General features: G+C 39.9%; 1 protein-coding gene across 6 annotated transcripts; it reads left to right on the plus strand.

Annotated features, from left to right (window-relative positions):
• Positions 1 to 35,780: 35,780 nt before the first annotated feature.
• On the plus strand, positions 35,781 to 231,100 carry BTRC (beta-transducin repeat containing E3 ubiquitin protein ligase). Of its 6 annotated transcripts, none has more exons than XM_049856131.1 (15): positions 35,781 to 35,928; positions 101,524 to 101,631; positions 143,154 to 143,231; positions 156,853 to 156,942; positions 196,315 to 196,546; positions 200,198 to 200,384; positions 205,509 to 205,605; positions 206,303 to 206,440; positions 206,913 to 207,031; positions 208,470 to 208,719; positions 209,217 to 209,335; positions 210,685 to 210,795; positions 212,196 to 212,274; positions 223,445 to 223,637; positions 225,900 to 231,098. In XM_049856131.1, the coding sequence occupies exons 1-14, from the start codon at positions 35,881 to 35,883 to the stop codon at positions 223,604 to 223,606; spliced, it is 1,818 nt and encodes a 605-aa protein (XP_049712088.1). In that variant the 5' UTR covers positions 35,781 to 35,880; the 3' UTR covers positions 223,607 to 223,637; positions 225,900 to 231,098. The 6 variants fall into 6 exon arrangements, with proteins under 6 accessions (XP_049712088.1, XP_049712089.1, XP_049712090.1 ...); XM_049856136.1 differs by lacking the exons at positions 35,781 to 35,928; positions 101,524 to 101,631 and adding exons at positions 128,003 to 135,230; positions 138,549 to 138,608 and having other exon boundaries at positions 225,900 to 231,100; XM_049856132.1 differs by lacking the exon at positions 143,154 to 143,231 and having other exon boundaries at positions 225,900 to 231,100.
• The last annotated feature ends 20,085 nt before the right edge of the window (positions 231,101 to 251,185 follow it).

Consider the following 251,185-nt stretch of genomic DNA (forward strand, 5'->3'; position numbering starts at 1 on the left):
GCAGTAACTTCATGGCAGCTCCAGAGTCTCTGCCAGGGAGATTCATGAGGATCCACCAGTCCCTACCCAGTTTCTCCTTTGCCTTGGGGGCAATGGGGAATGCGCCCAAAGAGACATGGTCCTTCTCACCCTTTTCTGGGGAATAAAAGTGAGTGGCCACAACCTCTGTCTAGTGGCTAGGTCTCCCAAGACTAATACCTGATCAGAAAGGGTGGTCGTTTTTCAACTCAACCACCTTGCCCCTCCCCACATGCACATTTTTTTTCATGACCTTGTGACTCCTCTATTAGGTCTCCTTTCTTCTTGCTTCAAGAAAAAGCCAGCCGGGGAGGGCTGGGGACGGGGTGGGGGGGGGGAGGGGGAGGCGAGGTGGGCAGACCGGCTGAGCCAATTGCGGAGTCTGCAAGGTGCAAAGCAATCAGCGGAGCCGCTGGTGAGCGGGGTCACTCAGTAGTGTGCACATCAGGGTGAAATCCTTTCAGCTCTTCGCCAAACCCCTAGTGAAAGACAATCAGGCTCGCTGTCACCGAGCTAATTCTGTCTATATAAAAGCAGTAATGAAATTCACGGCAGGATTACCCTCTCTATCCAATAGGCCAGCGTTGTGGTGACATATCTCTCTTATTGCCCGAATGTAACACACCATCTAATTTACGTCGTGTAGCGAGCAGGAATGAAATGTTCATAAAGAATTGCTGCATCTCGTCACCTTAACTGCGGCCCGGGGCTCTGAGGCATCTGTCAGGGAGAAGAACAGGAGGAGGGAGGGCAGGCGGGGCTCAGGGAGCAGCAGCCGGGGGCAGGGGTTTCTGTGGGGTTGTTGTTTCTTAATAGGGTGAAGTGGAGGCAGAGGGAGGTAGGGGCTGGGGTGAGGGGTGGAGTCGAGGAGAAGAATGGGAAAGGGAGGGGCACAGAGGGCTTTGGGGAGGCAAGGGTAAGTAAGAGCAGGATGAGTGGTCTGTAGGGAAGTCTGTGTAAGTCTGGTGGGCCAGAGTCTGAGCCTATGTGTGTTTGGCTTTGGGTGAGTTTTGGAGGATAAAAGGGAATGCCTAAGTGGCAAACAGCTTGGTTGGAAAAATTAGGTCCCTCAGAACCACTGCAGGGTCCCTTGTAGTCTCTCAAATTCTCCAGAAGTGAAAATCATTCTACCTCTGAAGGATATTGGAATCAAACTCTCCATGGAACAGCAAAGAAGACTGTCTATAGAAGTGAACAGGGAGAAGACAGATGCTAGGAGCAAGTTTCACAAGCCTAGGAGTTATCCATGACTCCTCCCTCTTTCTCATCTGGTGGCAACAGGCCTTTAGGCTCTGCTCTAAAACATCTTCCACCTTCACCCTCTTCTCTCTCTCCCTATCAGCAACCCCTCTCCAGTCCTAAGTCACTACTATCTCTGCCTGGATAATTCAGCACCCTCCTAACTGATCTCCCCACATGCCTTCTTGCCCCTTCAACTCAGCCAGGTAGTGATTGTGTCATCCCTCAAACCAAAACCCTGTAGTGGTGTCCCCTTGCTCTTTGAATAAAGTCCTGAACCCACGTCTCCAAGATCTTTGCCCCACACTCCCAGTTGCACACCAGGCTCCAGTCATATTGGCCTTTTTTCTGTTGTCTGAATGTGCACTGGGGCTGTGCACATGCTGGTCCCTCTCCCAGGAAGTCTCCTCTCAGCAGAAGCACCACCACCCTGGTATGCTCTTAACTCCACTCCCACTTCAGATGGCAGATGAAATGGCATGTCCTGGGGGAAGACTTCTGTGACTACTCAGACTTGGTTAGCTCTCTCTTTTATACACTTTCTTAGCATCATTTACTTACCTTTTACAACACACACCACCCCTCGTAGGGATACATTTCCTTTTGTGACAATTTAATTACAGCCTGCAGTCTCCACTGGGCTCTAAGCTCCATGAGAGCAGAGACCATGTCTGTTTTCTCACCGTTATCTCCCCAGCACCCAGCATAGTGCCCGGAACATTGTAGGCACTCGATAAATATTTGTTGAATGAAGGAATGACAGGCCTATATAATTCCCACAGGGCTAAAAACCCTGTTCCTTCCTTTCTTCGTTCGTTCAGCAGGCATTTCCTGAATGCTCCTTGTGTGCCAAGAACTATCAGAGGCACTGTGGCCACAAAGCTAAACAAGTCACAGCCCTTATCCTGAGGAGCTCACAGACTGGGAAGGGAGACAGACAAGTAAAGGTGACAACCTTGGTGTTCAGCCTGTTCTGCGCTACTGTACTGCATAGAAGTGTCACACCCTGGGTCCACATGTAACATGCCACTTAATTTGTATCATGTAGCAAGCAAGAATGAAATGTTCATAAAGAATTGATGCATCTTGTCACCTTAAATGTGGTTTGGGGCTCTGAGGCATCTGGGGCCATTCAAAATTCTCAAAATTTCCCCAAGCACAGCTCAGCCATTTTGGGGAGAAAATGGCAAATGAAAGAGGCTTTATTAAAAAATCATCGTTGGAATAATTTTACTAGTCATAATAGCAGTAACAACCATTTATTGAAGACCTAAGGAGCCCTGGTGGCACAGTGGTTAAAGTGATCAACTGTTAACCAGAAAGTCGGTGGTTCAAAACCACCAGCAGCTCCATGGGAGAAAGACGTGGCAGTCTGCTTCAGTAGAGATTTACAGCCTTGTACACTCTATGGGTTTTTAGGAGTTGGAATAGACTTGGTGGCAGTGGATGGAATTGAGGATCTACAATATGCCCATCACCTTATCTCATAAATCCTCATAGCAATTATGACAGCTAGGTACTGTTATCAGTGGCTAGCAGATATTATCTGCATTTATATATGACAAAAACTTAAGCTGAGGTTAAATAGCTTGCCCCCAAAAGTTTACACACCTGATACACAATGGATGCTTAATATTTATCAAATGAATAAATGAAAAGCTAATAAATACAAAGGACAGGATTCAAACCCAGGTTTTCTGGCTCCAAACCTCTTGGTCTTTCTACTATTTATTTCAAGTGATTATTTTTGGACTTTCAAGGTCAGGTTGGTACTGGAGAAATAACCTGAGGTTGGACTCTGGATCCAGGCTTCACCCTGACCCTGACCCTAGTCTGTCCTTCCCACAGACACACATGATACCTCCCTACAGGTGTACAGATACCAGGCCTGGCCAGGCCAGGAAGATTTAAGTCTAGAGAAGAAACCTCAAAACCCATGGCCATTAAGCTCCTTTTGGCTCATAGCAACCATATAGGACAGAGTAGAACTGCCCTATAGGGTTTCCAAGGGTTGGCTGGTGGATTTGAACTGCCAACCTTTTGGTTAGCAGCTGAGGTCTTAACCACTGTACCACCAGGGCTCCAGAGAAGACCAGATGTTAATTCCTCTGGGAAGATGGCCATCTTGTCCTCTCTTCTTGAGGCCATCTTCCTCCAATACCCCAGGCTTGGTTTAGTTTATCACAAGGTCTTGGAAGAGGTCTTTGTGGGAGGTCGAACATCCATTGCTGTATACGCAGAATCAACCATATCTTATAATATGTCCCATAGACCTAAGCTATGTGTTCCTTTCTCATGAATCCAGAGATGTTTACCTACTAGATGATATATATATATATATATGTGCATGTTGTATGCAGACAAGTGTGTGTTCATGTTTTGTACACAGTGACCTAATGGAAACCCTATGGGGCTGTTCTACTCTGTCACATGGTATTGCTATGAGTTGGAATCAACGCAATGGCAATGGATGGGAATCTTTACAGAAGCAGATCACCAGGCCTTTCTCCTGTGGAGCTGCTGGGTGGAATCAAACTGCCAGCCTTTGGGTTAGCAGCTGAGCTTTCATTAGCTACCTTAAACTCCGGTGGTATCTACTCTTCATGTGTGTAGACACCTGAGCCTGTACCCTGAAATCACTCTCCACGGACATCTATGGATAAGCATACATGTCCCTATTGTGCTTTTTCCACTTGTTTCTATCCTCCACCCCCAGAAAGTGTATCTGCCTTTCTAGCTAAAGATCCCAGGCCACAGAGAGGGATCATGTACTACATGCTTCCTCTGCCTTGACCTCTTATTTTGAGGAAAGTTCTACCCCCTGTCAGTGGGTAACTTTTTCTTTATCAAAGAACTGAAGCATAGATGTATCATCAAAGAGATAATATATGCCTGGCACACAGTAAACTCTCAATTCGTGTTAGCTATTAACATTATTATAGCTCATGTGTCCTCCCTGACCAGAGTGCGTTCCTCCTTCTACCCACAGCCCTCCTCGGCCTAGAAGGACAAGTGCCCTTCTCATTCCTGCCAGGGAGATGTGTGAAGCTTGGTGCACTTATAAGGATCTCTTGGGGTTGGAGGGCTACAGGCCATTGTAATCCATATCTCTCAGTAGGACAAAAACCTCACGTATCCCTGGCAGGCAGGACTCACTCATATTTTTTGTAAGTCTCCATTAAATGAGTCTTATGAGTATCTTTAGAAACAGATCCAAAACCTTCAACTTATAAGACACAAAGTGTTTCCTTAACCCATCCTTCTGCAGCTAACATCTTTTCTCCTAAGCCAGACCTGAGCAAAGGCGGACACTGGCCAGTGCCCCCTAGAGAGTGTAGTTTTCAGCCTCAACACCTGATAATGCTAACTCCTTTAAAAAAAAAAATTTTTTTTTTTCCTTCAGCCCAGGTGGCCTACCCTCCCAGCTAGCAATTGGCTCTGTGACTCTGGCAGAAGCTGATATTCTAAACCAGACCCGCTTCTTGAGGTGAAGAAAGATATCATCTAAGCTGCATGGATACAGAGCATTCAGTAAGCAGGGGCAAGGGATGGGAAATGAAAAAGAGATCACAAATAACCATCACAAGGAATCTGGATTTTCCAGGCAGTATCTGTCCTTAAACGGGCATAAGGCCTTTTTGCAGGGTCTGTGTAAACCCAGGGGTCTGTACCTAGTGGTGTACAAAGTTTTGTTTGATTGCCTTTGGACAGGCAGGAACAGGAAGGAAAGATTCTATGGAACAAATAAACTGGAAGGGGTTGGTGATGGATTACAAATTGGAATCCAAGCCTGTCAATGTGTTTGATTTCCACATTTTCCTACTCCTTTATTTCCACTCCCTTTACCCCCACCCCCAGACTGACTTAAATGATACCCTGATGGCTATTTCAGCGGCAACCCTATATATCCAGGGAAGCCTGAGCTCCCCAGCTGCTGGCCAACACCAATCCCTTAATCCCAAAGAGACCAGCTGGTCACAGTTCTCAGGGATGCCAGACCTCAAGTGCAAATTTAGTTTCTGCTACCAACAGACTCTGATCATGTTCATATCACTTAATGTCTCTCTGTATTGGCCTTAATATTAGCTTCCTACCCTCCCCCACCTCTACACATACCACCCCAGATGATGGCAAGAAGCATCCTGAAAGTTTTGAAAAAACATTCTAGAACTTCACCTTTTCATTTCCCATTAAAATTACCAGTTCAGAATATAGTTCTCTAGGGGATTAGCTTGATCTTGGATGGGCCAGTCAGCTTCACTGCTGGCCTGGACAGCTGTTTTGTCATCCGTCACCAAGAGAGAATGAGAATGACTTAGCGCAGCTCAGCCCTGCTGCTGAGTGCATGGCCATTATGAAAACAGCAAAGGTAATTGTCCAGCCTCCTACCTCATCTAGGGCTTTGTGTGAATGCACAATCACACGGACTGAAACTGCATCAGCGGAAGGCCAACAACCAGCATCCAACCTGCTTGGAATTCCGTATTCTGGCATGAGTAGATATCTAACTTATAGATAAAACTGAGCCAAACCAACCCATTGCTGTCAAGTCGATTCTGACTTATAGCCATCCTGTAGGACAGAGTAGAACTGCCCCATAGGGTTTCCTAAGCTGTAAATCTTTACAGAGGCAGACTGCCACATCTCTCTCCCACAGAGTGGCTGGTAGGTTCAAACCAACAACCTTTAGGTTAGCAGCTGAGAGCTTAACCGCTATGCCACCAGAGCTCCCTGATAAAACTGAGAGATCCCTCAAAATGGAGACCAATTGATGATTTCAAGGAATAGGCATCAATTCCTGCTAAGAACAGGTCAACTCCCTTACTCTCCAGGCCCTCCCAAAGCCAGAAACTCAGTTTGGTGGTCATTACCTACTCAGTGTCATTAAATTCTCTGGTAATCTGCAGGGATAAGTAATTACGCTGTAGTTAGTGATTGTTCACTAAGTAAATCCTTGGTGTAGCTAACATGTAAGTCAACAGTATTTACAGGATATTTTTTCTGCCTGTAACTCAAAGCCTTACCGAAACAAATTGGAATTGCCTTCTGGAGGCCGTTGTTATAAATTACAGACCCAACATCTGTCCACATCTGCAATGTCTAGACAGCCCGTCTCAGCTACAAGAGAGAAGAGAGAAAAACAGGGAAAGGCGAGGGAGACGTGAGGAGTGGCAGAGGGAAATCTCAGATTCAAACGATTTTTCTCTTCAGAGATTTACCCAAATGAGTCCTGTGCTGACTTTCAAAATGGACCTGAATCTTCAACAGCCCAATGCCAAGCTCTGGAGAGTCTGGGGCCTGGCCATTACCTCTGGGTGTGTGGGCAATGCAGTCAATTCCAGCCACTTCTCTTGGGCAGCTTCTCTGCCCTGACAGGCTCTCAGAGGTCACAGTGGGGCCTGGAAGAGGGAGTTACAAACACTGAGCCTGGCTATCTACGGTCTGATCAGGAGAGTTAGCTGCTTCTCCAAATTCCCTCCATCCCCTCTCCTGCTCCCTGACTCTCACCCCCACCTGGCTCAGCTTTTCTGGGCTAGCCTGGCCAGGCATTCATTTGCCTACCTTTCCTGTGGTCCCTCTCCCGCACCCCGGATAAGGAGCCTACCCGTCAGCTGAGTGATTGTATTTTTTTACAGTTCCTAGCACAAACCTTCTCATTTATATGTAAAGCAGCCATTAGTCATAGCTCCGTTCCCACACACTGCCTGATGTACAATCACATTTTGCAGCGGATGAATCTTTCCACACAGCTGCTCTGCTATGAATAATCCGTCTCCAGACCCATAAATCAGAAAAAAATCATGCACCTCGTTCGCCTGATCCTTACACAAAGTCATATATTTTACATGAGGACGAGCTAAATATTCATGAGTCTTAAAGGCTTTTTTCATAGGCACTTGTTGGGGTTGTTTTCTACTATTGGGGGATACCAAGGTTGTATTTAGGAGAACCAAGGGTTTCAGAAAGGAGACATGAAGAGGAGGAGGGAGAGAGAATCAATGTACGTGTGTGTGTGTGTGTGGAGGGGGGAAGAGAGAGACTGAGATTCAAGCTTACCTCTTAGACGGTCTAGGAGTTATTGGGACAAAGGATGCTCATGTGAGGTCTTAAAAACATGATAAATACTCGTGTACCTGAGCTTTGATCCTGCTCAGAGCCATGGATATTGCCTCCCTGACCTGCAAGGTCATTTTATGAACCTTTGCCCTCTAACCTCTGGAGCAATGACGTTGGCCGTTCTCTGTGTAGGGGGGTACTGGAAGCCCCACCAGGATTTGGTCAAAGCAGGATTTGGGATAAGGGAGGAGAGGTAGGGAAGCCAGCAAATGTAAAGGAAGCCACTCTGATGCTAACAAAACCTCCTCCATACTTAAAGTCTCCAACAGCTTCCTGGTGTTTTATTTATACCCTATTCTTGTTCCAGAGAGCATTTAAGATGGCTTTCCTCACTCTGTCTCAGACATCTGATATCCCTCCCTTGCTCTACCTCCTTCCACTTAGCCCCCCAGGCCCTGATCATCACCCTCTCCTTTGTTTAACGCTTCTTCTCAGACTGCTATGCAAGAAATCCGCTCCCTGCACAGCTCAGCAAACTCTCTCCTTCTCTCTAAATGCAAAATCTGACCCTCCCAGGAAGCCTTCTTCCACTAAGCAGAGGCAAGGGAGCTACTTGCCTTGCTGTGCAAGCCCCCACTCCCACCTTCCTTAGCTAACCCACTCATCATATCAACCCCTCTGCTGGCAGGTGCTTTTTCATTTTCTTCTGGCATTCACTCAGCATTTGTCTGTGTGTTCAGTGGCACTGTCTGTCTGACTCATTAATGCCATGGTCTGCAGTGGTGATGATGATATGTTCTCACTTCCTTCAGATGAGTAGAAAAATTCCTCCTCCTGGATTTCACTGACAAGAGGAAGAACATAACCCTAGGTAGAGATTTCTTGGATTTAGCTCTAGATCTGGAAACACAAATAAACCCTCAGACCCTTCTGCCTGAAATGGATAATGATAATGCCTTGAGTTGGAGTACGTATCCTCAGATGAAGAACTGTATCAAAACTGTAGTGGCCCCTTGGTGGGGAAAATCATTTCCCTATTTAACAGATGGGCAAACAGAGGCATAACCTTGACAAATGACTTTCTCCAAGTCAAATCACGAGGAGGTAACAGGAAACTGCAATTGTATCTGTGCTAACTTTTGCTAGCATTAAGGTCTTTCCACCAGCCTCCAGGGCCAAAGGCCAGGAATCAAAGTCTTTCCCTATTTCTCCAAGTCCCATGGGTTTACATACTCTGCTGCCCCTTGCTCTTCCTGCTCTGGACCCACTTTTGCTAACATTCAGGAAGAATTAAGTCAAAGAACTGCCAGAGAGGGAGGAAAAAGTCCAAACAATCACAGATGGCAGACTCACGAATTTAATTTAAAATCATTCTTTATTATCCAAAATATTAAAATTAAAGCTATAATGCCCAAAGGAAAACACAGATTACAACCCCCAATGTTTCAGAGCCTCTTCCTCAGGGGGTCCCAAAAACATGGGGTGAATGCTTTGAAAAGAAAGCAGGAGTGCAGGAGAGAAGAGCCAGCTGTAGATCGTTGAGCCAAACATTTGGTGACTGACCCAATCAGCTTCCCTGAAAGCCAAACACCAACTGTTTCATATGCAATTAATGATTGCCCTGGCAAATTAAAGTACATCAAGTCATCACAGGCATCGCTGAATGAGAAGACACACAGCAGTTACAGGTATCTCGTCCCTGGCATCTACATAATGATATTACCAGGCTAATCTAGGCTCTGATATTTAATTCTTCAAAACACCATGCACTAAATATTTATATTCATTAAAGGGCTGAGGAAAAAAATGCCCATGCACTGCCTCTAGGCTCCCCATTTATCTAGGATAAGCCGGGTCATTTGTTGGGATCTCTGGTGGGGGTAAAGGCCATCAGTCAAGTAGCAGTAGAATCCCAGTGTCCTAGCCCTCAACTTTGCCCTTTGAAGGGGCTCATTACTGGCTTGGGTCTTTAAGGGATAAAGCCTCTCTGGAGATTCCAAAACAGAAAAGGAGGTCCCTTCAAGCCCAAGAAAGGCGCAGTAGAATGGATGAGAACTTCTATTCCCCATTCTTTAGTGCAGAAAATTAAAGTCAAGAGAGGGACAAGAAACTGTTATAGCTACCTTTCACAAAATACAAATTCTCAATCACAGATATAATTCCAATTCTTGATGCTACCAAGCCTGAACCGAAAAACTGAAGAGTAGAGTCTCTCTGAATAATTATAAATAACCAATGTTGATGGAAAGAAAATCCGTTTTCTTTGGCCTGTTGGATTTGTCTCTGTCTCCCCTCCTGAAGCCTAATTCAGAGCATATGACACTTACTCAAATGTTCTCACTTCAACACACTGCTTGGCCTGAGCATCTCTAGCATACAAGGCACAGGACCTAACCCCATTTGGCCTAGTCCCTGTCCTCAAGGGGTTGCCAGAGCCATTTCTGTGTTCTTCCTGGATAGTGTTCTCCTCTCCCCACTGGCATCTCAATCCCAATTCTTTCCATCCAGGCCCCTCTCCCAGGCAGAAAATGCAGATGATGGAGCTTATCTGTTCCCTGTGAACACCATGACTTAGAGCCTCCAGCAACTTTAACAGGGCTTTGCATATTACAATCAAGATGGGATCAGCTAATAAAAATTACATTGGTTACAACCCAAAAAGATTAACTAGCCTTAAGGGTTTCATGGCTATGCTTTACACTTTTCAATTTTCCTACAATTAAGCTAACAACAAATAATATTGACAAATAAACTGCCAGCCAGATCTGCTAGCTAAAGCCCTGCTGTGGGAAGGGTGGGTTGTTCAGCAAGTCTGGCCACTGCCTGCTCATAAGGTCCAGTCTGTGAGTTCTAGCACACTGGGGCATTGGTGCACAAGCTGCAAGGGTGGTAGGGCAATGAAGAACGGCTGCTGGCCTCACTCCTAAGAAAAAAAAAAAAGTTCTGACTCCTGTCCTTCTGCCACCTCTGAGGAACTTTTCTAGTTTCCACTAATCCCTCAATCTCTTGCCAGAAAAAAAAAAATCCATGGTAAGGAGACGTATATTCTCACAAAGCATAACTTTATCAACTCATTAACTCAGTTGGAATTACAAATCTATGGCCTCAAATAAATTAGCCCTAACACTAATGGATTGACACAGTAGCTACAACAATGAGCTCCAACGAAGCCACGATTGTGAGGGTGGTGCAGGACCAGGCAGTGTTTCATTTCATTGTACATAAGGTCTCTATGAGTCAGAACCAACTCGACAACACCTAACAACAGTAACAAAATCTGGGGGCGGGTAAGACCAGGAATGTCAATGGAACCCTCTCCTCTACAGATGCTACAAGGGGTCTATGGGAAGCAAGACTTCTTCCTGCCTGGCTGCCCTGGTGTTGGGGAGGGCACGAAGGGCTGGAGGAAGGAATATTTTGTAAGAGAAAAGGGTATCTGGAGGCTGCAAGGTGTTTTGGATCCTGTCTGAAAAGTTAAGGCCCAATTTACTTGTCCAGTTATTTCTATTACTCAGTGTTGAGGAAGAAGACACCAGGAGGAAGGGGCAGGAGAGGAAGACTACAAAGGGAATAATGATCACTGCTACCGTTTAATTAGAGTTTACCACATGCCATACACAGTGGTAAGTGCCTTCACTTATTAATTTCTTAGATCCTCATAATAGTCCTATGAGGTAGATCTATTATCTATCCCCATTTTACAGATGAAGAAATGGAGGCTTAAGGAAGTCAAGTAACTGTCCCAGGAATTGAACCCAGATTTTGACTCCAGAGCCAGTGCTCTTAACCACAAACCCACGAAAAACTGCCAAAGAGTTGTAAGCATAAAATGTGCCTTTTTATAAATTAAAACCAGTTGCCCTCAAGTCAATTCCAACACATGAAGATCCCATGTGTTTCAAAGTAGAACTGCTCTCCATAGGTTTTACATGGCTGTGACCTTTTTGAACTGCCAGATCTTTCTTCCGAGGTACCTCTGGCTGGTTTTGAACAACCAATTTTTCAGTTAATAGCCCAGTGCTTAACCACTTGCACCATCTAGGGACTCCATGTGTCTTTTTCTATAGTAGGATCTAAGTTCTGACCTGGGCTAAAATCAGGACTTCTAGCATCAAGGTTATGCTCACTTTGATAATCCCTTTGATCTTCATTAAAATCAACAAATATCTGACAAGAACCCAAGATCCCAGCCCCCATGGGGGAGTGGGACACAGCTATGTGTTTCTCAAATCATGATTAGAGGACAATCTTCAACCAAATCATCTGGGAAGCTTCTTAAAACGCAGAGTCATGGGCCCCACCCAGCCTCCTTGGCCATACTCTCTGAGTGTGGGGCTCGTGTGTCTGCAGTGTAACAAGCTCTTCATGTGATTCTTATGCAACCAAATGGAAAAACCACAGAATATAAACTGTGAACACTACCCTCAAAAGCAGGACTTTGAGCCGGTTTGGTCCGGTTGGAACCCCTGCTGGAAATTTGCATTTCTAACAAGTTCCCAGGCACGTTAATGCTACTGGTTAGGGACCAGTTCTGAGAATCACTAGTACTGCGGTGGTTCTCCAAATTTATCATTAAAGAATCGTCTCAAGATCTTGTTAAAATGTAGATTTGGATTCAGTATATCTTCGGTGAAAAAGGCAAATTCTCATCAGGGGTTGGAACTGGAATGAGCCTGTTCACAGCCCTGCTCAAAAGTTTCTAACCAAGCCCAAACTCCTCATCTCAGCATCCTCACTAATCTGACCTGGCTCCCTCACCTTCACTTTCTCTGACCTCTTCCCTCTTTCATACATGCCAACCATGTTCCTTCCTCTTTTCTTTATTCCTAATTCATCTGTCCCCACCCTGACCAATGCTTTCCCCTCCCCTCCTCACCCCCTGAATGTATGTTTTACACATCTGTGCCTGTTTGTTCCTTCATCAAGTCCCACTCTGGCACGGTTTCTCTCTTTGTCTCTCTCTCTCTTTCTTAATGTAATTTTTTTTAAGTATAATAATATACATACAGAAAACTGCACAGAACAATACGATTACAGCTCAATGAACTTTTTCAAAATGCATATACCCATGTAGCCAACATGGAGTCATCTTTAAAACAAAACAAAAGAAACACACAAATTTGACTCTAAATAGCACTGAAGAGCAAGTCTTTGGCTTCTTAAAGGGGCAGCAAAAATAGTAACTTCCCCCATACACCACTCTCTAAAGATCTGAACTTATAGAAGCCTCTCCCCACCACAGTTTCTCTCCTTCTTCCCTTCTTTTCTTTCCTTTGACAAATATTTATGGAGCACCTACCATACTCAGGTGCTGGGGCGATAATGAGGAACAAGATAAACCTGGTTCCTGCTTTCATGGCACTTTCAGTCTCATGGAGGAGACAAATGAAACACAGTAAGTAAGCAAATAATCAAATAAGTAAGCAAACAATAATTACAAATTGTGATGAATGCGCTGAAGGGACTCACCAGGTGTGCTCTGATGCCCGAAGGGTGAAAAGGAGCCAGCCATGGGAGAGGAGAAAAGAGCAGTTTAGGTAGGAGGAACAGCCTGGGCAAAGGCCCTAAGGTGGGACAGAGCTTGGCACCTCTGATTTTGATGGCTTTTCTGCCAGGGAGGCCTGGTGGCTCAGTGGTTAAATGCTTGGCTGCTAACCAAAAGGTTGGTGGTTTGAACCCAGCCATTTGCTTTGTGGGAGAAAGTCCTGGGTTTCCAAAACCGTAATCTTTATGGGAGCAGATTGCCAGGTCTTTTCTGCCTGGGAGCCACTGGGTGGGTTCAAGTTGCCGACCTTTCAGTTAGCTGCCAAGCACTTAACCATTGTGCCATCAGGGCTCCTTCCTGTAAAGATTACAGCCTAGAAAACCCTATGTGACAGTTGTACTCTGTCACATGGGGTTGCTATGAGTCAGAATAGACTCAATGGCACTTAACAACAACTGCAGACCCCTCTTTCCACCTTCAGAATCTCTTCTTTTCTACCTGCAGCTTTCAGCTCTGTCTGCCTCTCTTTACACAGAAAAATCTACCATCTTTCTCTTTCAAAGTAATAAAGGTTCATCAACACAAACCTGGGATTCCTTAGTGGGTGGAGAAGGGGCAAAGAATGTGAACTTGCACTTTGACTTTTTTTTTGGTCCCAGAAATGAGTAGAGTTGATCCTACCCACTCTTTGGAATCAATTCTCAGTCAATCCTCAATAGATTTGTCCTTATATTAAGTCCACAGAAAACCTCTGAGCTACCTTCTTTGTCTGGTTCTCACAGTTACCACTGGGAATACATAAAAGAGCTCTGCTCAGGACCTGAGAGGTGTAGAATCAAGAAGTCTCATCAAAGGCCTTAGAAGCTGGACGCTGCTTTGTTTTCTGGCACTGGTACATCTAGCATTAAATGAGGTGGGGGCAGCACAGTTCATACCCCTAAAGGGCTTGGCTGTGAGCTGGTCAAGCTCTCACAGAGTAGTGATGAGTTGAGTAAAAATGTTTTACCTACTACCACCACAAAGAGGCCTGCAGATTCAAGAGTGGCTCCTAGGCTCTGTCCTCTAGCTTTCTCCTCTTGCCCATGTCACAGTGTTGGGCCTTATGTCCTCTGACAATACAGGGAGACAGAACATCCATTTCCCTCTGCCTCTTCTCTCTCTTTCCTACCTCCACCCCAACCCATCTTCAGATTCCATTTCAGTCCTGTCTTCCAAGGTCTGGTCCTTTCTTCGAAGGTTTCCCTCAGTCAGATTCCCTGACAGGCGACTGAAGTGGAGAGAATGTGGGAAGGTGAGCCCCCACAATAAGATAATTATATCTCTCAAAAGCCCAGCTTTACAATCCTTTGCACATCCTCTGGTATTATGTGATTCTTACTAAATACTCATAAATATTGTGAATTCCTGTTAAATTCCTCATGTCCAGAGTTGAAGGCAAATTAATGACCAAAACAAAACAAAACTACTCTGCCAAAATTAGATTCAAGTTTAGGCCTTGTTATGGATTGAATTGTGTCTTCTGTTTGTTTTTTTAATACCTGTGGAAAGCAGCCCTGGTGGCACGATGGTTAATCATTTGGCTGTTAGCTGAAAGGTTGGTGATTTGAGCCCATTAGCTGCTCCAAAAGAGAAAGATGTGGCAGTGTGCTCCCTTAAAGACTGCAGTCTTGGAAACCCTATGGGGCAATTCTACTCTGTCCTGTAGGGTCATTATGAATCAGAATCCACGGACAGCAAAAGGATACCTGTGGGTGTAATCCCACTTGGGAACAAGGTTTTTTTTTGTTATGTTAATGAGGTCATATCAGTGGAGGGTATGTTTTAAATTTAATCACTTTTGAGATGTAAAAAGAGCAGATTAGGCAGAGACTAGCTGGCACAAATGGAGGAAGATAGATGTCACTTGGAGATCCTGGAGAGCTGAGGAACACTGAGGCTAGAGCAGCTGAGACAAGAATTTTCCCCCAGAACTAAGAGAGAGCCTTCCTCTAGAGCCGGTGCCCTGAATTTGAATTTCTAGCTTCCTCAACTGCGAGAAAATGAATTTCTGTTCTTTAAAGCCACCCACTTGTGCTATTTGTACAGCAGCACTAAGAAACTAAGACAGGCCTCAAACCCAGATCCTGGCAAATAAGCCTGTTATGTCTCCTGTGGGCCTGAATCCAGGATTCTCTGCCAGGACCTTGTCATCATCATCATCATCACTATCCAACATTACTGAGTCCTTAACATGATCTGGGTCCCAAGTAAAGTATTTTACATGGATCGACTGTTCCTGGTCCTGCTAACTCTGAACCAGGACAGTGGTTCACATTGTCAATCTTCAGGGCTCTGCTGCTAAGGAAGCAGCCCCTCAGTCAGCACTGGAACCAGCAGGGAGAGCCCAGAGGCTGCCTATAAAGTTTAAATAGGTTGTTCTCTGACAGTCGGGACATGTTTGGGATGGTTCTCTGACAGTTTGGGACGAGAGAGTAGCATTCAGTCGTGCATCCATTTAATAACTATCTGGAGGGGTGCTAGCTTAGAATAGGAAACCCTGGTGGCGTAGTGGTTAAGTGCTATGGCTGCTAACCAAAGGGTCGGCAGTTCAAATCCACCAAGTGCTCCTTGGAAACTCTATGGGACAGTTCTACTCTGTCCTATAGGGTTGCTATGAGTCAGAATTGACTCAATGGCACTGGGTTTAGCTTAGGATAAGAAAATTCTGTGCTCAGGGAAGCTTTGAGATCAGAAATTAGTACAGAGCTTTAGGACCTTACATACTCTAACCTACCAAAATATTTATAGATGAAATAAAATGATATCTTAATTAGCTTCAATTTAATCCAGAGGAGAGGGGAAGAAGTGGGTGGGGGTACACATAAAGCAAAAGTGTCCACAACTCATTGTATTTGAAGCTGGGTAATGAGTAAAAGGAGATTTACTATATTATTGTCTTTACTGTTCTATATGCTTGAAATCTTACATAACTGAAAGTTAAATACACACATACATTCTATGTCTTCTTTCCCCTGTGTGTGTTTCTTTTAGGTGTTTTCCTTTTTCTTGGTTGTTTTGATATTGTTTCTGAACTAAAATGCTTTTTTTGAAAATGCCAGCCTATTTTAGCTGTGGTAATGACAAATAAGTCAAATGGGATTCACTGGCATTTGGCTAAGTGAGAAAAGGACAGTCATGGATTCCTAGGATCCAGATACAGTGGTGGTAGTAGGACAATCATGGGATAATCCCAAGAAGACAAATATTCTGGGGCAGGAAATTGAGGCCTCTTTGTATAGCTGTCCCAGCTGCCTCCGCTACACTGCTGTTCCTTCTCAGCGTTGTTCCTCTCCAAAAATGTCTCTTGATACACAGAGAGTATTGCGTTTAGTATAAGGGGTAAATTTCTGACATTAAAGTTCTACCTTTCCTCCACCTCCTGCCCCATCTGCTCCCAGACCTCCTTGAAGCTAACAGTCTTGCCATCTGGATTTCTCTGCCTGTTGTGGAAGCTCTTTCTAGCTGAAAGTCCCAGTGAATTTTTTCCTGGTACTTGCTTCTGGGGTCTCCGTGAATGACCTGCCCTGCCCTGTGGGTCTATCCAACTTCAAATCTCCACTCCTAAGGTGGTCCAGAGCTGGAATCTTCCATCGGTCCTTTCATAGACTTACTTCATCCTTTTCCACCCTGCTCTGGGCCCTCGGGGATAAACTTCTATGGACTGCATCAAAGGCTCTCTTGCACTTGGGCTTCTGTTTGTGTTTAGCCGACAAGATATATAAAAGGATTAAAGAGCTGGAGGAGAGTAATGCTGAGGTATGAATTCTTCCAGATCTCTCCCTGTTGGGTTGCTGTGGAAGGGTTGCAACCCCTTTTGAAGGCCACAGCTCTTGTCAAGTGGCCTCTCCCCATAGCTACCCTCTCAGGGTCTTGGAAGCCCTCCCTTTGACTCTTCAGACCTAGAAGCGATATGGCATTCTGGTGTTGCTGAACCAGTTGCCCTCAAGTTAACTCCAACTTATGGCATCCCCATGTGTATTTGAATAGAACTGTGCTCCACAGGGTTTTCAATGACTGATGTTTTGGAAGTAGATCACCAGGTTTTTCTTCTGAAGTTAGTGGACTTAACCACCAACCTTACAGTTAGCAGTTTCATGTTAACTATTTGTACCCCCAGGGACTCCTTGCTATTACTAGTCCACGTGTATGCACTATCCCTTGTTGGTTTCCCTAAATCCTGCCCACATCTTTAAAGCAGGCCCTTAATTAAACACCCTTCAAATAATCAATTTACCTATGCTGGGACTCTGACTGAAACAGGCCTACAGTGTTGCCAAGAGAGTCCTGGTTAGTAGGCATTCTTCTGTTTTGTTTCTCCTATAAAATGGAAGGGAGCTCTTGTGGTACAGTGATTAAGAATTTGGCTGCTAAAAATCAAATACCTATGCCCATTCAAAGACTTCACCAAAAGAGTAAAAAGACTACCTACAGACTGGGAAAAAGTTTTTAGCTATGACATTTCCACAGCATCTGATCTCTAAAATCTACATGATACTGCAAAAACTCAACTACAAAAAGACAAATAACCCTATTTAAAAATGGGCAAAAGATATGAATAGACACTTCACTAAAGAAGACATTCAGGTAGCTAACAGATACATGAGGAAATGTTCATGGTCATTAGCCATTAGAGAAATGCAGATCAAAACTACAATGAGATTTCATCTCACTCCAACAAGGCCGGCATTAATCCAAAAAACACAAAATAATAAATGCTGGAGAGGCTGTGGAGAGATTGGAACACTTATACACCGCTGGTAGGAATGGCAAATGGTACAACCACTTTGGAAATCGATTTGGCACTTCCTTAAAAAGCTAGAAATAGAACTACCATATGACCCAGCAATCCCACTCCTTGGAATAGATCCTAGAGAAATAAGAGCCTTTACACAAACAGATATATGCACACCCATGTTTATTGCAGCACTGTTTACAATAGCAAAAATATGGAAGCAACCAAGGTGCCCATCAATGGATGAATGGATAAATAAATTATGGTATATTCAGACAATGCAATACTATGCATTGATAAAGAACAGTGAGGAATCTGCGAAACATTTCATAACATGGAGGAATCTGGAAGGCATTACGCTGAGTGAAATTAGTTGCAAAAGGACCAATATTGTATAAGACCACTATTATAAGATCTTGAGAAATAGTTTAAACTGAGAAGAAAACATTCTTTTGCGGTTATGAGAGGAGGGAGGGTGGGAGAGAGGTATTCACTAATTAGTTGGTAGATAAGAACTACTTTAGGTGACAGGAAAGACAACACGCAATACAGGGGAGGTCAGCACAACTGGACTAAACCAAAAGCAAAGAAGTTTCCTGAATAAACTGAAGGCTTCGAAGGCCAGTGTAGCTGGGGCAGGGGTTTGGGGACCATGATTTCAGGGGACATCTAAGTCAGTTGGCGTAATAAAGTCTATTAAACATTCTGTATCCCACTTTGAAGAGTGGCGTCTGGGGTCTTAAACGCTAGCAAGCAGCCATCTAAGATGCATCAATTGGTCTCAACCCACCTGGATCAAAGGAGAATGAAGAACACCAAGGACACAAGGTAATTACGAGCTCAAGAGACAGAAAGGGCCACATGAACCAGAGACGACATCATCCTGAGACCAGAAGAACTAGATGGTGCCCGGCTACAACTGATGACTGCCCTGACAGGGAACACAACAGAGAACCCCTGAGGGAGCAGGAGAGTAGTGGGATGCAGACCCCAAATTGTCATAAAAAGACCAGACTTAATGGTCTGACTGAGACTGGAAGGACCCCAGTGGTCATGTCCCCCAGACCTTCTGTTGGCCCAGGACAGGAACCATTCCCGAAGCCAACTCTTCAGACAGGGATTGGACTGGACAGTGGGTTGGAGAGGGATGCTGGTGAGGAGTGAGCTTCTTGGATTAGGTGGACGCTTGAGACTATGTTGGCATCTCCTGCCTGGAGGTGAGATGAGAGGGTAGAGGGGGTTAGAAGCTGGCGAAATCAACACGAAAACAGAGAGTGGAGGGAGGCAGCGGGCTGTCTCATTAGGGGGAGAGTAATTGGGAGTATGTAGCAAGGTGTATATAAGTTTTTGTATGAGAGACTGACTTGATTTGTAAACTTTCACTTAAAGCATAATAAAAATTATAAAAAAAAAAAAAAAAACCAGAATTTGGCTGCTAACAGAGAGGTTGGCAGTTCAAGCCCACAGGCTGCTATGCAGGAGAAAGATGTGGCAGTCTGTTTTCATAAAGATTTACAGCCTTGGAAACTCTATGAGGCAGTTCTACTTTATTTTATAGGGGTTGTTATGAGTTGGAATCAACTCCATGGCAACAGTTTTTTTTTGTTTTTAAATAAAATCGAAAGCTTCCTGAAAGCAGGGTCTCTCTGCAGAGTGATAGGCATATAAACCAAAAAACCAAACCCGTTGCCGTCGAGTCATTGATAGAATATGCACTGATAGAACTAATCCTGGCCCTGATCACCTCTTCCTTAGATGGTTTTTTAGAAAGGGAGGGGGATAAAATGAAAAACAGCTCCAGGTGATGTAAATATCTGGGAAATGATGGCAGCTAGATAAAGGGAACCATCAATTAGACTGGTAGTGGTAGGGTCAGGAGACAGGCTAATTAAAGGGAAAACCAGTACTAAAGTCTGCAAAATGAAGTATGGTGAATACTATTGGTCAAACAGTGTCTAACAAATTTAAGCACAGAAATCTTGGGAAAAATAGCTTTGTAGCTTTGTCAGCACAAATGGCTGAAACCTGATTATTCTCCCAAACTGCGAAAAACAGTACAACAAATGTATAAAGTATATTTTTATAATCAGACTGAATACTCCTTTTGTTTGCTTAGACAAAGGTTTCTGCTTTGAATGTTACTTTTAATAAATAAGAGATATCATCACTGCATTTAGGCTCTGGGCTTAGATGACCTGGAAGAGAATCCTGGGCCTGGGACACTCATGCTCCAGTCCTTATCTCCATAGCCCCAGTTACCGTTTTTGTGCCACCAGTTCCTCATGCACTGCTTTCACTCTCAACAGCCAGCACCCGTAGTCTCTTTGTCTGAGGGTCACCCTCAGTTGCTGGAGCCCACTTTGCCTGCCTGCCTGGAAAGGTGGACACACCTGGCAATTTACATCCACTCTCCAGTTAGCCCGTAACCAATGACTGATATGTGTGGGAGGTATAAATACTCAAGCTAGCCTTGCCTGATAGGGACAGCTCTGAGATGTGACTATACTGTCTCCAGAGTATCCCTGTGGGATCCAGCCAAGATGTGGTCTGAGGGACTTTGCTTGACATTTTATTCTTGGTTGGTCTCCTTCCCTATCCTGCCCCACTCCCCCATTCTCCTTCAGGTTTTACTTGGAAATGCTTGAAAAACCACTTTCACAGAAATCCTTATCTTAGTGTCTGCTTCTGGGGAACCCAACATATGACAACCACTTGGCCCATTCAAGGTATGGTCCAAGAGGCTAAAGATTACTACTAGAACTCCAGCCATCAAGTCTGTGCTCCATCAGTAGGAGGATACTGTGGAAGACAAAAGGATACTCCCTCCTTTTTAAGGATATACTTTAGAAGCCCAATAAAGAGTTATGTCATATCTCATTGGTAGCTGGGTGACCTTGGACAAGTTACTTAACCTCTCTCTGTCTTATTTCCACATTAGTAAAATGGGGCCATAATAGTGCCTATCTCATTGGGCTGCTCTGAAAATTCATATAAAACCCTTAGAACAGTACCTGGCACATATGTTAGCGATTAATAGCTCTAAATTTCACATAATTTGCATATGCAGTCAAGATGAGTTCAGTTGTACCTTCCCCATCCTGAACTATTTAGTCTTAAAACCATTATGTAGGGTAGAGTAAGGTTGATGTGCATGTTAAGAAGTGGTCTGGCATGGGGTGTTGGAGCCCAAGTGGTATGGTGAGGTCATCTATGTGGAGGAGGGAGCGAGCAGCAGTGATCAGAGACTGGTGACTTACATGTCCTGTTGCTGTCGAATGAATTCCAACATAAGGCAACCCCATGTGTTACAGAATAGGATTGCTCCATAGGGTTTTCTTGGTAGTAGTAATCTTTACAGAAACAGATTGCCAGGCCGTTCTTCCACAGTGCTGCTGAGTAGATCTGAACCACCAATGTTTAGGTTACATACGTATATTGCCTAACTGCCCACTGAGAGGATCTTGGAGCAACAATACTCAATAACGATGAGCACACTTAGTGCCCACTTCTTAGTTTCTAAATACCATTCTCCACTAAAAGGAATCAGTGTTCCTCAGAGAAATGTCTGATTCCAGGACTGGGACAGGGAAAGTACAAGATTAGCCTAGAAAATTTTGTGCCATCTTGTACTTCCCTTGTTCAAGTCCTGGAATTTTTATGCAGCAATAGGTAATTAATATCAAGGCATAACCTGGGGAGTTTGAACTAAACCCAATTTGATTTTATCTGTGTTCTGGAACATTCTATTTTAAGTTTTTTGTGTACATGGAAACAGTTTATTGATGAAAATATACATATAGAAAAGCATAGAAAGCGTAAGTGTATAGCACAACAAATTTTCTATCCATTGAACACTCCGGTGTAACCATCACCTAGATCAAGAAACACCACAACTCTTAATTCTTTCAATCCCACACCCTCTGCACCTCCTCTCCTCTTGGAAAGGAAGGGCAAATGATGGAGTCTGTCTGGCCTCCAGGTACCCCATGGCTTTCTCACATACCTGAATTTCTTAATACAGGTTCCCATGCTAAAAAACAAAACAGAAAAATGTACTCACCTATGAAGACAAAGTGTTAACAATGAAACAGTAAACAAAGTATAAAATAATTATTCTTTATCCTTTCTGGTTTAGCCAAAATATTATTGCTTTATAAGCCTTTCCCTATTCCCCAAGTAGAGCTAGTTAATATCCTATTTGATGCCACTATTGCATTTTCTACATACCTTACTTAATAGCACTTATCACAATGTAGTTTTTTCCCCCTCAGTCGTCTCCGTAGACAATGAAGAAGGAAATGTCTCTTCTTTTTCTGTGTACCCTTTGTAGCTGAAATTCAATAATAATAATAACGATTAACACTTATTGAGTTCCTACTATGTACCAGTGCTATAAATACTTTATATATATTAATCAATTTAAATTTTAGAGCAATCCCATGGAGAAGTTACATTATAATCCTTATTTTACAAAAAGGGAAATGAATGCCCAATAGTAGAGACTAGATTTGAACTCAGGTAGTGCTCTGCAGCCCAATGCTCTTAACAATTATGGCATCCTGTACAGCACAAGTTTATAATGAATCCATAGATAAATGAATTAATAACGAGTTATATTTACTGAACTTGTTCCTTGAAGTCATTTGTGGGGCATGAACAGGATTTGGGCTTAAATATAATATGACAATCATTTGCAAAGTCTTGGTCTAGAAAAGGGTTTCTCAACCTCAGCACCACTAACATTTTGAGCCAGATAGTTCTGTGTTGTGGGGGGCTGTCCTGTGAATCACAGGATGTCTAGCAGCATCCTTGGCCTTACCCACTAGGCGCTGGTAGCCACACACACCCCGACCCTGTGGTGACAACCAAAAACGTCTCTAGACATTGCCAAATGTCCCTTGGGGAACAAAATTGTCCCTGGTTGAGAGCCACTGGCCTAGGACAACACTAATCTAGCAAAAGCTAATTTTTGCTAATGAAGGAAAGTAAGTAAACATAATACAGGAGAATAGAAAGTACAAAACCCTCTAATTTCCACATTCATTAGAAGGCGACTTCCTCAACCTCTCTTCTCCAACCCTATACAGGACCTGCATTTGCACCCATGCTCTTCTCCTTCTTTTTTGTCACAGGAGGCTAATCCCTCCATGGGTACCTGGATCCCATTATCAATTGTTAACATTTTACCCTATTATGCTTATTTGCTTTAGTTCTTTCACTCTCCACACACACACACACACACACACACACACACACACAGACGCATACATTTTTTTTTCTAAACCATTTGAGAGTTAGTTGCAGGTGTCATAACATTTTACCGTAAATACTTCAGCATGTATCTCCTAAGAACAAGGATATTCTCTCACTCTCACAATAAAATTATTACACTCAGGAAATTTAAGATTGTTATAATACTAATGTAATATACAGTCCATATTCAGTTCTTCCCCAAGTATCCCGATAATGTCTTTTACAGCTGTCTTTAGGAGTCCTGGTGGCATAAATGGTTAAGTGCTTGAATGCTAACTGAAAGGTTGGTGGTTCAAACCCAACCAGTGGCTCCATGGGAGAAAGACCTGATGATGTACTTCCCAAAGATTACAGCCAAGAGAATCCTATGGGGTTTTCTACTCTGTCACATGGGGTTGCTGTGAGTCAAAGTTGATTGAATGGCACCTAACAGAGCTGTCTTCTTTTGTATATTGTGTATGTATGTATGTGTGTGCGTATTGTTCCAGGGTCCAATTAGGGATCATGCGTTGCTCTTAGTTGTCAAGTTTCTTCAGTTTCCTGAAGAACTAGAGCTTCCCTTCTTTCAAACAAAGCAAAGCACAATTTTCCTGGACCTCTAACTTCCACTTTTAACCACTGTGTATCACTCTCCTCTCCTTGACAGCCATATGTTTTTTAAGAAGAGACTCAATAGTGTTCATTTCCTTGCCTTCCACTCCCTCTTTAACTCACTGCAATCTGGCCTGTCTCCCACTCTCATCCACACTCACTGATTTTCCTTCTGCTTCTTTGGACACTTCTTCTTGGCCTCCATTGCAGGCTCTTCTTCCTCTGCTTGTTCTGCAAATCTTGTTCTTCAGGACTCTGCCATAGGTCTGTTGTTCTTCCCACTACATGCACTTTCCCTGGGTGGTTCTATCCTTTCTATCCTCTTCCGTAGCTTCAGTGACCACCTACTTCCCTATCGGTAGCCCAAGCCTCTCTATTCAGCTTTGGTTCCAAATATCCAACTGCCTTCTCAATGTCTGAATCCATGTGGAACTCTCACAGATACTTCAAAAGCAATTATGTCCAAAAAAAAAAAACTGATTATCTTCCCATCGCCTGCTCCTTCTACCATGTTCCTTGTCTCAAAAAATGACACTCCTCATTCATCCTGTTTGCTGAGTTAGATACCTAGAAGTCATCTTTGACACATCCCTTTGACACCATCCATGACATTTCTAATCAATCACCAAGTCCTACTGATTCTATCTCAGTATCTCTGAAATCCATCTACTTTTTCTGTTCTCATCATCACCTTTACTCAGGCCACCATCATCTCTCCCAGGAAGATTACAACAACCTCATAATCTTTTTCTCAGCCTCTAGTTGAGCTCCATTCTAAGCTATCCTCCACCCTGGACACTGAGCAATTTTCTAAAAATGCAGATCTGACCATGCGACAGACCTGCTTAAGGCCTTTCAGTTGTTTCCCACAGCCTTCAGGATAAAGTCCAAACTCTTAACTTAGAATATAAGCCAGGGTAAAAGTCAAGATATTGTATAACCGGTAAGGCACAGGCACTGGCCATAGTTAGAAAGAATGTCACCTGGTTCAGAGCCCCACGCTACTGTCCTCTGTAGTCTCACCTAAGGCTGTTGTGTTGTTGTGTGCTGTTGGTGGATTCCAACTCATAGTTGAAATTGCTATGGAACTCATAACAACCCCATGTGACAGAGTAGAACTGCCCCATAGGGTTTCCTTGGCTGTAATCTTTACAGAAGTAGATTGCCAGGTCTTTCTCCCACAGAACAACTGGGTGGGTTTGAACTGCCAAACTTCCAAACGCTTAACCATTGTGTCACCAGAGGTCTTCACTTAGGGCTACTCCTCCTCTAAAGTCACATTGATCTTGTTTTAATTCCCACGATACACCATCAAAAATGTGGCTATCTTTGCCTGGAACACTTTCTTGTGGCCCCACCATCACCCAACCCCATTCCTACTCCACAGAGCTGCCCATCCTCCCCAGGGGAGACTGATCTATCCAAATAAAGATGGTGTTGGCCAAGGCAGTGGGAGTATTTGCTGAAGGAGACTAATCTGGATCACCAAAAAAAAAAAAAAGAAAAAGAAAACAAACCCTCTGCTGTCTGGTCGATTCCGACTTATAAGCGCCTCTATAGGACAGAGTAGAACTGCCCCATAGGGTTTCCAAGGAGAGCCTGGAGGGTTCCAACAGCTGACCTTTTAGTTGGCAGCAGTAGCACTTAACCACTACATCACAAGGGTTTCCAGTCTGGATGGCAGTTCACCATTAATGATTCCTTTCCCTTAGGCACAAGAAGGAGTGGTTAAGAGCTCAGGATGGTAACCAAAAGGTCAGCAGTTCGAATCTACTAGCCACTCCTTGGAAACCCTTTGGGCCAGTTCTACTCTGTCCTATAGAGAGAGACCTTATGAGTCGGAATCGACTGGATGGCAAAGGGTTTTTTAGGCTCAAGAACACAGAGCCCCAAGGGGGTCAGTAAATTTTTGGAAGTAGAGAACTCACTGGACCTTTTACAGGGACAGGGAAATGAGAAGGAGGAAAAAATTTTCTTTAGCCCCCAGCTAGAGTGACTCGAGGGCACTGGGTTGGTTAGAGCAGTACCTTTCTTGCCAATTGAAATGCAAATAGCCTTTCCCACCTTCTCAGATGTTTGAATAGTTCAAATTCAAATAGTTGACAGTTTTTTTTTTTTTTTAATTAGCAACCTTGAGCTGTGATTAGCTGTCCTGGGAAAATAGAAGTTTTTTTTTTGAGGGAAAAGGGGTAATTTATGACTTTGGAAGGCAAATTAGGCTTAGAAGGAGACTCTGGATAGTCAGAGATCAGCTAGAAGGGCAGCTAAATTCCAAGGCGGTGGTCTAAAACCTAGCTGCAGATTAGAACTACCTGGGGACCTTTTTTTTTTTTTTTCCCCTCTTTTTCTTTCCTTATTTTCTTTATTGAATTTTAGATGAAGATTTACAGATTTTCTCAAGATTTTCTCATCAAACAGTACACACACTGTTTTATAAAACTGGTTAACAACCCCACGACTTGTCGACACTCTCCCTTCTCAACCCTGGGTTCCCTATTACCAGCTGTCCTGTTCCCTCCTACCTTCCAGTCCCTGCCCCAGGGCTGGTGTGCCCTTTTAGTCTTTTTTGTTCCACGGGACTGTTCGATCTTTGGCTGAAGGGTGAACCTCAGGAGTGGCCTCATTACTGAGCTGAAAGGGTGTCCGGGGGCCATACTCTCAGGGTTTCTCCAGTCTCTGTCAGGCCAGCAAGTCTGGTCTTTCTTTTTGAGTTAGAATTTTGTTCTACATTTTTCTCCGGGACCCTCTATTGTGATCCCTGTCAGAGCAGTCAGTGATGGTAGCCGGGCACCATCTAGTTGTACTGGACTCAGTCTGGTGGAGGCCGTGGCTGATGTGGTCCATTAGTCCTTTGGACTAATCTTTTCCTAATGTCTTTAGTTTTCTTCATTCTTCCTTTCTCCTGAAGGGGTGAGACCAGTGGAATATCCTAGATGGCCGCTCCCAGGCTTTTAAGACCGCAGACGCTACTCACCAAAGTAGAATGTAGAATATATTCTTTATAAACTCTGTTATGCCAGTTGAGCTAGATATTTCCTGAGACCATGGTCCCCACAGTCCTCACCCCAGCATCGGTCCTTCAGGGAGTTCGGATATGTCTATGGAGCTACCATGGCCTTGCCTTGTACAGGTCGTGCTGGCTTCCTACCTGGGGACCTTTTAAAACGCCCATTGCACAGTCCCTACCACAAATCTATTAAATCAGAATACCTGGGGGGTAGAGCTTGGCCATCAATTTTTTTTTTTTTTTTTTAATAAAACTCCTCTAGGGTTTTAGTGATTCTAATGTGCTATCAGGGTTGAAAATCCAACTGGGTATAGGAGAGAGGATGCTATGGGATGAGAAAAAAGTGTAGGCATGTGTGGAATATTTCTGGCTCTAATCTGCTAAGTGTTAAACACCAAGCACGCACTGCAGGGGTGGAAGTTAGAAGCGCAGAATGAAGCTTAAAGAAGGTCATGATCATTGTGGGTTGGGGTTGCCCAGAGAACACAAAATTTGCAGACTGACAAAAAAAAAAGTGGAAACCTAATAACATCAAGTGTGGTGGAATACTGAAATTCTTATGCATTGTTGTACAAGTGTAGACTGCTGTGGTCTTTCTGTACTGCATTTAGCATTACATAATCAAATTAAGTGTCCTTAATAGTCCTTAATAACCTGTTGCCTTCCAGTTGATTCTGAGTCATAGCGACCCTATAGGACAGAGTAGAACTGCCCCCATAGGGTTTCCAAGGCTGTAAATGTTTTATGGAAGCAAACTGCCATATCTTTCTCCCACGGAGCAGCTGAGGGGTTTGAACCAACAACTTTTGGTTAGCTGCTGAGCACTTAACTGCTGCGCTCGACTACTAACCAAAAGGTTGGCAATTTGAACCCACTCGGAGGTGCCTCTGAAGAAAGGCCTGGCAATCTGCTTCTATTTTTGTGTGCCATTGAGTGGATTCTGACTCATATCGGCCCAAATGACAGAGCAGAACTGCCCCCATAGGGTTTCCTAGGCTATAATCTTCACAGTAGCAGATGGGAGGGTTTGAAATGCTGTGTCCTTTCCATTGCAGCTGAAAACTTAACCATTATGCCACCAGGGCTCCTTAAAACCATAGGTATTGGGTAGTGGAAAAGGTTAAGTGCTCGAGTACTAACCAAAAGGTTGGCAATTTGAACCCATCCAGAGGGGCCTCCAAAGAAAGGTTTGGCAATCTGCTTCTGAAAAGTCACAGTCTTGAAAACCTACAAAGTGCAGTTCTACTCTGCAATGTATGGGGTTGCCATGAATTGGAATCAACTTAATGCGACTGGTTTGGTTTTTTGGTAATAGCTATGAACCAGCGATATGATCATAGATACATATTCCCAAAGATATTCTCAATCAGGGCACAGGCAGGAGGTTGATGACTGTAGCACTATTTGGGGAATTAGGAACTGGAGGCTTTGCTGGGAGAGTGAATAGGCGTACATCCCATCAGACTACTCTGCAGCAGTTAAAAGCAACAGGTTAGAGGTATGCAAGGTAACAGGAATGGATCTTGAAACCATGAGTGCTATTGTTGTTGTGTGTCACCAAGTCTATTCCAACTCATATCGACCCTATATGACAGAGCAGAACTACCCCATAGGGTTTCCTAGGCTGTAATCTATCTTTATGGGAGTAGATTGTCAGGTCTTTTCTCCCTTGGAGCTGCTGGTGGGTTTGAACAAATGACCTTTCTGTTACAACAGAGAACTTAACCATTATGCCACCAAGGCTCCTTAAAACCATAGGTACTGTGTTCAAAAAATATGAAACATAATGAGATATATAAAACAATATTACATTTGTGAATTAAAAATACAGCACACAGAACAATATCTTACTTTGCAAGAAGCATGCAAACAAAAAGATAAACATTGCCTGTGACAGGAGGGAAAAAGAAGAGGACTATGGTGATAAAAGGGAATAAATAAATATTTTTTAAAAGTAAGATTTTTTCCCCCTGATTTTATTTATTTATTTTATTGTACCTTAGGTGGAAGTTTACAGCTCAAGTTAATTTCTCATATAAAAGTTTATACACATATTGTTTTGTGACATTAATTGCAATTCCCACAATGTGATGCATACTCACACTTTCCACTCTGGGTTCCCGTGTCATTCAACCAGTTCCTGTCTCTCCCTGCCTTCTCATCCTGCTTTAGGACAGGAGGTGCCCATTTGGTCTCATATATCTGACTGAACTAAGAAGCACATTCCTCATGTGTATTATTTCTTGTTTTATAGTCTTGTCCAATTTTTGTCTGAAGAGTGGGCTTCAGGAATGGTTTCAGTTCTCGGTTAACAGTGCATCTGGGGGCCATAGTTTCAAAGGTTCCTCCAGTCTCTGTCATGCCATTAAATCTGGTCTGTTTATATGAATTTGAGTTCTGTTCTACATTTTTCCCCTCTGCTCTGTCCAGGACTCTTTGCTGTGTTCCCTGTCAGGGTGGTTATTGGTGGTAGCCGGGCACCATCTAGTTCTTCTGGTCTCAGGCTGATGGAGTCTCTGGTTGATGTGGTACTTTAGTCCTTTGGGCTAATATTTTCCTTATGTCATTGGTTTTCTTTATTCTTCTTTGCTCCAAGTGGGGTAGGACCAACTGATGCATCTTAGGTGGCTGCTAGAAAGCTTTTAAGACCCCAGATGCCCCTCACCAAAGTGTGATGTAGAACATTTTCTTAATAAACTTTGTTATGCCAATTGACCTGGATGTCTCCTGAAACTATGGTTTCCAGGCCCTAGCCCCAGCTACCTCAAAGTTGTCTGGATGTGTCCAGGAAACTTCTTAACTTTTGTTTTGATCCAGTTGTATTGGCTTCCCATGTAATGTTTGTTGTCCTACCCTTCATCAAAGTTGATCCTTGTCTACTATCTAGTTTGTGATTTTCCCTCTCCCTTCCTCCCCACCCTCGTAATCATCAAAGAATGCTTTTTTTCTGTGTTTAAACCTTTTCCCCAGTTCTTGTAACAGTGGTCTCATACAATATTTGTCCTTTTGTGACTGACTTATCTCACTCAACATAATGCCCTCTAGATTCATCCATGTTTTGAGATGTTTTGTGGATTCATTATTGTTCTTTATTGTTGGATAGTATTCCACTGTGTTGATATACCCTAATTTGTTTATCCATTAGTCTGTTGATGGGCATTTAGTTTGTGTCCATCTTTTTGCTATTGTGAATAGTGCTCCAATGAACATGGGTGTGCATATGTCTATTAGTGTGATGGCTCTTTTTTCTCTCTAGTATATTCCTAGGAGTGGGATTGCTTGATCGTGTGGTATTTCTATTTCTAGCTTTTTAAGGAAGCATAAAATTGTTTTCCAAAGTGGTTGTACCATTTCGCATTCCCACCAGCAGTGCATAAGGGTTCCAATCTCTCCACAACCTCTCCAACATTTGTTATTTTGCATTTTTTGGGTTAGTGCCAGCCTTGTTGAGGTGAGATAGCATCTCATTGTAGTTTTGATTTGCGTTTCTCTAATGGCTAATGATCATGAACATTTCTTCATGTGTCTGTTAGCCACCTGATTGCCTTCTTTGGTGAAGTGTCTATTCGTATCCTTTGCCCATTTTTTAATTGGATTATTTGTCTTTTTGTTGTTGAGGTATTGCAGTATCTTCTATGTTTTAGAGATTAGACCCTCTTTGAATACGTAGTAGCCAATTTTTTTTTCTCGGTCTGTAGGTCATCTTTTTACCCTTTTGGTGAAGTCTTTTGATGAGAATTAAGTGTTTGATTTTTAGGAGCTTCCAGTATCTAGTTTCTCTTCTGGTGTTTGTGCATTGTTAGTTATGGTTTGTGTACTATCTATGCCATGTATTAGGGCCCCTAGTGTAAAAGTAAGATCTAAATTGAACCTTAAGAGATGTGTAAGACTAACCTAAGCTAAGCCTAGGAAACAGGAGTGTGCCGAGCAGATAGATGTGGGTGTGGGTGGGGCATATTAAAGCAAAATGGAATATAAGGCTGGATCCAAAGGATGGAACACAATTAGGAAGTTCTCAAAAGTAAACAAAGGAATTTAAACAATGCTAAAGGAGATAAACCCGTTGCCTTCAAGTGGTACTCTATAGGATGGAGTAGAACTGCCCTGTAGGGTGTCCAAGAAGTGGCTGGTAGATTGGAACTGCCAACCTTTTGGTTAGCAGCCTGAGCTCTTAACCACTGGAGGACAATGGATTTGTTTGTTTGTTTGTTTTTAAAGGAGATAAGAGAGCCAAAAAGGGATTGAGCAGGAAAGGAATGTGATAAAAGTGAGTTTAAAAGAGACTATCAGATGAGATGGAAGGGAAAGCCTGGAAGTCAGAGAACTGGATTGGAGTTCAATATGGCGAACCAAGCAAAAAAGATGATGATAGTCTGGAACAGGCTAGCACTGAGGGTGGGATGGGAGCTGCAAGAGGTATTTGATGGATTCCTGGCTGAATACAGACTCTAATAGACAAGGACGAGTCAAAGAGTACTCTAAGGTCTTAAACCAGGATAGAGGAAAAAAAAAAAAAAGAAAGAAATCCAGTAGTAGCTGTGGTTTCTCATGCTGACTGTCCAGTTTTCCAATAAAATGGAGGTTTAAGAGTTCTAATGATTCGGTATTCTCCTCAAGCAACTGCACTATAAGTGGACTCATAAGTGCATATAGTTTAGAGTTGGCAGAGATCTTGTTTTCCAGATGAGGAGAGGGCCAGAGAGGATGGTTAATTGCTCAAAGTCAACCAATTAACTGGGGAAAGTGTGGGCTAGGATCAGACTTGTTAACTCACCAGTCTGATCATCTTTCCTAAACCATGTTGGACAGGAGGGGTTTGAAAATCAAGGCAATTCAGATTTGCATTTCGTAGGCTTGCCTCATCATGACTGGTCAATTTTAAGGAAAGAGGATTTATCCTTTCCATAGTCAACTCCTGCCAGGTCAGTTTCAATCTACATGCATAACAGCCCTCTAGCTCGTTGTGCTTCCAAACAAAAATTCCTTATATTCGTTTTACTAATTCTCATCTTCAAATGACTAAACAAAGTGAGGACTGTCACTGACTGGCAGCCTCATCAGGCAATATTTTCATACTCCTCTATGAATAACAAAGTAAAATCAGTGACTTATCAACAGTATAGAATTTAAAAGGTCTTAACCTCCCACCCAAACTGAAACTCCCTAGACTATTTCTGAAAGATGGTCATCCTGCCTTTAAGTGTTTTCAGGAATGGGGCAGTCCATTCCTTTGTCATGACAGCTCTAATTACTCGAAAAAATTATTACTGTAAATTAGGGATAACAACAGCTATTTTCAGAGTTACTATGACTATTTAAAAACAAAACAAAACAAAACAAACCCATTGCTGTCACGTTGATTCTGACTCATAGCAACCCTATAAAAACCCTATAGGACAGAGTAAAACTGCCCCATAAGGTTTCCAAGGAGCGCCTGGTAGATTTGAACTGCTGAACTTTTAGGTTAGCAGCCGAACTCTTAACCACTACGCCACCAGGGTTTCCACTATGTATATTAAAAAAAAAAAAATATTAGGGATTATAAATGTAAAATACCCAGTATAGTGCCTGGCACAAAGAGCTAATAAAACGATAGCTGTTGTTGTTATTATTATCTCACCCACTGATTCTAGTTTGCTCTGTGAAGCTACATACATATACTTTCAAATAGCCTTTCAAATACTTGAAGTTAATTGTCATGTTATTCCTATGTGTTCTTTTTTCAGAATAAGCATCTATCAGTATTTTCTCTCTTGGATATCCTGCTTTTGGCTATGCTCCTGCATGGGATCTTTGTAGAATGGGGTGCCCATAATTGAACAAGGTACTGTAAATGTAATCTGGGTGCTTCAAAATAAAGTAAGACCATAAGCCTCTTTGGCCCAGATCCTACTTCTGCTCAAGCTGCCTAGGGTTCCTTTAGCTTTTGTGGCAATCACGTCACATTACTGCCTTTGGCCTAGGAAAACTCCCAAGTCTTTTTTCACATGAGTTTTAAGTCTCCCTCATTTTACACTTGTGTAGAACTTTTTTTCAAACACGAGCGCAAAACTTTATATTAGTGGAAAGCCTGTTACGTATCAGATAAGTTCTGTGGAAATAGGGATGCCTACGACAAATCATTAACACGTTAGAAATGTAAGCTCCACAAGGGCAAGGACTGAGTCTGTTGTGTTCACTACTGAATCTCCACTTTTTGTCATGATGTCGGCACACAGTTATATGCTTAATGTTTGTTGAATAAATTACTGAATAAAATATTTACAATGGAGATTTTTTCTTATAAGTTAAAAGGTATTTCTCTGATTCACTTATTTTTTTTTTTTTTTTTATAATAACTTTTATTAAGCTTCAAGTGAACGTTTACAAATCCAATCAGTCTGTCACATATAAGTTTACATACATCTCACTCCCTACTCCCACTTACTCTCCCCGTCTTGAGTCAGCCCTTTCAGTCTCTCCTTTCTTGACAATTTTGCCGGCTTCCCCTCTCTCTATCCTCCCATCCCCCCTCCAGACAAGAGTTGCCAACACAATCTCAAGTGTACACCTGATATAATTAGCTCACTCTTCATCAGCGTCTCTCTCCCACCCGCTGACCAGTCCCTTTCATGTCTGATGAGTTGTCTTCAGGGATGGTTCCTGTCCTGTGTCAACAGAAGGTCTGGAGAGCATGACCGCCGGGATTCCTCCAGTCTCAGTCAGACCATTAAGTTTGGTCTTCTTATGAGAATTTGGGGTCTGCATCCCACTGCTCTCCTGCTCCCTCAGGGGTCCTCTGCTGAGCTCCCTGTCAGGGCAGTCATCGATTGTGGCCGGGCACCAACTAGTTCTTCTGGTCTCAGGATGATGTAGGTCTCTGGTTCATGTGGCCCTTTCTGTCTCTTGGGCTCTTAGTTGTCATGTGGGCTTGGTGTTCTTCATTTTCCTTTGCTCCAGGTGGGTTGAGACCAATTGCTGCATCTTAGATGGCTGCTTGTTAGCATTTAAGACCCCAGACGCCACATTTCAAAGTGGGATGCAGAATGATTTCATAATAGAATTATTTTGCCAATTGACTTAGAAGTCCCCGCAAACCATGTTCCCCAGACCCCCGCGCTTGCTCCGCTGAGCTTTGAAGCATTCATTTTATCCCGGAAACTTCTTTGCTTTTGGTCCAGTCCAATTGAGCTGACCTTCCATGTATTGAGTGTTGTCTTTCCCTTCACCTAAAGCAGTTCTTATCTACTGATTAATCAATAAAAAAACCCTCTCCCACCCCCCCTCCCTCCCCCCCTCGTAACCACAAAAGTATGTGTTCTTCTCAGGTTTACTATTTCTCAAGATCTTATAATAGTGGTCTTATACAATATTTGTCCTTTTGCCTCTGACTCATTTCGCTCAGCATAATGCCTTCCAGGTTCCTCCATGTTATGAAATGTTTCAGAGATTCGTCACTGTTCTTTATCGATGCGTAGTATTCCATTGTGTGAATATACCACAATTTATTTACCCATTCATCCGTTGATGGACACCTTGGTTGCTTCCAACTTTTTGCTATTGTAAACAGAGCTGCAATAAACATGGGTGTGCATATATCTGTTTGTATGAAGGCTCTTGTATCTCTAGGGTATATTCCGAGGAGTGGGATTTCTGGGTTGTATGGTAGTTCTATTTCTAACTGTTTAAGATAACGCCAGATAGATTTCCAAAGTGGTTGTACCATTTTACATTCCCACCAGCAGTGTTGATTCACTTATTTTTATAAATTCAGATCATTTACAAGTCTAACATAATCTCAGTTTTAGCTTAAACCTAGAGTTTTCTCCTCCTAGGGTAATCCAATTTCCAAAATAAACACTAATTATTCCTTTCAAGGTCAAAGAAAATACTCACATGCTTTAGCTGCTGGGTGGCCATTATATTCCACCACTGAAGGCCTTTTGTAAACAAGTACCCCCTTTGACCCTTAATGCACTGTTTACATCCCAGGGTTAACACTAGCAAACCATGCCTTCTGAGTGTTAAATACCTGAAAATTTCCTGAGCTGACATCTATCTGGCCCTGTTTTTCTGCAGGGGGGGAGAATAGGTCTTTTGGAAGAAATATGGGGAGCTAGCTTTGGAGGACCTTGAAATTCTTCATTGGTCTGTGACCTGCTGCCAGGTACCCACAGGCCCAGTGCCTCTGGGTCACAAACCCTTCCGCAGAAGCTAGATATATGGAATTTGGGGTTGACTAGTTCCCTAAATTCAGTATAGATTAAACATCAGCATAAAGAAAACTAAAATCCTAACAACTGGACCAAAAAGCAACAGCATGATAAATGGTGAAAATATTGAAGTTGTCGGGAGTTTCATTTTACTTGGATCCACAATCAACATCCGTGGAAGCAGCAGTCAAGAAATCAAATGACACATTGCATTGGGTAAATCTGCAGCAAAAGCCCTCAAAAATGTTAAAAATCAAAGATGTCATATTGAGGACTAAGATGGACCTGACCCAAGCCATGATCTTTTCAATCACCTCATATGCATGCGAAAGCTAGACAATGAATAAGGAAGACGGAAGAATGATGCCTTGCAATTATGGTGTTGGCAAAGAATATTGAGTACGCCATGGACTGCCAGAAGAACGAACAAGTCTCTTGGAAGAAGTACAGCCAGAATGATCCTCAGAAGCAAAGATGGATGATGACAAGATTTCGTCTAAGGTACTTTGGACATGTTATCAGGCGGGATCAATCCCTGGAGAAGGACATCATGCTTGGTAAGTCATAGGGTCAGCGAAAAAGAGGAAGAACCTCAACGACGAGATTAATTGACACGGTGGCTGCAACAATGGGCTCAAGTCAACAACTGCGAGGATGGCACAGGACCGGCGGTATTTCGTTCTGTCGTACGCAGTGTCCCTGTGAGTCGGAACCGACTCCACGACACCTAACAATAAGAAGTTCCCTAAAACCACAGTTAGGGAGGTCCCAGGACCTCTGAGTCCTCTCATAGTTTTTTCCAGTATTTGGGGTACAGGTGAGGTATACCGGTCGCCATCTTGATATCAAATGTCAGGCAAGCTGCCATTGGCGTCTCACGGTAACCACGGAGACACCCGTGCCCCTCCCATTCCTAGAGGCCATAAACTACAATTCCCATCAGCAGACTTTCCCTTGTTGACCGACAGTTGTCTAGGCTTGACTCGTCTGCAACGGCGACCCTGCCGCAGTGAACCGCGGGAGTCGCAGTTCGTGGTGTGGTCTCACTTTTTGCTGCGGGAGGCACCAGAACTACAAATCCCGTGAGCCAGCGGGCTCGCGCATGCGCATGGAACAGCCGATCCTTGCTGGCTCCCTCGCCAGCGCCTAGAGTTAAGAAAGGGCGGGGTGAAGGAAGAGGAGGCGGGATCCGGGCGCTGCGTTGGCTGCGGCCTGGCACCCAGGGGGCGGCCCCGGCAGAGAGCGAACCCAGCGGCCCGGGTCGATTATGGACCCTGCCGAGGCGGTGCTGCAGGAGAAAGCGCTCAAGTTTATGGTGAGGAGAAGGTGCAGACCAGGGAGCGGTGGAGGCGGTGGCGTTGGCGGCGTCGCTGAGTCTCGAGTCTGGGCCTCCTGTCCGCTGGGGGAGGGGGCAGTGGGACCCCGGGCCGAGGCCGGCGACGGCGAAGGCTGAGGGGACAGGACCGGAGCTCCGGGGAGGCGGGAGGGAGTTGCGGAGGAACCCGGGAGTGGGGGCAGCAGCTCCGCCATCTTGTGGATGAGAGGCCAAGTGACAGCGGGGGTTTAATCCGGGAGGGGTCTCCGGGCAGCGCGCGGGGCCGTGGAGAGAAAGGGGCGTGGGGACAGTTACTGAAGAGCGGAGGAAGCCGGGAGGATAGACGCCCAAAGGCCGCTGGCAGGGCCTTCCTGGTGTCAGGGTTACGGGTAAGGCCCGGAGAGGAGGTGCGTTCAGGAGTGGGGAAGGGGAGCGCGGGATAGTGGGAGGACGTATATTGGAATTAGGAGGGAATCGGGCAGGGCTGGATGCAGATGGATCTAAGAGTGGACGAGGGAAAGCCAAGGCTGATGGGAGACTTGTAGTTTTGTAGAATGAAGAGGGAGATAGCCTTTGCCTTGAGGGTGGAATCCCAGCTTAGCCAAACTAATGTTGACAAACTCTGAGAAGGAGGAGGCCTTACTTAGGAAGATAAGGACTCGGAATGGGGACCTAGGGCCATGGTAACAGTCTCTGGGAAAGAACGGCGAGGTTGACTTGTGAGCCAGATTACAAACGTCAGGAAAAGGGATATATGCTCTACTTTGAAAGAAGAAGCTAAATATTGTTGTAAGGACGAGGCGATGAAAAGCAGGAGCCTAATTGGTCAGGGAAACTCGGGTATAGGAGTTTGAGGGCAAATTAATATCTAATAAAATACAAATTAGAGCTAACTTGTGGAGGTAGTGAAGTGTAGGGACCAGGTGCTGTATCACTTCCTGGGAAAGAAAGGGCCAAGGAGATTAGAATTGCAATGACCTATGTGATGAAATCAGAGGAGAAATTCAGGAGATAAAAGGGGGAATGTGGGTAGTCGGTATTGAGAGGAAAGTCAGAATTGGTGGTTCCCATCAGTTTTAGGTGTGAGCATGGGTTGGGCTTTGTGTGTGTGTTTAAACTCCTTGGAGCTTGTTTAACTTTGTATCATGCTTTTCTTGTGCTATACTTACATTTGGCACACGTGTGTAGTCTGATATCTCATGCTTTTAATCTGATGCTTCTTGTATATCCTAGGTGTAAAGCCAGACTTTGTGGTTACAAGTACAGAATGATGGGATGCATAGACTTCTAGCTTAACAGGGGGCTTTAGAGATATTGGTATTATTTGCAGTCAAGTCTTGCTTGCTTTTTCAAAAGTAATTTTAACCTGTCACTCCAAACCTTATTCCTTTGCTAGATAGTTATTACATTGTGTCTTTGTCTGAAATACTGTAACAATTTCCGAATCAATAAACATGGGTATTAATTGAATTAACGCTTTAAACTGCCCCACTTACAAGAATACTTCCCAAGAGACTGGTCAAATTTACTTAAACACCTAAATAAAGTTTGACTGTATCGAAAACAAAATCCCATTAAACTTGAAGAAAGTTCTTGAATGTCTGCCTAATTTTGAAATCTTAAAATATTTAAGAAGAGACTTTGAATTTTTTTTTGATTTTAGAAATTAGAGGAAATTGTTTTATGTCTATAGCTAGCTTCTAAATTTAGTTTAAGTCAGAAAAGTGGCAGCTGCTTATTTTTATTTTCCTATTTAGAGGGTTGACTCTTAATCCTAGTCCTGACACTTGTGTCAGATTTATGGAATAGTGTTATTTACAGATCGTAAAGAGGCATTATGAGATCATCTTCTTTACTCCCCATTAGACCTCAGCCTATGAACATTCTCAACTATTTGCTCTCTGCTTTGTACCAGTAAGTTATGTTTCCGTAATAGCCTTCTGCTTGAGTTAATTTGGACCTGAAGATGGCCAGTGTAGAAGTTTCCAGCTTTTTTGGGGCACACATTATTAAATGTTGAGTCAGTCTCCATAGGGAGAAGCCAATTTTTTCTTTAAGTTACTTTCATTTTTGACCTTGCCTGCTACTGTGGTTGCTGTTTGAGAAAAGGCCAACTGGAAGAGGGTCACCAAGAATGACACCTTAATAACTGATGCAGAGAACAGAGAGCCAGAGACTTGGTATTCTCCTTCAACTCAGTAACAGTCTTATTATGAATCTGAGTAAGTCACAGCTTCCCTTTGGTCCCAATTACCCCACCATAACCTGTGTGTTTATTCAGGGTGAACTTTGAGTTATGAAGATATTTTATTTGCTCTTGAACCAACTAATTAGTTTACAGTACACATGGAAGGGCTATCCTTTAATCAAATTGAAATTTTTATAGTGTTTGCTTTATTTCTTGCCTGACTCCTCTCAGTTGTGAATTACTAATTGTAACTTTTGTATAGATGCCTTGATTTCCATAGTTTAAAAAAAAATGTATAGTTTGTTTAAAACCCCAACATGAAATGAATACCGTCTTTACCAGTTTTACTCATTACCACATTGATGCAGTGTTGCGATTAGGAATTTTATACTAAAATCTTATTAATGAGACTGCTAATTCAGTTGACCGTAATTCACACATGGTCTGTACTCTTACCCTTAGTTACTTGTGAAAAAGAGTTTAAGCAGAACATTTTATTTCTAAAAACAAGTGATATTAAAGAAGTGGTTTACAGTAAATAACTTGTATGCTAATGTTTCTCCCTCAGCTTTAGCAGGCCATTAGGACCTTTACTGATATTTACTTGGTCAACAAAAATCTAATACCTTAAAAAAAAGATAAATGGGAACTGTAAGAAGACCTGAGAAGAGAAACTAAAAGGACTGAGGGGATGTTAGCATTATTTTAATTATATTTATAAGGAGGCCTGGTGGTATGATGGTTAAGAGCTCAGCTGCTAATTGAAAGGTCAGTGGTTCGAACCCACCAGCAGCCCCGCTGAAGGAGAGACCTGACTGTCTGCTCCCCTAAAGATTATAGTCTAGAAAACCCTATAGGACAGTTCTAACCTGTTATGAGTTGGAATCAACTTGACAGCATACAACAACAGCAACAGGCATTATTTTATAAGGATATATGTATATATTTAATAGAATGACAAGCTGAGGGATGAATTCATTTGAAGTTTATTTTAAAAAAATGGACAGGATAAATATATTCTTGTCCAGCCAGTCCCAGAATCTTAGAATGGGGAAACATTTGAAACTTGGATGAAATAATTTTAAGACACAAAATAAAATAGTTTGTAGAGTTGATAATAACTGATAGTAAAAACCACCAACAGTGTAACAGCTAATTATTGCTGCATAATAAACCACCCCAAACTCAGTATCTTCAAAAAAAAAAAAAAAAAACCAATTCATTATTTCTGTCAATTCTTTGGTTAATTGCTGGTTTTTCTACTTTATTTCATGTTGGCTGGAGTGCTGATATGGCTGGAATAGTTAAAATGGCCACACTCATGGCTGACCACTGGCCGAGAGTTCATTTGGGGCTAATGGTGTCAGTTCTACTCTGTGTGACCTCTCTCCATGTGGCTGCTTAGATTTCTTAAAAGCATTGCAGCTGGGTTCTAAAAAAGGAGCATTTCAGGAGAAAGGAAGTAGAAGCTGCCAGCTCTCTCTAAGTCCTGGGTTTGGAAGTCCCAGGGTATCACTATTGATCAAATCCAGTCAAGGCCAACCCAAAGTTAGAGGGAGGGGAAATAATCTCTACCTGTTAATGTGAAGAGTGACATGCACAAACAGAGGGGGAGGAATTGCTAGAGGCCATCTTTTGAGACCAGCTAGCATAGATATTAGGAGCAGATATGTGGTGCAGTAGTTAAGTGCTCGGCTGCTAACCAAAAGGTCGGCAGTTCAAATCCACCAGTGGCTCCACTGGAAAAAGATGAGGCAGTGGGCTTCTGTAAAGATTACCACCTTGGAAACCCTGTGGGGCAGTTCTGCTCTGTCCTGTAGGGTCTCTGTGAGTCAGAATCGACTCCACAGCAATGAGTTTGGTTTTGGACCATAGATACTAGTCTAGTTGGAGGCTCAGGCTAAAAATACAAATGGGATTAGCCAAATTTGTGGCAATAACACTAGGAATGCTTGGAGGCATCTCTTTTTTGAGGTTAACTTCTCAAAGAGTTAACATGATCTGTGTGGTTTGCCTTAATGATGTCATGATAGTTATAATACTGGGGTGAATTAATATGATTCAGTGACTTATTTGTTTGAGAAGCATGTGTAATTAAAAACAGTAAATTGCATTTTAAAATAATTATTCAAATTTTTTACCGTAATGGATTTTTCTTTAAATCAGTGAGATTGATTATCAGCTCATCAGATGGTCATTTGAAACTGGTTCTTAGTTTAAGCTGTCAGAGTTCCCATGTATCTCGTAGTTTTTTCCCAATTTAAATTAGCCTTCAAACTATTTCTTTTCTGGTTACTGTTATATAGGTGTTGAGGTATGAAATGACAAATTAGTAACAATACTTTGTGCTAATTTGATTTGTGTTTGTCATAGAAGCATATAATAAGTTATTAGAAGTGAATTATTGCATGGAGTAAAAATTCTTCTACTTTGAATAGTTGTGAGAAATTTTTCTATTGCTAAATTAGAAAATGAACTTTTGAAAGAGACCACTTGTTGTTCTGTATTATTTGTGTATTTAAATCCTAAAGAAAGAAGCAGGTAAGATTTTTTTTCCTTGCTGTGTAATGTCCTGTCTCCTTGCTAAAGGGAGACAGGATATTATGTAAGATCTTGATTATACATAGATAAATTATTTTATGGTAAACAGTACTACAAGAAAAATAAAAAAGAATCTTTGTTGTATTAAAGTATTTTCAAATTCCATCTACTTTATAGCAGTGTTTAAATACAGCACATTTTAAAAATGCATGTAATGAGGATCCATTAAGACTGAAACAAATTATTTTAACAACTTGGCCATTATAAAGAAAACTGCCTCTTTCCTTAATAAATCAATCCCAGCATCCCAAAATTGGCAGTGGAGAGGAAAAAAAAAATCTCCGTACAGGAAGGGTCACTTGGATCTTACGGCGTCAGCTAGTATTCTGCATTAAGCATTTTGTACGTGGGGAATCTCTGGATAATCATAGCCAGACCGAAGTACTGTTTCTTTTAGTCTTCCAAAGCCTGGTTAAGACCACTAGAACATTTTACAGAAGATCAGAGATAACAGAAGTGGAATAGATCCTGAGGGTAATGTTGACCTAAGAATATGGTTGGTTCTTTGGGGTACTACCATGCTAGCTCCTGGATTGCCTTCATATGTGGTTAGAGTCGGAGATGGAAGCAAGAAACCAAAGCTGCAGAGCTAGGAGAGAACTCCTGCTTGCCAAGGATGAACTTTTTAGATTTGGTTTTCCTTATGTTCCCTTATAAATGTAGTGTTCTAAGTTCTTTATATGTATTATTTTATTTAATCCTCCCAATAACACCGTGAGATAGATTACTATTACTACCCCATTTTTCAGATGAGGAAACTGATTTCAGAGAGATTAAGTAATTTTCACAGAGTCACTCGGTAAACAAGGAGCCTCAGGCCTAGGCAGTCTGACTCTAAGGTTTCAGTTACACTGTATTTCATCCTTGAAGAATATAACATATCCAAAAAAAAAAAAAAAATTTTTTTTTTTTTCCATTGTTAGTCAGGTGGTGTCCAGGGTGGAGGAATTACTGTCCAGACTTAAATATAGATTTCCTGATCTTGAATTACTGAGAAAATATAGTAAAACTTTACAGTTGTCACAGTATCATTGGATCAGTTAGCTATTGTTGTGTAATAAAGAACCATAAAATATCAGTGGCATACAATGATAGATATTTACTCTCATGAATTTGTGGGTTTGCTGGGCATCAGCTGATCTAGACCGGGCTTAGTTGGGTGACTTTGGACTTGGTTGCTCACTCAGGACTGTTGTTCCACATACCTTTATTCTGGATATTCATATCTTCAGACTGAAGAGGCAGTGACTTCCCAGGCAGAGCTCTTATGGCCATGGCAAAGGCACTAAAGAGCAAGCCCAAATGTTCAAGTACCTTTCAGTCATTGGTTGTATCACATCTGTAGATATTCCATTGGCCAAAGCAAGTCACATGGCCAAGCCCAAAGTCAAGAGACAGGGAAGTATACTCTGCCCGTAGAGGGAACAAGAGAGGAGATAAATATTTCTGAACAATAATTACTAGTTGACTTATAGAAGAATGGTAAATGCTTACACTGACAACTGTTGTGCTTTCTATCTGCCCTCCATTGCTGGCACTGTCTTGATGAGCACTGTCTCATATTGGTTACTGAATAACACGTGTTGGTTGGATACTCCCAGAATCTCAATTTAATATGGCATATGTAATCTTTGCATCATGTTATGTAGAAAAAAAATAATAAAGGACTAATTAGAATATTCCACAGTGATGCGCGAAAAGGTTCATCATTATTACATTGCTATTCCTTTATCACTTCAATGGTATTTGCAACAGAATTTGAGCCATATGTGGTCGAGGTCATAGATAATGTCCTGACAACTCTCTTGGTAGCAGTCTTAGAGCTTTTCAATCCCTTCTTTGCACCTAAGCTTAAGCTTGCTAAGATCTGGTGCTGATATTTTTAGATGTCTGGGAAACTTTCAGGATCTCACTGTTAACATTACCCCAAAAGTCATGGAAGAAGAAATAGATGGTGCCTGGCCACCACCACCAACTGCTCTGACAGGAATCACAATAGAGGGTCCCGGACAGAGTGGGAGAAAATAGTAGAACAGAATTCAAATTCACAAAAAATTGGAGGAACCCCGGGGACTATGGCCCTCGGACACCCTGCTAACTCAGAACTAAAGCCATTCCCGAAGTCCACCTTTCAGCCAAAGATGAGATGGGCCAAGAAAACAAACAGGAACACATGTGAGGAATGTGCTGCTTAGTTCAGTCGAGTATACCAGACCAAATGGGTAACAGTTGCCCAAATGCAAAGACGAGAAGGCAGGAAGGGACAGGAAAACTGGAAGAATGGACGCAGGGAGCCTGAAGTGGAAAGGGAAAGGGGGAGAGTGCTGACACATTGCAGGGATTGCAACCAATGTCCCAAAACAATTTGTGTATAAATTTTTGAATGAGGAACTAATTTGTGCTTTCAGCTAAAGCATAATAAAATTAAAATAAACAAATGAAACTTAAAAAAAAAGTCATGGAGACAGATGTCCCGGAATTGTAGCAAGTGGATAAATATTTTTGCAGTACGGATACAAAATACTGTATACTTAGGAAGTACAAGTAGTCCCTGATTTACGATGTATTCGAGTTACGATAAACCACATCTACAACTTTTTTTTTGTACATTTTGTTAGTAAGATCAAAGATCAGATTTATAAAGATACTGGTAATAAAAGACAATAATAAAAACTAAACAAAAAAAGATGTTCGATTTAGGATGGAATTGACGCTGTAAGTTGAGGACTACCTGTATTGGCATTCTGAAGATGTGCTATTGTTGTTGGGTGCTGTTGAGTTGATTTTTAACCCATAGTGACCCGGTGTGACAGAGTAGAACTGCTGATAGGGTTTTCTAGGCTGTAATCTTTAAAATAGCAGATTGTCAGGAGATCTTTCTCCCGAAGAGCCACTGAGTGGGTTCGAACCACCAACCTTTTGGTTCGCAGCTGAGTGCTTAACTGTTGTGCCACTGGGGCTCCTGAAGATGTGCTAGTAAACACACAAGAAAGCATTACTTAGGTGATTTTTACTTTTCTTTATATTCTTTAGTGTTTTCTAGATTTTAAGCTGTGAATATGTGTTATTTTTAATCAGAAGAATTAAAATTTAGTATATTGAGTGTGTATTTATAAAGCAGTTGCCCAAGAAGAAGACCCGCACTGGATCATGGACTACAGTGTAACAAGCGCATTGGCTGGTGGACTGACAGTGGCTTCTTTAACAGACACCTCACCTTGAGCTTCAGTTTTCTTAACTGTAAAATGGGCTGTTGTTAGTCTTACCTACTTAAGTGAGTCTCTTGCCTTTCTTTCAGTTTTTTGCAAATTGTAAATTGCCGTATGTAAATATGGTATTATTTGCTAATTTATACCATAAAACACCTTTATGTATCCAAGGTTTTTGTAGGAAATTTAGGACTATATTCCTAAATTGGAGCACCCCATTTTTCAGTTAAAAATGTGCTTGACATTGAAATGTAGGAAAAAACAGTGGGCTGACGGACTGGAAGTGGTGCCATGATAGTTGGCATGCAACTTGATTTGGTAAAAAAATTTTGAGCAGAACCTGAGTGCAAAGCATTGTGCTACATGTGGTAGGGGGCTTAGAGGAAGGATGTAGTGAAGGTACAGAATTGAGTAAAAATTTTCCGTCTTCTAGAACTTCATAACTTAATGAGGAGATAGGCATTTATAAATATCTCTTAAGGCACACTTTAATAAGTGCTAAAATAGAGGCGCAAAGTGCTACAGAAGTTACAGGAGGGAAAATTAGCTCTCCTTGGAGATCAGGAGATCGTCAGGTGTAGGGCGAGTTAGGAATGAGTAGATAGATATGACTTGAACATAAGATCCATATCAAACAAGAAGGCAAAGGAAGGTAAAGTTTGGGGAGTCTGGGCTGAACTCAGTTTGCTTAGATATGTTTTTAGGAAGAATATTCTAGTGTATTTTGTGTGTGTGTATGTAAGCTTTTAATTGAAATAAAGTGTATGTATAGAAAAGTATGTAAATCATAAGTATACAGCTCAGTGAATTTTACTCAGATCAAGAAGTTCCCCCTTGTACCCCCTTTCCAGTCACTCACCCCCTGCTCCCAAGGGAAACCACCATCTTGACTTCTAATGCCTACAGATGAGTTTTACCTTTATTGGTATTGAACCTCATAGAAATGGATCCATTCCAGTACGTATTCTTTAGTGTCTGGGATCTTTTGTCCTACATTGTTTGCGAGATTCATCCAGTTTGTTGTGTGAGGTATGGTATGTTCATTCTCATTGTTGTATAGTATTTCATTGTGTGAATATGCTTCAAATTATTTTGCTGTGGTATTGTTGATAGGTATTTGGATTATTTCCAGTTTTTTGCTGTTACGAATAGTGTATAAATAATCTGGTACATGTCTTTTCCTGAACATACGCATTTCTGTTGGGTTTATACCTAGGAGAGGAATTGCTGGGTCATAGAGAATGAAAATGTTTGGCTTAATAAATACTATGAAACGTTGCCAGTTTGTACTTTTCGTCAGCAGTGTGGGAGTTCCAGTTGCTATGGGTCTTTGCAGCAGTCAGTTCAGTGTTTTTTTCGTTTTAGCCATTCTAGTTTTTTTTTAGTGGGTGAATGGTACTATCTCACTGTTTTAATTTGCATTTCCTTAATGACTGCTGTAACTGATTATTTTTTGTTTATTAACTATTTGGGTATCCTCTTTTGTGAAGTGTCTGTTCAAGTCTGGGCAATTTTTTTTATTAGATTGCCTTTTTCTTATTGCTTTGTTCCTTATATGTTTTGAAAATATGAATCCTTTGTCAGATAGATGTTCTCTTTGTTTTTTTTTTAATTGTGCTTTAAGTGAAAGTTTACAAGTCAGTCTCTCATAACAAAAATTTATATACCCCTTGCTATATACTCCTAGTTGCTCTTCCCCAAATGAGACAGCACACTCCTTCTCTCCACCGTGTATTTCCGTGTCCATTCAGCCAGCTTCTGTCCCTCTGCCTTCTCATCTCCCCTCCAGACAGGAGCTGCACACATAGTCTCATGTGTCTACTTGATCCGAGAAGCTCACTCGTCACTAGTATCATTTTCTCTCTTATAGTCCAGTCCGGTCCCTGTCTCAAGAGTTGTCTTTGGGAATGGTTCCTGTCTTGGGCTAACAGGAGATCTGGAGACCATGACCTCCAGGGTCCTTCTAGTCTCAGTCAGGCCATTAAGTCTGGTCTTTTTATGAGGATTTGAGGTCTGGTCTTTTTACGAGAATTTGAGGTCTGCATCCCACTGTTCTCCTGCCCCTTCAGGGATTCTCTGTTGTGCTCCCCGTCAGGGTGGTCGTCGGTTGTAGCCGGGCACCATCTAGTTCTTCTGGACTCAGGCTGGTGTGGTCTCTGATTTATGTGGCCCTTTCTGTCTCTTGGGTTCATAATTACCTTGTGTCCTTGGTGTTCTTCATTCTCCTTTGATCCAGGTGGGTTGAGACTAATTGATGCATCTTAGATGGCCCCTTGCTAGCGTTTAAGACCGCAGACTCCACTCTCCCAAGTGGGATGCAGAATGTTTTCTTAATAGATTTTATTATGCCAGTAGACCTAGATGTTCCCTGAAACCATGGTCCTCAAACCCCCGTCCCTGCTATGCTGGCCTTCAGAGCGTTTGGTTTATTCAGAGGATTTCTTTGCTGTTGGTTTAGTCCAGTTGTGCTGACTTCTCCTGTCTTGTGTGTTGTCTTTCCCTTCACCTAAAATAGTTCTTGTCTACTATCTAATTAGTGAATACCCCCTCCCTTCCCTCCCTCCCCCCTCGTTAGATGTTGTCTTTGTATGATAGAACTTTTTTTTAAATTGTGCTTTAGGTGAAAGTTTACAGCTCAAATTGACTTCTCATTCAAAAATTTGTACACATATTGTTTTGTGACATTGGTTGCAATCTACGCAATGTGACACCATGCTCCCCCTTTCCACCCCAGGTTCCCTGTGTCTGTTCGACCAGTTCCTGTTCCCTCCTGCCTTTTCGTCCTGCTTTTGGACAGGAGCTGCCCATTTGGTCTCATGTATTTGATTGAACTTAGAAGCAGATTCCTCACATGTATTATTTTTTGTTTTATAGACCTGCCTAATCTTTGTCTGAAAAGTGATCTTTGGAAATGGTTTCAGTTCTGGGTTAGTAGAGTGCCCAGGGGCCATAGTTTCAGGGGTTTTGCCAGTCCTCTATCAGACCATTGAGTCTGGTCTTCTACGATAGAATTTTTTGTTTATTTTCAAACTTTTTCATTTCAGGGATTAGTAAAACATTTCAGAAGATTTTGTGTTATCTACACGGGGTTCATAGAGTTAGCAAGCCTCTGCAACCTCCCCCTCCACCAAACTAATGTTTAAAAGAGAGTCTCCACTTAGTACCATCATTTTATAAAAGAAAGAGCATTTTAATGCCCCCAAAGTAGAAGGGCTATAACCCCAAAATAAGGGAAACTCTTCAAGTCCTTGGGGTAGGCAGAATAATGCTTCTCAAAGATATCCCTGTCCTAATCCCGGGGAACTGTGAACGTGTTAAATTACATGGCAGAGGGGAATTAAGGTAACAGATGAATTAATGTTGCTAAATCAGCTGACAGAAACACTGGTGGTGTTGTGATTAAGAGCTACGGCTACTAAAGAAAAGGTCAGCAGTTCGAATCCACCAGGCGCTCCATGGAAACCCTGTGGGGCAGTTCTCTGTCCTCTAGGGTTGCTATGAGTTGGAATCAACTTGATGGCCGCGGGTTAATCAGCTGACTTTAAGATAGAGTATCCTGGATTATCTGGATTGGATGAGATGTAATCACAAGGGTCTTTAAATGTGTTAGAGGGAAACTGAAGAGGAGGTCGGTGATTCCATGTGAGAACCAGACCCACTGTTGCTGGCTTTGAAGATGAAGATGGCCATGAGAATGAATGTGAGCAACCTCTAGAAACTGGAAGGGGCAAACTAGAATCTCAAGAACAGAACGCAGCCCTACCAGTGCCTTAATTTTAGCTCGGTGAGACCCATTTCAGACTTTCGCACTACAGAAGTATAAAACAATAAATTGCGTTGTTTTAAGCCCTGCCAGAGGCACCTCGGAAGAAAGGCCTAGCGATCTGCTTCCAAAAGGCCACACCCCCATGAAAACACTATGGAACACAGTTCTACTCTGCAACTCATGAGGTCACCATGGGTTGGAATCGATTCAACAGCAGCTGGTTTGGTTTTTGGTTTTGGGCTTATGAATTCCTATTTTATTTGATAGGTTGTAATTCAGTATTTTGATGCCTAAAATTCCCCTATTTGGCCAGTGGGAGCTCTTTTAAGCTGCTTCCTATGTCTTTTTTTTTTTTTTTTTTAATAATTTTTATTGAGCTTTAAGTGAATGTTTACAAATCAAGTCAGTCTGTCACATACAAGCTTATATACACCTTATTTCATACTCCCACTTATTCTCCCCCTAATGAGCCAGCCCTTCCGGTCTCTCCTTTCGTGACAATTTTGCCAGTTTCTAACCCTCTCTACCCTCCTGTCTCCCCTCCAGACAGGAGATGCCAACACAGTCTCAAATGTCCACCTGATACAAGTAGCTCACTCTTCATCACCATGTCTCTCCAACCCATTGTCCAGTCCCTTGCATGTCTGATGAGTTGTCTTTGGGAATGGTTCCTTTCCTGGGCCAACAGAAGGTTTGGGGACCATGACCGCTGGGATTCCTCTAGTCTCAGTCAGACCATTAAGTCTGGTCTTTTTATGAGAATTTGGGGTCTGCATCCCACTTCTCTCCTGCTCCCTCAGGGGTTCTCTGTTTTGCTCCCTGTCAGGGCAGTCATCGGTTGTGGCCGGGCACCATCTAGTTCTTCTGGTCTCAGGATGATGTAAGTCTCTGGTTCATGTGGCCCTTTCTGTCTCTTGGGCTCATAGTTGTCGTGTGACCTTGGTGTTCTTCATTCTCCTTTGATCCAGGTGGGTTGAGACCCATTGATGCATCTTAGATGGCCGCTTGTTAGCATTTAAGACCCCAGACGTCACATTTCAAAGTGGGATGCAGAATGTTTTTATAATAGAATTATTTTGCCAATTGACTTAGAAGTCCCCTTAAGCCATAGTCCCCAAACCCCCGCCCTTGCTCCGCTGATCTTTGAAGCATTCAGTTTATCCCAGAAACTTCTTTGCTTTTGGTCCAGTCCAGTTGAGCTGACCTTCCGTGTATTGAGTATTGTCCTTCCCTTCACCTAAAGTAGTTCTTATCTACTAACTAATCAGTAAATAACCCTCTCCCACCCTCCCTCCCTCCCCCCGTCGTAACCACAAAAGTATGTGTTCTTCTCAGTTTATACTATTTCTCAAGATCTTATAATAGTGGTCTTATACAATATTTGTCCTTTTGCCTCTGACTAATTTCACTCAGCATAATGCCCTCCAGGTTCCTCCATGTCATGAAATGTTTCACAGATTTGTCACTGTCCTTTATCGATGCGTAGTATTGCATTGTGTGAATATACCATGATGTATTTAACCATTCATCCGTTGATGGACACCTTGGTTGCATCCAGCTTTTTGCTATTGTAAACAGAGCTGCAATAAACATGGGTGTGCATATATCTGTTCGTGTGAAGGCTCTTATTTCTCTAGGGTGTATTCCGAGGGGTGGGATTTCTGGGTTGTATGGTAGTTCTATTTCTAACTTTTTAAGAAAACGCCAGATGGATTTCCAAAATGGTTGTACCATTTTACATTCCCATCAGCAGTGTATAAGAGTTCCAATCTCTCCGCAGCCTCTCCAACATTTATTATTTTGTGTTTTTTGGATTAATGCCAGCCTTGTTGGAGTGAGATGGAATCTCGTCGTAGTTTTAATTTGCATTTCTCTAATGGCTAATGATCGAGAGCATTTTCTCATGTATCTGTTAGCTGCCTGAATATCTTCTTTAGTGAAGTGTGTGTTCATATCCTTTGCCCACTTCTTGATTGGGTTGTTTGTCTTTTTGTGGTTGAGTTTTAACGGAATCATATAGATTTTAGAGATCAGGCAGTGGTCGGAGATGTCATAGCTGAAAATTCTTTTCCAGTCTGTAGGTGGTCTTTTTACTCTTTTGGTGAAGTCTTTAGATGAGCATAGGTGTTTGATTTTTAGGAGCTCCCAGTTATCTGGTTTCTCTTCGTCATTTTTGGTAATGTTTTGTATTCTGTTTATGCCTTGTATTAGGGCTGCTAAGTTTGTCCCTATTTTTTCTTCCATGATCTTTATCGTTTTAGTCTTTATGTTTGGGTCTTTGATCCACTTGGAGTTAGTTTTTGTGCATGGTGTGAGGTATGGGTCCTGTTTCATTTTTTTGCAAATGGATATCCAGTTATGCCAGCACCATTTGTTAAAAAGACTATCTTTTCCCCAATTAACTGACACTGGGCCTTTGTCAAATATCAGCTGCTCATATGTGGATGGATTTATGTCTGGGTTCTCAATTCTGTTCCATTGGTCTATGTGCCTGTTGTTGTACTAGTACCAGGCTGTTTTGACTACTGTGGCTGTATATTAGGTTCTAAAATCAGGTAGAGTGAGGCCTCCCACTTTCTTCTTCTTTTTCAGTAATGCTTTGCTTATCCGAGGCTTCTTTCCCTTCCATATGAAGTTGGTGATTTGTTTCTCCATCACATTAAAAAATGTCATTAGAATTTGGATCGGAAGTGCATTGTATGTATAGATGCCTTTTGGTAGAATAGACATTTTTACTGTGTTAAGTCTTCCTATGCATGAGCAAGTTATGTTTTTCCACTTAAGTAGGTCCTTTTTAGTTTCTTGTAGTAGTACTTTGTAGTTTTCTTTGTATAGGTCTTTTACATCTTTGGTAATATTTATTCCTAAGTATTTTATCTTTTGGGGGGCTACTGTGAATGGTATTGATTTGGTGATTTCCTCTTCGATGTTCTTTTTGTTGATGTAGAGGAATCCAAGTGATTTTTGTATGTTTATCGTATAACCTGAGACTCTGCCAAACTCTTCTATTAGTTTCGGTAGTTTTCTGGAGGATTCCTTAGGGTTTTCTGTGTATAAGATCATGTCATCTGCAAATAGAGATAATTTTACTTCCTCCTTGCCAATCCGGATGCCCTTTATTTCTTTATCTAGCCTAATTGCTCTGGCTAGGACCTCCAGCACAATGTTGAATAAGAGCGGTGATAAAGGGCATCCTTGTCTGGTTCCCGTTTTCAAGGGAAATGCTTTCAGGCTCTCTCCATTTAGAGTGTTGTTGGCTGTTGGCTTTGTATAGATGCCCTTTATTATGTTGAGGAATTTTCCTTCAATTCCTATTTTGCTGAGAGTTTTTATCATGAATGGGTGTTGGACTTTGTCAAATGCCTTTTCTGCATGGATTGATAAGATCATGTGGTTTTTGTCTTTTGTTTTATTTATATGGTGGATTACATTAATGGTTTTTCTAATATTAAACCAACCTTGCATACCTGGTATAAATCCCACTTGGTCATGGTGGGTGATTTTTTTGATATGTTGTTGAATTCTGTTGGCTAGAATTTTGTTGAGGATTTTTGCATCTATGTTCATGAGGGATATAGGTCTGTAATTTTCTTTTTTTGTGATGTCTTTACCTGGTTTTGGTATCAGGGATATGGTGGCTTCATAGAATGAGTTAGGTAGTATTCCGTCATTTTCTATGCTTTGAAATACCTTTAGTAGTAGTGGTGTTAACTCTTCTCTTAAAGTTTGGTAGAACTCTGCAGTAAAGCCGTCCGGGCCAGGGCTTTTTTTTGTAGGGAGTTTTTTGATTACTGTTTCAATCTCTTTTTTTGTTATGGGTCTATTTAGTTGTTCTACTTCTGATTGTGTTAGTTTAGGTAGGTAGTGTTTTTCTAGGAATTCATCCATTTCTTCAAGGTTTGCAAATTTGTTAGAGTACAATTTTTCGTAATAATCTGATATGATTCTTTTAATTTCAGTTGGGTCTGTTGTGATGTGGCCCATCTCGTTTCTTATCCGGGTTATTTGTTTCCTTTCCTTTATTTCTTTAGTCAGTCTGGCCAATGGTTTATCAATTTTGTTAATTTTTCCAGAGAACCAGCTTTTGGCTTTGTTAATTCTTTCAATTGTTTTTCTGTTCTCTAATTCATTTAGTTCAGCTCTAATTTTTATTATTTGTTTTCTTCTGGTGCCTGATGGATTCTTTTGTTGCTCACTTTCTATTTGTTCAAGTTGTAGGGACAGTTCTCTGATTTTGGCTCTTTCTTCTTTTTGTATGTGTGCATTTATTGATATAAATTGACCTCTGAGCACTGCTTTTGCTGTGTCCCAGAGGTTTTGATAGGAAATATTTTTATTCTCGTTGCATTCTATGAATTTCTTTATTCCCTCCTTAATGTCTTCTATAACCCAGTCTTTTTTCAGCAGGGTACTGTTCAGTTTCCAGGTATTTGATTTCTTTTCCCTAGTTTTTCTGTTATTGATTTCTACTTTTATGGCCTTATGGTCTGAGAAGATGCTTTGTAATATTTCGATGTTTTGGATTCTGCAAAGGTTTGTTTTATGGCCTAATATGTGGTCTATTCTGGAGAATGTTCCATGTGCGTTAGAAAAAAAAGTATACTTTGCAACAGTTGGGTGGAGAGTTCTGTATAAGTCAATGAGGTCAAGTTGGTTGATTGTAGCAATTAGGTCTTCTGTGTCTCTATTGAGGTCCTTACTGGATGTCCTGTCCTTCTCCAAAAGTGGTGTGTTGAAGTCTCCTACTATAATTGTGGAGGTGTCTATCTCAATTTTCAGTTCTGCTAAAGTTTGTTTTATGTATCTTGCAGCCCTGTCATTGGGTGCATAAATATTTAATATGGTTATATCTTCCTGGTCAATTGTCCCTTTAATCATTATGTAGTGTCCTTCTTTATCCTCTGTGGTGGATTTAACTTTAAAGTCTATTTTGTCAGAAATTAATATTGCTACTCCTGCTCTTTTTTGCTTATTGTTTGCTTGATATATTTTTTTCCATCCTTTGATTTTTAGTTTGTTTGTGTCTCTAAGTCTAAGGTGTGTCTCTTGTAGGCAGCATATAGACGGATCGTGTTTCTTTATCCAGTCTGGAACTGTCTCTTTATTGGTGTGTTTAGTCCATTTACATTCAGCGTAATTATAGATAAGTATGTGTTTAGTGCTGTCATTTTGATGCCTTTTTATGTGTGTTGTTGACATTCATTTTTCCACTTACTTTTTTGTGCTGAGATGTTTTTCTTTGTAAATTGTGTGTTCCTCGTTTTCATAGTATTTGACTTTATGTTTGCTGAGTCATTATGTTTTTCTTGGTTTTTATTTTGAGTTATGGAGTTGCTATACCTCTTTGTGGTTACCTTAATATTTACCCCTATATTTCTAAGTAAAAACCTAACTTGTATTGTCCTTCCTATGTCTTTTTGATGTGTCTCCATTACCCTTTGAACATTTACTGATTTTGTGGGACAGAGCGTTTCCCAGTTTCACCTTGTACTTGTTTTGACCCAGCCCTGGGATCAGCGATTTCTTTCAGGAGCTGTGGTTCCTTTTAGTGGAGAATGGTATTTAGAAGCCAAGATCTGGATGTTTGGTGTGCTAATTTCTTTTGGCATGTCTCTGTTGCCAGGCACACTCGCTGGACAGAAAATAGGGCATACATATTTACATACACACATTTACATCTCTATTTGAAATTTACCTACATATTTATTAAAAACCACAAATTCACACTGTTATCTCCAATTGCAATTCCACACCACAGAGTTGATTCAGTATTTTTCTTTCCATATTTGTGACTTCCTTTTCTGATAGTATGAAACCTGATTGTTGTTATCCTCATGTTTTCTTAATCAATCCCCCTGTATGTGATCAGTTTCTTCTGTTGCCTCTGTTCCCCATACCCACCATGTGGATACCTTCTTCACCATACTTAGGTTCCAAAATCCCATATCAGTCTGCTGCCTTTACCCCCCTGCATGAACACTTTCCTCACTTCCTCAGGCTCTGACACCCTGCACTAGGTTGCCCTCCCATGTAGATGCCCTCCTGAATCCACTTGGACTCCAGCACCCTGTGCTGGGCTGCCATAGCTGCCATATTTCTGTGTGGAGAACCTCTTTATCCTGCTAGGGCTGTGATATCCTGCACTAGGCCACTGCTGATCCCACTGTTTCATCTTGTGCAGACACCTGTTTTGCTTGGCTCTGACTAATCTGAACACGAGTTCTTAGTTAAAATGTAGTATGATGTTTCAATTTTTTCTTTATGATTGGTTGGCACTTTTTTCTGTTTAGGAAATCTTTGCTTATACCAAGATCATGAAGATATTTAATATGTAAAAGCTTTATTGTTTTATCGTTCACATTTAGATCTATAATCCGCCTGGAATTTTTAAAAAATTGTATTTTAGATGAAGGTTTACAGAACAAACTAGCTTCTCATTAAACAGTTAGTACACATATTGTTTTATGCCATTGGTTAACATCCCCATGACATGTCAACACTCTCCCTTCTCTACCTTGGGCTCCTTATTACCAGCTTTCCTGTCCCCCACTACATTCCAGTCCTTGTCTCTGGGCTGGTATGCCCCTTTAGTCACCTTTGTTTTACGGGCCTGCTAATCTTTGGATAAAGGTTGAACCTCAGGAGTGACTTCATTACTGAGCTAAAAGGATGTCCGGAGGCCATGCTCTCAGGGTTTCTCCACTCACTATCAGGCCAGCAAGTCTGGTCTTTTTTTGTGAGTTAGAATTTTGTTCTACCTTTTTCCCCAGCTCTGTTCGGGACCGTCTATTGTGATCCCTGTCAGAGCAGTCAGTGGTGGTAGCTGGTCACCTGTAGTTGTACTGGACTTGGTCTGGTGGAGGCTGTGGTAGTTGTGGTCCATTAGTCTTTTGGACTAATCTTTCCCTTGTATCTTTAAGTTTTCTTCATTCTTCCTTGCTTATGAAGGGGTGAGACCAGTGGAATATGTTAGATGGAATTAATTTTTTTCAATAATTTGTTTTAATTTTGTAGTTGTTGAGAATATACACAGCAGAACATAAACCAATTCAGTAATTTCTACACATAAAGTTCAGTGACATTGATTACATTCTTAAAGTTTTGCAACCATTCTCACCTTCCTTTTCCCCCTCATTAACATAAAGTCATTGTCCTCTAAGTTTCATATCTAATCTTTTGAGTTGCTATTGACAGTTTGATCCCGTGTAGTTAGATCTTAAAAGAGCACAGTGCTCGAGGCAGATATTCTTTACTAGTTTGGTTTTTGGCTAAACTATTGTTTGGTTTTAAGAAGGCTTCAGGGGGTGTTTTTGATTTAAGGTTTAAAGATTATCTCAGGGCAGTAGTTCAGAGGTTCATCCAGCTTCCATGGCTCCAGAAAGTCTGGATTCCATGATAATGTGAACTTCCATTCTGCATTTTCCCCATTTTGATCATGATTCTTCTATAGAATCTTTGATCAAAATGTTCAGTAATGATAGCCAGGCACTATCCAGTTCTTTTGGTCTCATGGCAAAGGGGGCAGTTGTTCATGGAAGCAATTAGCCACACATTCCATTTCCTCCTCCTACTCCTAACTCTCCTTCCTCTGTTGATCTTGCCAAACAGAGACCAATTGTTGTACCTTAGATGGCCACTTGAAAACTTTTAAGATCCTAGGCACTGCACAACAGACTAGGAGATAGAACAGAAGCACTAAACATGATATTGGCCAGTTAACTGGGATGTCCCATGAAATCATGACCCTAAACCTCCAAACCAAAGAACCAAATCCTGTAAGTTATTTGGGTGCACATAAGCAACCTCAGCAGCTACTTGTGTATAGGTTTTGCGTGAACATAAATTTTCATTTCTCTAGGGCAAATAAGGAGCCCTGGTAGTGCAGTGGTTAAGCACTCGGCTGCTAAGAGGTCAGTGGTTCAAACCCTCCAGCCGCTCTTCAGGAGAAAGATGTGACAGCCTGCTTCTGTAAAGATTTACAGTCTTGGAAACCCTATAGGGCGGTTCTACTCTGGCCTATAGGGTCGCTGTGAGTCAACTCAATGGCAGTGGTGGGAGTGGGTGAGCTAGGGTAAATACCAAGGAGGGGTATTTTTGGGTCACATGGTAAGCATATGTTTAACTTTTTAAGAAATTGCCAAACTGCTTATCAGAATGGTTGTACCATTTTGCATTTTCACCAGGAATGTTTGAGAGTTCCAGTTGCTCCACAGCCTCAGTAGTACTTGGAATTGTCAGTATTTTTTAATTTTAGCCACTTAGGTGTATAGTGGTATCTTATTGTGATTTTGATTTGCATTTTCCTAATGCATGCCTCATTTCTTGATGCCTTTATCCTTTGGGGGTCAGACACAAGATAAGACATGGTTATTAGAAGAATGTATTTTATATGTCTGTAGAATTTCAAGTAAGCACTATGACAGTGAGGATGAGTGTGTGAGTTTTTTTTCCTGGTAGCCTTTGGCTTGTGACTTTTCATAAACCAAGGAAATACGCAAATGAAAAAGAAAAATACCTGATTGTCCCATAATTTTTTAAAATAAAGCAAAATAAGTGAGAAGCACCATCATGATCCGTGATCATAATCATCATCAATGAACACTTACTGATCTCTTATTTTTGGTAGCACAGATCAGTGGTATGATTTTAATGACTTGTTTATTCAGAGAAATAATTTATATAGAGGAAAGGAAGGCCTTCCCTTGAGTAATGTATTTGTTTGGCCCCTTCTGCCTCGTCTCCCTTCTTAAGTCATCCCAAGAATTAGTCTGTATTACAAGAAGCAAACCAAATGATTGTTCACTAAGTGTGTATTGGTTCTTTTAGTTCATTAGTAGCTTGAGGTCAAATTTGTTTAATGAATGAATATGAAAGAATTATGTTTTTACATTTTGAATGCATTATTTGTTGATCATTGGTATATAAGTCCCATTTTATGAGGCTGGGACACAATTTCCTTACTTTTAATGTCTGTAGAGGTTTGTAGTTATTGAATCTCTGTTTTCGTATGTTAGTCTTACCGATACTTTCTTTGGTACTAAGTTCTCAGTTAGGAAATAGCCTCCCAGTTATAACTTGTTTCCGTGGGAAAGCACAGTCCACTTTGGAACAGTTTCCAGTGATGCATTGCTGCAGAAGTAGGGACTGTCAAGTAAAGACTATGGTTTAGTGCTAAGTTTAATTTAGAAAAGGTGGCATAAGTAGAAGAACATTGATGTATCTGTTTTTCAAATTGCGGTTAACTGTAACGACAGGTTTATAAAATCTATTTCGTTCTCTCTTGGAATCTTGCCTAACTTTACATGATTTAATAATTTAAAAGTTAGTCATATGAATTAATCAAAACCATCATATCCTGCCTCTGAAGGTTTTTTATACCCTCCAACCATACCCAGATATGGCATTTTGAAAATCAAAATGGGTTCAACTTTTATCAGAGAGTTTCAGAATAGAAATTCTTTTTATTTTTTAAGTAATATTTTATTGTGTTTTAGGTGAAAGTTTACAAGCAAATTAGGTTCCCCTTTAACAATTTTTATACAAATTGTTCCATACCATTTGTTACAATTTTTACAATGTGTCAGCATTCTCATTATTTCCACTCTGTTCTGTTTCTATTGATCTAGCTTCCCTTCCCCTCCTTGCCTTCTCACCTTTGCTTTTGGGTAAATGTTGGCTGACTGGCCTCATAGTTGATTATTTAAGGGAACACATTACTCATGAGTGATATCTGTTTATTTTATAAGCCAATCTTTTATTTGGTTGAAAGGTGACCTATAGAAATAGCTTTAAATCCGAGTTCAAAGGTTATCTTAGGACGATAGTCATGGGGGTTCGGAATGTGCCACTTTTCATTATATGGTAGTCTTCTGAATGTCCCCTTTACCCGACATGTACCACATCAACAAACTAAATAATCCTTGTTATGTTCATATGTGGCCATGTAAGAAAGTATTTTTAAAGTATTCTTAATGTCTGTGAAAAAATATTCATAATCTTTAAAAAGTATTCATGTTAAAAAAGTATTGGAAATGATGTTTATTATGTCATTTGGACCCGTTTTCTTTCAGTGTATCTTTAAAACGTAGGTACGGTATGTAAGAATTCACACTATAGGATCAACTGAGACTTTGATTTAAATATAAATTATACTATGAAAGCCTGCATAAGATACTACATATTTTTTTTTTCCAAAGAAGCTTCTTGAAATGGTTCTGTTAAGTGTAGGAGTGTTCTGATGATTATCTTTTTAATTAAAATGAGAAATCTTTGTTTAAAGTGGCATTCGTTTTTTACGGCCTGTTACAGTCTCTGTAACAATCATTTCTTAAGTCTGAACGTTTTATTTCCAGGAATCCATTTATATAAAACTATGTTTAGACTTAATTAAGGAACGATTCTTACAAAGCTTGTAAATAGCCAGGAAAAAAGGGACCGAAAATAAAACTGACATTTACATTTAACAAAATGATTGTTACAAGGTATGTAATAAGCTATAAAAATACAATAAAGCCCTTTTTTATAAGAGTTCATATTTTTTGATCCTTGTTTTCAAAGGTATTTAAGAAAAATATCAAAGCTTTGCATAGTGACATCTGTTTTCCTCAATAGACTAGTGAGAACTTCTTTTGTTTATAACTGACAATACAGGAGTTCTACCTGTCTTTTTAGTATGTTTTCCGTGAAATACCTTGCAGTTAGTTTAGATTGGGATGTAAATTTTACATTGTGCTATGGAAACCTTGGTGGCAAAGTGGTTAAGTGCTACAGCTACTAACCGAAAGGTCAGCAGCTTGAATCCATCAGGCGCTCCTTGGAAACTCTATGGAGCAGTTCTCCTCTGCCCTATAGGGTTGCTATGAGTTGGAATCGACTCGATGGCAGCGGATTTTTTTTTTTTTAGTAGTGAAAACAAGACCTGGTTCTCCTCCTAGTTAACACTATTTTTTACAAGTTGTAAGACCTTGGGCAACTTGCTTACCTTCTGAGTCTCGTTTTCCTCATCTGGAAAGCAGTAATAATAACTACTCTTCCTACTTCAAAGAGCTGTTGTGAGGACTAAGTGAAATTATAAGTAATGAAAATACTTTGGAAATTATAAAGAACTATAAGCTTCCAAGTTATTTTTCTCTTAAAAATGAACTAGGTATAATTAACTCTTAATTAGCACATTTCCTTCTCCCTTGGATACTTTCTCATGTACATCCTTTTTCCAGTGATGTTTGTTACTATTGCTTTTCCATTTCCTTGTATAACTAAAAGTGATGGAAGCAGCTTGCCATAGTGAAAATCACACAGGATTTGGAACCAGAAGACCTGGTTTCAAATCCTTTCTTACTTAACTATTTACTAATCTCTCTGACTTTGGGCGATGATAGTAGTAACGACAATAACAACAATAATAACTTAAAGTGCGGTATATACCATGCTGGATTCTAGGCACTCTACATCTGTAACTCATTTGATCCTCTCACCTTCTGAGGTATGTATTATTATCCCCAATTTACAAATGAGTAAACTGAGGTACAGAGAAGTTACTTTCCCAAGATCATACAATTTGTAAATGGCAGAGTTAGAATTCCAGTTTAAACAGCCTAGCTCCATAATGAGTGCTCTTAACCTCACCTAACCACCTTGTTCCTGTTTCTTCCTCTCTAATCGAAGATGGGAACCCTGGTGGCGTAGTGTTAAGAGTTCAGCTGCTAACCAAAAGGTGGGCTGTTTGAATCCACCAGGTGCTCCTTGGAAACCCTATGGGGTAGTTCTGCTGGGTCCAACAGGGTTGGTAGGAGTCGGAATTGACTCGGCGGCAATTGTTTTTTTTTTTTTAACCTGAAGATAACAGTAACTGTTCTATCTACATCTGGATTGTTTTGAGGATCAATTAAAAGCACTTTAATATCAGAATGCACCATAAATACAAATTATTACATGCCAACTTTAGAATTAATATACACCTTAGAGTAGCTATCTTGTAGGCTTTTCTGTGATTTATATGAACTAACATCTTCTGACTTATTTTGGAGAGGTACATTTTTGGAGAGATGTGTAGACAGTATGGGGCCACGGTGACACAGTGCTTAAGAGCTCGGCTGCTAACCAAACAGTTGGCAGTTCAAATCCACCAGCCTCTCCTTGGAAACCCTATGGGACAGTTCTACTCTGTCTTATGAGGTCAGCTAAGAGTCGGAATCGACTCAATGGCAATGGGTTTGTAGTAGTAAAAAGTGCATCACGGTTACCTGAAGGGCCTGTGAAAACACAGATTGCTGGGCTTCCTTCCCAAAGTTTCTGATTAAGTAGGCCTGGAGGGGGCCTGAGAATTTGCGTTTTTAGCTAGTCTCCAGGTGATGCTGCTGGTTCTGGGACTACACTTTGGAGACCATACTCTGAGAACCATTGTAACTTCTCTAGGCCTTTCAAGCTGATATTTTGCTCATGACTATTTCGGCCATTTTTATACTTATTTTATCCTTGTTTCTCTGGCAGATATGAGAATAGTGTAGTAGAATAAGTTGAAGTTCATGTTAGTGGATTTTAATAAATTTGGGAAAATTGTGGCAATTGGCTAAAGTACTAAATAGGATCTCATTAACCTGGTTGATCCAAAGTTCACTGTGTTGTAATGAAAATGGTTATAGGCTGTTTGAGGACTTATTGTAACGTCTGTATTTGTTGAATTTTCTTTACTTTGTTCAATGGAACATTGATCCCTTAGTTTTGATTGAATTAGGTGTCTATAGTGTCCGATTTGGACTTAAAGTATTTAAGTGATCTCTACAAACATTTCAGCAACTTGGCTCCCTTAAGCCTGTGCAATTAGTAAAGCAAATGGCAAATTGGTTATGTCATAGAGATGTTTTCACTTCTGCAGAATTTGGCTACTCTGCCCTCCTCCCTTGCTTCCCCCATTAGAAATACTGTAAACATCAGAGTGAATAGGATGACCTTAATATTTGTTTCCCAGACTAAATCACAGCCTCAAAGCAGTTATTTCCTGCTGCATAAAAAGTTTAATTTCACGCCCTGATTAGTGCTAGTACGTGCAGGTGGGTATTTATTTCATGCAGCTAAACTGATCTGCCTTTGCAAATTACTTGCCAGTCAGCAAAGCTATAATTTCTTATGAGTAGTTGGTGGTAAATTATAGTTCTCATTAATAAGTTTGTGTGTGTGTTTAAGTGCATATATTTATGAGGTGGGGGTGGGAATTAGTGATCAAATTTTGGCCAGACTAGGTTTGACCTAACAGCTTTTTTGAAAGATTCAGGAACTGGATGAGTTTGGACTGATAGCCCAAACCAATGAATTACATAAAACAGTAGGAAAGAGTGAATTGACTTGAAAATGTAGTCAGAGCCTACAGAGTGGTGCCTAGTAAAAAAGACCTAAGAGGAGATTTCTCTTTCTTATTGAGAAATAGAATGTATTGAATTTAAAATTGGAGTGTTTAGAGAAGCTGAAAAAGTAGGCAGATAAACTGAGGGCAAGACACAGATTTTGAAATTTTGTGTATCAAGGCATCTTTGATCTGAGTTTTTAATTGCATAATTGAAGTTGTAAAGTTTAGAATTTTTTATTTTATTTTTAAGTGACACTAAGTTATTGGACTCGAATTAAGAGTAAATGTGATGAGTCAGAAGGGAACAAAATCCTACTTAATAAGTGGGTCAGTTATTTACCTTCTTAACTAATATGTCACCATATTTGCATGGGGAGATAGGTTTTAACAGTTCGGAAAAACCCAAAACCAAACCCATTGCCGTTGAGTCAGTTTCAACTCATAGCGACCCTATGTAATTCAAGCCTTCTTAAGCTTGTTTTGGTTGTGGATCCCACTGAAAATCTGTTCTATACCACAGGATCTTTTCCCCAGATATGCACACACACACACAAACATATACATTTAGTTCACAATTTTGGGAGGTTCAGAGATCCCCGAATTCTATCTGTGGACCCTAGGTTGACACCACTGATCTAGCTTCATTTTTTTTTGCTGTTATGTAGTTCAATTAAAAAGCCTTTGTTGCTGATAATTATCATTTCAACATAACGGGTTGCGACTGTTCTAATAAGACTATAAGGCCTGAGCTTCATCATAAAATATCGTTTTGAGAGGCTACGGAAATGGTGAGTATATTGTTTGATTTTAAAAAAAGGAAAAAACAAAAACCAAACCCATTGCCACCAAGTTGATTCTGACTCATATGGGCTGTAGAGGTAGGATAGGCTAGAACTGCCCCATAGGGTTTCCAAGGAGCGCCTGGTGGATTTGAACTGTTGACCTTTTGGTTAAAAGCTGAACTCTTTTTTTTTTTTTTAAATAATTTTTATTGTGCTTTAAGTGAAAGTTTACAAATCAAGTCAGTCTCTCACACAAAAACCCATATACACCTTGCTCTTCCCCTAATGAGACAGCCTGCTCTCTCTTTTCGTGTCCTTTTCACCAGCTTCTAACCCCCTCCACCCTCTCATCTCCCCTCCAGGCAGGAGATGCCAACATAGTCTTAAGTGTCCACCTGATCCAAGAAGCTCACTCCTCACCAGCATCCCTCTCCAACCCACTGTCCAGTCCAATCCCTGTCTGAAGAGTTGGCTTCGGGAATGGTTCCTGTCCTGGGCCAACAGAAGGTCTAGGGGCTGTGACCAGCGGGGTCCTTCAAGTCTCAGTCAGACCATTAAGTCTGGTCTTATGAGAATTTGGGGTCTGCATGCCACTGCCACTGCTCCCCTGCTCCCTCAGGGGTTCTCTGTTGTGTTCCCTGTCAGGGCAGTCATTGGTTGTAGCCAGGCACCATCTAGTTCTTCTGGTCTCAGGATGATGTAGTCGCTGGTTCATGTGGTACTTTCTGTCTCTTGGAAAAGCCGAACTCTTAACCACTGCACTACAAGAGCTCCTAGTTGTTTGATAGTCAGGAAGAAATGGTACAGAAATGATGTGACTGGTGATTATAAAAAAATCCCACTAGAACATCCTGTTCTTAATTTTCTCATTCTACTCAGCAAGCAGCCACTATTACATGTCAGGCATATATAGATAAAAAAAAATACACTTAAATACTTTGATTGCTATCCTACTGATAATTTCCAGGATCTTTGTACTTTTATCAGTTTTATTAAAGAAATCGTATGACCAAGCAAATGCCCAGTAAAGTCAGCTTACCCAATGAGTACATTGTACATGTAGGAGCATTTAGAATAAACTCTTTTCTATCAAGGTCAACCTTAAACACTGTCAGCATGTTCAGTTATTTATACTCTGCAGTTCTGGGAGATTGGGAAACATTTATCTTCTCTTTTTCTTCATCCTTTTAAGATGTCAGCACTGGGAATGCTATCCATCTAGTTAGCTCATTCAAGAAACAGTGGTCTTTGATCATTTTGGTTCAGCAGTACACTTTGGGCAAAAGACTTGGTTTGGATTTTCCATAACCCACATGCCAGAGTTTTCATGAGATACCAGTAAAAGTATCATAGACTATAACTCCTTCCTTTTAAAAATGAACAGACTGAGATCAAAGGAGGTTATGTGACTTGTCCAAGGTCACAGTTGATGACAGCCTGGATTAGAATTTACACATTTCCCAAGTCTAAGCCTAGTTGGTGCCCTTTCCATTCTTCTTTGTTTTGTTTTGTTTATGGTTGAGCTTGTGTTCTGCTGGATGTAATTGATGGGTGAGTTGGGTGTGTGGGTGCATGTGTGTTAGCGCTTTCTGTAACTTGTTTAAGAAAGCCTATTCTACGGTTATGAAAATTGTATCTTAAAATCCCTACTAAAAGCTTTATAATTTTGCCTCTTATATTAAGAACTTTATCTAGAATTGATTTTGTATTTGGTGTAAGGAAGGGATCCCATTTTATTTTTTTCCATATGGATTTCCAATGGTCCTAGCATCATTTATTGGAAGAATATACATTTTCCATTAATCTTCACTGTTGCCTTCATCATTAACCATGTCTTTACGTGCATTGGCCTGTTTCTAGATTTTCTATTCTGTTGTTTTGTTATGTTTATCTATTCCTATATCATTACCAAAACCTTGGTGGTATAGTAGTTAAGAGCTACGGCTGCTAACCAAAAGCTCGGCAGTTTGAATCCACCAGGCGCTCCCTGGAAACTCTGTGGGGCAGTTCTTCTCTGTTCTGTAGGGTTGCTATGAGTTGGAATTGACTCGATGGCAGTGGGTTTGGGTTTTTTTGTTTTTATACTGGTACCATGCTGTCTTATCATGGTATTTAAGTTCTCTTACCTTGTTGTTTTTCTTCAAGTGTGTCTTGGTTACTGATGGCATTTTATACATTCATAGATATTTTACAGATAGATTGTCAAGTTAAAAAACCAATAACTTAAAGGCAAACAAAATATAAACCTGTTGGTATTCGAGTTAGTTATTGACAGAAATAAAAATATGGAGTTAATTAAAAAATATTTATTTTTGAATGTGTAAAACAAGCAACACAGTACAAAATTCAAAAGATACAAAGGGAAAAATCTCTCTTACCTGTATTTTAATGTTCAGTTTTGCTTGCCAGAGGCCACCACTTCTTGTTTCTTGATTTATCCTTAAGTTAGCTTCTATAACGAATTTTTCCAGGACCCACATGGAAGATACCTATCATGGATTAAATAATAAACTTTGACAGCCTTTGACTAGGAAGGTGGTTTTTTTTTTTTTTAAGTTAAGAGGCAGTGGTTATAACAGGAGCTCTGGTGATGCAGTGGGTAAGAGTTCAGCAGCTAACCAAAAGGTCAGCAGTCTGAATCCACCTGCTGCTCTTTGGAAACCCTATAGGGCATTCTGTTCTGTTCTATAGGGTTGCTATGAGTGAATCGACTTGACTGCAACGGGTTTGGTTTTGGTTTTTTGGGGGCTTATAATGAAAGAACACTATTGAGTTAGGTCACTTAATAAGCATTTGACTCTTAGACAAATCTGTATATTGGAGTTTCTTAGCCCTTAATCCTGGTCTGCCTTTTGTTTTCTGCCTTCACTTTGCTCCTAGGTGATTTCATTTATTCCCTTGGCTTTGAAATACCATCAGTGTGCTGATGACTCGTAGTGTACCCTTGATCTTCAGCCAATACTTTGACTTTTAGATTTATGTATTCAACTGACTGTCCACTTGAATGTTGCATAGTGATTTCAAACTTAATACATCCAAAATAGAGATGTTGATTTAAAAAAAGCTAGATTTTTTTCTATTAAGAAAACATTTTGCATCCCGGTTAGAAGAGTGGCATCTGGGGCCTTAAATGCTAGCAAGCGGCCATCTAAGATGCATCAGTGAGTCTCAACCCACCTGGATCAAAGGAGAATGAAGAACATAGGATAATAACGAACCCAAGAGACAGAAAGGGCTACATGAACCAGAGAATACATCATCCTGAGACCAGAAGAACTAGATGGTGTCTGGCCACAACCGATGACTGCCCTGATAGGGAACACAACAGAGAACCCCTGAGGGAGCAGGAGAACAGTGGGATGCAGACTCCAAATTCCCATAAAAAGACCAGACTTAATGGTCTGTCTGAGACTGGAAGGACGCTGGTGATCATGGCCCGCAGACCTGTTGGCCCACTACAGGAACCATCCCTGAAGCCAGCTCGTCAGACATGGATTGGACTGGACGATGGGCTGGAGAGGGATGCTGGTGAAGCGTGAGCTACTTGGTTCGGGTGGACACTTGAGACAATGTTGGCATCTCCTGCCTGGAGGGGAGATGCGAGGGTAGAGGGGCTTAGAAGCTGGCAAAATGGTTATGAAAAGAGGGAGTGGAAGGAGGGAGCAGGCTGTCTCATGGGGGGAAGTTAATTGGGAGTATGTAGCAAGTTGTGTATGGGTTCTTGTGTGAGAGACTGACTTGATTTGTAAACTTTAACTTAAAGCACAATAAAAATTGTTAAAAAAAAAAAAAAAACCTAGATTTTTTTTTTCCTGGTCTTCCCATCCCAATAAATGGCAGCACCATTTACCTAGTTACCAAAGTTCCAAACCTGGAATCCTCCTGGATTCTACTTTTCCTTACCCCTATATTCAGTCCATCATCAGATCCTATCTGTTCTACCTCTAAACTACATCCAAATTCATCTGCTTTTTTCTGCCTCCACTGACATCAACTTAGTATTGGTAATTAAAATTTCTTGTATGAACAAATAACAGTAGTTTTCTAACTGTTCTCCCCATTAAATCCAGTCTCCGTAAAGCAGCCAGAGTGGTCTTTCAAAAATGTAAGTTTAGAACTTTCCGTTATCTTCCCTTTGCATTTAGGGCCTTGCATGGTAAGACTTTGACTTTTGTTCTGCCAGGCAGATCTGGTCCTTTTCCTGCCTACCTCTTTGACTTTATATCTTGCCAATACTCCCACTCTCCAAAATCTAGTCTTGTTACGCTGGCATTTTGCCAGACTCTTGCCTACTTTAGGGCCTTTTCATTGGTTATTCTCTCTGATTCTGCCTTTTTGCTAGGCTACTTCTAATATCCTTTGTATCTCATTTCAAATGTCACCTCCCTAGAGAGGCTTTCCCTGAGAACCCTATCTCAATAAATATTCTTTCCTCTTATAGCCTATTCTTCCTACTAGAAATGAACTCCGTGAGGGGAAAGTTTTGTTTATTTTGCCCTCTAGTGTATCCCAGTGCATGGTGCATATGGGCAACAAATAAATGTTTGTGAACTCATTTCTCATCTTGTAAAAAGTGTCTATTGATAAACTGCCCATCTTGCCACTTGGAGTCATTGTTGGGAGCAAACAAAACAATACTATTTGAGTTCTAATGTTCCACGTGATAATTGATGAAGGAGCTTTAGTTTTTTTTTTTTATGTTAGCAAATTTGAGAAAGTTTAAAAAAAAAAAAATCCTGCCAGCCTACGCAACCACTTTTGGTTTATTTTGTTAAAAAAAAAAAATTAAGGATTAATATACTGCCTAACATCCTCTTCTTTCTAATTTTTCTGTCCCAAGCAACTTTCTAATACTTTTTAAGTGGTAACATCAGTTAGGAAAGATGAATTTTATACTTTTGAAGTTTTGTGGTCAGTTCAAATGTGTATTTTAATGCTTGTGTGAGAAGAAGTAAAATGGATCTCCATCATATTTAGAAATTTTACTCTTGGTTATTACAATTTTTAAAAGAACTTTGCCTGAAGAACTTTTCCTGAAGTCAGTCTGTATATAATCAGAATTTCTTGATATGTCATACAAATTGATTTGTCTTTTAAAACAACTTGTAAAGAGGTTACTATTTATCCTCTACAGTAACTACAGCTCCTGCTGTGATTCGAATATTGCAGTCCTTGAAGAGTTATATTGGGTTTGGAAAATAATGTAATTTGAAGCCTTTGGAATGTATTTTTGGATTAGAAAAGTGATTCTCAAAAGAAATACATTTAAGTGGGAGAACTAACTACTTTTTTGAAATTTATTACTTTGGATCGTATAAAATTTGGTCATATTTGGAACTACAGACCTAATTTACTAGCAAATGGAATTTATAACACTAAAACATAGTACTATCTGCATGTAAAATTTGTTGAATTTTCTTTCTTAGGTTAATCAGTTGTCCCTGAGTCAGTCGTTAAGATAAATACTAAATGGAAATTTGCCTTTGTTTCTTTACTTTTTAAAAATTAAAAAAAAAATTGTGCTTTAGGGTGAAGGTTTACAGAGCAAATTAGTTTCTCATTAGACAATTAAAACATGTATTGATTTGTGACCTTGGAGCCAACCCTGCAACGTATCAATACTCGCACCTTCTTGGCCTTGGGTTCCCCATTTCCATTTGTCCAGCTTTCCTGTCCCTTACTGCCTTCTCGTCCTTGCCCCTGGGTTGGTGTGCCCATTTAGTCTTGTATACATGGTTGAGGTATGTGTATAATTGTTTGTCTTTTGGGCCTGTCTAATCTTTGGCTGAAGGGTGAACCTCAGGAGTAATTTCGGTACTGAATTAAAAGGGTGCCTGGGGGCCATACTCTTGGGGTTTCTCCAGCCTCTGTCAGACCAGTAAGTCTAGTCTTTTTTTTTTTGAGTTTGAATTTTGTTCTACGTTTTTCTCCAGCTCTGTCTAGGACCCTCTATTGTACCTTTGTTTCTTGGCATGGTTACAGCTTTCTTTGTTCAGGCTTCACAAAGTAGTCTTTCTCATTCATCATGTATAAATTGGAGCTGATTCAGAGACTCTTGACAAAAATTGCAATGTTGGTATGTTCCTTAATTTGCTAAATTTCTTTTTAACATAAACCCAAGTAACTTGCTATCTCGAATAATGGCATCCAACCTCCATGAAGTACCTCATCAGAAAAAATAAATGAATACCCTTCCTAAGTGTTTTTATTTGTTAATTTACAAATTGTATGCATGCACTATTATCACTGATAATATTTCAAGGCATAGTATACATTTGGGACAACATTTGTGTGTGTGTATACACACGTAACATGCATATATGTATATAAATGTATATATATAATATAAAAAGAAAATATAGTGTATGTAAATTCATATTTCAAATAGTCTTGATATTTTTTCATATATGATTATAGTTCAATATTGTTTTTACTTTATATGACTAATGAAGGGCTTGTGCAAGGAATTAGAAAAAGGTCAATTTTGGGAGGAGTTGCCCACTTTTATTTGTATTATTAGTATTGTCTTTAATCTGCAGTTTCTTTGAAGGAACCTTTTTAGGCCACTTAAACATTTTACGATGGTTAGTTTCTTTAAACTAGGCAATATTCTTAAATCCACCTAACTGGGCATACTGCAATAGTTTGCAGTATGCCGAAAGAGAACACATGAGGGACAACACCTCTTCCAGCCCCTATCATGGCAGTCCCAGTCTTCATTGGAACACATATGACCATCTAATGTGAGATCAAATGAGGGAGCCAGTATCAGTCTGTATCTTAAAGATTAGAAAAGGTTGATTTCTTTTTTTAACTAAAAAATTAATTTTATTAAAGGTTTTAGTACTTTTTTTTCCTGCATTCCAAAGGGTTATCTTGCCTATCTCCTGACGTGTGCACACCCACTTTGGAAATTAACTGGTGTAGCACATAGGATGAAATGCATCGTGGCAGAATTGAGTTGTTTACTTTTTCTCAGATCCTCTTTAAATTTTCCTGTGTCGTTGAACAAGCATAGCGAGAGTAATGCAGACTTTCTGTATCATGCACCTCTAAAGCTAAGCGAATGCTCAGGAGCCCTTACCTAAGACTTCTGTCATTCCAAGGCCTTAAAATTATATTTAGATATTATAACTTTATAATATATTAAATATTATATTTAAATTAAAGACTTTATAGAGTGTGGACATTATTAGTTGGAAAAAAGATTTCTATCTCAGTATTATTTGGGAGACCTTATTTTTGTAGGGCTAGAGAAGGTGATCTAAAGGTATATGACTTTTTGATTAAAGAAGAAGACTTTGGTAAATTAATATTTTATGATAATGTACTTTTCAACAGGAAAAATTATTCAGAATGATTCAAGTAACAGTGCAATTATTTTCAAATATAAATTTTTTTCTTTTTAATTTTTATTGTGATTTAAGTGAAAGTTTACAAATCAAGTCAGACTCTCATACAAAAAATTTATAAACATCTTGCTGTATACTCCTGGCTGCTCTCCCCCTAATGAGACAGCAGATTCCTTCCCTGTACTCTCTCTTTTCGTGTCCGTTTGGCCAGCTTTCTGACCCCCTCTACCCTCTCATCTCCCCTTCAGACAGGAAATGCCAACGTAGTCTCATGTGTCCACTTGATCCAAAAAGCTCATTCATCCCCAGTGTCATGGTCTGTCCCATAGTCCAGTCCAATCCCTGTCTGAAGAGTTGGCTTTGGGAATGGTTCCTGTCTTGGGCTAACAGAAGGTCTGGGGACCATGACCTTGGGGTCCTTCTAGTCTCAGTCAGACTGTTAAGTCTGGCCTTTTTACGAAAATTTGAGGTCTGCATCCCACCGCTCTCCTGGTCCCTCACAAGTTCTCTGTTGTGTTCCCTGTCAGGACAGTCATCTAGTTCTTCTGGTCTCAGGCTAACGTAGTCTCTGCTTTATGTGGCTCTTTCTGCCTCTTGGGCTCATAATTACCTTGTGTCTTTGGTGTTACTCATTCTCCTTTGCTCCAGGTGGATTGAGACCAATTGATGCATCTTGGATGGCCGCTTGCTAGTGTTTAAGACCCCAGACGCTACTCTCCAAAGTGGGATGCAGAATGTTTTCTTAATAGATTTTATTATGCCACTTGACTTAGATGTCCCCTGAAACCATGGTCCACAAACCCCGCCCCTGCTATGCTGGCCTTTGAAGCGTTCAGTTTATTCAGGAAACTTCTTTGCTTTTGGTTCAGTCCAGTTGTGCTGACCTCTCCTGTATTGTGTGTTGTCTTTCCCTTCACCTAAAATAGTTCCTGTCTAGTATATAATTAGTGAAAGCCCCTCTTCCTCCCTCCCTCCCTCCCTTCCCCTCTCGTAACCATCAAAGAATATTCTCTTCTCTGTTTAAACTGTTTCTCCAGTTCTTATAATAGTGGTCTTATACAATATTTGTCCTTTTGCAGCTCACTAATTTCACTCAGCATAATGCCTTCCAGATTCCTCCATGTTATGAAATGTTTCACGGATTCATCATTGTTCTTTATCGATGTGTAATATTCCATTGTGTGAATATACCATAGTTTATTTATCCATTCATCTGTTGATGGGCACCTTGGTTGCTTCCATCTTTTTGCTGTTGTAAGCACTGCTGCAGTGAACATGGGTGTGCGTATATCTGTTCGTGTAAAGGCACTTATTTCTCTAGGATATATTCCAAGGAGTGGGATTGCAGGATCGTAGGGTAGCTCTATTTCTAGTTTTAAGGAAGCGCCAAATTAATTTCTGAAGTGGCTGTACCATTTTACATTCCCACCAGCAGTGTATAAGTGTTCCAGTCTCCCCAAAACCTCTCCAGCATTTCTTATTTTGTGTTTTTGGGATTAATGCCAGCCTTGTTGGAGTGAGATGGAATCTCATTGTAGTTTTCATTTGCATTTCTCTAATGGCTAATGATCATGAACATTTCCACGTGTATCTGTTAGCTACTTGAATGTCGTCTTTAGTGAAGTCTCTGTTCATATCCTTTGTCAATCTTTTAATTGGGTTATTTGTATTTTTGTAGTTGAGTTTTTGCAGTATCATGTAGATTTTAGAGATCAGAAGCTGATCGGAAATGTCATAGCTAAAAACTTTCTCCCAGTCTGTAGGTAATCTTTATACTCTTTTGGTGCAGTCTTTGGATGAGCACTGGTGTTTGGTTTTTAGGAGCTCCCAGTTATCTAGTTTTTCTTCTGCATTGTTAGTAATGTTTTGTATACTGTTTATGCCATGTATTAGGACTCCTAGCGTTGTCCCTATTTTTTCTTCCATGATCTTTATCGTTTTAGATTTTATATTTAGGTCTTTGATCCATTTCGAGTTAAGTTTTTGAGCATGGAGTGAGGTATGGGTTTTGTTTCATTTTTTTGCAGATGGGTATCCAGTTATGCCAGTACCATTTGTTAAAAAAGACTGTCTTTTTCCCACTTAACTGACTTTGGGTCTTTGTCAAGTATCAGCTCCTCATATTTGTATGGATTTATGTCTGGATTCTCAGTTCTGTTCCGTTGGTCTATGCATCTGTTGTTGGACCAGTACCAGGCTGTTTTGACTACTGTGGTGGTATAATAGGTTCTAAAATCAGGTCATGTGAGGCCTCCCACTTCGTTCTTCTTTTTCAGTAATGCTTTACTTATCGGGGGCCTCTTTTCTCTTCCATACGAAGTTGGTGATTTGTTTCTCCATCTCATTAAAAAATGTCATTGAAATTTGGACTGGAATCGCATTGTATCTATAGATTGCTTTTGGTAGAATAGACATTTTTACAATGTTAAGTCTTCCTATCCATGAGCAAGGTATGTTTTTCCATCAAATATAAATTTTGAAAATTGGACATTTTCAGATCCAGTTGCCAGTGGTCAATATAATGAAACTTTATAAATCACTGTATGTGGCTGGCCTGGCTTGTGGATTTCACTTTGCTTCTGTTAGGGACACTAGTTTATTCCTTAGGTAAAGGTTTTGGTAAAGACTAAATTATCTAATATCAAAGGTAAAATTCTTTGCAGGTTCTTCCCTCCCTCCTCACCCCACCCCAAGTACACAGAGTTCACACACTTGCTAGTTATGAATAAAACAAAAAGCAAACTACCTCTAAGCTTAGGAACAGAATGAAGTAGGAAGACCTAGCCCAGAGAGTAAGGGATAAAATTCTTACTACTCTGGACAGAGCATAACACACTCTTGAGGAGAGTGGTAGGGGCTTGTCCCAGTAGCCTGTCAGTCCCTATGGGGCACATGCCTAGCCATGTCAGATAAGGGCAGGAACAACAGTTCCATCAGTGAGTTCCAGCAAGTGTAATGGCAGTAGCCCAGGTCCAAGTTCATGTCCACTTACAGCAGGCTGCCCTGGAAAGGAGGCCAGGGGCTCTTTTCTAAGGGGTTTTCTGGGTGAATCATAGCGGTTCCAAGAATACTAGGCCACACATGCAGTAATAATTTACCAATCCTGCTAAAGGGCATCACAAAAAAAGCCTTGAGATTTCAACAGCAATAGCACCTAAATTCACATTATAGCACTCTTATAAAATTGGATCAGGTTGCGTACAGCCTAGGACCTACTGGCTTCAGTTAATTTTGAAGCCATTATGGTAGCTAAAGGAAAAAAAGGCTTTTTGCAAGGTGGCATTTGCTTGGGGGAGTTTAGGTCTCACAAAGGAGAATTTTCCAAGGGATCCCTACCAGTATGACTAGCCAAGGAAAGAAGAAAGCAGGGGCTGGTGAGAGATGGCCTTTTGTGTACAATTTTAGCCCAGTTTGTTGGTTTAATGTTCATATGAGACAGACAGGCTAACCAGGTTGCCTAGGATTGGAATCTATTTCTTCAAGTTTCTCCCTTTTTCTTTCAACACCCTCTGTGGAATTGTTAATTTTTCTAAGTGTGGAAAGGATTCTAAAGAAAAGACCTTGACTTGGTAATTATTCTTGCTTTTAACATTTGCAGACCCTCTTCTCTACAGTCCTTAAAAAAAATGGTTAAAATACAAATTATTAAATTTATTTTTCAGAATTTGGAAGAGTAGTGGATTTTTCTTTCTTAAAAAAATGAATTAAAAAAAAATGGTCATGCTACAAAAGACCTTAAGCTTTCTTTTGATCCTCAAATTTGGTTAAATTAATCATACTTTTCAGTTCATTGCATATTACAAAATTTACTAAGTTATTGCAGCTGTGATTAAAATTAACGTGTGTCTTGTTACATTAATATGTGAAAATTAGTTCTGTCCTATAAGAAAACTGCAACATTATAAATAATCTTTTATGTCCCTGTAGGGAACTAACGGGAAATTTAGTAACATTTGCATATTTTCCTCAAATAATAGTAATATTCCCGTGGTTTTTTATAAGCAATAAATATGTATACATAATATATTCATGGGTATTATACTTGGGGAGAAGTTTTTAGTGTATCTTTGTCAACTGATGAAAAAGGTCTAAAGAATGTGAACTTAGTGATTTAAGCTATTAAGTAAAGATAACCTTTTGCATATACAGATAAAGTCGAGTTATAGCAAAAAAATGGTGTACCAAAGGGTTATAACAATTGAACGTTCTTTGATAAACATACTTTCTAGGCTCACATGCCCCAACTTGATGATCCTAGTAATGGACATGGTGACCTAGCAGCCAAAATACTTTCATAATTTTATACTGCTTTTTTAGAACAACAAATGCTTTGTTCCTTTCCAAATTTAACAATTTGTATTTTGGCCACTTTTTAAAGGACTGTACAGGAGAGGGCTCTGCATATGGTAAGAGCAAAAATAATTGCTGGATCATTTTTCATGAACATGAGTTTTTATAAATACTCAATTTATCATAAAAGTATTTGAATTTTATGGATTTCTGTAGACCTCTACTACCATAGAAAAAGTTGAGTGTAAGGTAGATTTTAAAATGGAATTTAGCCAATATAAAGCCCACTACTCTGAGATGTGGTGGTCCTAACAAATGATGTTGGATTACCACGGCAAAGTGTGTGGTATAGACTCTTAATTCTTGTTCTATTGGGACAGGTGTTAATGGACACTTTGCCACAGCTCATAATCATTATGATATAGGTACCTTTTGCTTGGGGAAGTCTGTACTAAATCCAGTCACTGCTAATGGTAGACGGTCTTCATATTTCAGGAGATAATAACCAGTTTGTTTGTTTTTTGGTATTGTAAAAGTCTCTATCGAAGTAACTCTTCCACCAAAAAGATTTTAAAATTGGGTATTACGTCATTACTTAAATATGAATTCTATTTTTTGCTTTCTTCATGGGGAAATCCACTGTTCTTAAGAATACAATCCTAAAATAGTTACATATTGGAGAAAGGCAGAATGGTTGTGTTGTTATGGCAACTCAAACGGGGAAAATGAAAACGGCACAGATAAGCTGCATCCTGTTGTCATAGCAACTATAGTTGTGAAAATGATTAAAGCTGGTCTAGAAAGGGCGAATTGCAGCTTTAGTCCACGGAAAGTAAATAGTGTAAGAGAAGACAAGGAGGATTGGTTTTAGACAGAAGTTAAATCCCCCTGGTGCCACACAATTTGCTAGTACCACTGTGTATAGACAGATCTCTAATTATATTTCTAATTATATTTCAGCTCAATTTTATTGTCTCAGATCATAATGATGGTATGAAGGAAAGATAAATGCAATAACTATATGAAAGCTTGTGAATAAAGATTTTTTTTGGTAGCAAATTTACAAAGAAATTGAATTAAAAAATTTTGTTACTGAAAATGGTTTTTTAAAAATTGTAGTTATTTTTCTTTCCTCCTCTTTCTTTTCCTTTCCTCTTTTCCTGTTCCTTACCTAGTGCTTAATTTTCATCCTTTCCCAAATCTTCTTTCTGTACCAGTTCAGTGTTAAGTGTTGAACTGCAACGTAAAAATCTAACGTCATGGCAATTTATAAGCATCAAGTGCAGCGTTATGATTGCATGTGAACAGATGGATCTGATGATAAATGATATCAGCGTCCTGTAGGTGTAAGAAATTTATTTTGGCTATGTCTTTCAAACTTTCTCTGCAATCAAAGCTTCTTAATTGTTTAAATTATTTAAACAATTGTTTAAAAAATGCCATTTTTTCCCCCTAACTTCTACTTGCCAATCAGAGCAAAATATTTCATCCCAGTGGAATAGAGACATGTTAGGAATAAACCTGATGAAAACTGTGCTGTTTGTTCAGCATCTGGCTGCTTGCACAGGTTTTTGTGGTAATGGAATCGGCATCTTTGTATTAGAGTATTGATCTGCTCTGTGGTAGGTGCTGTGTAAAAGAAGTATCCCGGTAACAGTGTATTAAAGTGCTTTAAAGGTAGTTTATGTTACAGATGAGGTAGAGGGAGATGGAGTTCTGCAAGACTGGACACATGCTATAAATATCCATAAAGCTGAGGATTTTACCTAAAAACTGTGGTATTGAAATTCACATATTTTCATCCTCATTTAATTGCAAATAGTTGCACACTACCTGAGCATGAGTTGCCTAGACTAATGGCATAACCTTTTTCCCTTTAATTGAGGTTTTTATATTTAATATGCTTATGGTTTAGTTGAAAGCTGTGTGTGAGTTGTGATATTGACTAATACGAACAGTGCTTTAAAGTAATCCACTGAAGAATATTTTCAGTCAGAATCCAAATATTAATACTGATTTGCTTAACCATGAGTTGATTTTCATAAATAACCTCTTCATTTTAAATGTTCAGTTTTGCCTAAGCTATCCAAATTCTGTCCTTTCATGTAGGAATAGGAAAGAAACCTTTGTTTAAAAAGCAGGAAAAGATAGGAGGGAAAGAAGAAAGAGTAGAGTTTTTTTTTTTTTTAAGGATTTATAAAAAACTTACCCCTCTGTACTGTTTATTTAATGCTAGTAGGATGTATAAGACTCATGTGACTTAAGTCAGACAAGTTAAGCTATTAAAATGGTTCAGATACCTAGCAAACAGTTCAAAGATTCCATTAACAAGTTACTTAACGTTTTGTAAAGGAGTTTGAAAAATAAAGCTGACTGTAAGTGCCTGTATCCCATTGTGCCTAGATACTATAGCACCATTGGAATGTGACAGTGCATGGATTTGAACGCACCTTTCTCCTAATTTTGGCATAGTGGTTAAGAGCTACGGCTGCTAATCAAAAGGTTGGCAGTTCGAATCCACCAGGTGCTTCTTGGAAACTCTATGGGGCTCTCTGTCCTTTAGGGTCGCTATGAGTTGGAATTGATTTGATGGCAATGGGTTTGGTTTTGGTTTTCTCCTAATTTATCTTGGATTAGAAGTTTTAAAGCCAGTTTGCAAATCTGTAAAAAGATTTTACATTAAAATCTGATACACCGAGTTTTAGATTGGTGTCTAAAAGTAGGCAGCATCATCAAGTTGTGCATTTGAGATTTAGTAGTTTGCATCTTGGCTTGTGATAAATTGGATTGGAAGATCAGGCATTTTATTTTCCTGGAAGAAAAAAATTATTGGTATACTCATCACTCCCTATTTCACAATTTCTTGTCACATTTCACTCACTTCAGAGACATTCATTTTGGATCCTTCCTGTGAGTAAAAAAACCCAATGCCGTCGAGTCGATTCCGACTCACAGCGACCCCATAGGATCCTGTGAATATATAACTCTTAATACTGATGTCCTGAGAGGAAGGAGAATTTCTTATCTCTCCTAAATAATAACCACACCATCACAGAAAATGTCTTCACAACATATCAAGTAATGACATAGCCAACAAACCTATTCTCCTGCTAAATTTCATAAACTAGAGGAGGAGAGTGATAATGTTCATATTTGTTACTTATCAGTGAACATGACACTTGGTCTTTTAAAATAGTTATGTATTTCATATATCATAGCTGCCATTCAGTCAGTGATTTCAAATAGTGAAATAAACACACAGCTGAAAACAGTTTCTTCCCTCAGTTGGTCTTGGTGCCCAGGAAGTCAAATGTAATATGGTTCCATTTCTTTATGTAGGCATTTATTCTCTTTCTAATGAACAAGTAATTTTCTTTTCTCCTACACAAAAGTTAAATTAAGAAGTACGCAAGACGGCTGAGATTCTTGGTTTGCAGTCACCGAAATACTGTTTGATATCAGGGGATCCTTTCATGATCGGAATTTCCCTCGGAGGAAAGCTCTAGATAGCTCCTGTCTGAACTCATTGTTAGAGCAGACAATTCTGTAGAGTGGAGGATGATCCAGAAATCTAGTGTGAGGGTTTGTTCCTCCTCCCCCTGCCATGTCCCTCAAGGATTTTACTCTGTGGCTTATTTTGTTCTTTCTGCCTGGGAAGAGAGGGACAAGAACTCTGATCTCTCATATGGCAGCCAGCCTGGCCTTAGCATGTGGATTATTAATGTGACACCAGCCTCTGTTGAGTCATAGCAGCTGCTGTGAATGAACGTGTAAATCTTTCCGGGGGAAAAAGAGTGTTGCAAATGCCTTTCATCAAAATGGAAGACTGCTTCAACTTCTTTTTACTCCTCTAGTTACAACCAAGCTTTTTTCCTTTAATTTTTTTCTTTTTTAAATTTCCTTCTATTCTCCCTTCCCTTCTCTTTTCCTCCTATTCTCCCCTTCTCTCTACGGTTTCTGCTTCCCTCCCTTACCTCTCTCCTTCCTCCCCTCCTCTTTTCTCAGAAATACTTAAAGCATATTCCTCCCAATGAGCACTATGATCATTTGAAATTTGTGTGTAAGCCAGTCCTACATCATCGAAAATTGTATTGTAACCCAGTGATTCTCAGGTCTCAGCTGGTGGCCTAGTTATTCCAAATATTTAATGTAATAAATTCCAAGGCAATAAAAGTATTTGGACAATTCCTTGGAGCTCATTGCAGTGGGATTCAACTTGAATTTAATACAGTGAAATTCCAGTATAACCAAATAATTTTTTGTGTGTGTGACATGATTTAAAAAGTCTTTGAGTATAGGTATAGGAGATTGAGTTTGTAAAACCTAATGTGAGGTAATTAGTGTTTTACTCTTTCCAAGTAAATAAGCCCTTCAAAAATATAGGAATAGTCTTTTTACTTAGCATATGGTGATTTAAAATAATGTGGCAAAGAAAAATGTAAGTGAATATCTTTTGTGTTCTGGTATGGGAGAATATAGATACCATCTGACTGTATGGGTGAATGTTTACTAAGTTGGTTTCCTGTAGATGGATATTAAAAATGATTTTTTTGTACAGAAAACATGTGGCATCTAGGCATTATTATGATGCCCTGTTGCCTGCTAATGTTGAATATTTTATGTGAATAAAAAAAAAGAAAATTGCTATCCTTATTTTACTCTTTCAAATTCAGCAGTCTTACAGTAAAATCAGCCATAGATGAAATATATCTATAACTTTTTGTGTTGCTACAAATGAAAGAAAAATGGAACACAAGTATTTGGTAATTAAGAGAAACCAGACTGTTGATGTTAGAAAAATTTGGTTGTTGTCTTGTACTCTGGAGTTCTTATCTGAAGCCAGTGACTGAAGATCTTTTGTTTTCTGTACTGAAGCAGAATAGTGAAAATGTTTTTATAGAAAGTTATGAAAAAAACTCTATGTATTAATTTGCTTTGGGTCATTCTAGTCTCTCTGGTAACTTTCATAATTAGAAAGGCCTTTTTAAGACTGTGTTGTAGTCTCACAGGTACACAGCTACTCCAAATCTGGTAAATCTGAATTCATATGTGAGGAGGTTATGTTTTTTTAAAGCAAATTATTTACACAATTCACTGGAATGGCTTCTTTGGAAGTTGGGTGGCTCTCTTATGTAATTACATACTTGGTAACACTACTCCACACAGCAGTAAAAATTCAAGTTAGAATAATTTACTGCTTATGCGTAGTTATTAGAATTTTAAAGAGTTCAAAATTCTGGTTTATGAGAGTGTTATATTTGACTAATGGCATACCTAATAAATAATAATGAATGAAATATATTTTAGAAGGCAGCAAAGTTTGAATTTTAACAATTCTAAATAAGCACCAAGAGCTGTTTTTTCCCCTTGTTTGAAGGAATTTCTGCCCCTTTAGTCCAAGTTTTATAGTGAAACTAATAATTCCTATAGAAAAATCTACTTTAAAAGTATTATAGATGGACTTAAATCACAGAATTGTGGAATTTCGTTGCTGCAAAGTACTGTTAGAAATATTTTAATATACTCCATTTTACTGATGAAGAAGTTGAGGCTCTAGATATTAAGTGAGACTGATCAAAGTCATACAGTTGTTTTGAGGTATTTATGTCCACTCATTATGAACCTTGCTTTAAAAAAACAAATTTTCATCATTCTAGTTTTAGTGTACTCTATTACAGTATCTGGAAACCCTGGTGGCATAGTGGTTAAGAGCTATGGCTGCTAACCAAAAGGTCAGTAGTTCAAATCTACCAGGCGCTCCTTGGAAACCCTATGGGGCAATTCTGCTCTGTCCTCTAGGGTTGCTATTAGTTGGAATCGACTCGACGGCAACGGGTTTTTATATTTCCCTCTGAGCATTGGCATAGCTGCGTTTCATAATTTTTCATTTGTTGATTTTATTATCATTCAGTTAAAACATTTTCTGATTTCTGTCGTGATTTTCTCTTTGACCCAAGGATTATTTGCAAGTGTGCACTTAATTTTAAAACATTTAGGGATTTTTCTAGTTATTGTGTTTTTTTTTTGTTTTAATCAACTTAATTGCAGTATAATTAAATTTTATTTTTAAAATTAATATACAGTAAAATTGACTTTTTTAGTGTGTACCGTACCAGACCAAACCCAGTGCCATCGAGTCGATTCTAACTCATAGCGACCCTATAGGACAGAGTAGAACTGCCCCATAGAGTTTCCAAGGAGTGCCTGGTGGACTGCCGACCCTTTGGTTAGGAGGCGTAGCACTTAACCACTACACCACCAGGGTTTCCTTTGTGTGTACCGTTCCACGAATTTTCTTTCTATTTTAATTTTATTGTACTTTAGGTAAAAGTTTACAGAACAAATTAGTTTCTCATTTAAAAATTTACACACAAATTGTTTTGTGACTGATTACAATCCTTGCACAGTATTCTTCCCCTTTCTGCCCCTGGCTTCCCCAGTCCATTCATCCAGTTTTCCTGTCCCTTCCTGTTTTCTCATCTTTGCTTTTGGGCACATGTTGCCCATTTGGTCTTATATACTTGATTGATCTAAGAAGCATGTTCCTCACATGTGTTATTGTTTGTTTATACGGTAATGCTGTCATTTGCCAATTATGCGTAAACCGACACAATGTATATAACCCATATGAATATGCAGTATTATTAAAAGTTCAACAAAACTAAATCAGAACCACTTATATTGAGGTAGGCCAAGAGGATCAAGTGGCATGAATTGATCTCATGTTTGTTTATAGGCTTGTCTAAATCTTTGGCTAAAAGGTGGACTTCAGGAGTGGCTTCAGTTCTGAGTCAGAAGGGTGTCTGGGGGCCATAACCCCGGGGGGTCCTCCAGTCTCTGTCAGACCTGTAAGTCTGGTCTTTGTTGTGAATTTGAATTTTGTCCTACATTCCCCCTGCCTCCCCCCTACCCCACTTTGTCGGAACCCTCTATTGTGATCCCTATTAGCATTTGTTTGTGGTAGTTGGGTACCACCTAGTTCTTCTGGCCTCAGGATAGTGGCTACTGTGGTTCATTATTCCTTTGGACTAATATTTTCCTTGTATCTTTGGTTTTCTTCATTCTCCTTTGCACCGGACGGGATAGGACCAATAACTGTATCTTAAATGGCCATTCTTAAACTTTTAAGACCCCAACTTCCATGAATTTTAACATGTAATCACCACCACAAGCAGGATACAGAGCAGTTCAGTCACCACCCCCCCCCAAAAAAAAAAACCTTGGTGCTGTAGTCATACCCTTCATAATCATACCTTTCCCTTATATCTCTGTCGTGGATTAAATCATGTCCCCCCAAAATATGTGTCAACTTGGTTAGGCCGTGATTCCCAGTATTGTGTGTTTGTCCTCCAATTTATGATTTTATGTTGAAGAGGATTAGAGTGGGATTGTCACACCCTTACTAAGGTCATATCCCTGATCCAGTGTAAAGGGAATTTCCCTGGGGTATGGCCTGCACTGTTTTATCTTGCAAGAGATAAAAGGAAAGGGAAGGGCGCAGAAGGGGAGGGACCTCGTATCACTTAGAAGGTAGTGCCGGGAGCAGAGCACCTCCTTTGGACCCAGGGTCCCTGCTTGGAGAAGCTCCCAGTCTGGGGGAAGATTGATGAGAAGGCCGACAGAGAGGGAAAGCCTTCCCTTGGACCTGATGCCCTGAATTTGGACTTTTAGCCTACTTTACTGTGAATAAATAAATTTCTCTTTGTTAAAGCCATCCACTTATGGTATACCTGTTTTATAGCAGCACTAGATAACTAAGACAGACTCCTTGGCAAAACCACTGATCTGTTTTTTGTCACTTTAAGTTTTGATTTTTCCACAATGTCGTATAAATAGAGTTTAAATAGTATGTAACATTTTGAGACTGGCTTCTTTCATTCAGTATAATGTCTTTGAAATTCACATAAGCTGTTACATGTAGCAGTCATTCCCTACTTTTTATTGCTAAGTAGTATTCCATTGTATGGATGTACTGGTTAATCCACTCACCCATTAAAGAATATTTAGGTTGTTTACAATTTCTAGTGATTATAAATAGAGCTGCTATAAACACTTATGTATACATTTTTGAGTGAACATAAGCTTACATTTCTCTAGAGTAAATACCGAGGAGTGGGATTAAGTCATATGGTAAATAAGTATTTACACTTATAAGAAACTGCCAGACTTTTCTACAGTGGCTGTACCATTGTCCACCAGCAGTGTGTCAGAGTTTCAGTGGTTCCACATTCTCATCAGTACTTGGTATTGTCAGTATTTTTTATTTTAGCTATTCTAATAATTGTGTAGTAATACCATTTTTCTTATTGTGGTATGTATATATATTACAGAACATTGGCCATGCCAACAATATTACATGTACTTTTCTAAAAGTTTAATTTCAATTTCAGTCCAGTGACAGTAATTATGCTCATCGCGTTGTGCAGCTAGCAGCACCATCCATTTCCAAAGTTTTCCATCACCTTTCAATAGAAGCTCAGTGCCCCCCTAAGCATTGACTCCCTCTTTCCCCCTCCCTCCCACCCCTTGAAAACATTATGAGTGAAATGTCAGTCACAAAAGTTTAATTTAAATTTAAAAAAATATCCTGTAGTTCTCTCCCCTCGTAACCACTAATAAACTTTGGTATTTATACAGTTGCCTATTTTAGATATTTCATATAAGTGGGATCACACAATATGTCCTTTTGTGACTGACATTTCACTCATAATGTTTTCAAGGTTCATGCATGTTGGAGCATGTATCAGGACTTCATTTCTCTTTATGGCTGAGCAGTATTTCATTATATGTATGTACTGTGTTTTATCTGTTTATCTGTTGATGGACACTTGGATTGTTTCCACTTTTGGGCTATTCTGAATAATGCTACTATGAACATTTATGCACATATTTTTATGTGGACATATGTTTTCATTTCTCTTGGGTGTCTACTTAGATGTGTAATTTTTGGATCATATATTAGCCCTATGTTTAACCTTTTCAGGAACTGTCAAAGTGTTTTCCAAAGTGGCTGCACTGTTTTATATACCTCTCCACTCACTCCCTGCAGTGATTAAGAATTCTGATTTCTCCACATCCTCTCCAACATTTGTTATTATCTGACTTGTAGATTCTAGCAGTCCTCTTGGGTGTGAAGTGGTGTCTCATTGTGCTTCGGTTTCCATTTCCAGTTACAGCACACCTCAATTTGAACTAGCCACCATTCAAGTGTTCAATAGCCACACGTGACTATTAGTTACCATATTATACAGAATAGGTTTACACCATTTACATTTAGTGTAATTATTGGTATGGTTAAGTTTAAATCTACCATTTTGTTATTCGTTCTATCTGTTCTTTTTTTCTGCCTTATTTTGGAATAATTACATATTAATATATCATTTTATCTCCTCTTGGCTCATTGAGTACCTTTGTTTTGTTTTAGCGATTACTCTATAGATTACAGTATGCATGTTTAACTTATTACAGTCTTCCTTAAAATATTCCACTTTGCGCACAATGTATTTCCACTTCTTCCTTCTGTCCTTTGTGTTATTGTTGTCTTTTAAAAGAAAATTAAAAATTAGAAAATCCTTTTATATTTACCCATGTTTTTACATTTCTGGCACTTTTCATATTTTGTATACATTGAAGATTCCATCTGTAATCATTTTCAGAATATATTTGTAAATATATATTTTTGTTCACCTGCCCCCCCCCCCGTCTTCTTTCCTGGGAGACTCCAATTATGTGTATGTTAGAGACAACTTGATAATATCCCACAGGTTACTGAGGCTCTGTTCAAATTTCTTTCCAGTATTTTTCTTGTTAGTGCTTCATTTTTGGTATTGCTGTTTCTTCAAGTTCATTGATTGTAATGTCTAATCTGCTGTTAATTCCATCTAATTAAATTACCATTTTAGACATATTTTTCTTTTCTAGAAGTTTAATTTAAATTAAAAAAAATATCCTGTAGTTCTCTCTTCATCATGTTATAATAGCTATTTTAATGTTTTTGTCAATTCCAAATCCATGTTATTTCTGGGTCTACTTCTGTTGACGGATACTCATCATGATTGTGGGTCACATTTTACTGCTTTTTTAGTAATTTCAGACTGGATGCTGGACACTGTGAATGCTACATTGTTGAATATCTGTATTTTTGTTGTCTTTCAAAAGAATCTTTATTTTGTCTGACAGTTGTTTTCTTGGTGCTTTTGTGACTTGATTTTAAGCTTTATAGGACAGGTTTAGTGTAGCCTTTTTTCTACTGTAGTTCATTCTTACAACTAAGGTGTGAGATTTCTTGGGCTTCTGCTGAATGTTCCCAGTGTTCAATTAGGTCTTTGTACCCTGATTGATCAGAACAGTCTTCCAGCAATGTATGGGTTCTGGGAGTTGTTGAGATTATAGCTCCCTAGTAGTTCTTTGCCTGACCTTGTAGAGTTTCACCCTGTGCAGACATCTGGAGCCTTCTTCTATATAACTCAGTCTTCCAGCAATGTATGGGTTCTGGGAGTTGTTGAGATTATAGCTCCCTAGTAGTTCTTTGCCTGACCTTGTAGAGTTTCACCCTGTGCAGACATCTGGAGCCTTCTTCTATATAACTCTGTCTCTGATATTCTGCTTCATCAGTTCTACTTTTCAGCCTTCCGAAATTCTCTTGTTTCCTTAACTCTGTGATCCTATTGTGCTCTGTGTGGGTTACCCTTTCTTGTACTGCAGACTGGAAAGTGCCTCCAGGTAGAAAACTCAGACAACTTTAAGGGTTACCTCATTTGTTTCATGTCTCTCAGGGATTACAGTCAGGCAGTGCCTGTTGTCCAGTGTTTTAAAGTGTACATTTCACATATTTTGTGGGAGGGCAAGTTTGATACTAGTTACTCCCTTATGATACCAAAAACCAAACCCACTGCTGTGGAGTTGATTCCGACTCAGCGACCCTATAGGACACAGTAGAATGGCACCATAGAGTTTCCAAGGAACACCTGGTGGATTCGAACTGCCGACCTCTTGGTTAGCAGCCTGTGGCACTTAACTGCTACACCACAAGGGTTTCCTTATGATAGAAGTAGAATTTTAATGTTTGTTTTTTAACTGAAATTTCTATTTTATTGTGCTGGAAGTTCTCAGTTTGCCTAGTTCTGATACACACAAATTTTAATTACCAGTGTTTAGTTAGAATTTTTTTTCATCTATTTCTTTTTTTTATTCTTTACTGCGTTATTTAGGATTAGTCATCTATTTTCCTATCATTTCATTTTCTCTTCTGTTAGGGTGTTATTTATACATTAATTCTTTTTTCCTTTTAATGATTACCATGCATTTTTTACTTACTAAACTGTACTTTAAATTAGCACTCTTGTTTTTGTTTTTAAGTTTTTATTGTGCTTTAAATGAAAGTTTACAAATCAAGTCAGTCTTTCACACAAAAACTTATATACACCTTGCTACATACTCCAATTGCTCTCCCCCTAATGAGACAGCCCGCTCTCTCCCTCTACACTCTCTTTTCGTGTCCATTTCGCCAGCTCCTAACCCCCTCTACCCTCTCATCTGCCCTCCAGGGAGGAGATGCCAACACAGTCTCAAGTGTCCACCTGATCCAAGAAGCTCACTCCTCACCAGCATCCCTCTCCAACCCATTGTCCAAGTCCAATCCCTGTCTGAAGAGTTGGCTTTGGGAATGGTTCCTGTCCTAGGCCAACAGAAGGTCTGGGAGCCATGACCACTGGGGTCCTTCTAGTCTCAGTCGACCATTAAGTCTGGTCTTATATGAGAATTTGGGGTCTGCATCCCACTGCTCTCCTGCTCCCTCAGAGGTTCTCTGTTGTGTTCCCTGTCAGGGCAGTCATCGGTTGTAGCTGGGTACCATCTAGTTCTTCTCATCTCAGGGTGATGTAGTCACTGGTTTATGTGGCCCTTTCTGTCTCTTGGGCTCCTAATTATCTTGTGTCCTTGGTGTTCTTCATTCTCCTTTGATCCAGGTGGGTTGAGACCAATTGATGCGTCTTAGATGGCTGCTTGCTACTGTTCAAGACCCCAGATGGAGCTCTCCAAAGTGGGATGCAGAATGTTTTCTTAATAGATTTTATTATGCCAATTGACTTAGATGTCCCCTGAAACCATGATCCCCAAACCCTGACCCCTGCTACGCTGGCCTTCTGTTTTTTTTTTTTAAGTGACTTAATTTTTTAGAGCAGTTCAGGTTTATACAAAAATTGAGCAGAATATACAGAGAGTTCCCATATATTCCCCCATCACTGTTTCCCGTTACTTACATTTTACATTGATATGGTACATTTGTTACAACTGATCAACTGTTGTTGTTATATTATTATTAACTAAAGTTTATAGTTTAGATTAGGTTTCACTCTTTGCGTTGTATGGTTCTATTGGTTTTGACAATTGCATAATGTCAGGTATCCACCATTATTGTCAAGTATCCACCATTATAGTTTCACTGTCCTAAAAACCCCTTGTGTTCTTCTTCTTCATCCCTCCTCTTCCTGATCTCCTGGCAACCACTGATCTTTTTACCGTCTCTGTAGTTTTGCCTTTTCCGTAATGTCATGTAGTTGGAATCACACAGCATTCAGACAAAATTTTTTCCCCTCATCTTACTTGGGCTACAACACTTGATGTCAGGCCCTTCTCCCCTCAGGGACACCCTTCTCAACTCACTCAGCCTCCAAAAGCCACTCAACCTGATGTGTACTTTTTCAGTCCAACCTAATGGCTGTTATACTGAATTGTTTAGGTAGGGAAGGGGGAGAACAAAAGGAATAAATTAAATTTTAATTAAGAAAAAAAAAACACACCTCACTGGTATTTTTGTAGCAAATCCTTTTAACCTAGTGCATCACAGGCTATACAGAAGCCAATGACTCCCAATAACTCTGTGTAAAAATCATTCATTACAGGTTTATACCCAAGCTTTCATGCCATAATTTTACTGACATACTGGAGGTTTATTATCATATCAAATTTATTATTCCTGAACCTATCTTCCTCCTCTCTTTCGAACTGATTTTCAGTTTACCTGAATCTATCAATATCATTCTATATTGGAGTTTTTTCTGACTTAACGTTTTTCTTCTTATAACGAGTCATTAAGTGCTGTTGATTCTTCTTTTTTTTTTTTTTTTTTTCTTTTTTTTCTAAACCCTCTCCCACCCTCCCTCCCTCCCCCCCTCGTAACCACAAAAGTATGTGTTCTTCTCAGGTTTACTATTTCTCAAGATCTTATAATAGTGGTCTTATACAGTATTTGTCCTTTTGCCTCTGACTCATTTTGCTCAGCATAATGCCTTCCAGGTTTCTCCATGTTATGAAATGTTTCAGAGATTCGTCACTGTTCTTTATCGATGCGTAGTATTCCATTGTGTGAATATACCACAATTTATTTACCCATTCATCCGTTGATGGACACCTTGGTTGCTTCCAACTTTTTGCTATTGTAAACAGAGCTGCAATAAACATGGGTGTGCATATATCTGTTTGTATGAAGGCTCTTGTATCTCTAGGGTATATTCCGAGGAGTGGGATTTCTGGGTTGTATGGTAGTTCTATTTCTAACTGTTTAAGATAACGCCAGATAGATTTCCAAAGTGGTTGTACCATTTTACATTCCCACCAGCAGTGTATGAGAGTTCCAATCTCTCCGCAGCCTCTCCAACATTTATTATTTTGTGTTTTTTGGATTAATGCCAGCCTCGCTGGTGTGAGATGGAATCTCATCGTAGTTTTAATTTGCATTTCTCTAATGGCTAATGATCGAGAGCATTTTCTCATGTATCTGTTGGCTGCCTGAATATCTTCTTTAGAGAAATGTGTGTTCATATCCTTTGCCCACTTCTTGATTGGGTTGTTTGTCTTTTTGTGGTTGAGTTTTGACAGAATCATGTAGATTTTAGAGATCAGGCGCTGGTCGGAGATGTCATAGCTGAAAATTCTTTCCCAATCTGTAGGTGGTCTTTTTACTCTTTTGGTGAAGTCTTTAGATGAGCATAGGTGTTTGATTTTTAGGAGCTCCCAGTTATCGGGTTTCTCTTCATCATTTTTGGTAATGTTTTGTATTCTGTTTATACCTTGTATTAGGGCTCCTAGGGTTGTCCCAATTTTTACTTCCATGATCTTTATCGTTTTAGTCTTTATGTTTAGGTCTTTGATCCACTTGGAGTTAGTTTTTGTGCATGGTGTGAGGTATGGGTCCTGTTTCATTTTTTTGCAAATGGATATCCAGTTATGCCAGCACCATTTGTTAAAAAGGCTGTCTTTTCCCCAGTTAATTGACACTGGTCCTTTGTCAAATATCAGCTGCTCATACGTGGATGGATCTATGTCTGGGTTCTCAATTCTGTTCCATTGGTCTATGTGTCTGTTGTTGTACCAATACCAGGCTGTTTTGACTACTGTGGCTGTATAATAGGTTCTGAAGTCAGGTAAGGTGAGGCCTCCCACTTTCTTCTTCTTTTTCAGTAGTGCTTTGCTTATCCGGGGCTTCTTTCCCTTCCATATGAAATTGGTGATTTGTTTCTCTATCCCCTTAAAATATGACATTGGAATTTGGATCGGAAGTGCGTTAAATGTATAGATGGCTTTTGGTAGAATAGACATTTTTACTATGTTAAGTCTTCCTATCCATGAGCAAGGTATGTTTTTCCACTTAAGTATGTCCTTTTGAATTTCTTGTAGTAGAGCTTTGTAGTTTTCTTTGTATAGGTCTTTTACATCCTTGGTAAGATTTATTCCTAAGTATCTTATCTTCTTGGGGGCTACCGTGAATGGTATTGATTTGGTTATTTCCTCTTCGGTGTTCTTTTTGTTGATGTAGAGGAATCCAAGTGATTTTTGTATGTTTATTTTATAACCTGAGACTCTGCCAAACTCTTCTATTAGTTTCAGTAGTTTTCTGGAGGATTCCTTAGGGTTTTCTGTGTATATAATCATGTCATCTGCAAATAGTGATAACTTTACTTCTTCCTTGCCAATCCGGATACCTTTTATTTCTTTGTCTAGCCTGATTGCCCTGGCTAAGGCTTCCAACACGATGTTGAATAAGAGCGGTGATAAAGGGCATCCTTGTCTGGTTCCCGTTCTCAAGGGAAATGCTTTCAGGTTCTCTCCATTTAGAGTGATATTGGCTGTTGGCTTTGCATAGATGCCCTTTATTATGTTGAGGAATTTTCCTTCAATTCCTATTTTGGTAAGAGTTTTTATCATAAATGGGTGTTGGACTTTGTCAAATGCCTTTTCTGCATCAATTGATAAGATCATGTGGTTTTTGTCTTTTGTTTTATTTATGTGATGGATTACATTAATGGTTTTTCTGATATTAAACCAGCCTTGCATACCTGGTATAAATCCCACTTGATCAGGGTGAATTATTTTTTTGATGTGTTGTTGGATTCTATTGGCTAGAATTTTGTTGAGGATTTTTGCATCAATGTTCATGAGGGATATAGGTCTATAATTTTCTTTTTTTGTAATGTCTTTACCTGGTTTTGGTATCAGGGAGATGGTGGCTTCATAGAATGAGTTGGGTAGTATTCCGTCATTTTCTATGCTTTGGAATACCTTTAGTAGTAGTGGTGTTAACTCTTCTCTGAAAATTTGGTAGAACTCTGCAGTGAAGCCGTCCGGGCCAGGACTTTTTTTTGTTGGGAGTTTTTTGATTACCGTTTCAATCTCTTTTTTTGTTATGGGTCTATTTAGTTGTTCTGCTTCTGAATGTGTTAGTTTAGGTAGGTAGTGTTTTTCAAGGAATTCATCCATTTCTTCTAGGTTTTCAAATTTGTTAGAGTACAATTTTTCATAATAATCTGAAATGATTCTTTTAATTTCATTTGGTTCTGTTGTGATGTGGTCCTTCTCATTTCTTATTCGGGTTATTTGTTTCCTTTCCTGTATTTCTTTAGTCAGTCTAGCCAATGGTTTATCAATTTTGTTAATTTTTTCAAAGAACCAGCTTTTGGCTTTGTTAATTCTTTCAATTGTTTTTCTGTTCTCTAATTCATTTAGTTCAGCTCTAATTTTTATTATTTGTTTTCTTCTGGTGCCTGATGGATTCTTTTGTTGCTCACTTTCTATTTGTTCAAGTTGTAGGGACAGTTCTCTGATTTTGGCTCTTTCTTCTTTTTGTATGTGTGCATTTATTGATATAAATTGGCCTCTGAGCACTGCTTTTGCTGTGTCCCAGAGGTTTTGATAGGAAGTATTTTCATTCTCGTTGCTTTCTATGAATTTCCTTATTCCCTCCTTGATGTCTTCTATAACCCAGTCTTTTTTCAGGAGGGTATTGTTCATTTTCCAAGTATTTGATTTCTTTTCCCTCGTTCTTCTGTTATTGATCTCTAGTTTTATTGCCTTGTGGTCTGAGAAGATGCTTTGTAATATTTCGATGTTTTGGACTCTGCAAAGGTTTGTTTTATGACCTAATATGTGGTCTATTCTAGAGAATGTTCCATGTGCGCTAGAAAAAAAAGTATATTTTGCAGCAGTTGGGTGGAGAGTTCTGTATAAGTCAATGAGGTCAAGTTGGTTGATTGTTGTAATTAGATCTTCCGTGTCTCTGTTGAGCTTCTTACTGGATGTCCTGTCCTTCTCCGAAAGGGGTGTGTTGAAGTCTCCTACTATAATTGTGGAGGTATCTATCTCGCTTTTCAGTTCTGTTAAAATTTGATTTATATATCTTGCAGCCCTGTCATTGGGTGCGTAAATATTTAATATGGTTATGTCTTCCTGATCAATTGTCCCTTTTATCATTATATAGTGTCCTTCTTTATCCTTTGTGGTGGATTTAAGTCTAAAGTCTATTTTGTCAGAAATTAATATTGCTACTCCTCTTCTTTTTTGCTTATTGTTTGCTTGATATACTTTTTTCCATCCTTTGAGTTTTAGTTTGTTTGTGTCTCTAAGTCTAAGGTGTGTCTCTTGTAGGCAGCATATAGATGGATCGTGTTTCTTTATCCAGTCTGTGACTCTCTGTCTCTTTATTGGTGCATTTAGTCCATTTACATTCAGGGTAATTATAGATAAATAAGTTTTTAGTGCTGTCATTTTGATGCCTTTTTATGTGTGTTGTTGACAATTTCATTTTTCCACATACTTTTTTGTGCTGAGGCGTTTTTCTTAGTAAATTGTGAGATCCTCACTTTCATAGTGTTTGACTTTATGTTAGTTGAGTCGTTACGTTTTTCTTGGTTTTTGTCTTGAGTTATAGAGTTGTTATACCTTTTTGTGGTTACCTCATTATATACCCCTATTTTTCTAAGTAAAAACCTAACTTGTATTGTTCTATATCGCCTTGTATCACTCTCCATATGGCAGTTCAATGCCTCCTGTATTTAGTCCCTCTTTTTGATTATTGTGATCTTTTACCTATTGACTTCCATGATTCCCTGTTATGTGTATTTTTTTTTTAATTAATCTTAATTTGTTTGTTTTTGTGATTTCCCTATTTGAGTTGATATCAGGACGTTCTGTTTTGTGACCTTGTGTTGTGCTGATATCTGATATTATTGGTTCTCTGACCAAACAATATCCTTTAGTATTTCTTGTAGCTTTGGTTTGGTTTTTGCAAATTCTCTAAACTTGTGTTTGTCTGTAAATATCTTAATTTCGCCTTCATATTTCAGAGAGAGTTTTGCTGGATATATGATCCTTGGTTGGCAGTTCTTCTCCTTCAGTGTTCTGTATATGTCGTCCCATTCCCTTCTTGCCTGCATGGTTTCTGCTGAGTAGTCAGAACATATTCTTATTGATTCTCCCTTGAAGGAAACCTTTCTTTTCTCCCTGGCTGCTTTTAAAATTTTCTGTTTATCTTTGGTTTTGGTGAGTTTGATGATAATATGTCTTGGTGTTTTTCTTTTTGGATCAATCTTAAATGGGGTTCGATGAGCATCTTGGATAGATATCCTTTCGTCTTTCATGATGTCAGGGAAGTTTTCTGTCAGAAGTTCTTCAACTATTTTCTCTGTGTTTTCTGTCCCCCCTCCCTGTTCTGGGACTCCAATCACCCGCAGGTTATCCTTCTTGATAGAGTCCCACATAATTCTTAGGGTTTCTTCATTTTTTTTAATTCTTTTATCTGATTTTTTTTCAGCTATGTTGGTGTTGATTCCCTGGTCCTCCAGATGTCCCAGTCTGCATTCTAATTGCTCGAGTCTGCTCCTCTGACTTCCTAGTGTGTTGTCTAATTCTGTTATTTTATTGTTAATCTTTTGGATTTCTACATGTTGTCTCTCTATGGATTCTTGCAACTTATTAATTTTTCCAGTATGTTCTTGAATAATCTTTTTGAGTTCTTCAACAGTTTTATCAGTGTGTTCCTTGGCTTTTTCTGCAGATATCCTAATTTCATTTGTGATATCATTAAGCATTCTGTAAATTAGTTTTTTATATTCTGTATCTGATAATTCCAAAATTGTATCTTCATTTGGGAAAGATTTTGATTCTTTTGTTTGGGGAGTTGGAGAAGCTGTCACGGTCTGCTTCTTTAAGTGGTTTGATATGGATTGTTGTCTCCGAGCCATCACTGGGAAACTAGTTTTTCCAGAAAATCCGCTAAAAAAAAACTGCAGTCAGATCCCTATCAGAGTTCTCCCTCTGGCTCAGGCTATTCAGATGTTAATGAAGCCGCCTGGGGAGGGTGGGGGAGGGAACAGAGAGATAGGAGAGTAGCACCTCAGAATATAGCCAGAGTTGCTTGTCTTGCTTGGAATGACTCTTATATCTGAGATTCCCGCGGGCGCGTCGCCTATGTGTGCTGTCTGTGTGGAGATTGCCCCCGGGGGGTCTGGCCCGCTGGAGTCACGGTCAGATCCTCCGCTTCCAGCCCCACGCCCAGCGTCAAGGCTCCCCTACTGGGACGGTGCACTCTCGACTCCAAAATCAGTCGCTGCCTCCCGGGGACTTCTCGTCCCTCCAGCCGCGTGGCCGTGCCGCCCCCGTGAACCAGGTGGGCCCCCTCCCGGGGTTAGTTCAGATGGGTGGAGTAGCTCCCCGTGCTTGTGCCGCGACCGAGTGTCCCGGCTGGAACGCTGTTCTCCCCGCTCCAATACCAGTCGCTGCCTCCCGGGGACTTCTCCTACCGGCTGCGTCCCACGCCGCCCGCGCGACCCGGATGGTCACCTTCCCGGGGTTAGTTCAGGGGGTGGAGCAACTCTCCGTGTTTATGGCGTACCTGCGTGCAGTCCAAATCCCTGTGGGACGGTTCCCCGGCTCGGATGCTACTCTTTCTGCTCCAAGATCAGTCACTGCCTCCCGGGGACTTCTCCTAACGGCTGCGTCCCACGCCGCCCGTGGAACCGGCTAGTCCCCCTCCCGGGGTTAGTTCAGGGGGGTGGAGCAGGTCTCTGTGCTTGTGCCGTACCTGACTGGTATGCTGGCTCCAGGCTCTGGAAACAATCGCTGCTTCCCCGTATTAGTTCGTTCTCCGTCTCTAAATCTGTGTTTGTTGTTCAGGGTTCGTAGATTGTTATGTATGTGATCGATTCACTTGTTTTTCCGTGTCTTTGTTGTAAGAGGGATCCGAGGTAGCGGCTGCCTAGTCCGCCATCTTGGCTCCGCCCTCCAAAACCTGATTCTTCTTTTGACGTACGTTTGTCTTCTTAACAGCCATTACCTCGATGATTACAATAGCCTCTTGAACTGGCTTCCTTTTCTATAGTTAATCCAGTGGGCCCCCCCACCTCCTCCCCATACCTTTGCTTTGGCTCCTCCTTTCTTTGTTTTTTAATATATAATTTATTTTTTGTTGTTGTTGAGAATATACACAGCAGAACATGCACCAATTCAACAGTTTCTGCATGTACAATTCAGTGACACCGATTACATTCTTCAAGTTGTGTACTCATTCTCACACTTTGCTTTCCATTTCTTAATAATGGAGTTAACTTCATGTCAGATTTTTTAAGGGCCATTTTTTATGTGGGACTGTCCTGGGTAGTCAGAATACCTGGTTTTGAATCTCATCTTTGCCACTTAGAAGGTAGCCATCCCACCACTTATCTTTCAGTGTGTCATACTGAGGTGGCTTGCATGTTGCTATGATGGTGGAAGTTATGCCACCAGTATTTCAAATACCAGCAGGGTCATCCATGGTGGACAGGTTTCCGCAGAGCTTCCAGACTAGGAAGAAGGACCTGGCGGTCTACTTCTGAAAAAATTCGCCAGTGAAAATCTTATGAATAGCAGCAGAACATTGTCTGATACAGTGCTGGGAGATGAGCCCCTCAGGTTGGAAGGCACTCCAAATATGACTGAGGAAGAGCTGCCTCCTCAAAGTGGAGTCTACCTTAATGATGTGGATGGGGTAAAGCTTTTGGAACCTTCATTTGCTAATATGGCATGACTCAAAATGAGAAGAAGCAGCTGCAAACATCCATTAATAATCAGTACATGGAATGTATGAAGCATGAATCCAGGAAAATTGGAAGTCATCAAAAATGAAATGGAGCACATAAAGATTGATATCCTAGGCATTAATGAGCTGAAATGGACTGGTATTGGCCATTTTGAATCAGACAACCACATGGTCTACTATGCTGGGAATGACATATTGAAGACAAATGGCATCATGTTCATCATCAAAAAGAACATTTCAAGATTTATCCTGAAGTACAACACTGTCATTGATAGGATAATATTCATCCACTTACAAGGAAGACTAATTAATACAACTATTATTCACATTTACACACCAACCGCTAAGACCAAAGATGAAGAAATTGAAGATTTTTAGCAACTTCTGCTGTCTGAAATTGATCAAACATGTAATCACTGGTAATTGGAATGCGAAAGTAGGAAACAGAAATTTGGCTTGGGTGATAGAAACAATGCCAGAGATCACATGGTAGAATTTTGCAAGATCAGTGACTTCTTCATTGCAAATGCCTTTTTCAACAACATAATTGGCAGCTCTACATATGGACCTCAACAGATGGAATACACAGGAATCAAGTCTACTACATCTGTGGAAAGAGACAGTGGAGAAGTTCAATATCATTAGTCAAAACAAGGCTAGGGGCTGACAGCAGGACAGACCATCAATTGCTCATAGGTAAGTTTAGGCCGAAGCTGAAGAAAATTAGAGTAGGTCCCTGAAACCCAAAGTACGACCTCAAGTATATCCCACCTGAATTTAGAGACCATCTCAAGAATAGCCTTGATGCACTGAACACTAATGACGAAAGACCAGACGAGTTGTGGGATGACATCAAGGATATCATACATGAGAAAGCAAAAAGGTTATTATAGAGACAGGAAAGAAAGAAAAGACCAATAGACATCATAAGAGACTGAAAATTGCTCTTGAATGTAGAATAGCTAAAGGGAAAGGAAGAAATGAAGGCGTAAAAGAGCTGAACAGCAGATTTCAAAGGCAGCTGAAGAAGACAAAGTAAAGTATTATAATGAAATGTGCAAAGCCTTGGAGTTAGAAAACCAAAAAGGAAAAACATGTTTGTCATTTCTCAAGCTGAAAGAACTGAAGAAAAAATTCAAGCCTCGAGTTGCAGTATTGAAGGATTCTGTGGGCAAAATACTGAACAGTGCAGGAAGCATCAAAAGAAGAAGGAAGGAATACACAGAGTCACTGTACCAAAAAGAATTGGTCGATGTTCAACCGTTTCAGGAGGTAGCATATGATCAAGAACTGATGGTATTGAAGGAAGAAGTCCAAGCTGCACTGAAAACACTGGTGAAAAGCAACGCTGCAGGAACTGATGGAATACCAGTTGAGATGTTTCAGCAAACGGATGCAGTGCTGGAGGTGCTTACTCATCTCATTTATGCCGAGAAGTTTGGAAGACAGCAACCTGTGCTCAAGGATAGCAATGATTGTGAGGATGGCATTGGACTGGCCAGTGTTCATTCCGTTCTGTTTTACCTAGGGCTACTATGAGTCAGAGCTGACTTGACAGCACCTAACAACAGGTGTCCATCAGGAGTCCCTTGGTGGTGTAAATGATGAAACAGGCTTATGGCCAACCAAAAGATTGGAGTTCAAGTCTACCCATGTGTGCCTTGGAAGAAAGGCCTGGCATCTGCTTTGAAAAAGCAGCTATTGTAAACCCTATGCAGCACAGCTCTACTCTCGTAACACCATGGGGTTGCTGTGAGTTGGAATCAGCTTTGATGGCAACTGGTTTTTATTTTTAGGTACCCTTTAACTTTTGGGGTTATTTGCCTTACTAGTTTATTATACATGTAAAGAAGATAATGAATTGTGAAAGAGCTTTTAGAAGCTGTTAATACCTTATACCACTTATAGTTATATGTCTTGTTTTGTTTGTGCTATCCAACATGTACCTTCCAGTCAGATCTGTGTCAGTAAAGTAACCAGTGAGTATTATTTTGTCGTTATTCTCACTATTCCGTAGGCATATTGCTTACTTTGCTTTGCTTTGATATATAGATTTTATTGTTCTCTTGCCATTAAGCACATATTTATCAAGCATCTATTATGATGCATTTATTATGCATCCACTAAGCATAATATATGATATTATGATTTATTATGGAGTTAAAAAAGGATTAAGACATAGAGTGTATCTCTAAGGAATGTAGCCTGGTAGAAGAGACAAATGTGTAAGTAGTTGACAAGTAACAAGTGCTACAATAAAATTAAAGCCTGTATCTGAACTTTTTTAAAAATGAGGAATTTTAACTAAGCTTATATAGCAGCTATGCTGTCGGAATCGACTCGATGGCACTGGGTGTTGTATAGCAGCTATAGTGTAAATAACATAATTAAGCACATTATTATGTTTTTTCTTGTAGTTACTAGTATTTCTGTTAATTTATCTCCCTAAATAGAGTGTAAATTAGTTGAGAGCAGATCTCTGTATTGGTGAGTCTGTTGATTTTGGAGTCAAGTACATCGGGGTCCCATTTCTGGCATTGGCACTTAGTCATTGTAGCATCCCTGAACTTGAGTTTACTCTCCTGTTAAAGTGAGAATATGAATAACTCTTTGGCAGGGTTGTAATGATTAAGTGGAATAATGTATTCAATGGATTTAGCACAGTGTCTGGCAAATGATTTATGCCTAATAAATTTTAGTTCTCTTTTCCTTGTACTCTCCCTGTGTCCACTCTGGTAATGAACAATGAATATTTGATTGATGGATAAATTTATTGATTCCATGGTCTACAGTTTATAATGGCTTTCCAGAACATTTTAAAATGCAAGTAGCATTCATGGAAACCTGTTCTTGGTAATGATGTCACTTTACTTTCCCGCTGCCTCTTCCTCCACCCATCCCCCCACCCCCCTACTGCTATCCCTCCACTTTGCAATTTTTGGAACCCTTATTTTAGTTTTACCATAACCTTGTTCAGTAAGGCTAGGCAAATATAATTATTCAGTGTGGTAGGAGTTTCATTTTTGGAGTTAACTCTGGGGATTCTTAAGAGGCAATCACTGAATTTGTATAGATGGAGTCAATGTATTACATGGCCTGTGGAATACTCTAGTTCTCTTGGCCTGAATTTTACAGTTGATATAGTAGCGAAAAGGGAATTCTTCTATTCCATGGCTTAAGGATACATAAACTCTCTATGCAGCAATCTTTTTATTGTTGATTATTATAGCTTCTATTACTCCTAGAAGTTGACCAACAGGGACCTGAGTTTAGGAGATTTTTGTCATTCAGCTTTTATATAGTAAATGCTGAGGCCAGCCCTTTGCCTGCAGGGCCCTTTCTCTGAGTGAAGAGGATCTGTGACACTACACCAGGCAGCCAGGTGGGGAAGAGCTGAGGTTTACAGTGTTCTCTGTGTAAATGAATTTGTGCTGTTGAACCTGATGGGCATTAGGTACTGTATACTTGATGCGTCGTCGGAGGCCCTGAGGCCCTTTGTTGCAACATTTCAGTCTTTTTTTTTTGATTCCTTCAAGTAGTAGAGAACATGTTCAGGCTTTTTTTTTTTTAATGTGTATGCTTTTTAAAAGCTGGTGAACTCTTTCAATTGCAGAACTTCAGTTGTTGTACATTATTATAGTCTTAGACTATTTTTTTTAAAGGAGAGTCAGCTGGGGTAAGATTAGTGGCAAAACATCAAGTCTTTGTGGGATGGGAAATGATCTGAAGAAACATATGTACCATGCAGGGCAGGATTTGTGTAGGATGGATACACATCTATTAACTAGACTTTGTTACAGCTTTTGATATCGCATGTAAGAAGCACCCAAGGAATAGGCCATTCACAAGTTCTTTAACAGTTAATAGAAGTTAAATATTTAAATGCAAGAATGTATTTGCTGAGTTGCAGCTGAGTTTAGAACCTCCTTTTTTTTAATGAAAATATTAGGAATTTAAATATAATTTGCAAGGAGAAATAACAAGGGCAGCCCAAACTTTAAGTAGAAAACTGTGTGTTCTTCTGATATTTTAAAGATAAAATTTCAAGGGCATTATTTATCAAATGTTGAAGGTCAGAAAAAACTCTTACAGCTCTGTCAGAAACTGACCAATCAGGATGGTCCTGAAATATATAAAATGCATACAAATAGTAATCAGGTTTGCATTCCAGTTCTTTCTGTTACTTACTGCCCAAATTTCCTTTGATTTTCCCCTTCGCTTAGAAAATGTTCCTAAACGTGAAGATAGAAGGAAAGAGGTAGGATAAAAGTTATTCCATTTATTTTTTATTAGATTTTTTTCTCAATGTTTAAGTGGCATTTACCAGTATAAGTAAGAGTAATTGTTACAATACAAACCAATTTGAAAATTAGTTTTTAAATTGAGCTATAATATATAAAATCTTATGGTAATGTGCAGATCTGACTATATCCAATCGCAATTTTCATACCCACACCAATTGTCTTGTAATAATCGGGAATGCATCCTCTGTGTGGTGTTTGCAATTTAAAGCTATTTGGAAATCACACTGGTATATCTAGTTGCTTTCTTGGGTGTATGCAGCTCATTATTGATTATAATTTTATTTTGGAATTTTAGTTTAAGGGGATGGGATAAGCCCTTTCAAATACTTAGTTGTTAGGAATCTTTATAGAAGATGGGGTGAATGAATGAGGAGGAGCATTAGAACATTAGAATGAGTAACAATAAGGAAAGTTGTAATAATTCATCAAGTAATACACAGGTAATTATATACAATGGAGGAGACAAAACATTCAGAAGAGGGATACCTTAAAAGACCTACCAAAGAACATATTCACAAATGCAAATAAATACACAGATTTTGCACTTTATGGAAGACCCACTTGTGCCATACAACATATGGGTGGCTTCAGTGTGACTAGAAGCATATGAGCCACCTCTTTTGAAGGGAAGGGGGAGAAGTGACAACCTGTCTTCCAGTATCTTTTCCATTGTCCTCCATTCTTTTCCGTGTTCTCATGCTCCCTTATTATTTACTCTCAACTCTTTTATCTCTTCCCCATTTTCCTCAAATTCAGTCCCTCCTTCAGAGTGACTGTATGAGACTTTCTTCTTTGACTGCTGTGTCTGTCATTAAGTAGAGAAACTCACAAGTTTGTTTTAGGTTAAGGGTTTTTAATATAGAAGAATTAAAAGTTAAGAGAATGTCACTCTTAGAATGTAAGTTCCATGAAGACAGGGATTATTGTCTCTTTTGTTCATTTTTCTGTCCCTAGTGTCTAGAACAGTGCCTATACAAGGAAGGTGCTCCATAAATACTTGTTGAATGATGACTAAGACATAAGACTTAAAATTTTTTAATATCATTCACTTACAAAAATTATTTTAACAAAACATTCTTGATGCTTCCCGTGTACAGCAGTAATTTGAGTAAAATGGTGGCTCTGAAGGGGAAAGAAGCTTTTTTTTTTTATCCTGTCCTCTCCATTGCCCATTCCTTACAGTATTAGAATCTCTGCCACTGAGAACTACCGAAAGAGACTAAAATGAAATTAGTATAAATAATTCTAAGGAACAAAAAAAATTTTTTTTTTTATAGAGGTAGAGGAGTCCTGGTGGCACAGTGGTTGATAGCCACGGCAGTTAACCAAAATGTCAGTGGTTTGAATCTACCAGCTGCTCCTTGGAAACCCTATGGGGTTGTTCTACCCTGTCGTATAGGGTCACTATAAGTTGGAATTGACTGAGCAGCAGCGGGTTTTGGGCTAGAGGTAACAGGTAGATGTGGATTGGCAGGGGGAGAGGGTGAAGGGAATTATAAGTTCAAAGGCATAGCAGTAAGACTGGTATTTGAACAAAATATCAGGTAGTGCGGCGGTTAAGAGCTCAGCTGCTAACCAAAAGATTGGCAGTTTGAATCCACCAGCCACTCCTTGGGACCCTGTGGGGCAATTCTGCTGTGTCCTGTAGGGTCGCTATGATTCAGAATCAACTGGATGACGACGACGGCAACAGGTTTGATTTGGCTTATCAAGCTAGTTAATTAGCCAGAGTGCCAGGGCCAGTTGGAAGGATAGTGAATGTGGTGCGTTGATGTAGGCAGCGAGGAAGGGTCACACTGATTGCTTGGATTTCATGCAGTAGACCTAGGGACCATTATGAATTACTGACTAGAACATGACCGGATAATAGAAAGTGAAGACAGTTATTTATTCTGTTTAACTGCTGTTTGTAAAATGAATTGTAGCTTGAGAAGAAACACTGGGAACAGTGAACAAAATTAGGAGATTACTATATTAGTTGAGAGAAGTTTAGCTGTTTTGTGTGACATGTTATCCAGTGGTGCCTGCAGCAGGTACCCTTCTTTGAAGTCTGATTTCTCCGCTTTATGATCTAGGGATGCACGGACAGGGGGTAGGATTCTGCACTAGGAAACAATAGGCCATGGGTCTACTCCCCACTTAATTTGTCCTGAGCACCATTTGCATCAATTGTAAAATGAAGATAATGATCTTGACAGCAGAGGTCTGGATCAGATCATCTTTTGAAGTCCTTTGCAACACACTATCTGTATATCAATTATAGATAGTGTGAACAATGAATACCATGTTTTACTTCATAATACTGATTCCTGTAACTAGAGTGTTTTAAGAAGACAAAAAGCCCATGTTGATATTAAATACTTCAAAACATAATTTAAAGTTTAGTATTATGTGTACTTACTGTTATATCTTGAAATATATTTGCTTGTTTTTATATGTGCAGTGATTTAGGTTTTTAGCTCTTATTGGACGGTGATAGCACTCAGGTTGATGGACAGAAGTTCAGCCTGGGATACTTTTATAAAAACATGAAAAAATGTAAAAGCTGTTCTAAAAGACATAGTCTTTTATAAAGCAATAGGAGCAATAACCTTGGTATTGTTTAGTCTTACTAGAATTCATAATTTCTACCTTTTTTTGGTTACTGAATACACTATGTGTGTATTTACACTCGTACATGCTTTTATTTGGTTAAGAGGCTTTCTGGGTTTCTTGCTCTCTCTCTCTCTCTTTGTGGTGGTAGTGGTGGTGTTCCCTTCTGTTTGGGCACTTTCTGGCCTTCCCCATTCCTTTAATCCATCTGGAAAGATGAAGAGGCAGCTGCTATGGTAACTTGATTTTGGTTAATGAATAGCAGTCCAACAAGATAATAAAACATAGGCAAACTGTGCAGAGTTGGTTGCTGTCAAAGTCTTGGGGGTACAGTACTTTCTTTTCCTTCTCCCCACCTTCTAATAAAACCTATTTTTCCTGTGGTATTTTGTTTTCTAAATTATGATTTGCAATGTTAAAATACTACCATGAGTGATTTCCCTTTCTACTTAGTGTACATATTTCATTCTGTGGTAAATGTACGGGAGATGAGTTGAGGTGTATAGAGGAAAATAATTAATTGGATTAAGGAGTAAATTTCCTTTAAACTCATACACAGAAGAACAGGGACAAAGATTTTTTTATTAAGTATGCGGCTTTTTGGCTTGTTACCTTTTTTCTTTTCTTACTTTTTGGCCACTAGTGCCCCCTTTGAGTTTCTGTGGGGTTAGAACCAGTAAGTAGTAGGTTTCTTCAAGATGTTTCTATCATAAAGGCCAGCTGCAACTGGGCTAACGTGTTTCAGCTAAGCCTTGATAGTTCCTGTAATCTGTGCCATCCTGTCTCATACTGTCCCATCTCATAGTTGTCCTCTCTCTGCAGTGCTCTATGCCCAGGTCTCTGTGGCTGGGCTGCTCCAGCCTGGCGGACAGCATGCCTTCGCTGCGATGCCTGTATAACCCAGGGACTGGCGCACTCACAGCTTTCCAGGTACTTTCTCTGTCTCTGTGGGTTATTTGCGGGCATTAGTGTGTGTCTAATTCATAAGTGTGTTCCTCTCCTTTCTCATGCTTTACTTATGTTCATCTTTTCTTCTTTATAATTGCCTATATTTCACATGATCCAGTACTCTTTTAATGATTAATTTTCAATGTAGATCCAGACTGGTCCACTCTTAAGACAGTTTTGTTATAATTGGTTTCCTAAAATTGACATAGCACAACTTGACCATTGGCTTTCAGATCTAGCAAAAGTATAATAATGAATTTTAAAGCATTCTCAATAAACAGCATTCAGTATCTAATGTTTGCTCTGGAGCTACATAAAGCCATTTAATGTAATTCATTAATTACAATTAGTTGCTTGAACATCTTATATTTTCTTATGATTATTAAAAATATAAAGTGCTCTTTTCAGAATGTCTTTTGGTTACCGTATCTTATTTTATAACTATATTTTTATTTATACCTTGGTTAATGTGTCTAGTTTCAAGGTGGAAAGGCCTGTAAGACCTTTGGGTGCAGTATCAGCTTGAGACCAGCTTGAGCTGGTTTTGCATGGACCAACAGATTCTGACTTCCTTCAGCCTTTCTTAGAAGCCATTAGATCAGTGCCTGGACAAGGAATGGAAAATTTGTAGAGGAAATTACAAGAAAATGATGCCCATTGCTTATGAATTAGGGGTAACATATATGGTGGTATTCTTGGCAAAAGTATTTTCTATCCACCTCAGGTATTTGAGATTTATGGTTAGCATTTGATTGTAATACACAATAAATTACCTTTTTTTTTTTAAAACATACGTAGTTCATCTAGTTGGAAGAGTTTCAAAGGCAAGCTGTAAGCAAGCGTCAGAATGCTTATGATTAAGTCTTAGTTAAACAAGGGGAACTTAAGTATTCCATGGAGTCCCTGGGTGGTGCAAATAGTTAATGCTCTCAGATGCCAACTGAAAAGTTGGAGGCTTATGTCCACCAAGAGGTGCCTCAGAAGAAAGCCCTGGCAATCTACTTCCCAAAAAATCAGCCACAGAAAACCCTATGGAGCACATTTCTACTCTGATACACATGTGGTTGAGAGTCAGAACAACTTGACAGCAACTGGTTTTTTTAAAGTATTCTGTACTCCTGCAATGTGCTAACAATTGCTAGACTTCAGTGATACCATTTTAGTGATAATAATACTGGAGATTTCCATTTGTCCTTTGCAAAATTTAGTATTAAACTTCCTTTGCTTATACTATGAGAGACAATGTAGTAAAGCATGTCGGCTTTGGAATCAGTTAAGTCCAGGGCTGCATACTTGCTCTGCCACTAGCGGTGTGATGTCGAGCAAGGCATTTCACCTCCCTGAGCCTCATCTGCCTTATCTGTAACTGAAGACTATAGTAACAGCATGCAGTAAATTGCTGCTGCTTTTATCATCATCATTAGCATTATTACAGTTATTGTTAAAGAATGTTGATACCTAGAGGGTATCAATTTTTTTCAAAAAATGAAATACCTTATATTTTTTAATATGTAATACTGATATAAGGTTTCTGCTCTAAAGACAGACAAACAACAACAACAAAAAGCAAGTTGCCATTGAGTCGACTCTGACTCATGGCGACCCCATGTGTCTCAGAGTAGAACTGGGCTCCGTAGGGTTTTCATGGCTTTGACCTCTCAGAAGCAGATCGCCAGGCCTTTCTTCTGAGGTGCTTTGGAGCGGTCTAAACTGCCATCCTTTCAGTTTGTAGCCCAATGCTTGATCATTTGCACCACCCAGGGACTCCAAGGGCTTTTTTTTTTTTTTTTTTAACCATTCTAGCCTAATGGTTTTCTTTAACTTTTGGGGGGTCATTGACTCCTTTGAGGATATGATGAGAACTATTAATCTTAGAAAAATGCATATACAAATATATAAGCAGAATTTTATCTAATAGTTAACATGTATGATTATTATATTTATACTCTACTGTGAAATGAGAGAGAAATATTAAATCACATAATCCTAGAAATATAATCTCCGGAAGTGCTAAGTGCTATGAAGGAAATGGGCCCTGAAGGTAGGGGGGGCTTGGAGCATTTGAAACCTGATTTCTATAACTAGATTACATAGAATGAGGAGAAAGGGGAGACCTGAGTGAGAGAAAACTGGGGAGGATTGATCACTCAGGACTTGTGGACCATCGAAAGTTTAGTCTTTATCTTAAGAAGAGGGGCAAGCCATTGAAAGGATTGTGGTGCAGTGGTTAAAGCACCCAGCTGCTAACCGAATGATGGCTGAAACCCACCAGCCACTCTGCAGAAGAAAGATGTGGCAGTCTGCTTCCATAAAGATTTACAGCATTGGAAACACTATGAGGCAGTTCTGCTCTGTCCTGTAGGGTTGGTATGAGTTGGAATCAACTTGACAGCAATGGATTTGGTTTGGTTTGGGTGACCTGATCAGATTTGCATTTAGATGTATTACTCTGGCTATAAAAAGCGTAATTTCAGTAACTGAACAGAGAGATGATGGCAGTCTTGAATAGTGATTCTTAAACTTTTTGACTTTACACTCTTAAAATTTATTGAGGAACTCAAATGTGAGTTATATTTATTGATATGTACTGTACTTAAAACAGAAAAAATTGAAATCTTAACTTATTAATTTATTTTAAAATAACTTCAATACTCATTAATACAAATAACATTTTTCATGAAAATGAAAAAAAAAAACTATTCTGAAATGAAAAAATTTAAAGAAGACTGGCATGTAATATTTTTGGAAATCTTTTAAATTTCCAGATTAATAAAAGGCAGCCAGACACTCATATCTGCTTCTGCATTCAGTCTGTTCTGATGTGTTGTTCTGGTTGAAATGAAGAAAATCTGGCCTTTCACAGATGCAAAGGGAGGGACATTTTAATAGTCTTTTCAGGTGATTATAATTTTTTGAAGGTTAGTTGTAGTGTATAATCTGAAATTGTATCAACGAACTTTTTGTACTTTGTTATATTAAAATCCGTTGATTTCAATCTTTTTAACAAATAGTGCTGGAACAACTGGACATCCATATGCAAAAAAATGAACCTCAGCCTTTACATCACACCATATACAAAAATTAACTCAAAATGGATCATAGACCTAAATGTAAGAATTAAAATCATAAAACTAATAGAAGAACACGTGGGAGAAAAAAACTCTTTGTGGCTTTGGGTTAGGCAAAGACTTCTTAGACAAGAAGATAATTCAGAAACAGTTGCAGCAGTACATCAACTGGCAAACTGGGAACTGCCAGAAATTCAAGCCAGATTCAAAAGAGGATTAGGAATGAGGAATATCATTGCTGATGTCGGATGAATCTTGGCTGAAAGCAGAGAATACCAGAAAGATGTTTACCTGTGGGTTTTTTTGTGTGTGTGTGGGGGGGGGGGGGGGTTAGTATTTTTCTCTCTCTTTTTTTTTTTTTTTTTTGTGCTTTAAGTGAAAGTTTACAATTCAAGTCAGCTTCTCATACAAAAACTTACACACACATTATTCTGTGACCCTAGTTGCTCTCCCTGTAATGTGACAGCACAGTCTTCCTGTCCACCCTGTATTTCCCATGTCTGTTCAATCATCTCTTGTTTCTGCCTTCTCATCTTGCCTCCAGATAGAAGCTGCCCATTTCGTCTCATGTATCTATTTGACCTAAGAAGCACACTCTTCACTAGTATCAGCTTATGTCTTATAGTCCAGTCTAATCTTTGTTTGAACAGTTGGCTTTGGGAATGGCTTTAGTTTTGGGCGAAGAGAGTTCAGGGCCATGTCGTCTGGAGTACATGTGTTTTATTGACTGTGCAGAGGCACTCAACTGTTTGGATCATAACAAGTTATGGATAACTTGCAAAGAATGGGAATTCCAGAACTTAATTATGCTCATGCAGAACCTGTACAGAGACCAAGAGGCAGTAGTTGAACAGAACAAGGGAATACTGTGTGGTTTAAAATCAGGAAAGGTGTATTTCAGGGTTGTATCCTTTCACCATACTTACTCAGTCTGTATGCTGAGCAAATAATCCGAGAAGCTTTGTCTCATGTACTTTGGACCAGGAAGGACCAGTCCCTGGGGAAGGACACCATGCTTGGTAAAGTAGAGGGTGGGCGAAAAAGAGGAAGACCCTGAATGAGATGGATTGACACAGTGGCTGCAGTAATGGGCTCAAACAGAGCAACAACTGTGAGGATGGCACAGGACAGGGCAGTGTTTTGTACATAGGGTCACTATGAGTCAGAACCGGCTCAAAGGCAGCTAACAACGGCAACAACAACCTAATAAAATAATGGGCAAAACATTTCAATAGTTACATCATCAAAGAAGATCTATAAATGCAAATAAGCACATGAATAGATGCTCAATATCTTTAGCCATCAGGGCAATGCAGATTAAAACCATTGTGAACTACTACTACATTGCCACCCACATGCTTCTTCCCACCCTGAGATGTGGGGGTGAGTATTCAGTAGACCCCAGGTAGTTTACATGTCCTAGCTGAGCCTGAAAAATACTGTACTTTTTAGTAGTTGGCACTCAATAAATACTGGTAGTTTGAACTATATTAGGTAAGTAGTGAAGAGAATCATACTCTCTTAAAAATTGTACAAGTTAAAATCTTACTTGGACACCAAGATACTAATAACAATTTAAATTTCATTTGGCCTAAAGTAATCTTGAATCTAAAGTTAGTAGGAAGGAACTCTGAACAAATTCACCGTTACTGTCAGGATCTTTATTTAGTCTTAGGACAGAAAAAGTATAAAAAAATTTTTTATTGAATCCCTTTCATATGGTTAAGAGCTCAGCTGTTCACCAAAAGGTCAGCAGTTTGAATCCACCAGCCATTCCTTGGAAACCCTATGGGACAGTTCTACTCTGTCCTATAGGGTCTCTGTGAATTGTAATTGACTCGCCGGCAACAGTTTTTTTAAAAGCATATTTGGAGAAAGGCTGATTTAGAGATTTTTCTGGAAAATTCAGAAATAATTGGGTGTATGGCTCTTGAATTATATGTAGGAGTGAAATTGTGTGACATAGGCAGAAAGGAGAAGTGCAGAGGTCAGTATATATTGTAGTGGTTAAGAACATTGGCCTTGGTCAAATTGGGTTGGATTTGAATCTGTAATACTAAATGACAGCTCTGTCATTTTCTGGGTGTGGCCTTGGGCAAGCTATTTAACCTTTTTATACCTCAGTTGTTTTTTTTTTTTTATTGTGCTTTAAGTGAAAGTTTACAAACCAAGTCAGTCTCTCATACAAAAATTTATATACTCCCAGTTGCTCCCCCTCTAATGAGACAGCACACTCCTTCTATTTTCGTGTCCATTTGGCCAGCTTCTGCCCCCCTCTGCCCTCTCGCCTCTTCTCCAGACAGGAGCTGCCCACAGTCTCACATGTCTACGTGATCCAAGGAGCTTACTCTTCACCAGTATCATTTTCTATCCCATAGTCCAGTCCAATACCTGTCTGAAGAGTTGGCTTTGGGAATGGTTCCTGTCTTGGACTAACAGAAGGTCTGGGGACCCAGACCTCTGGGGTCCTTCTAGTCTCAGTGGGACCACTAAGTCTGGTGTATACCACAATTTTTTAATTAGTAAATTGGGGATGATAAAAGTATCTCATAGAGTTGTGAGGATCAAATGTGTTAATTTACATAAAATCTTTATAGTATCTGGCAGATTAAAAAACCAAACCTGTTGCTGTTGAGTTGATTCTGACTCAGTGACCCTACAGGACAGAGTAGAACTGCTCCATAGGGTTTCCAAGGAGCAGCTGGTGGATTTGAATTGCTGACCTTTTAGTTAGCAGCTGTAGCTCTTAACCATGGCACAACCAGGGCTCTGTCTGACAGATTAGTGAGTTTTATATTATTAGAAAAATGTATGATGGGCTAGATTTAGAGGCTTTCAGCAAATGTTAAAAAAATTTTTTTTTTCATTTGTGCAGCTCGAGTCTGTAAAAATTGTAGGGAAGCCCACTTTTAGTTTAGGTATTTATGAGAAAATTTTACTTTCTCAACATTACTCTAAGTGTGAATATCTAGTTTTCTTTGTTAATCTTAGAGAGGTCATTATTATGTCTTATGTAGCAAAATGGAAGAAATAGGCTTTTATGCTGTTTTTACCCTATTAATGCCGTAGTTTGTTCTGTGTCAGGATCAGCACACACAGGTGCTTCCTCAATATTGCTGGTTGACTAATTGGCAGTTAGAGAGCTTGCATCTAGTCCTCCCTATTCCACTATTGGAATAATATCAATCTTAGTACATTTGTATCTTTCTGGTTTGGGTTTTATCTTATTTATTTGGATTTTAGTTTATGTAAAATTTACATATAGTGGAATGCACTGATTTTAAGTGTACTATTATTTTTTTTTTATTATTAGATGAGTGTTGACAAACGTATACTTTCATATAACCAGTACCACACTCTTAAGATATAGAACAAGATATAGTAAGGGTACTTTTAACTTTAAAAGAAATAATTAAGTAATTGTTCAAAGGGGTTTTCCCAGTAAGAATACTCACTTTTACAAACATTGCCAAATGTTTAAGGCACGTGAGTGTTTTAGGAATAATTCCATGGCTTTTTTTTTTTTTTCTGGAAGTCATTACCTTCTTTTAGTTAAGTTTGAAGTATCTTAAGTCAAAATTTTTAGGACAATAGAGAAGAGCCATGGAGTTCTCGCTGTATTTATCAGATTATCCTCAGTAACTCAGATTGAAAAGACAACGCTGGGATGATTTGATTATTGACATTTCAAACTAGTGACAGAAAAGATCTTGAAAAAATAAATTATTTAAATAGATTCTATCAGCATGTGTTTAGTTTAAATAGATTCTATCAGCATGTGTTTAGTTTGAGCACATTTTCATCATTCCATCGGTTGTCCTGGAAAATGTATGGATGATGAAGAGGGTTTCTGTTGTTTAATTAAGGATGTATTTTGTGGAATCATTTGCTCATCCCCAGCAAATGATGATGATATTAAATGGGAATGAGCAGTAGAGAGAAAGTGCTTAAAAGTAGACGAGTAATTAAGATCTTTTGTTTTCTTTAGACATTGAAAGAGAATATAAACGAAATTCCAACAATAAGAATATAAATAGATTTATATGACTTTAGAATATTTTAAGTGTCAAGAATAGGGAAATCTTGAGCTAAGTGAACTGTATAATACTTTTAAATTAGCTAGAGTCCCTTGGCAACGGTTGAAATTGCTGGGGGTTGAGTTCAGGAAAAATAATATATTATTTAAGAATGCTCAAAAGTCTACTAAATCTTATGACATACTAAGTGAAATGCTAAAATGGAACCATAGTAGAAAAACTAAGCATTATTCAGGAAATTTGAAGACAAAGAAAAATATATATATATATACATACACACCTATATATACATATATATGTATATGAATGGTGGCTTCATTTGACATTTGAGGTTTTAGGGGAATGTGGATTATCACATTGAATGTAGATTAAGATTCAAACCCTATTACAAAATTCTATTATCTCATGACAAAAAAAGCTTATGAAGTGGATGGCCCCACTATTTTATGTGAGTAATTTTAGTTCAGCACAGTTTCTATATAATAAATAATTCAGTTCTTTTATGTGCATGTGTTGAGATTTGAACTGTGTTTATCCCAACTAAAACCCTTCCATTAGGGGTTCATAGGTAGTAACATATCAAAAATGTTTTTGTTTTGTGGAAAAAAAAAATTTTTTTTCCCCTGCTTATAAAACTAATATTTTTTGGAGAATATGTAAAATATTTGGTAAATATATAAGCAAAGCATCACTCATGTTGTTGTTAGGCGCCATAGAGTCAGTTCTGACTTATGGCAACACTACATACAACAGAATGGAATACTGCCTGGTCCTGTGCCATCCTTACAATTGTTGTTATACTTGCGCCTGTTGTTGCAGTCACTGTGTCAGTCCATCTTGTTGACAGTCTTCCTCTTATTTGCTTACCCTCTACTTTACCATCATGTCCTTCTCCAGGGATTTGTCCTGCCTGATAACATGTCCAAAGTATGTGAGGTGAAGGCTCGCTGTCCTCACTTCGAAGCAGCATTCTGGCTGTACTTCCAAGACAGATTTGTTCCTTCTTCTGGCAATCCATGGTATATTTAATATTCTTTGCCAGCACCACAATTCAAAGGTGTCAGTTCTTCTTTGGTCTTCCTTATTCATTGTCCAGCTTTCACATGCATATGATACGATTGAAAATACCATGGCTTGGGTCAGACACCTCTTAGTCTTTAAGATGACCTCTTTGCTTTTCAACACTTTAAAGAGGTTTTTTGCAGCAGATTTTGCAATGTGTTTGATTTCTTGACTGCTGCTTCCATGGGCATTGATTTTGGATCCAAGTAAAATGAAATTCTTGACAACTTCAGTGTTTTCTCTGCTTATCATGATGTTGCTTATTGGTCCAGTTGTGAGGATTTTGGTTTTCTTTATACTGAGGTATAATCCATAATGAAGGCTGTGGTCTTTGATCTTCATCAGTAAGTGCTTCAAGGTCTCTTTGCTTTCAGCAAGCAAGATTGTGTCATCTGCATATCACAGGTTGTTAATGAGCCTTCCTTCAATTCTGATGCCCTGTTTTCCTTCATATAGTCCAGCTTCTTGGATTATTTCCTCAGCATACAGATTGAGTAAGTATGGTGAAAGGATACAACCTTGACCCACACGTTTCCTGATTTTAAACCATGCAGTATCCCCTTGTTCTGTTTGAACGACTGCCTCTTGGTTTAAGTACAGGTCCCTCATGAGCCCAATGTAGTGTTCTGGAATTCCCATTCTTCGCAATGCCATCCATGATTCGTTATGATCCACACAGTCAAATGCCTTTGCATAGTCAATAAAGCACTGGTAAACATCTTTCTGGTATTCTCTGCTTTCAGCCATGATCCATCTGACATCAGCAATGCTATCCCTGGTTCACGTTCTCTTCGGAATCTGGCTTGAATTTCTGTCAGTTCCCTGTCAATGTACTGCAGAAACTACTTTTGAATGATCTTCAGCAAAATCTTCCTTGTGTGTGTTGTTAATGATATTGTTCGATAATTTCCGTATTCTGTTAGATCATATTTCTTTGGAACAGATACAAATATGGATCTCGTTTAGTCGATAGGCCAGGTAGCTGTCTTCCAAATTTCTTGGCATAGACAGGTGAACACTTCTAGCGCTGCATCCATTTGTCGAAACATCTTGATTGGTATTCTGTCAATTCCTGGACCCTTGTTTTTTGCCAGTGCCTTTAGTGCAACTTAGGCTTCTTCTTTCAGTACCGTCAGTTCTTGATCATATAAAAAAAAAACAAACCAAACCCAGTGCCGTCGAGTCAATCCCAACTCATATCAACCCTATAGGACAGGGTAGAACTGCCCCACAGAGTTTCCAAGGAGCGCCTGGCGGATTCGAACTGCCAACCTTTGGTTAGCAGCCATAGCACTTAACCACTACGCCACCAGGGTTTCCCTTGATCATATACTACCTCCTAAAATGGTTGAATGTTGACCAGTTTTTTTAGGGATAGTGACTTTGTGTATTCCTTCTATCTTATTTTGATGCTTCCTGCTTAATTTAATATTTTCACTGTAGAATCCATCGGTATTGCAACTCAAGGCTTGAATTTTTTCTTCAGTTCTTTTAGCTTGAGAAATGCTGAATGTGTTCTTCTCTTTTGGTTTTCTAGCTCTAGGTCTTTGCACATATCACTATAATACTTTGTCTTCTCGAGCCACCCTTTGAAATCTTCATTCAGCTCTTTTACTTCATCATTTCTTCCTTTTGCTTTAGCTCCACATTGAGATGATCACCACTAATGTGTTACTTTCCTTGGATCTGGAATGATGTACCCATGCATGCATGTACATACACACACACAGACATACTTGAACAAATATAGTTTTGTTTCTCAATATTATTATTAATACTATTTTTATTATAGAATTATAAGATGTAAAATAAAAAGTTAATACTAATTGTAGAAAATACAGAGAAGTAGAAAGGAAAAAAGAAATATTTTAAATATTTGTCCTGTGTCAGATATTACCATTTTGCTGCTCTTAGTACTTTCTGAATTTCGACTATATGGTATTCTTGCCCAAATTCTACATTGGTCAACTGGTAACATTGATTTTGGTCACTCTCTGTCTCATGGCTAGTTGCTCACATGGTAAACTGAACAAAATTTTAACTTGACTTATATCCCACCACTGCTTCCCTCTTGTAATTCTTAGCCATTTCAAATTTTGCTTTCCCCAAAGGTGCGTCTCTGCCTTTGCATATACTGTTTTCATTACCTGGCGATCCAAACCCAAAAACCACCACTCCCCCAGTCTTCTGCCTTGATTCTACCTAATCTTTCTACAAGATTCAGCTCAAGTTTCCTCTACCTCTAGGAAAAAAGCCGTCCATGAAAAGCCTCTCTCTCACACCGTCAGAGCACCTGTACACAGAGCATCCAGTGGGTACCTCTGTCATAGCACTTATATGCTCTTGTCATTGTTTGTGTATTTGTCTCTCTCCCTCACTAGACTGTGAGCTACATGAGGGCAGAATTATGTCTTGTTAATTTTATAGTCCCAGTGTCATATACAGTGCTTGATAGAGAGTAGGCGATCTATAAACTTTTGCTAAATAGGATGAATGAATAGATTTAGATAATTTGAAGAAAGCTATTGAAAAGCATTGCTTAATAGTGAAGAGGACTTGAAGCACTTACTGATGAAGATCGAACTCTACAGCCTTCAGTATGTATTACACCTCAACACAAAGAAAATCAAAATCCTTACAACTGGACCAATAAGCAGCATCATGATAAACGGAGAAAATATTGAAGTTGTCAAGGATTTCATTTTACTTGAATCTACAATCAATGCCCATGGAAGCAGCACTCAAGAAATCAAAAGACGTGTTGCATTGGGCAAATCTGAGGCAAAAAAGACCTCTTTGGAGTGTTAAAAACCAAAGATATCACTTAAGGACTAAGGTGTGCCTGACCCAAGCCACGATGTTTTCAGTTGCCTCAATATGTGTGGGAAAGCTGGGCAGTGAATAAGGAAGAATTAATGCCTTTGAATTATGGTGCTGGTGAAGAATATTGAATATACCATGGACTGCCAGAAGAAGGAACAAATCTGTCGTGGAAGAAGTACAGTCAGAATGCTTCTTAGAAGCGAGGATGGTGCAACTTCATCTCACGTACTTTGGGCATGTTATCAGGGGGGATCAGTCCCTGGAGAAGGACATGTTGCTTGACAAAATAGAAGGTCAGTGAAAAAGATGAAGACCCTAAATGTGGATTGACACAGTGGCTGCAGCAGTGGGCTGAAATATAACAACAATCGTGAACATGGCGCAGGACCGGGCAGTGTTTTGTTCTGTTGTACATAGGGTTGCTGAGTTGGAACCGACTTGACAGCACCTAACAACAACAACAACAATTGAAAAGCATATATAGGATGAGAAAAGAAAATATGTTGAATTGCTGGTGTAGTACCTTGATATACATACACATAAGTGTCCTGTATTTGGAAAGAAGTCATAATAATTAAGCAGTCATTCCAACGACTACAAATTTACATGGACTAAAAGAAAAACATACTGATTCTGATTTACAAGCAGTCTCAAATTTTATACATTTGGCTTTCATACGACTCACGTTATAATGATCCCCTCTGAATTTGACTTTGCGCACTGAATTTGGACTCTTGTTGATGAACAAATGCACGTTTTAAGCTATTAAATAGTGGCACTCCCAGCCACCTGACAGTTTAGTTTCAATGGTGTCAACATCTTTATCTTCATAGCAGTGTCTATGTAGTTATTTGACTATTTTATTGCATTTTACCTTTATCCTGTAAAAGAGTAGAAACTAGTAAAAATTAAAATGCCATTAGTAGTCATAAGTAATAATCTGGAGACAAAGATGGGATTCATTAAGAGCACTGAAAGTGACCCCCGTAGTTTTGATTGAGCACAGAATTAAAATACATGTGCAAAATGCTGGACATATATTAATGAAGATTATGTACTAAAAGAAAAGTGTAATTATGGATTTTTAAATATATTTATCAAACATTGAAATCTATTGTTCAGTATCTACCCTTTCAACTTTTATGTATCTTTCCTATAAGAAAAGTAGAGACATCCTGTATTAATTGCATTTTACCTTATTCTGGAAATGGTCTGCCATGGAGAAACGACATCATTTGGGCTGCTTTGTCTTTTCAGATGCCTGCTTGGTTACTTAAATACTCCAACTATTTCAAGTTTTGTAATAATAGATTCTTCCTCTGCTGAGTATTTTGATATGTCTATGACACAGCTAATGTTTATTTACAAGCAAATGTGCTTTACAGGCTAGTGTGCATTTTCTAATGTTTAGAATAAACCTAGTCATCCTATTGTGATATGATTAGATTTCCTTTTTTTTTTTTCATTTTTAATTGTGGTAAATATATGTGTAAGAGAACATTTGACATTTCAGCAGTCCTAACGTGCAGTTCATTGACATTAACTGTGTTCATCAGGTTGATCAACCATCATCCTTCTCTGTTCGCAAATTATACCATCGCCCTTAACAGAAGCTCAGTGTCCCCTAAGCACTGAGCCCTCCTTCCTCTCTTCCCTCCATCTGCTCTGGTAATTACTAAAAATCTTTAGCCTCTACACATTTGCCTATTCTGGATATTTCATGTAAGTGGTATTTTAGTCATCTAGTGCTGCTGTAACAAATACCACAAGTGGGTGGCTTCAACAAACAGAAGTTTATTCTTTCACAGTCTAGTAGTCCAGAAGTCCAAATTCAGGGCATCAGCTGCAGGGGAAGGCCTTCTCTCTCTTTCGGCTCTGGAGGAAGGTCTCCATCGTCAATATTCCCCTGGTCTAGGAGCTTCTCCGTGCAGGAACCCCAGGTCCAAAGGACACGCTCTGCTCCCCGCGCTGCTTTCTTGGTGGTTTGAGGTTCCCAACTCTCTGCTTGCTTCCCTTTCCTTTTATCTCTTGTAATATAAAAGGTGATGCAGGCCACACCCCAGAGTGTTACTTCCCACCCTAATCCTCTTTAACATAATCTAATCTTGTCTCATTAACCCCAGGCAGAGATTATGATTTATAACACATCGGAAAATTATATCAATCAGAAAACAGGGGAAAACCACACAATACTGGGGATCATGGCTTAACCAAGTTGACATATATTTTTGCGGGACAAAATTCAATCCCTAACAAGTGGGATCATACAATATTTGTCCTTTTGTTACTTACTTATTTCAGTCAGCATGTTTTCAGGGTTCATCCATGTTGCAGCATGTATCAGGACTTCATTTCTCTTTGTGGCTGAGTAATATTCCATTGTATATATGCATCACATTTTGTTTATTCATCTGTTGATGGACACTTAGCCGGTTTCCACTTTTTGGCTATTGTGGATAGCGCTGCAGTGAACATTGGTGTACAGGTATCTGTTTATGTTCCTGCTTTCAGTTCTTTTGGTTATGTACCTAGGAGTGGAATTGCTTGACCATATGCTATAAGTCAGAATTGATTCGACGGTACTGGATGGGTATGGTAATTCTATGTTTCGTTTTTTGAGGAACTGGCAAACTCTTTTCCGCAGTGGTGGTACCATTGTATAATCCCACCAGCAATGGATGAAGGTTCCAATTTCTGCACATCCTCGCCACCACCTGTTGTTTTCTGTTTTTTTTTTAATGATAGCCATCCTATTGAGTATGAAGTGGTATCTCATTGTGGTTTTGATTTGCATTTCCCTGATGACTAATGATGTTGAGCATCTTTTTGTGTGCTTGTTGGCCATTTGTATATCATCTTTGGTAAAATGCCTATTTAAGTCCTTTGCCTGCCCATTAATCTTTTGTTTTTCTTGATTGATCTGAGAATTAAAATCTTCGCAATGAGGGTTTCTTGTTTACTTTATGTTGAACAGTGTTGGATTTTCTCTAATTGCCTTAATTTCAACAGTACCCATAATGGCAGAGGGGAGAGTACAGATACCCCAGGAGTTCTGGAGTTGCCCCAGTGTGAGAAGCACAGACGAGAAGAATGGAATTAATGAAAACTTTAAAAGGGTGATGGAAGCTTCTAGGTATGCACTGTCCTTACAAGTTCTTGCTGTGGGCGGTTAAGACTCACCTGTATCCTCTGAAGAGGTATATATTACTTTCTTTATATTCCAAGATTACCTTCTTGAATTGCCGTCTTTATTTGTGCTGAATAGAGGCCATAGTACCACAGGAGTTCTTTCTGTGCTATTCAGGAGTCATTGTTGGTTGTTTTGTGACAGCCACAGCTATTTGTACCTTCTTTCATCATTGTTCTGCTTTATGTGGTAGTGTTTTATTGTTTTGCTGTCCTTCCTTGTGTTAGTTTTTAGACTTTGCATTTTATGTGGACTGTCTAGATGCAGAATCTTGGTAGAAAGGCAGCATTTAGGAAACTCTTTCCTTTGTCAGTTTTCATGAAGAGAGAAACCCAGGTTATTTTCAGTGACCTTATTGAAAAAAAAAAATGACTATTATCCCATGACCTGCTTAGCTGCATAGGCCTCTAAGAGTTGTAACATCTTTTGAGAGGTGATACACATGAATTTTGTTTTTTCCTGAGAGTGATATTGAGTAGCTTTGATCTTTTCTATATTCTCTTGCCTAGTCCTCTGGAGACCAAGTCTGTTATAATTGGAAATAGGTATTTGGGCCTGTGATGTAGCATATTATCATGAAATGGGATTTCGCAGTGTACCTTCGCCTTCTGGGTTATCTGTCATCTATCTTTTAAAGTTCTCAGGTATACCATTCACATCCTTGAGACCTTTGTTGCTAACCTAGTATCTGTGACTTAGTATGAATTAAATTGGAATTCTGAGCCCTGTAAAATTGACATGAAAAAAGAGTATCTGTTTTCATACATGGTCCTTTAGCAAAAAGTTCAAGTCTGAGTCTGATTGGGTCTTTTATTTTTAAGTGTTAGATTGCCCATTGCCATCGAGTCGATTCTGACTTGTAGCAACTCTGTAGGACAGAGTAGAACTGCCCCATAGGGTTTTCAAGGAGTGGCTGGTGGATTCGAGCTGCCAGCCTTTTGGTTAGCAGCCAAACGCTTAACCACTGTGCCACCAGGGCTCCAAGTTTAGAATAGAGGATCTTAAAAAGAATGGGAAGAGTAGAGGGATAAGTACTCTGGTTTTATGCTTTCTTGTGTCTCACACACACACTTACACACACACACAATACCACACTATTTCAAAAATACAAAGCTTTTTATATGTGAACATGAGTAATTTTATATTTGAAAGAAAATACATGATTAGTTTTACTAAAATATAGTTGCTGTTTCTGTACTTTATATGATCCATGGTACCTCTTTCTTTACTGGTAATAAAACTTAAATTTCTAGTGCATAAGTGTATTTTCCTTAGATTTTTTTAATTGACAGGTCATTTATTTAAATTTTTTAAGCGTTTCAATTGCAGCATAGTGCAGTCCTTTGGGGGGAATTGGTAAAATGAGGATAAAATGGGTACAGGATTCCAACAGCTTGAAAATAACACAGAATTTGACCAAAGTCTCTTTTGTATTCCCTACACTGGTTCTATTCCAGTAGTCCTGGAAATGTGCCTATAGACTATTTACAGTGAGATTATAAAACTGAATCATGATTTTGGTGAATAGAAGCCAGAGCATGTGGCTCCAGCACCCCAGCTGGCAGTAAGCTCTCCCTAGGTTTATGAATGTAGTTAGATGGCCCCCAACTGTTTACAAGACAGCAGAGGTGAGATCTTTGATTGACAAGTCAGAAATGCATTAGATCATTCTCTCTGCCAGTCTCTGGTTCATGCTGTTAAAAATGTCAGCCTCCAAGTTTGAATGGCAGCCTGAGGGCCTTTGAAGCTTTTTGTTTTCTGAGATGGAAACACAAATTGGATGTGTGCCTGAGCGCTTCATCCTGGGCTGTAATTTCATCTTTTAGCTAAGAACCACAAGGTACATGAGCAAAGCACCCTGTAAACAATAATACTGTGGAAAAAAAATAAACAAGGTCGTGTTTCTGGTACGTTGATCCAATGGTGTCCTGACCTCTATCACGTTGAACATCTCCACTCTGATTGCTGTTCCCTTTGGCATTACAATGAGAGAAGGAGAGACTGACATAGGAGGAAAAGATTTAAAGTTGCAGTGTCGTTGCACATTCCTTGTATTGGCTATGAAATATTGAACTGTCAGAATGTGACACTTGGTTTTTTAAGCAACCTTTCTTGTTTGAGGTGTTTGCAGTTCATTCCTTTCTCCCCCATTTGTCCACTTTCACTGATAGGCTTGGAAGTAGTTGCCTTAAATGTATGAAAAGGGACAATGTTAAAGAGAAGTGGCGCTGATGGAGTCCAATAAACTTAACACAGGAACGTAAATGCAGTTTGTGAGAGGTGGGCAAAAAGCAACTAAAGTTGGGTTGGTACATTAACATTGGGGGTTTTTGGAATACCCTGTTGTAAGGAAGAGTCAGCTTAGGTCCTGGTTCTATTTTTGTGGAGGGAGGAAGTTGGGAAGGCAGTGGGTGAAGATAAGAGATGTTAAATGTGTACATTGTTAAATGTGTAAGCTACTATGTGTTGTCAGTTAAATAAAAATGAATCAAGCTATTTTATTTATTTCTCTAATTTTAAAAATTTGGCAAGAAAATAGGTTTTTTTTTTTAATGTGCAAAATGTGTATTTATAGTAAGGTGGTGACTAGGTAATATGAAAGAACCATTATTGTTACATTGATCCAACTTAATGGCACATGAATAGAAATCTTGTTGGAAAAGCCAAGCCATGTATTTCTTGGAAGATATTTTCTAGTAATAGAATTAACTTTCTATTACTGTATTTTTAAGTTGCAATACATCTTCAAATAACAAATACTTTGTATTTTTTTTTTTTGTCTCTAAGAAAACAGCACTAAGTGTGCATGTTTATCGTAATTCATTGTTTAGCATAGACCTCACAAGTAAAAGTTTTAACTGAGAATGACCTTTTGAAATTCTTCTGGAGTGTGGAGAAGTAGGAGTTTGTGTTGAAAGCACTTGAATTAATTCTGCTGGTTTTAAAGGACAACTATTAAACTTAGTCCCTCTCCTCTGCAAATGTGAATGGCAAGAGCTGTTTTCTGTCATGAATACATAGTGAAATGCACTGAAAAAATGGTGGTAATCATTCCTGATACTTCTGAATTCCCTGCTTTGAGGGCATGCTGGAAGGAGAGGAAATGGTATATGCAAAATTATGACCTGCTCTCTTGTACCCAGAATTATGACCTCCATGACAAATTCTGCTCAAAAAGTAAGAGCAAAGAGAAGGATGTTGAGGACTAGTTACCAATGTTTTTGTTAAGTATTGCTCTGCATTTTTAAAGCATAAATATTGATGTAGATTTGCATTTAGGTTATGAGAACCCACTGTCTTGACTCAGTAGGGAAGTTTTCAAAAACCATTCTTCCAGAAATTGATTTCTCATTGGCTGGTTTTCAGAGGATGAGTGAAAACCATTCTTTTCAATCTTGGAAGAATAAGAAGAATGCAAATGCTTGCCTAAGAAATAAAAAGACTAGAAATATGTGTATTTGAGGAATTTTCTAAATCAAACACCAGATGTACAGAATTTCTCCTTCCCTTGGTGTATCATTAATGAATCGATTACTGTGAAAATGTCTCAGAGCCCATGGGCATTTACACAGCTACACCTTCATATTAATGATTAGCTTAAACCCCAAGCTTGCCTCATGAGCAAAAATCAGTGTGTTTATAGCACTTTAGAATTTCAGCATTGAAAGGGACATCCGAAAGCAATCTGGTTACGTACCTGTCACTATACAGGAATCCCCTATGAAGAGTCTTTGGCAGAGGGTCAGCTAATCTGCTTGATCACTGCCGTTATTGGCGAGTTTACAAGCTTACTTCTTGAGACTTCTTCATTGTTAGTTCTATTAGAAAGTTTCTGTTCAGAAGGTGCCAAACTTTTTGTCCATCCGCTGATTCTAATTCTGCCTTTTGTAGCAATATGAAGTCATTGATCTTTTTCATGTATTTACATGTTTGAGGATAACTATCATGTTGCTTATATTTTCTGTTCCCTAGGTTGAATGTTTCTCGTTTTGTTAGTGTGTCTGTTAAAGTCAATAATCATTCTTGCTATTTTCATAACCCCCTATTTGGTGGTGGGTGTTATCATTCTGGTTGCCCTTTCCTGTGAGTGCATTCCACCTTGACAGTGTCCTCATTACAGTATGGCGTGCATAACTAGAGGCAGTGCTGCAGAAGTGTGTAATTGTGTAGAATATGGTGATACATCTTGCCTTGAACAGAATTTGAATAATATAATTTAATTACTGCAGCCTAAAATTACATATTACTTCTTTGGTGTAGGTGATGGAAAAATCTCTAGGAAGTTCACCTGGGTTTGTTTCCTCACCCTTCCTTTGAAGCCAGGAAAGCATATGTAAGCACTTTGACAAATGACATAATGTAGTCGCATATCTGAGTGGTGCAGGTATTTTAAAACTAGCTCTAGTTCTTGAAGATGGTGAACATCTGCTTAGAGGTATTGCAGAGCTCCACAATGCACTAATTGAATTACTCTTTTCTAGAGTTGCTGACTGCACTAATTGAATTAGAATCTGTGTGTGTGTGTGTGTGTAACTGAGATAATTCCAACCTTAAAGGGAAGAGATTGTGGGATACATGACTGATGGTGTGTACTGTGCTGCTATCTAATGGCAGCCTATGGAACTACCACATAGTCTCGAGGGAAGAGAGAATGTAGTCATCTGATCTAGTGTGACCTCAGTCTAACCCCATCCAGTTTAGTTCAAAAGGTCCCAGGATGTATTTTTGTAATTCTAAATATAAAGAAAGAATGTGATTAATTTCTCCATTAAAAATTACGGTATGTTTTATTAGGTGTAAAGGTTTTTTGTTTTTTTATGAAGTGCTAAGGTACAAATATTCAACTAAATTAAAAACTTCTAACCTCTAATTTAATTGGTGAAAAAAGCAAAATGTACCGAGTCAGTGGATCACATTCTTTCTCATTTTTCCTTTTAGACAACATAAGTATAAAAGATAATTACTTTTTTGAAATGCCTTCGACGGCACTGGGTTGAGTTAGCATCACTTAAAGGATGAATTACAGGGTTAAGATACTTAAATAAAATTTCTTTCTGGTTTTCAGAAATTTTGAGGTCAGTCAATTTAAGGGTATTACCAGTTTTTGCTATACATGATTATGCTTACACAAAGTAAAAATCATACAAAATATCTTAATTATAACTGTATCAGGACAAGTTCTGTGCATCTCTATTGTTCTAGTTAATAGTTTAAAATTTAACTTTACCACAAATTTGGGCATGTTTGAAACCCTTCAAAGTGAAGTAGGTAATTTTTTTTTGAGAATCTGTTGATCACAATTTAATGATTTTGTAAAACACATAGCGAAAATATAGTTCTATATAACTTTAAAAGCAAACACACTGAAGACAACTCAGCAAGAAATATCTTTTGATTCAGTTTAACTCCAGGCATTCTAATTTGTAAAATAACCCTTACAGAAAAATACATATGTACAATCACATATGTGCGTGCACATAGATAATACCACTTCAGTCATAGAAAAGTACTGTTTATTACCTTACCAAGTATTTAAAATCTCTTTTTCAGTTTTATTGTATGAAACAAGTATAAAGCATAAAAAAGTTTTAATCTCTTCTATGTACTCCTATTATAATAAAATGTATTTTTGAATACGCCAGTATTTTGTAGACTAGTTTTTTATTGTAAGACTGAGCTACTTGGATTTCTTATTCAAATAGTTTTCATTAAAATAATTAAAATATGTGTACTGTTTATACAGTATACGTTTGAAGGGCATTTGCTGATTTAGAAAATGCATTTGGCATCATGTAGATCTACAACTTTACAAAATACCATTGCCATCCATCACTAGCTATAACTATATTCAGTTCATATATAGAGTATTTTCTGTGTGCCAGATACTATATACAGAGTATTGGATATAAATTAAGATTCAGACCCTGTCCACAAGAAGCTTATAGTTATTTATATGACATTTATTGCAAACCTGTGTACCAGGAACTATGCATATAATTTGGGGGGACTATCAGGGTCACTGTGAGTTGGAATCGACTCCATGGCGATGGGCTTGGTTTTTTGGTTTTATTGCTGGTAATGACCGTTAATTTCACATGTCTTTTTCTCATTCGGTGACCTAGAGGTCTGGCTTAATAACGGTCACAGGGAGGCAGTATACTTACGTTCAAATCAGCTATAGCTCATCTCAGCAAAAGGAAAATCGGATGCATGTTTCAGGCTAGTCTGTCTTTAAAATGTTTTTCCTTTCTGCCTTTACACATCTTATGATGGAGCAGTGATGTTTTTGATAACTCTACATGTAGTTTAAGAAGAGATGAGTAACATTTGTTATAGTGCCTTCTGCTGGTATATCATAGATTTTCAATCTTTATTGTCCCCAGAATTGGCAGTGTCCACTTGTGGTTTAGAAGTTAGTTCAGGGCTTCTTCTGAGGCTTTAAATGGAAAAGAGCCCATTGAATACAAAGTATAAAGTGCTTCTTTAAACAGTCTATTTCTAAACCCTAAATTGTCCTGGGACTAGCTCTTGATATAAAAAATCATTGAAACCTGTTTTTCACAAAGTGTGGTAACTCCTTGCCATAGTGCTGTAGTGTTAAAATTCACATTGGCCAGGTTGTTCTGTAAATTAAACACTGACAGCTACCCTCAGGGGAACAGCCAATGTATTTATGATGATGTGCTGATTACACAAAATACACTGCAAGCAGAAAACAGCTGCAGAGAACAAACCTCTTAAAAAGAATACAATTACAAATAGCACCCTCAGTATTTCTAGTGGTGAGTGTAGAATACAGCATGCTAATGCAGGTTTCTTATTTAATCTGCCTGAAAACAAAAAATCTGAAGGAGATAAGTTAAATTATGGTTGAATGCACATGGTGCCAACATAGCAATGAACAATTTTCATTTCCGAAGAACATGACTGTGAGTGCACAGATTACAGGTGTGAAGTAGTCTTATCCTCCCTTTTTTGTCATTAGTAGGTTTAATTAGTGATTTTCTTATATATAGTAGGGCATGGCCTTGAGGTGATATGGGTTCTGGACATTCGAAGGATATTACGCCATGAATTGGGCAGGGCAGTATCTAAGTTATGTTTAAAAAATTCCATTAGAAACTCAGTGTTAAGGTTTTGATAGCAACATTTCATTTGAAGATAACAGCCCTATATTTTCAGTTTTATTAATGGCTTTGAAGATGTTTGCACTTGGAATTAAAAGGAGTCATGACTCTGTATCTGTGGTAAGGTCTTTTCAATTTCATAGATTCTCTTTTTTAGGAATATGGTTTTTAGGACACTGAATAGCTGGGTGATTATATATTTTTAAATGAATTAGTTCTCAAGTATGTCCCTTTCTATCCCTGTTACTGGTCATATGCAAACAAGTGAGAAGGTTAGGAAAAGAAAATTTGTTTTCCCTATTTGACAGTCTCCCTGTTAGAGTTTGGTGTCAGTATCTATAAAATATATTTCAACTGCTGAGCATGCTAGCTTCTGTTTAAATCAGTAGAAAATATGTTGATCTTCCAAGACATAAATTTACTCAAGCCAACTGTAAGGTATAGCAGGGGGACATAGTGATTGGAAACAGTTCACTTCACCCGCCTGAAACTAAGAATCAACTCTTCACTATATGGATCACTGGTATGTAATAATCGACTATTATTGGTCTGTCTGTTGGTCTCTCTTTAAATCAGTTTGGAACCTCCTGGAGTTATTTTCTTGCTCTGCTGACATCAATCCCATGTGGCAAAGGAGTTGTATTTAATCGCTTTGCTTTAATCAATAGAGTAATTGATAAACCAGATAAGATTTAAACTGATTATGGCCCCAACAGAATTCCCCAGAGGCCTTGGACTCTCTTAATTTTGACATGTGTGTTGTATACCCTGAGGATGAAGTGCAGTTTGAATTATCTGTTTTTATTTGCTTAATGATGGGGAGGGTGTTAAAGTCAAATGTTTAATTAACCCAGCAATGGGCTGCGTTGTCACTTACACACAGCTGATTGAGATATCTCACGGAGAATACTGAATAGGAATGATAATGTGGCATTGGGACGGAAGATTGCTTTTTCAATCCATTTCCTGGGTCACTGCTTTGAATGTCTTATTGGATGAAAGGCATTCAGCCTGGAGAAAAAATTCAGCATTTAAGTACATTTTGTTCCTCTTCTCCCACCTCAAACTCCCTCCCTGCCCAGAAGTTAACTAAAACAGATATGTTCCAGGTTTAATAAGCCATTCATGTACTAGTAAGAGATCAGGGTAGCCGGTAGCCTCAAGCTACATAATTTCCTCTGGAAACGGAAAAATCCTACTAGCCTCCTAGGTATTCTAAATGTGAGCTCTTTTGTCCCTCATATTATCCCTTGTCCCTTGCCATTATCCTGGAGTTGTCTTTGGTTACTTGTCTCCTGCTGCTTTTTGTAGTGTTTTCTAGATGTGCAGCTACTTCTAGGGCCACAGGCAGCCCTTTTTCTCTTAAAGAAGCAAATTCTACAGCACGTTTTGCCATTTCATGTAGCTGGCTTCTATTTTGTTGTATTTCTGATCAAGTTTTGTAGTGAGATTGTTGAACTATTTAGAGAAGTTAAAATTTGAGACCTATAGATTCTTGCTCTTTTGCGACTGCTATTACATAAACAATTGGTTCCATGTGTATTTTATTTTCTTGAGAGTCTATTTACCTTCTGTATGGACTTAAAAACTAGGCCAGGAAGGATTTAGTAGCCCACACCATCAAAAATGCAGTTCAGGCTGTCGGAGTTTTAATGACTTCCTGCCCACAAAAAAAAAACCTTAACCAGCTTTATAATCAAATATAAAATTCTTTGGAGGCATATTAAGCAAAACGTAAAAAAAAAAAAAAATTTATCATGACTTTCTTTCTTTGTAGTTCCTTTATTTCTTTCTTCTGTCCCCCAAAGATCTAAACCAGGAATTTACTAATTTTTTTCTTTGCTTTAGTCATTTGTATTCCAGAGAGCACAATAGGGAGAAGGATACAAGATTGATTTTTTATGTGTGTCCTCTTGAAAGCTTAGTCTGGGGCATGACTACTGGGGGGGGGGGGGGGGGACGGGCGCTGTTGGATTTACAAAGCAATAGAAGCATGCAGCTAGTTTTCAGGCGCAGGTTGGACTTTTGCGGGTCATGGAAGACCAGATGAGTAGCTTATCTTGAGGGATGCAAGTAATAGACCAAATATAGAGCAGCTATTTCAGGAATCATGTAGGTCATTTAATTATCCATTATGATTGAGTGGCTAATGCTCTTTTGGCAATTACATGACCTCTGTTATTCTTGAAACCTTTCCAGGCCCTCATGGGTCGAATGACCCACCAGTCAGTGCTCGCAGACTTCATTCCACTCAGAAGGAAAGATGTTGGGAACCACTGGCATTTAGAAATGGCTATGCTTTCTCTACCAGCCACTACCCAGAATGTCCTTTGTACAGCAGTCAATGATAGGCACCTGGTTTTGAAGTCCACTGCTTCTTCCTTGTCTGAAGGATGAAAAGGGGTATGTTGGTTTCGACAAGAAGAATTGTGGCAAAACAAACTTCAATACCAAAGGTGGCTATTATGGTATTCACAGGTTTAGGAGCATATATATGGTATTAAAATTAATGTTTGATAACTGTCAAATCAATCATCTGTTACTAAACTCTGAAGTTAGTGAGGTGACTTTTTCATTTTATAACAACAATAATTCTATTGATAAGGGCTAATATATTTTAGAAGATCATTGATTAAAATTAACCCAATTTAAATTTCACCACTAAAGTGATTAATTAAAATTGAAGGCCACTTTAAAATTGAGATGCTGATCAAATATAGAATAATTCTGAAACATTTGGATTAATATTTCTAATTTTTTTTTAATCTACAAAGGATGATTAATATTTCCAAAGAAAACTCTCTGCTCCTGCTAAATGATAGCAAACACTTGATTTTTATAATTGTGGTAATTTATGGGGTAATTTTGACAAAAGAAAATAACGTAGGTTTCTTGTGACTCTTCAAATTTGAGGACATTCATGGTGTGGAAAGTCATGCCAACATAATCAAATTAGTTTTAGGATTTGTCAGACGTGTACAAACAAAATCCTGTGTGGTTAGCAAAATGGCAGAGTGGAGGTATACAGCCATTCTTTAGCATTCCAATAATTAAAGACTAGGCTTAAGAGGAATAATTTTGTTAGAATAACACAACAACACACATACAGGCATTTACACACATTGTTTAAGCAGAAACCACTTGCATTGGCATAGAAAGAAGCAATTCCTTCTATTGGAAGAAAAGTCTTTTTAAATCTGTTACTTACACAACAGAAGGCATTATTGGGGGAGGAGGAGGAGGAAACAGCCTACAATGTTGTTTTTCCCTCGGGCAGTGAAATTAGTCGTCTTCCCAGATAAATTTATTAAGATATTCCTGGTAGAACTCCCAGGTTAATCCGTTTGGGTTTTTATTTTGTTGCTTGGTAATATTAATAAATGAAAAATTGAACACCTGAATTGGTGTTTATAACCTTTGACCTTTCAGAAATAGGCTTCTCACTTAAATTTTAAATCCTTTAGACAGAGACTACCTTGGTGTCTGGCTACTTAGGGACCTATGAGAATGCAGTCAATTTAAGTTATATTAGCTATTTTCTATTTAAAAACATATTTTCCCTCATTTTAATTTTCTGATCTCTAGTTGTAATGGAGGAACAGAAAATGAGAACACATTTATAGTAAAAGCAAAAGTTACAGATTAAACCTCAAGGATCCTGAATAAGGAATAAGTTAGTATACTTGGCATTTTAAGAGGAACAGCAAGGGATAAACCAAAATGTGATGTGATTTCTTATGGACATACTGGTGTTCTCTAAGACATCCCCTCCAAGACCTATGTTGGGCCATGTTTTTCAGCCTTGGAAACCATAAATCTATAGAAATCAGTGAGAGGGGATGGTATTTGTAATTTTTAAAGACCTGAAAAGTCATTAAGATTGTATAATTAGTGAGAAAGTCCTCAGAATAATAAGAAAGCAAAAGAGAGTGATTACGTTAGGGCTAGTTCATAATAGAAATATAGACCCAAACATAAATCTTAACCAAGCCCAATCTGGTTTCAGAAATTTACTTACTTAGTTGGGGTGATTTTACTTTCATTGCAAAATGAGTATATATTACGGTGTATCAACTTTAAAGGAATCTTAAGTTTCTTTCAAGGTATTGGTCAATTAAGTGGGAACTCCAAATCAGGGAAGATACCTAAGGTGATGAAAGTCATTTAGCAGAAAAAAATCAGAAACAAGGATGCCAGAAGTAACAATTCTGCAGAGAGGAAAAGGATTTTGGCTTATGCCCTAGGAGTTCTATGTAGTTCTCAACCCTATTTTGAGAAATCAGAAAGATCTACATAATGCAGATGTCTTTGAAACAAAAATAACCAGATGTCCTTATTAGTAGAAGCAAATGTTTGCCTCTTAATTCATACAAAACGATATGCAGTGGATCTTGGATGAAATATTGTGTAAATATGGCAGCAGAGAAAATTGTGGCATGAAAAGAATAAATGATGGGGTAAAATCTTGGAGAGTAAAATAAAAATTCTTTATTATTCATGTGGATTTAAAAGTAAGAGAGGTAATTAAGCTAAGTATATTTTTGTTCACATGATAGGTGAGCTTGGCTCTTTATTATGTATGTCCTTCTATCCCAAATCCCCCTAGTGAATTTTTACTCATTTTACCATGTTTATTTAGCTACTTTATGCATTGTCATTGTATTTTAAGTAGTGTAACATATTATGAAACTCACTTTTTTTTTTTTTCTGGCCTAATGGTAGTCTTAGTTTTGTGAAGAAAAACAAACAACCTGCGGTAGTATATAAAAGCCCCTTTTGTAAGCCTATAGGATCACTATGAGTTGGGATCAACTCAACAGCAATGGGTTTTTTTTGGTTTGCAACCCTGTTGGGAGTTTTAAAATATTAAGCCACATTGTTATAAATAGGTATGCGGTTTGGTGACTGCATTGGGATTGTAAGCAGAATAAAATGTAAAAGATCTACTTGAAAGGGTAAGATATAAAGTTTTTTTTTTTTTTTAATCAAGCTTTTTAGAGCCAAAAAACCTTTAGAGTGTAAATGGACTGTTACTTCTGATGTGGAGCATATTAACATAATTACAAACTGTTTTATATACTCATAGTCATTGCTAAGTTGATGTTCAAACCTTTGATTAAGAAGTCACAAAGCTGAATGTGTTCAGACAGCTGTGTAATAATATCTTTGCTATTCACAAAACAGAGATAACTGTTTTAACTTTCTTCTGTCCCCGTATTTATTGCTATAGATTTGTCCTTCTCCTATAGCTATACTTTTAATGGTGAAATATTAAAATGCAGTATTGTGTTATATTCTATAACTTGAAAGTTAACAAAAGCAAGGCTGCTCATTTATGCTGTTGCCTTGTCGCTCCCTGGTACAGCTCCTCTTATCGGAATATCTCAGAGCTTAGTTGAGCTTGTTTATCTTAAAAGAGCAGGAGGCAGGCTTTTAGGGAGTAAGCTACATGTTCCAGCATAACAGGCACCAATGCTGTTTGACTGGAAAAACATTTGATCTCTTACATTAACAGCCCATGTCACTGTAATAGGGACTACAGCTGGGCTGTTGTTCAGTTTTCTATTATTTTAGCTTTGAAATAGCTGTTAGTGCTGCTCCAAAATCTCCGTGTGTAAAATTGTATATTGGCTGTCCCCCCAGGACTCGTAAGTAAACAAGGTGATATGTGTGACCAGAGGGAGCATATTTTGTTAGCTTTGTTTTTAAATAAGAACCTTCCCTATCTAAAAATGCTTTTTGTCTAATCCCTAATACTGTGCTGCATGTCTTTGCTTGTATAAAATTGCAGACCTAGCAATATCTTAAAGCATATTTTTGTTTGTTATTAATGTGTGCTCAGTAACTATTCATTATGAACTTTTATATTTTTTCTCTAATAATGAAACATTTGATTTTTTCATGAAGCTTAACTTCAAAGATCCTGCACAGTTCCCCTAAGTGTAGCAGTTTGTACGACATGAAAATGGGCAAGCAAGGATTTAAGGGGTATGTTTGTTAGACTTAAATATTATATAGCTTTATTTAAAAATATTCATTCTTTGGCAATTTCTGTACCAGAAGTAGTTTGACAGTTGGAGTCAGCAGTATTTAAAGAACAGGAAATTTTATAAAATCAGGTTGATGTTTTCTCCTACTTTCAAAGTACCTTTTATAATAGTGGTAGAATGACAGTTTGTTTTAGCAGTGGTGAATGATTTTAATCCTTCCTTTCTTTTTTCTTCCATTTATTTTCAAAACCTAGTGTATGTTCCCATTTTATCTCTTTTCTGATATGATACAACACTACCAGGTCACCTGGCACTTGCTTTGAATTTAACCTGAAATATAAACATTATATACAGCAGCCAGCACAAGCATAATTGGTTGAAAGGCAGCCATCTATCTAGGGAGTTCTTCTAAATACTGAATGTGTCTTGTGCTTTGACATGACATGTCCGTAATATCTCTAATACAGAAAGCACTTTCTGCGTTAGCTGTAGGTGTTAAAGCAGTAGTGTGTTTTAAGAATGTGTGCTGTGCAAATTCTGGCTTGTGAGGTAATGACAAGTGTTTGCCTGCATAGACAATATATTTTTCCCCCTGAGGTCCCCACACACCTAGTTTCCCTCAAGCTCATCATCTCTGTCAGGTTAATCAATAGGCACCGTATGGCAGAGGGTCAGTAATCAGTGTCATCGTGCCTTTAAATCGTGTTGAAAATTTGCTTAAAGCCTGGGCCAATTAACATCGAGATGATGAATGGATGGGAAGATGGGAAGAGCCTGACGCTCAGGGGCTTTGTGAGGAGGAGATGCTCAGCTGTTGAGCAGCAGACACCAGCGAATAAAATCAGCCATTCATGTGAGCTCAGTCCACCCACTCTTAATGATAATGTCAATCTAGCAAAATATATACACATTGGAGTTGTCATGAGTTCATAAATCAAAGGAGTTTGTCAAAGGCATTCAGATTAACGAGGCAGCAGCAATAACAAGTCAAATTTGCATAGAGAATTGCTCGAATCTCAGTAAATTATGATCCTGTTTTTCATTTGATTATTTGCTAATGTCTCAAGAGGGAGAATGATTATATTAGCATGCAAAATCTACTCCAGAAGTAGAAATCTGAGGTATAGAAGACCAGCATACTATGACAATTAATCAGTTTCTGCATACTAGCATAAATGCACAAGGCCCAGAAATGAACTTTTTTTATTATTATTTCTCCTCGCTACTGATCCAAATGGTTCAGCTTGACAGAGACTTTATATTGCTTTAACAGTGTTCTGAATTGTGCCTGCAGGCAAGACATAGTCATGCAGCTATAACCAACCTATCCATCTGCCAACCAGATTGGAATTCTTCTATCCAAGGCTTCCATTAACCCCCACTGACAGCTCCAAACAGGATTAAGAATTTGGAAGCATAAAAAATAGTTGTCCTTTGCAAATATACACAATCCCTATGCATTTTGAGAAATGCTGCATCTGTATGTAGGGTTTTGTAGTTAGTGTTGGACAGTGTAGCAAGGGGAAAAACCTACTTAGCAGTTTTTTTGATTTCCACCACAGGGAGTAAGGCAGTGCTAAGAGAAGTCCTGTCTGTTTGGCTGTCCCTGAGAATGCTTTCCATTATTATATCTGGTTCCTAGCACTGTGCATAGATTGGGTGTGTAACTAGAAAATATCACTTCTTGAAAGCTTTAACTGGATCTTGTTGAAGTTTAGCAGTATAGGGAGGCTTTGATGTAGTTGTGGTTTAATAGAGTATGTCAAATGATAAACATGCTGGAGAAGCACTGTGCATGAAAACATGCCAGAGAATATTACCTTATGAGGACACTTCAGCTCGTCCCTAAAACTGGTCCTCAAATAGGATTCTTAGGTCAGCTTCAGACCTTTGAGTGTCCTAAGTTATCCTCATTGCACCCTAGAAAGATTAATTGAAAACTATTTAAATACACAGTGTTTTATTTATGTCACCTTTCATTGAAGAATTTGAATGATTTCCTGCATATAGTTAAATTACCTTTTTACCTTGTAAGAGAATAATTGTTTTTATTTTTGTAAATTGCAAATCACATATATTTGGGGGCTACAGTTTGCTCTGAGTCACGTAATAAGTTAATGAAAAGAAATTATTACTCCAATCACTAACTTTTTTTTTTTCAGTTATTTCTTTTTTTTCCTTTTTTAAATTGTTAGGTGAAAGTTTACAGAGCACATTAGGTTCCCTGTTTCTTTAGTCTTGATTTTCTGTCCCTTCCTGCTTTCTCATCTTTGCTTTTAAGCAGATATTGTCCTTTTGATCTCCTGTAATTAATTGTTTTTAAGGAGTACATTCCTCTTGGACGTTACTGTTTGTCTTAGGGGCTTGTCTGTTTTTTAGCTGGATGGTGGTCTAGAGGAATGGCTTCAGTTTTAGATCAGAAGGGTGTCTTAGGGCCATAGTCTGGAGGTTCCTCCAGTCTCTGTCAAATCAGTAAATCTGGTCTTTTTTATGAATTTGATTTTTTGTTCTACAATTTTTCTCCCACTCTGTTTGGGACCCTCTGTTGTAATCCCAGTCTGAGCAGTCAGTAATGGTAGCCAGGCACCATCTAGTTCTTTTCTCTCATGGTTTTGTATGCTGTGGTTCATGTGATCCATTAGTCCTTCAGACTGATTGTTCCCTTGGGTCTTGGGTTTTCTTGATTCTCTTTTGCTCTGGGTGGTAAAAGACCAATAGTTGTATCTTAGATGGCTGCTCAAAAGCTTTTAATACCCCAGAAGCTACTCACCAAAGTAGGATGCAGAACATTGTCTTTATGAACTATGCTGTGCCAATTGATGTAGATGTCCCCTGAGTCAATGGTCCTTTGTTTTCTGCCCTAGGAACTTCATCCCATGAGGTATTTGATTATGTTTCGGAGATTTCCCTGATTGTACCCCTTGAGTGCTCTATATGTGCCACACTTACAGTCATGTATGTAGAAATACCTACCACCAAACCCGTATCTGCCAGTGGGTGTAAGGAAATACCACAGCTCTTGGTGTATCTACCTGTTTTATCCATATGTAAATTATTAGTTGTTAATACTCGTTGCGGGATTGACTAAGCTATAGTAGTCCTGTAGTTGCCCTTTGTTCTTGTATTGCTTTCAGTGTCCTTCTTGCCTTGGCCATGTTGTGCTGACTTCACTCATATTACATATTCCAGTTACTAACTTAGCAGTCAAGCCCACTATGTGATGTTTGCAACTACAGGCAGTCCCAATTACGAATGAGATCCGTTCCTAACTGTGTCTTTAAGTCAGATTTGTGGGTAAGTCGGAACAGGTGCATACGGTTCTTATTTAGCCTTTAGTGCAAGAAGAGGCTCAGAGCCTTTTCAGTGATTTAAAAGCTGCACGTGCAGCAAGTGAAAGTGATTGTAATGAAGAATTGTTGCAAGTAGGGGTTGGATCAGTCCTTTCAAAGTGAGGGCAAATTTACATAACATTAAAGGGCAAGTACGAGTTGTCCATAAGTTGGACGTTCATAACCTAGGGAGTGCCTGCAGTTACTAGAAACCAGTCTCAAGAGTTTCCCAAGTGGGTTGTCAATTCTACATGATGATGAGCAAATGGTTCCTTTTTAGAAAGGTGTTCAAAATTAGGGTTATAATTCACCACAATGTACATGATTTGCTAAAATGATAAAATTTTCCTGGTTACAAAGTCCTTTGAACTCTCCAAAAGAAGAATGTGGCATAGGTGGAAAATGTTGTTTTTAGCTTTGGACCTGGGTTTTGTTTTTTTTTTTAAATGACAGATATCTATTCAAACAGGCTGAGGCTCTGTTATACTATCCAACCTTGAGCAAGATGGTTACTCAAACATCATTATGTCATTATGAGTGACTTGACTTTTCATCAGTGTGTAAATTAGTTTAGTTTTTCATTTGATAACATAATCAACTCTTAATTATCCACGTCATTAGGAGTTGTGTTTGAATAGACAACTGGAAACAGTAAATAAGCCACTTACTAGGTTTTCGAGAATATTACCCGAGCCATGAACCTGCTGTGTGCTATCATCAAAACCTTCTCTACTTCTTCTGTTGGACACCAGAAAACTCTGTAAAGTTAGGAGTTCTGTGGTTACACATGATAGAGCTTTTCCCTCTTAATCAACGGTTGGCAAACTTTACCTCTAAAGATAGTAAAGATTTTAGATCTTATGGGACCATATGATCGATGTCATGACTACCCAACTCTGCCATTTTAGTACGAAAGTACCCATAGATAAAAGGCAAATGAGTGAGTGTGACTATTTTCTAATAAAACTTTATATACAAAAACATGCAGTGAGCCAGAGTCTGCCAACTCCTGCTCTGAATGGTTATACCAGCATTATAAGTAGTGGGATAATAGGACTGTAGTTGGGCTAACGCTGTGAAGTTTCTCTATGAAAACCATGTTTAAGCTACCTGGACAGTATGGGTGTAGAGTTTCAACTATTTATCGAGCATCTATTATCTGTATGTTATATAATGGTGGGTATTTTTAGAGGGTAGAGGGAGCTACAAAGACTTTACCCAATAATCTTCCAATCTTACAAGGTAGTTAAGAGTAACAATGCAAAAAAGTATCTAATTAAGTACCAGATTGTGTGGCTCAAGATAAAAATGTTGAAGGAATTTCCAGTAGACTAAGATGGAGTAGTTATAATCTTCTTGGATTTATAATTGTGAACTAGATTAGCATTAAGGATCCCTCCAGTCCGAAAATTTCAGGATCATATCTCATGTTTGTGAGACTGTGAAGAGATGTCCTTAATTAGGTAGGAAGCGTATGTTGAGGGAAATAACTTGATGTAAAGTGGCAGAAAATTCTGAAAGACCCTGAAAACCAGGCCTAGAACCTCATATTTGATTTTTTAGAAACAAAAGCCACAAAAATTTTTTTGAGCAAAAGACCAGTAGTGATGTTTAAGAAAGAGTAATCTGGCCTGTGTATTTGCACCAAAAATAAAAATTGAAGAAGGAAAAAAAAAAAAAAAAAGCCCATCAACAGATGAATGGGTAAATAAGCTATGGTACATATACACAATGGAATTCTGTGCAACGATAAAGAACAATGATGAATCTGCGAAACATCTCACAGCATGGATGAATCTGGAGGGCGTTATACTGAGTGAAATAAGTCAACCACGAAAGGACAAATACTGTATGAAACCCCTATTATAAAAACTCATAAAAAGGTTTATACACAGAAAGAAAGAATCTTTGGTAGGGAGGAAAAAACACTAACTAGAGAATGGATAAATGGTAACTTTGGTGAAGGGTAAGATAGTATACAATACTGGGAAAGTCAGCACAACTTGACCAAGGTAGAGTCATAGAAGCTTTGTAGACACACACAGACTCCCTGAGGGACCAAGTTATTGGGCTGAGGTCTAGGGGCCATGGTCTCAGGGAATATCTAGCTCAACTGACATAACATAGTTTATAAACAAAATGTTCTACATCCTATTTTGGTGACTAGTATCTGGCATCTTAAAAGCCTGTGAGTGGCTGTTTAAGATACGTCTACTGGTCCTTCCCTGTCTGAAGCATGGGAAAATGAAGAAAATCAAAGCTGCAACGGTAAGATTAGTCTAAAGGACTAATGGACCATATGAACCACAACCTTCACCAGACTTAGTCCAGCACAACTAGATGGTGCCTGGCTACCACCAGTGTCTGCTGTGACAGGGATCACAATAGAGGGTCCTGAACAGAGCTGGAGAAAAAAGTAGAACAAAATTCAAACTCACCAAAAAAAAAAAGACAAGACTTACTGGTCTGACAGACTGAGAGTATGGCCCCATTTTAACTCAGTACTGAAGTCACCCCTGAGGTTCACTCTTCAGCCAAAGATTAGACACATTAACAGACATAGTTCAGCTGTGTGTATGAGACTATAATGGCACATCAGCCCAGGGGCAAGGACGAGAAGACAGAAGGGGACAGGAAAGCTGGACAAATGGAAATGGGAAACCCAAAATGAAGAAGGGGAGAGTGTTGACATGTCATGGGGCTGGCAACCAGTGTCACAAAACAATGTGTATTAATTGTTTAATGAGAAACTAATTTTGCTCTGTAAACTTTCACCTAAAGCACAATAATAAAAAAATAAAATAAGGGAAATTAAAAAAAAGATTAATCTGGCAATAGTATTTAACCCAACAAATATTTTTTAAAAATTTGTGTCCTCTGCAAGCAGCCATCTAAGATGCAACAGTTGGTCTCAACCCACATGGAGCAAAGGAGAATGAAGAATGCCAAAGACACAAGGTAAGTATGTTATGTGGCCCAAGAGTTAGAATGGGCCACATAAATCAGAGACTATATCAGCCTGAGACCAGAAGAACTAGTTGGTGCCTGGCTACAACCGATGACTGCCATCACAGGGAACACAACAGAGAATCCTTGAAGGAGCAGAACAGTGGGATGCAGACCCCAAATTCTTGTAAAAAGATCAGACTTAATGGTCTGACTGAGACTAGAGGGACCCCGGAGGTCACAGTCCCCAGACCTTCTGTTAGCCCAAGACAGGGACCGTTCTTGAAGCCAACTCTTCAGACAGGGACTGGACTGGATTATAAGACAGAAAATGTTACTGGTGAGGAGTAGGCTTTTTGGATCAAGCAGACACATGAAACTATGTGTGCAGCTCTGTCTGGAGGGGAGATGTGAAGGCTGAGGGGGACAGAAGCTGGCTAAATGGACACGGAAACAGGATGGAGAGAAGCAGTGTTCTGTCTCATTAGGAGAAGAGCAACTAGGAGTCTATAGCAAGGTGTATATAAGGTTTTGTATGAGAGACTGACTTGCTTTGTAAACTTTCACTTAAGGTACAATAAAAATATAAAAAGAAAAAAAAATTTGTGTCCTCAAACTTTGTTTTGAGCTACTGAAATATGAAAAAGAAACTGGCCCTCCCCTGAAGGAACTTGCAGTTTAGGGTTGGGGGTAGAAGGCATGTTCATAAATATATATATAATATAAAGAATAAGTGCCAATTGTTTACAATAGCAAAAAAGATGGAAGCAACCAAGGTGCCCATCAACAGATGAATGGATAAATAAATTATGATATATTCACATGATAGAATACTATGCATCAATAAAAAACAATGATGAATCCGTGAAACATTTCATAACATAGAGGAATCTGGAAGGCATTACGCTGAGTGAAATCAGTCAGTTGCAAAGGGACCAATATTGTATGAGACCACTATTATAAGAACTCAAGAAATAGTTTAAACACAGAAAAAAATATTCTTCGATGGTTACAAGGGTAAGGAGGGAGGGAGGGAGAAGGGTATTCACTAATTAGATAGTAGACAAGAACTATTTTAGGTGAAGGGAAAGACAACACACAATACAGGAGAAGTCAGCACAACTGGACTAAACCAAAAGCAAAGAAGTTTCCTGAATAAACTGAATGCTTCAAAGGCCAGGGTAGGAGGGACAAGGGTCTGGGGACCATGGTTTCAGGGGACATCTAGGTCAATTGGCATAATAAAATCTGTTAAGAAAACATTCTGCATCCCACTTTGGTGAGTGGTGTCTGGGGTCTTAAACTCTAGCAAGCGGCCATCTAAGATGCATCAATTGGTCTCAGCCCACCTGCAGCAAAGGAGAATGAAGAACACCAAAGACACAAGGTAAGTATGAGCCCAAGAGACAGAAAGGGCCACATAAATCAGAGACTACATCAGCCTGAGACCAGAACAAGATGGTGCCCAGCTACAATTGATGACTGTCTTGACAGGGAACACAACAGAGAACCCATGAAGGAGCAGGAGAGCAGTGGGATGCAGACCTCAAATACTCATAAAAAGACCAGACTTAGTGGTCTGACTGAGACTAGAAGGACTCTGGAGGTCATGGTCTCCAGACCTTCTGTTAGCTCAAGACAGGAACCATTCCCAAAGCCAACTCTTCAGACAGGGATTGGACTGGACTGTAAGATAGAAAATGATACTGGTGAGGAGTGAGCTTCTTGGCTCAAGTAGCCACATGAGAGTATGTGTGCAGCTCCTGTCTGGAGGAGAGATGAGAAGGCAGAGGGGGACAGGAGCTGGCTGAATGGACATGGGGAATACAGGGTGAAGAGAAGTCATGTGCTGTCTCATTAGGGGGAGAGCAACTAGAAGCACACAGCCAGGTGTATATAAATTTTTGTATGAGAGACTGACTTGATTTGTAAACTTTCACTTAAATCACACACACACAAAAAGCCAAATTGGAAATAGAAATAAAGTGCTTAATTTAAGAATAATTAATTCCAACTGGTGCTTAGTGGGATGGCAAATAAGCACAGGCTTCTCAAAGAAGGTTATCAGTCTATTTGCCTCTTGGATCAGGATTTTAATAAATGAAGAGTTCGGTAAGGAAGGCCATATGACATTGAGGGAATAGAATTAGCAAAAGCACAGGGATGAGAGGGTGCCTTATTTTTGGGAATGATAAATAATATCATGTAAATGATACACAGACTTTGATAGAAAGGTAAAGATGGCCAGATTGTGGATGCTATACTAAGAAGTTTGGACTTACTATTATTTTTAAAGCATTTCATTGTATTTTTAATGAAAGTGTACACAACAGGTTCCCATTCAACAGTTTCAGCACATATTGCTGACCATTTGGTCTCATGTAGATGATTTTTTAAAAGAGTACACTACTCAAGGGTAAAATTCATTACTTTATGAACTAACCTGTTATTTAGTGAAAAGGTGAATTGAGGGGATAGTTTCAGTTCAAGGTTTAAAAGTATCTCTTGGGGATTCCTCCAGTCTCAATGGGTCCAATAAGTCTGGATTTTTTGAGAATTTGGGTTCTGTTCTACATTTTTCTCCCTTTCTATCAGGATTCATCTATTGTGGCCTTGATCAGAACGTTGATAGTGGTAGTTGAACACCATCTAGTTCTTCTGGTCTCAGGGTAGAGTAGGCTGTGGTTCATGTAGGCAGTTAGCCCTGTACACTGGTTCTTTCTTTGAATCTTGGGTTTCCTTCTTTCTCTTTTGCTTCAAACAAATGGAGACCAATAGTTTGGATTTTTTCTCTAGGCATCAGAGTGCTGTAAAAGGTTTTTGAGCAGAAGTGGCAGAAAGCTATAAAAGGCTTTTTGAGCAGGGGAGTAATATAATGAATCTTTTTTAGAAAGATGATTCTGACAGTAGTGTATGGAACAGATACAGATTTAGGGAAGGGTGTCGGAAGGCTCTCAGAGTAGCAGCAGCACTGGTAAGAGGTATTGGGAGTCCGGAGTAGAGAGGCAGTGGAAATGCAAAAGTAGGGCCAGAGCTATTAAAATAAATGATTAAAAGGAAATATTGAAAACCAGAGATTGACTAGGTATGTTCAAAGAGGGAAAAGAAAATGAATGAGTCAAAATTGACTCTGAGGATTTAAATATGGAAGAAAAGGAAAAGTTGGGAGGGAAAGAGCTGACCTAGAATGGGCCAGAATGTAAAAAAAAAAAGTGGTTTAAATTTGAATATGTTGATTTTGAGACAGTTTTGTCATCTGAACACTTATTATTATTTTTTTTTTGGATGTAATTACTTTTTCTTTTTTAATTCAAAAATATCACCCCCCAGGTTACTTCTGGAAACATATCCAAAATACATCCCTGAGATCTAATGTCATGAGATTTATTGGTAATTTCATTTATTGACTTTTACTACCCAAACCTCTATTACTATGTCTAGTATGTGCCACTCGACTGCTTCCAATTTGACGTTCAATTCAAAGTTATCAGCGAGACTTTTTTTCTGTCCCTTTTAATTCTAAGCTAGTAATTTTTGGGCTAAGAGATAAATATTTGAGTTAATATAAAAGGTAAAAAGTTATGTAGAACATTCTTCAGAAATATTTTAATATAATGCTACGGTTTGTAGACTGTTACTACCTGAGGACTACAAACACTTCTTGCAGATGATTTTCTATAACAAACATTGCATCTGAGTGTCGTGAATGAGTTGTTGTGAGCAGTCAGGTTTTTCTAGTTGGCTTAGGGTTAAGTGGTAGAATGTGACTTTTAATTATATTTGATGGAACTTCCCTCCTAAATTTGTCTTACACTTACCTAATTTCCTTTTTTTTTTTCCATTTCTGAACATATTTTATTCTAGATTTGGTCTATTATTATTTTTTGTTAACTTTTATTTTGACATAATTTCGGATTTAGAGAGAAGTTGCGAAAATAGTACATTAATCCCTTTATGCCCTTCACATAGATTCTCCAAATGTTAACATGTTACCACATTTGCTTTATCTCTGTTTATACGTATGCATATGTACACACATCTATTTACATATTTTTCCTGAACCATTTGAAAGTTAATTACAGACATAATGTCCCTTTACCCTTAAATGTTTCAGTGTGTTTCCTAAAAACAAGAACCTTTTTAAAAATGCCACAGTATAAATGATCAAAATTAGGAAATTGAATGGATAAACACATTCTGGAATACTACTCAGTAATGAAAAGGGAAAGAACTGTTGAAATATGTACCAACATGGATGAATCTCAAATGTATTATGGGGAAAAAAAAAAGCTATATACTATATGATTCCATTCATGTGATGTTCTGGAAAAAGCAGAATTATTGGGGCCACAAAATAGATCAGTGGTTGCTAGTGGGAAGAAACCAAACCAAACCAAATCCAGTGCCGTCGAGTCAATTCTGACTCATAGCGACCCTATAGGACAGAGTAGAACTGCCCCACAGAGTTTCCAAGGAGCGCCTGGCGGATTCGAACTGCCGACCCTTTGGTTAGCAGCCATAGCACTTAACCACTACGCCACCCAGGTTTCCTCAGTGGGAAGAAGGGGACTATAAAAGGGGGGTATAAGAGAGTTATGAGGGTGATGAATTGTTTTATATTTTGATTATGGTGGTGGTTGTACAACTGTATCCTTTTGTCAAAACTCACAGAACTATACAATGAAAAGACTGAATTTTTCTGAATGTAAATTTTAAAAGTGGGGGAAATTAGGAAATTAACATTAATGCAATGATATTAGCTCGCCTACAGACCATATTCAGATTTTGCCAGTTGTCCCAATAATGTCCTTTCTGGGAAAAGAAAAACTGAGATCCCAGGTTGCATTCAGTTGTCATGTCTCTCTAGTTTCTTTAAGTTGAAACAATTCCTTAGGCTTTCTTTGTATTTCATGACCTTGACATGTTAGTTAAATATAGACTAGTAGTTTTATAGAATGTCTCTCAATTTGGGTTGGTCTGATGTTTTCTTATGAGTAGATTTAGGTTATGTTTTCTTCTCAGTGCATCATATCAAGGGGTATGTGATGTTAAGGTGGTATCTGCCAAATTTCTCCACTCTGAAGTTGCTATTTTTCCCTTTGTAACTATTAAGTATCTTATGGAGAAACATTTTGAGATTATCCTGCTACATATCAAACTTTCCCTACTAATTTCAGCATCCATTGATGATTTTTGCCTGCGTCAATTATCCTTAAATAGAGTGTACTGGACGTAATTTAACTTGATGACCCAGGACAGTTATGAATATTGTGTACTGGAATGCATCATAGATAACGGTGCAAGGAGTAACTGTGCTGCCGAGCTCTCCTGGGTGGTGGTGGAGAGCACACAGGCTTTGATGACCGTTGAGAATTGTGACCACTTAGGTACACATCACTATTTTGTCGTTCCCCTCCACCTTCAAGAAGCTATTCATCTTTTTCACTGGCCTTCTTGCTCTCCTCTTCACGATTGGAAGGGTGCATATTCCTTGCTCCTAATAGCGTGATTGTTTAAAGCCCCTACCTCATTTTATGTAACAACAGACCTCGATTTTTTGGCCTATTTTGATTTGATTTCTCACGGTGGATGGTCCAGAGTGAAAAATGTTCAGATCTAAAAAGAACCAGATGTAAAAAATAATTTTTTCCTCCTCTTTTCTGTTAAGAGTTACGCTTTTTAACAACAGAACCTGTATCATTTGTCCTGATGAGGTGGATAGGTGAAAGGAGCTCTTCCACAGCTCTGTGTTCTGCTCTCAGGTAGTAATTGCCTTTTAGCTCCTTTCACCTTTTTGTAATACCCACTCAAAATCAGATAGAGTGTCAGGAGGAAGAAGGTTGTGGGTATAGGCTAGGTAGTTACCATTTATCCTGTTAGGTCCAGATCATTCTTTTTTACTTGCTAATTCATTATAGAGTTTAGCATCAATTTTGTTTCAGCCGAAACACCTGTAGAGTGAAAATGTGATTTATAATGTCTTCAAGTTAACAGACTTCCCCCCAAAAGTAATTAGGCTTCCAGGTTTATTATAAAGACATTTCAACAGAATATAATTAATTTTGAAATATAGGATCTTACATTGAATTAAACAGGTTTAGATTGTCGGATATGGTGTTTTATTTTAAAGGAGGGTGGAACTTTGTGGCCTGGGGAATAGTTATTTGCAAACTCTAAGTTTTATAATTGGATACTGGCTTAATCGAATACAGCTATAATTGACTACTGGCTTAAGTTTTTATTATATAAGACTTTTAATTTTGGCATTTAAAACATTGATCTATACTTAAAAAAAAAGTTAAGTATACAAATTGAGTTTATGGGTTTAATGTTAACCTTTCTTTCTCCTTCCTTGTTTGATTCTTTTATAATGGAATATATCACTAGCTTCCTCATTTGAAATGCTTTATAGTCATTAACTCAACTGTATCTCTCCTTTTCTTTGTAGATAGTCTCCATTCTCTTTTTTCAAAATGGGGAGAAAAAGCAGTTAGAACTCTGAAGTCCCTAGCTTTTTTTCTCTATCTTAATTTTAGAGATCTTTAAAGTGATCATTATAAATGTAAAATATTGGAGAATTAATTTCAACTGAAACATAGTAAGAGATTTCTGCCCAAAAGGAACATTTTGGGGTATTGGCCTTTCAACCAACTGAAGATGGTACACAGGGCACTCAGATGTTAGCCACAGAGGGGCAGAGGCCTTAAAATGACCCTATATATATATTATCCTTTAGTATCTTTTAAAATGTAATATTTGATACATATAAAAAGTGTCACTTATATGTAGATTTAAAACACAGTGATGATTCCTTACTATAATAATTACTTTATACTGTCTAAAGTTTTAGATAGACTCGTGTTGGGAACAATTTATGGATTTAAATACAGAATAATTCTCTGGATAGTATGAATATTATAAATGGTAACATATCAAAAACAAGTTCTTAAATGTTAATGTTATAAATGTAGTTGTGGAAATTGGAACTTAAATAAGATGTAATTTGGATTTTCTGTACCTTGCCTTTGCGATAGTAATTTATATGTGTTGACTATAGCAGACTTTTAACACCTCTGAACTTGATTTCAATTGGATCGATTTGCCTCCTTGCTCCCAAGTATATAAAAATCCTATTGACATTTTAGGGTTTTCTAGCTGACCTTTGAAGGAGCCCTGGTGGTGCAGTGGTTAAGTACTCAGCTGCTAACTGAGCAGTTGGCAGTTCAGACCCACCAGTGGCTCTGCGGGACAAAAGACCTGGTGATCTGTTCACGTAAAGATTACAGCCTAGGATACCCTATGGGGCAGTTCTACGTTGCTGTAGAGGGTTCTATGAGTCAGAATTGACACGATGGCACACAACAACAACAACAAGAAGCTGCCCTTCGAGGTGATAGTGACGAAGAAGGGACCATAATCCTACACCACTGATTAAATGTTACTATTTTAAGCTAAGCATCCTGCTGTTTTTATTGAAGGAAATAAAATCTGAGAAGAGAAGGGATAGAAAACAGAGAAAGAACAGATTTTAGCATCAGACTTGGAGGTCAGTACCAACCAACCATTTACTGTAGTTAAAAACTAATTATTTAAGAGTCAGAGAAGGTAAGTTGTCATCAGCTGTATGGACCGCCACCTTCTTATGTCCAGAGTCAACCAAGTTTTCAAAGGGCCCAGACTTGTAATGAATGTAATCTGCTGTGCACTACTTAAACATAGATGAAATACTTTTCACCCAGATTTTTACATACATCTATTTATATACATGGGCATATGTTTTTCTTTACATATATGTCTATATGTATATAAATCTTCAAATGAATAAATGTATACGTGGTGTTCTAGCTTACAGAATTAGAAATGTAATTCAGTTTACTCCCACAGAATAAAATTGAAGATAATGAGTACTGAATTAAAGCTTACTTTCTTTCACAGAATTCCTCTGAGAGAGAAGACTGTAATAATGGCGAACCCCCTAGGAAGATAATACCAGAGAAGAATTCACTTAGACAGGTATGAAATTTAGTCTTACTTAAAATAAAAAGCTACTAACAACAAAACAAAAAGGCAGGTAACCCTCAATTTGCCATTCTTTAAGCAATGGATCTTAAATTAAGAGTACACTGAAGTTGGTCTGGCCTTTGCCATCAGCTTCAGTCAGGTAACATTGTTGTCCCAGTCATTTCAAAAATATCCTATGTGGACAACTACAGGACAGTCAGTTGCTTACATGTAGTGAAACCTAAACGAAAGGAAGGTTTCTTGTTCAGGAAAAGTAATCTTAAGTGCGTAAGTGCAGGCGATAGATTAGTTGACTTTAAATCTTATTTTCCTGTTAAGATTCTTTATCATTTTGTTTAAATGACTAATCAAAACTAATTTGCCTCTGACGAAGTTAGCCTCTTTTCATTCTGAGCAGTATTTTGTTCACTCTTCCAAAAATTAAAGGCCATTCTTAATGTTAAGTTTTCAAAAAATTTTGCTCACTACTGTGCCTCCACCTCCAAAAGATAAACACATTTTACTTATGAAAGTTGAATTCAAATGTGCCATCTTTTAAAAAATTAAAATGTCCAAAAATACTTGGTTGAAAAAAAAATTGCTTTTCTGCCTGTACTAACCTCTGACATCTTCTGTCACCCATTGGCAACCAAAACAAATTTGTACAGTGTTGCCAGATAATAGGTATGTCATCTATTCATTTTTAATACGATACTGGGTTGTATAACATGAGCACCAGCAGCAGTAAAAATCACTTAAATTTACTTGCATTTTATGGCATTGTTTAATAGGAAAAAGGAGAAGAGATCTAATAATTATTTAGCACCTACCACGAACCCAGCATTTCTTTCATTTAATTCTCACAGTAACCCTGTAAAGTAGCTAGATATGATTTCCAATTTATAAATGAGGAAAATGGAGGCTTGGAGAAGTTAGATGACTTGTCTGGCTAGTCAGTGGTTTGAATCCCAGATCTCAGTGTTGTCAAAGTGTTTCTATTTCCACCTTCTGACTCCAGTTTCATACACAGTTAACTTAGGGGGAAAGTACTTGAAACCATGGCACACTCATTTTTTTATTTACTATACGTTAAATTGTTTTAGGTGAACACGTTCCTTTTTCTATAAAAATAATTGTTTAGTAAATAGAACTGGATCAATTCAGGAATTTTTGTAAATAAACAAACGATCAGTAATATTGAGACAGTGTTTTAACTATTTGGCAATGAACGGCAGATCAGTAAATCTGAATAAATAGAACAATATTGAATAAGATAAATTTGGAGGTAGAAACTGCCCACTATACAGAAACAACTGATGGGAAACAATGACACAACAAAAAGTTTTGGCAACTTTATTTAAGCTAACAAACGAATTTTCAGTCTGCAAAGTTATAAATTAATTTTAATAGGCTGATCCAGATGGTCCATTTGGAAAATGGATAGGCTGATCTGTTGAAAATTAAACTAAATTCATCTCTCTCATACTTCAAACTGAAGCAAAAGAGAGAATCGTGCCTATTAAGTCCAGCACATACAGATGGACCAGCAGGTCACACATGGGACTAATCAGATTCATTTTAAAAATAAATGCATACATTATTGAATCATTTTCTACTTGCAAGATCTGATGTGTGCAGTATTTGAAAAAGATTTAATGTTGTTTTTTTCACTGCTGTTTTGGCAGGTTCTCTTAAACCCCTCCACTTTAATTTAACAGCCTTTTTTTTTCTCCTGGTGTTCCAAAATGATTTTTCTAGTATCTGTCATTCAATGTAGAGATCCAAGCTCTAGAGATTAATTAGGTCATGAGGCTTTTTCCCCTCCCTTCTTTGTCAAGGGTTTTATCTCCATTCTCTTTGTAAAGAGCATGAACTCAATGTTCTTGGAAAGAGAAATAGCCTTTAGAAACAGGGAAGTAGGAGATCCTCCTGGGGCCCTCAGAATCTTTTAGCTTCTGGGTGTTTTAACAGCCCCATGAATGCAGATTTGTAAATTTATTACAGTGCCATCTGGTTTTTTGCTCGAACCAGATTACTGTTGGCTTGTGTCTGTCTATTGTGGTGGTCACTCCCTAGGAGCTTGCCCTCTCAGTCTTAGGGAAGAGTGATGAATAGTAGGGGTCAAGAGAAGCGGGTCACAGGGCAGCTGTCCAGGACTGCCCTGAACTTGATTACCCCACGGCTGATTTTTTTAAGATAGGACATAATATATAAGCTGTTTAAACTCCCTCTTTTCTCTGTTGCATATGACAATAATGAAGTGCCATTTGCTGTTGTGTTTTTTTTTTCTTTTTCTGTAGTCAAGTTCTATAGATAAAAAGATGTCAGAGCTGCCTTACATCTATGATGATGGAAGGAGAACTTACGTTATGGTGGCCCTTAGCTTGAGATTCTTATGGAGATATTTCTAATGGGAGTTCAGGAACTCTTTCACCATTGATTATAAAAATCACAGTTATGTTCTAACCGGTTTAGGATTGTCTTAAACTAATTTTGTAATTTACGTGTATTATTCTAAAGTAGATTTTAACAATTGTTGATAGGACATGACTAAAAAAAAAAAAAATTGACTACTACATATTAATTTAGAGAGCTATGTAAATATTGAAGGGACTAAAAAAAGGTCACCACCACAGTTCCTGCAGATATTAAAAGGATGATAATGGAACCTTAAGAACAACTTTATGCCAAAAATTTGACAGCTTAGATGAATTGACTCAATGGTAGTAGGTTTGATTTTTTTTTTTTTTTTAAGATGAAATAGGCAAATTCCTTGAAAAGCGATGTTTACCAAAACTAACACAGGCAAAAATCTGAATAGCCCTATTTCTATTTAAAAACTTGAATTCATTATCAAAAGGACCATGTGGTTTCACGGTGAATACCATCAAACATTTAAGGAAGAAGTAACACCAATCTTATACAAACTCACTTTTGACTTGCATTATGAGGCCTGCATAACCACAGTTCTAAAACCTGATGAAGAAATTACCAGAAAAAGAAAATACTGAAGAGAAAATCCGGAGCTACTACTCCCCGTGTCACTAAGCCGTTTTGTACACCTGCTTTTTTGTTTAATTTCCAACATCAGAAGGAGGGAAAGTAGGGGAAAACAAGAAAAGTAGTATATCCTTTTAAAGAAAGCTAATTTTCTTAGTTTCAGAGGAATCTCTTCTCTTTGCATTAAGTATGAACCTTCATTTAGAGGATGTACAAAGTAGCTGCAGTTTTCTAATTTTCCACCTAAAATGTGAAGCCAAGGAAACCATAGCCCCTGTTTACATAGCTTTTACTCATGTCTGCAAACAGGGACAAAGGCCTGGGAGGATACATGAAAGTACTTACTACTTTTTGAAAAAGTGCCGTTGCAACATGCAACTCCTTTGCTTCACATTGGTGCTAATAGGATCTGTCAGCCCTGCCTTTCTGTGTAATTGAGTAAATTGTGACCGCAGTCTAATCCTTCTCCCATCCCCCATTCCCTTTGTGTGTGTGTCCACTTACCATCCTGAGAACGTGGGCAGTGATAAATAAAGCATTGAGTAGAGCTCTCTCAACCCTTTGAAAGCAGCATGATGCCAGCCCTCTAGTTATATTTCTTTAAGTGTTTACGTTTTTCTGTATTCTTTCTCTTGTGTTGCTGGAACCCTGGGGATGCAAAGCCATGAGAGAGGCCAAGAAGCTAACAAAGTAGCTGTCTCCCTTGTTAGCTTGTTCCTTTATTCTTTAAAAACAAGATAAAAACCATCTGGCTCAGGGCATTACATTTGCCTCCCCCATGCACCTCTATAGATGGAGACTTCACCTGCAGTGAGGGTTTACATTGATTAGGGAGGGAGCAGTAATTCAAGCTTCCATCCTCTTCAAGGATACTTTGCAGTCTTTAAAGGTGCTGACCCACTGAGTTAAACTGTCAAGGGAGGATAAAAAAGTAGCTTCATCCCAGGAGGTAACAGCTGCCAGGTTTTCAGCACCTTGCACGCTGCTGGAAAACTGTCACAATTGTCAGCTGAGAGAAAAACGACTCTGTTGTCATCTTCTGTTAATGACTGGGCCTTATAAAAGAAACTACATAAGCCTTTTAGTGGGAACATAAGTAGCTGTTTTCCTTGCTCACCATACCCTCCCTCCGCGCCAAATATTCCTATGGTGTTCTTTCTGAACATTGCCGTGGAGTAGTAGCTCCACAAAAAACAGCAGTGACAAACTTAAGACTAAAACAGCCCAGTATAGGCATGGAAGTCTGATGGGCATAACTCCTTTATACACCTGGATGAGTAGGAGGGAAAAACACATCACTGACACAGAAAATGACATTGTAGTGTGTATTAACAAAACGACAACAACACATTCATAAACCAGTGAACTGAAAGAAAACATACTGTATTTCTGCTCTTTGGAGGACAATTTGTTTTCAAGCAGCATCCAGATGGGTAAATACCACGACATTTCTTTTTCCAAAAGAGCCACTTCTTTTCTTCTTTAAGAAAAAAAAAAAAAAACAGAATTTACTTCCTTTAATAGCTCTGTAATATTTGTATATGATGGCATTCCCTTCTTTCTGATTTGATTGATGAGGGAAAAAGGTTTAATGAAGTCCCTGATATCAGGCAGGCAGTTTTTTTTCTATTTGTTTTAGGTTAGTCATTTTAATTGTATTGAGTAATTAGAAGGTACACACAGCCAAGGGAGCTTTGTTCTGATAATTGCTCAAGAAAACCCATTCCGTATCTGCCATTGCTTTGTGTTAAGACACTTCTCCCTCTAGTGGCAATAGTAAGCACTTTGGCTTGGCAGTAGGCAAGGTGTAATTGCAATATGACAAACTGTGCTTAAGGGACTATCTTGTAAATACTTTAGTTTCGGGTTTGGCATTATTTCATTATATATGTGGGGTTTTTTTTTCTCCCCCTATGAAACTTCTACCTTTTTTTTCTCTCTTCTCCCTGAAGTGCTTTGGGCTTCAGATGGAAAAAAATTGCCTGAGAAGTTTATTAAAAAAGATTCACGGTGCATCCTGGGTAATGTTTTGCAGCTTGACTTAATTTTAGTCATCTATTTTAATTACCTATTTATAAAAATGCTTTTGCATTTGTAGACATTATTTAATAGTTTGGAAGAAGCACCTCATTTGAAATAAATAAATAAATTGTACTTATTTTAAATAGTCCACGTAAAAGACCTTAAAGGTAATTAATGTAGGTCTCTTAAGTAAGACAAAAGTGATCTTTCCAAGTCTGATGAAGTGATTTGTTTATATAACTTCCCACTTCTGCCAAATCCTTTAGAGTCTAATAACTTTTTTTTTAACATGCTTTAGCAATTTTTGTCTAGCTACAAAACCCTTCTTCAAAAAGAAGCAGTTTAATAACTAGCTTTCTTAAAATTACTTGAGGAAGGAAGACTGTATAGGGGGTTGGTGTTTTGTTTTATTTTTATTTCAGTGTAATCATTCTTTGATAAATTGTGTAATCACTGACTTAGTAGAGAAAAAATATTATTGAACTCTTGGGTTGCAATGACCATAAAAAGTATATTTTCATATACAGACTTAAGATACTGTGACTAAATTATAAAGGAAACAGCTCATATGCTGGTCAAAGTCCATATGGACCAAATTCATTTTGGGTTCAGTGCTTAATCTGGAGACACCATTAAAAAAGAAAAAAGCCTATTGTGCCTAGCTGCATGAGTCCTAAAAAATCTGCCCCAAGAACAACATGGATGAGATCAAATACAGTTTTGCCTCTATTGAATGAAATTTGGTAGCATCCCTGTGGCATTTTTAAAGCCTAGTTCCAGCATCCCTAGATGTCGCTTTGTGAGTTTGCTTTTTCTATACCATATTCTGGATCAGGACATGATTTGATGTTACCATATATCTGAAGGTCCCTGGCCCACCTCCCTCCTCTCCACCCCCAAATCACTAGCCATTTTCATTATACTGTATATTGTTTTGCTATGGGGCTGCTGAACAGATTTCTGAAGCAGCTTTTTTGCAAGGTTAAAAGAATGCAGCCTGGTAACAAGTTTGTGTCATTTTAAATATATACCTTCTAGTAAATAAGGAGAAGTCTGGCAATCAATCCCTTTTAGTGTGTTATATGTTTCGCCTGACAACTAAACCTTCTATTGATTAGCCATTACTTTGTTAGATAATCCTATGTCATTGAATCCATTGTAAAAATTAAACTCTTTAAAATGTTTTACCCTGGCAGCAGTGTGAAAATTGAAAACTTGTTCAGAATTACAGCCTGCTTTCATAAAGAAGGTAGTTTTCAGCGAGGCATCTTCCTGATTTATGCTCATGTGCTTTATATGCAATATAAAAATGTATTAAAGTACTCCAACGCAAAACTCTGCCTCTGGTTCAGCATTGAAGTTACCTTTTCAAATGTTGCATGGGAATAGAACCTATCTTGCCTGTTCTATTATATTTACTAGCTGGATTTCAACCTAAAAGGGGTCTTACAATAGTAAAATATTGACTGTAAAATATTAAATTTATTTGGTCTTTTTATTTCAGAGTGGTCAAAGGACTGTGACAAGTCTTAGTTTACTGATATATTTGACTTTCTTTGGAAATAAACAAGATTTATATACCCATTTTACAGATGAAATGCTAGAAAATAAAAGCCTATATGTATGTATGTAGCCTAACTTTGGAAACTCTCAAAGACCTGGAACATGTTTCCTAAATTTATCTAATATTCCCCTGAATAGATTATACTCATTTTGGGGGTGGAGGTCGAGGCAGGGAAGTACTTATAGAGGAAAATGAAGTAGCTTTCATGACTTAATTTTTTTTTTTTTAATAAAAATAGCATAATATTTTTGTTAATTAACTGGACCTACCACTTAATCAGAAGACCTGGTGGCATAGCGGTTAAGAGCTACGGCTGCTAACCAAAAGGTCAGCAGTTTGAATCCACCAGCCCCTCCCTGGAAATCCTATGGGGAAGTTCTACTCTGCCCTTTAGGGTTACTATGAGTTGAAATCTCCTCGACGGCAACGGGTAACAGTAACAGGTAACCACTTAATCGAACTCTTAATACTTTTTTCCTAAAAATACCACTTTGTACTTTTTATATTTTTATTGAAATAAAATTTTTATACAGTGAAATCTACACATATTAGTTGTATAAGTCAATGAATTTTTTATAAATTTGTACACTTGTGTAACCACCACCCCACTCAAGTTATAGAACGTTTTGATTACCCAAGAAAGTTCCCTTGGGTGCCTTCCCAGCCAGTCTCCCCATCCCCATGAATCAAACACTGATCAGCATTCTGTCACTATAGATTAGTTTTGCCTTTTCTAGAATTTCATATAAATGGAATCATATATTTTTAGGGCTTCACTTCTTTTTCTCAGCATAACGCTTCTGAGATTCTTTTATGTTGTCATGTATATCTGTCGTTTATTCCCTTTTATTGTTGAGTATATTCCATTGAGTGAATGTACTAGTTTGTTTTTTATTCTGCTTTTGGTGGACACCTGGGCTGTTTACATTTCTTGGTTATTATGAATGAAGTAGCCGTGAATGCTCTTGTTGTTTAAAGCTTTTTGGTGAGTGTATGTTTTCATTTCTCTTGGAGTGGAATGGCTGGGTAGGATAAATGTATGTCTAACTTTTTAAGAAACTATCAAGCAGGTGGTTAAACCATCTTACACACTCACCAGTAATGTATGAGAATTCTGGTTGCTCTACTTTCTCCCAGAGTTTGGTGTTGTCAGACTCTTTAATTTTAGCCATTGTAGTAAGTGTGTGTGGTGTCTCATTGTAGTTTTATTTTGTATTTCCTTGTTAACTAATAATGTTAAGTATTTTTTAATGTGCTTATTGGCCATTCAAATTTTTTTTGTGTAAAGTATCTGTTGAAATTTTTAGCCATTAAAAAAAATCATGTTGTTTATCTTTTTATTATTGAGAAACCAACTCAATAGAGTTCTGAATACCAGTCCTTCGGTATGTGTTTTGAATATTTTCTCACAATTTGTGACTTGCCTATTTATTAGTGGTGTGTTTTGACACAGAAGTTTCTAATTTCTGAATGAAGTACAGTCTAACATTTTTTCTTTTAGATAGGATACTTTCTGTGCCCTAAGAAATCTTTGCCTATCCCATGATTATGAAGACACTCTTTTGTGTTTTCTTCTAGAAGCTTTATACATTTTAGCTTTTATAAGTCTATGATCCATCTCATATTAATTCTTAGGTGTTCTGTCAAGTACAATTTGAGGTTCATTTTTTTCACCTATACTTTTATTCAGTTGTTTCAGCACCACTGTTGAAAAGACTTTCCTTTGTCTCCCTTAATAACACGGATGCCTTTATAAAAAATCAATTGACTGTGTAAGGAGTCAGTTTCTAAACTCTGTATTCTGTTCCATTAATCTACTTGCCTATTGTTACTGCAGTATCATACTGTCTTGATTATAGTAGCATTATATAATGAGCCTTGAAATCAGGTAGTATGAGTCCTCCATATTTGTTCTTATTTTTAAAATTGTTTTGGCTATTCTAGGCTGTTCTGTTATGGAGTTTTGATTTGGATTTTATTGAAACTAAATGTCGATTTGAGTAGAATTGCCATCTTAACAATATTTAGCCTTCTAGCGCATAAACATGGTGTATCTCTCTACTTACTTGTGTTTTTAAGTATTTTTAAACAATGTTTTTTAGTTTTCAGTGTGCATTTCTTACATGTATTTTGTTCAGTTTATTCCTAAGCATTTAATGGTTTTTGATGCTGTTGTAAAAATTTTTTCACTCCCTAGTTGAGCGTTGTTAGTATATAGAAATACAATCAAATTTTGAGTGTTTACCTTGTTTCCTAGTTCTAGTAGCTTCTTTGGCATCTTCTGCATACAAAATTATGTCATCTATAAATACAGTTTTATTTCTTCTCCAGTTCGTTTGCTTTTCATTTTTTGCTTTATTTTGGTAGTACGATCTCCAATATAATGTTGAATAGAGTTAGTAAGAGTGGATATCCTTATTCACAATCTTAAAGGGATAATATTTAGTTTCTCACCATTAAGTACAATGTTAATTGAAGGGTTTTTTTTACATATCCTTTATGGGATTAAGACATTCCATTTATTTCTAGCTTGCTGAGGTTTTTTTTATCATGAATGGGTATTTAATCTTGTCAAAAAACATTTTTTTTTTTAACATCTATTGAGATCATCATATAGGTTCTTCCCCTGTCCTCTTTATTCTGTTAGTACGGTGAATTACATTGGTTTTTTTTTTTTTCCCTCAAATATTAAATCTTGCATTCCTGGCTTAAACCTCATTTGGTCATAATGTTTTATCTTTTGCTGGATTGATTTGCTAATATTTTCTTAAGAATTTTTGAGCCTGTGTTCATGAGGGATATTGGTCTGTAATTTTCTTTTCTCGTAACGTCTTTTTCAGATTTTGGTATCATAAGTGAGACGGGAAGGCATCCCACTGCCTCCGTTTTCTAAAAGCATTTGTATATGATCATGATGTTATATCTCCCTGAAAACTTAATGGAATTAACCAGTGAAACTATCTGGGCCTTGAGTTTTCTTTGTGGAAATTTTTTTTTTTTAACTGATTTAAATTTATGTGGGAAGATTTTTTTAGTAACATTTTTCAATTTATTTAAATTACACAGGGCTATTCAAATTTTCTATTTCTTACTGCATGTCAGTTTTGGTAATTTGTGTCTTTCAAGAAATATGTCCTGTTTTGTTCAACAGGTTCTACTCTGTTACTGTCTTGTATTTTAATGCTTGCATTACGCCATATCAAGTAGAGGGCCCCTTCAGGCTGGTTTCTGTACCCCCTTAACACATTTCCACTATTCTCCAAATATATCCAGGTCCATTTTACATTTTCCCTGCTAGTCCTGGAATCGGCCACTTCGCCAGGGAGTTACAGTTCCTTTAGGTGCAGAATGGTATTTAAAGGCCAAGATTGAACACTGAATACATCATGTATTGCCAGAAGAATGAACAAAGCACTCTTGGAGGAAGTGTAGCCAGAATGCTCTTTAGAAGCAAGGATGGCGGGGCTTTGTCTCACTTACTTTGGATGTGTCATTAAGAGGGACCAATTGCTGGAGAAGACACCATGCTTGGTAAAGTTAGAGGCTCAGCAAAAAAGAGGGAGACCCTCAGTGAGATGGATTGACACAGTAGCTTGAACAGTAGGCTCAAATATAGCAACAATTATGAGAATGGTACAGGACCAGGCAACATTTTATTCTGTTCTACATAATAACGTCACTATGAGTCGGAGCCAACACGATGGCAAAACATGATCAACAACAATATGATTCGCTTTCAAGGGTCAACCCTTCCCCCAATTTCTGCCCATTTTAGGTCACTCTCCAGTACCTTTAAATAGTTTTTTGTATTTTGTCTATAGTTTATAATTGTGTGCAAGAGGGTTAATCCAGTACAAACTTCTTTGCCGTTATTGAACCTAGAAGTTTCTTAAAGATTTATTCACTAAATACTGACTAGTTCATAAATGTCTTTAGAAAACATAGTAAGTTGATTTGGGTTTAAAAAAAAAAATTGTGCATAGTAAATGTCTTAGGTATCAATAGTTGCAAAAGAAATTCTAAACCCTGCCCCCAGAATATACATGTATCAATGTGGTTGTTGTTTTTAGGTGCCATCAAGTCAGTTCTGACTCATAGTGACCCTGTGTACCACAGAACAAAGCACTGCCCTGTCCTTGCACCATCCTCACAGTCATTGATGTTTTTGAGCCCATTATTGCAGTCACTGTGTCAGTCCATTTTGTTGAGGGTCTTCCCCTTTTTCGCTGACCCTTTACTTTGCTAAGCATGATGTCCTTCTCCAGGGACTGGTCCCTCCTGATAACATGCCCAAGGTACATGAGGTGAAGTCTCACCATCCTTGCTTCTAAGGAGCATTCTGGCTGTACTTCTTCCAAGACAGATTTGTTCGTTTTTCTGGCAGTCCATGGTATCCTCAATATTTTTTGCCAACACCATAATTCAACGGCATCAATTCTTTTTCAGCCTTCCTTATTTATTGTATACATTCGAGGCATTGAAAATATCATGGCTTGGATCAGGTGTACCTTACTCCTCAAAGTGACACCTTTTTAGCACTTGAAAGAGGTCTTTTGCAGCAGATTTGCCCAGTGCAATATGTCATTTGATTTATTGACTGCTGCTTCCATGGGCATTGATTGTGGATCCAAGTAAAATGAAATCCTTGACAACTTACAATATTTTCTCTGTTAATCATGCATGATATTGTTTATTGGTCCAGTTGTAAGGATTTTTGTTTTCTTTATGTTGAGATACAATCCATAGTGAAGGCTGCAGTCTTTGGTCTTCATCAGTAATTGCTTCAAGTCCTCTTCACTTTCAGCGAGCAAGATTGTGTCATCTGCATAACGCAGGTTGTTAATGAGTCTTCCTCCAATCTTGATGCTTCCTTCTTGCTCTAGTCCAGCTTCTTGGATTATTTTTTCTGCATACAGATTGAATAAGTATGGTGAAAGGATACAACCCTGACATGTAACCTTTCTTGATTTATACATGTACCAATAGTCCCTGTATGCCAATGTCAGATGCTCCAATTTATTGTTCTAAAATGAGTGTTTTGAAATAATGTTTTTTACTTAAATGATGCACAGGATAAAACAATTAAGTCAATAAATTTTTGAAAGTTCAGTTTGTTTAAATAGAAAACTAATTTTATAATGTTGATGGGGAGGTGTATATCTCTATTGACCTTTTTTCCCCTCCATTTTTTCCTTAAATCCTATTTTTATCTTCCTGTTTCTAGAGAATTAAAGTTGTCCAGATGAATTATTTAAAATAAATATCATGAGTTCATGTTGATTTAAATAGATAAATGAATTTAAGGAGAAATCACAACTGTGCTTTATAGAAGAATTCAAATTAATAAGTGTAGATGGAATGAGGGAAATAAAAAATCACCATTAGAACATCAGAATAAAAATTACCATAGGCAAGATTTACCAATGGATGCTAAAATTAGTGCACAAAAGTTTAAACAGAAACAGAATAATATATAGTCTCAAAATATTTTCCTCAACATATTTAGTAGTAACTCCTAAGAGAAAATAATGTTTATCGTAGAGAATCTTGGCAGACACGCCCTTAGTCAGATGACCATGGTTAATATCACCAGATAGACGTACTTCCTGATCACCTCTGTAGTATCCTTCTCAATAATGCATAACCTCAATTTAGTCATGAGAAAAATCATACAAACCCAAATTGAGGGGTGCATTCTGCAGTTTAACTGATCAGTACTCTTCAGATGTATCAGAGTCATGAAAGACAGGAAAAACTAAGAGATTGTCACAGATTAGAGTCACAGAAAGAGACATGAGAACTAAATGCAATATGGAATCCTGAATTAGATCCTGAACCAAAAAAAAAAAGACGTTAGTTGGAAAACTGGTGAAACTCGAAAAAATTCTGTACTTTATAGTTAAAAGTATTGTACCAAGTTTAATTTCTTAATTTTGATAAATGTCCTTTGGTTATATAAGACATTAACGTAAGAGGAGGCTTAGTGAAGGGTATACAGAACTCTACTATTTTTAATCACTTTTCTTTAAATCTAAAATTATCTCAAAATTTTAAAGAGTTGATTGTTTCCTATTGTTGGTTTAAGAGATTATCCAAGTCTTAAGAGTTTTCTCCTTAATTCCAACACTAATGTTTATATTAGTGATTCTCAAAGTATGATCCCCAGACTAGCAGCATTAATATCAATTGCCAATTTGTTAAAAAATGCAAGTTCTCAGAACCCCTGCAGATGATTCTGATTCGGACTAAAGTGTGAGAACCATGCTTTACACTATCAGTAAAAACTAAAGATTCAAAGGAAACTCTTTTTATTAATATAGTGGCCAGTTTTTAATAATGAGTTTGCTTACTGTAAAGTATATGCATTTTAATCCATTTTCTGTGCTTTGTTCTATTTTAATTCATTTCCTAAACAGACTGCACTTAAGGAATGATTTAAGACCTGGATAAATGTTGATTTATCCTTTTTTTTTTTTTAATGTCCTGCTCTCAATTTTGGTTTATCCTTTTTTCTTCTTAAAGCAAAACTCAATGCTTCATTTATTTATCCTTGCATTGCAGTATTCCTTCAAAGACTTAATGATTGGTTTTAGAGTTTTTTCTGATTGGTTTTAGAGTTTTTTCTTCTGGGTAGTTGGAAAAATTTTATCCGTTGTTCTGAGTAAGAAGCATGTCTTCTTGCTACTTTCAGGTCTTGATTTTTTTTTTTTTTTTAAGGTGTAAGGAAAAAAGCAAGAACAGATCTTTTTTCAGAATAGTAATTGCTGTGTTTTAAACAGAACTAAGTTCTTAAATTTTGCATTAAAAAAAAAAAAAAGCTGTGTAGCCAGTACCCCCACCGCTGTTCACATGCTTGTTCATGGTCATATCAGTGACTCTTGTGGACTCTCACTTTCTTTGCCTTCCCTTCCCTACCTTGTCCTTCAGCCCTCATAAATCTGAAATTTATAGATAGGGTTCATTTGTGTGTTGATTTTGAGAAATAGGACAGATCTGAAAACCGTATGTAGCAGTATTCAAACCTGTTTCCAAAAATTCTCTTTACAGACTTACAACAGCTGCGCCAGACTCTGCTTAAACCAGGAAACAGTATGTCTAGCAAGTACTGCTATGAAGACTGAAAATTGTGTGGCCAAAGTAAGTGATATTACTCATCAATGTATATTGTACCACATGGCAACAGTGCTTTATCTAGGGGCATCTCTACTCAGTATTGCTATTAAGAGTATTATAGGATTATATATTTTAAGAATGAATACGAGCAGGAATCATTTTATCCAAAGAAGGTTGCTAGTTGATTTCTCTCTCTTCACTTGCAGCAAAATCTTTTGATTATATATTCTGATCACACTTTAGACAAATTCACATTTGTTACTTGGCACTAGTTATGGATTGTCACAAGTCAGTAAGATTTGTGTAAGATAATGTACAATTGTTTTTTATAAGTTCATCATTTTTAAATGCAATTAAGTATAGAGTGTACCATTATAGGCATTGTGAAACACACTGTAGAAAATCCAATTATTATATCACTATTATTATTTATTGAGTGGCTTTTGATAGAAATATTGCTTTTAGTAATCTTTATCTGAGTGAACAAGTATGTTTAGTCATACATATCAGCTACATCTTTCTTATATGTAATTATGTGCCATTCTATACCCTAGATACACAGATAAAGTATTAGAGATCTGAGGCTTTTCGTATCAACTGTGAACCAAATTTCCCTAGTATCTTTCAATGCTCAGGAACTTTGACCTAAATTTAAATGTCAACCATTTTGATTAGTCCATGAGTAAATAACATTCCAATATGGTCTTTGTTTGTATATTTTTACTTTGCATATCTATAAAATTATTGCCTTTGTAACCATTCAGAGATTTTTCACTGTCGTAACATTCTCAACTTTAACTACTTTGATACATTGTATTATACATCCAGCCCCTCAGTTACTACTGTTATTATTAGAGCAAGGACTGATATCATGTTGTCTCCATCTTCTGCTACAAAAATCCAAGGATAGGGATTTTTTTTTTTTTGAACGATTAAGGGGTTCATTTTTTTGTTTGTTTTTTCATTGCGTTTTAGGTGAAAGTTTACAGCACAAATTAGTTTTTTTTTTTAATAATTTTTATTGTGCTTCAAGTGAAAGTTTATAAATCAAGTCAGTCTCTCACATATAAGCTTATATACACCTTTCTACATACTCCCATTTACTCTCCCCCAATGAGTCAGCCCACTCCCTCCTTCCAGTCTCTCCTTTCGTAACCATTTTCCCATTTTCTAACCCCCTCTGCCCTCCCATCTCGCCTCCAGACGGGAGATGCCAACATAGTCTCAAGTGTCCACATGGTGCAAGTAGCTCTCTCCTCATCAGCATCTCCCCCCAACCCATTGTCCAGTCCAATCCATGTCTGACAAGTTGGCTTCGGGAGTGGTTCCTGTCCTGGGCCAACAGAAGGTTTGGGAGCCCTGACCGCTGGGGTCCTTCTAGTCTCAGTCAGACCATTAAGTCTGGTCTTTTTATGAGGATTTGGAGTCTGCATCCCACTGTTCTCCTGCTCCGTCAGGCGTTCTCTGTTGTGTTCCCTGTCAGGGCAGTCATCGGTTGTGGCCGGGCACCATCTAGTTCTTCTGGTCTCAGGATGATGTAGTCTCTAGTTCATGTAGCCCTTTCTGTCTCTTGGGCTTGTTATTTATGCTGTGTTCTTGGTGTTCTTCATTCTCCTTTGATCCAGGTGGATTTTTGATTCATGTGGTCCATTAGTCCTTTGGACTAATATTTTCCTTGTTTCTTTGGTTTTCTTCATTCTCCTTTGCTTGGAACATGATGGGAACAGTAGATGTATTTTAGATAGCTGCTTGTAAACTTTATGACCCCAGATGCTATTTACCCAAGTAGAATGTAGAACATTTTCTGTATGAACTATGTTACGCCAGTTGACCTTGATGTTCCCTGAGACCATGGCCCCCTGCCCTCAGCCCTGGTAACTTGGTCCCTCAAAGTTTTTGGATAGGAAGCTTCTATGACTTTCCCTTGATCAAGTTGTGCTGACTTCCCCTATATTGTGTATTGCTTTTACCTTCACCAAAACTAACTCTTGTCTACTATCTAGTTAGTGATTTCCTTTCCTGGTCCTCCCCTCCCGTATCACCATCAAAGGTTGTCTTTTTCTATGCGTAAACCTTTTCTTGGGTTTTTACAATAGTGGTCTTTTGTGATTGACTTATTTCACTTAGCATAATGCCCTCCAGATTCATCCATGTTATGAGATGCTTCACAGATTCATCCTTGTTATTTATGGTTGCATAATACTACATTGTGTGTATGTACCACAGTTTGTTTATCCATTCATCTGTTGGTAGGCACTTAGATTGTTTTCATCTTTTTGCTATTGTGAATAATGCTGCAGTGAACATGGGTGTGCATATGTCTGTTCGTGTGAGAACTCTTATTTCTCTAGGATATATTCCTTGGAGTGGGATTGCTGGATCGTATTGTATTTCTATTTCTACCTTTTTAAGGAGGCACCTTATCATTTTCCATAGTGGTTGTACCATTTTGCATTCCCACCAGCAGTGCATGAAACCAGATATGTCCTGCAACCTCTCCAACATTTGTTATTTTCTGTTTTTTTAATTCATGCCAGTAATGTCAGGGTGAAATGGTATCTCATTGTAGTTTTGGTTTGCATTTCTCTAATGACTAATGACCACAAGCATTTCCTCATGTGTCTGTTAGCTTCCTGAATGTCTTCGTTGGTGAAGTGTCTGTTCATATCGGTGAAGTGTCTGTTCATATCTTTTGCCCATTTTTTAATTGGATTATTTGTCTTTTTGTTATTGTGCTATTCAAGTATTCTGTAGATTTCAGAGATTAGACCCTTGTCTGACGTGTTGTAGCCCAAAATTTTTTCCCAGTCTGTAGGTTCTCTTTTTACTCTTTTGGTGAAATCTTTTGATAAGCATAAGTGTTTAATTTTAAGGAGCTCCCGTTACCTAGTTTATCTTCTTGTGTTTGTGCATCGTTAGGTAGGGTTTGTGTTGTATTTATGCCACGTATTAGGGCCCCTAGTGTTGTCTCTGTGTTTTCTTCCATGATCTTTATCATTTTAGGTTTTATATTTAGATCTTTGCCTCATTTTTTGAAACCCTGGTGGTATAGTGGTTAAGTGCTATGGCTGCTAACTAAAAGGTTGTCAGCTCGAATCCACCCGGCAGTCCTTGAAAATTCTATGGGGCAGTTCTACTCTGTACTATAGAGTTGCAATGAGTCAGAATCCACTCGACAGCAGTGGGTATGGTTTGTTTTTTTTTTGGATTGTATTAGTACTTATGGTGCTCTTATTTTTTGAGGAGTTGATTCGTATCTATGAGTCAGAATTGACTTGACAGCAATGGGCTTGGTTTTTGGTTTTTTTGGTTGACCCATTTTAAGTTAGTTTTTGTGTATGATGCATGAGGTGTGGGTCCTGTTTCATTTTTTTATAGATGGACATTTGGTTAACACAGCACCATTTGTTAAAAAGACTATTTTCCCCATTTAATGTAGTTTGGTCCTTTGTCAAAGATCAGCTGGCCATGGGTGGATAGATTTACATCTGGGGTTCTTGATCCTGTTCCACTGGTCTATGTGTCTTTTGCTGTACCAGTACCAGGCTATTTTGACTACTGTGGCTGCATAGTAGGTTCTGAGATCGGGTAGTGTGAGACCTCCTACTTTGTTCTTTTTCTTCAGTAATGCTTTGCTTATCCAGGACCTCTTTCCTTTCTGTATAAAGTTGATGATTAGTTTTTCCATGTCGTTAAAGAATGCTGTTGGTATTTCTATTGGAATTGCATTAGATCTGTAGATCACTTTGGGTAGAATTGGCGTTTTCACAATGTTGAGTCTTCCCATCCATGAACATGGTATGTTTTTTCATTTATATAGGTCTCTTTTGATTTCTTGTAATAGTGTTTTATACCTTTCTTTGTATAGGTTTTTTACGTACCTGCTTAGATTTATTCCTAATTATTTTATCTTTTTAGGGGCTATTATAAATGGTATCGTTTCCCTCATTTCCTTTACAAAGTTGTCTTTGTTGGCGTAAAGAAATCCAACTGATTTTTGTATGTTGAACATGTATCCTGCTACTCTGCTGAAACTTTCTATTAGTTTTTCCTTGTGGAATCTTTGGCATTCTCTATGTATGGGATCATATCTGCAAATAGAGATAGTTTTACTTCTTTCTTTCAAATTTGGATACAATTTATTTCTTTTTCTTGCCTTATTGCTCTAGCTAGGACTTCCAGCACAATGTTAAATAGGAGTGGTGACAAAGGGCATTCTTGTCTTGTTCCCATTCTCAGGGGGAATGCTTTCAGCATCTCTCTGTTGAGAATGATGTTGGCTGTTGGTTTTGTATAGATGCCATTCATTATAATGAAGAATTTCCCTTCTATTCCTATTTTATTGAAGGATAGGAATACTTTTTATTTTATTTCATAAAACATGCAGCAGTCTTTGAGCCTAGCTTATCAACTGAAAATAATCATACAGAATATAGCCAATGGTATGATCCATATAAGAAATGTCAGAACTTATTAAAAATTATACTTAAAGAAGTTAGGATTCACAGGTATGCAAGATGTTTATAATAGGAGAAACAGTGTGTAGAGGAGAAGGGGCCATATGGGAGCTCCATACTTTCTGCACCATTAATGGGAACCTAAAACTGTTCTAAAGTTTATTTAAAAATAAAAAAGAGCTTGTCAGTAAATGTCTCTTAAATTAGAATGTCTTAATAATTTGCCGTAAAACATGAGTACTATAAATTACATGCATTTGTTTTTTCAGTCATTTAGTCATAACTCTCAACTGTTAATTGACCCTATTTTATATCTATTATTTGTGCATTGGCGGGCAATCATTTGGGCCTTTAAAAATAACCCTTCTCCTTTTTGGCTATGGTACTCTCAGCTTCAACACAAGTGGGTGACTTCCAGCTAAACAAGGTAAAATCTTAGCCTGAGCACCGATCCAAGGACAGGGTGACGATTTTAATGAGTTGCATTGAGAGCTGGCCAAGTGAGCATCTGTTCCTTTTGTTTTCTCCATACTTTGTAAACCAGGATCTCTAAGCTACATAGTTATGTTGGTGTGTGTCTATGATGTGTTTTTTCCCTCCTCCCACCCTGGACCTCAGTGGTGCATGGTTAGAAATCTTCTGGCATCTGGTACAATGACATAATTTCTTTTATGCTCTTGGGTGAGGAAATAAGTTTGCTCATTGCTGCTCATCAGTCTGTTTTACATGCTTGCAGATGGTGATGCTCTCATCCCATTCTTGCTTATTTTAACATTTTTCTGACACCTATATCCTTTCTTCTTCCCCTTAAACACTCTTAATAATGACTTCTATCATTTCCTATTGGAACCCACCTAACTCGCTGGTTTCCTTTACTGGCCTGCCTCCTGTCTTTTGGTTCACTGCTTCAGATTTGAGCCAATAATCAGTTGATCAATGGCAAATAAAAACATGTAGCTGGAAAAATTTCTCCCTTGCAATAACCTCCAGTGAGGTACCTAGAACACGGGAATAGTGGAAGAGTTTTCCCTTCTTATATATGTGTTACATGGTGTCTCACGATTCTCCGTTGTTTCCACTGGCCTCTGACCTTTGAAAGGTAATGACTTGCCATTATTTTTGTAGGTCTGCAAGCTTGTCCCTATACTTGTTCTTCACGTTTAACCCTAACTGGATAGTTTGATCTGCTACGCTTGATAAGGCTACAGTAGCTTTTCACTTGGTACAGTTATCTATTGTTGCTTCAGATCGTTCTCCAATGTGGCCTTGAATGTCCAACTATCTCCATGTGAGAGCAACTATAATATGGTGGTATCAACCACTTTTCCCCTCTGACTAGTTCAAAGTAACTGAATTCTGATAAAAGTGACTTTGGTTTGGGTGGAGATACTAATTATATTCTAAAATATTATTGAATATGGTTTATGTGAGTTTTAGAGAGGACATTAATACCAGTTATTCCCTTACAAACAGCAATGCTGTTATCCTTGGACCCCTATATAGTACGTTGTACATGACACTTCTTTACCAGAAGTATCTTAGTCTCACAATGGCTTTATGAGAGGCATACCCATTAGTCTCTTTAGAATACCAGAAAACAAAGCTGTAAGACAATAAAAGATTTCGCTACAGCCTCCCTAGGTTGACAATAATCTTCTAAATCTTTAACTTGAAGAATGAGGCCTAAGATTTTAAAATAACAATGAGGGAGGAGTCATTTTATTACTATAACTTAATCCAAGTAGTATTTAGAGGCATTGAAATGTCTCTTATTTTCTTCAAAAGCCTTTCTTCTTACTAATTATAACCCTGTAGTTCATGTGATTTGTGTTTGGAACATGATGAACATTATTGTAGCTTTAGGTGGACAGTCATTATTGACTGTCAACTTAGTCTTTAAAATCCATAATTATGTTTTGCCTAATTGTCAACCTGCGTGATGTTTTTTTAATTGGTGAAGAAAACTAACTGGAAAACTGAAAAGCGTTAATTTCTTTTTTTTTTTAATTGACTTCAGTCAATATTACTGAATATTTGTTTCAGGCTTCTGGCTTTTCCCTAATTTACCTTTATACACACACCCCCCAACCCCCCCCCCCCCACACACAAACAAGTACAGTTCAGATTGAGCTATTTGCACACATCTGCCTAGATTCTGGAAACCCTGGTGGTGTAGTGGTTAAGAGTTGTGGCTGCTAACCAAAAGGTCAGCAGTTCAAATCCACCAGGTGCTCCTTGGAAACCGAATGGGGCAGTTCTACTCTGTCCTATAGAGTCGCTTTGAGTCAGAATCAACTGGATGGCAATGGGTTTGGCTTTTGGTTTGCCTGGATTCTTGGCTCAGATAGAAGTTCTGCCTCTTTGTGATTGAGAGATAAACCCCTTCAGTAGTCCTCTGTAGATGTTTTCTCTCTTAGTTGTTGTTGTTCCTGTTTCTTACTTGAGACTAATAATTTGTTTGCAACTGACTGAGACAGAAAAATGTGATGTTCCTTTGCACTCACTCCAGATTTTGATAGAAGACTTGTTTTATTTATTTCCAAAATTATATCCGCAGGAAACAAGCTGTTTAAATTCAGATTATGCTGAAGCAAAATGGTCCTGGTATGAGAAGCAACGTGCTGTTTTACGAGCACAGAGTCCCTTTTCTCATAACTGATTGATAGTAAATATTTTCTTGAAGAATTATTGCCAACCATGAAGAGTGCAACTGTTTCCCTTTTTTTCCGTGCTACTTGCTGTACCAGCCATTGTCGGTAATTAAGATCTACAATTCACAATGCAGACGTTTGCACTTCCTCTGGGTCTGTGCTATTTATAAGGCATTTCAGCTGTTCAGAGTTTCTTTTGAGTTTTAAACTACATGTTAACAGGCTTCTTTAATATACTGTTCCACAAGTAGCATGTCAGATGGTCCATTCTTTTGCACAGGCGTCTCTCTCAGGTCTAAACGTTAGGCCTTGTAGTGAACATATTCAGATTTAACTGTATTATTGAGGCCAGCGTGGTTGGGAAAATCTCTGGAGTCACGTGTTACACGTTAGCCTTATTGCTGTTTCAAAAAGCAGGAGTGAAGTTCCGAAATATTTTTTTCTTTCATCTTTAAATGTCCACGTGAATTTAATGCGTGTTAAATTTTCTAATGACAGTTACAGAGGGGTTTGAGAAATACACAGTAAAGTGACTTTTCCAAGGTCACTTTGAACTAATAATAGAAGCAAGGACTCCTGTTATAGATTGAAGTTTGCGCATTTGTCCAGTTAAGGATACAAGAATACATTCCTTTCTAGATGTGCATGATATTTAAGAATACAGACGTGGGGCACCAAAATGGGTCAGCAGACTGACTACACATTTGTTGTGTAATCAGCTTCAGGAACCCTAAGTAGCATATGCCATTGGTGAGGAAGTGTCAGCAGGAATCCTAGTCTATATTAAAACTGCTAGATGTCAAAGCCATTTCCAACCAAGAAGACAGTTAATTAAAAAAAAAAAGTCCAACCCCTGTCCAGAATCTTCATGAATTATGCCCTAGAATCAAAGTAACTGCTTTACACAGGCTCCTTCCTATCAGCACTCATTGTTCAGCGTTCAAGAAAAAGAAACAAAGTAAAAGCTGTCTACAAAATACCTCTAAAACTTTGCCCTGAGTGGGGATCATACTGGCAGTTTTGATGCCTGAAGTCCAGCTGCATTGTTTCTGCACTTTGGCTGCCAGCATCTTCCAGCAGAGCAGATCTGCAGAGACAGGCAGGACACAGATTTCATTGCTGATTTCTTGATGGCCTTTGAATATATAGACAGAGCTTTATAGCAAAGCCATTCCAAGGTAGTTATATTTGACAAAAGCTAAAACTTTTCTATAGTTCTTTCGAACTGCACTGTTTCTAGGAAACTTCTTTTCCTCAGTGAACTCTTTATGAACCTTTTTTTAGATAGCAGCAGCAGTTCAGCTATTGGGAACCACTGATACATCTGACTGAGGCACTTCAAGATGCTAGAACCTATTCACATTTCTATCTAGCCAGGGAGCTAACACAATTGAGTTTGCCTTTGTGGACTGATCTAGATTAGCTGAGATGAGCCCAGTCAGTGTCTTCCTTGGCGAAAAGGGAAAGGTTAAGGGAAAGAAGGGCGAAGGAGAAAGTTCTTCATCAAGAATTGACTGCAGTATTGCCTGCTGATGCATGTCGGATCACCCGCGCAGAGAGATCACATGGCTTCTCCAAAAGTCAAACGATCAATTCGCCTCGTTTTGGCTCTGTACTTAATGCACAAACAGTGCGATCTGCGGGGCTGTAATTGCATTGTTAGGGCCAAGGAACAAGCCTGTGCCTTTTCAGCAGACAGCTGGCAGGGAGAGAGGCATGTTGTTAGGAAAGAGAGAGGCAAGGCAAATAAAATTACTGCTAACGCTCAGAGATCGGCAGGAGTCCTACTTGCCTAATCTTACCGGTGGGAGCAAGCGGCTGTTGTAATCCAATTATAGCAGCATAAGCAATTTGTTAGACACTCCGCATAATGTAACAATTTCCCAATAAACTCTGACTTGTAATAACGTCGGCAAGAGTCCGCATAAATCTGCCCGAATGGTGGGGGCTGGAGCTTTCGGCTGGGGGCTTGTAATTGGCGCCATCAGCACGTTTTGCGGAGTGCAGTATGGTGCAGTCTTTTAGTGCAGGAATTTTAAGGAGAAAAGCATGGCACACGTTGTTTCTTAGAAAAAGAAAAGTGGCCATTAAAAGGGGAGCAGCAAGAAGGGCATACTCTTGCCTTCTCATTACCTAGGAATCTCAGTATAAAAGAAAACAGGAGGAAGCCATGTTTCCTTCTAATACCAAAATCAGGGGTGGGGGTGCGGCTGGGAGGGAAGACTATGTGGATTAGATAAATTCCTTTATTTAAGGGCATCGGTTTCTATTATTTATGTCCCCTTTCTTCAGTCCCTCCCCCGCCCCCCCGCCATGCTGTTTAGGAAGCATTTAGCTTACATTCTCACAAAATGTTCGTAGTCAGGCAAGCCTGGAAATGCCAAGATCAAATCTGTTTTCTTATTCTAGAATTTAGCATATTCTTTACAACATGAAAATATATTTTCTTTGTGCCCAGAACAAATCTTTTAAAGATAGCGCGAAATATCAAACCTCTTTGCAGAGCCCTACCTTCTGCTTTAAGAAATCTTCTCTTACTGAAGGGCTTAGGACAGTTTTCTGTTTGCTTAGCTGGCTTTACTCTGCTGCTTATTTTCCAATTCGAGAATATATCGTGAGTATCTGTGAAAAAAGGTTTAGTAATCTTTCTTGTTGAAAACCTGCATTGTTTAAGAATATGGTCCTATTTAAAACTATCCTGCTTGATCATTATGGAAATAATTTTGATTCCTCAGTTCATAAAATTTCTGTTTTGGAAAAATATTTGTTGTTGCATAGAGCAAAATAAAACCACCCGTATTTACTGATGAGCATTTGTAGTCACAGAATAGGGTTTCTTATTTATAGGAGGTGTAGGAGGTGAAGAGTGCTCATAGATTTGAGTTAATAGACACATTTTCATGCTACCGAGTACGCACTAAACGTTACCTACTTTCAAATACCAACCCAGCCGCTTGATTGCTGTTAATTTGTGTCAAAACCAAGCTTCTGAAATAAAAACAGAATTCTTCAAAATATCATGTTGCTGTGGGTATTATTACAATAAATATTTACTTTGAGTATAAACGCTTCCTTCTACAGAAGCAAATGCTGCCTTGTTTGACTAGAGCCACATCAATAAACTGCAGTGCCTCTAATAAAGCCACTCAGTGTCTGGGTTTAACTAATGGCTGATTTTCATGGCTTTGACAGTGAGCTGTGTGAGTTATTTTCTCCTGATATTGTAAAAATAATGAGAGCAAATTAGAACAATCAGTTTACACAGATAGCTCCTGATTGGAGGCGATGTGCAATATGGCAGCAGGTAATCCATCTTCGGGCTCCTGTCACATTAACTTCAGCAGTGTGAAAAGATCAGGTGGGATAAGCAGGGATCCTGCCCAATCGGAACCCTGAAATTAATGAGAAGAGCATTGTTCTGTGATCAACCTTTTAATTAGCAAGACTGGAAACAGAGGGAACGGTGCAGGCAGGACCACAGCTGCACAGTACCAGGCACAGTTTCTGAAAAGGGGAAGAAAAAGATCTGTGGGTTTTACATTACCCTTTTCTTGCTGTATACAGGCCTTGCGTTTTCACTCTGGACCTGGTTTAAAGACTAAGAAATATTGCCTGCTTTCCAAAGTAATGTCACAAATATTGGGGATCATTTAGGATTTTGATTACCAGGACACTTTCTTTGGTGTTAGGCTGGAGGTTTTAAGTTTTAATTTTTTTTTTTTTTAAATCAGGTAACCAGAGGAATTAAATTTTTAAAAGACTCACCTATTCGGCCTCCCTTCCCCTCTTCCCCAATTCAGAGTTCTACTCCCACAAGTAAAATGAGGGTTTTCTGGGTAGGAGCACTTCTGTCACTTTGAGTTGTTTAAAAGAGGAGCAAAACCTAGGCAGTAAGCTGTGGCGTATTTAAAATTGTGTTCTTTTCCTGATTGTGTTTATTAGGAAATTCAGGGTTTTTTTTTTTTTTTTTCTCTATACCATTGACTTTGCGGTGTAGGAAGCTGTGTTATTTCAATTTACGTAATTGAGAATTGAACATCAATCAAGTTTTCTTTATGGTGTTTATAAGATGAAGAGGGGGTAAAAAATTTATGTAGTAACTGAGACTAAAGGCTGATCATCCATTTAAAGCTCAGTTACACTAAAATTGTAACCTTGTTAATCATCCCTATAATATTGAAAAATATGGTATGAGGCTATAAAACCCGCTGCCCTCGAGAAGACTTTAATGATCTAAATTTTCCATATCAAATCAGCGCCTGTTTTCTGGACCTTCCTTGGCAAGCTTTAACTTTAGGAAAGTATAATAAGGCCATTATGGTTTGCAGTATTTTAATTTCTATACCTTAAGGTCAGTGGTGCAGTATAACTTGTGGAAGAAAGTAATAATTTAGGTCATATACATAAATTCACATATCTTCCAGATGTCATGAGATACAAAAAAATTTTGTTAGTATTAACAGTTAATTGACTTAAATGGCATTTTGTGTATTCATATATAAAAGCTAGTTACCTGGTATCCATCTAAGTATACAGAATTATCAGGAAAGAATAAAATACAGTATGAAATATTCAGGTTAGGTATCTAATCATAGTTAACAGGACTTTTTTCATGATATGTATAACTAAAAAAAAAAATTTTTTTTTTTTTTTTATAACTAATGGAGATTGTAGAGTCACTCTCTAGCCTTGTAACTCTAAAAAAACAAGATACTGTATTTACAGAGACTAAGTCCCTGGTAGTATGTCTTCTCCATGCAAAACTCATAGAACAAAATTCACTTCCCCCTAGCACCCACCCCCCTTCCACTTCCCTAAAAAAAAAACCTCCTTAATATAGTTCAGGGGATTGTGTGAGAGCAGAAATCTTGTTTTTCTTTTGTTGCATTTTTTGACTGATAGTGAAATTTTCCTGAAAATATTTGTTTAAACTTGTATGTATCTGTAGTTTAGAATCATTGCCTTAATACCAAATATTGTCTTCCCCCCCAACACACACACTTTAAGAAAATGGCATTACTGTGCACATCAGTATTCTAAAGCCCACTAGGTAGAATTTTGCGTATTTTTCTGTGGTCTTTAATCTGGAAAAGAAATTTCTATTCTTAAAGCTTTTACGAGTTTTTGTGACTATTCACGGGTATAAACATTCTCCTCTCTACTAGTTTGACAGCTTCAGAAGCCTGGGCTCATAAGCTCTCCATGAATAAATATGTTCTTAGTCATATGGTGTAAATATATCACTTACAAAGCTGTGAAACTCGAGTCCTCCTTTTGAACCTTTCAGTACCCATGAGCTCAGGATCTATACATGTAAAATTTTATTCTTGTGTCGTGACTTCAGCTTGTAAGACAAATGAGCTATGAACCTGAACGACTATTTCACTCTATACCAAGTTTCTATAAAAACAAAATAATATTTTCCCCATTTCCCTGCAATTCTAAAGTTCCATCTGACTTAGCGATCTTGCCAGTATTTGTTCCTGTTACTAGAGTTCTTTTCCAATAAGATTCGCTTCTTAAGATCAGTGTTCAAATAGACATTCTTTTTTTGAGGGCATTTTTTTGTTTATTTATATAGTAATCCCAGGAATGTCCAAGTGGTTCAGTGACCAAGAAACTCATTTTTAATTTCCTAACAGACCTAGAGAAACCCCGGTGGCGTAGTGGTTAAGTGCTACAGCTGCTATCCAAAGGGTTGGCAGTTCGAATCCGCCAGGTGCTCCTTGGAAACTCTATGGAGCAGTTCTACTCTTTGTCTCTATGAGTCGGAATTGACTCAACAGCACTGGCTTTGATTTTTGGTTTTAACAGACCTAGAGTTACCAAGTCACCTTAAATTCCATTAATCCCAAAGCTCATCAGTAAGGTTCATCCTAGAGAAAATTTTCATCAGTCTAATCCTTTGGAGCTCACCCAGCATACCCCTATTTAAAATTCTTGTATGTGGAACCAGTTGAATCTTTAGAATTTTACCATTATTTCTTAGTTTTCTTCTCTCTTCTGGATTGTTTGTTTGTTTGGGGATGTATTCCCATATGAAGAATTGAAAATGTTTATTTTGTTTCTCAAAGTACCTTCAGGATGGAAGACATTTATTTTTCTTCCAGTTTCGTACTACTCAGAAGTTTGAGGAGGAGAGAATGCGTTAATATTTAAAGAATCCGTGTGTTTAGACACGGTTGTGCTAGCTGTATGTAATATGTTTTAATCATCATGCGAACCTGGTAAAATAAATATTACCCTGTCTTACAGTTAAGGAGTCTGAAACTTAGAGAAGTTAAGCCTCTTTCGAAATTTTCACATCTTTAAGTTGTGGAGTCAAGTTTTGAAGTCATATCTCTCTGACTTCAGAGTCCTGGCTCTACCACACCAGGTTGTCCTTCAAGTGATACTTGGAGGCTCCACGTATCTTTAAAACCAGTTGCCGTTTATATATCCATTTGATTTCTATAGCACTTTTGACATGTAGCAAATATTATTTCCTCATCTTTTTCCCTGCTCCTTAAAAAAAATAAAATGTCTTGTTCAGACTGAACAGAGCCAAGTACTCTATCCAGAAAACTTAACTATCTCTATTCTGGGTTACTTAGTCAATAATCCTACCATATAGTCTTAAATGCTTAATAATAATCACCTAGCTTATCAACATAGTATGCAGATCTTTGGAGTCCTTGAGTGGTGCAAACAGTTAATGCACTCAGCTGCTAACTAAAAGGTCGGAGGTTCAAGTCCACCAAGAGGCATCTCGAAAGAAAGTCCTGGCAATCTACTTTCAAAAAACCAGCTATTGATAACCTTATGGAATATAGTTCTACTTTTACACACATGGGGTCACCATGGAGTCAGAATTGACTCAACGACAGCTGTTGTTTATCAATGTGTATGTGTGTGTCTGTATATATCTGTGTATATAAAATCTTTAAAAGATCTAAGATGACCTTGTGGCTCCATGTTACACTGTATTGCATACAGACTAAATGGGGCAGTTTTGGGTATTCAGTTCAGGGCGGTGACTCATACCTTAGTAATTGTTTTGGAATACAGATCTCATCCTGTTTTGTGTCAGGATTTACAGTGTAAGCAGGAAATGGCAGTCCTTTCATACCAAAAAATTTGTTCCCAATTAATCTTGGTAATTAATTTTGTCAATTAAAAAAATGTCCCTTAAGGCTTCAGAGCCTAGGCTCTGTCTGATTACAACTTCAGCAAGTAGTTTCTGTATTTGTATGCATGCTTCTACATGGTTTGGTGATTGAGAAGACATCATGATGACAGTGTCACAATTAATAGTTGGACGTTGAAATCCTCTGTTTCAGAGAGGAAGATTAGATCGGGGTGGCTGATTAAGAAGAAACAGGTTCACTGAAAGTAAATGAAAACAAAAACTAAACAAGCAAATATCATCATTATATCTGTCTCTACATAACTATATTGGAATATAAGTGTATTGGAATCTCCCTAGATATGCTCTAATGGAAAGAATAGAAGTAATTGTTGGTTAAGGTTGAAGTAAATTTCAGGCCGAGACTTGTAAAGTATGTAAGGAGCACTTGCTTCCATGGAGCACTAAGACCATGACAAACACAGGAGTGTTAAAATACTTCTAGAAGATTGAACATAAATTTAATTGTGCTTTATATCTCAAATGTCGCTTCTCTAATTTTGTCCACATTTTCTATGATTATCTAACAGCATAAAAAATTTAATTATAAAGATTTTCTTTAAACCTGGGAACAAGCCAAAAGGGAAATATAGGGAGAAAACCATGTTTAGAAAGAAGAGGTTCCTACAGTGTTAACTATGGAGTCTGTAGCGTGACTCCGTAATGGAATATCATGGCAGGGGGTATAATACTGTAAATAAGATGAATATGCCACTAGCAGATTAATGGGCAACCTGAAGAGTGGCTTTGTTTACATCTGTGTGTGAGGTTCATTTTCAGTTTGTCTGTGTCTCTTATTCTTGTGTAGGTTGTAGATTAGAATTGGGGTGTTTATAAACTTTAGACTTTAATTAGAGAACTTTAAAAAAAATCAGCTTTTTTTTTAATCTTGCTTTATATATATATTTCTGTAGTGTTGATATATACTATTTTAGACAGTTTTAGACATTAAAATTGATAGGCTGAAGGAGTTTTCTTCTTTAGCTTTTTCACTGAATAATACTTAAGAGTTTCTGAAATTTATTAGGTACATGAAATATACCTTTTTTTGTTGTTGTTATAAAAGGTAAAGAGTAGGCATAGACCTTACATGTGTCTGGATTCAGTAGATTCCATTTGCAGTGGTACAGTTTTATGGATATTATATACAAATTACAAAGAAAGGTTTGGATACTGAGTAATATAACTTGAATGCAAGTTGTAACCTGGAACACATTATAACATGAGATCATGCAATAAGAGTAAGTATTAAGTAAGAGTTTTATACAACTAATTTTTAGTCAGCTGTTTAGGTTGGTGTTGATTTCCAATTAATACTATTATTTAGTGCTCTTAAAACTTCAAAACTTTGATATTTAGATTATTTATCCCGTCTCCCCTCAATTGAAAATGTGTAATACAGATTACTCCTAAAAGGCAAATTGTATGCAAAATTCTTTTCATTGTGGAGTTTGTGTAAGATTAATTTTTACTAGCACAAGGTAGATCCTCAAATTATGTTTGTTGAATCTGACTTCTAAAAAAAAAAACTTACGGAATATATATTTAAAGTATTAAAATCCAGAGATTGTATCACCAAATTTGATAACCTTTTTGTACTGATATTAAATGTTTGTAATGTGCCAAATACTGAGCTAAGGGTTTTATATACATCCTCACTTAAACCCTCACTGAACCAAAAACCCAGTGCCGTCCAGTCGATTCTGACTCATAGCAACCCTATAGGACAGAGCAGAACTGCCCCATAGAGTTTCCAAGGAGCGCCTGGCAGATTCGAACTGCTGACCCTTTGGTTAGCAACCATAGCACTTAACCACTACGCCACCAGGGTTTCCAAACCCTCACTACAGCCTTATTAAGTGTAGATATTACTACCCCATTTTACGTGTGATAAACTAGAACCCAACTGGAATTTGAACTCAGTCTGTCTGGCCCCACAGCCCCCTGCTTTCAACCACTGTGTTTCGTGAATTTCACTATATAGGTATTAGAGTAGATGTGGCACTTGGCGGGTGGGGATGCAATTATCTAAAAAGTAGTTCTCTGTGATGCCTATTAAATATTAAGAATTTACCGAATGCCTATTAAATATTAAGAATTTACTGAACAACCGGACAGGACTTGGAAAACAAAAAGAATGGGTAAATTGGTTATATAAAATGATACAGTTATACATTTTAGCTTTGTTATTCTTCTCTTGCACTTGTATAGTATTTTCCTTTTCAGCATTCCATACAAGGTAATAAAAATTAAAAAAATACCTCAAAATTGGCAAGTGCATAGAAGTAAAACTGTTAATTGAGCCTTGTAATCTCCTCCTGCTGTCTGTTAGGCTTTTCTTTTCAGGCTTTGACTGTGTGTAATAAAACTGTTGGTTAATTAATGCCAGGGTTCTGAAGCCTTTGGATGCCACAAAAGAGTGACGTGGAGAAGCCAAGAAGCAGCATCAAATAGCTTTCTGTTGTGTTAATTTAGATCTGTCGTTGTTGTTGTAGATCATGATGTAAGGCTCCCAGCAGATACTAGGTGATTTGAGAGAGAAGCAGTGGTGAATCCTCTCTTAGGAAAAACAAAACTCATGATTGAGGCTCTCAATAGGTTAGTGAATAACTTTTCACAGAATATTTCACCCCTAATTTGAAAACACCATTGCAATGATTGGGGCCATGTTAATGTGACCAGCAGACATAACACAAAATCAAACTAAGGTGATGACTTGGCATCATGGCTTTGGGGTATGTGTAGGAAAGTTCCAGAATGATGTCCATAGCATACTGTCTTTGGCAGAAGGGTGCTTGTCTGTGACCACAGCATGAGAGAGGAAGCTATATTGATTTGTGTTAATCTCCATTTAGGATGTTGAAAAAAGTAAAGAGTAAAAGTTTCCCCTTGGTAATTGCTGAAGTTTCCTTTAACTATGGACACTTTTTGAGGGATCCACATGCTAAGGAAAACAACTCACAGGAAATATTTGTTGGACATTTTTGACTGAAAATAGAAAATATTTTTTCAATTTTTAGAATGCAGTATATTGAATAACACACAATGGTCTTCCCTAAAATGATTTTTTTAAGATGACTTTACATTCTCTTCTTTTTCTTTCTTTCTCCTCCCTTGATTCAAGGAACTTGTTAATGAGCTGGTTTTATATTTGTATTAATTTTAACAAAAGTGTTGAAAAGCAGTGTTTCTTTCAGGGTGGGGCAGAGTTAGACTCCAACAGTGAAAAATGAAGCTGCTTTTATTTCTGGCTGCATTCCCAGAATGGTTGTGTGTATTGTAATCATGGAACTCTTAGAACCTACTGAAATTCTGTCTGGATTGGGTAAGATTACAACGTTGATTCTAAATTATACTTTCTGATGATACCCAAACATGAAATAGGTATTGCTGGGGAGAGGTATTGGCATCAACATAATTTCCAATGGTTAAGGTGTCAGTAGAAAAGGGAGTTTACAATTATGGAAAAAGAATATAGGCTTCAATTTGAATAGGCTTCTCTTGTCCAGGGGGTTATTTAATGCTAATAAATAGTTGTTTTAGAATGGATGGAACTAGGTTAACTATTTACAGTGAAACCTTTCTATTCTCCTCCACCAAAGAGCAAGGTTCTCCTAACACTGACCTACTTTGTTCTTAAACAGCACTATAGGTACATGGTTACGCAGCCATGAAGAAAAAATAGATGAAGACTAGGAATTCTTTAGTAGGAAGTGCTTGGTAGCATGTTTCTTTGTTGGTGGAACATAATGTTGCCACAAATCATGAATAAATATTTCGAATTCTCTAATATTATAGCAGTTATAACCATTTTTAAGCCTCCTTTCTAAGTAGATATTTCTCTCCTGGCTTTCTGTACTGTGAACTTTACAAAACTGGCTTAGGCAGCCTATTAATTATTCATATCATAGCAACAATTAAAGCAAATTAAAAATAAAAATCGCCATATTGCATTTAACTGTGGGCAGCCCCAAACTGTGTCAGCTCTGTCAAGGCCTGTGGTATTTCCTTAGTTAAAAGTGCTAGAGGGAGCTCTAACCTTGTTCAGAGGAGTGGCATATGGGAGCACTTGTCTGGGTGTGGACATAAGGTCACAAGTGAAAGGAGAGGCTAAGACTCTTCTGTGACAAAAATTTAAATCTCTTTTTTATTTGAAGTTTCTCTTTCCCTTATAGCAAAAAATAAGGGTTAGGACTGTCTACCTGTAACCAAACAGGACTTTATTCACCCATATTTCCCTTTCTGTGAGTATAATCATCTCCTCCTAATAGGCTATTCAGAAGACTCAGGTAGGTACTTCCTAGTCCTAGAAGTGCTTATTAAATGAATGACTTGGTTTCTAGCCTTCCATTGTGGGGAATTGAGGCTCTGTTCCTTATTGCTGTCACCTTTTACTGCTTAAAACCCCCTTTCAGCTTCTCCTCAGGCTGGCTAATTTATTTTAACGTAAAGTTTATTGAACTAAAACATATAAATAGGAAAGTTCATAAATCAAAAGCATTTGGCTCAGTGAATTTTCACAAATTGAGCACAGCTATGTAACCACCACCCAGATTAAAAAAAGAATTCCCAGAATATTACCAGAACCCCAGAAGCCTACTTCTACCTCCTGTAAATCACTACCCTCTCAAGGGTAGCTATTAACCTCACTTCTAACATAGGTTAGTTTTGCCTGTTTTTGAACTTTGTATAAATGGAATCATACAGTATGTATTCTTTAGTATCTCATTTATTTCACTCAGCATTGTTTGTGAGAGTAATCCATGTTGTTGTATACAGTTGTAGTTTGTTTCTTCTCATCGATGTGTATTATTATATAAATATACCACAATTTATTCACTTCATTGCAGATGGACGTTTGAGTTTCTTCCAGACTTTGATAACTACAAAAAGTGCTTCTATAGACATTCTTATACATATCTTTTGGTGTATTTATATTGGGTAGATAACTAGGAAGGGAATTGGAATTTCTAAACTGGATGTACCAATTTATACTCCCTCCAGCAGTGAATTAGAGTTCCCTTTTTTTTTCAATCTTTACCAACCATCACTTAAACTGTGAAGTACCTATTCAAGTTTTTGCCCATTTTTCTACTGGGTTTAATATATTGTCCTTTTTGATTTGTAGGAGCTCTTTATAAATTCTGTACAAGTCCTTTGTCTGATGTGTTTCTAGGGTCTTCTCTTACTCTGTGGCTTGCCTTTTTACTTTGTTAATGATGTCTATTGATAAACAGGTTCTTAATTTTAATGTAGTCCATTTTGTCAGTCTTTACCTTTATAATGAGTATTTTTATATTCTACTTAAGAAATCTGTACCTACCTCAGTGTTATGAAGATATTCTCTTATGTTTTCTTCTAAGATTTTTATTTTTTTACCCTTCACATGTATGTCTATAGTCCATTTGATTCTTATTTATGGTGTGAGGTAGAGGTCAGAAGCATTTTTCCCCCATGTGATATCCAATTGACCCAGAACCATTTATTGAAATGTGTGTTTCCCACCGCACTGCATTGTTTCCTTTGTCATAATTGTATGTATGTATGTGTATGTTTCTGTTCCATTGGTCAGCATATCTATCCTGGTACCAATACTTCACTGTCTTAATTATATAGCCTTGTCAAAATCTTGAAACCTGGTAGTAAATCCTCTAACTTTGTTGTTTTTCTTCAAGATAACCATGGTCATTTGCATTTCCATATAAATTTTAGAATCAACTTGTCAATATTTACCATCTGAGATTGCATAGTACTGCACTGGCACATAAAAGGCTTTCAAGATATTTGTTTTAATGGGGTAACGCTGTACATAAAAAAAAATTCCCTAAATTGTAGTTTTCTTTGTATTCACTCAGAGCCTTTTAGCCTGGTTCTCCTCAGCTGCTCTTACAGCTTAAATCACATCTTAAAAAAAAAAATTAAAAAAAAAAGTATTAAATGGTCTCTTTTTTTTTTCACAGTTCTCTCCCCAATCACATCAGTTTAGGTGGCCAGAGAAGTTCACATATTTAAAAAACATTTCAATTCATACTTTTGCTTCCTGGGGAATTTGATATGAAGTTTCACTGTCTAGATTAAAGTTTGGTATATAGTTTAAAGTTCTGTCGGCATTTCATGATACAGTTTGAATTGTTGAGCTGGTTTCTATGTACTAGAAAACAATAATAGCTACCTTTTATGAGCATTTATGTGCTAGACTCTGTGCTAAGCACTTTATATGTATAATCTGTTATTTCTTATAACAACCCTGTAAAATAGGTGGTATTATTCCTGTTTACAGGGAAAAAAAATGAGACATAAAGAGATAACTAACTTGCCCAATTCTGTACAGTTTGTACATGACAGACAGGGCTTAAACCTGACACTGTGCAATACTGCCTTAATATACTAATTTATTTTATCTACTCCATAATTGCGGCCCTGGTGGTGCAGTGGTTAAGCATTTTGCTGCTAACCAAAAGGTCCCCAGTTCGAATCTGCCAGCTGTTCCTTAGAAACCCTATGTGGCCGTCCTACTCTGTATTATAGGATCGCTGTGAGTCAGAATTGAGTCAACAGCAACAGGTTTGGGTTTTTTTGTTTTTGTTGTTTACTCCATAATTAATGCCCAGGCTCCTGAGTTTATCCCTAAGACTATATCCTCCAAAATATCTTGATTTTGTCCTCGTCCCACCCTTACCCCCCATTCTCAATGCCACCCTCCTAGTTCAGGTCCATTCTGATATTGGCCTACTCTTCCAGCCTTATTTCCTTACAGTGTAGTCCCACCAGATTGCTTAGTATTGAAAAATGCTCTATCACCACAGAAGATGATGCCACGCATTCTGTTTGTAACTTCTAAAAAGCTTCATCTTTCAAACTGAAATTAAGATTCACTTTTTTCCCATATGCAGCATTTATTGCTTCTAATAACTAATATGCCACCTTGACCTTGAAGGCACTTGATGACCTTTGGGACCTGAAGTATATAAGATAAGCAGGCTATGGGCTCTAATGTTAAAAATTAAAGCTGGCAGAGAAGAGCAGCCATCTGATCATGACCGCCATAATTTTGATAAAATATTAAGAGGATCGATGTAGACCTACTACTTTTTTTTCCCCCCCAAAGCAAATTAGTTTCTCATTCAAAAATTTATACACAAGTTGTTTTGTGACATTGGTTGCAATGTGATAGTACTTTCCCCTTTCTACCCGGGTTCCCTTTCTCCATTTGTCCAGTTTTCCTGTCCTTTCCTGCCTTCTCGTCTTGCTTATGGTCAGGGGTTGCTCATTTGGTCTCATGTATTTGGTTGAACTAAGAAGCACATTCCTCACATGTGTTGTTATTTGTTTTATAGGCCTGTGTAATCTCAGTCTGAAAAGTTGGGCTTCGGGAGTGGCTTCAGTTCCTAGACCTACTACTTTGATTTGGCCCTAAGTAAGACAAGTTAGTATATTAAATTGATACAAATTTTGCCTTCATATGAAGTAAAGAAAGGGGGGTTACTGGGGGAGAAGTACTTCAGGAAGACATTATTAGGGCTTCAGATCCCAGTGTCAGTCGTGAGGAAGGATAAAACTTAAAAATTTTTAGAACTTTAAATCTTAATTATGGAATATTTTAAACACGTGGAAAAGTCAGAAAATAATATGTTACCTGTGTACCTGTCACTCAGAATGATAGATTTATTTACATTAAAAACTCAATTGTTTCAGAAAAGTTTGACTTTTTCTTGGGATTATAGAATATGTTGCTTGCCCAAATAATACTATGAAAAATGGTTTTTTTTCCTAATTTAAGATACATATTTAAACTATTTTGTTGGCTTTTGGGTATAAAATGTGAAGAATCAATCTCTATTTTGAGTTTATTTACTCAGATCTATTTTAGTTTACCATGGAACAAATCATAAAATCAAAATACGAGAGCTAGACCAAGCCTCGGATTATCCAGTACCCAGTCATTTACACATGAAGTCTCAAGGCTGTAGACTTACACAAGGTCACATAGCTAATTAATGATAGCCCTGGGACTAGATCTCTTTTACATCATGCTGCCTCGCTTTTTATGTGGAAGTGTGTGAATATGTGTGCCAACTATAAGAAAACTGGTTCAGGATGGTTTGTTCCCAAAGCATGGAATTTCAGTATATATTCCTTAAAAGGAAAATAAAAATAGAACAACTGCAGAATGTTCAGCACATAGAAGAATTTCATGGGGAAGAGTTGTTATCCTTGAGTTTCATACTTATAGTGCTCCATATGAGCTTAAGCCACACCCAGTTTAAGTAAAAAGGTCGGGTATTAAAACAGAGAATGTCTTTATAGAAACCATCCTATGCTTTAAAAAGAGGCTGGCTCTGCAAAGAAAGGATACAGTTCCTATCTCTAAATCCAGTACATATGTAAACATTATGGAGGTAACTATAGACCTGATTTTCATAGTCTTATCCCACCTTCACTCCCAACATATGCATATGCAAAATCCATGATGGGGAGTTTGTGCCGTTCTGGGAGTGAAAAAAATGTGACCCTCAAAATTCGGAGTCCTTGTCCAGAAAGCCCAGAAATCTGCAATCTTTGGTCCATGAAATCCCACAAAAATGGTGCCCGTGTAGGAGGAATGTAAATAAACTTCAGACAAAATTTGCAAGGTAATAGAGTTTTTCTGCCAGTTTTTGCGAGAAAGAGGTGCTGATGACAGCCAAAATTTTAGTCTGATTTCTGCCTTAGTTCTGTCTTTACTGATTAATAAAACAAAGTAGAAATTCAGAAGGAAGTAGAATGTACTCTGTGGCCACAGGATATTAGCTCTGGTAAAAACTGGTAAAGTAAATTTTAAAAATTAGAGTCATGTGCTGAGGGTCTTGTCATCATTCTGATAATTTTCCTTACTGTTCTTCCTTTTCTAAATTTGGATATTATGGAACTGTGTTTTGGTAATAGCTCTGAAAGATTGCAGCTGAAAAAAAAATCAGTGTGCAAAGTGTCTTTATTCTGTATTATAGAAAATATTCTGAGGACTTCCTTTTGCTCTTGTCTACTCCAGTTGTTAAATTTAATGGAAACATTAAACCACTGTCATTCATTGTTCCTCTTGGAGTTTCAATTTTACTTTGATTTCTTAAATTTTTCGCATAGTAGTATTCTATTACATAAAATGTTGAAACTTAGAAAACAATGGATTAAAGATTGTCAAATTAGAATACCCATTGGCAAAGCATCAGTATAGTGATAATAGCATCTTTCTTTCAGGAGCACTGGTGGCAAAGTGGTTAAGAGCTTAGCTGCCAACCAAAAGGTCAGCAGTTCGAATCCACCAGGCACTCCTCGGAAACCCTATTGGGCAGTTCTGCTCTGAACCTGTAGGGTTGTTATGAGTTGGAATTGACTAGATGGCACGTAACAATAATAGCAGCATTTTTCTTGGTGAGAGAGTTCCTCCAGTTGCCGCTGAGTTGATCCTAACTCGTGACAACCCCGTATGTTGCCGAGTAAAACTGCGTTCCATGGGATTTTCATGGCTGTGACCTTTTGGAAACAGATCACCAGGACTTTCTTCTGAGGCGTCTCTGGGTGGGTTTCACCTCCAGCCTTTTGGTTAGTAGTCGGACGCTTAACCAGTTGTGCCACCTGGGGACTCCTTTGGTGAGATAAGAGGACACCAAATATGTTTACACGGCAAGGCATTTTACCGTTGCACTCCCAAAAGCAATATTTTCCCCTTACATTCGTTTGGATTAAAAGTTCAGTTTATCATGTATTTTTTTAACTTCTGTTATATAGATGTAAAACATTTATGTCATATCTCTGACCTACAGAGTTTAAAATCGAGTTTGAAAGTGAAAGTTTCTGGGTGTAAAATTAGGATAAAGACAAAGAAGATTGCATTAATAAAGTATAATCAGGAACTATGTGCATTACAATCATCTGTAGTTAAAATTTTAATGATAGTATTACTATGTGCCAGCTACTCTTCTAAAGCCTTCATATGTATTATCTTATTTTTAATCCTCATGTTAACCCTTGCAGGTAAGACAAGAAGTATCACCATTTTACAGATGAGAAAATTGAGGCACAGAGAGGTTAAGTAACTTACCCAAGATCACACACCAAGTAAATGGTACAGTTGAAAAAGCCAAATCATGATGGCTGTTTTTTTTTTTTTTTTTTAATGATATTCTTTTACATAAAATGTAAGCTCTTAAGGCTCCTTCAGGATGACATTTGAACTGTCTTCAGTGCAGTGCTGGTGCTCTTGTAAAACTCTCCTGGCTGTGGAAAACACATTTATCCATCTATGCAAACAGTGCTGGTCTTCTACATTTAGCCTTAGTCATTGACTTGGAGCTTCATTGTCATTAAAAAAAAAAAGGAAGGGCCAGTATTTCATTTTAGAAAAACTGTACAGTTTCTATAACATCAGTTGCATTTTGAACTTTAGTCAGAACTCTACTAGCTTATGTGAATCTAAGCAAGTTATTTTGATCACCTTTGCGACAGCAGTGGGTTAGTGGTGGGTTTGCTAAAAAACAGATGCTGCATCCAAACTAAGCTTTTCATGGATAAATTAAGAAAACAATTACCCAAGTATTCCAGAGAGAAATGTCTTTAGTCCCTTGATGCTACAGGGCTATTAAAGTTTTACCTGCAGATAACCAAGACTTCAGAAGTTACAAGTCATTTACTTCATTCACTGCAGCTAAGAGAGACCTGTGCTGCTGCCTCACAGGATTATTTCTTGCTGCATTTAACATGCATTAACAAGCATTTGCTAAGAGTTGGATTTCTTCTAGAAAGCTGAGTTGGCTTCTTGAGATTCCACCCCCGCCCCCAAAAAAAAAACTTGTATTTTCCTAATCCAGGTTTTAGATACAGCATCTCAAGGGCTTTCTTCAGGAGCAAGTTTTACCAAGTCGTTGAGACTTTTTTTTATAGGATAGAAAAATGTGAGGATTAGTTAGAACCCAAAAAGGAGAAGGGTAGTTTTGTTTGGGGCTTTTTTTCTTTTTTTTTGAAACTGATAATATTTTCCCATGTACTTTTTAATTGTGTTTTAAGTGTGTCTCTGTGTTTTCCTCTGCCAGCCAATGGTTTCATCATTCCCTGTTATTTATGGTAGAATCTAACTTTCTGAGCTAAATAAAGGGTGGATATGAGGGGAAGTTGGGGAGACGATTCTTAGTTTAAACTTTCTCCATCACAGAAATTTTATTTTGGTAATATTAACATCATTTAACATTCAGATGAGCAACCTCTATCTGAGGACGGTATACAGGAAGAGCAACCAGATTCCAGACAATTAAACTTTACTGCCCTGCCTAAAACATTAAGTAGTGGCTTAAGAAAATAGTTTTTCATCTCCTCTCCCTCTTGATGTTTATTTTTTTAGCAGCGTGGGAGAGGACTTGTTTGTCCAAGCATATTATCTTAAAAGAGGTGCGCGAAGCCCCCCTAGTGTTTGGTTATATTCATCCCCCGCCCCCCACCTCACCTCTCTCATCTCTCCCCTGGTCACCCTTATCTGTTCCCCAACCCTTCATCTCTCTCCCTTTTCCCTTCCCCTTTTTATCCCTTACCCCACTTCTTTCCTGTCTCCTACCTCCCTGCCCTTCTCCCCTTTCCTCTCCCTCTTCATCTTCCTTCCCTTTCTTCCTCTTTTCCTCTCCTTTCCTGCCCCTCTTTACTCTCCCCTCCCCCTCCTCTCCTCTTTCTCTTTTTTCTTCTTTCCCATAGTCATAATAACCTAACATTGTGTCCTCCAGGATCAGATCTTGACTTCTCTAAGATGTTCAACAAAGGAGATTAATTGTGCCTGCTCTGATTAATGTCATGGACAAAGAATCCTTTAGATGGCATAGAATCACCCTAGCCACACCCATGCACACACACATCAAATAACTGAGCAATAATAGAAAAAGACCAGAAAGGTATATACCTACCAAAGTGTGAACATTGTTTATTTATTGACGGTGGAAATTGTGAGCATTTTTTGTTTTTTGTCCTTCCGTAATTTTTGAATTTTCTAAAATATAAATATAGTATAAATGCTGTTTTAAAAAAATTGACTGATCTCTCTTTGACTCCAAGTAGATCCTTATTTAATGAAAGTAAAAACAAAACAAAAAGAGGAATCAGATTTGATCCTCTAGTGAGTATGAATTTGGTTTCCTATTTTGATGTTCAGTTTTTCAAGTACTTTCAACTTCCAAAATGGTGGCCCCTTGAACTGCAGCCAGAGGCCTTCAGCCATTGGCTCTATTGTAGCACATCACAGATGTTAAACAAAGGCAGTCTCACAGTTAAGCCCTACTAGACCCTTTTTTGACTTTCTCTTCCTGCCCCAAAATGTAGTTTGTATTTTTTGTGTGTGTGTGTGTAATATTTCTATACTAAGGGTAGTCAAGGGCAGGCACTGATGAGCAGCAATTTTGCTGTTGTTATACCTTGTATATACCTTGTCCGTTGTCCTTGGTACTGTCAGTTACTACCAGCTGCCATTGAGCTGATTCCAACTCATAGTGACCCTGTGTAGTGTCAGAGTAGAACTGTGCACCATCTCATTTTTAATGGCTGATTTTTCAAAAGTAGATTGCCGGAATTTTCTTCAAGGCACCTTTGGGTGGACTCGAACCTCCAGCCTTTTGGTTAGCAGCTGAGCATGTTAATCATTTGCACCACTGCATAAAATTCTTGCTGTAGTGTAGACCAAGGTACCAACTCTGTTGCAGTTAAGTGTTAAAATTCCAAGTAGACAGAAAGAAAAACTGTCATCAGGTTATTTCCTTCTCAGTTGTTTAGTTTAGGTATAGAAGGTGAATATAAGACTAGTTAGAGTATTCTAGACTTAGTTATACATTTCCTAGTTTTTGTGTACCCGTTGTTTCAGAAAGGGTTAAGTGGTATAGTAAGTGGATGGTTTTCTGGCTTCAGGGGTTTTTGAAAAGAGATCTAGGAATTCTGCAGTTAATTGAATTCTTCAGGCATGGGCTCATAGTCATTGAAAAAATTGTAATCAGTGAAATGCTCTTGCTCTGCTCCCAGATATAGTTCATATAGTATATTAGAAGTCCAGAATTCTTATTTTTAAAAATAATATTATGCCTATTTATGCTGGTTGGACATTTTATATGATAAATGACATTTTAAAAGCTTTTGCACAATGTATTTGATCCCTTCTCCCTGTGTTTTTCTTCTTTCCTCACTATCCCCCAAGTCTGCATCACTGGTGCTTTTTCCCATCTTGTGAGCAAAGTTTGAACAGTATGTAGAAAGTTAACTGCCTGGAGTCTTTTAAATATAAGTAACACGCAACCAGTAATAAGCTGTCGGTTGTTTTTTTGCTGCCTGCAAAGAAACATAAACACAGCGCTCATTTCTGGCAGGTTTTTACTGTCAGAGTTTCTCCTATTATATTTATCTTACAATTTGCCAGGGGGTGAAGTTATTAAGTTTTAGCAGCAGCCATCGATCAAGTTCACAAGTTAACACGATAAAGGCTCTGTGCCGCTCCGATCCGGGGAAATGATGATCCTCACTCGGTAATTAACTAAATGAGAAAGTTAAATCTTACTTGAGAGCTGGGAGAGATGAAAGAGAGGTGTTTGTCAGTTTCTCAGTGGAAATTAGAAGCAGTTTTCTGCAATTCCCTAAGCTGCTGCTCTGTCATATTTTACATAAGCACTGGGAAAACGTCTTGTAATTAGTGCTGTCATGGAGGATTTTTTTTTTTTTTTTTGCTGAAGGATGTTGGAATAATTCATTAGATTATCAAGAAAGGCTTGTGTCCTGAAATGATTAGCACAGTGAAATTTAAACCATTAACGATAACAAGTTTAGAGCTTGCTGCAGTGCAGAGGCACCCGGGGTATGTCTGTGCCTATTTCAATCATTTCTTATAATTAAACATTATGTCCTTCCCCCCCCCCATTCACTAGGACTCATCCAAAAATCCTTTTAAGGTGGCACTGTCTACATCAGTGGGTTCACTAGCCTTGAAGGTGTGTGTAGTTAGTAGCTATAATAATGCAGCAGTAAATTAAACTGCTGTGAGTTTCTCGGTTTAGAACAAAAGAACCTATCACCCTGGAAGCTATAAAGTTGCATGAGCGAGCCCACTAAAGAAACAAGAGACTCAGTTTTGAAACCTAAAAAATGTTAGATAACTGTCCTGTCCCTTTGACCACTTCAAAAATCAGGGTATAATTAAAATGTCTTTGTTTCGATTTTGGTGAATTTTACATATGGTTTTTCCTGTAGTTAGTAAATAGAAAAAAATTAGCAAGTGTTCAGTCTTTAAATAATCATTTATACTGGGGCATTTGTGAGTTCATTTCTTAGTGACTTTTATTTAAAAGAATTGGAGTGATTTCAAGTTCCTTGTTGGTTATTAGAAATCAGTCAGATTCATAATGTGAACTTTCCTTCTGCTGACAAATCTGCCCCTTCCTGTCTTCCACATTCACTAATCAGATCTGACATATTTATGAGTTCACCTAATACGTAATCATATTTAGTAAAAGCTGTTAAAATATTAATGCAATAATCCCACTGAGAAATGTAATGTTTACTTGCATCAAAATGTATGTCCCATTCTATATGTGTAGCCACCATTTTCCTTTCAGTTGCCCCATATCCCTGCCACCCAAAGTAAAAAGATAATGGATGACTTCTTTGGTCACTGAAAGCTATAACTTTTTAATAAGAATGAATATTGGAATGTTAAAAGTTATGATCCCGCTTTTGAGTACTCATTACCTTTTATTCTGCATGTTCAATTTATGACAAAATTATTTAAATTTCTCTTGAAATAAACCCTTGTAAAGGATGCTCATCAATGGGCTCTGTCCCATTTAGATTCTTAATTTCTTTTCTACCCCCTCTCCTTGGAAGTTCTAGAGCTGTTCTAATCTCTCTGCCAGCACTGTCCCCATCCGTAGGTGTGTTTACTTATCACTCTCTTTCAATTCTAAGCAAAGTGTGGACAATCCCATTTCCTCTTAATTCAACCAAGACAATGTGGACTTTTTAGAAAGACATTTGTACAAAGAAATCAAGGGAAAACAATGTTAAAAAAGCTTCAGAAATCAATGTTTTTGGATTCATGTTTAACTAAAGCCTGGCAACAGTCTATAGAGTATGCTATAGACCATTACAGTCCCGCTGTTTTTGTTAACAGCAGCTGTGTTTGGAGAAAGCCACTTCTTCCTACTCCCTTAAAATGAAACAAACACACAAACAAAAAAAACTTCGCCCTCTCCCCTTAAAACTCTTGAGAGTTTTACCACACAGTTCTACTGGCCACAGGAACAAGAACCCTGGTTCCTTCCCCATCCAGGTTAATATAGCAGACTAAATATTGAAAAAATAAATCATTACACACAAATAAATATGTATTATAACCCAGACATAGCATTCTCAACAGGCCTTTTTCTCTTTCTTCTCTTGGGAGGGTAAAATGTCTTTCTTCTAAGCATTTTCTGAATCTACCTCTTCTAATCCTAGTCATGATCACCTCTTGCCTGTATCATTTAATCAGCCTTCTAATTAATTAGTCTTCCTTCCTCTGCCTTTGTGAGTTGTTCCTTCCCCACAACCCCTGCCACCACCACTGCCTTCCATTATTCATTTGGCAGCTAGTGTAAATATTTCTAAAGCATCAATAAGATGTTGTCATCCTCCGCTACTTCAAAACCTCCAGGGGCTCTGGAATTAAATCCAAACTCCTTACTTTGGCCAACACGGCCTTCTGTGACCCAGCCTCAGACCACCTCTCTAACCTCATTTCCCACCACTTTCCCCCTCCTCACTCTGTCCCGACCACACTGGCCTTCTTTCTGTCTTTCACTTGAACCCACCTTTTTCCTCCTTATTCACATCTCAGCTCAATGTCACCTCCTTCAGAGTCATTTCCTGACACCCCCCTAGTTAAAGTAGGCTACACTCTTCACATCCTATTATGTTATTTAGTTTTCTTCACAGTACTTACTGTTTCCTAAAATTAACATATTTGTTTATCTGTCCTCCCTTCAGTCCTCCCCAGAGAAGATAAACTCCTTGAAAGCAGAAACTTTGCGTGCCTGTTCACCAGATTCCCAAGCGCCTAGAAAAGTGCCCAGCACGGAGTAGTCACTCAATAATGATTGTTGGGTGACTGATAACTCCGAAGTTCCTCCTTAGTCAAGATTCTTGCCCTGGCTCTCCTGCAAACCCACTTCCGTCCAGTAGATGAGTAAGACAGAGTAGATCTGCCCCATAGGGTTTCCAAAGCTGTAAATCTTTACAGAAGTAGACTGCCACGTCTTTCTCCTGCAGAGCAGTTGGTGGGTTTGAACCACTGACCTTTCAGTTAGCAGCCGAGGCTTTAACCACTGCACCACCAGGGCTCCTTACCCCCAACACAACTCCCATTTTATTCTTAAATTTCATACCATACCATAGTTTTCGACACCCAAGCCTTTCCTCAAAGCCTTTTTCAGGGCCAAGTAGAATACTTAAATTTAATGTCTTTTATCATTTGCATCTGTTTATTGGTAAATACTGTTTTCATCTAGTTCTTGCACCATTTCCAAACAGTGTCTTGTATCTGGAACATTTTATTTTTTCAGCTTATTACATCCTTCCTAGCGGTTAAAGCAGAGTTTGCATGCAAACTAGAAACATTTGTCATTTCACCATCGAGTTCAGGCAATCCATGCTATATCTTCCAACCTAGTTAGCAAAATCAGCAGTGGTGATGGATAGGCCAGTTGATGTCTGCAAGGGTATATTTTTCCCTCCTGGCCCGGGCTGCAGCTTCAAAGAAATGCATGGTAATGTTGAAAATGGTACATGTAATATGTTTTCAGGTTGAAAATATGTTAGCCCATAGCCTGTGAGGACTAACCTGGAAGACAGTTAAGTAAAAAACTTAACTCCTTTCATTTTGTGTGCTTGTCACCTGACAGTTTATTTTTTCTTTTTCTTTCTTTCTTCTGGAGACAACTGTTTATTGTGAACAGAAAAGTAAAAGATGTGCAGGGGTGGCAGAAAGTTAGCATTGCCATTAAACTGAGGCTGTTTGTCAGCTTTCCTGGACATTTAAACACTAGTAGTTGAGTCATCAGGCTTTTGTTGGGCAAGCCAAATCAATCCTATTGCCACTAGTAACCATTACGCTGTCTCCCATACTCTCTAATATACAACCTTTTGATTTTTTAATAATTGAGCTTTTTCACTGTGCCCTTGTGGATTTTCAGAGGTCCTCAAATTGAAATTTGGGGATTTTATTTTAACTGTAGACCAAAGCTTTTTGCTTTCTTTCCTTTAGACATCTGTAGAAAAATCTGTATGGGAGAATGATACAGGGGAGAGACTTGATAACAAAGACCGTTACCTCCAGAGCTCTCTACAAACATACTGCCTTAGTTACAATTAAATTAATATTACAGTGGCATTTATCCTTAGAAATACTCTAAGGAGTTTTTTTTTTTTTTTTTTAATCAACTTTAGTACGACATAATTTATGTTCAATTAAATATGGCCATTTTAAGTATGTGTATACCCGTGTAACCACAGCAGTCAAAAGATATAGAACATTTTCGTTGTCCCGGCAAGTTTCCTTTTGCCCTTGCTCAGTCAGTCCCACTCCCACATCCAGCCCCAGGCAACCACTGATCTGTTTTCTGTCACTATAGATTGGATTTGTCTTTCCTAGAGTTTCATGTGAGTTGAATCATAAAGTATGTACACTTTTGTGCCTAGCTTCTTTCATGTTTTTTGAGATTCATCCTTGTCATTGCATGTAGCTGTAGTTTGTTCCTTCTACTGCTGAGTGCTTTTCCACTGTATGGATGTATTACAGTTTATCAGTTCATCTCTTGATGGGCATTTGGATTGTTTTAGATTTTGGCTGTCATGAATAAAGCAACTATAAACATTCATATACAAGTCTTTTTGTGGACATTTATTTTCATTACTTTAAGGTAAATACCTAGGAATGGAATTGCTGGCGGCATAGTGGTTAAGAGCTTGGCTGCTAACCAAAAGGTTGACAGTGCAAATCCACCACAGCTCCCTAGAAACTAATCTGCAGGGCAGTTCTCCTCTGTCCTATAGGGTCCCTATGAGTTGACTTGACAGCAATGGGCTTGGATTTTTTTTTTTATATTAAGTATTTGTTTGGCTTTATATGTTGTTGTTGCTAGTTGTAGTTAAGTCGATTCCAACTGTCAAACTTTTTCAGAGTGGTTGTACCATTAGACATTACCACCAGCAATGTTTGAGAGATCCAGTTGTTCCTCATACTTGCCATAGCAAGGTCAGTCTTTATGATTTTAGGTGTGTAGTAGCATCTCATTGTGGTTTTAATTTGTGTTTCCTTAATGACTAATGATGTTGAACATCTTATTTGCTTATTGGCCATTCATGTATCTTTTTTTGTGAAGTGTCTATTCAGATTTTTTGCCCATTAAAAAAAAGGGTTATTTGTCTTCTTATTATTGAGCACTAAGAGTTTTTTATTCTGGATACAAGTCCTTTGTCACATATCTATATTGCAAATATTTTCTGCCAGTCTGTAGTTTGCCTTTTTATTTTCTTAAGTGTTTTCTTTGAAAACCAGAGTTTTAACTTTACTAAATTTATAATTTTTTCTTTTCTTAAAAAAAAAAAATGCCTCTGCTTTTGTGTCCCATCTATGAAATGTCTGCATCTCCTGAGGGCACCAAGATTTTCTGTTTTCTTCTGAAGTTTTTTTTTTTTTTAAGACTATTATTTAGAGCAGTTTTAGGTTTACAGAAAACTTGAGCAGAAAAGATAGATTTCCTGTATACCCTCTACACACACACACACACACACAATTTCCCTTATTAGCATCTTGCATTAGTGTCAATGTAGTCAATATTGATACATTATTATTAACTAAAGTATATAGTTTGCATTAGTGTTGACTCTGTGTTGTACAGTTACATGGGTTTTGACAAATACATAATGTCATGTATCCACCATTACAGTATCATAAAGAATAGTTTCACTGCCGTAAATATCCCATGTGGTCTATCTATTCATTTCTTCCTCCCTTTCCTATCCCCACCCACAGCCACTGGCAACCACTGCTCTTTTTACTGTTTTGCCTTTTACAAAATGTCAGATAGTTGGAATCGTATAGTATGTAGCCTTATCAGACTAGCTTCTTTCACTTAGCAGTGTGCATTTAAGTTGCCTCCATAGCTTTTTGTAGCTTGATGGCACATTTCTTTTTATCGCTGAATAATATTCCACTGTATGAATGTACCACAGCTTATCTATTCACCTATTGAAGGATACGTTGGTTGCTTCCAATTGTTTGGCAGTTATGAATAATGCTGCTGTAAATATTCATATGCAGGTTTTTGTGTGGCTATAGATTTTCAGTTCTTTTAGGTAAATACCTAGGAGCAGGATTGCTGGATTGTTTGGCAAGACTTTTTAGCTTTGTTGAACTCCGAAGTTGTGGTTCATCTTGGCTGTACCATTTTATATCCCCATCAGCAATGAATGACTGTTCCTGTTTCTCCACATCCTAGGGTTGTGTTTTGGATTTTAGCCATTCTGGTACAAAATATTAAGGTTGGAGCTTCAAGTCCACCCAGAGATGCCCTAGAAGAAAGGCCCAGTGATCTACTTCCAAAAAATCAGCCATTGAAAACCCTATGGAACACAGTTCTACTCTGACACATGAGGCCACTATGAATAGGAACTGACTCATAGGCAATTGATATTGATATCAATTGCTAGTTGCGGTTAAGTTGATTCCAACTGTCAAACTTTTTCAAAGTGGTTTTACCATTAGACATTAACTGTCAGCAATGTATGAGAGACCCGGTTGTTCCTCATATAATAATGGGTTTGGTATCTTGTATATTTTGGATAAAAGTCCCTTATCTGATATATGTTGCCTTTATTCCTTTGTCAAAAATCAGTTATATTTGTGCGAATCTATTCCTGGGCTCTTTAATCTGTTCCACTCATCTATTTGCTTATTCCTTTGTGAATACCCTACTATCTTGATCACTGTAGCTTTATAGTAAGTCTTGAAGTTGGATCATGTCAGTTTTCCAACTTTGTTGTTGTTTTTCAGTAATGTGTTGGTTGTTCTGGGTCTTTTGCCTTTCCATATAAATTTTAGATTTAGTTTGTATATATCCACAAAGTAACTTGCTGGGATTTTTATTGGGAAGAGCCGACATCTTAAAAATATTGAATCTTCCCTATCCATGCTTAGGAAGTATCTCTCTATTCTAGAAGTTTTATAGTTTTAGCTCTTATGTATAAATCCAGAACCACTTCAGGCTACTTTTTGTGTATAGTGTGAGGTAAGGAATAAGGTTCATGCTTTTCCAAATGGATATCCAGTTGTTTCAACACCATTTGTTGAAAAGACTATCCTTTCCCCTCACCACTGAATTATCTTAGCACCTTTACAAAAATCAGTTGGTCAAATATGAGCCTGTTTCTGGACCCTGTTATGTTCCATTGCTCTACATGTTGGTCCTATGACAAAACTATACTGTATTGATTTAAAAAATTGCCATCCAGTCAATTCCAACTCATAGCGACCCTATAGCGACCCAGTAGGACAGAGTAGAACTGCCCCATAGAGTTTCCAAGGAGTGCCTGGTAGATTCACATTGCCTACCTTTTGGTTAGCAGCTGAACTCAGCCACTACACCACCAGAGTTTCCCTGTCTTGATTGTTCTTGCTTTATTTTTAAAGTTTTGGAATTTAGTAGTGTGAATCCCCATCCTTGTTTTTATTTTTCAAGATAGTTTTGGCTAAAATTTAGGTCCTTTGCTTTTCCATCTTAATTTTAGAATCAGCTTGTCAATATGTCTGCCAGGATTCTGATTGCAGTTGCCTTAATGCTATAAATCTGTTTGGAGAATGGACATCTTAACGATACTGAGTCAAATTCATGAACATAATGTATCTCTTATGAGGTGTTATTTAGATCTTCTTTAATTTCCCTCAGCAATGTTTTGTAGTTTTCAGTTTATAGATGTTACATGTTGGTTGTTAAATTTATTCCTAAGTGTTTCATGTTCTTTTTAGTGCTACTATAAATTGTATAGGCAGACTTAAACACATACACACACACATATATATACATGTGTATGTATATATGTATAAACAAAATAATAAAAAACAAAATTAGTATAGTGGTTACCCTTAAAGGGGATAGTGACCTGAAAGGAGCACAAGGGGGCTTGTGAAGTTCGTGATGTTTTGTTTCTTGATCTGGATACTTGTTACATGGGTGTGTTCACCTTATGAAAATTCATCAAGCTGTATACATTTAAGATTATGCACTTTTATGTATATTGTATTTCAATGAAAATTAAAATAGAAAATATATATAATATATAGTGAGAAAGAAGGATATGTTTTCAAAAAAGGGGAAAGTCCAACTCTAACAATGTCATAAGTTTATTAAAATAGTATTGATAGTTATCACTTATTGAGTACTTGTACTATATGCCAGGTGGTGTGCTAATCACGGTTTCCATATTCTGTTTGCTCCATACAAAAATCCAATGAATAGGTCCTATTATTATTCCCATTTACAGATGAGGAAAACAGAGACTCAGAAAAATCAATCATTTATTCCATGTTACACAGCTGATAAATTGAAGAGCTAAAATTTTACTCTAGAGCCAAAGCTCTTAAAATAATATACTTCAGAGGGGTGGTGACTAAAATGCAGTACCAGCTAGAACAGTTGATAAATTCATGAACTTTCTGTCTATACTTCATTTCTAATAGTTCTTTGTTTTTAGGTCCCAATTGTAATTTGATCATAGAAAGCATAAGAAAGTCTTGACTGAATTTTAGCTTCTCCATTGGGGTAACCAAACTTGTGAAATCCTTAGGCAGCTTTATCTATTAATAGTCTGATAGCCACTAATCAAAGCATGACACACACATACCCTTGATTATAGAAACATCTAGTTTGTTAAGTATAAACAGAATCATTTCATTAACTTGCTGATTGTTCTTCTCTGTTAGTGGTATTTCTGGTCTTATCTAGAAAACAGTACTCTGGATAGCACCCAACTCAGGTCCATTTCCCCCTTTTAAAAGACAAAGGGCCTATATATAAAACATGATAGAGTGAGAGGTTTTGGTTTGGGGCATGAGAAGTGGCATTTGGTGAAGCTTGTAAACCCACCTATTTGCTAGCTCTCTAAATCTTACTCCACATTTCATGACTTTTCTTTTTCTGAGATGCAAACAAATAGCCTACACAAAAGACGGCCCAGAAGTCCCCCAAGGCCTGTGTCCAACAAGGTTCTTATTAATCATTTTTAGTCTATATCATAGATAACAGTGGCATTTATGCTAGAAAATATCCAACTCTGCACACTGGGGCTTCATTCAGTGTAAATAGAATGGTTAATGCCATTCTTGAAAATGTACTTTCAGCTGTGAATCAGGAACCACTTGTAAAGAGGCCTGCATATAGAATTTGGCATTTAGAAATAAAGCAAGCCTATTTTTTTTATGCATTAATAGCAGAAATTGATTATCCAAATTTGGTACAGTTTTATGGTGTATCGCACATTCAGTATGTCTGGCAGGGATAAGCTCTCTAGTTACACAGGTCTCCCCACCAAATCAGAGTTGCCTCAGGCAAATACACCAAAGATCCATCAAATTTCTTTGAAAAATACCCAGTCATATCACTTTGTGGTTGTCCTCTAAAGAAAATCGTTCTGCAGAGTAGCAGAAGTCAGTTAATTTCCGAATCTTTTCCTAATATTCCTCAGCTTTGAACTTTGGTATCATCTTGGCTCTTCCTTTTTTTTTCTCATGTCCCGTAGCCAGTTTGTCAGTAAATTCAGTTGGCTCTGCCTTCAAAATATATACTGAATCCTGATTACTTTTTACCACCTCTCCAGCTATCATTATAGTCCAAGAGATTGTTATCCCTTCCATGGACTACTGAAGTAGTCTCTTAATTGATCTTATTATTTCCATTCATGCCCCCTACAGTCTATTCTCTGAACAACAGTGGTCCTTTGAAAAGGTAAGTCAGATAACATCACCCCCATGCTCCTAGGTGCTTCGCCACGTGGCCTCTAGCTGTGTAGCTTCTTATGCTCCAGGCCTCTCTCCCTAGCAGGCTAGCCTGAATTTCTTACATGGTGGCCCCAGGCTCCAAGAAGGAGTATGCAGAAGCTGGCCGGGTTCAGAAGTCCCAGAATGTCGCTTTATCCACATTCTGTTACAAGTCAAAGCCCACATTCAAAGGATAGGACATAAACTCCACCTCTTGATGAGAGGAGCAGCGTATGTGTACAGACAGGGCTGAAATTGTTTGAGGCTACCTTTGGAGATTAGCTGCCACCACCCAAGCGACCTAGATGACCTGGCTCTGACCAGTTCTCTAAGTACTTCTCCTTGCTTACTCTATTCCAGCCATACCTGGCCCTCTTGTTGTTCCTTGAACATGCCAGGCACATGCCACTTAGGACCTTTGCTCTTGAAATTCTCTTTGCATAGACCATTCTTCCCCAAAATAACCACTGAGGTCCATTTCCACCTTTCCTTCATTTGTTCCCTCATTTCTTTCATGTCTTACTTAAAATGTCATCTCTTTAGAGAAACCATTTCTGACCCCTCAGATACAAGTAACTGTCCAAAAACCAACCAAACCCGTTGCTGTCGAGTCGATTCCGACTCATAGTGACCCTATAGGACAGAGTGGAACTGCCCCATATGGTTTCCAAGGAGCACCTGGTGGATTCGAACCGCTGACCTTTTGGTTAGCAGCCGTAGCTCTTAACCGCTATGCTACCAGGGTTTCATAAGTAACTGTATCAGGGTTTTTTAATTTTGTTTTTGCTGTGTAACAACTTACCACAAACCTAATAGCTTAAAAACATCCATTTATTACTTCACAGTTCTGTACATAGAAGTCTGGCCCAACATGGCTGGGTTTTCTGCTCAGGGTATTGCAAGGCTGAAATCAAGGCTTACTTCTCATCTGAAGGCTCTTGGGGGAAAAAATCCTCTTCTCAGCTCATTCTTGTTGGCAGAATTCATTTCCTTGCAGTTGTAGGACGGAGGGCCCTGTTTCTTTGCAGGTCGTCAGCTGGGGCTGCTCTCAGGTGACCACATTCCTTGCCACATGGCCTCCATTTTTTCTGCTGCCGGTCAGAGGAAACTGTCTGGCCTTTAAAGGGCTCATGTGATTAGGTCAGGCCCATCTGGGTAATCTCCCTAGCTTAAGGTCAGCTGATTTGGGAATATAATTACATCTGCAGAATCTCTCACAGCAGTATCTACATTAGTGTTTGTGACTAACAGAGAGAAGGTGTCTTGGGAGACCATCTTAGAATTTGGTCTACCACAACTATATACTCGTTTCCTATCCTCTTGCTTTATTTTTCTTCTTAGCACTATCTACATTATGTTACCTATTTATGTTTTTAACTTACCTCCCTCACAAGATTATAAATTGTTCACTGTTGCATTCCTAGCACTTAGAACAGTGTTTGGCATGTTGTAAATGCTCAATAAATATTTATTGAATGAATCAATCAATAAAAAAGACTTTATAACACATAATTTTGATAACAGTAGAAACAGAATTTTTTTTTTTTTTTTTGCAAGGAAAGGGGTGGATTGGGCAAGAGTGTTATTTAAGCTTTATTACCAAAGGCACCAAAGTCTCAAAATATTCACTGGCCTTTCTTTGCTTAGAGTATTTTTTATTTTACTATTTAAAAATGAATTGTGAGCAAGTAATTGTGTAATGTGCATTAACTAATATATATACAAGAAAAAAGAAAATTAGCTTTCTGGCTTGCTGGTAATAATAACTTAACATGCTTTCAGCTTTCGGTTTTCCTTTATATATCTCCAAATAATAAGAATTTCTTCCTGTGAACTTTTGGAAATGAACCGCTTAGTCTTCTGGCAGTATACCTAATTTACCAACCTATTACGCTGTTTCTGTGGTTTTTCCATGTAACTGCTATTCACAAATATAGAATTACTAACAGAGTAACATAGTGGGCTCCATCGTATAGACAAAACAGCATGCCAGACCAGAAAATTATACATTTCCTTCATTTTCAATACTTACTGTTATATATTTCTTTTAATCCTTCCCTTCTACAGACAAAACTTGCCAATGGCACTTCCAGTATGATTGTGCCCAAGCAACGGAAACTCTCAGCAAGCTATGAGAAGGAAAAGGAACTGTGTGTCAAATATTTTGAACAGTGGTCAGAGTCCGATCAAGTAGAATTTGTGGAACATCTTATATCCCAAATGTGTCATTACCAACATGGGCATATAAACTCGTATCTTAAACCTATGTTGCAGAGGGATTTCATAACTGCTCTGCCAGGTATGTCTGTAGGTATTTGTAAACCATTAACTTTCCTGGAAGATTTCCTACAATGGATCTTCAGCTGTACGTCTCTCTTCTTAAACTTCTTTATCAGCTTGATTTTTACTAATTGAACCTATCACACCATCGGGGTATAAATATAAAAAAAATCAAACTCTGGAAATAAAGACCCTTCTTTTTCTTTTTCTTCTCCCTGTCTCATGCCCATCTATTCACCCCTATTTTTACCCACAGATGGGCCCAAATAAAATATCTTTTGAGGCAATATCTTGGTGTAAGGCATGTCTTTTACAATGTATCTTAGTTTCAAGATACATCAACTGTATACTTAGATTTGAGTTTTTATGGGAATTTACCAAAGGGTTGAATAAGAAACATTTTTAATTTTAGAAAGAAAGGTATCTCGGGAGCCTTGTTGTGACATTAAATATGTAAATTCCAGGCTTTATTATCTCACTGTGCTCAGTAACCAAATAGCTATTGTAAAGTAAATAAATATACAGTTTATGAGACTTAAAATACTTTTTTTTTTTTTTTTTTTTGAGGATACTGTGGTTATTTTGCTGAATGGTAATCTAGGAGACTACAGAGGCATCAGTATTTGTGGGAAATGCTATCTTAGGAAAATATTTAAGATTCTCATCTGTGTTAAAAGCTTATTTTAAAAGAAAATATAGTATAGAGATGAATGAATCTTAATTAAAATATATCTTTTTGTGTATTTTGTTCCTTATGATAGAAGTTACATCATAAGAAATTTAGAAAATATTGAAAAGTGGTTTTTAAAAATTTTTTTAATTAAATTTACTCAGAACTTCACCTTTTAGAGGGAACCACTAATGCGCTGTTAATATTTTGCCAGATAGCCCTAGTATTTTTTTCTAAGCGTGTATTTTGCCCTAAAGCTGTGATCATAAAAATATAATAAATTTTTTTCTTAATATATTCTCTTAATGTATTTTCCTAAATATTTGTTCTTCTAAAACATAATTTTAATTGCGGCCTTGTATTCTTTACACTGATTGAGGCACACAGTTATCTAATCTCTTTATTGAACATTTAGGTGGTTTCAAATTGTTTTCCTATTATAAACTATGCTATGGTGGACATTTTTATACATTAATCTTTTGGACATTCTAGGAAAAAAAAACAGACGTGGAATGATTATATTAAAGAGTATGAACATTTTTAAGACTATTAATACATACCACCAAACTGTTCTCTAAGAAAAAAGATAAACTAACTTGTGTCCTTACCGAGGGGCCCTGGAGCCGCAGTGGCTGAGAGCTCAGCTGTTAACCAAAAGATTGGTGGTTCAGATTCACTGGTCACTCCTTGGAAACCCTATGGAGCAAGTCTACTCTGTCTTACAGGGTCGCTATGAGTTGGAATTAACTCGACGGCAATGGTTGTTTTTTTTTTTTTTTTAATCCTTCCCAAAACTTCATATTATTAATTTGTTTAATCTTTGCTACTTATATCTTTATAAATTTTTTAACTTAGAACTTAAATTTCCTTTAAAATATAAGAAATGCCTATTTATGGTTTAGAAATAGCCATTTTAAAGCTGAATTTGTACCTATACCCTTTGTTAAATAAATTTTTGCCCCCTTTTCACTCATTGGATTTTGTTTTAGCCATAGGCAAACTGTTTCTTTGTGTGAACAATCTGTGTCTATCTCATTATATCTCATTACTGTGCTCTTCCCCAGTCACTGAGACATGCTGCCGTGTCAAGCTTATACCACTAAGAATTGAAGAGAAGTTGACTAGGCCTGGGTATCCTTTCCCTAATACTGATCCCTAGTGTGTATCTAGGAGCTCTGGTGGCTCAGTGGTTAAGAGCTTGGCTGCTAACCAAAAGGTCAGCAGTTCATATCTACCAACTACTCCTTGGAAACCCTGTGGGGCAGTTCCACTCTTGTCCCATAGGGTTGCTATTAGTTGGAACCGACTCGATGCCACCTAACAACATAACAGTGTGTATCTGGTGACTATCCTATAAAGTATTGAGTCATCAGTCTAATGCTTTACAGCCATTTTAACTTATAAACCTTTACCATCTGGCTACATTTAGTAAACCAAACTACTTTAAAAAAAAAAAAAAGCCTCTAATCCTTTAATGTAATGGGTTTGTTTGGCGTGTTAGATGAAATTACTTGCAAAGACCTCTTACACATACATACTGAAGGATCAGGAGCAATTTGATGGCAGCCATTAAAAACACAAAACTGCATTTTGGAAACTTTCTGATGGTATAGATAGTTTCAGTATAAAGATGCAAAAATTGTATCATCACTGTACTTTGTGTGAAGAACTAATTATTATATCTTTAATTGGCTTATACTCATGTTCCTTTAATAAGAATTAGGTGATGGATGCCTCCATCTGTTTATACTTAAATATGAGCTTGTGATGCCAGCCAAACAAGATCCATTTAATGCTTTCTTCCCTAGTCTGCTGAAAAAAAAATGTGACTGATATCTATACAATTTCCATAATTAGAATGATGTTTAAGCACATTTGGATTGTTCTAATGGCATCCAAGTGTGTCTTTGTATGATCCAGGGGAAAGGCATGAAATGAAATGTGGTATTGTCTTTTCTATTTGTTAAGTTTTTGCCTAAGGGAGTCAGAGTATGAAGGAATCCTTCTGAACTATGTAAGTCTTTAGAAAACCTCTGATATGTACCTGTAAAGGGAAATAACTTTCAATGTTTCTGTCTCACTTGTGATTTAGAACAGCAGCCAAAAGAAGGTTTATTAGTGCGACCATTTTGTTTTATAGGATCTGTTCAGAGGCCTCAGTACAGATTTGGGTGGTAGAGAATTTTAATTGGGAACCCCATTCAGTTTGCACAGCCTGAGACCTACCCTCCACTGTTTCCTCTGCAATCTACAGAATATTCTCTGAATGCTAACCAAGTTATTTATTGACCTGAGATTTTTTTCATTTTTGGTCAACTGTCATTTAGGTTTTATAGCAGAAGCTATTCTCAAATATAACTTTTTAAACATGTGAAATTAAACCCATCCTTGAACTTAAACCTACCTCTCTATCTTTCCTCTTGAGATGTTCCTATACCAGTCCGTATTTCCTTCTTCTCTCCTTACTTCTGCATGCCCAAAATTCTATAACCTAGCACATTCTGACTTAGTGCTTCTCCCCCAGTACATTTAAAGGATATTTCTTTTACTGAACAGCTTTGAAACTGCAGCAGTAATAGAAACAGAATGAGAAATGGACCTAATATCGAGATTTGGGGGGGTCTGAATCACAGAGTTTGAGATGCCATCCATAGAACATCCCCTAGTGCTGAAATCCATATAGATAGATGTGAATTGTTTTCTGGAATCCTTTTTATTTTTAATGTCTTGGGGGGTTTGCTGGTTGTTAGCTTTAACTTCCTTATCTAAAGGAAGATGGAAAATACTGTTCATTTCTGTAACCTTATGGAAAAGTTATTGATACTCATTTTACCCAAGTCTCAGTTTGAAAAAGAAACTGGACCACACTAGGGACAATGATGTGCCTTCTCAGTAGAGCAAATGCTGTTCTGTTTTAAAGACCCTTTTGTAAAAAATCATTACCACCCCCTCTGTTCTTTTTCTTTGCCTATTCCCCTAACCTCCTCTCCCCTCTGAAAGCTCGAGGTTTGGATCACATTGCTGAGAACATTCTGTCATACCTGGATGCCAAATCACTATGTGCTGCTGAACTTGTGTGCAAGGAATGGTACCGAGTGACATCTGATGGCATGTTATGGAAGAAGCTCATTGAGAGAATGGTCAGGACGGATTCTCTTTGGAGAGGCCTGGCAGAACGAAGAGGGTGGTGAGCCTTTTAACTTCCTCACTATTACAGAGCTTCAGGACCTGGTCATTCAGAGTCATTGGAAGATTATTGGGAACCAGTGAGGCCACTTACCAATGGATACAATGATTTTGCTGTTTATAACAAATAAAAAAAGGAGAATAGTTTTTTATGTACTCAGCAACTTTTCTTCTGACCAATCACTCATAAAATGACAATGTTGTGTCAATATTGCTTTGCAAAACATAATGGAAAGCTTGCCTGCCCACCTGCTTAAAACATTCTGTTCTCTGGGCAGAAATTGATATCTTGAAAAAGCTGATAATCAATTTATAAGGCAAGTAGATGACTTTGAATCATTAGAAGCCATCAGATCCAGGTTCCTCCTGAAATAACCCAGGACAAGTGACTCTTTTTCTCCTTCAGAAGATTTCTTGCCTTTAGCCCACACCCCTGGTGTTTTATCACCTTTGTAAGCAAAGAGTTATTTTTTTATGCCCAGCTGGCATAAGGACTCTAGCCATCAGAAAGAGTAAAAAAAAAAAAAAATGTAATTTAGTAAAAATCATTGTTTCTTCTTAAGAGTCATATTTTCTTAAGATTTTACTACTTAATCCTGAATTCCTTAAAGCATTATATAGTTAGTAGCCTAAGAGACTTTGCCAATTGTTTTGTTGTTCTCTTAACATAATGGCACCATTTCATTAGAACTTCTGGAAGGTGTCTTCTATATATAATTTTCTTTCAGAGAATGTTTCTAGAATGTCACTGTAAGAAAGCCAGGTATGAATTTTTCATAAATAGAATAAAAGTGACATACTATGTAAGTATTTTAGTTGATAGAAACTGATACGGGAATATGTATGCTCCATGATATCCTTCCAAATTCCTTCCAGGTTAATTTTATTGTTTATCTTGGATCACAAGGAATACACAGTACTTTTAAAAGATAGGCACTGCTGTGGATCCGCTTTCCTTAGCAATTTTCATAAAAATATCATATTGTTACACAAATAAGATGCACACTGTACATTTTTGCCAACCACACAACCCCCTCACGTGGTATTTTCCAAAGCACACGGTGCGCATGCGTGCACGTTATTTACATGGGTGCCTTGTTTGCAAAAAAAAAAATACGGTATAGTTGGCACGTTTTTTTTTGTTGTTGCTTTGAAATTCATTAAACCCATTGCTGTTTAATCCATTCCAACTCATAGCAACCCTATAGGACAGAGTAGAACTGCTCCGTAGGGTTTCCAAGACTGTAAATCTTCGCGGATACAGACTGCCGCATCTTTCTCCTTCAGGGCGGCTGGTGGGTTTGAACCACCAGCTTTTCGGTTAGCAGCCAAACACTTAACCACTTTGCCACTGGAACTGCTAAATAAATAAAATAACCCTTAAATATTATGCCAGGTACTTCAGAGATTTCTGTCATTCTGGCTATTAGAAAGATAAGATTTTATCTCTAATTAAAAGGAACGAAATACCACACACTTCTTTGGCTAAGTAAAAATTACATAAATAAATGGATATTGTTATTTCTATTTCCCGAGTATGGTTTTCTCATTCTCACTGTGGTGGAAAAAAAGAAACCTTTTTTATAACTCACTTCATGTTTTCATAATATTAAAAAAAAAAGTGTATAGTTTTATGGTATTCACAATTCGTAATTTAGCTAAGAATGCCAGGACCAGCCTTAGAAATAAGAGCAAGCAGCTGCTTGCATGCGAACATTTCAGGCAGCTGGAAATATTCCTCTACCCTCAGGAAAAAAAAAAAAAAAAAAAAAACCTCCGAATAATTCCTGACCTAAAATTTCAGTTATAGAGATTCATTCCCATCTCCATCGGTATAAAGTCTTTGTTCCCTGTTAAAATACACTTTGTTCCCATTTGGACTATAAACGACAGTAAGCCTTTATCAGATATTGAGAGTTTACTGAGTCGTTTTTTGAAGGCAGGTTTTAATGGGAGCAAAAGGGGGAAAACAAGAAATAAGCGGGCACTTCTTGGTAGTGGTACACCACTACTCTTGGCAGATGGAGGTGAAAATGCCAAAAGTAAACACAGGCTCCACAATTTTGCTTAGGGTTGGCACTAACTAAACAGCAAGATCTGTTATTTTAGCTACAAACAAAATATAAGATCCTTGAAAAGATGACTGTTTGGCCTTTTAAAAGGGTATGTGAAGGTGTGGGTTATGAAGGTGTAGGAAACCCTGGTGGCATAGTGGTTAAGTGCTACAGCTGCTAACCAAAGGGTCAGCAGTTCGAATCCACCAGGGGCTCCTTGGAAACTCTATGGGGCAGTTCTACTCTGTCCTATAGGGTCTCTATGAGTCGGAGTCGACTCGACGGCACTGGGTTTTTACTGGGTATATGAAGGTGACTTGAAGGCAATGGATATGAAGGTGTAGCTGAGAAATAATCTAGGACCCAGCACTAATCTACTACTCTTACCCCTATCTCTTCAAACAGAAACCCATTCCAACACTTTCGAATATCCTTCAGAGTTCTGGCTATATTTGCCTGTCTGTGACCACATTTATCCTCTTAATTGCATATAGCCCCATGAAATTACAAATATATGTCCACCCCGTGAAGACCTTCTCTGGTATCCCTTTGATTTTCTTGATGCTTTTTTAGTTTTACATGTTGCCTTTCTTCTTGTGTTAGTTGTCTTCCTTTTTTAAAATTTTCGTCTATGATCAGTTTCCTCTTTCAAGTTGCCTTACTAAGCCTAATATGTCAATAAAATCTGTGTGTTTTAGCTTTCCCCTTATGCTGTCTTTGAAAATGTCCTCCAACTAAAAATGCATAAGTAAATAGTTTTCTAGTAAAGCTTTGGGTCTTTAACTTCTACTTTACTGTTGTATTTTACATCTAGAAGGATTTGACAGTCTGCCCCTAGGACACGAACTCTGTCATTTTCTCTCTTGAATAATACTGAATGCACTCTGTCTGCTCAGTAATGGTAACTCTTAAAAGTATAATAAAAGACCACTTGGGAAAGTCCATTTTCTTAATCAGCACATCACATTTTATGATGACATTCCGAGTTTAATATTTAGCATTTATCACGTACCCACACTCTCACAGGCACTAGACATTTCACGTAGAAGTGGCCGCTGTTGTCAGAGAGCTTCCATTTGAAAAGGTTTTGACTTATAACGTAGAAACAGACCGAAAGCTGTTTTTCAACACCTAACTACCCTTTTGTTTTTTTTTAGCACCTTTGATTTCAAAAAATTCAGATACTTTAGCAGGGCATGGTAAATTGGGGTAAAAAAACAAGATCGGAGTTCATTTGAGTCCTCCTTAGGATGTAGAGATGGTACCAATACATGCGAAGAAAGTGCTGGAGTACCTGTACACAGTTGCTAGAGATGACAAGACGACAGGGATCCCAGGACTGGTGGGCACCGAGAGACAATAAGGTGGTTGAGAATGGAGCTCTGGAGTCAGGCCCAGACTCCAATCCTAGGTCTGCCACGGATTAGCTATGTGAACTTAGGCAAGTTACTTAACCCCTTTGACGTTTGGTTTCTTAATCTGCAAAACATAAATAACGATTCCTGGCTCACTAAAGGATGTTGGGGTTGGAATTATCATCAGCCACATTTAAAATCTTTCAAAATCTGTGTGAGTACTTGTTTATTTGAAGATATTTATAGACTAAGAATGTACCTTTAAACCAGAATTATTTCATAAATGGGCACTGTTTGTACTTTTCTTTACATTGGTATATCGTTTTTCTTGCTCCTGTTAGTTCCTTTTTCAAAACTATATTATTTTAGTTTCTTCATTGTGAATTTCCCTTTTTGTATTAACATAGAAGTTAGAATGATCTACCTTCCTTACAGGATATTTTCTCAACTAATTTTCGAGGTGTATAATAGGGAGAGGGCAGGGAGAAGCACTCCTGGAGACACCGAACAATTAATTATATTGTAATAGAGCTATAGAGGGAAGAGTGGATGACTGGCCCAGAGAAAACATGATTTCTCTGGTGCCAGGATTACACTCAGAGGCATTTCTGCCTGTCTCTACTTTACAAGGCACGGTGCCAGTGAAAGCAGCAGTTAGTACACCCATAGTGGGGTTTACTAGCTTCCACACCGTGTTTGGTGGGTTCTTAACTTCAGAATGAGGAATTAAATTTTTTACCCAGCAGGTAGTGATTGCCATTTACTGAGTTTTTTTTTGTAGCAAAGATCTAGCTTGGGATATGAGTGTTCCAGAGATGTGCTGTCATAAGGAAGGGGATGTTAACAAATGTTCCTCACTGGAATCAAGGAAAGGCAGTAAAATGCATGTCTGTGTGTGCATAGCCAGGAACACACCTGTGAAAGTCAATTTCATGCCTTAGACTTGACAGCAACAGTGCTCTTAGGCATTTCTTTTCATCTTCTGCCCTACCTGCTGCTGGACACTCCTGTGATCCCTTTGTTTTTTGTTGAAATGAACCAAATTGCTCCTTTTAAAGCATAGCTACACTGATCACTAGCAGCCTGGATGCCTGAGCAGCCAATATACCTTACCCACACACACAAAAAAAACCACAAATAGAGACCTAGAAAAAATGTTTTCTACAACATGCGCATTTCTGCTGCCCACGATGCTAGGCTCCACTGATGTTGGCACAGCTTTACTCAGTGCGGAAAAGTCAGTGGGTTATGTGCTAGTTCAAAGGTAGTAGTTAACATTACTAACAGAATTTTTGAAAGATAAGGCCAATGAAATCTATCTACACAGAGGTCTGATAGACCAATATATGAAATCTGATTATACATAATCAGTTTATCTGTTGATATTACAATATTTTTTTAAGGGCTGATACTTTGTTTTCTTGAATCAGAAAAAACTCATGTTCCTAAAAACCAAATGACAAGTAGTACAATTATTTTGATGTTCTACATGGAAATAATCATGTTTTACCAAAAAGAAAATCAATGTTGGTTGAGCTCCTTAGATCCCAGAAAGTTACTCTGACATGAGACTCCTGAAATCAGTCTGAATTCACACCTCTGCAGGCCTAGTTATGGCGTTATGTGGAATAGTAACTGCAAAAACACTTCAAAGAAGCACTCCTTGTAAATGTATGATAATATTATTCTCATTGGGAAATATTTGTTGTTTTTTAGGGGACAGTATTTATTCAAAAACAAACCTCCTGATGGGACTGTGCCTCCCAACTCTTTTTATAGAGCACTTTATCCTAAAATTATACAAGACATCGAGGTAAGAATCTGTATGTTTGGGTGTTTGCCAAATGCTAGAAGATCAGCTGCATTCTTCAGTAACAGTATTGTTACAGTGAATCCATTCACGTTTATTGATGGGGGTTAAAAATCAATCTCTTAAAAAGTGAATAAAAAAAAACATAGGGTAGATAAAATCTAGTAAATTGCCAGGCACATTTTTTAAGTTTAAAAAATTATTTACTAACAGGTAAATAGATGGGAGAAAGAAAGAATATATGATGTCGTCATAAAATAGCAGTGAGACTGCTAAAGTTATAGTTATAAACTGATATTCAGATATCTTTGCTCTTCATGAAAGTTCGCTGGTAGAAATGGCCATCATATTTTTAAGAAGAGCACTGAGCATATAACCTCACATGGTTCATAGCTTGCCTTCTGTTGTTGAGCAATCTCTTTCCATCAAGTGTGTTATTTCTTGAATGAGTTATATGCAGGAGAGTTCTAGAAACTATATCTTTAATCACATTGCAAATGGAAAAATTTTTTATAGATTTAGGTAGTGGCTTTTTGAAAGCATATTTTTAGTTTGTCTTAAGTTGTATATATCCTACAGAGTGAAGCACTGAGCATTTGTCATTGCTTGCTGTGCATGATATTTTAACGACTGGAAGAAATATAAGAGTTCGATTCTGGTCCTTTCCTGATTACTGCCACGTTACCACCTTTCTTCTCAGACAATAGAATCTAATTGGAGATGTGGAAGACATAGTTTACAGAGAATCCATTGCCGAAGTGAAACAAGCAAAGGAGTTTACTGTTTACAGTATGATGATCAGAAGATTGTAAGTGGCCTTCGAGACAACACAATCAAGGTGAGGTCTCTTCAGTCGTCAGAGGGTAGCTGAGGGGGCAAGGGTAACCACATCATAAAGCAATCCAAAGCATAAACTCTAAGCATTATTTCTGGAAAGTAAGTGATAATTTTAGTCATTCCCACTCCCAAAGCAAATCATTTCCTTAAAGGACATATCTGCTTCCCCCAGAAGACCATGCAGATGGTCAGTCCTAGGGTTGAATTCTGTTCTTGAAGTGCACTGAATGGGCCATTACTCCTTTGGCCCTCACGTAATTATAGGCTACCCTGTTCCCTAATGAAAAGGATAAAGTCTGCCTTAGTACTGAAACCATGTATACATAGGTACTTAGTTTACCTGTAGAAAAGAATGCATTCCACACTACTCTGGGCTTTGATTCTTTTGGGGATCAAACATATAATAGAGCTAGCAAGTCTCCGCAGTGCCCCCATTATCACAGTGATCAAAAGGATCTTGTTTGCTATCCTAGATCTGGGATAAAAGCACATTGGAATGCAAGCGAATTCTCACAGGCCACACAGGTTCTGTCCTGTGCCTCCAGTATGACGAGAGGGTGATCATAACCGGATCATCGGATTCCACGGTCAGGTAGAAAATTTCAAATGAATTTTGAACTCTGAAACATCAGATCCACCCTGTTCTTTGTCACAGATAGTAATTTTGTATATGTCTACAAGAATATACTTCTGAAAATGTCCTAACTAGAGAAGAAGAAACCATCAACTTCCCTCATCATTCGTGTCAATCTAGAACTAGAAAACTTGATTAGGAATGATTGAGGTTAGTTTACATTTTTGCGCATTTAAGGAAACTACACATTCTATTTTAATTTGGGAGAATTATCCGTTGTAGAAACTTTTCCTGTCTATGGTAAACCATGCATTCCTTACAAAAAATACCTCACAGGGGAATGACATGAATGGAATGAAGCCTGCCTTTCAGGTGGTTGTAACTGTAGTGCAGGTACGCATTATCTCCTTTAAAATATGTATAGGTGAGCAGTGCTCTTTCTTTGCCAGCCCCTCCCCTGCCATCCCTGCAGTTTTTAATTGTGAGCTTCACTCAGGGAGGGGGCCCTTAATTTCCAGAGGCGTTAGTGATTTGATGACACAGCCATTATGCTGCTGGAGTCCGGTGTAGCTTGAGTTCTGGGTATAGGCAGCTCTGCTGGAAACCTCTGTTAGGAATTTTGCCTTAAGCTAAAGGACTTAGCAAACGTAATGTATCAAAAGTAACTTCTTTTTAAAAAACTAGACAAAAAACAAAAAATAGTTAACTGCATTGTTCTCTGAAGTTAAACGTTTACCATTCCAAGCTATCCTCTGTGAATAGAGAATGCTGTTCTTGTTCGTTATCTTTTGACTTAAAGGCATAATTAATTCAGTCCTCATGGTTATCAACATTTAACATTTATTGGTGCTTGTGGAATACATGAAAGAAGCCAAAACACTGTAGGGGTGGGTTAACATCATAGGATAAGGGAGAAAATGATTTTCTGAAAAAGGAGGCTAAACTGGAAAAGCAAATAAAATGTTATGAAAAACAAAGTAAATACACAAAAATACTACTGTAAAGTATATCATCACACAAAATTCTCGAGCTATCCAAGAGTCCCACACTGCTGTGAAGCGCATGTTTACAGTGGGATGGCTATTCCTCACCCCCATACAAAGGATGAAAATGAGGGCTTAGACTTAGAGTCTAGGTAGTCTTGGGCCTTGATGTGGGTGATGAAACCTAAGATCCAGGTTCCTCAAGCCCAAGTTCACAGTACTAAATAATTCTGCTACAGAAGCATCCTGGCCTGTATCAATTCTGGCTCCTGTGGACTGTCCGTGGGGCACTAATACTGCTGGTATTCATCAAATCCCCAGTTTAAAATGTGTCTCGTTAGTGGTATCAGGTGGAATGTCAGAAATTTTATAATAGTTCATCGTGAACGGGGTAGGGGTGGTGGTCATATACTGGCAACAGATTGTGGTACCATCTAAATCTCAGATTACCTTCTTAATATTGTTTGTTCCAGAGTGTGGGATGTAAATACAGGTGAAATGCTAAACACATTGATCCACCATTGTGAAGCAGTTCTGCACTTGCGTTTTAATAATGGCATGATGGTGACCTGCTCCAAAGACCGTTCCATTGCCGTATGGGACATGGCCTCCCCAACTGACATTACTCTCCGGAGGGTGCTGGTTGGACATCGAGCTGCTGTCAATGTTGTAGACTTTGATGATAAGTACATCGTTTCTGCATCTGGGGATAGGACTATAAAAGTAAGAAGCCTGAGATCTCTTAAACTGGGCAATAAGCAATTTCCCTAAGTCTCAGGTTTAGTGCTCATGTGAAAATTTGATGAAGGGAAATTGAATATTTAAACAGCACTGTAGAATAACTTAATATTTAATTCAGAGACTTGTCTCTGTAAAAGGGTAATGAGGAAGGCAATTTTGATTAGGTATTTTATTCTTAAAAATAGTGGTAAGTGTGAGGAAGGCAGGGGTAAATTTGGTCCAAGAAAATTTATTTGCAAGATAAACTAACCCCGTTAAGAGTAAATCATTTTGAGAAATTCTTCTGTGATAGCAGGCAGGTACAAACTAGCCCTAGATTGTCATAAATGGAGCTTCTCATGTTTTTGTTTTGTTTTGTTTGAGAAATTGACTTCCCCGAGGGGTTCAGTTCTGTTTTCTACTTCCCTAAGACTCCAGTTGCCATAAATTTTACTGGTAAAAGTATCAGATTAACTGCGAAATCCTTTTTTCTGTTTCAGGTATGGAACACAAGTACTTGTGAATTTGTAAGGACCTTAAATGGACACAAACGAGGCATTGCCTGTTTGCAGTACAGAGACAGGCTGGTCGTGAGTGGCTCGTCTGACAATACCATCAGGTGAGCAGCAGGTGCCCTTTCCCAGAAGGGATCAATATTTCTGCCATTCAGTGTTTTCACACAGGTTATATAAATACCTAACTGTGGTATGTTTATAATAAAATATTTTTCCTTTCTGTAGCTTCTTACGGGTAAAAAGTTTGCCCCAAGCAGAGGGGCAGCACATCAGAGCCTTTGTTGATGTGTTTCCTTCCTATAATAGTTTTATCATCGTATGTAAAAAAAATCTGTTGCTGTTGAGTTGATTCCAACTCATAGTGACCCTACAGGACAGAGTAGACCTGCCCCATAGCATCTAGTGGATTCAAACTGCCAACCTTCTGGTTAGCAGCCACATTCTTAACCACTGTGCCACCAGGGTTTCTATATAGACCTATTTAAAAGGTACTACTTTTTCTCCACTTGAATGAGGAATGAGGAAGCAGGCAAGAGAGGCAGGTAGGTGGAGGTTGATGACCCTTCTCTTTAAATTTCCCGTCTCCTGTGGAAAGTGCTAATAAATAGCTAAAAGCCTTTCTCTTTGCCACTGTCCTAAAAAAAGAAGAAAGATTTGTTTCCCTGCTAGAAATTGTGCAGTTTTGTTTTCTTAGCATTGCCTAAGTTGCATACTTGGCCAGGGAGTTCACCTGTCTTTGAAATTATGAAAACTTCACAAGTTGAAGTATTCTTTAGTGTTCTCCCCCACAAAGATGAGTACCACAGATACAATTAAAATTCAGAAAATGTGTCTATCCTTCCACTTTCTTCAATTAAGTACTAAGAGATTGAAAAAACCATTAGAAAAAAAAGATAGCGCTAAAGAAATGATCATTTCTAGAAATCACTTGAATTGGTCTAAAAGCATATGATTTCATAAATTAATATATAAATGCTTTTGAGAACTTTGCACTTCCTGATATGAGAAGGACTGTCCTGTGCAGTGGTGAAACCAGTGTCTCAGTGACTAAGTGGAGATGCTTTGTGAGGCAGGAAATCATGGACACTCTGCAACTCATTCTCATTAGTGATTTCAGGAAGCATTACTTTCTTGTCTTGGTCATTTCCTTCCCAGGCAACTGTATGCATTGCATTTATCCTTTTTATGCCTGGGAGAACCTGGTTATAGAATTATATAAAACATTGTGCTTTGAAAATACATGCTATATTTGAACTACAGGTATTTTTTTTTTTCTGCCTGAGTTATATGGCAGAAAGGAAATAAAGTACATGGAAAGCAATACATTTTTGTATGAACGTTGATTGATTTTATTTTGGTGTGTTCTTTACAGACATATAAGGTAAATTATCCCAGGCTCAGAAATGGACCTGAGTCCTCACCAAAATTCACTTGACTCAATTTTCTCTTCCAGATTGTGGGACATAGAATGTGGAGCATGTTTACGAGTCTTAGAAGGCCATGAAGAATTGGTGCGCTGTATTCGATTTGATAACAAGAGGATAGTCAGTGGGGCCTATGATGGGTGAGTTTGCTAATAGGGTTAAAAAAATCTACATCTTTATGCCACTTGCCTTTCAATGTTAAATATAGCCTCTCCTTGTCTCTAAAAGCTTATAGATTTCATAGACACAGTTTGATACAATATTTCTTTTATGTATTATTCACCTCTCCTTTGTGTACTCTTCTAAAATATTCTTCCCAATCATTTAATTGCACAGGTTTTTCATTAATAACCAAAATATTTGTCTCTTTTGCCTTATAAAGCAAAGAATAGGATAAACCCACTCTAAAATGGTGACAAATTAATAACACTGAAACACTGAAGGGCACTATCTTTGGAGCTTAGTGTGGTAGGCTCTTGAATTTTTGATCTTGTTGAAAGTGATTCCTAAAAGTGTAGCTCTCATCATCACTTTCCTAGCATGTCAGTTACCAGGAGTTCAGTAACCTTTGTTTTCTTCAGTCTAATGTCCATGGGTTATAGAATCCATTCATGTTGTGGGTGACGCCCATGTCTAGCAACACGAAGCACATAGCACATAAAAATGTATTCCCTTATAAAGCCCTCTTTATCATTTCTTCTTATCAAGGTGCCTGATTTTGAATGGAAGTCTACAGTTCAAATATTGGCAGCTTTTTTTTAGTATTAGAAACTAGCTTACAGCATTACCTTAGTTCTTGAGATGGCTATGCCGATATATCAAGTCAACTCCAGCAGCAGAGAGTATAGCAGGCGCTTTCCCTCTGCTTTGAGTTAGCCATCACTGTCCTACCCTTGGGAAGTTGTTCAGGGTGTGATGACATGTTCCAGCTAGGTCTAAGGTTACATTTTCTCATTGCCTTGGTTTTGATCTGCACCCACCTTTCTTGGGTTTTGTCTGTTATTTTCCTTGAGGAGTCATGACCTATAATTGATTTTTGGAAGAGCTAGACTTTTCTTAATTAAATCAAAATATGAGGGCTTGCTTATATAAACTCCAGAGCTCTTAAAATGGTACATGTGTCCTGGGCCATTCATAGAACCGACCAGAAAGAAGATGCTGCAGAGTTGTAGATTTCTAGGTCTAAGTGAGCTCTTATATCATAAGAAGTCTAATGTACAAGATCTTTTCTTTGCCCCAAAGTATGGTTTAACCTTACCATTTACCTATCTTGGATTTGACTAAAGCTAACCGGTTTACTTGTTCTTAGGTAAATCACATACATTTTCCCCTGTTAAGACCAATAAGCTCTACCCAAGAGTGAATGCAAGAACCAAGTCTCCAAAACAAAAAAGTTTTATATGTATTCCTGTGAGCTAGATTTATCGTATAAACTGTATTCACCATACATACTTACTGCCATGACTTTTTGCCCTTCTCCCCTGTGTTCCCTTAATCTTGCTTCTACGTAAGTTTTTTTTGTCCCCTTTCTGATCTTTAGAAAAATAAAAGTGTGGGACCTTGTGGCTGCTTTGGACCCTCGTGCTCCTGCAGGGACCCTGTGTCTACGGACCCTTGTGGTAAGCGCCTTGTTTCAAGAGGCTTGGGGAGCAGGAGGAGGAAGAAATTAAACGTTGATGTGCTATGGAATACAGATCTGGATTTGATAGTTAGGACCTCACAAAACTTACTGCTAAGTGGAAAGGCAACCTGTATGTGACAATAAACCATGTTTATGTCGCACCTTTCATCCAGAAGTGCTTTAGAGACTCCATATGCAGAGGAGTGTGGCAGCTGTTTAACAGCTGTGCAGCAACTCTGCGCAGGTTTAGTACAGGAAGTGAATAAGAATTCTGTATCCACCAGAGACAGCAGGGGGCACTTAGGGAGAGAGAATATAATTACCCAAGGTGGAACCTGTCCGGGATCTCAGGACCTGCACACCTGTGCCTGCAAAAAATGCCATGGGAATCCGCGGGAATCCCCGCCCAACCCCTTAGTTCTGTGTCCTATTCAAGGGATAGTGCCTCCAGCCACCTGAATCATACCTTTTTTTATTCCCCTTTATCTCCCCTTGTCTGAACATCTTGACACTTGGAGGAATGTCACCTTCAAAAGCACGAAATTCTACATCCTGGTGTTCACCATGGGCTTGGATTGGAAAATGGCCTAAGATTAAAAGCTGCTTCCATTAGAAGATAAAGATTAGGTGGGGCACCCCGAGGATAGAATCTTTTGCACAAGTCAGGAAAATGATGAGAGGAAGTACATAAAGCCCAGCATTCTGAATTCTAAATCTCATCATTCAGATGGTCTCTTTTCTGGAGGAGAAAGGGATACATTTTTTCGTCTTCCTCGTTGGATTCAAAGCTTATTCTTTCAGCATCAGACATGCTTTACTTACATCTTTTAAAATATGTTCTGTCATTCACTTACAACTTATCTCAGTCTGGTTTTACGGTATAATTTATATACAGCAGAGCCCTGGTGGCACAGTGGGCAAGCGTTCAGCTGCTAACCAAAAGGTTGGCAGTTCGAATCCACCAGCCGCTCTTTGGAAACATTATGGGGCAGTTCTACTCTGTCATATAGGGTTGTTATGAGTTGGAATCAACTCAGTGGCAACAGGTTTGATGTTTTGTTTTTTTTTTACATATAGCAAAATTCACACCTTTTTAATATACTTCCGTGGATTTCGCAGTTTGTAATCATCACCACAATCAATGTATAAACATTTCCATCACTTCGATAAGTTTTTTTGTACCTCTTCACATCAGTCCCCTCCTTCCAACCCCTAGCAACTATTCATTTGATTTGTATCCCTGTAGTTTTGCCTTTTTTTTTAAGTTTTCTTATAAAAGTCATAGAAATTATACAGTATATAGCCTTTTACATTTGGCTCTTTTTCACTTCATTTGAGATTCATCCGTGTTGTTGCCTGTAGTACTTTGTTCCTTTTTCAGGTAACGCGTGGCGTATTCCATTGTGTAGATGTTTATTCGTTCACTAGTTTACGGGCATTTGGGGTGTTTTAAGGTTTTGGTGATTCTGAATAAAGCCACTAAAAACATTTCCATGCAGGTTTTTGTGTGTGCATATTGTTTTCGTTTCTCTTGGGTAAATATCTAGGAATGGGATCTCTGGGTCCTATGATAAATGTGTGTTTAAATTTAAAAGAAACTACCAAGCTGTTTTCCAAAGTGGCTGTACCGTTTTGCATTTCCCACAGTGTATGAGTTCCATTTTTTCCACATCCTTACCAGCACTTAGTATTGTCAGTTTCTTAAAGACTGTGGCTGTTCTATAAACGTTTTCCATACAGATCTCTGTATGAACACATGCTTTCATTTCTCTGGAGTAAATACCCAGGAGCAGAAGGGCTGGGCCATATAGTTTTTAAAAAAAAAAAAAACCATTGCCATCGAGTTAATTCCAACTCATGGGTTTAATATTTTTAGAAACTGACAACCTTCTTTTCCAGAGTAGTTGTACCAGTTAACATTACAGTCCAGCCATGTATGTGTGTATGAGAATTTCAGTTACAGCACATCCTCATCAACACTTTGTACAATCTCTCTAATTTTAATTATTCTAGTATTAGCAGTACCACATTGTGGCTTTAATTTGCATACCTCTTATGGTTTTTTTTTTTTATGTTGAGCATCTTTTCATGTGCTGATTTGCCAGTCATGTATCTACTATGATGAAGTGTCTCTTTGAATCTTTTGCCAATTTTTTAATTAAGTGGTTGTCTTAGTCATCTGGTGCTGTCATAACAGAAATACCACAAGTGGATGGCTTTAACAAAGAGAAATTTATTTCCTCACGGTAAAGTAGGCTCCAGGGGAAGCCTTTCTCTCTCTGTTGGCTCTGGAAGAAGGTCCTTGTCCTCAATCTTCTCCTACTTGAAGAGCTTCTCAGTCATAGGGACCCCGCGTCCAAAGGACGCACTCTGCTCCTGGTGCTGCTTTCTTGGTGGTATGAGGTCCCCAACTCTCTGCTTGCTTCCCTTTCCTTTTCTGTCTTGAAAGGTGAAAGATGGTGCAGGCCACACACACCCCAGGGAAATTCCCTTTACCTTGGATCAGGGAGGTGACCTGAGTAAGGGTGTTGTTACCATCCCACCCTAATCATCAACATAAAATTACAATCACAAAATGGAGGACAACCACACAATACTGGAAATCATGGCCTAACCAAGTTGATACAAACATTTTTGGGGGCACATAATTCAATCCATGACAGTGGTTTTCTTATTATTGAATCTAGATCAATTTGGAGAAAAGTGACTTCTTAACAATATTGAGTCTTCTGTCCTATGAACATAGTATACCTCTTCATTTGTTTAGGTCTTTTTAACTTGCCCTCAGCAATATTTTGTAGCTTTCAGTATAAAAGCCTAGCACATCTTTTGTCGTATTTTATATTTTTTAAGCTATTGTAAAGTTATTTTTTAATTTCAATTTCTGTTCATTGCAATTATACAGAATAGTTTTATTTCTTCCTTTCCAATCTGGATACTTTTTTTCCCCTTGTCTTATTACACTGATTAGGACCTTCAGTACATTGTTAAAAAGAATTAGTAAGAGCAGACATCCATCTCTTGTTCCTGATGTGAGGGAAAAAGCATTAAGTCTTCCACTATTTTATTTATATAGAAATAAAAATATACCTTTTATTTATATAAGTATAAATAAATATATACCTTTTTAATATGAAGATTTTAAGCTACAAATCTACCTCTAACCACTGCTTTAGCTATATCCCCAAAATTTGAAATGTTTTGTTTTCATTTTATTTCAAAATGTATTCTAGTTTCCCTTGTTATTTCTTTCCACCACCACCACCCCACCACCCCCCGCCCCATGGCTTGGGTCAGGCACACCTTAGTCCTTAAAAGTGACCTGTTTGTTTTCTAACACTTGAAAGAGATATCTTGCAGCAGATTTGCCAAATGAAATGCATTATCTGATCTTTTTTTTTTTTTTTAATTTAGATGAAGGTTTACAGAACAAACTAGCTTCTTGTTAAACAATTAGTACACATATTGTTTTGTGATATTGGTTACCAACCCCACGACATGTCAACACTCTCCCTTCTCGACCTGTGTCAGGCCAGTAAGTCTGGTCTTTTGTGAGTTAGAATTTTGTTCTGTATTTTCCTCTAGCTCTGTGCGGGGCCTTCTATTGTGATCCCTGTCAGAGCAGTCAGTGGTGGTAGCCGGGCACCATCTAGCTGTGCTGGACTCAGTCTGGTGGAGGCTGTGGTAGTTGTAGTCCATCAGTCCTTTGGACTAATCTTTCCCTTGTGTCTTTGGTTTTCTTCAATCTCCCTTGCTCCCGAAGGGCTGAGACCGGTGGAGTATCTTAGATGGCCGCTTACAAGCTTTTAAGATCCCAGACATTACTCACCAAAGTAGATGTAGAACTTCCTTGTGATTGCTTTTTTGACCTATGGATTATTTAGAAGTGTGTTGTTTAATTTCAAAGTATTTAGGGATTTCCACTTAACATTCTGTTATTAATCTTTAATTCAAATCCCTTGTGTCAAAAAACATACTTAGTATGATTTCAGTCCTTTTAAATCTGTAGAGATTTGTTTTGTGGCCCAGCATATGGTCTGTCTCAATGAATGTTTCATGTATACTTGAAACAAATGTATATTCTGCTGTTGTCTGGTGGAGTGTTCTATAAATGTCAATTAGTTAAGTTGGTTTATAATGTTATTCAGGTCTTCTCTATGCTTAACTGATTTTCCATTTGTTTTCCCAGTTATTGAGAGAAGAATATTGAAGTCTCCCACTGTGATTCTGCATTCGTCTTTTTCTCCTTTCAGTTCTGGCAGTTTTTGCTTCGTATATTTTTAAGCTCTTTTATTGGGTACAATACACACTTAGGTTTGTTAATTACATCTTAGTGATGAATTGACCTTTTCAACACTATAAAGTGTTCTTCTGTCTTTTGTAATATTGTTTGTTTTGAAGACTACTTCATCTGATGTTAATATATACATTCATTCTTATGATTAGTGTTTGTGTAGTATATCTTATTGCATCCTTTTATTTTTAACAGACCTGTATGTTTATATTTAAAATTAATTTCTTATATTCGACATATAGTTGGGTCTTGCTTTTGTATTCAGTCTGACCACTTCTGCCTTTGTTGTTGCTTTAGTTTTTGTTGTTGATTTGTGACTTAGGAGACCCCATGTGTTTTAGAGTAGAACTGTTCCATAGGGTTTTCTCACCTGTAATCTTTACAGAAGCAGATCACAAGGTCTATTTCTTCTGCAGTACTGTTGGGTGGGTTCAAACCACCAACCTTTTACTTACCAGCCCAGTGCAAACCATTTGCACCACCCAGGAACCTTCCATCTCTGCCTTTAATTGGAGTGTTTAAACCATTTACATTTAATGTAATTACCTATATTGTTGAGTTTAAATCTACCATCTCACTATTTATTTTTCTACTTTTCTCTTTTGTTCTTTGTTTTGTCTCGCTAGTTTTCATGCTTTGTTTTGGCATGATTATAGTTTTTAGGATTTCACTTCATCTCCACTATTGTATTATTAGAAGCCCTGGTGGCGTAGTGGTTAAGAGCTATGGCTGCTAACCAAAAAAAGGTCAGTAGTTAGAATTGCCCAGGCACTCCTTGGAAAGCCTACAGGGCAGTTCTACTCCTTCCTATAGGGTCTCAATAAGTCGGAATCAACTTGACGGCAGTGGGCTGGGTTTGGTTTTTTTAGATTGTGTTATAGCACTCATTTTTTTGAGGAGTTGATCTAGGATTTACAATTCATATCTTTAATTTTTTACAGTTTATTTTCAAATGATATTACACCACTTCATGTATAAGTAAGAAACTTACAACAATATACTTCCATTTCTTCACTCTCATTCTTGGTGCTGTTGTTGTCATAGTTTTTACTTCTACATGTGTTATAATTGCCACAATACTTTGTTATTTTTGCTTTTAACAATCGGCTACCTTTTTTTATTTTTTAATCAACTACCGTTTAAAGAAATTTTAAAATGGAAAAAAAGAAAACAGTTTCTTTCAGCCCATGTATCTACTATTTCTGGTGCTTTCCGTTCCTTTGTGTAAATTCGAGCTTCCATTGATACATTTTCCTTCTCCTTAAAGAACTTTCATTAACATTTTGTATATTCAGGTATGCTAACAACAAATTCTCTTAACTCTTGGTTATCTAAAATGTCTATTTTGTCTTCATGTTTGAAAGATATGTTTGCTGGCTAAAAAATTCTAGGTTGACAGCTTCTTTCAACATTTTAATGATGTCATTCTGTTTTCTTCTGCCTTGGTTTTAGACAAGAAATTAATGTCTTTTTCCTCTGGCTGCTTTTAAGATTTTCTCTTTATCACTCATTTACAGCAATTTGATTCTGATATATCTTGGTGTGATTTTCTTTGTATTTTTCCAGCTTGAGATTTTTTGAGCATATAGGATCTGTCGTTATGAGTCAGAATCGACTCGATGGCACTGGGTTTATAGGATCTGTAAATTTATTATCGTTTTTATCAAATTGGAAGTATTTTAGCCATTATTTCTTCTGTCTTCTTTCTTTCCTTTTCCTGAGACTTCAGTTACACATATTAGATAACTTGATAATCTTGTTCCACGGGTCATTGAGATTTTGTTCATGTATTTTACATATATATATATGGAGCCCTGGTGGCTCAGTAGTTAAGAACTTGGCTGCTAACCAAAAGGTTGGCACTTTGAACCCACCAGCCACTCTTTGGAAACCCTATAGGGCAGTTCTGCCCTGTCTTACAGGGCTGCTGTGAGTTGGAACTGAATCAGCAACAATGGGGTTTTTGGTTTTTTACACACACACACACACACACACACACACACACACACACACACACACACACACACACACACACACACACACACACACACACACACACACACACACACACACACACACACACACACACACACACACACACACACACACACACACACACCCCTTCTTCCTAGTCTGTCTTAGTCTGGAAGCTCAGCTGAAACCTGTCCACCATGGGTGACCTTGCTGGTATTTGATTATTGGTGGCATAGCTTCCAGCATCACAGCAACATACAAGCCCCCACAGTATGACAAACTGACAGAGCAAGCTGAACTATATAAAGAGGAACAGGGCATCAGAATTGGGGAAGACTCACTAACAACCTGCATTATGCTGATTATACAACCTTGCTTGCTAAAAATGAAGAGAACTTGAAGCATTTACTGGTGAAGATCAAAGACTACAGCCTTCAGTATAGATTACACCTCAACACAAAGAAAACAAAAATCCTCACAATTGGACTAATAAGCTACATCATGATAAACGGAAAAAAGATTGACGTCAAGAATTTCATTTTACTTGGATCTGTTTACATTTTATAATCAACACCCATGGAAACAGCAGTTAAGAAATCAAAGACGCATTGCATTGGGCAGATCTGCTGTAAAAGACCTCTTTAAAGTGTTAAAAAGCAAGGATGTCACTTTAAGGACTAAGGTGCACCTGACTCAAGCTGTGGTATTTTCAGCCGCCTCATATGCATGCAAAAGCTGTACAATGAATAAGGAAGACCAAAGAAGAGTTGATGCCTTTGAATTATGGTGTTGGCGACAAATATTGAATATGCCATGGACTGCCAGAAGAACGCACAAATCTGTCTTGGAAGAAGTACAGTCAGAATGCTCCTTAGAAGCAATAGCAACTTTGTCTCACATACTTTGGACATGTTATTAGGAGGGATCAGTTCCTGGAGAAGGACGTCATGCTTTGTAGACGGTCAATGAAAAAGAGGAAGACCCTCAACAAGAGGGATTGACACAGCGGCTACAACGGTGGGCGCAAGCATAACAATGTGAGGATGGCACAGTGTTTTGTTCTGTTGTACATAGGGTTGCTATGAGGTAGAACCAGCTCAACAGCACCTAAGAACAATATATACACACACACACAGCCTTTTCTCTTTCTGTGCCTCATTTCAGGCCACTTCTCTTGCTGTGTCTTTAAGTTTTAATATTCTTTTTTTTTTTTCCTACAATAATTGCATCTGGTGAATTATTCCTTTCAGATACTGTATTTTTTATCTCTAGAAGTTCCATTTGGTTCTTTTTTATGGCTTCGACCCTCTCTTTACTATGTTCAGGTTTTCCTTTAAATGCATGAACATAGGTTAGTATCTGTTTTAATGTTTTTGTCTCCTAACCCCATCATCTCTATCATTTCTGGGTCTGTTTCTTTTGTCTGCTTTTTTTTCTAGTTGTAGACCACTCAGTGCTGGACGTTGTGAATGTTACATTGTCGAGTGTTTGAATCTAGATTTTGTAGTCTTTCTTTAAAGAATGTTGGGCTTTGTTTTGTTTGGCAGTTACTTTAAGTTCAGGTTGATATAGTCAAGGCTTGATTTTTATGCTTTGTTGGGGCAGGTGTAGAATAGTTTCTAGGGATAGTTTGGCTCCACCTCTAAGTCATGGCCCTCCTGGAGTCTCTACTGAATTATCTGAGTGATCAATGAGAACTTTCTATCTTGGCTAGTAAGAACACAAGTAATTCCCATCCCTATGTGAGTTCTAAAAACCAGTTTGTTTTCCCTGTTTGCTCTTTGCCTGGCCTCTTAAAGTTTCATTTTACATGTGCATATCTTAAATATTTGGCAAAGATTCAAGGGGACCCCTCTAAAGATTTCTGGAGCTCTTTTTCTGCAGAGCTCCCTCCTTTTTACAACTCTATCCTCATCTTCCAGCCACCTACCTCAATCTCTCCAAACTCCAACCTCTATCTCTTCAACCAGAAAGACTGCCATGCTTAAATCTGTAATGTGCTTTTAGGCAGAAAGCCGAGGAAATGTACAGCTTACTCATTTGTTTTCCCTCCCCCAAAGATCACAATCCTGCACTGTTTTTTGTCTCATGACTGAAAACAGCCATTTCATATATTTTGTCCAGTTCACTAGTTATTTAAGGTAGGATGGTAAATATTGTCTCTATTATTCCACCAAGGCCCCCAACAAAATTTTACTGAGTTAGGAATTAAGTTCTTTGGTGTACAGGGGTCTATATGTGTCCACACTGGCATTAACAAGTAGGATTCTGATACCATTTCATAAAATATGTTTGGGGTGGGGACAGGCTTCCACAGAAAATGACATGGGCCAGATCAGTATATTAGGGCAGGGTGGCTCCACTGTGTAGAAATTCCTTAAAAGTACAGAATAGTGTTGGCATCTCCTGTCTGGAGTGGGGATGGGAGGGTAGAGAGGGTTGGAAGCTGGCAAAATTGTCACAAAAGGAGAGACTGGAAGGGCTGACTCATTAGGGGGAGAGAAAGTGGGAGTATGGAGTAAGGTGTATATAAACTTATATGTGACAGACTGACTTGATTTGTAAATGTTCACTTGAAGCTCAATAAAAAAAAAAAAGTACAGAATACATACAGTGTTCTGATCGAGGGAAAAGAAATAGTTACGTTTTTCTGTAGTTCTGCATCGTAGTGGATCAATGCAGAAGGATTAAAAAGATAGCCTGTAGAGAGTTACAAGAGCATTCACCTAGAGGCCCTAGGTCCACCACCCCATCAAAACTCAAGGTATTTCTTTTTCTTAGCTAGCGTTTTGTTCATGAAATTTATCATCTCATCACAGTTTTAATTTAAAGTAGCTATCATTGGAATTCAGTTTGACTGAACAAGACAGCATGATTAATGTGACCTAGAGGTATTTATTTCTAAGATACAGGGGGGAAAACAAGTAAGGCATCTATGAGAACAAAATTCCAAATACCTTTCTGATAATTTTCTGTCCTTCTTGGCTTCAGCTTCAGATCTGCTATGTGATAATGATTTAACTAACATACCAGATTGAAGTAGCCTAAAGAGACATGACAGCTAAATATAACATATGATCCTGAATTGGATTCTAAAGAAAAAGAAGCAGAGGTGTTTATTTGTTTAGGCTATAAAAGGCATTTGCTGTTGGGGCTTTTAGCAACATTTGAATGGGCTCTGTGGGTTATGTGATTGTATTATATTAATGTTAATTTCCTGACTTTGATAGTGGCACTATGGCTATGTAGGTGTGTCCTTGTCTTTTAGGATATATATACTGAAGCACTTGGAAGTAATGGGCCATCTTGTCTGAAACTTACTCGCAGGTGGTTCACAAAGTGTGTGTGTGTGTGTGTGTGTGTGGTGTGTGTAGAGAGAGAAACGTTAACAGTTTGGGAACCTGGATGAAGGGTAGGTATACAGTTCTTTGTGCTCTTCTTGCAACTTTAAGCTTGAAATAATAAAATAAAAAGTTAGTGTGTCGGGGCGTAGTAAGTTCTAAGAAGAAACATCAGGCTAAGGGAGTAAAGAGTGATGGGGGAGCTATTTTTATATAATGGAATCAGGAAGAGTCTCTCTGATTGGAGGATATTTAAGCATGATAATAACAAGCCATTTAGTTATATGGGGGAAGAGTGACCCAGGCAGAGGAAACAGCAAGTGCAAAGGCCCTGAGTTGCTGGAGTATGCTTCTGAGGTACAAGAAGGAGACCAATATAATTGAAACAGAGTGACCAAGAGGAAAACGTTAGGGGTGAATTTAGAGCAGTAGTGGAGGTACAGGCCATATCATGGTAGGACCTTGAAGACTGTGTTAAAAGTTGTGAATTTTACCCCAGGTAACATTGGCACATTGACACAGTGGCTGCAACGATGGGCTCAAGCATAACAACGATTGTGAGGATGGCGCAGGACCGGGCAGTGTTTCGTTCTGTTGTGCATAGGGTCGCTATGAGTCGGAACTGACTCGACGGCACCTAACAACAACAACAACATCGGCATGTTTTAAACAGGAGTCACATGATCTGTGTTACATTTAGAAAGGATTATAATAGCAATGGAGTGGGGGCAGGAGTACAAGTTAATAGATTATTAAGTAAAAATAAGCACAATAAAAATGAGCAGAAGATTTGAACAAAAAGGATGTGAACGGCAAATAAGCATATGAAACGATGTGCAACATCATTCATCATTAAGAAAATGCAAGTTAAAGCTATAACGATAAAGTCATATAACGATATGACTGAAATTTTAAAAACTGATAATCCAGCACTGGCCAGGATGCAGAACAGCTAGAATCTTCACATTGCTGGTTAGAATGTGAAGCGGTACAGCCACTTTAGAAAACAGTTTGGCAGTTTCTTATCAAGCTAAATGTACATTTACGATATGACCCAGCAGTCCCACTCCTAGGTCTTTACTCCAGAGAAATGAAAACCTGTGACCACACAAAGATCTGTATACAATTGTTTATAGTAGCTTTATTCATAATGGCTGAAAACTGGAAACAATTCAAATGTCCATTAACTGGTGAATGGATAAAAAACAGTGGTAAATCCATAAAATTGAATACTACTCAGCTATAAAAAGGAACAAATTATTGATACATGCAACAACATAGATGAATTTCAGATATATTATACTGAGTAAAAAAACACCAAACTCAACCCCCAACATGCACAGACTTCTTTTGACATGTTGCTGGGTTTGTATCCTTTTGATTTTGAGCAGTTCAGATTCTTATCCTCTCATGCTGTTCTGCCTATTGCTACCAATGTGAGAAGGATCAAGTATCAAGCTATATTTTCTGTGGGGGAGGCGGGGGAGGCCCTAGGTCCCTGAGGAAAGGTCCTGTAAGCAGATGTCAATAATGTGAAATTTTTGTTTCTGCTTCTTTAGGAGCATTCTGGAAGAGTTTTCCGACTCCAGTTTGATGAATTTCAGATTGTCAGTAGCTCCCATGATGACACAATCCTCATCTGGGACTTCCTAAATGATCCAGCTGCCCAAGCTGAACCCCCCCGCTCCCCTTCTCGAACATACACCTATATTTCCAGATAAATAATCATACACTGACCTCATACTTGCCCAGGTATGAAAAAGAATTGTGTGCACAGCACTGTGGGTGGGAGATGGAATATTGGCTGTAAAGTGCTGCTAGCTCAGTGAGCCCTCTCATGCCTGTTGCCTCAGGAAATCCTGAAAAGCAGGGGAGACAGACAGCATGAAGACAACGCTGGGGCTGCCACATTGGATACTGCCTTTCATCAAGGGAGCCAGCCTCAGTTCTAGATGATTCTGGGATCCACCTTGTATAGTGGAACTAGTAACTCCTGCCCTATCTAATAGAGTTGTTTTGAAAATAAAATGAGATTTGAATCAGTTTGAAAACTAAGAGTAATGACACAAAAGCCTGTGGTTTTGGTAGTTCCCAGATCAAACTAGTACCTATATAAGAGCCCTTTTGAGCCAAGTAGATAATCTAATGTGTAAACGGAAAAAATCTCATAGTTCTGCCTTGTTAGCGTCATTTGATTATAAAAGCTAGCTTTTTTATGCTTATCCTCACTCCCCTCCAAAAAGGAAGAAACCTGTCTTTTCACTTTGGAAGTAGAAGTCTCTGGAAGTTGGTGAGAACTCTGTATATTGTCCTACACAGATCTCTAGCCTCTCTCTGAGGCAGGAAAAATCCTCCAGTACCCAGGCTGTCTTATGGTATATTCAGATCGTACCTGATGTCAGCCCTAACCAGCTCAAACACACGTTGTCGCTTGTTAGTTGTTGTTAGGTGCCATCAAGTTAGTTCCAACTCATAGCAACCCCATGTACAACAGAACAAAATACCGCCCAGACCTGTGCCATCGCTAGCTTGGGAAAACTGCGCCAGCTGCTGTGCACCATTGCTGCTATTGTGATTTCTCTTTCTCTACACACATCTCAGTGCATGTGGCATAAGTACACGTTTACTATTCTTTTCTGCACATATTTTTGTGGTATTTCTTCTGCGTGGGATGGTTCTTGCCCTGCCAGGCTCAAGTCAGTGCTCACCACTCTCACAGACAGCATAGAAGGAACCTAGAGGACACGCAACAGTAGCAATCAAACTACTACCCAGTTTTCCCAACAGCCTCCTTGACCAACTCAGACAGGGCAAGTAACTTCCCAGAGCCTTAGTTTCCTGACTAAAATGAGGATTGCAGTACTGACCTCATAGAGCTATTGTGAGGATGGCAGTGAGATAATACACATAAAATCCTTAGTCTTTAGCACAATGCCCAGCATGTAACACGCCCTCAGTAAAAAGTAGTTATTAATATTGTAATCATCATGTACCTATCTCCTCCTTTTGCCAAAACTTTCTCTTCCTTAGACTTCTATGGTATTTTACCATTACTAATATTCTTCCTGGCTGTCTGTTTATGTATCTTTCCTCCTTTCACGCCTAGAGCATAAAAAAATAGACAGCCCCTAATGGTCTGTATTGAGTTTTTCTCCCTTCTTCAGCTGCCTTATCTATTCCCACTGCTTCAGCTTTCATCTTGATGTAGATGACTTTCAGATTTGTGCCTCAGTCTCCTGGCTGCATTTTCTGCCACCATCTACACATCTGTCCTTGAAGGCTCCAGAAACACTGCTAGTACAGTGCAGCCACACTGTAGGTATCCTCCAGCCAAACAACCAGTCCAGCTTCACCCAACTCCCCCGCTTCTGTGAGTGGCACCACTGAGGGACAGACCTTGGAGCTGTCCTTGACTGCTCTACATTGTTGGGAGCAGGTGTGAAAGCTTGATGCTAAGCTGAATATGGTCAGTCTTAGTCTCAAGACGGCAGAGTCACTCTGCTTGAGCACCGTGACCCCGAGCTTGTTAGTGAGCCCAGCCCTTTGTATACATCCCAAACAGGCATGTAACCTTTGACAGAAGTTCCTGTGTGGCATGGGCAAACCGGGCATTAGGAAGGACCCCAGGCATTTCTCACAATCAAGCTAAGTTAATGTCCTTTTCCTCTTAGTTGTTGTTAGGTGCCATCGAGTCAGTTCTGACCCATAGCCACACCATGTACAACAGAACAAAACTGCCTGGTCCTGCGCCATCCTCACAATCGTTGCTATGTTTGAGCCCATCGTTGCAGTCACTGTGTCAGTTCATCTTGTTGAGGGGCTTCCTCTTTTTCCCTGACCCTCTACTCAACCATGACGTCCTTCTCCAGGACTGGTCCCTGCTGATAACATGTCCAAACTAGGTGAAACAAAGTCTCACTATCCTCGTTTCTAAGAAGCACTCTGGCTGTACTTCCAAGACAGTAAGAAATTTAGGGAAAGGGGCTAATAACTGTTTGCTCTGTTTTCACACAGGACTCGTTAAAGTTGCGGTATTTAATGTATCTGCCAATGCCAGGATGAGCAACAACAGTAACAATCAAACTACTACCCAGTTTCCCCGGACTAGCCGAGGAGCGGAGCTTTGAGACTCCTGTTGGGACGCAGTTGGTCTGCAGTCGGCCCAGGACGGTCTACTCAGCACAGCTGACTGCATCAGTGCTGCTATCAGAAGATGTCTTTATCTTTCGTGGATGATTGGAACTTTTAAACCTCACTTCCCCCTCCTCTCTTCCCCTCTGCACCGTTTTTCCCCATTTGGTTCCAGACAAAGATGACCTATAAATATATTTAGTGTTTTGCCAGAATCTCTCTTGCTTTGCCATTAAGCAGAAGAACTAGTTACCCTGTATAGCCTACTGGGAGAGACCCACTTCTGGGAAACAGGGGATGTGACTTCAAGCCAGACAGTACCCAGTGTCTCCCTGTGAACTGCAGTAGTGTCCAGCACCTGGCAAGATCAACCCAACCCAGTCCCACCATGCTTAGGAGGAGACAGCGCTCTTTCTGTCTAGGCTCTGGGGCAAGAGGGGGAGAGGAAACCAAAACGTGCACACTGGAGGATCTGGGCCTCTTTCCTTCCTCTTCCTTCTCGGTGTCTGCCCTTCTTTTCCCTCCCTTCTGCAGCCTGCTTCTCTGCTCCACTCAAAGTATGTGAAGAGAATATCCTCAATTAGCATGAGGCAGATAAGCCAGAACATGCAACACTTGGAAGAGTTAAATGCAGTTCAGTCAAAATTTCAAATCCAGTCTTTTGCTGCAAGTGGCCTTATATGGCAACAATGGATCCTTGGACATGGTATTCTCATCATATTTGTACTTCTCTCTTCTCCCCCCACCCCTACCAAAAGAAAAGGGGCAGAAATTTCCTGGGCTCCATCAATTGCTGCATCTTCCCTGGACTCAGCAGTCTCCTCGATTCCATGTAGGGTGTGGAAAGGAGTTGCTGATTGCATTTCCGCTCATTAAGGATTAGATGTGTAATAAAAAGCATTGTACTTCATCTTAAATCACAGCCAAGGCTCAGCCTACAGAAAGGTTTGAAATGGCCAGGGCTGATCCCTCCGTGCATTTTGCATAATGGTTCACGTCTGTGATTTCCTTATCAGGGCATGTGAGCATCCAAGCGCCCGCATAAGACCACACTTAAGAGATGGTCAGGAGTAAAAGCTGATTTTTTTTTTTTTTTCACTTATACAAGTAAATAGCATCTCTCAAAAAATCAATCTAACCATCTCAACTTTGCTCTGCAGAATGTTCTGCTTTTCCCAGACCCAGTATTTATAAAAGGGCAAAGCTGCCAGAGAGAGGATCAGGGTGAAGTTTGGCACACAGGGTTTATCAATGGGGCAGAAACTGCCTTCTCTTTCCTTTTCTTCCTCCTCCTGGCCTTATTTTGCTTTCCACTCTCCCCAGCCAAAACTGTTTCTCCGCAGTTGATGAACAACCTCAACAAGTGGACCTCAGTAATGGCCAGGCTGACATGGCCACTTGGAAGGCAGCTGTATGGGCTTCCAAGCCAATGGGCTTCAGGTACAAAGGCACATTTGCCACACCAACCTGGGAGCACAGGGTAATCTATTAGCATGTGCCCAGCTTGTTCCCGGAGGCATGAGTGGGCCTGCAGGAGCAATCTTACATGGCATGGGCACACCCATCAAAGGCCCCAAGGCCACAGTGCAGTCTCAAGTTTCCCTTGGAAGCAGAGCATTCAGGCCCATTGTTTCCATTCCTAATCAAAGCAGTTGTGTAAAAGACAGAGACTTTTTATCAGTGGCTGTAAAGACAGCAGAATGGGAGAGAGTTGCAGGTGACCTCAATGCCAGGCCACCTTTAGTTCCCCAGATGGAGAGGGGAGAAGAAAGCATCTTCACTCTTCCCTCTGATTTGCAAGAAGGTACCCTCTTTTCCAGACTGAATATTGTTAATACGTATAGAGGGACAGGTTATGCATATGCACTTTTCCTTTCCTGGCTTATCAGTACTTTTGAGCTTTGAGTTCCAAATTATATTCATCAAATATTTCCCAGTGTAATGACTTGCCTTTGCTTGGAAAATAATTTGTGAGTATAATTGCCTTCCCAATTACCCAAATGCTGTGGAGAAATGCTTTCTATTTAGCCACTATCAGGGTTCTTGTCTGTTCTTTTGACTATTAATGGCTTTTTGATTCATTAAGAATTTTGCTACAGATGATGGCAGGAGGCTGTCAGTCCTGAGACACACACAGGTCAAACATGAAAGAGGCATGGATTTTTACCTGTTTGAAAATGTCCAATAGCCATAACTTGACTAGCCCTTCTGTTATATGCTGCTATTCAAAAGTGGGAGCTATTGAATTTTCATTGGTGCCCAGGGTATGGCTGTCCCATTGAGGTTCAGTGGAGGGTGTATTGTTTCTAAGACGGTTTTGAAGCTTGTCCAGTGCACCATAAATGAGATCGAGGGTGGGCCCTGCAGGTCTGGAGCCATCAGCTCAGCTGGGGATATTCTACAAGTTGTCCCCTCTGCTGTTGATGGAAATGGGAATGAAGTTAAGTGGTCTGAAAAACTTGAATCGTTCACATTTCTCAGCTCTGGGGGTCATTTACCAGTTCATTGTAGAAGAAATAATCAGGTAAGTAGAAGTTCATTTCCAGAGAAGGTAAACCCTACTTACCATCTCTGCATGATTTCGGTGGAAATTGATTATCACCAATCCCCAGCTGGGCCGGAATAAATGTAAAGTTTGACCTTTTTAAAAAGAAAAGAGAAACAAAAAGACTCAACACACTTAAAGGAATGGTAGAAAAGGAGCTGAAGGTGTCCCTTGGCTCTGAAATGTAAAGTCTCCGTTGTAGATTAGTCCCTCTCACTGAAGTTTGCTTTCCATCATGAGGCCAGACAAACCTTTCATGCAGATGGGATGAAACCCTTCAAAGGCTGGTGAGGTGCACGTGCATGCACCTGTCCCTGTCATGGGCACGTATGACCCCTCGGTTCACACTGGAGCTGCTCAGAGAGAAATAGCATGCCTTGCTACACGTGTATATTTTTACTGCTAAGAACATTCTTATACCTTCTTAGATGCAATTTGAAAGTGGACATTAACTGTGAACGGGGGCCTTCTGTACTTGTTCGTTGGCAAAATTCTTTCTGGTGACTCCTAACTTCAGAGACAGGGGCTCTCTTTGGAACCCTATTGACAAGTAATAAAGTCAGGCTATCGTAACTCTAACTTGTTTTTAAACTGAAAAAGACCTTGAAACCCTGAAATCATTCTGTTTTTTGCTTGAGTAAGAAAAATTCTTTTTATTTTCCTTTTGTACAATCAAAAGCTGAAGAAAACATGCACTCTCTTCCCTTGCTGTCTCCTAGTACCCACTGGTCTAAACAGCTGTGGTTGGGCTACTCCCTTATTTAGCACTTGGTTGTGTACAGAAACAAAGGGCTTGGGATGAAGGGGTGGTGGGGAATATTGGAAATAATTAGGATGATTTTTTTTTTTTTTCCTAGAATTGGATTAGACACTTTGGTGTTGTTGGCCTTCTTAGTGTCTTCATTTGCCTTAGATGGTAATACCTTCCTGCCTAAAGTGGGAACAATTCAAACATGAATAGTGCAGGCCTGAGGGGCTAGGCAGCAAGCTTGATTTTGAGGAATCCAAGGTCCTTATAGGTGAAACAGTGGATGCTTAGATACCCACCCCCTGTGGCCACCATATTCTTTGACCATCAGGTTTACTATATGACTTTGATTCACATTCCTCATCTCTTACCCCAGTTGTTTGAGTTCAGTAGACTTTGCAGGAGCTGGTGAACATGAAAAGGTGCCCTTGCTTCTCCTTGCCTTCCGTTCTTCTCTCCTAGGATAACTCTCATCCCTAACAAGTCCACCCAAAGACTACAGGCTGGGCTAATCTCCCCGGCCTTCCCCCACATAGCTGAGCCCCTTGCTTTAACTACAGTCTCAACATAATCAGTGCTGGAAAGACAACACTCTTAGGGGAGATCACGCTGAGTTTTGCTTTTTGTTATCCTTACCTGTAGTTCATTTGTGACTTCAGAATCCTTGGAGCTGAGGAGAGAAACCAAAAAAGCATGATTATGGCTACGTGATTCATGATGAAACTTAATGCATTGATATCTAGAAACACCTTCTGTTGGAAGTTGTGTACCTGTGATGTAAAAAGTCCTAGAGGCAGATGACATCTAAGATACATACTTTCCAGCCAACCCAGCTGACTCCCTTTGTTCCTGATTGGGGGTGGGCGTGGGTGTGTGTGGGTGTGGGTGTGTGCGTGTGTGGGTGTGTGCACACATGTGTATGTGTGTTAAGGATCAGTGCAGTAAATGGCATTATAAAATGTTAACTCCCCTTCTACCCCTTTGCTTTTTGGGGCACTGGAGGAGAAGACCAGCTATGGGGGTTAGACCTCTGGATACTGAGGAAACTAACACCTTCCCAAATTAGCGAACGCTCAAGCCCAACCCATACTGATCTGGGAGATACTCTGTTCACTCCAGCTCCGGGGGTGGGCCCAGCAGCAAAGGTGAGCTTCCTGGAGAGCTTTTGGTTGGTTTAGCTCTTTGTTCTCTAGACCCTTAAGTACTGACTGCTTTGACTTTTGTGATTATGTTATGTGATGTGTAGTCAATGTACCAATATGTTCACAACCTAGGATCATGGTAATATAGTGTTTTTGGTTTTTTTAACTGTTCAGAAAAAGTAACTTAAATTACAAATATAAGATTAAACCGAATTTTGTAAGTGTCTTGTCTCTTTGCCCCAATGTCCAGAGGAGAGTACCTGCTGGAGAAAGACTTGGCAATTTGCTCCTGTAAAGATTACAACTTAGGAAACCATATGGGGCATTTCTACTCTGTCCTGTAGGGTTGCTATGAGTTGGAACCGACTCGACAGCACATAACAGCAACAGATTTAATACTTTTAAGATAAATTGACATGGAGAAAGCAACTTCAAGATAAATCAGGGCAGGGTAGTATGAATAAATACAGGGTCCCTGGCATGTAGTGTTCAGCGTTGAATTGAAGCTGAAATGATGTAACTTGTGGACTGGTCACCATTGCCTCAGCTCCCAACCTGAACCCAGAGTTTAAATGTGTTTCTATCTCCTCAGTGGGTGGGAAGACTTGGATTTCCCCTGCATCCCACTTGACCAGTTTATAGACCAGGGAGCTCACATTTGGGAGCAATTTCCAGAGACTCCAACAAGCTAGACCATCTGGGTCTGGGGGATAACATTGTTGCTCCTGAGTGGGCCTCTCCCTCCCCTCCGTACATCAAACCTATGGAGATAGGTACAAGGTTGCAGGCAGTGGCAGGAAGGACTGTCTTCCCTTCTCCACCTTCACCCTCCAGTGTCACAAGCAGGACCCTTGTCAAAAATTAACCCATCCTCGTTTCAGACCTCTGGCTTTAGTGTTAATATTCCTTCCATTTTGCCCGGCTCCCTGGCTTATGTCAGCCTTGTGTTCTAATCGCATGTCAACCACGTGGCCATCAGAGCTTCCTCAGACTGGGCAGTGCCTCTTCGGATGTAGAAGGCAGGGCTTCAGCATAGACAGCCGCGCACTGAGCTATCACTGCTAGAGCTGGAAGAATAGCAGAGCGCCATGTGCACCCTGCATTTTGCAGAAGAAGAACCTGAGGAGCAAGAGAAGGGACCAGCATTGCCCAAGACCACACTGAAGTCTACTCCCTTACAACAAAGGGCAGGCAGCACCCTAAGGAGAGAAGCCTGGGAGGTAGGCGTCAGCGGATACTGCTCTGGGGCACTCACCAGCTGGGCTCCCTCCCAAGCCCAGGGTTTGAGCAGAGGCTGAGTCTAGAGGTTTTATGGGCCTCACCTTCTAATCCAACGCTGATCTCTTCCCCCTGGAAAGGTAGGGCCCAAGGGCATGCTCACCCCGAAGCCACTGTTTCTTCCTGCCAGGCTGGGCCTGGAATCTCTGTCCCCCTTTAAACCTATAGCTGTGCCACCATGGGCAATGACTAAGGGGAGGAGACCCCTCTTCTTCATGATTGGCTCTTGCCAATTAAGAGCGTTTTATTAGGCTGCTAATTAAAGGCACTTCGTTAGCAGCGGGAGAGGCCGGGTGGGTGCCTGGTGAGATGGAGCTGAAGCCAGGAGAAATTGTTTTCCTCCCCCCATGGAACCAGAGCCTCTCAGGGAACCCTCTCACCCCCCAGCCTCTCCCCCCTCTACCTACCACACCCCTTGCTTTCAATTAGCAGCTCTGAGGGGAGTGAGGTCATTACTAACCCCAGGTCAGAGGGCCCTCTCCAGCCTCAGGCCCTGTGAGTACAGCCCCCAGGAGCTGTCCAGCTCCCAGTGCACCTTGTTTGGGATCTGGCCCCTGGGAAGGAAGGGCTGGGATGTCCAGTGGGGAGTGTTCTCTCCCCCTCCCCGAGGAATGGCCATTTGCCCTCCAAGCAGCTGGTGCAAATGTCCCTATCACCTAAGCCATCTCTAGCAGTTACCTATCAAACCTGATGACCAGCCACTTGGTTACATGATGTGAATCTCCATGCCCCTTCTTCACCAAAGGCTCACGATGTTAGGTAGGAAATGTGACCTTTCTACATGTCAAGGACTGTCCCCAATCACTTTGCAAGAGCTGAGCCCTCATCGACCTAGAGTGGGTGGGAGGGTGGGGTTGCACTGGCTTCACAATTTTAGCCACATGGAACCATGAGAGACTCTTCCTTGGGTCCTGAACTCTTCAGACACTTCAGGCACTTCCCCCATGGTTCAAATGAGCCCTAGGCAAGTCACCTTCCTCCAGCAAGAGAGGAGGGCCTGGCTATGACTAGGCACATGGGGCTGGCATGCATGGTCACCCAGAGAGACACTTCTCCAGACCCCTCCCTGCCCCATCTTGCTGCCCTCCTCACCTCCTCACTTAACTGCAGAATTAGCACCAGCCCAGGCTGGGAGGACAGATTTATGGCTGGGCCTGCCTCCCTCCATTTAACCCGAGGCCGGCCCAGGCTCCAGACACTAGATTAGATTTTTGACAATTAGAGAGACTAATGGGCACATAGCCATCCCCAGAGCCAGATATCCAGCAAGGCCGTCCTTCAATATCCACTACTGGCTGGCTGGCCCCTCCCCCACCACCCTCCTCTCCCTCCTGTGGGTGCCCTGTGTCCTGTGCCCTGGCTTGGGATGCTCTCCTGTGGTTTCTCTGGCTGTCTCCCTTCCTGCCTTCTCCTTCCAACCCCCTGCCCAGTGCCAGCTAGGCTCTGGGACCCTGCCCCTCAGCGCTGGCCTGTCTTGTCCTTCACTCCTCTGGCCTTCAGACACCTGTCCATCGCCACCTTCCCCAGTGCCCATCCACCTGTAATCTTTCCATCTGCCCCAGCAGATTGCAAGCCCCTTGAGGGCAAGGATTTGTGCCCTATCAGTGGACCCTGAATGCTCCACACAACCAGCTTCATAATGTCTGTTGTTGCCTGAGACTCTGTCTCCCTGTTTTCCCTCCCTCTAAGCCACTGGGTCCCCCAAGCCCTCCCACCCTGCCCTCCTGGCCCAGGCCCAGCTCTGGCCTGGCTCTGCTGCCGGTGAGCCGGGTCCCCTTCCCTGCAGCCCCCAGCTCAGGCTAGTCTTTGGCTGGGCGGGTAATGAGATTGCAGTAAGTAGTGTTGGGGGGTGGGAAGCCGCTCACATTCACTCAGGCAGACTCATAGCTCTGTCAGGCTGATTGGTCCTGAGTGGAGGCACAAATGGCCCCCCACGGACAAGCGGAGATTGGTTATAAAATTAGAAGCATTTGTTCTGCTGTCAGCATCCTTCCTCTCTCCCCTCGGCCTGCCTGCCTGGGCTCCAGGAGGCCCCCACCCATCCCTCTCTCCCCTGGGGTCAACCCACACACTGCAAGGACAGGGACCACCAGGGCAAATGGGGCCAAGGGGCTGAGGCCACTGAGCTCCCCATCCAGCCAGGCCTTCGTGCTTCGGCCCTGGAATGGTGGTGCTCACGCTGGCCTCAGTGACCCTGACCCTGTGCTGGAGGGTTCTTCATCCTAGTCCTTGAGGGTAAGTAGAGGTGGGGGCCTGGGGCAAACAGGCCCTGGCATCCAGATGCCAGATTCCAGGAGAGGAAGAGGTATCCTGAGTCCCAGGCCTCCTTGGGACAACCACAACCTTTAATGTGTGTAGTGGGTAGGGGGAGTTCCCCTGCTAGAGGAGGGAATAGCTGAACCTTGGTCAGTCCAAGGAGCCCACCTCACCCTGCTTCATATGGTCAATCCCTCTCCTGCACCCTGACCCCCAGATAAGAACAAAAAAGCCCTTAGGGGAGCTCCCCCTGGTCCCTGAAACCTGGGCCAGACTACAAGCCAACATGGTCCAGCAGACCTTTGCTGTGGTTACTCCTCTGTGGGTTGAATCCCCTTGGTCTGGCCCCTGCACCAACCCTCAAGGGCAATGGCCATCACATCCTCAGGCCTTTGCAGGGGCCCAATTACACCTGAGCAGGTACGCCTTGAAGCCCTGTTTTGCACTCTCCTGACCCTGCTCCCCAGCCTGAGACAGAAACACCACCCAGTCCCTCTTACCCTGGCCTCTCAGCTTCCTACCTACCCGGATTACCCCTAAAAGGCCCAGCCACTGGCCCTTCCACTCCAACCTCAGTCTGTTTGTGGGTCCCTTCGGCTTCCTGTCTGGAGGCACCAGGGCACCTGTAATCAGCTGGGGGCAGGGGGTGCTGCAGGGAGGGTTTCCCAGCTTAGAGAGGGCACTTTAGGGGGCAACATCTCCTGGCTGCTGTCTGCAAGATGCCTTCCTGTCATCCGTCATTCATTCTCAGCCCAGGATATATTTGCTGTAATTACATCTTTAATTAAGTGGTGACGGCTCATTGTTCACCAACAATGATGGATCAGATCCTTCTGCTTGCTATCCTCCCTCTGTCCAGCACCCTCCAGGTCAGCTCTCCCCCAACTTTAGGCTTGGGAAGGATGCGCGAGGCTTGCTCTCTTTCCACTGAGCCCTGCGCAGAGGCCTGGAGCTGCAAGAGTATGATTGTGTGGTTTTGGGCCCCTGAGGGCCCCAAAGGGGCTGGTTAGACCCTGATGCCTCCACCTCGGGCTCCCCGCAAAAAGGCTGCAGGTTTTTTGGTGGCCACCAGATGTCTCCTTGGTCCAAACTGGCCTGTCTAGGGATGGCTCCATGTTGCCTCACTCCCCGGCACAAACCATCATCACCGCCTCCAAACCTGCCCCTGAGCCCCACACCCCTCACATCCGCAGAATCTGATGAGCACAGAAAACCTCACAACTCCGGGGTATGTATGTGGGTGGTCCCATCTTCACTTTCCCCTGTGAATTCACCAGGGTCTCTGCCCAAGGCCATATCACCCTTCCCCACACCTACGCCCACCCAGACCTTATGCCTGGGCCCAAGTCTGGGCAGGTCAGTCAGTAGAAGAAAATCTGCTCCCAGACAGAGGGGCCCTGAGCTCCTCAGTGGAAGCCAGGGGCTGCTGCAGCCTATGCTGAGCAGAGGGGGCCCAGGAACCATGAGGAGGCCATGTGGTGGTAAGAACCCTAATCTGGGTTAAAATCCCAGTGTGGCTGCCTACTAGCTGCATGACATTAGGTGAGTTCCCTAAGCCCTCTGAGTCTCAGTTTCCTCACCTATGAAATGGGGATAAAGTCAGTGCCCTACCTCGTAGGACTGTTGCAAGCGCTCACTGAAACCTTGCAAGTGAAGCAAAGAGTCCAGGCTAAATTGATGGAAGCTGCAGGTAAAGGTGGGGGCTGAGCAGCTATGGAAACTGATCTCCAATGTGACTGGGACCGTGGGCACAAAGTGCTGGGAGATAGACTCAGCCTCAGTTTGAAGAAGATTCTGCCAACACCAGGCACTGTCGAGCACAGAATGGTGTGGGTGGCAGGGCTGTGAAAATGTTGGGGAAGGATTAGGCCCATGGCATTGCCCAGAATATACTTACTGCTCCGAACCGGTTGGCTTCCTTGTAAAGGCTGCAGGGGCTCTTGCCCAGGGTGGCCAGGGTGGGGCAGAGTAGGCCCTGGGACCAGGTGGGCAGCCATGCCCTGGCCTGGCCCAGAGGGAGGGGCTGGGGAAGACTTGAATGCCCAGCAGAGTTCAGCCCGTGCCTTCTCTTTAAGGGGCTGGCCTTGGAGATAGCAGGACTGGGAAGCAGCCCAAGCTTCAACCAGGGCTTTAGGAAGGGTCCAGGGTGGAAGGGGAGACAGGGAGGACCTTCTGTCCATTCTACGTTCCAGCTCTAAAATTCAGTGATTCCCTTCCCTCCATGGGGCCCCGTCATTTCCGACAGAGCCTCCCTGATCTTGGTGACCCTCTCTAACCCTTGGGAACCTCTCTCTAGAGTGGCTTGGAGTCCCAGGCTAGAAGGATGAGTCGTACCTAGCGGTAAGTATGCGCAACATTACATATGTATATTGGAGAGTAAATAACCCCAAAAAGCGCCTTGTAAATAGACTCCGAGTTTATCCTTTATTAATGAGGCACCGAGTGCCCCGCTGTTTTAGAGCAGCGAGACTTTCATAATATCAAAACCTAAATTACACTTGCGTCTCTCATCCCAGGGACAAGCATCTTTCGGCTCTGTTTGCAGAGTGAGTAAGCAGGGACCCCTCCTCGCCTGCCTGGCGTTTGTTGGCACCTTTCTCCTGGCTGGAGTGAGGGTGGGAGAGAATGTGGGTGCACACACACACTGAGCCCCCAGAGAGCTTTGTGTCTGCAAAGGCCTCAGGGTCCAGCCGGTGAGGGCTGCCCAGGGTGCTGGCCTGCATTCCTTGTAAGGGCTATAGGATGGAGGGGTTGCCCCCAGGCTCTGGGGTTTGGAGATGTGGCATGGAGCACTTTTTCAACATGGGGCAGTGGACACTTAAAAGCTCTGTGACCAAATTCCCATCTCTCAGCTTCAATTTCCCTAGATGTGAAATGGGATAATCATTTCTTCCCCAGGGGGTGGTTGTGAGAAGTGCTTGGGGCTTGGTGCATAGTAGGTACTTCAGAAATGTGAGCTGTGATGATGACGACGATGGCGACTAACTCCTCTCTTGAGGAAAGGTCTCCAGTGTCTTCTGTTCAATTTCTGGAACAGACCGCATGTGAGGCCATGGAGCCCCAGATGCATCTGGGCATCGAGAGCCTGTGCTGAAAGGGGTACATGCCTATCTCCCCGCCCCACCACCACCATGTTCAAGACCTGACTCTCTAGTGCTGCTCAACTCTGAGCACAGCACAGCAAGGAGTTGAAACCCTCTGGTCGTCTTGATCCCCTGGGTCCAAGACCCTCTCAGGCCCCTTGGGAACTGTATTTATCCTGCCCGAGGCCCAGGCCAGGCTGGGCTGGGCAGGCAGGTGGGCAGCAGGCGTGCATGGGCAGGATTTATAGCCTGGCCGGCTGGTCTCCTGGTACTTCAATGGGCATCGTGTCGAATCTGTCCCATTATATGGACAGTTGACTTTAATAGTCATTGTGTGCTAGCTCACAGCCCAGCAAACATCGCGGGGTGACACCCCCTCCACGCGAGCCGCCCGCTCCCCAGCCACACAAGGCCCATCCGTACAGTAAATTAAAAATATGAATCACTTCTCCCCACTGCCTCCCCAAACGCTCATCTTGTCAGCCTCTATGTTGCCTTCATTTGTATTACCTTAATTTAATGTTAATTATGGTCTTCATTTACAAGGAACAAGCAAGCCCTGCTTTGCCAGGGGACCTTCCCCCTACCCATTCCCCCTCAGCCCAGGAGGGAAAGGCTGGGAGAGAAGGGGAATTTGGGGGACTGCAGAGGGGGTGAGGAGGGGAAACTAAGGGTAGGATGTGAGACAGCATCTGGGCCATCAGAGCCTGGTGGCCATTCTGGGCGGGACTAGGAGGACCACCACCTCCCCCATACACCCTGTCTTCAATTCATTCAACAGATATTTATTGAGCACCTAATATGTGCCAGACAACCAGAGACCAAAGAGATCGGGGGGTTTAGCGGAGCCCTCTCCGTCATCCTAAAGTGAATGTGCTAGAAAGCAGCATCAGCAAGACATATCATCCATACTCCAGGTAGGCTGGCACCTGGCTCAGCCCAGAAGGCATTAGGACACAGATGAGGATCTTCTCTACCTTCTAAGCTTTCCTCTTGGCTACCGATGGCATCTCTGCCCCAAACTGTCTCATACTCCTTCCAGGCAGGAAGTTCTTTCTGGAGTCTTTCCTGAATTCTTCTTGCTGCAGATCAGCCTAGACTCAGAGCATGAGTGGGACTAGGAGTAGAAAAGCGAGTCCCCTCCAGGCTACACTATCTCTGGAGGGTTGGGAGGAAGGCATTGGGGAGTTGATTGCTCTGGGTTCTGATCACTTTGGGGCAAACACACGCTTCATGTGCTAAAGCATACGGACAGGCTTCTCTGGACCACACCTAGAGGTTAGGAGGGAGAACAATATAAAATATGATAATATCAGAGCTCATTTTTTGAGGGGAGCCCTGGTGGCACAAGTAGTTAAGAATTTGGCTGCTAGCCTAAAGGTCGGCTGTTTGACTCTCCTTGGAAACCCTATGGGGCAGCTCTGCTCTGTCCTATAGGGTCGCTATGAGTCGGAATCGACTCAGCCACAATGGGTTTGGTTTTTGGTTTTGGTACTATGTGCTGGGCACCAAGCTAAGCCCTTCACATGCATTCTCTCAATCCCCACTAGAGCACGTCCAAGTCAAACCTGGTGGCGCAGTGAATTAAGAGCTACAGCTGCTAACCAAAATGCTGGCAGTTCCAATCCATCAGCCGATCCTTGAAAACCCTATGGGGCAGTTCTACTCTGACTTATTGGGGCACTATGAGTCAGAATCAACTCAACGGCAAGGGGTTTGGTTTTCTTTTTTTTTTTTTTTTTTAAGAGTATATCCAACATACCAAGGATCATAAAGATGGTGCAGGACCAGGCAATGCTTTGTTCTGTTACATGTAAGGTCACCATGAGTCAGAACCGACTGGAGAGCAACTAACAACAAGAGCGGGTCCACAATAAAGTGGAAGCTCCATGAGGACATTGCTTTATTCTGTTGTATTCACTGATCTCCTCAGTACCTAGAAGAGTACCTGGGACACAGTGGGTGTTTAACAAATATGTATTGAATGAAGGAAGGAACATTCATTCCAAGAAGGTACTCTAATCAATTTCTCAGAGATGGAAACTCTGGCCTAGAAAGGGAAGTAGAGGAGCTGGGTGGGACTTGAGCTCCAGGGCCAATGGGGCAAAATGCCACCTACTTTCCACTCCGTCATCCACCACCCCATCATCTCACCACCCAGCCCTGCAGACTTGCCCAAAGCCCTTGTTCTGGAAGGCCTGAGAGTGATGTGTGGCCATTCCTGTGCTGCCACATTGCGGGTGGAACACACAGTCTCACGCATGCCTGCATAGCCTGTGGGGGGCTCAATAAATGTTGAAGGCTGATATCACACGTGTGCACACAGGGAGCTGGCAGAAGGCCACCGGCACTAAAGCTGCCATTAACCACAATCCACCTACACACACACACACACGCGAGCGCGCGAGTTCTCTTCAACTGGGGATGAGGAGTTCCAGCTGGGAATATCTGCTTGACAGATGACGCTATTCTGAGTTCTGAGTGTGTTATCTGCTTGTATCTCCCTCTTAGGGAGCCTTGATCCACACCAGGGACATACGTCCCCCTAGGTTCAGTGTGCCCCCTCGGGTACGTGTGCATGTGTGTATGTGCGTGCGCGTGGGTTCAGCAGGCCATGTGCATGTGTGCGCGCCTGGGCTCGTACACGCGACAACCTCCTCCCCCCACCCCCCCGCCTGTCAGCGGCGCTGATGACATTGGCGCAGAGGAAAGTGATGACAAATGCCCGTTATCACCGAACTAGGCCGATGACAAATGGGCGGGCGCCCGAGCAGCCCCATTACGCTGTAATAACAGAAGATGGATGGCCTGGCGCCCCCCTCCCCCCTTCGGCCCCCCTGCGCCGGTAACGGGAGTCGGATCCGCCCGCCCGGGAGGGAGCTGAGCCACCCCCGCCGCTGCGGGGCCGCCAATCACTAAGGGGCCGAGCCGCCCAGGCCGAGGAGGAGCCAGGAGACCACGCGGCTGCCCGCCCGCGGCGGAGGAACAAAGCGCGCGCTCAGCTGGGGCTGGGGGCGCACTGGGCAGGCGGCCTGCCGGTGGCCAGGGCACGCAGCTGTGCACACACATGGCCTGCACACACGCCAGCCGCCTGTGTCCTTGCACGACGCACCTGCAGCTCCTGTCCAGGCACAACTCCGACCTCACGGGACCACCCGCACCTGCCTTTGTGTGCATGCATGCATACACATCTGCCACCCAGATCTGGGTACACGCTGGCCAGCTTGGGTCCCTGCACACACAGCCATGCATATCCACACACCTGTAATCCATGCACGCGCCCACAGAAACCACTTATGTCCATGTACTTCTATGCACCTAACATGACCATACATACATGTGTATGGACACACAGACACATAAGCAGCAAATGCTTGTGCATGAACACAAGCCCTTACACACACTCTGTGCACACAGATCTGGGTCTTCAAGCGCACGCACATGCAAAAGATGCCCACATCTGCACCAGCAAACAGCCGCTGCCGCACCTCAACTAGATGCTGCAGGGGTTAAAATGATGAATATGACGCCGTTCCTGTCTGCTATACTTTTAAGTCTACTGTAGAAGGGCAGACAAATGGATATGAGTGAAGGCAGAAGGTTATATGTACTTTGAACCCAAGTACATAGTTGGCGATGTGAGATTTCCAACAGGAAAATCAGGAAAGGCTTCCTGGAGTAGGTGATTAAATGAAGAGTAAATTTTCAAGAGGAACTAAATTCTGGGTCTGTGGTATGGAGATGGGAACGTGTAGAGAGTGTGTGGGGCAAGGAGTCTAAGGGGCCAGGAGCCCAGGTGAATGGTGTTGGGTGAGTGGAGTGGGAATGAGACTTTCAGATAGACTGGGGCCAGGAGGTTGGAGCTGGGGAGTGGCTGGAGGCTAGGAAGCCAGCCAGGAAGGCGGGGCAAGTCCAGTGAGAGACCTAGGAGGCACCCGTGTACAACCCCTGCATCCACACAGGGACCCATTCTTGGTTTAATGCTTTGCCATCTCTGTCTTGAAATTTAATAAGGAGCCCCTTATTATTATATTTTTATTTTGCACTGGGCCCCAAAAATTATGTAGCCAGTTCCAGAGCCAGGGACCTTCCAGGTTTCCAGGCTGAGCTAGGAAGATGGTAGAAGGAGCAGGCTTGAGGAAGAAGACAGGGAGTTTGGTTTGGGACAGGGGTTGTGAGAGAGGCTGGAAGTGGAGTAAGGGGTTGTGGGAATGGGTGATTTGGTGTCTGCATCCTAAGATGGGGAGTTGATGCCTTGCATATGCCTCTGCCCACACTTGTTTCTACTCTGCTGGAGTTCACACCACCACACACCCCTAGGGGGGCCTCTAAAACATACCCATCCATAAGCTTGCTAGGATATAAGCTCTCCAGTGTTGCCTCTGTGTCCCCAGGGCCTAGCACATAGTAGGCACTGGGACTTATTTGTTGAATGAATAAATGAATGTATGAATGAATGAGCACACAGAAGTCCACACACATATACACACTGGGCACCCAGTGTCCCCACCATGAGGGACACGTGCAGAACTGAGTATGTTCCCACCCTACCATCGCTGTCCTGTACATCCTCTAGGATTGTACTGTTACCCTCAAGAATATCTATGCCTCAGTGGCCCTCTCACTGGGGGTCTGCTTTGCCCACAGAGCTGGATAAGAGTTAAGGATGAATAGACGGAGGAGCCCAGGGAGGACTGGGGTGGTGGGGCTGGGGAGAAGTTATACTTCAGAGCCAGAAGATCTGAATTCAAGTCTCAGCAACTCCATCTACTGACTGCTCCCCTCTTTGTACTTCAGCTTCATTTACACTGGACCTTGGATGCTGAGACTGATTATTATCGGAGCTCTATTCAATCAGGAAACCCTGGTGGTGTAGTAGTTAAGTGCTATGGCTGCTAACCAACAGGTCGGTAGTTCGAATCTGCCAGGCGCTCCTTGGAAACTCTATCGGGAAGTTCTACTCTGCCCTATAGGGTCACTATTAGTCAGAATCAACTCCACAGTAGTGGGATTTTTGGTTTTATATTCAATCAAGTCAGGCACTGAGAGGACACTTTCCTTTCCCCCAACTCTAGCAACCCTGGGGTGTCAAAAATAGACTGGGGGCCTAGGGAGTGACCACGTGACCTCAACAGGCTTGGCTCCACTCCCAATAGAACCCAGGTGATCTCGGAGTTGAGACTTAGGCCCCTGCCTTCTGCAATCACATGCGAGCAGGGACAAAGGGCAAATAGGAGGTACCCCCTAAGACTGAAGTAAACACTCTGACTTCAGGTAGCTTGGGGTGGGGGCAGGCAAAGGACACCTCCAGAGAGATGGACCAGGGGAACAGGCTGGGCAGACAGGGTGGATAGGAGGGGAAGGCACCAGGGTTCCTCTCTTCTTCTCTCAGAGGGCGCTCTGCTTTCTGCCTGACAAGGACTTCATCTGCCAACTCCTGTTTTCCAACATGGGACTTTCTCCTGTCTACGGAAAGGAGGAGAATCCTCAGGACCCCCATCTGTCTCCCTCACCCTCCAGTGACCCACTTTGGGTCTCTCCTGTATGTTCTGGTCCTGCCTCCCCCGTCCCCTGTCTCAGTTGTATTACCATCCCCTCTCAGGGGGTCAAGAAGGCCCTCAAGCCCCCAGCAGGGGAACTGCAGCGCGTGGTAGAGATGAGAGGGGATGCTGGGAGGGAAGGAGTGGGCCGGCTAATAGGCCTCGTCCCTCCTCCCGTCACCAGTTCACTTTTTCTGTAGCGTTATTGACCCGTCATTAGTTATCCATCCAAGGTCGTCGGGCCCGGCCCAGCCATAAATCATGGCGGCCGTAGTGGGGGGTTACAGACGGAGCGATAGCTCGCGGGACACTGGCGGAGAGCTCACCCTCCAGCACAGCACCCTCCCGCCCAAGTCCGTGCAGAAGGTCCCAGACTTGGGGGGGAGCGTCCCCCAAGGGACGGGGTCCCACCCACCCCAACCCTCCTTCGGTTCCTCCGCCACTCTCCCCCTCCATTTGCTTCTCCAGCGCCGCCTCTCCCTCTATCACTCACTCTTCTCTCCATCTCTTTCCTACCCCGCCCCCAGCTCTGAGTTCTAGAAGTCACCAAGGTTGAGGGGCGGGGGGAGACTGGGGGATGTCACTAGTTACTTGTTCATTCGGTTGTCCAACCCCACACAGTCTCCCAGTTCCAGGAGCAAGGACAGAACTCCCCCGGGGGAAACAGAGGCAGAGTCCTGACCAAAGGTGAGTCTGGAGAAGGGATCCCACCCGATTCACCACCAAGGTCACCAGGCCAGGCAGTCCTGGATCGGCAGCCCCTGCTCCCCTGTCCCCCTGCCGGGTGATGGAAGGATCTAGCCACCCACGGAGGGGACGCAAGACCCACATCCCCCTCGACCAGCTCTCCTTCAGCGGGGCGGGGGACCACGCTGCAGCAGCGCAGTCCGTACCCTCCTCTCGGCTCAAGCTCGGAGAGAAGCCCTCCTTGGCAGTCTCCTCCTCAGCACCCACCACCCCTCAGCCACACCCCCCACCTCCGGCCTGCCCGAGCGGCCGGGCCTCTTCGCCGGTCCTCGGGCGCCCTCTGCTGGCGTCTTCCGGAAGCGTTCCAGTCGGCCTCAAGTCCCGCCCCACCCCCAGCCCGACACACTGGCTGCAGCCGCCAGGTCGAGACCCAAGGCCCGGATAATTCGTTGTTGGCATCGCCTCTGCCCCCCGAGGATGCCCCATGAAGCACTTCCTCGTCCGCCATCCGCTTCTTCGGAGCAGCCGCTCCCATGCCAGACCCCAGAGAAGCCTGTTGGTCCTTTCCCATAGGGTGTTGGGAGTTGGGGCAAGAAAGGCAGAACTTGAAGCATGGGAGGTCGGAGCCTATCTCTTGCCAACCGAGTCAGGCTCTGGAGGAACGTCTGCGGTCCGCGCTTATTTCTCACAGGGCAGTAGGTGGGGTTCCTCCAGGGCACCTCCCTGGGGCCCTCCCCTTTTTCTTGGTGGTTCAGGAGCTTCCTGCCACCGGCACTTGGATGGGGGAAGGGCGGAAGGCTCTCAAGGTTCTCAGAGGCTCTGAGGTAGAAACTGCAGTCCTTGGCCCTTGAGGCGAGGGAGCTGGGGCTGCCCAGCCTTCCCTCCCTGGCAGAGAGAAGAGGGGCATGGCCTCGGGGTTCCCTCCCCTGGGCCCATACCCTGAGGGTCCTGGACTTCTCCACCAGTTAGCTTGGGAAGAGGGGGAGCCAGGCAGGGGTGAGTCCTTTCCAGTGGGGTATCTGTTCTGGGAGGTAGGTAGAGGCGGCCCGACCAGAGGCCCCAAAAGGGCCGTATGGCACTGAGCCCAAGGTCTTAGTGATGAGAGAGGAGTCTTCAGGGGAAGCCTGGAGCTGAGGGAAGGCTGGCCGGGCTAGACGGTCATCAGCCTTATGGTGGAGTCCATGTGAGGACAAGTCGGGCATTTGGGGGTGGGGGGAGCTGTGAGGGTGTGGCCAGGTGTGTGCAGGACCACGTGTGTTTGGACAAGTCAGGCACATGTAGGGATATATGTGAGCTATAGAACCAGGACCCCTGCCTCTAGGAACTTGGGGAGTCAGTGCCTCCAACACCACTAATTCCCTAAAGGAGGTCGGGAGGGGGGAGGGTTCCATCTCAGGGCAGAGTGGGCATTCACTGATTCAGGACCCCGGGTTCCAGGGACTGTGTCCTTCAATCTCAGTGTTAGGAACCCTCGGCAGACCTGAAAGCCCAAGGATCCTTGGTGGGATATATGAAGGAAGGAGGGAGAGAGGTTAGGACAGAAAGCCCAGCTAGATCTGGGCCAGGGCCACTCCCAGAGAAGCTGGGCTTCCAGAGTCCCAGAGATCTGAGTTGAAACTCAGCTCTGCTCCTCACATGCTGTGTGACTTAAGTAATTGAACCTCTCTGGGCCTCACTGCCCTCATCTGGAAAATGGGGATAGCACAACTACCTCTAGGGCTGTTGGAAAGGTTACAGGATATAATCCATGAGCAGGCCTAGGTTAAGGGTGGACCAACCAGCCCAGGAGGCAGTCAGTCAACACTGCTGAAACCTTGCCGAAATACACCAGCCACATGGTATAAGAAACTCAGGCCTCCTCACTGGAGACTCCTTCCATGACTTGCAAAATGTCAATTGGTCTTCCCTAATCTCTGAAGAAGTAACCCTGGTGGTGCAAAGGTTAAGCGCTCAGCTGCTAACCAAAAGGTTGATGGTTCAACCCCCCCCAGTGGCTCCAAGGGAAAAAGACCTGGGAATCTGCTCCCATAAAGATTACAGCCTAGGAAACACTATGGGGCAGTTCTGTCCTGTCATAAGGGGTCGCTACGAGTAGGAACCGACTTGATGGCACCTAACAAAAACCTCTGAAGAAACTGGTGCCTTCCAGTGGGAATCCCAAACACCTTTTACTGGCACCCATCCAGGTCCCATAAATAAATATTGAATACATATTTTTCAATGACTGTGGCTGGGGGAGGGGACTCTGGTTTGAAACGGCACCAAATTCTCAGCCTGCTCATAGTGTCCACATTCTGCAAGGCCCTGACTGAGCCAATTCCACAGAAGATCTTCCTTTCAAGGACCCAGCTCTGTGGAGAAGTGGGCTCTGGGAAAACCTCCCCCCACCCACCCTGGCCAGAGAATTCACTGCTCCTCAAACCGCAGGGTCCAGACCCTCCCTGGGTGGGAAGAAGTCACAATGTAAATGTTTACAAGGGTTTGGTCCCAGGTAAAACAATAGGGAGCCGTGAGGGAGCCACCAGGGAACAGCTGCACACGTGAATATGAGGGGAGGGAGGTGATGTGGATAGAACCCCCAGATCTCTTCCACCTTCATCCCCCCTCCCATCATAGGAGCCTCCTAAGACACCCTTTCCCTAGGCCCAGGTTATTTCTTTTCTATTGCTGCATAACAAATGAGCACAATTTAGGAGCTTAGAACGACTTTCATTTATTATTTTACAGCTCTGTAGGTCAGAAGTCCAGGCCGACTCAGCTGGATTCTTGGCGTAGGGTCCCACAAGACTGAAATCAAGATGGCAGCAGGTTGGGCTCTGACCTGGAGGCTGTGGGCAGAATCTGCTCCCATTTTCACTCTTGTTGACAGAATTCAGTTCATTGTGGTTGTAGGACTGAGGTCCCCGTTTCCTTGCTGGCTGTCAGCCAGGGGCTGCTCTCAGCTCTCAGAGGACACTCTCTGGTTCTTGTGCTCAGCCCCCTTCATCTCATGAATCCTTCTCACGCTTTGAATCTCTCTGAATGCCCCTTCAGCTACCAGCCAGAGGAAACTCTCCTTTTAACTGTCTCGTGTGACTAGATTAGGCTCACCCAGATGATCTCCCTTTTGCCATATAATCTAACTATGGGAGTAACACCTCATCATATTCACAGGTTCTGTCCACACTCTGGAAACCCTGGTGGCGTAGTGGTTAAGTGCTATGGCTGCTAACCAAGGGGTTGGCAGTTCAAATCCGCCAGATGATCCTTGGAAACTCAATGGGGCAGTCCTACTCTGTCCTATAGCGTCGCTACGAGTCAGAACTGACTCGACGGCACTGCGTTTTTTTGGTTTGGTATCCACACTCGAAGGAGCCCTGGTGGCGCAAATGGTTAAGTGCTTGGCTGGTAACCAAAAGGTTGGAGATTCGAACCCACCCAGCAGCTCCAAGGGGAAAGATCTGGCAATCCGCCTCTATAAAGATTACAGCCTAGGAAACCCTATGGGGCAGTTCTACTTTGTCACATGGGGTCGCTATGAGTTGGAATCAACTGGATGGCACCCAACAACCCAGAGGGGAGGGGATTACACAATAGCGAGGGTCATTCTTAGAATCCTGCCTACCACATGCAGCCCCCAGGTTGGGGTGGAAGCATCCTCACTCCTAGTCCCAGCCCTTCTGACCTCTGTGAGATCATGGGCCAGTCACCTTTCATCTCTGGACCTCGGTTCCCTGTAAAATAGGGTTAAGGGCCTGGATGAAACCTCAAATTCCTCCCAGGTCTCACACATGAACTATGATGGAATAAGATGGGAATTCTGATTCCTTGGGCTGTGGGGGCCTGACTGTCCAGAAAACAGGGCTGCATTACCCTCCCACCAACACTCCTCTCCGCCTTCAGAAGGGCCTTGCCAAGGAAGGGCAGCAGCTGTGATGGTCAGACGGCACAGCACAGGGGCCCAGCGGGTCTGGGATGTGGGAAAGCGGAGAGGCCACTTCTGCCAGTCAGAGGCCACAGGCACCTGTGAGGCCCCACAGACCCGCATGGGGCCACTGGAATCTGTACAGGGCAGGGGGACCTGTCTCTCCTCGGGGGTGGGGTGGGGCAAAGTCCAGGTCAGGTGGCAACCAAATTGCTCCCCACTTCAATTCAAGCTGGGCTCCAGCCCAAATCCATCCTTGACCCCAGTCTTGGCCTCTGGGCTCACCCTGCCTCCCCCCTAGCCCTGGCTGGGCAGAGGTACCCGATCCCAGCATCCAAGATGCTCTAGGCTGCTCCCCTCATCCAGAGCCCCAAATCCCCCAACACACAGGTAACAGAGCTGCATCCTTCTCCCACCCTTCCCCAGGAACCACTTTCAGTTCTACATCCAAGCTCCGGTTCAGAGCTGTGCCGCGCCCCCCACCCCCCGCCCCAGGCTCCCACCAAGGGCTGGCGGAGGGACTGGAATAACACCCCCCCCAACTCCATCCACATCAAGGGAGCCGGAAAAGAGGCGCGAAAATGAATATTAATTTATCATGATTAGGCAAATCCGGCAGGGAGAGCCAATTCCGGAGGAGGCTAAAAAGATGAATTTCAGCAATAAAATTAAATAAGGACGGACGGGCAGCCCCTCCTCCCTCCTGCTTTGCTGATCTCTCTCTTTCTTACAATTTATGAGGCCAATTATGAAGATGAGGTTGGAAGTTCCTGGAACTTCACTAAATGCAAACAGCGGTCCCTGCTGTTCCCATCAAATTAATTAACCGCGTGCTATTGATGGCCGCTCAAGGCTGACACAGGCGGCCTGCCCTGCGGCCGCGTCCGTGGACACCAGGACCCAGAGTCTGCAGCCCAGCTAGGCTCCGCCACTGCCACCTTCTGAAGTCTTCATCCAGCACCCCAGGGGACTTGAGGGCCCCTTCCCCCCAACCCACAGGCCCTGCCTGAGTCCTCGACACATAGGGTTTGCAGTGTGCACACAGAGGCCTAGATAGACATGAACACCCTGAAAGGGCCGAGGGCATGCACACGTCTTCAGGTACAAAATCACAAACTTGCAGCACACAAACGCAGGGCCTAGAATGTACACTGGGCACAGGACAAATGAGCAGGAAGCCATACAGGAACACATACACCCAGAGGCACACACCAGTGCACAGAGATAGCCAAGCTGAGGGAACCTGAGCTCAGTGGGTGAGGGCAGTGGGGCTGAGAGGAACACATCAGTCAGGGTCAGGTCCAAGGCCAGCAGGGCAAAGGTGCCACTGTGCAGAAAGAGGCCCCACAGACACTCAAGTAGCAAGCAATGGCCTCCTTCACCTGGTACCCATGCTGTCCTCTGGTAGTCCCTCAACCCTTGGACCTCATCCTTATCTCTGGGCCCTGGATGCCCCCGTGAAGTCTTTGCTGGGGCTCAGCTCCTGCTCTGACCGCCAGTGTGGGGGACAAGGACTTGCTGAGCCCCCTAGGTGGGATGCTGGGGATGGGATCGGGCCTGACTTTGAGGCATCAGCCCTGAGGGTCTGCATTCCCAGAGCTCAGAAGCAGGGCTGCCCAGTGGCTTCAAGGGTCCTGGAAACTAGCTGGCTGATGCCCAGACTGAAGGGCCAAAGGCCTTGGGGCTGAGCCTGCCCCAGGCCTGGGACACTCCTGGCTGTGCCTGCAGAGTCTGGGTAGCAGCAAGTTGCTCCAATAGCTGTAGCTTGCATGTGACGTTGATCTCTGAAGTGACGGGGGAGTGAGGAGGATGAGGTGGTCAATGTCTTCTCCAAGTTGTAGTCCCTAGTCCTGGCAAGAGGCATTCCATTCCAGTTAAAGGGGCAGGAATTCCTGGGGATAGAAATTCCACAACTCTCTTGGAGAAGCAGGAAAAAAGGGCCCAGACTTTCCACCCTCAGCCCTTGGATCCCTCAGGACAAGACACAGCTGGGTTTGCCCACCTTGCCACATCCACCCAGGTCTGGGGGCAGGTACTGGCTGGGAGGCCCCTGGCCCTGTGCCCACACCTGCTCCTCCATGAGCAGTCAGAACCTCAGCCAGAAGCTCAGAGGAAGGTTTGGTCTTCTCTTGCCACCCTTCTGATCCAAGTCCGGGACCGAGGAGGATGCTATCACCCCAGGTCCCAGAAAAGTTGAGGTTCCTGGCTTGGCAGGGCTAAGGCAGAGTAGCCGATGAGGAGTTGCATCTTAGGCACAAAGTATCAGAGGGAACCTGAGATTAAGGGAGGCTCAGACTGGGCATGTGGGAATGTCTGAGAGGGCTGGACCGAGGGCTTTGCCCACCCCAAACCCCCTACTCCAGGTACCCCCTCCTGCCCCCACCCCCACACTCCCGGCTGCATTTCAGAGGCTTCTCAGCCTCATCGAGGTGCCTGCTCACACCCACTGTTCCTCTGCCCTCACTGTACACGGAGAGGCTGAGGCACCCATGGCCTACTGGTTTTCTGTTGCTGCAGTAACAAACTGCCACAAACTTGGGGGCTTAAAACAGCACAAATTTATTACCTCACACTTCCCGTAGGTCCAAAGGCCAACAAAAGGCTCACTAGGTTAAAATCAAGGTGTCAGCAGGGCTGTGTTCCTTTCTTGAAGCTCTAGAAGAACCAGTTTTCTTGCCTTTTCCAAATTCTAGAGGCTGCCCACATTCCTTGGCTGGTAGTCCCCTTTCTCCCTCTTCAAAGCCAGCAATGGCGCATCTCTCTGACCTTTCTTCCATCGTCACATCTCTGAATATAGTTAGGAAAAGTTCTCCACTTTTAAGGACTCGTGATTAGATCTAGCCCTCTGGATAATCCAGGATAGTCTCATTCAAGGTTCTTAATCACATCTGACAAGTCCCCTTTGCTATATAAAGTAGCATATTTACAGGTTCTAGGGATTAGGACGTGGACATTGTTGGGGGACTGTTATTTTGCCTACCACACTTGGGGTTTGGCCAAGGACAGCCCTGGCTCAGGGACAGTGTGAGGAGCTGGGCTAGGGGCAGAGTGCAGGTCTATGGGGCCCCTCTCTTCAGGGCCAGGTGGTGATTGGGTGGTGGGTTTATTTTTTTTTTTCCAGCGGCTAGACAGGATACCAGAACCTACCAGGGCTCTAAAATTCAGTCTCTCTTTCCAGCAGAATGGGAGACTGGGCTGGAAGCTTGCCCAGGAACCAGGTCCAGACTCTGAAATAGCTAGGGAAACCCCACAACACTCATACTCCTTGCTTAGTTTGAACTCAGAGTCCTCCTCACCCATCCTTTACTCAAGATGTGAAATCCCTCTACCAGCTCCTTTACCTCAGCAGCTCTTCACCTGGGCTCCTCAGATGGAGCAGCAAAGAGGATATCATCCCAGGATGGGTGTCTGGTGGGTATGCGGGCTTTCTCTCTTTATCCCATGATTTCCTGTTGCCTTTACTAGGAGGTGGGACCAGGAGGCTGTATGATTTGAAGGCAGCCCTATGAATTGTGAGTCTCCTGGGGTTAAGGCAGATGGCGGTGTGGATGGCAGGAATGGGGGTCTCAGGCCCCTAGTTTCACACAAAGAAGTCATACACTATCCCTCCTTGTGATTTAGGAACTTCTTGGGCGTAGGAAGAGGTTGACTTGGCCAAGTTACCCTGAGACCCACTGGTCCCCTCTTCTCCTGCCCCAGAGGCCCTGTTTCTCTGCACCTGGAGTCTGCTGAGCAGGGTGGATACTGAAATGGGAAGCAAAAGGGAGAAGCAACTTCCACATTTGGGCCTGGACACACCAGTCTTTGTATTTGTTTACCCTGACCCCAGCTGGGGCCAGTGGCAGGTACCAAAGGACCAGTCCAGAGTGGAACTGGCAGAACTCTTGAGAAGCCCTAACACCTGCGGCCCCAGGGATTTCCCCAATTCCTCTCTGTCCACCCCAGGCCCACTGTGGCCCTTGGCAATCATGTGTCCCTTAGGAGAA

The sequence above is a fragment of the Elephas maximus genome, chromosome 16, assembly GCF_024166365.1.
Source record: "Elephas maximus indicus isolate mEleMax1 chromosome 16, mEleMax1 primary haplotype, whole genome shotgun sequence".
Classification (NCBI taxonomy): Eukaryota; Metazoa; Chordata; class Mammalia; order Proboscidea; family Elephantidae; genus Elephas; species Elephas maximus.

What these genes read in the sequence shown, in the direction of transcription:
- BTRC (XM_049856131.1), top strand. Translation starts at nt 35,881, where the DNA reads ATGGACCCTGCCGAGGCGGTGCTGCAGGAGAAAGCGCTCAAGTTTATG. An exon ending in AGAAAGCGCTCAAGTTTATG is followed by an intron (nt 35,929 to 101,523) that starts GTGAGGAGAAGG and finishes CTCTCTCTGCAG; the next exon opens with TGCTCTATGCCCAGGTCTCT. An exon ending in GCGCACTCACAGCTTTCCAG is followed by an intron (nt 101,632 to 143,153) that starts GTACTTTCTCTG and finishes TTTCTTTCACAG; the next exon opens with AATTCCTCTGAGAGAGAAGA.